The 288358-nt window shown below is 38.1% G+C and overlaps 16 protein-coding genes across 16 annotated transcripts; 12 read left to right on the top strand and 4 right to left on the bottom strand.

The window, feature by feature from the left end:
- Positions 1-9252: 9252 nt before the first annotated feature.
- Positions 9253-11100, top strand: LOC140226788 (uncharacterized). Its single transcript, XM_072307213.1, has one exon. It carries the CDS (start codon positions 9253-9255, stop codon positions 11098-11100), a length of 1848 nt encoding a protein of 615 aa, XP_072163314.1.
- A 10074-nt stretch (positions 11101-21174) lies between these two features.
- LOC140226787 (uncharacterized) lies at positions 21175-23037 on the top strand. The gene has a single exon (XM_072307212.1). The coding sequence runs from the start codon at positions 21187-21189 to the stop codon at positions 23035-23037; it is 1851 nt and encodes a 616-aa protein (XP_072163313.1). The 5' UTR covers positions 21175-21186.
- A 19859-nt stretch (positions 23038-42896) lies between these two features.
- Positions 42897-44180, top strand: LOC140227434 (uncharacterized). Its single transcript, XM_072307840.1, has 2 exons — positions 42897-43301; positions 43710-44180. Exons 1-2 carry the CDS (start codon positions 43101-43103, stop codon positions 44178-44180), a joined length of 672 nt encoding a protein of 223 aa, XP_072163941.1. The 5' UTR covers positions 42897-43100.
- Positions 44181-49653: 5473 nt separating this feature from the next.
- Positions 49654-50912, top strand: LOC140227433 (uncharacterized). Its single transcript, XM_072307839.1, has 2 exons — positions 49654-49854; positions 50424-50912. The coding sequence occupies exons 1-2, from the start codon at positions 49654-49656 to the stop codon at positions 50910-50912; spliced, it is 690 nt and encodes a 229-aa protein (XP_072163940.1).
- Positions 50913-57674: 6762 nt separating this feature from the next.
- LOC140227432 (uncharacterized) lies at positions 57675-58757 on the bottom strand. Its single transcript, XM_072307836.1, has 2 exons — positions 58560-58757; positions 57675-58157 (listed from the first exon to the last, which is right to left on the bottom strand). The coding sequence occupies exons 1-2, from the start codon at positions 58755-58757 to the stop codon at positions 57675-57677; spliced, it is 681 nt and encodes a 226-aa protein (XP_072163937.1).
- A 2357-nt stretch (positions 58758-61114) lies between these two features.
- LOC140227431 (uncharacterized) lies at positions 61115-62142 on the top strand. Its single transcript, XM_072307835.1, has 2 exons — positions 61115-61315; positions 61648-62142. Exons 1-2 carry the CDS (start codon positions 61115-61117, stop codon positions 62140-62142), a joined length of 696 nt encoding a protein of 231 aa, XP_072163936.1.
- Positions 62143-72445: 10303 nt separating this feature from the next.
- LOC140227430 (uncharacterized) lies at positions 72446-73592 on the top strand. Its single transcript, XM_072307834.1, has 2 exons — positions 72446-72646; positions 72982-73592. Exons 1-2 carry the CDS (start codon positions 72446-72448, stop codon positions 73471-73473), a joined length of 693 nt encoding a protein of 230 aa, XP_072163935.1. The 3' UTR covers positions 73474-73592.
- A 16428-nt stretch (positions 73593-90020) lies between these two features.
- LOC140227428 (uncharacterized) lies at positions 90021-91046 on the top strand. Its single transcript, XM_072307833.1, has 2 exons — positions 90021-90221; positions 90555-91046. Exons 1-2 carry the CDS (start codon positions 90021-90023, stop codon positions 91044-91046), a joined length of 693 nt encoding a protein of 230 aa, XP_072163934.1.
- A 9460-nt stretch (positions 91047-100506) lies between these two features.
- On the top strand, positions 100507-101532 carry LOC140227427 (uncharacterized). The gene is made up of 2 exons (XM_072307832.1): positions 100507-100707; positions 101041-101532. The coding sequence occupies exons 1-2, from the start codon at positions 100507-100509 to the stop codon at positions 101530-101532; spliced, it is 693 nt and encodes a 230-aa protein (XP_072163933.1).
- A 6483-nt stretch (positions 101533-108015) lies between these two features.
- LOC140227426 (uncharacterized) lies at positions 108016-109108 on the bottom strand. The gene is made up of 2 exons (XM_072307831.1): positions 108908-109108; positions 108016-108498 (listed from the first exon to the last, which is right to left on the bottom strand). Exons 1-2 carry the CDS (start codon positions 109103-109105, stop codon positions 108016-108018), a joined length of 681 nt encoding a protein of 226 aa, XP_072163932.1. The 5' UTR covers positions 109106-109108.
- Positions 109109-113056: 3948 nt separating this feature from the next.
- Positions 113057-123834, top strand: LOC140226786 (phosphatidylinositol 4,5-bisphosphate 5-phosphatase A-like). The gene is made up of 9 exons (XM_072307211.1): positions 113057-113154; positions 113923-114142; positions 114694-114810; positions 116974-117149; positions 118063-118284; positions 118791-118956; positions 119942-120079; positions 120555-120746; positions 123739-123834. The coding sequence occupies exons 1-9, from the start codon at positions 113141-113143 to the stop codon at positions 123832-123834; spliced, it is 1341 nt and encodes a 446-aa protein (XP_072163312.1). The 5' UTR covers positions 113057-113140.
- A 50-nt stretch (positions 123835-123884) lies between these two features.
- On the top strand, positions 123885-177143 carry LOC140227425 (uncharacterized). The gene is made up of 23 exons (XM_072307830.1): positions 123885-124003; positions 158674-158940; positions 159292-159426; positions 160450-160616; positions 161215-161419; positions 161853-162061; positions 162379-162690; positions 163145-163328; positions 163797-163900; positions 164300-164494; positions 164941-165162; positions 165573-165816; positions 166719-166922; positions 167536-167837; positions 168449-168691; positions 169541-169789; positions 170089-170269; positions 170830-170982; positions 171793-172008; positions 172395-172601; positions 173295-173536; positions 174280-175315; positions 176089-177143. The coding sequence occupies exons 2-23, from the start codon at positions 158682-158684 to the stop codon at positions 176127-176129; spliced, it is 5310 nt and encodes a 1769-aa protein (XP_072163931.1). The 5' UTR covers positions 123885-124003; positions 158674-158681; the 3' UTR covers positions 176130-177143.
- Positions 177144-182069: 4926 nt separating this feature from the next.
- On the bottom strand, positions 182070-188020 carry LOC140227526 (DNA polymerase delta subunit 4-like). The gene is made up of 4 exons (XM_072307927.1): positions 187834-188020; positions 185988-186080; positions 183887-183998; positions 182070-182495 (listed from the first exon to the last, which is right to left on the bottom strand). Exons 1-4 carry the CDS (start codon positions 187982-187984, stop codon positions 182471-182473), a joined length of 381 nt encoding a protein of 126 aa, XP_072164028.1. The 5' UTR covers positions 187985-188020; the 3' UTR covers positions 182070-182470.
- Positions 188021-198373: 10353 nt separating this feature from the next.
- Positions 198374-211122, top strand: LOC140226784 (bile acid-CoA:amino acid N-acyltransferase-like). The gene is made up of 8 exons (XM_072307210.1): positions 198374-198726; positions 199377-199664; positions 201743-201921; positions 204791-204999; positions 205945-206068; positions 206927-207007; positions 207553-207691; positions 208333-211122. Exons 1-8 carry the CDS (start codon positions 198399-198401, stop codon positions 208449-208451), a joined length of 1467 nt encoding a protein of 488 aa, XP_072163311.1. The 5' UTR covers positions 198374-198398; the 3' UTR covers positions 208452-211122.
- Positions 211123-222171: 11049 nt separating this feature from the next.
- Positions 222172-247468, bottom strand: LOC140227424 (rab GTPase-binding effector protein 1-like). Its single transcript, XM_072307829.1, has 21 exons — positions 247405-247468; positions 246380-246517; positions 245658-245831; positions 243980-244109; positions 241952-242120; positions 240866-240988; positions 239584-239682; positions 238975-239110; positions 237773-238029; positions 236937-237315; positions 236239-236363; positions 235502-235624; positions 233887-233985; positions 232395-232493; positions 230817-230855; positions 230201-230302; positions 226929-227118; positions 225641-225813; positions 224784-224894; positions 223815-223928; positions 222172-222930 (listed from the first exon to the last, which is right to left on the bottom strand). Exons 1-21 carry the CDS (start codon positions 247466-247468, stop codon positions 222766-222768), a joined length of 3009 nt encoding a protein of 1002 aa, XP_072163930.1. The 3' UTR covers positions 222172-222765.
- Positions 247469-259937: 12469 nt separating this feature from the next.
- On the top strand, positions 259938-274044 carry LOC140226783 (RPA-interacting protein B-like). The gene is made up of 7 exons (XM_072307209.1): positions 259938-260056; positions 262321-262506; positions 269341-269398; positions 270002-270113; positions 271538-271601; positions 272754-272891; positions 273974-274044. Exons 1-7 carry the CDS (start codon positions 259967-259969, stop codon positions 274001-274003), a joined length of 678 nt encoding a protein of 225 aa, XP_072163310.1. The 5' UTR covers positions 259938-259966; the 3' UTR covers positions 274004-274044.
- The last annotated feature ends 14314 nt before the right edge of the window (positions 274045-288358 follow it).

Raw genomic sequence — 288358 nt, 5'->3', positions numbered from 1 at the left:
CGCGAAAATTGCGCCCCTAATTTCTGAAAAAGTGTTCAAACCCAACCCCATTCCGGTAGGGACTTTAAAAAGTCCACATGATATGCTTTTTCAAGCCTTAAAAGGGGTCTTTTGAGAGTGATTTAAATGTAATACATTTTGATAAATTTTGACGATCGAGCGCAGCGAGCGAGACGAAAATTTTTGTATTTCAGCTTACAAAACATGGAATTCTTGTCATTTTTTGCTTATGATATCTTGCAATTCTTATCAAGATATAGTGACGGCCTTATAGATAACGATTTATACCAACAAACTGAGGACTTGAAAAAAATACTCTAAATTAGTGCGCGCGAGTGAGCCGAAATCTGTATATTTCCGCGTCATGCCACGTTTTGTTTTTTATCTTGCTTTTATGATAAATTTTGGCGAGCGAGCCGAAAATTTGTGTATTTCACCTTACAAAACATGGAATTCTTCTCATTTTTTGCTTATTGAATCTTACAATTCTAATCAAGATATAGTGACTGCCTTATAGATAACAATTTATACCAACAAACTGAGGACTTGAAAAATAGTCTAAATAAGTACGCGCGAGTGAGCCGAATTTCCGCGCCATCATCACGTTTTGTTCTTATCTTCTTCTTTTTTGATAGATTTTGGAGAGCGAGCCGAAAATTTGTGTATTTCACCGTACAAATCATGGAATTCTTCTCATTTTTTGCTTATTGAATCTTACAATTCTAATCAAGATATAGTGACGGCCTTATAGATAACGATTTATACCAACAAACTGAGAATACTCTAAATTAGTACGCGCAAGTGAGCCGAAATTTGTATATTTCCACGCCATCATCACGTTTTGTTCTTATCTTGTTTGATTTGGGTTTTTTTGCGTCCCCCCTCCCCCACCCCTCCCCCGGCCTGTATGTTCGGCCTCTTTTGATCCAATCGGCGATCGCTTCAGAACGAAAGAAATTGCAGCCGCTGCTCCACGTAACATTTTACCTTCTAACGATGGCATGTGTGAACACAATGTACATTGTCATCTTGCCCACGTCATCATCAGGTTTTGTTCTTATCTTGTTTGATTTGATTTCTGCCCCCCCCCCCCCCCCATTCTCCTTTCCCCGTCCGGGCGAGGTTTTGCTTTGTGTTGTTTTGTTGTTTTTTTTTCTTCTTCTTCTTCTTTATTTCTTTGTTCTTCTTCTTCTTCTTCTTCTTTTTTCGTTTTTTCGTTTTTTTTTTTGGCGCCCCCACGAAGTGGCGCCCGGGGCACGTGCCCCCTTGCCCCCCCCCCCCTAGATACGCCACTGTTTGGGTAAAACTATTCAGTATACAGATTTTCATTCAATCAAAAGAAACAATATTGAGTCTGTTAAGAGGACGGTATAAAACCTAACAGTAGAGGCTCAGAATATTCTGGCATTATAAAATAAATTATGTTTGATGATCGTCCTACAAGTGGGCTCACAGCATATAACAGTAAGTCTCATCACAGTCTACCCCACCTTGAGTATCAGATGTCTGACCATCACGGAGAAGTCACAAACAAGTCACAAAGATTTTGTAGCTCTACTTATACGTGACATTGATATACTGAAATGCAATGCAATGCAGTGAGGAGAAAAATACTAGTGGAAAATTGAGCAAAGAAAATGGGATTCCATCGGGATTCGAACCGATTCGAAGAAAAATACTAGTTTGATGAATAATTACTACGAAAGCCTCAGTTTCACTTAAACCTAAAATATAACCCTTAGAAATTGATATGAGCTAAGTCTGTGATAGTGAAGAGAAGTGAATAACTTCGTATCAAGCATGTCAGGTTCAAGGGGTTACAAATTGAAACCGAGAAAACTTAGCAGGGCAGGACAATTTAATGAATATGACCTAGCGCACATTTACTTTTTTTGTTACATTAACCAATTTGTTCCTGCATTTACTTCTTCTCAACACAAGTCAGAAGAATATGTCAAGTCTGGCACACGTTTCCATGCAGATAACTAAAATAATCTAGTTGCTATGTGTCCTTTTGGACATACATTACCTCTGTTTGATCGAATAGGAAACAAACAGAACAAATCATTTTGTTGTTGAATCTGATTATTGTGTTCTGTTCGTATTCATGTGTAAGAGTGCTCAATAATGCACAGGGTTGGATTATAATTGACGTATTATTCTAGAAAATTCATTTTGTATATAACTCTGCTTAAAACAAGTTATAAGAATATCTAAAGTCTGGTACACGTTGACATGCAGGCTAAATAAAATAATCTAGTTGCTAGGTCTGCTTTTGACATACAGTACCTCGGTTTGATCGAATAGGAGACAAACAGAACAATTCATTTCATTTGTAATCTGAATATTTTGCTCTGTTCGTATTCATGGGTAAGTCTACTCAATGATGTATTGGGTGAGATTATAATTGACATATTATTTTGTAATTCACATCCCATAGGACTAAGATATGAGGATGAATAGTGATTTTCTGCTTCAGCTTTAAAAGAGTAACATTTTCATGTGGTATTCGAACATTTAATGCGCGTAAACACGCTGTGGTTATCAGCCTGGGAACTGTCACCATTATTCTTCATCCAATACGCAGTTGATATTATTTTGATTAGTTAGAGATGTGAAATGTATAATTGTTGTTTTGTTCCAGAAGCCAGTATGCTTGGGTGGAAGAGAGATATTTAGAGAATTCTGTCCGATTTGGGATTAATGATCGAACAGGTGACGCTATATACAACTAAATGACTTTGTGTCTCACCTTTCTTTTTCTCTTCTCAGTCGATCTCTCCCTCTCATCTCCATTTTCTATTTCATCCACATTATTTTCTATCTGATGATGTTTCTTGCTGTCCCATGTCTGCATTCAATCAAGCCCTTTTGTGACGTATTGAATTACTGACGTCACTTGTTGTAACGGAGGAGTTTGAGGTGATACATTTAGTTCAAAATGGAATGATCGAGAAGTATATAGTGTAATATAACCCACGCATACTTAGAAATTTGAAGTTAACTGAAATTCCTTGATAATTATTTGTATAACATAGCATCCAAGTATATTTGATAGATACGTATTTGATTAATAATCATTGTATAACCAAGTTTGATTAATAATCATTGTATAACCAAAATGTAGGATATGTATGATTGTTTTAATATGTTTGGGGGATGCACCCTACAAGCATTGCTTCTTCAGCATTCCTCCCCATCTTCTGTATTTTCTCAACTTTAGAATGTTCATGCGCGTTTTCTTTTTCATCCTATCAATTGTGTTTCCAAAAACTCATTTATCACATTTTGTGATGTTGACATTATATGCACTTATATCTTCTGTGAAAAAAAAAAATCGTATTTCCGAGTTTTGCTAGAGATAGAAAAATAAATAAATGCATTAATGAATGAAAGCCGGCATGCATTGCTACAGGACTGTAAAACTAATCTCGTCCATTCATTGAGCTGCCATAGCTTTAAAAAATGTGAATGTCTTCAAAAGTATCTTTGAAGATGTTTCGGTCATGTTATCAAACTATTATTACACAAAATATTATCTAGTCATTAGTATATAGCACGTTAATCAACTTTGGCAGAGTAAAGCATTCATATTCTTCGTTATAATTGGCATCTTCTTACAGTCCTGTACAACACGCTTTACGCTCGTACATGATGATAAGATCATAACACTATAATAGTTAAGACAAAACGTCTGTACAGCAGTGCTCCGATTGAAAATGAATGCTGACATGATTTACATTCACTTACAGTGCATTTACATTCTTCTATTGACAGTTTTTGTATAACCGAAATTTCAGTGTTCCTTTACGATTATTTCCTCCTCATTGTAACATTGTGAAATTTGACCATTCATCTATATCTACCGCGTTACATTATGTACCATTTTGTAATCTCCTCCTTTGTACTCTCGGTACAGTGTATCTCTCTCCCCTCACATTTTTACAAGAAGTGAAACAGTCGAGGGTTCAGCATTTCATCCGATGTAACTTTGATCATATGATAATAAGCATTGATTTGTACCCGAATAACAATTTGTATGTTTGTTGCTGTTGTATGCTTCAATCATTTGACAATTTTCTACTTTCCGGTGTTTGTCTTTGATGTGTCTTGGCAAAAGTTCATTAAATCACTTTACGTTTTGAGAACTTTGTGTCCATGTCTCCGTGTGTGTGTGTGTGTGTGTGTGTAAGTTTGTGTGTGTGTGTGTGTGTGTGCATTTATGTGTAAAAGCGAGTTCCCGTGTATGCTTAAGGGTTAATGTTCATAGGTGTGTTTGTGCGTGATGCTTTGAGTGAAATTATAAGTGGTCGATTTAGTAATCTTCACAGAAAATTTCTTGGGAGAGATGGCCTTGAATTTTTGGTGAACTTGCGAGGCAATGGAATGACGTAAAAGGAAATTGAAAATAAAGGAAAAGAAACGTAAATATACTAATTTATGATACATATACACCTGGTGGGAATACATATGTTACATTAAAATGATCAAGAAGACAAAACTGCCAAACGATATTGATGACACACAATCCATATGCATATAGAAAGAAAGATAGAAACAGCGTTTTCATTTTCCTTTGCGGCAAATCGATAGTGAAACAAAAACTTGTTTGACATATTTTACAGCAAGAGTCTCCATCTCACTCCTTAATGAGTCAAATTATACGAGTAAGCACTAGATGTTTCAATGTAACCAAGCAAAATGAAATAAACGACGTCATTTAAAAGCTTCTCTTTTTTTCGAAACCGAGATATGGATCACAAAGACACGTTGAATGCAAATTAGATGAGGTAACGTCATAATATTAGTTGGTACACTAATACTGTGGACTTTTTGTTAATGTTTTTACTGTACAATACGTCGAAATTGCACCTCTAGTATAGGTTAAGCCGACTGACATTAGACCATTCTTTTGTGGCAAAATCCAATTAATTCATGTATAATAGCCAAAGGAAAGTCAGTGGAGGTTCATATGTCTCATATCATCACCTCATCAAAATTTTGAAAATACATGTATTACCGTTACTGCATATTTTATTCACAATTTGCATTGACGCGATAATCATTCCGAAATATAGTTTCCCTGGGTTTTAGTCAACCCTGAAATAATCGACTTTTCAGAGAGAAACAACCCATTGTTTCGAAGTTAAATCATATCTTTGCACAAACTGGAATCTTTGCAAAACCCAATCAAACTCCGCATTACTGATTCTCTACTCACGCTTTTCCCTCGAGTCTCGACGTCCGTTCCTTCCAAAGGCCTTCGTCGTCGACGTCCAGCCATATTCATCGAACGATAGCTCGAGAGACTGTAGGATGAATTCAATGTCGACAGATATCCTGACACCGTTTCCAAAAACAAAGTGGTTGCAACTCTGGTCCTCAATTACGACAGAAAAAAAGAAGAAAAAAAAAAACTCCATAGGATCTGAACATTAAGATCTTTCTACATCAGCAAAACATTTCAACTCTTTGATCGTGGTTGTTTTCTCAGATCTTAAAGATAATATAAAGTTTTGGTACCTCAAAAGTTTCCCTGAGTTTCCTTGTCTTAGTTTGTGTTTCACGTTAAAGTACCTTTCATATAACTAACACTGTGAGAATTACTTGCCCCAAAGTGCTCTCATGTCTTAGTAATCATGCAATAATGGTTTAGTACCAGAGCAGAGCGGGCTCTGAAAATTTCGAACGAGCCGTTAGTTTGACTCGACGCGGTACCGCGACAATCAATATACACGTATTGTACGAAACCATTATTGCACGATAACTAAGACATGAGAGCACTTTGGGGCGAGTAAGTCTCACAGTGTTAGTTACATGAAAGGTACTTTAACATGAAACACAAACTAAGACAAGGAAACTCAGGGAAACTTTTGAGGTACCAAAACTTTATATTATCTTTAAAAATATTACAAAAGAAGGAGAAATGACAGAATTTTCTATATTACCAAATTGTCTTATTTTATTCATATTCTCTTCGAAGTGATGCTTTAACATGCTTTTGTTTACATCTTACTCTTAAAAAAATCATCTCAGCTCAATGTCGCATGAACAGGTCCCTGTACAAGGCGATATTCTGGCATGAGCTGTGATTTTCAGATAGATGCATAGTGTTTGAGATGTGGGGAAAACCCGCTTCTATAAATATAGAGGTTCCCAGTGGAAAGGTCACTTTAAATATAGTCATTCCCCTGAACCGCCCGACCATTTTGTCAGTGCTCCGCAATATCTCTTTCCAAAACTAACTCTTTGTTTTGGGTCTTTAAAGTAACGTTCAATCTAATTTGTGTTTACACCTGTCCTCGTGCTGAACAGACAACATTTTGTTATTCGATCCTTGCTTAAATGTACTTTGGAACTAGACAGAACTCAGCAGTATTGAATCCGGAAGTACAGCAAACTTGGTGAGCGTGCATGACATAACGATATAAAATCATGCATGTCACTTGTTCAAGTAGTTTATAAAGCATGCTTATCAAATAAGTTTAGAATTGATTCTCTCTTGTTTGTTTGGCAATATTTCTGTTACGATTTTTTTCTTCTTCTTTCCAGCATGATTAACTCCATAACTTACATGTATGTTAAAGTTTGTAATACTATATAGATAATAGTATTCCAAACGGAACAACTGACATAGCCTGTTACAATACACGTAAAGCTGTTTAAAAAGGATATTACTCGTTATCTCCGCTGGAAATAAATCAGCCCCTGAGGACTTCATCACAAATTAATGTAAATACATAGTTTGGGGACTAAGAGAAGTTAAACTTCTTACGGAATTCCCCTTTTCGTTATCACTAGTGGCCAGCCCAATCATTAATTCCTTTCCATAATTATAACTTGAACAACTGAAACACAAGGGAGAGGTGGCTATTCATGTTTAAAGAATCTTATGAACTCCGTTTAAGTGTCTACAGACAAGGGACAAAATTACTCGAAGAGTGTTTGTTGTGAATGTGCAGCTAATTGCGTATTTCCTTCCTTCAGATGTATTTAGATGTACTAGTGTTTGAGTCCCCCATAGCTGTTAACTTGGCTACAACATTCTAGGAACACCAGCAAAGCTGGTAATACTTGGTAGACTACATGTCCACAGTTATACTAGCATGTAAATTATGGTTGCGATTAATGAGTAAACAAAGATGTTGATGTTGATCGAGTTACAACACGTCCTCAGGATGTTTATATCCGTCAAATTTTATGGCAATGTCCGTCTCCTCTTCCTTGTTCTCTTTCTTTTGGGACTCAGTTACTTTCCTCCCGGTAATGATTCTTCTATTCATTAAAGAATCAATTGAGGAGGTTTAAAGCTAGGAGGGATCTAGATGTTAGAAGAAAAAGTTTAAGTGCCAGATTCTTTATCGCTGTATTCTCTGTATTTTTGTAAATTGTTCAACTGATTTGTATTTGCTTGTTGTTTTTGTGTTGTTGTGCTTTCGGGGGGGGGGGGATGTAAGAGGGAGTGTCATCCAAACTTGAGGTGAATATTCTAAAATGGCAAGGTGCTATATCGTGAGCATCGATAATGGAAGCATCCCATCAGTGAATGTTCAAATAAAGATGGTATTAGATGAAAGAAAGAGATTATCAAAGCAGAAGGGTGAAGATGTGTTGTGATTATCATAGACTGTCTCACTCTGTATAAATCTATTTGTATAGGAACGTAACTGCCGGTGTAAATTTTAGCAAACATGTTGGAAATTGGAACCAGTGAGAATAGACCCTGTCATCTACTGACAAATTACAGAGGAAAACAAATTGATAAAAATAATATCACATCTTCACCCCTCTGCATTACAATCTCTTGCTTTCATAAAATAAGCCTTGTCTGCCTTGGACTACTTAGCATAACAATGTAGGGATTTCAGAGCCTGGGTATTTCAAGTTCGTTGTCTCTCCTCGAAGGCGGCAACCAGGATAGCCTGGTGGTAGTGTCGCTGCCCGGAAAGCAGTAGATGACAGGTTCGATCCTCATTGATTCTCTTTTTCTTTTTTTTTTTACAAATCAGCGGTTGAGATCTCAAAACATATTTGTACAGAGGGAGACATGATAAAATTAGCAAAACGATGAGGTTATTTGCTACAGACAATGACTGGTAAGAGATATAGGAATTCACTCATGGCAGTTAATCTTTTCCACATAGTATATAACGTCCAGGAAAAAACATCGCTCTGCACGCTATATTTATTTTATGTAAATACATAAACCTACAAAGGACGTCGAATCCACAGTGACTCTAGATCATAACTGACGACCATCAGTCACTGAAGGGCTAAAATGACCTTCTTTATTCATTATATTCCTTGCCCCATTTTTAATAGATATGCTTTAACATCAAAGATTTTGAAGCTTTTCTGACAAGACGGCGCTGCTAACCATTTTTTCTTTGTCCATTAAGGGGGGGGGGGTTATAATGTAATTTAATCCAGGGGAAATTGTAATCTTTGTGCTTAGCTCTGCTTTTCACGTAAGAGGTAAATTGTTAAAGTTAACATGTCTTCCAAGACAAACGTAACCAATATCTTTATGGAAATGAAAAAAACAACAACATGATACTATCTCTCAAGGATATGGACATAGATTGAAGATTAAAGGATTCCTTGTTGCATGACATACCAGCAGTCAAACGGACATAGATTTATAAATGATAATCTCTACTATTTAGCTTACTTTTCCATTGATATTCACTTTAACATGACACTTTTTTGTTTGCGATATCACTGAGGATATTCTCGCTACTGTTGATATAAAAGGTCACCAATAAAACAGTCATGATTCATCTACTTGCTGCTCGAATCACCTGATCTATATATATATATATTTTTTTTTTGTGAGTGCAGCGTAATACAACTCTTTGTTGTTTGACTGATACAATATACTCCTTTAGGGGACTAACAAGTAACATCTGACTTTATTTCAATTTGCACCACCCTATGACAGGCTCACTGGAAAACAATTTCCTATAGTTAACGTGATCTCCCCCATTCAATTGAATTATCATTGAATCAGTTTTATTGGGTTCTCATATAAAGCATACAGAGTACATGAATGATAAACAATATTCACACACGTCTATTAAATTGTGCTTCATGACTTCGTCCAATTTTAAGAGTATATTAGAAACATTTCAACACCATGCACTGTCAATTTTCTCCTTTTTTATGGTAACTGTTAATATCACACTTCTGCTTATATAAGCCCACTCGTCAATGCGTTTCATTCTTTTGCTATCAGACAGACAGACAGACACCATGGCAACGTTTCATCAAATCAGCAGCCAGAATCTGGAGTGTCCTATCTGTCTGACACTGTTCAACCATCCTAAATCACTGGCGTGTTCTCACACCTTCTGCAAAGACTGTCTGGAATGCATCTCTCAAACGGAACCCAACCAACAAACTTTAACATGCCCTGTATGCAGGAAAGGAACGCCTCTACCCAGTGGAGATGTGAGTAAGTTACAAACAAACGTACCCGTAAGTTCTCTCGTGGACGAAGTGAAAACCAAGAGCACTACGTGCACAGCTTGTGAGATGGACGAAAAGCCGCCAGCTGTTACCTACTGTCAGGACTGTGGGAAATATATGTGTAAGTTATGTGACTCAAAACATTCCGGCTGGACACCGTTCTCTACTCACACAGTGGTAGCCATGAGTGAGGTACTCTCGGGAAAAGTTTCTCTTAAGAGACGACGGAAGTGTAAGAGACACCCTACCGATGATGAAGAGTGTTTCTGCACCGATTGTCGAGAGTACGTCTGCCATAAATGCGTCGTGTTAAAGCACTTACAAGGAGGGCACCAGATCGAAGATGCAGCTATCCATGAGGAGAAATTGATAGAAAACATCAATGAGTTACAAGAAAGGACAAAATCAAAGAAAGCAACCATTGAAAATCATATCGATTTCATAGAGACACAACGAAATGAAATAACAAGCATGATGAGAAGACTCAATGATGACATCGACAAGACGTACGAGGAATACATGCAGCTATTTTCAACCAGAAGAGAGACCCTGAAATGTCAAGTAAAACGATTGTCTGAAAAACTCGACAAGGAATTACAAGTCATGGAGGAAGAGAGTCGCAAAACAATTCATCATATGAACACTATGGAAGAGCTGGTAACTAACGGTGTGAAGGTACCGCTAGAGAAAGACGCATTTTCGGCGCACGACACGCTGTGTAATGACTTGAAGAGCTTTCTGGGACGAGATGATCCTGACGACCAATCACCGAGAGGTGTGGCAGAACGAGCTCACAAGATTTCATTCAGTAAACATATGAAGGTCAATGAACTTTGTCTTGGAGAACTAAAAGGCTACACGTGGGATGTCAAAGCAGACGTAGAGCTCCGAGTCAAAGACAGCATGAACTGTATCACTCGTGCACCAGACGGTAAGATGGCAGTGGGATCCCGTTTCGGCGGAATCCATCTCTACTCCCCTGATGGCGAGTTACACCAAACCGTGTTGAAGGATGTCATTATACGTCAACATGAATTCCTGTCTGATGGTCGAAGCGTTGTACGTGATACATACGAAAAGACGTCACTCTACACTCCACAGTGGGAGAAGCTCGACGTCACGTTCGAGACGATAAGTTGTGATGAAGGAGGCCATGGTGGTCTCACTGTGGATAAAGATGATAATATCTACGTGGGTTATAGGAAGCCCAAGAAGGTTCAGGTATTTACCCCACAGGGTGGTAAGGCAGTCAGGGAAATAATGTGTGATGGATGCACACCTGAGCAATTATTCTCCTTTCACACCACGGGAAAGCTGATACTGAAAGATGAATCACCTGTCGTGTGCCTTGATGATAAGGGGAGGAAGGAAAATTTCATAAAGAAGGAGGGTGTGTATTCCTACCCAGCTGTGTGTCGAGATGATTCGGTCATTGTAGCCTGGGTGAAGCACGGGGAGGGTCTTGTCAGTATCGATCGATACACGAGAGATTTGGAGCACATGCGCAATATCATCACTTATTTCAAAATACAAAAACCAGAGGAAAGAAATTGGTACTATCTACAAGAGTTTGAGAGTGGTGAGATAGCTTTCTGCACTCCAGATAGACTTTACATATTTGATGCGATGTAATGTAAAATGTGATAGACGATTTTTTTTTCATGCAGTAAGAAAATGGATTCTTTGGTGGGATACTCTAAGTGAGCAGAACATCGTAATGAATGATTTTCACATGTATGTTGATGGAGTGCACGCGCGTTGCCGCGCCAACTCACATGAATATTCATGCACTTGTATATACTAACATTGATCATGTCGAAAAGCTAAATTATTTTATGGATGATTGACCATTCCGTAAGTAAAACAGGGTCATGCGGTCATAACATTTTGCTTGGGGATGTTAGCACATATTTAGGGAAGAATGCTCTTTACATCAAATCAGTAAAAACCTAATATTTACTGGAAGTACGAAAGTGGTTTTGGAGGATTACTGTGATGACGCGGGTTACATAATCCCTGCATCGTAGGTCTCTGAAAGGGTATCAGAAAATTTCCATATGTAAAACTCATTTAAGAACTTGACTGACAATGCCACTACTTTTCCATGAATCATGGATTTTGTCGGTGTCATCGGTTTTTATACTAAGTAGTCTGACTGTAGTGCTGTTCTATTTTTGTTTTATTTTAATTTGATTTTCGTTTTTCTTTTTTCTTTTTTTGCCTAAGGTGGTTTATACGTTACTGTAACGTAATGAGTGATAAATGCGAATAATGAAATGGGGTAATTCACCACGGTTACACAAGACGAGGAGTGCCGTTCACCAGATTGAACTTTGAACTGAAGAGCGCCCTCTTCCGTTGAGGAATGCGTGCACACTGTATCCTCCAACATCCCAAAGACTGTCGTAAACCTGCATGGGTTCTTTCCAAGTCGCTAAATCTATCGCCCTCCAGTTTATCTGATAGTCCCTAGTCATTCCAAGTAAAACATCCTTCCGTTTAATGAGTGTATGCTTAGGGAAAACCATTCAGTACTAATTTTCATGGAACCGTATTGTTTGAATGTGCTAACATGACAGCAATCGATTGGACTTATTACAGTGATTCAAAATATTCGTGGCAAAAGAAAATAATTATGTTTGAATATGAGCGTCCCTTATGTTCTAAACTAACAGCATATTACATCTGTGAGTTTTTATAACTGTTTAATTTGAGTATCAGAAGTTTGACTATCATTTGTGGTCACAAGCAAGTCATAAAGGTTTTGTAGCTCCACTTACACCTGACATTATACTGAAATGCAATGCAACGAGAAGAAAAAAAAAACCACTCAGTGTCTTGTAAGCCTTAAATGTAATCGTTAACAGATTGATATGATCTTCAGCTGAATCTGTAAAAGCGAAGAGAAATGAATCACTTAGTATCAGGTCCAAGGTGTTGCAGAAATCGGCCGTAATTTGGCACAACTACGTATCTCGTTTGAAGAAATTCTGAGATATTTACGTTTAAGGTTAAAACGCCTGCCGTTTTATATAGAGTGATTTGCATAACTTGTAATTCTGTTCTATAAGAAAAAGGATTTTTTAGGTTTTATCTAACTCAAAATACCTGCTCATTGCCACATATTTAGAGAAATGCTAGAGTTTTTTTTTTATTTAAAGATACGTAGTTCTGCCTGATTATGAGAATCCTATAGATTATGTACACTCAGCAAAAAAAAAGAAAGTAAACACTTTTTCGAAGTCATGGTTTTCATAGAAGATCTTTATGAAAATCAATGTATTATATACCATGTTAAAGGTAATTTAATTGGCTATTAAGCTAATAGGTTAATTAAAAAGAAAACTTTATGCATGAGTGAGCACATTCGTTTTTGTCCTCCAAAGCACAAAATTAAAAATTGCAAAATTTGACATGTTCTCTTTCATTTGCAAATTCCCTTCACGATAACATTTGACAACAAAAGACCAGTTTTACACAATGAGAGACATGAATGAAATAGGAAAAATAATTTTTTGTTCTCTTTATCTCTTTACAACCTCTAAGAAAAACAAAGTGGGAAACTAAAGGGGAAAAATAAGATTTTCTGACAAGTCAAACTTCAAATGACATATAGGGAACAATAAGCATAAAGATGATTAAATGAGCAGAATTTCTTTATTTATTTCTTTTAATCTAGTGATTTAAATGTCCATGTGACAATTTCAAGAACCAAACATTATTTCCAATTTCTTAATTCGAAGAAAGAGCTCAAATTTCTACCATTTTTGTTAATTTTTACTTCTTCTCTTATTTCATTTAAATTCAGATTTGACATAAGATGCTTTATTTTCCTCCATTATTTTTGGCCTTCAATGGTCTTTTGGGATTTAGAGATATCGTAGAGATCAAAGGCTTGTTTTTGCAACTTAATTCATGTTTCTTTTTGTATGAAATTTGTTGTTTGTTCTTATTGTTCCATGGAAGAGCACATACTCATGAATGACAACTTGTTCAGTTTTGCAATTTTTACTTTCGTGCCTTGGAAGAGAAAAACAGTTGTGTTCACTTATGCATAAAGTTTCCCATTTTGTTGACCTACCAGGTTGATAGCCAATTAAATTACCTTCAATATGATGTATGATACATTAGCTTTTAGCTAAATATTCTATGAGAAATCTGAACTTGAAAAAGCGTTTACTTTCTTTTTTTGCTGAGTGTATAAATACGACACGCGCGTACGGATCGGAACTTGAGATACGTAGTTCTGCTAACCGCTCAATGAAGGAGTACGATCAGGCAAAACTATGTAACTATTAGTGGTTATACAGTTTTAGACACCTTTAGTCACTTTCCGAGCAACCAGGGACAGCCTGGTGGTAGTGTCGCTCCCCGGAAAGCAGTAGATGACAGGTTCGAATAATATCCTACTTTCATTTATCTTAAGCATGATGTTATGAAAAACTCAATAAGCCAAAAATAATTTAAATAAAATCGAGATACGTATAGTTCTGCCAAACCACGGCTGAAATGGAACCGAGAAAGCTTAGAAAGGCAGGGCCATAAGATGAATATGACCAAACGCACATTCTTTTAATCTTCTGTTACATTATTTGAAGAGTTTGTTCGCAAAAACCAATAAGTCCATATTTGCCAAATGGAGATATTTGAGATTAAAGGTCAAGAAAAATAAAGAGACTAATAAGAAAATGTTTGCTTCTTTTGACCATAACTTCAAAAATGTACCTTTATATGTCGTGACCAATATATGATTTAAAAGGTATCATTTTGTACTCTATGATAGAGACCGTACTTCAAAATCTTCAAAAACGGACTTATCGGTTTTTGCGAACAAACTCTTCATTTGTTGCTGCATTTACCTACGCTCAACACAAGTTATAAGAATATGTCATGTCTGGTACACGTTTCCATGCAGGACAACTAACATAAATAATCTAAACTAGTTGCTATGTGTCCTTTTTGACATGCATTACCTCTGTTGATCGAATAGGAAACAAACAGAACAATTCATTTTGTTGTTGAATCTGAATATTTTGTTCTGTATGTATTCATGTGTAAGTCTGCTCAATGATTCATGTAATAGGTGAGCTTTTAAATGACGTATTATTTTGTAATACACATCCCATAGGACTAAGATAGGAGGATGAACAGTGTTTTCTGCTTCAGCTTTAAGGGAGTAATATAAACATGTTTTATTCGAACTTTAATGCGTGGAAACACGTTGTGGTTATCAGCCAGGAAACTGTCACCATTATTCTACATACGCAGTTGCTATTGTTTTGATTAGCTAGAGATGTGAGATGTATATTGTTTTGTGCCAGAAGCCATTATTTTCGGGTAGAAGAGAGATATTTTGAGAATTCTAGCAGATTTTTTGATAACTGATCGAACAGGCGACGCCAAAAACAAAATGACTTTGGGTCTCATCTTTCTTTTCCTCCTTTCCCCCTCCCTCTCATCTTCATTTTCTATTTCATCCAATTCATTTTTCTATCTGATGACATTTTTGCTGTCCCACGTCTGTATTAGATCATCCCACATTTGTGAGGTATTGAATCACTGATGTCATGTATTGTAACGGAGGAGTCTGAGGTGATGCATTTACTGTAGTTCCGAATGGAATGATTGAGAAGTATATAGTATATCATAATCCATAATTAGAATTTTGAAGTTAACTGAAATGCCGTTATTCGTATGTAGCATAGCATGACAATATATTTGATATAGATATGTATGTGATTAATAACCATTGTATAACCAAGATGTATGTATAATTGTTTTACTGTGTTTGGGGGATGCACCCTGCAGTCATTGCTTCTTCAGCATTCCTCCCCATCTCCTGTATTTTCTAAACTTCATGTTTTTGCGCTTTTCTTTTTCACCCCATCAATTGTATGGCCATAAATTTCATTTATCATATTTTGTTATGTTGTTATTTATATATGTACTTTTATCTTTTGTGAAGATTTGTTGGAGATAGGAAAATGAATGAATAGATGCATGAAAGTCGGCATGGTAGGACTATAAGACTAGTTTCGCCCATTCATTGAGCTGTTAATAGCTAAAATATGTAAATGTCTTCAAAAGTATATATCTTTGAGGATGTTTCGGTCATGTTATCAGCCTGTAATTACACAAAATGTTATCTTAGTAGTCATCAGAATATAACACGCAAGGGAACGTTGGTTTGCATAGTATAAAGTTTTCATATCACGGTACTTATTATAATTGGTATCCTTTTATAGTCCTGTACAACACGCTTTACGGTCGTACATGATGATAAGATCATTGTATAATTATTGTACTCCGGTTTAAAATACTGACATAATTTACATCAATTTACAGTGCATCTACATTCTTCTATTGACAGTATTTGTATATAACCGAAATTTATCAATGTTTCGTTATGATTAATTCCCCCTCATTGTAACATTGAGAAATCTCACCTTCCATCTACCGCTTTACATCATATACCATTTGCAGTCTTCTTCTTCCCACTCTCAGTCTCTCTCTTTTTCCCTCTCCCCTCTGTTTGCAAGAATTAAAACAGTCTAGGGTTCAGCATTTCACTCAATGTAACTTTGATCAAATAATAAGCCTGTGTATCCAAATAACTTGTAATATTGGTCTGTTCATACTACTCTTTGGTTCTTATGGATTTATGATTTGTATGCTGATTCTTGTTGAATGCTTTAATCATTTGACAATTATCTACTTTCCTGTGTTTGATTGTTGTGTGTCTTGGCAAAAGTTCATTAAATTACTAACACGTTTTGAAAACTTTGTTTCCATGTCTCCGTGTATGTATGTGTTTGTGTGTGTGTGTGTGTGTGTGTGTGTGTGTGTGTGTGTGTGTGTGTGTGTGTGTGTGTGTGTGTGTGTGTGTGTGTGTTACTATGCGTGTGTGCTTGTGTGCATTTATGTGTAAAAGCTAGTTCCCGTGTATGCGTAAGGGTTAATGTTCGTCAAACGCGTTCGTAGGTGTGTTTGTGCTTGATGCTTAAGTGAAATTATACGTGGATTTAGTAATCTTCACAGAAAATTTTTGGGAGAGATGGGCTGGAATTTTTGGTGAACTTGCGAGGCAACAATGGAATGATGTAAGGGGAAATTTGAAAATATAACAAAGAAAAATAAAGATAATTTATGAAACATTTATACACATGGTGGAAATACGTTAGTTTATCAAAATGAACAAGAAGACAAAACTGCCAAACGATATTGATGACACACAATCCATTATTTGCATATAGAAAGAAAGATAGAATCAACGTCTTTTCCTTCACAGCAAATCGATAGTGAAAAAAAAACCTGTTTGATATATCTAACAGCACTACAGAGTCTCTTACTCTGACAAAAAAAAAAAAATCATTTCACTTCTTAATCAGTCATCTTACATGAACAGATACTAGATATTTCAATGTAACCAAGCAAGAATTAGATAAACTACGTCATTAAAAAGTTCTCTTTGTTTTTTCGAAACCGAGATATGGATCACAAAGAAAAGGTGAATGCAAATTAGATGAGATGATGTCATGGTGATGTTACAAATTTTCCACTAGTTGGTACATTAATACAGTGGCCAGTTTGCTTTTTCTTTTCTTTTCTTTTTTGCTGTAGAATACGTCAAGTAGAAAAAAAAAAAGAAATAGTCAAGTGAGTGTGATTGCACCTCTACTATAGGTTAAGCCGACTGACATTAGACCATTCTTTTGTGGCAAAATCCAATTAATTCATGTATAATATCCAAAGGAAAGTCAGTGGAGGTATGTGTCTCATATCATCACCTCATCAAAACTTTGAAAATACATGTATTACCGTTACTGCATATTTTTTCACATTTTATTCACATTATTCACATGGTCATTCCGAAATATAGTTTCCCTGGGTTTTAGTCAACTCTGAAATAATCGACCTTTCAGAGAGGAACAAGCCAATTGTTCCGAAGTTAAATCATATCTTTGCACAAACTGGAATCTTTACAAAAGCAATTCCAACTACCGTATGGCTGATTCTCCACTCTCGCTTTCCCTCAAGACTCGGTGTCTGTTCCAACCAAATGACTTCATCGTCGACGTCCAGCCATATTCATCGAATGGTAGCTCGAGAGACTGAAGGCTGAATTCGACGTTGACAGATATCCTGACGCCATTTCCAAAAAGAATAGTGGCTGCTACTCTGGGCCTCAATGAAGACAGATTACATGCAAGTATCAAAAAAAAAAAAAGACGAGAGAAATTAAGAAAATAGTCTGGATTACCTCTCCGTAGGATCTGAACATCAAAATCTTTCACTTCAGGAAAATATCTTGGCTTTTTGATCGTGTTTTTTTTTTCTCACATTTTAAAATATCTCAACAGAAAGATAAATGACAGAATTTTCTGAACGATTCTCTCCAAAGTGATGCTCTAACATTACGACTTTTGTTTACATCTTACTCTAAAAACGAAAAAAAAATCTCAGCTCAGCTCAATGTCGCATGAACAGGTCCCTGGACAAGGCGAAATTCCGTTATGAGCTGTGATTTTCAGATAGATGCATAGTGTTTGAGAATTGAGATGTGGGGAAAACCTGTTCCTATAAATAGAAGTTCGCAGTATAAAGGTCAGGGTAAATATCGTCAACCGTTGGTAGTCATTCCCCTGAACCGCCCGACCATTTTGTCAGTGCTCCGCTATATCTCTTTCCAAAAACTAATTCTTTGCATTTTGCTTGGGTCTTTAAAGTAACATTCAATCTAATTCGTGACCACACCTTTCCTCGTGCTGAACAGACAACAGATTGTAGTTCGATACATGCCTATATGTACTTCGGAGCCAGACATAATTCAGAAATATTGAACCCGGAAGTACAGCCACGACAGCAAACTTGGTGAGCGTGCATACGAAAAGCTACTAACACAATCATGCATGTTATACTCGTGCCTGCGACACGTAGTTTTACAGACAATGTACAAGATGTATGTTTAACAAATAAGCTTGAAACAGATTCTGCTTTTGTTCGAAATGTTTTACCCCATAAATTGTGTCAATATTACATTTTGTTTTCTTGTTTGTTTGGTTTTATTTACTTCAACAAAATGCCATATATAAATCAGATTTATTATCAGTAATATCACAGAAAACGTTATTATACAGATTGACATGATTCGAAGAAAGAAAACATATGCTTACATTAATGCTTAATACGAAGTATACATTGCATTACCAATTTGCAAATAGCTTGAGAAATCATGCAGAAGAAGGATTGCCAGTATATAAGTGGATGCTTTAACACGTGGCAGCCCATAAAACCTATCTGGGGGAGGGGAGGGGTAGTCAGAGCAATTTTATGATATTAATGATGACACTCCAAACAGTTACTGGCATTATAGTCTTATAATTATATCATAATGTTGTTTGAATAGAGATATCAATCATTATATCTCTTGGAAATGAATCAACATCTGAGAACTTTATCACAAATAATTATAAAAAGATAGTTTGTCAATTACTAGACATGAGTAGAATAAGATAATATCAGACGTCTTTAGGACTTTTCTGTTCAATGTATTAACAATGGTCTGTGCAATCACTCATTAATTTTCATGACTTCAAAAATGGAAACATAAGAGAGAGGTGGCTAGTCGTGCTTATACATGTATAATCTTTAGAACTCGGTTTCAGGGTCTGCAGGTAAGGGACATTGAATACGCATAGAGCGTTTGTTGTGACTGTGCAGCTAACTGCTTCATCAAATAATAATAATGTTAGACATATTCCCTTCCCTAATAAATGCCTTTCGACGCATTAATGACTCCCCCAAAGTTGTTAACATGACCACATTTTAGGAACATCAGCAGAACTGGTAAGACTTTGTAGACTACATGGCCACAGATATGGAAATATGCTTGCAAATGGTAAATAAAGATGTTCATTGAGTTACAACACCTCAGGATGTTTATATTTTATAAACTTTATGTCCGCCTCCTCTTCATTCCTTGTTCTCTGTTGTTGTTTGTTTGTTTGTTTGTTTGTTTGTTTGTTTTTTTTTGTTGTTGTTTGTTGTTTTTTTTTTTTTTTGGGGGGGGGGGGGATAAGTTTTACTTTCTTCCTGGTCATTTGCTTATATGAAATTGTCATATTGTATGTTTTGGCCGGAAATGAAATAAAAATGAAATGAAATGAAATGGTCAAAGAATCAGTTGAAAAGATTTAAGACTTGAAAACGAAAATCTGGCAATCATTTCAGAAAGATGAGTAAGGGCCGATGTTGGAAGAGAAAGTTGAATTTCCAGATGCTCTGTCACTATTCCTCCTCTTTTTGTTTTTGTTTGACTGACTTTTATTTGCTTGTTGTTTTTGTGTAGTTGCTTTTTCGGAGGATGATAGGTCATCCAAAATTAAGGTAATTTTTCTAATCAACAATGAAAGGATGCTATCCTGGGAGTAAATAATGAAAGCATCTCATCAAAGTTTTCACAAAATGACACTGAATGTTCAAATAAAGACGGAATTCATTGCAGACAATGGCTGGCAAGGAATATAGGAAGCCAATCATGTCAGTCAAATCCTTCCACAGTCTACATGATGATTTTTTTTTTTTTTTTTTTTGGGGGGGGATACATTCATTCCATGTACATAAATCTAGAACATAACTAGGTCATGTACATAAACATGACCTAGGAAAGACATCCAGTCCACAATGTCAGTAACTATAGATCACAACTGACTGCCTGCAACCACACAAGGGCTGAAGGGTCCCTCTCCTTTACTTATTTACTTCCTTCATTACTTCCTTGTTCCATTGTTGATAGACATGCTTTAACATCGCAGAAAATTTTGAAGTTTACACACACACACACACACACACACACACACACACACACACACACACACACACACATATATATATACATATATATATATATATATATATATATATATATATATATGTATATATGTATATGTTCAATTCAATTAAAATCACATAACAAGACGCGCTGCTAACGATTTTTTTTTTCCATTAAGGGTGGATAAGGAAACTTAATCCCCGGAAGAAATATTCTCTTGACGTATGAGGTAAATCAATAAACTTTCGACATGTCCTCCAATACAAACAAAACCAATATCGTTATGCAAATGATATATATGTATATAAAACTATCTCTCAAGGATAATGGACATTTTGTACGACTTGAAGGGCGTCTTCTTACACAACATACAAACTACCAAGCGGACATGCGTTTCTTATAATTTCTCTAATTTTGTTCACATTTTCATCGATATTTACTTTTAACATGACAACCACTCCATCAGATGCTCGAATCACCACATCATATTTTGAGAGTGCATCCCTAGGCAAATCTTAGTTGTTATACTGATACTCCTTTTTTTTCACAGGGAAAAAAAGTGTATACATCTTAATCTATTCTCAGTTGTACCATCCTATGATAGGATCACCGGACGACTAGTTTATGTGATCCCCTTCACTCAAATAAACCACCATAAATCAGTTTTATTCAACATGTGTATAAAGCATGCTTAGTACATGACAAAAGATATTCACACACGTCTGTTGAATTGTGCTTCATTACATCGTTCGATTCTAATAATCTATAAATTCTTACACCATGGTCCGCATTAACTTTTTATATGCTAATTTCATATCATTTTCTTCTAGTACTTGTCGATGTGTTTACCGCTGTTTGTTTTATTTGCTATCAGACAGACATACACCATGGAAACGTTTCACCAAATCAGCAGCCAGAATCTGGAATGTCCTATCTGTCTGACACTGTTCAACCAACCTAAATCACTGATATGTTCTCACACCTTCTGTAAAGACTGTTTGGAACGTATCTCTCAAACTCAGCCAAACCAACAAACTGTAACATGCCCTGTATGCAGGAAAGAAACGCCCATACCCAGTGGAGATGTGGATAAGTTACAAACAATCGTACCACTGAGTTCTCTTGTGGACGAAGTTAAAACCAAGAGTCCAACGTGCACAGTTTGTGAGATGGACGGAAAGCCACCAGCTGTGTCCTACTGTCAGGACTGTGGGAAATATATGTGTGAATCGTGTGACAAAACACACTCTATCTGGAAACCGGTCTCCAACCACGAAGTAGTGCTCATGAGCGAGGTGCTCTCGGGAAAAATTCCGCTTAAGAGGCGACGGAAGTGTAAGAAACATCCTAACGATGATGAGGAGTGTTTCTGTACAGGATGTCGGGAGTACGTCTGCTGTAAGTGTGGGATGTTAAGACACTTACAAGCAGGGCATCAGACCGAAGAGGCAGCTATCCATGAGGAGAAATTGATGGAAAATATCAAGGAGTTACAAGAAAAAGCAAAATCAAAGAAAACAACCATTGAAAATCATATCGATTTCATAGAGACACAACGAAATGAAATAACAAACAGGATGAGGAGACTCAATTATGACATCGACAAGACCTACGAGGAATACATGAAACTATTGTCAGCCAGAAGAGAGGCCCTGAAATGTCAAGTGAAACGATTGTCTGAAAAACTCGGCAAGGAATTACAAGTCATGGAGGAAGAGAGTCGCAAAACAGTTCATCATATGAACACTATGGAAGAGCTGGTAACTAACGGTGTGAAGGTACCGCTAGAGAAAGACGCATTGTCGGCGCACGACACGCTGTGTAATGACTTGAAGAGCTTACTGGGACGAGGTAATCCTGACGACAGATCACCGAAAGGTGTGACAGAACGAGCTCAGAAGATTTCCTTTATAAAATACGTGAAGGTCAATGAACTTTGTGTGGGAGAGCTGGAAGGTTATACGTGGGGTGTAAAAGCAGACATAGAACTCCCGAGCGAAAATTGCATGAACTGTATGACTTGTGCACCAGACGGTAAGATGGCGGTGGGTTCGCATTTAGACGGAGTCTATCTCTACTCACCTGATGGCGAGTTACAGCAGATCGTGCTGAAGGATGTCAATATCATGGAAGTTGGATTCCTGTCTGATGGTCAAAGTGTTGTACGTGATACAGACAACGAGGTGTCACTATACACTCCACAGTGGGAGAAGCTTGACGTCACGTTCGAGACGATGAGTTATGCTGAAGGAGGGTTGGGTGGTCTCACTGTGGATAGAGATGATAATATCTATGTGGGTTATAGAAATCTCAAGAAGATCCAGGTATTTACCCCACGGGGTGGTAAGGCAGTCAGGGAAATGATGTGTGATGGATATACCCCTGTGCAATTATTCTCCTTTCACACTGGCACCGGAAAAGTGATTCTGGAAGATGGATCAACTGTCGTCTGCCTAGTTGGTAAGGGGAAGAAGGACAATGTCTTGAAGAGGAAGGGTACGTATGCCTACCCAGCTGTTTGTCGAGATGATTCGGTCATTGTAGCCTGGGTGAAGCACGAGGAGGGTCTCGTCAGTATCATTCGATACACTAGAGGTTTTGAGCCCGTGTGCAATATCGTCACTGATTTCAAGATACAAAAACCAGAGAAAAGAAATTGGTACTATCTACAAGAGTTTGATAGTGGTGAGATAGCTTTCTGCACTCCAGATAAACTCTACATATTTGATGCGATATAATGTGAAATATGATAGAAGATTTTGTTTTGCATTAGCACGTTCGAGAAAAAAACCCCACAAAAACAATGATTCTTTGGTGGGATATTCTAAAGGGCTTTTTACACTTGTGTTTCTTAACCCCGGACTTTCTCTGACCCAGGACTATCGTTAGTCCCGTACCAATTTTTTCAGCTTTTTACACTCGCCAATTAGTCCCGTACTATCTCTTGTCCGGGGCTAAGGAGAAAACTGACCTTTTTACACTCGTCTTTCTTAGCCCCGGACTTTCCAAACCACATGAATATTCATAATTACGCTGTGTACTGTACACGTACACGCACGCACCGGCAGCACTTGATTACCTCGTTTCTGATTGGTCAGTGAGGGTCGCACTTCGTCTCCGTCGCTTAGCCCAGGATTATTTTTTCGTTCTGTTTACACTCACTTGCTTGGCACCGCAATTGCGGTGCTAGCACCGCAATTGCGGTGCTAACCCCTGCTATTTTGCAGGGCCAGATAGTACCGTACTATCGGTGGGGCTAGCCCACTTTGGCAAAAACGAGTGTAAACAGAAAGTGGGCTAAGGATAGTCCCGTACTATCGGTGGGGCTAAGGCCCCCCCTTAGCCCCACCGATAGTCCGGGGCTAAGCAAAAATTTACAAGTGTAAAAAGCCCTTAAGTGAATAGTATACAATATGAATGAGACATAAATAATGATGAAAAATACAATATGAATGAGGTTTACATGTATGATGATGGACTGCTCGTGCATGTGCCACGCCCATTCACATGGATATTCGTACGCTTATAAGGAGTTTAATTATGTCGAAAAGTTAAAGTAATTTATGGATGATTGAAAACAGGTCAGTTACAACATTTGTTTTGCGACATTAGCGCTCTAAAATAATACAACATTATTTGGGGGATACTCTTCAGATCAAATGAGTAAAAAGCTGATACATGTATTTACTGCAAGTACCAAAGCGGTTTTGGGGAATTATTGTAATGACGCTAGAACATAACCGCTGCAGCGTAGGTCTACAAACAAAGTTCAACCCTTACAAAATTTATATGATCTTGAGATAGATTACCATGACATTGTGATAGCGAAGAGAAATAATAAACTTGGTAGCAACTTCAAGGGTTACAAAACTGAAAAAAAAAAGTCTTGACAGGGTTGGTTCATTAGAATGAGTATATGGCCTAACGGACATTTTTTTTTCTTGTTACATTAGCCAATATATATTACTTTGGGTTGAACCATGATATTGGTATGTGTGTGCGTGGTTGGAGGTGTATGTATGTGTTTGACTGTGTGCACGTGGATGAGTTAGTGTGCGGTACACGCGCGAGTGTAATGTGTAGTCATTTGAGTTTATTTGAAGAATATGAGGTATGCATAATTATTACCCATACGAGGTAGTTTTGCGAGGCAATTACAGTTGGTATTTTGCGGGGTCGGGAGTTCAGCAGGCGACATTAGAGCATATCACGAGCATCCGGGGGTTTTACATATACAGTGGACTCCTGTTATAACGAAATCCTAGATCGGAATGTTGTTATAACTGAACAAACAAACAATAGAAATACATATAGTGGATGACATTGCAGCCCAATTTTTTACTTCATTATAACCAGAATTTTGTTATAACCGTGGTCGTTATAATAGGAGTGCACTGTAAAACAGGGAGGTGGGAAGAGAAAGAGTGGATCTCTCTCCCCACCTCCCTGCTTTAAACCATGGACCTAGCTAGGTCCATGTTTAAACGTAAACATTCCGATCGACCACAAAAAGAAAACATTCCAGGACGTCAAGGGTGTCAGTTACACGCACCGCAGAAGAACGCTGATAAATCAACTCATACAAGGTCGACCACTTACAGCAGCACTAGGCGTCACTAGTCCATTTGTGCTCAGTAATTGCACATACAACTCTCCAACTTTAAACAGAGAAGTAAAAATAAAGTGTAAGAGCGTTCAGATGTTTGAAGTTTGCCGGTTACAACTACATATGTATCTTTGAAGTTGGAGTTGAATGATATACATTGATGAACAATTTTGCAATTATTCAACATGTTGATGGTCTACAGGTAGTCAAATGTGGCTTGATCTGTATCATAGTGTATAGCCGCATTCGCATATTTTCTTAATTTACCTAGGGGATAGGTAATAATTATGATATCGACTGGCCTTTCTTTCGGGAGGTACCAGATAAATACTGCCCGTACTGAAAACATATTGCCCTCGTCTTCGACTCGGGCAATATGCTTTCAGTTTGGGCAATATTTTCTGGTACCTCCCTCAGGGCCAGTCAATATTATATAAATATCATATGAGCTCCCTCGTGGAGACGTAATGAGCTCCTTTATGGAGACAATATTATGAGCTCCGTCGTGGAGACTTAATGAGCTACTTTGTGGAGACAATATGAGCTCCCTCGTGGAGACGGTATGAGTTCCCTCGTGGAGACTTGGTATAAAATATTCTTGTTTATATCTCTCTATGATTTATAATGTTTGTTTTATGTTAAGTGCTGTCTGGGGCAAATTATTTGTATAGGGCCCCATTTTCTCTCTCTCTTCTTTCGTTCTTTATAACAACAACAAAAACAACATTAGCCAATTTATTCCTGCAATTCACTCTGCTCAACACAAGTTATAAGAATGTTTCAAGTATGTTCCACATTGCCATGCAGGCTAATAGTGTTTATTGAAATAATCTAGATGCTAGGTTTTCTTCTGATAAACAGTACCTCGTTTGATCGAAAGGGAGAAAAACAGAACAATTTATGTTTGTTGAATCCGATTCGTATTCACGTGTAAAACTGTTAGTCTGCTCAAAAATCATGATAATGCATTGAATGATGCTATGACTGAGATATTATTTTATGATTCGCATTTCATAGGACTAAGGTATCAGGATGAACACTGATTTCCTAATTCAGAATTCAGTGGAATTAGGAGAGTCATGTTGTATCCGAACATTTAATGAGTGGAAACAGGCTGCAGTTAACCAGCAAGCCGAGGGAACTGTGACCATTATTCTTTATTTTAATATGCATATCCTGCTGTTTTGATCAGCCAGAGATCCCACTTCATTCATTCATCGCAAAGAGCACTGTGCCAACTCCAGTTGAACTCGGTGAAATGGTCCCCCTATACCCACCCACATGGAAGAAAACGGGCGAATGATGCCGACCCCTCGTGTTTCGCCCCAGGTGACTAGCAATCGTGACCAAACGGCATCAACCAGGCACACTGTGCAATATGCTCGAATGAATGAAGCTACAGAAATGAAATGTATACATGTCACTGATTATGTGGAAGAGATTGATAGAGAGAATATAATACCCGATTTTAGAAAAGATCGCACAGGCGATAAATCAATCAATCCATTTTTCTACTTTATCCGCATTGCTATTTAATCTATCTGATGATGTTTCTTGCGATCTAATGTGCATTAGTCCATTCCCCTTTGGTAAGTGTGAAGAAAAACAGTGGCGTATTGAATTACTGACGTCACTTGTAACGGAAGAGTTTGAGGCGATGTATTTAGCTCCAAATGGAATGATTGAAAAACAGTATGTTACCAACATTGAGAGATTTGAAGTTAACTGAAAGGCCGTGATGGTTATTATGATTATTTGTAGCATACCATGAAAAAAATATATGTTTAATTAATGTCATAACATAATCTTTGTATCACTAAGTCGGCATGGTGGGATTGCAAGACCAATTTCGCACATTTATTGAGCTGTCATATAACTAAAAAAATGTATAGTATATTATCTTTGAGGATGTTTTGGTCATGTTATCAAATTACTATTATCTAGTCATTCAGTGTCATTAGAATATAGCAAGTTAGTTAATATTGATATAATATAAAGCGTTCATATCCTTTATAATTGTCATCCTTGTGCAGTCCTGCACAGCACGACTTCCTTACGCTCGTACGTGATAGTAAGATGATTACACAAGTGAAAAAAAGCATTAATTCTGTATACCAATTCTCCGATTGAAAAATGAATCCTGACATGATTTATATATTTATCCAGTCTTCTGTTGAAAGTTTTGTATAACCCAACTTTCTGTGTTTCGTTGTAATTAACTCTCCCTCATCGTAACGTTAATAAATCTGACCATCCGTCTGAAGCGTTTCATAGTACCATTATTTAATATTGTAGTCTCCTTCTTTGCGCTCTCGGTTTCTCTCTCCTCTCTTTACAAGAACTGAAACAGTTGAGGGTTCATAACAAACAAACAGAAATCTCTCATCAATTTTAGAGAGAACTGTCTCCCATACTCGGACTTAATGAAGACAGAATACGAGTGTGTTAAAATCGGGAATGAAATAAGTTTCGAAGTAATATTTTACATGTTTGGTCATTTTCAATTCTTTGTTATTCTGCACTACCCTGTGATGCTCCCACACTGACGTAGGAGTGACCGAAATGCGCTACGTTAATGTGAAATGGTGTAAATTCTGATTCATCCAGGTAACGATCGATAAAGGTACAACATTAAATCAATTCATCTGGACTTACTGTTTTTAGTTCCGAGGACGGTTTCACGTCCGATCCTGGACGCTTCATCAGCTGATTGAACTAAAAACAGTAAGTCAAAATGAATTGATTTAATGTTGTACCTTTACGTTAATGTGAACGATATACTGTGAACCAGGATGCTTCCGACTTCAGAACTTTGATTCTGTTTTCTGAGACACTCTGGTTGATTCTGATTTGAATTAATTCAGCAAAATTGCTGTTTTCCTTGATATCTGTTGATAAGTATGACCATATGACACCTAGATCTTCTTCATTTCAACTTTTTTGTTGTTGTGGTGTTTTTAGAGAATTGCATGATTTCATGTTATATCATAAGATTCTGCATGCTGTACTACTTTTATCATGTTAAAGGTAATGCGTTTAAATAGCATGGACGCGTAGTGTTCATAAGGTATGCATGGTCACAAGATAGATATAGAGGGAGAGAGAGAGAGAGAGAGAGAGAGAGAGAAAGAAAGAAAGAAAAGTCAGACGCATGTCTCCCTGTTGCATATAGCATGATAAAAGAAATGTGTGAAATCATTCCATGCGTAAATGATTTGTGCATATAAAAGGTGGTTCTGTTCGACGTCATACCAGGAGCGTCAACATTGTTTCCAGTTCTTCAGGAGAAAACACGGAGGGTATGCATTCTAAATAATGTGGCATATGCTACTCTATTAAGTGTTGCTCGCTTTTCCCCGCCCATGCTTGTTTATAAAGGGAATCGTTTCAGGTGATTAAGAATATGATATTTTTGCCAAATGTATCACAAAACTAAACCGAGTGAAAGGGATTTGGTATTGAAAAATCCTGTGTGTTGCAGCTCAATATGGATGTTACAGGGATTGCTGAACCGACATTGGTTATAACCTCCCACTCCTATAACTTTATCAAAGTCTGTTGCAGACTGTGACATGATTATTGTATGCATGTCTCAAAATTAATGTCTGATTCGGGTGTGAATTTACTCAGTGTGAATGCTAAACCATGCAGGACCGGCACAACAATAATATGCTAACAAAACTAACAGTAACATAGTTCAGTTTCCTCGGTACGCATCAGAACATCAAACGATTTTTACATTATCACATTAACCTTGGCACTTTGCTATGATTTGGAAATTCCTCGGAATCAAAGGAATCAGATTATATACAACATAAGGATACAAGGATACAATTTTCTAAATAAGTGTGTGTCTTGTTTTAATCAGATTCCGTTTGAGTGATCCTATAATATAACGACTTTTGTTTACATTTTTCTTGTTCGAGAACAATCTCATCTCACCTCAATGTCGTATGAACAGCTCACTGAGCAAGGCAAAATTTCATTATTATCTGTGATTTTCAGAAAGACTCACTATAGTGTGTGAGATGTGGGGAAAACCCGCTTCTATAAACACTCGCGTAAGCGATGAGAGTTAAAAGGCTACGAAGAATACGACCACTCCTCTGAAAGCTGCTTGAATCGCCAGATGATTTTGTCACTGCAACATTATATAATGCATCTCTCTGTCCAAAAACCAACTCTTCATATTATAGTTTAGATCATAAAAGTAATGAGCACGTTCATGTGTTCGTCCACGCTAAATAGACGACAGGTTGTGATCCTATGCCTAAAATGTAGGCCTTCTTCGGAACCAGACATAAATCAACAATTTTGACCCAGGAAGTACAGCAAACTTGGTAAGCATAAAACGACATATGTGTACACACAAGCATATTATACGCTGAAATTTGCTCCGCCGACATTCGCTCCGCCGACGATATTGCTCGGCCGACATTTTCTTCGAAGATACGACATCTACTCCGCCGGCAAGAGCTCTGCCGAAGATTGATTTCTGAATTGAATCCTGAAGTGCTTTTGAAATAATAACGTTTATTTTTTCATGAATTCTATATGGAATCATGAAAGTCTGCGCGACATGTAAATATGATTCAGAATTTATTTGCACAATCATTGTGGTTTATTCTTATTATCAATGCTTTGATAAAATTAGAGTACAGTCGAGTCAGTACCCATTAAGATGTTTCATTCGTTTTAGTATCGAAACATACTATAATGATTAGGGTTAGTGGTTCAAGTAATTATCAAATGAAGGGCAAGACACCTGTTTTAAGATCGATACTAAGTTAAGTATGCTTAGGGCCTAAGTCTTCCAGTTAGTAGTTCCTCAAATTTTAAATCTTTATTGACAAGATAACATGACCACTGTGATTTATTTGCCGTTAGTAAGACTTTTTTAAATTAAATTTATCTACATGACTCATCAGGAATTATTCCGCGTGAGTCCCAGTTTCCCCGCAACTAAACTTTGCAAAGTTTATCGAATTTCCAAGAACAGCTTGTATATTTTCGTTGTTGCTCCCACACAGAAAGTTAATGAAGGAGTCAGGCTTCTTGTTTATATTCAAAAAATAGATAAAGGAGAATATCAGTCCTAATTCTGAACACTTGTATAGGTGCTTTCATGGCGGATTTTCGCCACATGATTTGATGACGTCACGATCTAGTGTCTCGTATATATAGTATTTCACAGCGGCCTATGAGTACGTAAATCCCGGCCTTAATGTATTTTTGTACCCATGTAGATATCTTGAATGCAATGTGATCAAATTGCACAAAAACCAGAGAAAACACTTCTTGACTCACTTCAAAACACTCATGTAAATTTGAATCAAATTGAATATCGGAAACTGTTGATATTGATGGCCGGGGAATTGCATGTCGTTGCTCAAACAACTTATGCTGCCTGCACAATCGAAAATCATTGAAAATTTTAATCAAAAACTGGTACCCACTGTCCTCAATATATTAAAACTCTTTCCTTTCATGAAACGGCTTCAAAATTTATTCTAAAAGTAATGACGGTCGATGACTGATAGCATGTCCAGCTCTTGCCCAATAACAGCCGTAGTACATCAATACACAGTACACGTGTATACGCGGGTGCGATCAGTGCGATGGGCGTGAGAAAAGTACAATAGCAAATAATAACAAGACATTTGCCATGCACACCGATTCCCAGTGTTATTGGACTCAAGTCTTCATTATTCTAATCGAATTTCATTTCATCTATTGTCCTGCCTACACCTGTGCAGAGGTTTCTCACATCACTTTAATCATAAATATGTAAAGCTCATCACATGTTTTCACACTTGATGTGGCCCCTCTGTTGAATATAATACTTATTCTCTAGCAAGAGCATCTCATTTTGATATCGCCATGTGAACTGTTATTTTTGTTGTCCTTGTTTCTCGTGTTTCGTGATGTACTGCATTTCTGTTATAGGAAGCTCACCGCAAGCTTTGCTTTTGTTGATAGCGATCTGCAAAATTTTTTTTTTATACACACCTCAGAGATCTCACTCACTCGAACTTGGTATGGAGGTTTATGGTTTGCTGTTTTAGCTTCCTGTCATGCTTCCGTTCACGTTCATTTGTAGGTAGCCAAGCTGTATATTGTTTGTGCAATTATGCTCTCTATAAGCCACATTAAACTCTTGTCGGAAGTTGGTCATATTTGCTTCGGAGGTGTATCATAGGACAATCTAGTCATTTTTTCAAGATTCAAGACAGTTCAAGATTTAAATTTATTTTCACTTCCATCAAATAAAGAAAGAAGTAATATACAATGCATATGTACGGGATATTTGTAATAATTGCAGAATGTGATTTGAGAAAGTACGTATGAAAATGAGTAGAAGATAAAAAACCCCGCAATTATATCTTTGTTAATATATACATAAAGCGTATAATACAAGTTAACTAAGGATGGGGATGGAAATGGATGGTCCTACTAAGAAGCAAAGCTTGTACGATATGGGACCCTCAGAAAATACGCAAGACAGCAATACAAAACAAAATAAAACGAACCGATGTCAACTGACATTAAATCAAAATAATTGGGAAGGGAAAAAGAAAGAAAAAAGAAAAGAAAGGGAAAAAAGGAAAAAAAAAAGAACTACAGCACGTGCCATCGTGGACGCAAGCAAGCTGGATTCCATGATGTAAAATTAGTGACAAAATACAACCTGGATTGAATATAATGTAAAATTTTTATACGTAATCATACCGTTTAAGATACAGGAGGAGGAGAGAATAGACACATCGGTATATACGGAACACAAACAGGAACATGTAAGGAGTACTTATGTAAAAAAAAAAATGAATACATAATTGTATAATGTTCAAAGAAGTAATGACTTGACTGAGATGGTAAAACGAACCTAACTTGGTTGAATGTTGTAAGATTTCAATAAAAACAATTTTAATTTATTCTTGAAGGAGTTCAATTCAATTTGAATTTTTGATAACCAAGTCCTTGTTATTCTGTCTTAAGGATGCCAGATAGAAAATGCCCATGATTTTTTTAGTCTTTCTTATTAAATATTATAAGACTTAATATGAGAGTGAAGTTGGTTCTTGGGAATGCATTAGCATTATTTGGCAATAAATGTTTCTTGTTTATGATAAGACCATGCAATTTCACGCATATATGCTGTATGTACACATCTCTCAGACCTATGTTTCTCCTTTTCCATCAGACTGAAAATTTCCCAAATGGAGGACTCCATTCCTACGTGTGTGCCGCAAGAAAGGGCAACTGGAAAAGCTATCTCTATCATTCTTGTGACATAATGATTTGTAGTCCAACGTTACAATTGACCTAACAAGATTATTAACAATAACCGTTTACTTTCCATTGGAAAATCTATGTGAGTATGTGAAAATTTTTTTTGACCAGTTATACATTCAGCTTCTGAATCTTCTTTATCAAGATCCTGATTTGTTACTTTGTTAAAAAAAAAAGCAACTGCTGAATATGGGATGCTGTAATCATGTGATTGATTTGTATCGATACATGAAATTAAAAATATTATTGGCTCTTGTAGCACATGTAGGACAGGTTGAACTAGTAAATATTGATAGGGTGCAGTTGTGATTATACAGAGACAAAGTATTGTTAGCGCACACTTTCACAATATGTCGTGCATGTTCTTTCAGAAGCAGTTTTACGAGAATTCGAACACAAAAGCAAGGCATGACTTGACCCTGAGGAAGTCTGGTCTCAAAGCAATATTTAAATTCACATTATTTATGCATGGCTTTACATATTACATTGCCAATTGACCCCACTACATAACAGACTATGGTTTGTAGCTTTTGCTACTTGCTGCATGATATTGTGACTACAATGACTAAACAATTGATCCATTTCTAACTGACTTTGAGGTATCTTCTGTTGTTATTGTGCTTTCACACACATTTGTTTTTGGCTTCCAACCTGTTGTCCAGACGCAGTCAGTATTAAACAAATTACGCACAGGACAGAGTGGTGGTGAGAATTGGATGTGCGAGTTTAACTTTGGAACTGTTTAAACTCACGAGCGCAGCGAGTGGGTTTCAGACTGTTTCCAAAGTTAAACGGGAGCATCCAATTCTCACTGATCCAAGAAATAGGCTTGTGTATCATTGCAGCAATGCAGCATCATAAAAAAAAAAATGGATATTTCCCGTCAGTGATTTTGGAGAAAAACACGTGAGCCATTTGGTCAAAGGGCAAGGGTCAAAGGTCAATTTAAAATTTTCAAATTCTCGAATACTTCATCTCTCAAACAATTTAGCCATCTAAATGAAATCTAGTCCAAGGAATGTATAAACACTAAACACATTTATTGTCGTATCATCAAACTTTCACACATGCCACTTTACTTTTTTTTTCCTACCAACCATGGGAAACTGTCATCTCATATTATCAATATGTACAAGAGACCTCTACTAGAGAAAATGCGATATGGCGGAGTCATACGAATCGCCATAGCGACATTTCTAGATTAAAAGAAAAAAAGAAATCAAGTGATTGCATGTCTGTGCAGAACTAGTACACCTTTCATTTACCAAAAAGCTGCATAATGCATATTTCTGGTAAAGAGGGTGAAATATGTACTGTAGAATACTGCTCCCCGCACATAATCAGAACAACTCTGGTATAAGAACTTTGTCCTGATTCAGCAACTTCCCCGATTTAAAAAAAAAAAAGCCAATGTAGAGAGTGTTTTTACCCTCGGATTCATATTCAAATGACATTATCACACACACACACACACACACACACACACACACACACACACACACTTACACACACGCATACACACACACACACACATACGCACATACACACATAAGTCCAAGCCCAGTGAGCCATTCTGTCCTGAACGTATCCCACAAGATTTCACCAGTCACCAGCTGTACTCTCTCCTTCCCTCTCCCCCTTCTCCTCTAATCAATAATTCCTTTTCAAATATTTATCTTGTCCCAATGTCAACCGCTTGAGTTCGAATTCATGGAAACATGCAAGAGACGTTATGAACAAATTTAATGACTTTAATTTTGAACGAAGTTGTTATTTTCTATGAATATTTTTGAAAAAGGGTCCAATCTCGTCAAACATCATTACGTATGTTTATTGTGAGGACCAAAACAACGTGGTACATTCATAAAAGTGAAAATGCAACGATTTGTACTGTATTTTGTTTCTAAATGATTTATCGACTTTGTTTAAACACTAATCTTGACGTCCTTTAATAGAAATTGTTATTAAATTGTGTTATTATGTTTTCGTTTTTATACTGTATTATCTACAAAAAAAGTTGGAGGAATAAAATCAAATTTAAATTTGAATTTAACCGTAGTCCCATTCCATTTATGCGATAAAATATTCTGCCTCAGAAATGATACATATATTGTTTTATTAAAGCAATGTTCCCGTACATTATACGGTCGCAACTATACATACAACTGAAGAATGTCAACTCTGTTCAAAAGAGAAAATATCGGATTTGTGAGGGATACTGAGACATACGCTACCAGCAAAAATCAAAAACAGCTACCCATTCTGACTTTATGCTAATTTCAAAAGAGGGAATATCAGACTTGTTAGGGAACCTGAGACATACGCTACCAGCAAAAAAAAAAAAAGCAGCTACCCATTCTTCATGCTAATTAGCATGAAGAATGGGTAGCTGCTACATACAACAAAGGTGCATGATTATGTGTAGTTTAAACTACACATAATCATGCACCATTGTTGTATGTGGTCCATCAATGCAGCAGTCAATGCCATGTCAGTCACTCTGCCATCTTGTCTCTAATATAAATAGGAAGGTAGTGTAATGAATTGGTTGGCATTTCCTCATCTCATTTCACGACCTACAAGATTTTTTTTTTCTATCAGGAGTAGGCCTAGAATCAATTTGATAAGTCAAAAATTGCATTGATGGAACTGAAATATCAAGCACATCTGTTTTTATAAGTGGCAGCTAACCAAAAAAGAAATCAGTTTCTCTTTCTTTATCAGCATCAAATAAACTGTCTCATAAGAAGGTGTTGATCTCACAGTACCGTTGATACTTTATGTTGAACCCATAACGACTCATTTTTCATTCGTTGCTGTATCTATTATGTTTATTTCTTTCTGAGTCTTTGGACGTGTGGATGCACATGTCTGCAGTACACTGTGCTTCCTTTGATCTGACTGGGATTCATTCTTTCTCTGTTGTTCATTATTCATGTTATGTTAGGCAAATCATGGTCCTGTATGTCCTAAAAGGGCGCTTCGTAGATGATTGGTTTTGTTTTCTTTTTCTTCTCTCTCCCTCTCTCTCCCTCTCTCTCTCTCTCTCTCTCTTTTAATGTGACTTCAATGCAACTTTTACATGACAAAAGCAACACCATATATTATCTATCACTGTAACTTATGAGTATAAATATGTGCATGTATGTATGTGTCTAGGTATAGTGTAGTATCGGGAGGTTTTTATCATCCCTTCCCCCTCCTGCTTTCTTTCTCCCCCCCCCCCTCTCTCTCTCTCTCTCTCTCTCTCCCTTTACTTAACCCTTCTTCCACGGGCATCATGTTGGACCCCCTTGTTTTTCTTCATTGTAATGTTATTCATTATCAGTTGCCAAACAGTCAAGCTTTGTGCTTATTTTTGGCAACCATTCTGTATGTAAATGAAAATGTAACTCATGTAATCATAATATTAGAGATGTCTTGCATTATTGATGAAAATGATGATTGTTGAAAATATTCATACTACTGTTATTTTGTACCATGTCAATGAAATTGCAGAAAACTGATGTACCTAAATATTCTGGAATATTCGATGCATAATGACTGTACTGTTTGATGAGAAGTGGGATACCTTGTTCATCAATTTTGTTGATTTTTTATTAAGCTTTAAAAATTTTATATGTTTCAGACTCTTGTCAGAGTGATACCCTGTCAGACCGGATAGAAAGGAAAGTCAGCAAGCTATCCACCAACAAGCAGAAGAAAAAAGTACACTACCAAAAAATAGCCCTGAAAATGAATCCAACTCCATCAGGTGTTTTGCTGGGAAATCGAAGACAGGCACCTCGGGATGAAAAAGAAGACGCGACTGCTCAAAACGTGTTAAGGATATAGGATGTTCATCTGGATTAGGTCAAGAGATGGATGTAGATTCCAGTGATTGCATATTTGCCTCAGATACAGAATCTATACCTGAAGTTGATCCAAATACTATTATAATTAGTGATGATAGTAGTGATTGTGAAGTAGAAGGGAATGGGTTAAACACCAGAGCAATCCTGCGCAATAACAGTACTGCTGCAGGCAATGATGAATTAGGGACATTTAGACGAGCAAGGAGTAACAAGAAGTCAACGCTCGGAAGGGTTATCTGCGTCCCGAAGACATTGCCTGCAGATTGTGCTGACCTCCATGACGAAGATCAACACTTTCAGGGTTACCAGCACAAGCTGCTACCCCTTGAACAGTCAACCCCAGTGCTACTTGTTTCATCTGAAAGCAACACACAGAAGGCCAAATTCTGTAAGAGAGAGACTTCATCACCTTTAGCAGAGAAATGTGGCAAAAAGATGGAGGTATCCCAGTCAGTATCCCACCTCTCTGTGGACTACTCAACAACTCAAATGTCCCCAATTTTCCATGGTTCTGAGGATAGGGAGTTCACTGCAAGTCACGCGGAAGCACAGGAGCGGCAATACAGTTCCCAAGCTTCATCTACCATAGTAGGATCACCTGTAAGTGGGTCACTAAAATACAAGGAAAAACACCAGGATAGGCTGTCACCACATCCAGGGGATTCTCAGATGGATGATTACCAGAAGGACAATAGTCCAGCAGAAAGTTTCAGTAACAATGAGGATTCAACAAGCCGTCATAGGAGCCCGGCAAGGAGTCCTGGGTATTGTGAGAGTGGAGATTCTGACACAACTTTTCTACTCCTCCAGCCTCCATCAGAACTTGAAATTATCTCAAACGTCCAAAACCCAGGACATATCATAGAACAGAAGCATGATAATACAAACAGTTTATCCGTTGCAAAGCTTAAAATGTTAGGACATAGGAAGCGACCTATATCTCTAGATTCAGAGAAGGAAGTTGTTAGATCCAGCTTTCTGGAAGACAATAATGACGAAGAGAACCAACCGGAGAGTCCAAGGGAGAGTGCATTATACAGACACACAAGTGTTTGTGAACATAGTGACAGTGAGAATCCAGGGTTTGGCATTGACAGCATTGAAGACATGTTTGAAGATGAGCCATCAGATTCAGGCAAGGCAGACAGGAGAGGAAATAGCCAAGATGACAAGGGGGAACAGAATCGAAAAATTAAGTCTGCGAAGAACATTGCAGGTTTTACTGATGCTGAGGAAATATTGCTTGTAGCTGATTCAGAGAATCAGACTGAAGGAAGCCACTGTGGACCAAGTAACTACCTGAGGGATTTCGACAGGTGAGCATAGCTTCTTTCTTCCAAATATGAAACTACTCTTGATTAATTCAGAAATAATCGGTGTCGAAAAAAGAAGAAAGAAGAGTCAGTCAGTCAGTTAATGTCATACCGAAGTTTAACAGGAATCATTTTCCTCTCCGTAACACCAATTCATGTGCTTGTTTCCCTTCAGTGTTCCAGTGAAGAAGGAGGAACCTCCCTACAAGTTTAAGGACGTGGTAAGAAAGAGGGATGAGAGACGAAAACTGAAAGGCTTTGACTGCGAGGAGTGTAGTCCAGTAAGTGTCATTTCATTTTACAAGCATTATGTCATTCCAGAGACAAGAACTTTGCAGTTTCTTTTGAGTTCATCTATCCTTCTTTTCTTGCGAAATATCACCTTTACTGACGATATTACTCATGTATCTCTCCCTCACAACTATTTACATTGTTATACCTCTCTAGAGTTTCAGTTTCTCTCCCCTATATTCCTCTTGTTTCATCCTACATACTCTCATTTTGTGACAAAATCCTGCTCACTGTCTGAATTAAAATGCTATCGGTTTGTCCTCACTCCATGCTCTCTTCCTCTGGCTCTTTATGTCTCTTGATTTCAATCTTTTGACACTCTAAGATACCATACATATTATGCTCGTGTACTTATCGGGTTATAGGCTTCTAACTCTTTGTGTACTACCTTCGACAGATTGTAAAACGCAAAATCGATTTGTTTTTAACTGTCGTCATTTGCAAGAAAAAAAAAAAATAGCCGTAGCTGCGTCATAAAATTCATATCACATCAAATCCGACAAAAATGAATGGGAACCATGCCCCACCCCGACACACCAGACTAGAGAATCTAAGAAAAAGATCTAAGATTTTCACAAGGATAGTGTATCGTGTCTAGTCACAAAATAAGTCTTTTTTTCATATAAAAAGTATTTTTTTTTTATACTTGCTTCGTTTTCTCGTACCATGCTATAAAAGGGTGGATGAGAATATCTACATTATTTTGTACCATGATGGGCCGTGGATCAAGGAATTGGTTGAATGCATGTTATCTTTTTTCTTCAGATAACGATTCTTGATCTACTCCACTTGATGATGCAACACAAGCTTTAAAAAAAAACCCACTAAGTATCATTCTCCGCTGCGACTATATTATGTACGATTTTCGATATATTTTTTTTTTTATTTCAGCACCATTTTTGTTCCCCCTCAAAAAAAAAAAAAAAAAAAAAAAAAAAAAAAGGTTTATCTAAGTAAGCGAGTAATAACGAACCCATTTTTCTTTTTTTTTGAACTAGCAGACCTTCGGAGTAATGAACCTTGTTTCATTTTTGTCAATCGAACCTTTGTCATTTTCGGACTACTGAACCTTTTTTCATTCTCGAAATGACGAACCTTATTTCATTAGCGGACTATTAAACGAACCTTTGGAATAACGAATGGGGGAGACCTTATTTAGGTTTGGGACTAACGAGCCTTCGAAATAACGAACCAATATTTCGTTTGATACCACTTCTCTACCCAACTCAGCTGACCAGGATAAAAAAGGGTCGTAGTTGGTAGTATATTTCCTACAAAAAAGGGGAGGTGGAAATTTATATCCTATATTTTTGAAAAAAAAAATCCCCCTTGTACTTTCTAACAATTGAAAAGGCACTATAAATTCTCTGATATCTTTTTGAAATCACCTGAACTACTGCTCGAGTCCCTTATCTACTATTCATCTCATGTCATCTGCCAACATTTCGAAAGAATTTTAAAAATTCAACATAATTCATGTAAAGACACAGAAAACTGCATGAGCCAAAAATTGTCTTACTCAAAGCCAAAAAGCGATCTTTATTTTCCTTCCATTCGGCTGAGTTGTAGAGTCGAATGAACAAACCTTGTTCCTTTCACTTGAAATACACAGTAATCTAATCAGAGTTTGCAATATATTCTTCTCACTGTCTGCAACAGTACTACAGAGGTCTTAATTTAACTGACGAAGAACTTGCTGAAAGGATGAAGACCTGTTCCCGTCACGTCACCGTGGCCACTACAGTAGACCTAAAACTCCACCGCAGTACTGGTCTGTTGACTTCCCGGATACGCCCATACGCACTGTAAGAGGTATGATGATGTCTGCAATATGTATGAGAACTTATCGTTTGATGTACTCACAAAACGATACTGGTAGTTGAATATCTTTGCGTCTTATTAAGGGATTCTTATATGCAAACATTTTCATTTCAGATGAACATAATGCTCGCTGGTAATTGACACAATACCCAAATTTATTTAGTGCATGCATTGAATAATATAATTATTAAATTTAGTTAATTTTCGTATTTTTCAACACACTACCAAAGAGACATTACAAAAATATGTTAGAAAAAAAGAAGAAATTAACATGGTATAATTCGAAATTGAGATGTGATTTCATAAATCTTATATGAGAACAGAAGTCCAGGAATATTTGTGACTTATAAACATGTCAGTTCCAATCTAAATTCCTGTCTGCAGGGATGGCAGAGATTCCCAAGAAGAAGCGTAAGAACAGATACAGATTTAACTTTAACAAAACCGAAGTGGACACGAGACCTGAGAATCAGGAGGTATAGTTGTGAAAACCTGACGTTGGTGGACTGAAACTACCCTCAGCGTACTTCGACTGATGCACTCAATTTCAGGGATATTCACTGGTGTCAGGAGAGAAATTTATCTTTGATTTTGCCAGTGAAGTGAAATCGAACTTGTTTGAATTTGTAAAGATTTAGAGTTGTAAAGTTGTCCTAGGAAGCCACTAGGTCAAACTGCAAGAGACTGACTGTCTGGAAATTTATTTAAATGAGACAAAGTAAAAGTTAACGAATAAACTGGCATAGCAACAGCATGTCTAAATCAGTCAAATTCAGACAGGGCAGTCACATGAAATGAGACAAAGTAAAAGTTAAAGAAATAGCATGGCAACAGCATGCCCGGTTTGCAGTATTATGTATTTGCAGTATTATATATTAACTCAGACTATAGAAATTGAGTGAATAGAGGTGTTATGTAATAGCTCCCATCCAGGTGGTGGCTAGGAATGTTCTCTAGCTCGGTCGAGACTCAGCTATGTCAGTGTCACTAGGGTGTTGGTTGTAATTTATTGTTCACAAGTTCATGAGTAAGATGTTATGTAACAGCAGTCTAGACGATGGCTAGACATGTGTACAGTTTCAATAGGGCAATATTTAAGCATGATGATTGGATGATTTCTTTAGTGTAGGAAAGGCATGAAAAGACAAGTGTATGTGAGTGTAAGGGACTTTAGTGTTAATCTCTATGGCTAGGAGAGGTAATAAAAAGCTGATGAATGTAGGGGATCGGGGAGAAACACTTTAATCAGACATCCAGCATCCAACAAACTGCTTGTTGTGTGTTCGCCTACTTCTTAAACTCTTCTTCTGAAGATAGTCTCCTGGTGGTAGATAAAGTTCTGCGTTGAGAATCTTATGGAGTGTGGTTAGCCTTTGGATTATGCGTCTTTTTCTCTATGCTGTCTCATTAGAGTATTGCAAGCATTCTGGTTACACTGGACTGAGGAGTGGAGTCTCCGAGGACGAACCTTGCTGCCCTATGCTGTACGTACTTTCTGCAGGAGGTCCTTATTTTTGTTGGTTCCGGGGTTCCATGCTGGGCTGGCGTATTCCAGGAGCGTTGAACTATGGACTTGTAGAAGTTTTCTTTCACGGTTCTTGAGCAGAAGGGGAAATTCCTTTTCAGGAAGTTGAGCATCTTGGTTGCTTTGGTAGCAGCACTGTCAGACTGTTTACCCCATTTCAGATTGTTTTGGATGATGATTCTCAAATATTTGATCTCGCTAACTTCCTCGGGGGGGGGGGGGGGGTCAGTCTGACTGTCTTACCAGGATTTCGTTTTTCTGGAAACTCTCATTACAAAGCACTGAGAGTTGTTATTTATATGCAATACCTCTCATGCAGTAAATTTTTTTTCACATTGTGCAGCGTAGTTGAGGATCATTTTTATCACCACTGAATACATAAAAAGATACAGCAAACGAAACAGGTTTTTTTTTTTTATTAGTGAGCTTGAAAACAAGTTGCTGTGCTTCGCTAAGAATGATGTACATGTATGGCCTAACGTCAGTTGTCACTGGTTGTGAAATTGAGTCTACTGTAAGAGCAAACTATTGTTGATGTTTTATTCTTTTGTTCTTTTTTTTCTTTGTAGCATAATAATCGATATGCCTGCGTAAGTGCAACATGTTATCGTCCTACACCATGTGGTAAGAGCTGGTGGCTGTGTAAGATGTTTAAGTTAAAGGATAATATGGCGAAGAGGGTAGCCCCTTTTCATTACAATTTTAAAGTACTTCTTATTCATACAAGTGTGAAACAATTACGTTAGTTGCATTCATCATATATATTTTGATAAACAACAAATTGGAAAACAAAATAAGTCTTTGAACTCTACCCAGGTTTAGTCAAAGTTTCAAGTGCTTCAAAATGGTTCTGAAATGTGCGTTAGGGATAGAAACAACCAATGTAAAAATTTTAATCAGTGTGATCAATGTTGAGTATTGTTAAACATACAAAACACAAACAATAGTTATAATAAAATTGTTATAGAACAAACCTCTCTACAGGTATGGTTTATTAAGAAAAAAAAAGTGATATCTCCTAATATTTTACGCTTTATTGCAATTTTGCTGTATGTAGGATGATTCGTGATACATCTGACCAAGACGTATGCATCAAATGTGATAACTTGGTGGTTTTTTTAATCAGTACTCCCGTAGGTAAACAGTACATTTAGAACATGTAATAACAAAAAATACTAATAATGAAGACAGTCAAATAGTGTCAGTAAACAATGGTAAAGTTCTGTCAACCGTGTCTGTTTTCATTTAAAGTTATGCATTATGAACCCCAAACGGGTTTTTGATAAAGTATTTGATAGGGTAAGGATAACTCTTTTCAATAATGAGGACATAGGGTAATAGTTATTGTATGACCGTATATCCTGTTTGAACATCAACTTCGGTTGTTGTTGTATTTTTTTTTTTTTTGGGCGTATATAATACATATCTCGGTTTTTCAACTTTGGTTTTGCAACGTTCTAAGGTTCTAACCATGCAACTCGAATAAGATTGTGATTGACAGACGGACATTGACTGACAGACTCCGCCGGACACTCTTTAGAACTAACGTGACTAACGGCTATCTTGAGTCACATCTTGTAAAACACCCCCATTGAAAGGTGCCGGGTCAATACATTCATCGAACAATAGCACGAACAATTAGGGGGCAGGTCCGTGCATTCCTCGAACAATAGCACGAACAAAGGCGGAAAGTGTGACCCGTGAATAGGGATGAGAGGCGCAATGATTAAAACGTACGCACCGCGCGCAAGCTACCAGGCTGCTTACATTGTTGAAATGAGCAGTTTAATCTTTGCTGGCAAATTATTGACCATCTCTGAGTGGTCAAAGGCGGCTACCCTTTTAAAGTGAAATAGATCTACCGCCTCGTCCATCCCGTTAATCCCATTGGTTACACAGTCTGACCAATCAACTATTCGCACACCATACATGCAGCAAAGGTAGGAATTACAGCTTTCCATGAAATGAGAACTACGGACTAGAATCAACTGGCATAGAAGCTAATCACAAGCATTTTGTCTTCTTACCTGCCTGAACATCCGAACAAGATTACCCGTCACTGATCCCTCAAACATCTCCAAGGCTATAATCGCTATCCGACATGGCTGATTCGTCGCTCTCACTTCTGCTTCACGTCCCGATGTCTGCCCCTTCCAAGCGACCTCGTCCTCGACGTAAGACTAGGTTCACCGAATGGCAACTCGAGAGACTGAAGGCCGAGTTCGACATCGACCCATATCCCGACATCGTTTCCAGAAAGAAACTGGCAGCTACACTGGGCCTGAATGAAGACAGAATACACGTAGGTTTCATTGTCATCTTAAATATACGGCATAATATCTGGCATGAAAAGATGTTGTCGACCAGCATTTAAGTTATCAATTCATTCAAATAATTCAGATTGGTTTTTAAACGACACTACATATTAATATTGCTGATAGTCACGGAGTTTCTTAATTTGAAATATCAAATTTATTTATGTCCAATATAAGCATAACATCGGGGGCAAACAAAACAACCTCTCATTAAAAATTCTTCATACTTTAACTGAATGAATACTGGTTAAGTTTTTATATAAATCAAACGGTAATCGAAAATGTGTAATGTCTCAAGAGGCAGAATTGATTAGGCTTTGCATGAGGACAGAATGACATCAGACTGTTGGTTTTGGGGGCTTGGCTTAATTCTGATTTCATCATTTTCATTCCAGGTCTGGTTTCAGAACCGTCGCTCACGTCATCGTCCATCCTCCCTCAAGTCCTCCTCACCTTCCATCAACAACCGTCTCGATGTTGCGGAAAGTGAGATTGACTGCCTGCGTAAGAGGAAACGCTTTGCTACAAGCGACGTCATCGACCAGGAGAACACACCGCCGCCCAAGAAGTTCGCCATCAACGACTCATCGATGTCGGTCGATTTCCTGTCTAGTAGCAGCCGATCACCGGGTTCCTGGTCGACTTTCCGTATTAGCGACGAGCGTGACATCCCGAGTTTACAGCAGACGACATCTCATCGAAAGCAGCAGGGCGCCATCAATCCCTTGATGTCTGTAGACTTCCTCTCCCGAAGCAGCCGACCGACTTCTTCGTATCCATCGCCGTACCGTGAATGGAGTCTCTACCACAGCCCGTCACCATTCTGCATGTTTTGTCATCCTTATGTCTTCGTTGTTCCTCACTGAACAGTGTGATGCTGCCGCACTTTCAAAGTCATTGGAGTCTCTATTACCACATCCCCTCGCCATTCTACATAACGATTCCAATATCATCATACTATCTTGATTCTGGACATTCGTCGTGACGAGTCGTTGTAAAACCTGTTCTGTGAGGTGGAGCAACGGTTTTGTTTGCGTTATCATAGTGATGCAATATGACTTTCAGCGTTGAACAGAATTCTGAGTTACGATTGTAAATAAATACACCTGTTTATTACAAATGACAAATGACAAATTTGTCATCAGGAGTAATTTTATTAAATTAACATGTATGACCGTTGTGTGGCTGGATGAATTCGTGTGAATATTTGTACGTGCGTTTGTGTGTGTGTATATATATATATAAATGCTTTATCTGTATAGTGAGTGTCTGCATTTGGTGCTTTTTGTTCTGTTTTTACTGCTTTTCTCATATACACACATACACATATATGCATTCATATATATATATATATATATATATATATATATATATATATATATATATATATATATTTATATAGACATAGTGAAGTAGTCCATGTGTTGTTACAATGATATAAACAATAGAACAGAACATGCTGTCAAAACCACAGTTTATTTTGTTACAATAAAATTAATAATTGGTATCAAAATAAACAATATTGTGCCAAAATAAACTGTTGGTATTGACAGCATAAACTTGAGTTTGGTTCTATCTTTAGATCCACGCTCATACATACACACATACACATACATAGATATATATATAGAGAGAGAGAGATCAAAGAAAGCAAATGAAAGTGTTTAGTCTTTTTATGCTTGGAAGTTTGTCCTGTTATAGACCTCTACTTGCTACATTCGAACAAACACCAATCTCCACAAGGAAATGGACACACATGATTCTTTCTAAATGTTCACAGCCAAGGCAATGGAGAATGTCTATACAAGAATGTCCATGAACAACGGCATAGATCTTACGCACATATAAGCTCGTGTACTTCAGACGGAAATCATTTCCTTGTAGCTAAATCAGAATGACTGGACGCTTTCTTACAAAACCTGATCAGATATCAAGTCGCTATGACATCATTACAAACAATAACATATTCCGTTTAGTATACAGAGGCTATACAAACATTTAATAATGGATGGCGTTGAATTCGTAACACACGCATAATACATATCACAGCGTTTCAGAGAGTTGCGGTAAGATTTATATATATATATATATATATATATATATATATATATATATATATATGAAAACCCATTTTCTTTGCTCAAAGTTTTCGCTATTTATTATTATTTGTTTCTGGTCAGTTTTCTGTTCCTTGTTTCAAAATATATTACAAAAAGCTGCATCGCTTTGGCGATCCCTCGCATTTATTCCAAAGTTGATTTACATCCTTTGGGTTTATGTCAGGTTATTGTGTGTGTGTGTGTGTGTGTGGCACACATACACACACTATAGCTTCTGACCACACGAGCAAAGAGAGTTAAGGGTTTGGGACGAACACCGATCTAGGGCTTTCAATAGCTCAGTCGGTAGAGCACCGGTCTAGTAATCCGGAGGTCTCGGGTTCGAATCCCGATTAAAACCCATTTTCTTTGCTCAAAGTTTTCACTATTTATTATTATTTGTTTCTGGTCAGTTTTCTGTTCCTTGTTTCAATATATATATATATATATATAAATATATATATATATATATATATATATATATATATATATATATATATATATTATCATTATTATTTTTACTTACGAAGTAAAGCTGTCATTTCACCTTCTTATTTTCAAGGGTTCAGTGTGTACTCGGGGTGAAGCACGTCTCATCAATTTCATCATGAGTCTATATTATGTTTTCTTCACTTTTATCTGCATGTATTTACATAATCATGAATCTTTCACTTCCATTTATCAGATATAACAGTTTTCACTTCCTCTCATTTATATTCTCTCTCTTATCAAAAAGCAGGTTCATACATACATGATTACATACATGATACTTTGATATAATTATATACGTACACAACCAAATGCATAATGATATGCTCACATACGCACACCGATACTTAGGACTTAGAGGACTGAATGAACATCAATAATGAATAGGAGATGATGACCCATCCTCTCTGTACAGTAATTGAACGTAACCCGTGTCTAGCACTATCAAAACAATTCACCTTGACTGATGGAAAGATAACACGATTAACATACTATGGCCAGGATTGACAGGGATACTTTACGCCGAAATAATCTTCGGCAAAACTTTGATCTCAACTCTTTGATAGGATAGACCTTTCTTCTGTGTGGGTTGTTCAAAGGGCGATCTTTATTCTATACGATCTGCTCCTTAATTTCTTGCATCCTGTCATGAACAAAAGCAAACACGTGATTAGGTATTATGATAGGATCATAACAACCAAGGCGCGCGTTTCGAGTGAGAAGAAAGCAAAGAGATTAATGTAATCTCTGGAAGAAAGCCATAGTGTCTCAGTATAGCTTTGTGCATCTGTTCAATTGCCGCACAGTTCTCATGCTTTCAGTCTATACCTGAAGAATGGAACTACATCAGCCAGTGAAAGAACTCGAGTGACAGATTACTTATGATACGAACTACGTCCCAGTCTGTGCCGTTATTACCTAACCTCATTAGTCCTTTGATTTGACCTGTAAGACTTTCTCTAAATGGAAACTGGAACTTCCCAACGAAAACTGGTCATACGGTGAATCGAAATATATATATATATATTGTAACAAAATGATATTTATTTTGTGTAGTGTGTAGTGCATTTCATTTGGAATTTGTGCGAAACCACTGTTAGAGCGAAATTTGTTCATAGAAATTCAGTAACACAGTGTAGTCGTGGTTACTTTGTGCTGATTCATACATGTAACAAGCTATACATTCTAAAAGAGTGTTTGAATTGTTCCTTTAAGTCAGTCTTCTGTATTGATGATTATTTGTCAATTAGTGGTTTTTGTGGAGATTCAGATAGTGATAAAAAGTATGGATGATAAGTGCAGCGATAATTCCTACAGTAAGTTCAAAGTTGTGTTACAGAGGTTTGATACATACATTTAGCATTGTGTGTGTATACGTGTGTATACAGGTTGGCCATATGACACATTTTAGACAATTAACGTCGATTAATTAGTAAACATGATCAGTTATGGGACTGAATATGGTGTTGATGTTTGATTAAAATGATTTCAATCAAACTGTGAAGAGTTTAAAGGGATAGCTTAACTCTGTGTAAAAATAAAGAAAGAATAAAGGAAATTTTAGGGGAAATTAATAACCATGCCTATAATAATTCAGCACAGGTACTATTAGCTACCTCAGTCTTCGTTCAGGAGGTGTTGTGCTTATATCACACTTGCACGCTCCTCTGCTCATATTTTCAGTGCTCGGCAGTGAAGAAGAGAAGGCTGATCCTCGGGATAACATTGTCTTTCTGTCTTGTGCTCGGTACGAGTTGTGAACGCGAGTATGTACACACTATACCTGTAAATAAACTAAGTGGGTGTTCCGGCACACTTCGCCTCTGAAGTTGTGATGCATTCGTGTTCAGTATAACATAAGTACTGGTTGGAATGAATGCTGGTGGGACTAGGATGGCATCCAGTGATTCTGCAGCAGAAGACAACTCATCCAGCAGCCTTTGCGAGCATTCTCGAGCGGGCTTTGCTGCACCGTGGGATAACTGAATATCTGGACGGACGTCGGAGAACGAAGTTCAGAACTTTGGAAGGAACAAGTACGTCCGACATACTTCCAGAACAGACGTCGGAGAACGAAGTTCAGTACTTTGGAAGAAACAAGTACGTCCGACGTACTTCCAGAACTGACGTCGGAGAACGAAGTACAGTACTTTGGAAATGAAAAGTACAAACGACATACTTCCAGGGCGAACGTCGGAGAACGACGTACTCTAGAAACGACGTCGGGAGTGAGAGTGAAAATTCACTGGTCAGTGTGTTGGGTGAATTAGATGTGAGAAGTGAGAATGTGCCTTTGAATCAGATAGTGTGAAGTGCAAGGTGTAGACTGGTGACGTACAAGTGGTGGGAAACTTAAGGTTTTATCCTCTTCATAGAGTGATCGTATATTTCGATCAAACGGACGGTCGGCTCGGTCTGCATAAGTGCCAAGGCCCCGTTGTTCGCTACAATATATATATATATATATATATATATATATATATATATATATATATATATATATATATATATATATATATATATTTCACTTGGCTGCACACGTTAAACGTTCTCACCCTACATGCCTTATACTATATACATTAAGGCTTTAACCACTTTCCAACATGGCTGATTTCTCACACTCTCTTCTCGATCACTAAACTCTATGTTAACTATTGATAACATACACAGAGACCAGTGTTCTCAATCACACTGCAAAGTCCTTTCCAACCACACGACATCAACTCCTGACTATGTTCAGCAAATTGCAGCTTGGGATTATTGTTAAAGTAAGCATCAAATTCAACCTCCAATAGATCTCCATACTTGCGTATTATTATTACACAGTGATCGACATAAGCGGTGATCAGGTGGCCCGGGACCACAGAAAAAAAAATGTTGGGCCACCAAGTTAAAGAAAAACAAACAAAAAAGTCAAGAACATTACATGAGTCGGACTGGAGTTTAATGTGACTTATGTTTCGCGTATTTCTTTTTTTAAGGCGAAAGAGTCGATGACGTTAGTACCCCATCTAAATTATTTCAATTTCGAATCTATTCATTTTCCCTTTTTTCCAAAGGTGACTGTTTGTGAGGTTGTATTTATAAATAACAAAGAATCACTATGTCTTTTTGGTTTCATTTTGACTGCATTTAATAATGTCATCTTGAGCATGGGCAAAAATTTGGTTTTGCTCTTCATCAAGACAGTTTTCAGAGATGAGTTTCAGAGTTTTCAAAGATCTCTAAATAGAACCATGTTTTGTAAAAATCGACTGTACGACGAGCGCAAGAAATAGTCTATTGTTCCTCTACTCCTTTTGTTCCTTGTCTCAGGAAGTTGGTACAAGGGTATTGTTTGGTTTGTCGGCAGCGGACCGACAATCAGACAGCTAATGAACAAAGGAAAAGTCATAGCTCTCTTGTAACAATGTGTAATTTGCGACATAGATTAGGATACTCGCACTCCTCTTTGAATAGTGGAAGTCGGTGGGCATTCATGAAACTACAACTTTACCTCAATCAGTCAATCGCTAATCCTGTCACGCCTATTGGTCGGTTTATTAGACCAATCAAACAACTTTGCTTGCTAAGAACTTGTGAAAGTGGTGCGTGGCTTCTCCAATTCATAACCCACTGAATCACTGCAAGGCTACCAGCTACTTTGATATATACTATCATCACACCTCATTCAGATTTTCTTGAAGTGAAGTCGCACCTCTAAGGTTTTTTCCTACAAACCAGCATCTGTACAAAACCAATCCAATTCAGTATGTCTGATTCACCGCTCTCGATTCTCTCTCAAGTCTCGACGTCCTTTCCTACCAAAGGCCTTCGTCGTCGACGTCCGACCGTGTTCACTGAATGGCAGCTCGAGAGGCTGAAGGCTGAATTCGACATCGACCGATATCCCGACATCGTTTCTAGAGAGAAACTGGCTGCCTCACTCGGCCTCGATGAAGACAGAATACAAGTATGTAAAATCAGGGCTGTGTAAAGTGATTGTAAGGCTAAAGATGTTCTTCGCCTACATTTGTATAAATGAATAAATGCAATCAACCACGGAAGAAGAATCCTGTAAATGACTTAAGTTTATCTCATAGATATCTAAACATTTATGATCATGATAGAGATGTATACATATATCATCAAGTCTATATTTTATGTCATAAATTGTTTTAATGACTTTGAACGACAAAATGATATGACTGTTGTTAAATGCAGTTTACACATTGGATTTCTTTATTTAGAATGAATATCATGATGTTACCTAAGTAAATGTAGAACTCAAACATTTTCAGTACCAGCCAGAAAATCATTGCCCGGAGCAAACAATTCATTATTTTCTCAAAATGTGTGACTTCTTTGTGGTTAATCAGTAGTTGCATAAAAACAATTTGCCATACCCTCCAACTACTATATACAATATCCTCAAATACATTGTGTATCAGCTTTATTCTAGGATTTATGTCCATCACAAGTTCTGTTTCTGCATGAAGCGCATATGATAATTAGTCATGTCTTTCTTTTCTTAATCTTCAGGTCTGGTTTCAGAATCGCCGTTCGCGGCTTCGTCGAGCTTCACTCAACTCCCTCTCTACTCGACTAGACACCAACAACCAGATCAACAGACCATCCGACATCGAGGGACCGGAGTCTTCATGTAAAGGAAAGCGTAAGCGATCAACGAAATGCGACGTCATCGACCAGGAGAACACACCGTCTCCCAAGAAGTTCGCCATCAACGACTCAGCGATGTCAGTCGATTTCCTGTCTCGTAGCAGCCGATCACCGGATTCCTGGTCGACTTTCCGTATCAGCGAGGAGTGTGACGTCATCACTTTGCAGCACACGACATCTCATCGAAAGCAGCAGGGCGCCACCAATCCCTTGATGTCGGTAGACTTCCTCTCCCGAAGCAGCCGACCGACTTCTTCGTATCCATCGCCATACCGTGAAGGGAGTCTCTACCACAGCCCGTCGCCATTCTACATGTTCGGTCATCCTTATGTCTTCGTCGTACCGTACTGAACACTGTGATGCCTCCACACTCAAAGGCGTGACTGAAATGTGATATTTCATTTCTCATATTGAGAAGTTTATTTGATTCTCTGCCGGCAAACAATGGTAAAAGACCAGCATTCTTCCTCTTTTCTGAGACACTCGCAATGATTCAGACTTGAATTCAGCAACATTGCTTTGTTTCTTTATCTTTAATGTTTAATAATAAACATTACCGTTTGACAATAAGATTTCATTCATTTCATCTTGTCTTATTCCTATGGTATTTTTGAGTATTGCGTAAGTTTATATTTGTTCAGGTTGTTTGTTTCAGTCTGTGTGTGTGTGTGTGCGTGTGTGTGTGTGTGTGTGTGTGTGTGTAGGTGTATGTGTGTGCGCGCGTTTTGTGTAAAGAAAGTAACAAAATTATTACTTGAACGCGTGTGTGCTTGCACGTATGCAGTTATTGTATGGGTCGTTCTTTTGTAGTTAGAGTCACTGACAGTGATGGGTTCGCTTTTGAGATAAGGGTAAATGCTCGCCGGTATTCGTGTTTGATTGAAATTAGGCTTTTACTTCGAAAATAAAATTATGAATGGGAGAGAGGGATTAGAATTTTAGAAAACTTTGTGGTAAACAACGAAGTGATGTAAGTGGAATCTGGTTTGACAGAGAAATACAAGGGAGAATTGATAGAATGTACAGATGGTAGAAATTGACCAGTTTGATAGTAAGAAGACGTAGCTGCCTGCTCCATACAATATTGACGAACACATGCACAACACATGCACACACAACACACAAACACACACATACACACGCACACACACACATACACACATACTCAAACAAACAAACAGTCATGAACAAAAATAAAATCTAGCAATGATAAAAAAATATACCATAGACATGTGCGCACACACAGTGGTAATTCAAAATCACAAGAGGCATATGTCTACACCATTATTTTCACATCGCATATGATTGTATCAGGCTCCTCAGATTCGTACTTAACAGTTTACGTTGCCCAGCAGAACTTATTAGATTAGATTCAACTCAAATGTAGGGTAATTAAAATGTAAAGAATTCGAAGGATTTAATAAAAGGTCAAATGATAAAATATTGAATATCAGCATTCAATTTATAAAGTATAGGATGTACTATGGATATTGTATTCCAACTTGGATCAACGTTAGTATAAGCTTACTTGCATGAGTTGAGGGAACTCGTGAAGAACTAAACAAATTTGCTTAAATATCAACCACGGTGAAACAGAGAACTTTAAGATAATCATGTCTGTACTCTATTTGACTCATAAAAGAAGGACACTAAATTCCGGGGGCAAAAAGAAAAAACCCGTTACTTCAAAATCGAATAAAATCAGAAAGCTGGAGAAATGTAAAAACGAAAATGTTTTCACAAAACAGGAATATGATTACTTTCGCAATAGAATATAATAATGTATCTGGGAGATGACTTATGACTTTACGATTCTCCTACTACATTGTATGAAATCATAACAAGAGCGTTCTTCCTGTCAAAAGATCAGCAGAATCGTGTTTTCTCGCTGTTACAGTCCTGAAATAACTTGATGCGAAAGACACATGTACTTGAAGCAGACATCGTCACCGAGTCCTGTTTTAGTTATTACATAATTAGTTAGTAATAGTTATCACTATTTGAGTTGTATTAGGTAAGGAAGCAAGACCCTAATGATAATGATGTTCGTTAGCAAATCGGAAACCAGTGCAGATCTCTCACTGGTATATAGGCTGTGATGCAATAGAACTGGGGAAAAAAAAATCAGTGTTTGTAAGACTGATTGAATAATTATGGCAAATAGATTGAATGTGAGTAAATTGTTTTGGTAACTTCCACACAAGATTTGGAAACGAAGATCACTTCCAATGCCATTTTAACGAATTCAGTGATGTAGGGATTTATCCATTTTCTAAGTTTTCTTCCCATCCCCTTTCTTTCGATGAAGAAAGGATAGAGTATGGGTTAGCTTCCAAACTGTGATCACTGTCACGCTAAAATTCAGCACGCCTTGTGATTCACGAGCTCAACTAGAACCGGATCTTCTTTACATGCAATTTTTGCACGCTCGCTTCCCTACTCTTTTCTGTGTCGGCAAAGTATCTGAACAAGCGCGCAAGTTGAAGGTTGAGCGAACTAAGGCATATTACCGATTCCTTTGAGGGGAACAAGATCAGGGGCAGTGGTAGTGGCTTTAGGAAGCACAACTTTTTATTGTTGATATATACTAATTGTCATTAGAACTCCGATCGCTGAACAATAACTTCAAAAGAACTCGATGCGTATATAAGAATGTGTCGGGTGGTGTCATGTCTATTCAGCTTGTCGCTTGAATAGCATGTTCAATGTCCTCAAAGAGCTGCTATTGATTTGCTATTCTGCCGCTACACGTACTGTCTCCATGAGATGAAAGTAAACCGCCTCGTTAGGTCACTCAATGAATCCCTTTTGAAAATACAATGAAGGATTTCAGTCTATGTCGGACCCTTGTACCTCTATCGGCCAGTCCGCATCCAGTCAATCATACTATACGTCTCATGCCAATCTATGGGGTTGATAATATCATATCACAGCGGCACAAACCATATGAAAACGTCACTGGATATACCTTTAAGGCAGCGTACATTAGTGGATAATAATGATGCTAAAAACAGCAGTGATGATTACCATGATGAAATTACGATTCTTCATAATATCACCATTTTATTTGCTACAACAATTACTCTAGAGTTAGTATTAGTATTACGTAGTATTAACGGCGTAAATTTGCTTGTATTTTACAGTGTAGTAGTAGTTTATAGTGGTAGTAGTAGTAGTAGCAGTAGTTAATAGTAGTAGTAGTAGTAGTAGTAGTAGTAGTAGTAGTAGTAGTAGTAGTAGTAGTAGTAGTAGTAGTAGTATCAAAGTAGGCCTTGTTGTATAACTATAATTATCATAGCCTTCACAATAAAATAAGTGTAAAAAATCAGGCACTTTGAACAATGTGACATACAATAACATGTAGAAGCAAATGCACGAAAACATCTTTATGTAAATTTTATCTTTGTTTATTCAGCTGTTATTGGTCCAGATGGAAACAAACGCCAGCATTGAAAAAGCCTCAGCATGACAATATGGAGTCAATTGCTTGTTTTCCGAAATCGTGAACAAATAAATAGACAGTAATATCTGAATGACTTGACAGATCAGCATGTCTTTAGTTTACGAGTAGCACATGAGTAGGGACCTATGTTGGATAAAAAAGACAGATTTATCATAGAGTTAGTGATCAGTCGTAACGATAGATAAAGGAAAATGCGGTCGGAAGTATCAATACGTTTTCGGTTTATACATTCATTGTTAGTGTAGTCTAAGATGTAGACTATGTATGGGATGCTAAAGTTTAGAAGTTTCAAATTTGTGTGTCCCTTTTGCAACCATGTGAATTAAATTCTTTTCCTAACTTGGAACATTGTAGAGGTATAGGGATCAGGAATTTAAGACGCTATACAACCCACACGGATATGCAAACAATCAAACAAGACCATGGATATTCACCAACCAAACAAACAAACCCTCAATTTGAACACACCTGCCCAGTCGTGTACACTCGTTCACTACACCTACTAGCAGGAGTACGACCACACGTGTATACACAACACACACTCACGTCTATCATTAAAACAAAATTGATAACTCATACAATCTACAACTGATCTTTATTAACCATACAATCACATTTCATTGATTAATTCACTGTTCTCTGCACACTTAGCTTCTCAAGTTGCTTTTTCTTCCTTCCTCACTAGCAGATGACTAGCTTCCATTCGGAGATGCCATTAACAAATAAGTTTGTACAAGACAAGTTTCAATGACAGATTACCAATTTCTGTGTATTTTTTTTTTAGGCTGTCATTACTTTAACGAACATTCTAAATACACAGACTACTGCATTTTGATTTTTCCTCTTAAAATGAGAAAAAAAGTATCATTGACTTCTTAGATTTTATTGAGTTTTGTTCAAATGCTTCAAAGATTATTGTGATTATTATACGGTGATATACTCTTTAGATGTTTTTGTTTTGTGGAGATATAATATCCATTCCCATTTTCATGAGTGATTTCCACGGAAACGCAGAGAAAATAATATGAAAGTGAACTGAACTAAGTTGAACTTAAATGTCAGGAACTGAATCCCGATACAGAGTAACTGACTCACCTATCTTCATATCACATAAAACCTGGCGTAGCTACAAGACCTGAGGTTTATCAGCTTGAACTCTTTTGCTTTACCCATTTTTTTTTTCATATTAAATCAGATACAACTTCAATTCGGCAAGGACTATGAATTTCAGCATACTTCTGTCTACATATTATAGAGGCCGAGTGTATAGAAGTTAGTATTATAATTTCTCTCCAGTCATGTCTAATGAATGTTCCAAGCTTATTGAATAGGTCAAATTACCTGACCAGTGAGGTTAACGAGATGACCGAGACCAAGCGGCTGAAAAGAGCCATACTACCTTTAATCCCCTAATGGTCAGCCGCCAGGCGATTAAAGCCAACAAAAGCTGACCAACGCTCAGCATGCTTTTGATCCCTGAGATGATAATTGTGCATCTAAAGAGTGTAATCAAACGCGCAGAGTTCAGTGGAACCGCGGAGCATCTTCCGCTGCATCAAACTTTTCCAAGATTCCTTTCAGCTCTTGAAACGATCATTCAAGGTTAATGAGTGATGGAATGAAGCAATTCGATTGAAGTTTGCCGCTGATGAACCTGGACACGAAGTGTCCACCCCTGACTGTCAATCACAGGGGCGGATCCAGGGAGGACCGCAACCGGCGCACGCCCCCCCCCCCCTTTATTTTTTGTTGAAACAAAAGAAATAAAAAGAAAAAATGGGGGGAGTGGTGCGTGCGCCCCCCCTTTAATTTTGTAAACACGCCCCCTCTTTACGGAATTCCTGGATCCGCCCCTGAATCAGTACAACTGCGTGATGTTGCGTGACTTGGATTAATTATGTATAGGAGAGATAGGTGATAGATTATGTTATGTAGGACCTACGGTATAAGTAACGTGTCATGAAAGCAAATCTAGTAAAATACTCTCATGACAATTTAAACTCCTGTTCACACAGTATCGCTACACTTATAACAATTTCTTTATACTCCATACAATTCATAAAAGGGCTCAACAAAGATCTGAGATCTGTATTCATTATTTGAGAGTCCATCTATACCTGTGATTTGAATTTAGTTTCTCCTTTATAGCTGTCATTCTGTTTAGGGTGATTACATTTATTTTCTGAGGCATTGGCGACTGTCGACATGATAACTCGGAATTTAAACTGCATGAGCAGTAGCATGCATCCAAGTTCGTTTCTATCTAAAGCGACCACATTGCACAAATATTACTTAACCATTTCAAACTGTTCAATTGAACTATATTTGCCTCCATATAAAAATTCAGTTGTCTTGACAATCGAAAGCAAATATGCGATAGATCTTTCTCGCTGTACGTGAGCGATTTTTTTTTTTTTGGTTTGCTTGTTTGATAAGGAAAGGATAAGTCTGTGTAAATGATATAAAGTTTGAACAGCTTATCGCCTCTAGTAATAGACCAATTTACTGATATGTTAAAATCAATAGATAAATGTGAATACTGGGATCCACATTAACGTTTTTATTAATTTAAGGGTCCTTATAAAATATGTAGGACTATACTGTAATTAAATCTTGTATGCATCTTTGGTTGTTGCTGTATCGGGCAAGCCTCAGACAACCTTTCTGCTTTGTGTTGTTGATTTATGTCTCTGTTATTGTTCTTTCTTGTATATGTGTGTATATTGTATAAACACGCTATAGATCTTAATTCTCTTACATTATATATCTTCATCTCCGCTTTTTCTGAGGTTAATGATCAGTAACACTGGTCAATTGCTTTTCATGTTACAAAGTAACATCATTACCGACAGCATCGGACCATACTTTTACAGTTTTCTTCAATAACAATATTCTGATTGCTGTGTCCTTTTTCATTTCGTGGTGCCCAAGTTATATAACCATTATCTACTCATCTACTCACGTTGCATTAGTACACTGTGTTTTAAGGGTTGACACCTGCTATACTGTAAAATGCACATCTGTCACTATATTTCTGCTGTCATATATTGTCTTTCTTGCATACGGATCAATTCAGATGTGAAACAGTTATATATATATATATATATATATATATATATATATATATACATATATATGTATACTTATTGTTTGTGATTGTGTGTATGTATGTAATATTATGTATGATTGACGCATATATACACTCTTTTTAGTTTTGTTATTTTCTGCTGTTTTTGCCTCTATCATTGTCGTTATTATTCTCACTATTCTAACAATATCTAGTATGTTAAGTATCCATCATCATTATATTGTCCGATTTCTTTAGAGAGAGGGGAAAATACACACACACGCATGCACACACACAAAAAAAAACAACAACAAAGAGACGTACACACATCCCACCAACCTACACTTGAAAACGACACACGCCGCGAATCAAGAGACGGGATAAAGGGACGAATACGAGAATGGCAAATGATATTCAGAGGGATGTGTTCCTTATGTACATTTAATATAGACAATGACACGACATTAGAACCATAGCTGAAGGCAAGATCATGATAGAAATCAACAATAAATGTCCAGTAAGGACAGCGTTCATATGTTGTACAATCCTTTGCTCGAATGCTCTCTTGAGTTCATTCAAAAGTTCAGGATGGTATGATGTAGACGAAACGATGACCAATAGACATGTAGAATGGAGCCGGTGTGTAGTAGAAACCCGCTTTTGTCGATGGATACGAAGAAGTCGGTCGGCTGCTCCGGGAGAGAAAGTCTACAGACATCAAGGGATTGGTGGCGCCCTGCTGCTTTCGATGAGATGTCGTCTGCTGCAAACTGATGACGTCACTCTCATCGCTAATGCGGAATGTCGACCAGGAATCCGGTGATCGGCTGCTACAAGACAGGAAATCGACTGACATCGGTGAGTTGTTGATGTCGAACTTCTTGGGAGGCGGTGTGTTCTCCTGGTCGATGACATCGCCTGTCGAAGATCGCTTTCGCTTCCTATTGTATTCTACCTCAGTTTCTGCGAATTCGTTGTCGATGTGTCTCATCCCGGAAACTGGTTGAACTGGATCGGAAGTACGGGCGGCTCGGCGATAACGTGCACGACGATTCTGGAACCAGACCTGCACATGGAGAAAAAGGATACATTACAGTTTGTTTAGATTTCATGTATAAGAGCACATTAGCATCATCGTCATCATCGTCATCGCTATGATAATAATAATACGCTTTTACACTGCGCATTTTCCATGACACATTTAGATATTGTATAATTATAGACTACCATTTTTTAGCCACTAAATCCCCTTCATTAAAGAAAGCAAAATTATCAATAGTTGGATAAAGGACGATGATAGCAAATGTTCTTATATAATAATCCTTGAGCGCAGAATACACTGACACTCAATTTTAATAAGAACACTGTTACAAAGTGATTATAATACGTGTATACTCATTGACAACCGTTTATAAAAATGAGACATGCATCAGCGTTATTCACTGGGATAAAAGAAAATAGTACTTACTCGAATCCTGGCTTCGGTGAGACCAAATGCAGCGGCCAGTTTCTCTCTAGAAACGATGTCAGGATATCGGTCTCTGCTGAATTCGACTTCGAGTCTCTCCAGCTGCAGTTTGGTGAACTTGGTCGGACGTCGACGACGTGAATGTTCAGTACAAACGGACGACGACTTGTGGGCGAGCAACCATAGGGAATCAGCCATGGTCGATGATGACAGAACAGTGATCCGAATAAGGTGCTCTACGAAGATCGGTATGACGCGTCTTGACTTGCTGGGCTTGTGTCGAAAAGTGAAGTGCAAGATTTGTGACCACTGATCTTTACCCGATGAGAGAGATCAGTACTAAAGTATCGAGTAATGGACTCCTTCTCCCACTCAGGCTTGATTTTGATTGGTCGAAGTTGTACAGCCAATCACTAAAGACAGAGGCGTTGGGGATTACCCAAAGATGACGCTTCTAAGGATTTGAGTATCCGTCGTTATGAATGCCCGGCGTTTGAAAGCCAGAACAATAAGAAAGGGTATTAAAGCCGCCCGCCCGCGTTCGCGAGCTCCCATTTAGAACAATAGCTATAACAATCAGGGTGGTTTTAAGAAGTCAGAGGCGGTAGGGAAGACAGCTCTTCATGAATTTTGTTGGGAGCCGCAAAGGGACAAAAGACATAAAACTTTCTTCAGCTCATTTAAAGAGTCGCATAGCTTAGATTCTAAACAATGATATTTGGTATACTCAGGTAACGAAAGTGTAATGCAACCTGGTGGGCGACGATCGCGAGGGGGTGGGGGCATGTCATTTTACCCAATAATTCCAGAGATGTGGAACATTTCTTGCTTTTTTTTTGACAGAAAACTGTCCAAATACTTTAGAGTGAGGTAGCCATGAAATCACAAATCTTCCCTTATTATAGTTGGTGCATGAAAACATGCTGGATTTTGTCTGGTCAGTAATTTTACTTTTCAATTTCAGTCTAAAAGCTGATTTCATTTTCCGACAGAACTTTATGTAAAAATGAACATTGTAGAATGAAAAGACTATACAATAATTGAGGAACTTTATAGTAATTAGACATTGTATCAAAAAATCAGAAGTGGCCGAAATGAGGTATAACCTTGCATAAAGTGCGAAAAATGGTAGGACCCACTATTAAGATAGAGCTTGTAGAATGTGGCCCATTGAATAAAAAAGTGTAACATATAAATACACTTAAATAGACGGGGATAAACATGAAACGAGACTAGACAACAATAGAACTACTGAAGGAAAGGTTGTAAGACACAAAACGGAATTGACAAGACAAACAATCAAACAAACAAACTCTGTAGAACATCGAATAAAGAAAGAATTATAGTTGTGCCAGTAATTACACCGCTATGTATAGTTCATTTGAAGGACATGAGAGCATTATTTCATTGCAATAATAAATCAATTCATTAAACTAAATGAAAGTTACGCTTCTGACATTGAACCTCTTCTAAATTTTTATAATAATAACTATTATGACCACTATCACAATTTCCTCTGCACTTTGATTTAGAAATTTCTGCATTCTACCCCCTCCCCTTTCAATGTTCTCTTTTTTTTTGGGGGGGGGGGAGGGAGTGGGATTCTGATTATAATGACACTTTCACTACTATGTATGTTTGATTTTGACTGTATTTACCAGCGTCAACCTGGATACATGCAGCTTGAAACTTTATTTCATTCTTGACAAATATTTGATATGATGTATTATCGCTAAATTGGTTATCAATGGGCTAAATTAGCCGTGTTACACCTCTACCGAGTTAGACTCGTCACTGATATACCATAATCACTTTCGCTGTTGTTGCACATATTATAATCGATGCAGATGAATAATTTCATCTAAATTTAGTATTAACTGGCAGTTACATTATCAACTAAAAGCCGTTACCGGCAAAAAGTAATATAAATGGCTAGTATGGATGAGGTTTGTGCTTAGGTATCATTGGTGTTTAAAGCATACATCGGCGGCCAATTTCATTCACCTTTTGCACTAACGGGATGATCATTCCAAAAATCTTTTAACAAGGTTTTAGTCGACTCTGGTATAATCGACCTTCAACAAATGAAAGTCCATGAACAGTCCATTGTTCCTTAGTTTCAAAATGTGGAACAGCGGCAAAACTTTCTTGTATGCGGTAAGGTTATTCCAGGCTATTGTTTCGTTTGTCGGCAGCGGATCGACAATCAGACCGTAAATAAACAAAAGGTAATGGTTCGCTTGTAATTTGTAGGCCAAACGTGTATATCAGGAAGATCCGCACTCCTATTAAGATTGGCGAAGGCATGAAACTATCTCATTGGCCAGTTTATCGGACCAATCATCAACGCGTCTTTGTTTAATTATCAGTAGCGTGTAAGAGTGATTATTCGCGGCTTTGCTAATTCTTCCTTATCTTTTCCCAAGTGAATCACAAGCAGGCGTCACATGCTACTTTGATAGTCACCACACTCGTTCAGACTGTCTCGAAGTTAAGTTGTTTCTTTAACGTTTTCCCACAAACCGATATCTTTACAAACCCATTCCCAATCCGGCATGGCTGATTCACTGCTCTCCCTTCTCCCTCAAGTCTCGACGTCCGTTCCTACCAAAGGCCTTCGTCGTCGACGTCCGACCATGTTCACTGAATGGCAGCTCGAGAGGTTGAAGGCTGAATTCGATATCGACCGATATCCCGACATCGTTTCTAGAGAGAAACTGGCTGCCTCACTCGGCCTCGATGAAGACAGAATACAAGTATGTAAAGCAAAGATGTATAAAATAAATGACGAAGTAAAATTGATTATATCTTGTAATATTTCTTTGATATCCCTGAATGTAGATTGATGGTTTCAAATTAAAGCTATCACTTCATCGACTGTTATTACAATGGAATACCTGATATAAATCAAAATTTGAGACTCGAACACTCGTAGTACAGCAGCAAGAATACGAATGGCACGTCCTTTGTCGCACGAGATTTGATGACTTTTTTTTTCTGGCAGTAGCATGTTACATTTTATGTTTAAAAAAATGTTTGTGCATGAAGCAAAATGCTAACGTCAGATTTGTTCTTTGTTTGTCTTCAGGTCTGGTTCCAGAATCGCCGTTCACGCCTTCGTCGAGCTTCACTCAACTCCCTCTCTGCTCGACCAGACATCAGCCACAACCAGATCGTCAGGTCAACCGATATCGAGGGACCGGAGTCTTCATCTAGAGGAAAGCATAAGCGATCAACCGAATGCGACGTCATCGACCAGGAGAACACACCGCCGCCCAAGAAGCTCGCGATCAACGACTCACCGATGTCAATCGATTTCCTGTCTCGTAGCAGCCGATCACCGGGTTCCTGGTCGACTTTCCGCATCAGCGACAAGCGTGACATCATGAGTTTGCAGCAGACCACCACATCTCATCGAAAGCAGCAGTGCGCCACCAATCCCTTGATGTCTGTAGACTTTCTCTCCCGAAGCAGCCGACCGACTTCTCCGTTTCCATCGCCATACCGTGAAGGGAGTCTTCACCACAGCCCGTCGCCATTCTACATGTTTAGTCATCCTTATATCTTCGTCGTTCCACACTGAATGCTGTGAAGCTGCCGCACTTTCATAGGAGTGACTGAAATTTTGTACTGTATATCATTTCTCATATTGAGAGGTTTGTTTGACACTTTCCTGTAGACAATTTTGTAAACAAGAATGCTTCCGACTTCAGGACACTCTTCCTCTTTTCTGAGACACTCGCGATAACTCAGCAACATTGTTTTGTTTCTATATCTTCAATGTTTAATAATAAACATTACGGTTTGACATTGAGATTTCATTTATTTCATCTTATCTTATTCCTGTGGTATTTTTGAGTATTGCATGATTTTATATTTGTTCACGGTTGTTTGTTTGTTTGTTTCTTTGTTTGTTTGTTTGTTTGTTTGAGTCTGTGTGTGTGTTTTGTGTAACCCAAGTAACACAATGATTACTTATATGCGTGTGTGCTTGCGTGTATGTATAGTTATTGTATGTGTCGTTCTTTTGTTGTTACAGTGGGCTCCATTTTGAGAAAAGGGTAAATGCTCGCCAGTATTCATGCTTTATTGACATTAGGTCTTACCTTCACAAATAACTTAATGAATTGGAGAGAGGGACTAGAATTTTTGGTTAAGTATGGGTCAACAATGAAGTGATGTAAACGGAATCTGAAATGACAGAGAAATACAAGGGAGAATAGATAAAATGTACAGCTGGTAAATATTGACAAATATGATACAAAGAATTCTGACACAGCTGCGTGTTATGATACGATATTGATGAACACGTGCACAACACATACACAACGAACACTCACACACACACACACACACACAGACGCAGGCAAAGACACTCAAACAAACAAACAAACAGTCATAAACAAAAATAAAATCAAGCTATACTCTAAGAAATACACTACACATATGAGCACACACAGTCCGACAGTGGTAATTCAAATCACATAATTTATCTACATTTTTATTCTCACATCGCATTATATCAAGCTCCTCAGTTTTGTACTTCTAGTTTTCATTGCCCAGCAGAACTTAGATACATTCAATTCAAATGTAGGATGATTAACATTTTAAGAATTAGAAGAATTGAATAAAGGTTCAAATGATAAAATATTGAATATCAGCATTCAATTCATACAGGATGGGATGCATTATTAACATTGTATTCTAACTTGGATCAATGTTAGTAGGCGTACTTGCATATGAAGTTTAGTGAACTCGTGAAGAACTAAACAAGTTTGCTTTTAAAATATCAACCACTGTGAAACAGAGAAGTTAAAGATAATCATGTTTGTTCTCTATTTGACTTATAACAAAAGGACACTAGATTCCGGACCAAACAAACCGCTACATTAAGATAGAATAAGTCAGAAAGTAGAAGAAAGTAAAAACGAAAATGTTTTCACGAAACAGTTATATGATTACTTCCCCAATAGAAAATAAGAATATATCTGGGACACGACTTTTCACTTTACGATTTCTAATACTACCATGACTACCTTGTAAAGATTATGACAAGAGCGTCCTCATTGTTACAGTCATGACAGTCCTGAAACAACTTGATGCAAACGATGCAAGTTCTTGAAACAGGTCACGACATCATCGAGTCCTGTTTTAGTTATTACGTAATTAGTCAGTAATATAGTTATTACGATTTGAGTTGTATGAGATCTGTAATCATCGAAAAAGGAGCAAGACCTTAATGTTAATGATGTTTGTTGGAATTTTGGAAACCTGTGCAGATCTCTCCGTGGTGGATAGGCTGTGATAAAAAGGAACATAAAAACAGCGTTTAAAGGGATCGTACAGTTTTGGTTGAGACTAATTTCAGGTTTCTGATTTTTTTTTTTGGTGAAATTATGAGAAACCTCTTATGAAATATGAAAGAGCATGTAATTCTATGAGGAATTCAATGTTTATTTGGTGAAAATTGGTTTTGAAATGGCTGAGATATCCAAAAAGAGCGATTCTAATAAAGTGTGGGACCCACACTTTATTACGATCACTTTATTTTACTTTGTTTTCAGATTTTCAGTCATTCAAAACCTGATTTTCATCAAATAAACTTTAAATTCCTATTAAAATGGTATGCTCTGTACTATATCATAAGTGTTTTCTTTGTATCTCGGAAAATGTTAAAAGCCCAATTCTCATCTCCTGCAGTAATTTTTTTTTTTTTTTTTTTACTTCCACACATAGTTTGGAAACAAAGTTCACTTCAAATGCCATTTTAACGAATTCAATGATGAAACGTTTTATCCATTTTCTAACTTTTCTTCCCATCCCCTTTCTTTCGATCAAGAAAGGAGTTTTGGGGTCTCTTCAAAACTGTGATCACTGTCACGTTAAAATTCAGCACGCCTTGTGATCCACGAGCTCAACTAGAACCGGATCTTCTTTAGATGCAATTTTTGCACACTCGCTTCCCTACTCTTTTCTGTGTCGGCAAAGTAGCTGAACAAGAGCACAAGTCTAAGGTTAAGCGAACTAAGGCATAATACCGATTCCTTTGAGGGGATCAAGATCAGGGGCAGTGGCTTCAAGAAGCACAACTTTTTATTGTTGATACTAAATCGTCATCAAAACTCTGATGGTTTCAAAAGAACTCGGTGCGTATAGAATGTGTCGGGTGGTGACATGTCTATTCAGCCTGTCGCTTCTATAGAGCGTTCAATGTTCTCATAGAACCGCTATCGATTCGGTCTCGCCTTTAAACTACAATGACATTCTACCGCTACACTGTCTCTAACGAGATGAAAGTAAACCGCCTCGTTAGGTCACTCAATGAATCCCTTTTGAAAATTGTACAATGGAGGATTTCAGTCTATGTCGGACCCTTGTACCTCTATATCGGCCAGTCCGCATCCTGTCAATCATACGTCTCACGCCAACCTATGGGGTCGACAATATCACATCACGGCGGCACCATGAAAATGTCACTGGATATACCTTAAGCCAGCATACATTAGCGGATAATATTGATGCTAACAACAACAGTGATGATTACCACGATAAAATTATGGTTTTTCGTACTATCATCATTTTATCATAATTATATCGTAATTGCAATAACCATTTCTATCGCAGCAGTATTAGTATTGCGTAGTTAGTGGCGTAAAATTACTTGCATTTCACAGTGTAGTAGTAATAGTTATAGTAGTAGTAGTAGTAGTAGTAGTAGTAGTAGTAGTAGTAGTAGTAGTAGTAGTAGTAGTAATAGTAGTAGTAGTAGTATCAAAGTAGTATAATATCATCGTCTTTGCAATCAGACGTGTATATAAGCGCAAAACATCATTCACTTTGGGCAATGTGACATGTAGAAGTATCATTACATGTTCATTTTACATTCACTATAGTAGTATATATAGTATAGACTATGCTTGGGATCCTAAAGTTTAGATGTTTCAAATTCGTGTGCCCTTTTACAAGCCTGTGAATTATTTCCTTTTATAAACTGGTACATTGTAGAGGTATAGGCATTAGGAATTTAAAACGCTATACAGTCCACACATGGATATACATGCAAACGATCAAACAAGTAACCAAACAAACAAACTAACCCTCAATTTGAACACAGTAGTGTACACTCATTCACTACACCCACTGGCAGGAGGACCACTCACACGTGTATGGCACAAGACACACACGTCTATAATATTATACATTACTCATGCAATCTATAACTGCTCTTAATTAATCATAATCAGGTCCTATAAGCTTGTTTCATTGCCTATAAATTCACTGCTCCTCACACTTAACTTCTCATGTTGCTTCTTTTCTTCCTTCTTCACTAGATTCCATTTGGAGATGGATTAGTTAAGTTAGCACAAGACAAGTTTCAATGGCAGATTGCCTATTTCTGTGTATGTTTGTTTTCTTTCTTTCTTTTTTTGATGCTGCCATCACTTTGACGCACATTCTAAATACACAGAACCCTGCATTTTTCTCTTTAAAAAGTGTTTCATTGACTTCTTAGATTTAATTGAGTCTTGTTCTAATACTTCAAAGATTATTTTGATTATTATACTGTAATGTTCGGTGAAGTTGTTTTTGTTTCGTGTAGATGACATCGCCATTTAATGTGTGATTTCCACGAAAATGCAGAGAAAATATGAAAGTGAACTGAACTGAGTTGAACTCAAATGTCAGGAACTGAATCCCGATACAGAGTAGCTGACTCACCTACCTTCACATCACATAAAACCTGGCGTAGCTATGAGACCTGAGGTTTATCAGCTTGAACTATTTTGCGTTACCCATTTTTTTTTCTAATGTTAAGTCAGACACATCGTGTTAACCTCAATTCGCAAGGACTGTATTTTTAATACAATTGAATTCTATCTATACATTAGAGTGTAGTAGCCAGTTCTCGGGTAGCAGTGATGTCGGGATATTACTCGATGTGAACAATGTTCCAAGCTTGAATAGGTCAAATTACCTGACCAGTGAGGTTAACGAGATGGCCGAGACCACGCGGCTGTAAAAGAGCCATATTACCTTTAATCCCCTAATCTGCTAGTGGTCAGCCGGCCAGAGATTAAAGTCAACAATGTTCAGCGTGCTTTTGATAATTATTGTGCATTCGCCATATCGAGTGCAATCAAACGTGCAGTTCAATGGAACCGCGGAGCGTCTTTCGCGCCGTCAAACTTTGCCAAGATTCTTTTCAGCTCTTGAAAGGATCATTCAAGGCTAATGACGATGCGATGAAGTAATTTGATCGAAGTTTGCCGCTGATGAACCTGGACACAAACTGTCCACCCCTGACTGTCAATCAATCCAAACGTGTCAGTCACAGATTCGAGAGGATAAAACTGCGTTATGTTGCATGACTGGAATTCATGATGTACCATACATAGGAGAGATAGGTGATCGATATCAAAGTTCCTTTTGATGTACTCATGTAAGCGTTATGTATATTACTTTGTATTACTTTATATGGAAATAAAAACATTTTGAATTGAATTGATATATGATAGGACATACAAACACGCACATACGATATCAGTAACGTGTCATGTAAGCAAATCAAGTAAAATATTCTCATGACAATTTAAACTCCTGTGCACACAGTATCGCTACACTTATAACAATTTCTTTAACTCCATACAATTCATAAATGTTACAACAAAACTCTAAGAGCTATATTCATAAGAAGATCTCCCTGAGCGTGATTGCAAAACATTAATTATGTATATCTCTGATATGAATTTAGTTACTCCTTTTATAGCTGTCATTCTGTTTTGGGTGATTACATTTATTTCCGAGGTATTGGCGACTATCGACATGATAACTCGGAATTAAACTGCATGAGCAGTAACATGCATCCAAGTTCGTTTTTAACTGAAGCGACCACATTGCACAAATATTACCTAACCATTTCAAACTGTTCAAGTGAACTATCTTGCCTCCATATAAAAATTAAATTGTCTTGACAATCGAAAGCAAATATGCGATAGATCTTTCTCGCAGTACGTGAGCGAGTTTTTGTTTTTGTTTTTGTTTTTGCTTGTTTGATAAGGAAAGGATAAGTTTGTGTAAATGGTATAAATTTTGAACAGCTTATCGCCTCTAGGAATAGACCAATTTACTGATATGTTAAAATCAATAGATAAATATGAATATTGGGATCCACATTAACGTTTTTATTAATTTAAGGGTCCTTATAAAATATGTAGGATTATACTGTAATTAAATCTTATATGCATCTTTGGTTGTTGCTGTATCTGGCAAACCTCAGACAACCTTTCTACTTTGTGTTGTTGATTTATGTCTCTGTTATTGTTTACCTCTTGTATATGTGTGTATATTGTATAAAACGCTATAGCCCTTGATTCTCTTATCTTCATCTCCCCTTTCAAACTCACACTCTGGTCAATTGCTTTTACAATTTTCTTCACTAACAATATTCTGATTGTCGTGTGTTCTTTCTTATATCATGGCGCCCCTGTCATATAGCCTGAAAATTCATTATCTACTCACGTTGCATTAGTGTGTTGTAATGGGTTGACACCTGCTACACTGTGAAATGCACATCTGTCAATGTCTGTCATTCTCTTTCTTGCATAACTATCAAATCAGATTTTAAACAGTTGATATATATATATATATATATATAGTTAATTATATATATATATATATATGAGGTATATGTATGCAGAGAGAGGGGGAGATACACACACACGCACACACGAACAAAAAGACGCACACACATCAGTACACCAACCTACACTTGAAGACGACACACGACACGAATCAAAAGAGACGGGACAAAAGGACGAATACGAGAATGACAAATAATAGGGATGTGTTCTTTATGTACATTTTTAATATAGACAATGACACGACATTAGAAGCATAGCTGAAGGCAAGATCATGATAGAAATCAACAATACGTCGATTAAGGAGAGCGTTCATGTGTTGTACGACCCTTTTCTCGAATGTTCTCTTGAGTTCATCAAAAAGTTCAGGATGGTATGATGTAGACAAAACGATGACTAATGGACGTGTTGAATGGAGCCGGTGTGTAGTAGAAACTCGCTTTTGTCGATGAATACGAAGAAGTCTGTCGGCTGCTTCGGGAGAGGAAGTCTACAGACATCAAGGGATTGGTGGCCCCCTGCTGCTTTCGATGAGATGTTGTCTGCTGCAAATTGATGACGTCACTCTCATCGCTGATTCGGAACGTCGACCAGGAATCCGGTGATCGGCTGCTACGAGACAGGAAATCGACTGACATCGGTGAGTCGTTGATGTCGAACTTCTTGGGCGGCGGTGTGTTCTCCTGGTCGATGACATCGCATGTCGAAGATCGCTTTCGTTTCCTATTGTATTCTACCTCAGGTTCTGCGAATTCGTTGTCGATGTGTCTCATCCCGGAAAGTGGTTGAACTGGATCGGAAGTACGGGCGGCTCGGCGATAACGTGCACGACGATTCTGGAACCAGACCTGCACATGGAGAAAAGGACACATTACAGTTTGTGTAGATTTCATGTATAAGAGCACATCATCATCATCATCACTATGATAATGATAGTATTACGCTTTACGCTTTAATACAGCGCATTTTCCACGACACATTTAAATCCTGTGTAATCATAATTACGTAGACTACCATTTTTGAGCCACTATAAGTCCCCTTCATTAAAGAAAGCAAAATTATCAATAGTTTCAGTACTTGGACAAAGCATGCACGATAAATAGCAAATGGGCTCATATCCTTGAGCGCAAAATACACTGATGCTCAATTTTAGTAAGTACATACACAAAGTGATTATGATACGTGGATACTCATTGACAACTTATAAAAATGAGACACACATAAGCGTTATTTACTGGGATAAAACAAAATAGTACTTACTCGAATCCTGGCTTCGGTGAGACCAAATGCTGCGGCCAGTTTCTCTCTAGAAACGATGTCAGGATATCCGTCTCTGCTGAATTCGACCTCGAGTGTCTCCAGCTGCAGTTTGGTGAACTTGGTCGGACGTCGACGACGTGAATGTTCAGTTGAAACGGACGACGACTTGTGGGAGAGCAGCCATAGGGAATCAGTCATGGTCGATGATGACAGAAGAGTGAATCGAATAAAGTGCTCTACGAAGATCGGTTTGACGCGTCTTGACTTCCTGGGCTTGTGTCGAAAAGTGAAGTGCAAATTTTCGACCACTGATCTTTACCCGATGAGAGAGATCAGTAATAAGAGTAATGGACTCCTTGTCAGATTGAGGCTTGATTTTGATTGGTCGAAGTTGTACAACCAATCACTAAAGACAGAGGAGATGGGGATTACTCGAAGATGACGCTACCTGTGGATTTGAGTCGTTATGAATGTCCGGCGTTTGAAAGCGAGAACAATAGGAAAGGGTATTAAAGATGCCCGCCCGCCTTCGCGAGCTCCGATTTAGAACAATAACTCTAACAATCATGCAATCAGGGTGGCTTTCAAAAGTCAGAGGGGGTAGGGAAGACAGCTCTCATGAATTTTGTTGGGAGCCGCAAAGGGACAAAAGACACAAAACTTTCGTTACCTCAATTAAAGAGTCGCATAGCTTATAGATTCTGAACAATGATACTTAGTATACTCAGGTAACGAAAGAAGTAACGTTGTTAGATTAATTGTCCTACATGTTCTCACTTTTATGACGAAAGTCTTAGTTTGGATCGTCACAGGCTCCATGGATCCATATCATCTGCACATGAGATGTTAGTAACGACAATGACTGTGATGGTATATTTCCATAATATGGAAATGAAGATAATTATGTATATTTTATACAATATGAAATGATATTCAAACCATCTTCACGTGCTGTGACAGTTATAAGCGAACCATTATCGAAGTAGAAAATAATCGACGTTCTCTTCTCGCAGACCTGGATGTCATCCCTTTCTTAATCACGATCACGATGTATATTTTCTCAGATCAGATATTCTTTCGAAGAATCTAACATTGAACACAATCCTGTACAATCCAGGGATGAAAATACCACACTCATTTATATAGCAATATCAGACCACTACGGGCGTTCAGTGTATTTCTTGAAAATGTCACAAGAAATTGGATTATCACCGATGGACATTGACATACAAGTACGTCAGGTAGATGTAATGGAAAGGAAGTCGTCAAAATCGACCAATTTCAAATTGATAGTTTTAACGCAAATCAATACATGAGTGAACATTCATCTATTCTTATTCTTAAGTAGTTCATAACTTACTTACTTAGAAGCACAAATACACACACAAAGACACATCAACACACACACGCATTAATTCCAATTTATGACACAACAATAACAATGAGTAGAAACTTAACAAAGGCTATCAATAGTACATGTATTACATAATTTTATAGGCCTATGTCATAACGAATGTGATGATATTAGTATAATTACAAAAGATGTAAGTGCTTCACATGCTAAATTGTGTTATTTATCTAGAAAGAGAAGAGAACATCAATGGAGAAAAAAAAAAGGAGAAGAAGAAGTCTGGAAGCCCACTTAAAAATAGAGTAACATATGAATACACTTACATAGACGGGAATAAACATGAAACGAGACTAGACAACAATAGAACTACTGAAGGAAAGGTTGTAAGACACAAAACGGAATTGACAAGACAAACAAACAAACAAACAAACAAACTTTGTAGAACATCGAATAAAGAAAGAATTATAGCTGTGCCAGTAATTACACCGCTATGTATAGTTCAGTTGAAGGACATGAGAGCATATTTCATTGCAATATTAAATCAATTAATCATTGAACCTCATCTATTCTTTTATAATAATAATTATTGTGACCACTATCACAATTTCCTGTGCTTTCACTTTAGAAATTTCTGTATCGTACCCCCTCCCCTGTGAATGTTTTCTTCTTTTTTGGGGGGGACGGGGGGGGGGTGGGATTCTGATTTTAATGACACTTTCACTACTATGTATGTTTGATTTTGACTGTATTTACCAGCGTCAACCTAGATACATGCAGCTTGAAACTTTATTTCGTTCTTGACAAATATTTGATATGATGTAATATTGAAAGATTGATTACCAATAGGCTAAATTAGCCGTGTTACACCTCTACCGAGTCAGACTCGATACTGATATACCATAATCACTTTCGCTGATGTTGCACATATTTATTATAATCGATTCAATTAAATAATTTCGAAAGGTCAAAGGTAAATCTAGTATTAACTGGCAGTTACATTATCAACTAAAAGCCGTTACCGGCAAAGAGTAATATAAATGGTTAGTATGGATGAGGTTTGTGCTTAGGTATCATTGGTGTTTAAAGCATACATCGGCGGCGAATTTCAGTCACCTTTAGCACTGACGGGATGATCATTCCAAAAACCGTTTAACAAGGTTTTAATCGACTCTGATATAATCGACCTTCAACAAATGAAAAGAACAGTCCATTGTTCCTTAGTTTCAAAATGCGGAACAGCGGCAAAACTTTCTTGTACACGGTAAGGTTGTGCGAGGTTATTGTTTTGTTTGTCGGCAGCGGATCGACAATCAGGCCGTTGATAAACAAAAGGTAATGGTTCGCTTGTAATTTGCAGGCCGATATGTATATCTATCCGCACTCATGAAACTATCTCATTGGCCGGTTTATCGGACCAATCATCAACGTGTCTTTGTTTAATTGTCAGTAGTGTATAAGAGCGATTATTCGCGGCTTTGCTAATTCTTACTTATCTTTTCCCAAGTGAATCACAAGCAGGCGTCACATGCTATACTTTGATACAGTCACCACACTCGTTCAGACTGTCTCGAAGTTAAGTTGTTTCTTTAACGTTTTTCCATAAACCGATATCTTTACAAACCCAATCCCAATCAGGTATGGCTGATTCACTGCTCTCCCTTCTCCCTCAAGTCTCGACGTCCGTTCCTACCAAAGGCCTTCGTCGTCGACGTCCGACCATGTTCACCGAATGGCAGCTCGAGAGGTTGAAGGCTGAATTCGATATCGACCGATATCCCGACATCGTTTCTAGAGAGAAACTGGCTGCCTCACTCGGCCTCGATGAAGACAGAATACAAGTATGTAAAGCAAAGATGTATAAGATAAATGATGAAGTAAAGTTGATTATCTCTTGTAATACTTTTGTAATATTACTGAATGTAGATTGATGGTTTCAAATTAAAGCTTTCACTTCATCGACTGTTATTAAAATGGAATTCCTGATTTAAATAAAAATTTGAGACTCAAACACTCCCCTAGCACAGCAACGAGAATACGAATGGCACGTCCTTTGTCGCACGACATTTGGTGACTTTTTTTCTGGCAGTAGCATGTTACGTTTTATGTTAAAAAAAAAAATGTTTGTGTATGAAGCAAAATGCTAACGTCAGATTTGTTCTTTGTTTGCCTTCAGGTCTGGTTCCAGAATCGCCGTTCACGCCTTCGTCGAGCTTCACTCAACTCCCTCTCTGCTCGACCAGACATCAGCCACAACCAGATCGTCAGGTCAACCGACATCGAGGGACCGGAGTCTTCATCTAGAGGAAAGCATAAGCGATCAACCGAATGCGACGTCATCGACCAGGAGAACACACCGCCGCCCAAGAAGCTCGCCATCAACGACTCACCGATGTCAATCGATTTCCTGTCTCGTAGCAGCCGATCACCGGGTTCCTGGTCGACTTTCCGCATCAGCGACGAGCGTGACATCATGAGTTTGCAGCAGACCACATCTCATCGAAAGCAGCAGGGCGCCACCAATCCCTTGATGTCTGTAGACTTTCTCTCCCGAAGCAGCCGACCGACTTCTCCGTTTCCATCGCCATACCGTGAAGGGAGTCTCCACCACAGCCCGTCGCCATTCTACATGTTTAGTCATCCTTATGTCTTCGTCGTTCCACACTGAATGCTGTGAAGCTGCCGCACTTTCATAGGAGTGACTGAAATTTTGTACTGTATATCATTTCTCATATTGAGAAGTTTGTTTGACACTTTCCTGCAGACAATTTTGTAAACAAGAATGCTTCCGACTTCAGAACACTCTTCCTCTTTTCTGAGGCACTCGCGATGAATTCAGCAACATTGTTTTGTTTCTATATCTTCAATGTTTAATAATAAACATTACGGTTTGACATTGAGATTTCATTCATTTCATCTTATCTTATTCCTGTGGTATTTTTGAGTATTGCGTGATTTTATATCTGTTCACGGTTGTTTGTTTCTTTCTTTGTTTGTTTGTTTGTTTGAGTCTGTGTGTGTGTTTTGTGTAACCTAAGTAACACAATGATTACTTATATGCGTGTGTGCTTGCGTGTATGTATGGTTATGTATGTGTCGTTCTTTTGTTGTTACAGTGGGCTCCATTTTGAGAAAAGGGTAAATGCTCGCCAGTATTCATGCTTTATTGACATTAGGTCTTAACTTTACAAATAACTTAATGAATTGGAGAGAGGGACTAGAATTTTTAGTTGACTTTGGGTCAACAATGAAGTGATGTAAACGGAATCTGAAATGACAGAGAAATACAAGGGAGAATGGATAAAATGTACAGATGGTAAATATAGACAAATTTGATACCAAGAAGACACAGGTGCGTGTTATGATACGATATTGATGAACACGTGCACAACACATACACACCGAATACACACACACACACACACACACGCGCGCGCACGCACGCAAAGACACTCAAACAAACAAAAAGTCATAAACAAAAATAAAATCAAGCAATACTCTAAAAAATACAGTACACATATGAGCACACACAGTCCGACAGTGGTAATTCAAATCACATAATGTATCTACATTTTTATTCTCACATCGTATTGTATCAACCTCCTCAGTTTTGTACTTCTAGTTTTCATTGCCCAGCAGAACTTAAATTCAATTCAATTCAAATGTAGGATGATTAACATTTTAAGAATTCGAAGAATTGAATTAGAAGAATTGAATAAAGGTTCGAATGATAAAATATTGAATATCAGCATTCAATTCACACAGGATGGGATGCATTATTAACATTGTATTCTAACTTGGATCAATGTTAGTAGGCGTACTTGCATATGAAGTTTAGTGAACTCGTGAAGAACTAAACAAGTGTGCCTTACAGTGGCGTATCTAGGGGGGGGGCAAGGGGGGCACGTGCCCCGGGCGCCACTGCTTGGGGGCGCAAAAAAACGAAAAAAAAAAAACGGAAAAGAAGAAGAAAAAAAAGGGAAAAAAAAAACGAAGAAGAAGAAGAAGAAAAGAAAAGGAGAAGAAGAAGGGAAAAAAAACTCACCCGGAAGGGGGGAGGGAGAATGGTGGGGGGGGGGGGGGGCAGAAAACCAAATCAAACAAGATAAAAACAAAACATGATGACGCGGACAAAATGACAATGTTTATTGTGTTCACACAAAAATTCCGTGTTCTGTGATCCGAAATACAAAAATTTTCGGCTCGCTCGCTGCGCTCCCTCGCCAAAATGTATATACAAAAAGAAGATAAGAACAAAACGTGATGATGACAAAATGACAGTGTCATTGTGTTCACACATGTCATTTTATATTTAGCAGGCAAAATGTTTCACGGAGCAGCGACTGCAATTTCTTTCGTTCTGAAGCGATCGCCAATTGGATCAAAAGAAGGCGCCAACGGTATCGAACATACGGGGGGGGGGGGGGGCGCAAAAAACCCCGAATCAAACAAGATAACAACAAAACGTAATGATGACGCGGAAATATACAAATTTCGGCTCACTCGCTCGTACTAATTTAGAGTATTTTTTCAAGTCCTCAGTTTGTTGGTATAAATCGTTATCTATAAGGCCGTCACTATATCTTGATTAGAATAATTGTAAGATTTAATAAGCAAAAAATGACAAGAGTTTCATGATTTGTAAGCTGAAATACAAAAATTTTCGGCTCGCTCGCTGCGCTCGCTCGCCAAAATTTATATAAAAAAAGATAAGAACAATACATGATGATGACGAGGACATATACAAATTTCAGCTCACTCGCACGCACTAATTTATAGTATTTTTTAAAGTCCTCAGTTTTTTGGTATAAATCGTTATCCATAAGGCCGTCACTATATCTTGATTAGATTTGTAAGATTTGGTAAGCAAAATATGATAAGAATTCCATGTTTTGTGAGCTGAAATACAAAAATTTTCGGCTCGCTCGCTGCTCTCGCTCGCCAAAATCTATCAAAATTCATTACATTTAAATCACCCTCAAAAGATTCCTTTTAAGTGCGTGAAAAAGCATCATGTGGACTTTGTTTAAAGTCCCTACTGGGATGGTGTTGGGGTTGAACACTTTTTCAGAAATTAGGGGCGCAATTTTCGTGCTTGCCCCGGGCGCCGTTTTCCCTAGATACGCCACTGGTGCCTTAATAGCAACCACTGTGAAACAGAGAAGTTACAGATAATCATGTCTGTTCTCTATTTGACTTATAACAAAAGGACACTAGATTCCGGACCAAACAAACCGCTACATTAAGATAGAATAAATCAGAAAGTAGAAGAAAGTAAAAACGAAAATGTTTTCACGAAACAGTAATATGATTACTTCCCCAATAGAAAATAAGAATATATCTGGGACACGACCTTTCACTTTACGATTTCTAATACTACCATGACTACCTTGTAAAAATTATGACAAGAGCGTCCTCATTGTTACAGTCATGACAGTCCTGAAACAACTTGATGCGAAAGACGCAAGTTCTTGAAACAGGTCACGACATCATCATCGAGTCCTGTTTTAGTTATTACGTAATTAGTCAGTAACATGGTTATTACGATTTGAGTTGAATGAGATCTGTAATCATCGAAAAAGGAGCAAGACCTTAATGTTAATGATGTTTGTTGGAATTTTGGAAACTTGTGCAGATTTCTCCGTGGTGGATAGGCTGTGATAAAAAGGAACATAAAAAACAGCGTTTAAGACTGATGAAATAATCATGGCAAATAGATTGAATGCGAGAAAATTGTTTTTGTAACTTCCACACAGAATTTGGAAACAAAGATCACTTCCAATGCCATTTTAACGAATTCAATGTTGAAACGTTTTATCCACTTTCTAACTTTTCTTCCCATCCCCTTTCTTTCGATGAAGAAAGGATAGAGTATGGGGAAGCTTCCAAACTGTGATCACTGTCACGCTAAAATTCAGCACGCCTTGTGATTCACGAGCTCAACTAGAACCGGAACTATAGCTGAACAAGAGCACAAGTTGGAGGTTAATCGAACTAAGGCATATTACCGATTCCTTTGAGGGGATCAAGATCAGGGGCAGTGGCTTTAAGAAGCACAACTTTTTATTGTTGATACTAAATCGTCATCAAAACTCTGATGGTTTCAAAAGAACTCGGTGCGTATAGAATGTGTCGGGTGGTGACATGTCTATTCAGCCTGTCGCTTGAATAGAGCGTTCAATGTTCTCATAGAACCGCTATTGATTCGGTCTCGCCTTTAAACTACAATGACATTCTACCGCTACACTGTCTCTAACGAGATGAAAGTAAACCGCCTCGTTAGGTCACTCAATGAATCCCTTTTGAAAATTGTACAATGGAGGATTTCAGTCTATGTCGGACCCTTGTCCCTCTATATCGGCCAGTCCGCATCCTGTCAATCATGCGTCTCACGCCAACCTATGGGGTCGACAATATCACATCACGGCGGCACCATGAAAATGTCACTGGATATACCTTAAGCCAGCATACATTAGCGGATAATATTGATGCTAACAATAACAGTGATGATTACCACGATAAAATTATGGTTTTTCGTACTATCATCATTTTATTATAATTATATCGTAATTGCAATAACCATTTCTATCGCAGCAGTATTAGTATTGCGTAGTTAGTGGCGTAAAATTACTTGCACTTAATAGTTGTTGTAGTAGTAGTAGTAGTAGTAGTAGTAGTAGTAGTAGTAGTAGTATCAAAGTAGTATAATATCATCGTCTTCGCAATCAGATACGTGTATAAGCGCAAAACATCATCCACTTTCGGCAATGTGACATGTAGAAGTATCATTACATGTTCATTTTACATTCACTATAGTAGTATATATAGTATAGACTATGCTTGGGATCCTAAAGTTTAGATGTTTCAAATTCGTGTGCCCTTTTACAACCTGTGAATTATGTCCTTTCATAAACTGGTACATTGAAGAAGTATAGGCATAAGGAATTTAAAACGCTATACAGGCCACACATGGATATACATGCAAACAATCAAAAAAGTAACCAAACAAACAAACTAACCCTCAATTTGAACACAGTAGTGTACACTCATTCACTACACCCACTGGCATTGACTGGTAGGAGTACATAGGACCACTCACACGTGCATGGCACAAGACACACACGTCTATCATATTATACATTACTCATGCAATCTATAACTCGATATACTCGATGTCGAATGATGTTCCAAGCTTCAATAGGTCAAATCACCTGACCAGTGAGGTTAACGAGATGACAGAGACCAAGTGGCTAAAAAAGAGCCATACTACCTTTAATTCCCTAATGGTCAGCCGCCAGGCGATTAAAGCCAATAATAGCTGTCCAACGCTCAGCGTGCTTTTGATCCATGCGATGATGAATTGTGTATCTAAATAAAGTGTGTAATCAGACGCGCAGAGTTCAATGGAACCGGAGCGTCTTTCGCCCCGTCAAAATTTGCCAAGATTCTTTTCAGCTCTTGAAAGGATCATTCAAGGCTAATGACGATGCGATGAAGTAATTTGATTGAAGTTTGCCGCTGATGAACCTGGACACAAACTGTCCACCCCTGACTGTCAATCAATCCAAACGTGTCAGTCACAGATTCGAGAGGATACAACTGCGTTATGTTGCATGACTGGGATTCGTGATGTACCATACATAGGAGAGATAGGTGATCGATATCAAAGTTCCTTTTGATGTACTCATGTAAGCGTTATGTATATTACTTTGTATTACTTTATATGGAAATAAAAACATTTTGAATTGAATTGAATTGATATAATAGGACATACAAACACGCACATACGGTATCAGTAACGTGTCATGTAAGCAAATCAAGTAAAATATTCTCATGTCAATTTAAACTCCTGTGCACACAGTATCGCTACACTTATAACAATTTCTTTAACTCCATACAATTCATAAAATAATGTTACAACAAAACTCTGAGAGCTATATTCGTAAGAAGATATCCCTGATCGTGCTTGCAAAACATTAATTATGGATATCTCTAATATGAATTTAGTTACTCCTTTTATAGCTGTCATTCTGTTTTGGGTGATTACATTTATTTTCGAGGTATTGGCGACTGTCGACATGATAACTCGGAATTAAACTGCATGAGCAGTAGCATGCATCCAAGTTCGTTTCTATCTAAAGCGACCACATTGCACAAATAGTACTTAACCATTTCAAACTGTTCAAGTGAACTATCTTGCCTTCAGTTGTCTTGGCAATCGAAAGCAAATATGCGATAGATCTTTCTCGCTGTACGTGAGCGAGATTTTTTTTTTTTTTTTTGGTTTGCTTGTTTGATAAGGAAAGGATGAGTCTGTGTAAATGATATCAATTTTGAACAGCTTATTGCCTCTAGGAATATAGACCAATTTACTGATATGTTAAAATCAATAGATAAATATGAATATTGGGATCCACATTAACGTTTTAAAAGGTCCTTATAAAATATATGTATTACTATACTGTATAATTAAATCTTATATGCATCTTTGGTTGTTGCTGTATCGGGCAACCCTCAGAAAACCTTTCTGCTTTGTGTTGTTGCTTTATATCTCTGTTATTGTTTACTTCTTGTATATGTGTGTATATTGTATAAACATGCTATAGCCCTTGATTCTCTTATCTTCATCTCCCCTTTCACACTCATAGGTTGATAATCAGTAACACTCTGGTCAATTGCTTTTACAATTTTCTTCACTAACAATATTCTGACTGTCGTGTGTTCTTTCTTATATCGTGGCGCCCCTGTCATATAGCCTGAAAATTCATTATCTACTCACGTTGCATTAGTGTGTTGTAAAGGATTGACACCTGCTACACTGTGAAATGCACATCTGTCTATGTCTGTCATTCTCTTTCTTGCATACCCATCAATTCAGATGTGAAACAGTTGATATATATATGTATATATATATATATATATATATATATATATATATATAATGTATACATATATATATATATTATATAATATATAATGTATATACATGTATATATGTACTATATATTTATATATATATATATATATATATATATATATATATTTCCTTTAACGGCGCTAGTCGTTAAAAGGGGTTTACACTCGCTCACTGACTTGTTTTCTGCCTTTGAGGGCGTTCGGCGCTAGTCGGAGCCTGAGAGCAGGCGGCATACGCAAAGAGCGTCGCCGAAAACATGAACGAGTGATCTCCTTTGATGGTTCCCGATGGCGCAACCGCATTAGTACGCTTACCAGTGCGCGTGGGAAAGCTGAACATTTAGCGTGGGAAAGTTTAGCAGTTAATGTGAGAAGGGATCATTCTGTGCGTGGATTTCACGGAGAGAGCATCAATTCTGGGCCCTCGCTTAAATTATTGTATAGAGCTATTCATTCGGATACAAAATCGTCAACTCTTGCTACGATCAGAGGCAGTGGAATTTCCAAGATGCCAAAACATTCGCAGCGGAAAGCTTCACGGGCTGCAGCATCGGCCAGCGCTCCTCCGGTACCGACAAGAGCAAGGAGGATTGCTCGAAATGCTCCCGCACCCAGTACACGCCGGGAAGGAACGACTACTCCCCCTCCTGTGTCCTCGCGATCCGCGGGGTCGGCGGCCCGAAGCCCAGCAGACGAACATAATACCAGCCGGGGCCCCGGCGCAAGTTCCGCTGTTGGGCAGCTGGACTACAGGGTGCAGACGGAGGACCGTGCTACGGGGCAGGCGGCCGGGAGAGCTCATGTGACGGCCCAGCCTGAGCAGGACATGGGTGGCGCGGTCGGCGATAACGGTGAGTACCCAAGTAATGAAGGGCTTCTAAGTGCCTTGGCCTACGGTGACCGTACATAAGGTTAATGAAATGCCTGTGATCGAGGACGATGAACAGGGTCAGTCGTCAGACACTGGATTCCCGAAGCCTCCCCTGATGTCGACACCTAGGGAAGAGCTAGGTTCAACGGTTCCCATATCGACCAAATAAATGATATGGAAGGGCGAGTTTGTAGATTTGGGTTGTTTATTCAAGAATGCCCCGATTCAAAGTGATCAAACCCCTATACTCAGGTGCTGCACTAACTGCGACCAGCCCCAACGCATTCAGATCGAGGAGTTGTACAAAACGGTGCCGTTTCGGCGCTATATTTTCTTAATTTTTCAACAAAAACTACTAGGATTACTTACATGGGTCGATTAAACCTAAATGATTCATTTCGGTGACTGATGCATTTCATTGCTTATGATGCAGAAAATGTTGTCTTACAAGGCGAATATCTTCAGCTCACCGATGCTCACTAAAACTCACAACCACTTGCACATGCGCACAACATGCATGCAGTGCAGTGCATTGACAGCTGTATTGCTGGCTACATGATGCATATTCATTTCACCTTATATGCACCGTGCGATGGTGCATCATTCATATCCTTGAGCGTCCGTAACGTTGACGTCATTGTTCACTCATGCGTACATGCGTACTAATGGATATAGCAGCAAGTCTTTCCACTGTTGCACTAGGGTAGGCCGCTTATTACTCCTAAAAATGTGGAAAATTTTGCAGTTTCTAGATAAATGGTTGAGAAGAACCAAATCGAAAATGTAATGCATATTTTATTTTTTATTGTCACTGTGTTTATGATAGAAATTTAGCCGTGCTTTATTTGTGAAGTCGCCGTGAATGTGGCAATGGAGTTATTCGTGATTTTTGCTCCCGCTCAGCTGCGAGGTAGCCGCCAGGACCGCGCCTTGCGGCGCGGTCTCCGGGGCTAGTGCCGCACTACAACTACAGCCGCAGCGCAAAGTCCCACGAATTACCACCATACAGCAGTGAACTAGGCCTTCACTGTATACGCATCAGTGTATACCGAGAGACACGGTTCCCGAGCGAGAGAGTTGTTCAAGTATATGGACGGCGTTAGATCTGCTGCCCGTTTTCCCGGCTATGGCTGGCGCACTAGAGTCGCGTTTCACCTCCCACTCATTCCGAATATGTGCTGCCACGGCGGCGGCAGTACCGGGTTTTGACTCGCAGGTAATCCAGCAGATGGGGCGCTGGGTGACAAATACACATAAACGTTACATTCGCATAAATTTGGTAGGGGCAGAATAGTCCCTTACGTCATGTTGGGGACAGTTATGTTCGTAGCTTCATGTTGCTATAGTTACCAAAATAGTGGATATGTTTTTGTTATGTTGGTATATACTGTGGTATGCTGAGGAATGAGGGTCTTGCTCGCTATAACATTCAGTTTGAGCACATAAACTTTTGTAAATTAACATGTTAGATTATAGACCAGTTCAAGTATGATTAACCCAGTTTAGCAGGGTTAACACAGCTTAGAAATTGTGAATTATGTCGAAAAGTATGGACAATTTTACTATATACAAAGGCTTGGGCACATAGAGCAAATATTTGGTTGAGCTAGACGCTGCCGGGTGATAGTTTTCTTTGTTTTGCAGGCAGGCGAGGCCGGCGTACGATCCTGGTAGTTGGGGACTCGTAGCGTACTGGGCCGGGAGATTCGCCAGTCGAGAGGGAGTCCAAGCAATGAGGCAGCGGGCTCCAGTCCAATGGAGAGGATATAGGGGGCTTCGACTCGGCCAGGTTCATAGCAGGCTGGAATCGATTCTTTCGTCTCAGCACTTCTGCAACTTGTCACACGTCATCATCCACGCGGGTACAAACGACATTGGGTTTTTTCCGAAGAAAGCACGGATGGAGCTGGTCTCAGAGACAATGTTTAAAATAAATTGCAGCAACTTCTTCCAGAAGCAATAATTGTTTAGTCGGAAATCCTGCCAAGGAGGAAATACGCCCAGAATTCCCACCAGAATCGGGCTGATAGGATTCGTCTTGCTATGAACAAGCGAACACGCGCATTTTATCCCCAAGCAGGGGCATCTGTTATTACGCATCAAGCCATCCGACATCATGACGCCACTCTTTACAAACAGGACGGCATACAGTTATCCGATGTTGGCATAGCACTATTTCTAAAAGACCTCAGAAGCAGGATAGCCGACATGATAATTGATATGATAATAATTAATAATTGATATGATTTATATAGCGCCAAATCCACTCTGCAGAGTGCTCTAGGCGCGGAAGGAAGAGAAAGTGAAGGAGACAAAGACATACAAATATCAAATACATGTAATGAGTAATCAAATTGAAACAGACACGGGTAGTGAGGTTGGTAATGAAAGGTGTTCATTAGATTGATAAGGGAGTCTATGAGATCGTTTTGAGTTCGATAACTCCAATGTTTGGTAGTAAATGTTTTGTAATGTTTTCTGGGGCTAGAGATAGTCATAAAATGCCTTTACTATGGATGTAAACTAGCTCTTGTTCCGATGTGTGCTTTCTAGATTAACGTTGTGTATAGCAAAACAACAACAACAAAATATGTGTAACGTGGATCTTTATTGCGTCCCCCCTTTTACCGCTGTACCGCTCTCCTGCGCATTGGCGGCGGGCTGTGCCCGTATGGCGGAAATTGTTAATTTCTGGGCCTCTGCGCAGATGTAGTTTATACAATACATGAAATGTTTTCCACTTGTTATGTCAAACTCGTAGGGAAGGGTGTATTTCGGAATGTTTGTTTTATTAACAATTGTTATTGTGGCCATTTATGCATCAAGAGGCACCGTGAGGAAAGCCGGCGGGTCACGGACGCGCCCGCCTGTGACTAGTGCCGAGCACTTTTCTGATGCAGGGGGCTTTTGTATATGGGTCTGTACGCGCTTGTGGGTTCCGAGTTGAGTGGGCTCGCCTGTCAATCAGAGAAGTCCATTGTAGTTATACTCGATGGGGATACTTCTCGGATTACCATGCAGGGAGTCCTCCGACAAGGGCCTAAGAGGCAAGGCGGGATCCGGGGTGCTTGTCTGTAGGTGGCCCGTACGCAGAGAGCACTGCCATGTATATATGTTGTTGTATTCCACGGTGCAGATGCTCGTCATGAGATGAATACAAATTTGCGGAGAGAAAACCCGGGTCCTTCCAGAGTTAGACATAGCAGTGGCGTGTTTGAAAGCATTTACTACTTGGATAATATTTCTGTTTGTCGGTGTAAAATTACCGAATCCTGAAACCGGAAAGTATAAATGTGTATAACAAGCATTGGTATGATCATGTTTTTACTTTCTCGTCTATAAAGTGTAAAACCCTATCATGTTATCATGAGTAACTATGTTATGTAATGTGGTAAGCACTTTTTGTTTTGGTAAACTTGTACTCTCCAATAAATCCACGAACATGCATACTCCACGCCATTCTCGGTTTGTATTTATGTCGGAAGTGCAGTGAGTGTAATTCCTTTAACGGCGCTAGTCGTTAAAAGGGGTTTACACTCGCTCACTGACTTGTTTTCTGCCTTTGAGGGCGTTCGGCGCTAGTCGGAGCCTGAGAGCAGGCGGCATACGCAAAGAGCGTCGCCGAAAACATGAACGAGTGATCTCCTTTGATGGTTCCCGATGGCGCAACCGCATTAGTACGCTTACCAGTGCGCGTGGGAAAGCTGAACATTTAGCGTGGGAAAGTTTAGCAGTTAATGTGAGAAGGGATCATTCTGTGCGTGGATTTCACGGAGAGAGCATCAATTCTGGGCCCTCGCTTAAATTACCCACCCCATACCCACCCCCTACACTTTTTCCTATTAAAAATGCATTGATTATTTGTGAAAGTCGTCGATACACAAGTAAATTTGGAATTATTCGTATTATAATTAAATGCCTATTGACCTATCGATGTGGCAGGTAATAGACATTGAGGAAAGTCGTGCTGTACAGCCAAAACTAATTATTGAATTAATAGGAATTTAATTTTTTGTATCTTATAGTTTGAGATCGTTGTCCTTAAACAAGTGTGGACGGATATCGCGCTAAAGGCGGATTATAGGTCCGAGTGATGAGGGAATCGCAATGTGTGATCGTCTAAGGAATCCCAGACAAGACTATCTTGTTGTCGAAGTCTAGCTTGGCAGGTTGGGGCTTTTCTGCCATTTTTTCCCCAAAGGTTTTTTTTTGGCAGTTTTTCACCCAATCCTGGGGTCTCCTTCCCTCCGGGGACGCGCGCGGCTTCGCGCCGTGGACGCGCGGCGGCGCTGGGGTTGTGTTCCTCACGATACGGTGCATGGGCCCGTGGGATGACACAAATCTGGGTGGCGTCGCTTCGTGTTCAGGACTGGTGCGGTGCTGCGTGTCTTTTCTGGTGGGGATTGGTAGAGGCGGAAATTGTTCATTTCTGGGCCTCTGCGCAGATGTAGTTTATACAATACATGAAATGTTTTCCACTTGTTATGTCAAACTCGTAGGGAAGGGTGTATTTCGGAATGTTTGTTTTATTAACAATTGTTATTGTGGCCATTTATGCATCAAGAGGCACCGTGAGGAAAGCCGGCGGGTCACGGACGCGCCCGCCTGTGACTAGTGCCGAGCACTTTTCTGATGCAGGGGGCTTTTGTATATGGGTCTGTACGCGCTTGTGGGTTCCGAGTTGAGTGGGCTCGCCTGTCAATCAGAGAAGTCCATTGTAGTTATACTCGATGGGGATACTTCTCGGATTACCATGCAGGGAGTCCTCCGACAAGGGCCTAAGAGGCAAGGCGGGATCCGGGGTGCTTGTCTGTAGGTGGCCCGTACGCAGAGAGCACTGCCATGTATATATGTTGTTGTATTCCACGGTGCAGATGCTCGTCATGAGATGAATACAAATTTGCGGAGAGAAAACCCGGGTCCTTCCAGAGTTAGACATAGCAGTGGCGTGTTTGAAAGCATTTACTACTTGGATAATATTTCTGTTTGTCGGTGTAAAATTACCGAATCCTGAAACCGGAAAGTATAATTGTGTATAACAAGCATTGGTATGATCATGTTTTTACTTTCTCGTCTATAAAGTGTAAAACCCTATCATGTTATCATGAGTAACTATGTTATGTAATGTGGTAAGCACTTTTTGTTTTGGTAAACTTGTACTCTCCAATAAATCCACGAACATGCATACTCCACGCCATTCTCGGTTTGTATTTATGTCGGAAGTGCAGTGAGTGTAAATATATATATATATATATATATACATATAGCATATACATATATATATATGCAGAGAGAGGGGGAGATACACACACACACGCACACACGAGCAAAAACACGCACACACATCATTACACCAACCTACACTGTCTTGAAGACGACACACGACACGAATCAGAAGAGACGGGATAAAAGGACGAATACGAGAATGACAAATAATATTAAGAAGGATGTGTTCTTTATGTACATTTTTAATATAGACAATGACACGACATTAGAAGCATAGCTGAAGGCAAGATCATGATAGCAATCAACAATACGTCCATTAAGGAGAGCGTTCATGTGTTGTACGATCCTTTTCTCGAATGTTCTCTTGAGTTCATTCAAAAGTTCAGGATGGTATGATGTAGACAAAACGATGATTAATGGACGTGTTCAATGGAGCCGGTGTGTAGTAGAAACTCGCTTTTGTCGATGAATACGAAGAAGTCTGTCGGCTGCTTCGGGAGAGGAAGTCTACAGACATCAAGGGATTGTTGGCGCCCTGCTGCTTTCGATGAGATGTCGTCTGCTGCAAACTGATGACGTCACACTCCTCGCTGATACGGAAAGTCGGCCAGGAATCCGGTGATCGGCTGCTACGAGACAGGAAATCGACTGACATCGGTGAGTTGTTGATGTCGAACTTCTTGGGAGGCGGTGGTGTGTTCTCCTGGTCGATGACATCGCATGTCGAAAATCGCTTTCGCTTCCTACTGTATTCTACCTCAGGTTCTGAGAATTCGTTGTCGATGTGTCTCATCCCGGAAAGTGGTTGAACTGGATCGGAAGTACGGGCGGCTCGGCGATAACGTGCACGACGATTCTGGAACCAGACCTGCACATGGAGAAAAGGACACATTACAGGTTGTTTAGATTTCATGTATAAGAGCACATCATCATCATCATTATCACTATGATAATGATAATATTACGCTTTACGCTTTTATACAGCGCATTTTCCATGACACATTTAAATCCTGTATAATCATAATTGCGTAGACTACCATTTTGAGCCACTAAGTCCCCTTCATCAAAGAAAGCAAAATTATCAATAGTTTTAGTACTTGGATAAAGCACGATAAATAGCAAATGGGCTCATATCCTTGAGCGCAAAATACACTGATGCTTGCAATTTCAGTAAGAACATACACAAAGTGATTATACTACGTGGATACTCATTGACAACTTATAAAAGTGAGACATACATAAGCATTATTTAATGGGATAAAACAAAATAGTACTTACTCGAATCCTGGCTTCGGTGAGACCAAATGCTGCGGCCAGTTTCTCTCTAGAAACGATGTCAGGATATCGGTCTCTGCTGAATTTGACCTCGAGTGTCTCCAGCTGCAGTTTGGTGAACTTGGTCGGACGCCGACGACGTGAATGTTCAGTAGAAACGGACGACGACTTGTGGGCGAGCAACCAGAGGGAATCAGCCATGGTCGATGATGACAGAACAGTGATCCGAATAAAGTGCTCTACGAAGATCGGTATGACGCGTCTTGACTTGCTGGGCTTGTGTCGAAAAGTGAAGTGGAAATTTTCGACCACTGATCTTTACCCGATGAGAGAGATCAGTAGTAAGAGTAATGGACTCCTTCTCAAATTGAGGCTTGATTTTGATTGGTCGAAGTTGTACAACCAATCACTAAAGACAGAGGAGATGGGGATTACTCGAAGATGACGCTAGTATAGATTTGAGTAACCGTCGTTATCTGGTTATGAACGTCCGGCGTTTGAAAGCGAGAACAATAGGAAAGGGTATTAAAGTAAAGCCGCCCGCCCGCGTTCGCGAGCTCCGATTTAGAACAATAACTACAACAATAGGGTGGGTATCAGAAGTCAGAGGCGGTAGTGAAGAAAGCTCTTCATGAAATTTTGGGGAGCCGCAAAGTGACAAAAGACACAGAACTTTCTTTAGCTCATTTAAAGAGTCGCATAGCTTAGATTCTAAACGATGATACTTACTATATTCAGGTAACTAAAGAAGTATACGTTCTTAGATTAACATGTTCTCACTGTCATGACGAACGTCTCAGTTTTTATCGTATATGGTTTCCGTGGATCCATATCTGTACATGAGATGTTAGTAACGACAATGACTGTGATGATGTCTTTCCATATGAATTATGAAATAAAATTCAAACCAATTTCTATTGCTTCACGTGCCGTAACAGGTATAAGCGACGTTTTCTTTTTGCAGACCTGGATGTTATCCCTTTCTTAATCACGATCGCGATGTATATACTTTCTCAGATCAGTTATTCTTTAGAAGAATGGACGGAATCATATAATCCAGGGATGAAAATACCCAACTCTTTTATATAGCAATATCAGACCACTACGGGCGTTCAGTGTATTTCTTGAAAATGTCACAAGAAATTGGATTATCACCGATGGACATTGTACATCAGGCAGATGTAATGGAAAGGAAGTCGTCAAAATCGATCAGTTCCAAATTAATGATTTTAACGCAAATCAATATATGAGTGAACATTTATCTATTCTTATTCTTAAGTAGTTCATAACTTACTCAGTTATAAGCACAAATACACACACAAAGATACATCAACACACACACGCATTAATTCCAATTTATGACACAACAATAACAATGAATAGAAACGTAACAATGAAGGCTATCAATAGTACATATATTACATCATATTAGAGGCCTATGTCATAACGAATGTGATGATATTAGTATAACCACAAAAGATTTAAGTGCTTCACATGCTAAATTGTGTTATTTATCTAGAAAGAGAAGAGAACATCAATGGAGAAAAAAAAAGAAGAAGAAGAAGTCTGGAAACCCACTTAGAAATAGAGTAACAGATAAATACACTTACATAGACGGGAATAAACATGAAACGAGACTAGACAACAATAGAACTACTGAAGGAAAGGTTGTAAGACAAAAAACAGAATTGACAAGACAAACAAACAAACAAACAAACAAACAAACTTTGTAGAACATCGAATAAAGAAAGAATTATAGCCGTGCCAGTAATTACACCGCTATGTATAGTTCAGTTGAAGGACATGAGAGCATTATTTCATTGCAATATTAAATCAATTAATCATTGAACCTCATCTATTTTTTTATAATAATAATTATTATGACCACTATCACAATTTCCTGAGCATTCACTTTAGAAATTTCTGCATCGTACCCCCTCCCCTTTCAATGTTTTCTTCTTTTTTTTTGGGGGGGGGGATGGGATTCTGATTTTAATGACACTTTCACTACTATGTATGTTTGATTTTGACTGTATTTACCAGCGTCAACCTAGATACATGCAGCTTGAAACTTTATTTCGTTCTTGACAATTAATATTTGATATGATGTAATATTGAAAGATTGATTACCAATAGGCTAAATTAGCCGTGTTACACCTCTACCGAGTCAGACTCGTTACTGATATACCATAATCACTTTCGCTGATGTTGCACATATTTATTATAATCGATTCAGATGAATAATTTCGAAAGGTCAAAGGTAAATTTAGTATTAACTGGCAGTTACATTATCAAATAAAAGCCGTTACCGGCAAAAAGTGATATAAATGGCTAGTATGGATGAGGTTTGTGCTTAGGTATCATTGGTGTTTAAAGCATACATCGGCGGCGAATTTCAGTCACCTTTAGCACTGACGGGATGATCATTCCAAAAATCGTTTAACAAGGTTTTAATCGACTTTGATATTACAGACCTTCAACAAATGAAAATAACAGTCCATTGTTCTTTAGTTTCAAAATGCGGAACAGCGGCAAAACTTTCTTGTACACGGTAAGGTTGTGCGAGGCTATTGTTTTGTTTGTCGGCAGCGGATCGACAATCAGGCCGTTGATAAACAAAAGGTAATGGTTCGCTTGTAATTTGCAGGCCGATATGTATATCTATCCGCACTCATGAAACTATCTCATTGGCCGGTTTATCGGACCAATCATCAACGCGTCTTTGTTTAATTGTCAGTAGTGTGTAAGAGCGATTATTCGCGGCTTTGCTAATTCTTACTTATCTTTTCCCAAGTGAATCACAAGCAGGCGTCACATGCTATACTTTGATACAGTCATCACACTCGTTCAGACTGTCTCGAAGTTAAGTTGTTTCTTTAACGTTTTTCCACAAACCGATATCTTTACAAACCCAATCCCAATCAGGTATGGCTGATTCACTGCTCTCCCTTCTCCCTCAAGTCTCGACGTCCGTTCCTACCAAAGGCCTTCGTCGTCGACGTCCAACCATGTTCACCGAATGGCAGCTCGAGAGGCTGAAGGCTGAATTCAATATCGACCGATATCCCGACATCGTTTCTAGAGAGAAACTGGCTGCCTCACTCTGCCTCGATGAAGACAGAATACAAGTATGTAAAGCAAAGATGTATAAAATAAATGATGAAGTAAAGTTGATTATCTCGTGTAATATTTTTTTAATATTACTGAATGTAGATTGATGGTTTCAAATTAAAGCTATCACTTCATCGACTGTTATTACAATGGAATACCTGATATAAATCAAAATTTGAGACTCAAACACTCCTAGCACAGCAGCGAGAATACGAATGGCACGTCCTTTGTCGCACGACATTTGGTGACTTTTTTTTTCTGGCAGTAGCATGTTTTCGTTTTATGTTTAAAAAAATGTTTGTGTATGAAGCAAAATGCTAACGTCAAATTTGTTCTTTGTTTGTCTTCAGGTCTGGTTCCAGAATCGCCGTTCACGCCTTCGTCGAGCTTCACTCAACTCCCTCTCTGCTCGACCAGACATCAGCCACAATCAGATCAACAGGTCAACCGACATCGAGGGACCGGAGTCTTCATCTAAAGGAAAGCGTAAGCGATCAACCGAATGCGACGTCGTCGACCAGGAGAACACACCCCCGCCGAAGAAGTTCACCATCAACGACTCACCGATGTCAATCGATTTCCTGTCTCGTAGCAGCCGATTACCGGGTTCCTGGTCGACTTTCCGCATCAGCGACGAGCGTGACATCATGAGTTTGCAGCAGACCACATCTCATCGAAAGCAGCAGGGCGCCACCAATCCCTTGATGTCTGTAGACTTTCTCTCACGAAGCAGCCGACCGACTTCTCCGTTTCCATCGCCATACCGTGAAGGGAGTCTCCACCACAGCCCGTCGCCATTCTACATGTTTAGTCATCCTTATGTCTTCGTCGTTCCACACTGAATGCTGTGAAGCTACACTATGCCGCACTTTCATAGGAGTGACTGAAATGTGATACTGTATATCATTTCTCATATTGAGAAGTTTGTTTGACACTTTCCTGCAGACAATTTTGTAAACAAGAATGCTTCCGACTTCAGAACACTCTTCCTCTTTTCTGAGACACTCGCGATGAATTCAGCAACATTGTTTTGTTTCTTTATCTTCAATGTTTAATAATAAACATTACGGTTTGACATTGAGATTTCATTCATTTCATTTTATCTTATTCTTGTGGTATTTTTGAGTATTGCATGATTTTATATTTGTTCACGGTTGTTTGCTTCTTTGTTTGCTTGTTTGTTTGTTTGTTTGTTTGAGTCTGTGTGTGTGTTTTGTGTAACCCAAGTAACACAATCATGACAATGATTACTTATATGCGTGTGTGCTTACGTGTATGTATGGTTATGTATGTGTCGTTCTTTTGTTGTTACAGTGGGCTCCATTTTGAGAAAAGGGTAAATGCTCGCCAGTATTCATGCTTTATTGACATTAGGTCTTAACTTTACAAATAACTTAATGAATTGGAGAGAGAGACTAGAAAATTTTTAGTTAACTTTGGGTCAACAATGAAGTGATGAAAACGGAATCTGGAATGACAGAGAAATACGAGGGAGAATAGATAAAATGTACAGATGGTAAATATTGACAAATTTGATACCAAGAAGACACAGCTGCGTGTTATGATACGATATTGATGAACACGTGCACAATACATACACACCGAACACACACAGACACAAACACACACACACACACAGACGCACGAAAAGACACTCAAACAAACAAACAAACAAACAGTCATAAACAAAAATAAAATCAAGCAATACTCTAAGAAATACACTACACATATGAGCACACACAGTCCGACAGTGGTAATTCAAATCACATGATTTATCTACATTTTTATTCTTACATCGCATTGTATCAAGCTCCTCAGTTTTGTACTTCTAGTTTTCATTGCCCAGCAGAACTTAGATTACATTCAATTCAAATGTAGGATGATTAACATTTTAAAAATTCGAAGAATTGAATTAGAAGAATTGAATAAAGGTTCAAATGATAAAATATTGAATATCAGCATTCAATTCATACAGGATGGGATGCATTATTAACATTGTATTCTAACTTGGATCAATGTTAGTAGGCGTACTTGCATATGAAGTTTAGTGAACTCGTGAAGAACTAAACAAGTTTGCTTAAAAAATATCAACCACTGTGAAACAGAGAAGTTAAAGATAATCATGTCTGTTCCCTATTTGATTTATAACAAAAGGACACTATATTCCGGACCAAACAAACCGCTACATTAAGATAGAATAAATCAGAAAGTAGAAGAAAGTAAAAACGAAAATGTTTTCACGAACAGTTATATGATTACTTCCCCAATAGAAAATAAGAATATATCTGGGACACGACTTTTCACTTCACGATTTCTAATACTACCAGGACTACCTTGTAAAGATTATGACAAGAGCGTCCTCATTGTTACAGTCATGACAGTCCTGAAACAACTTGATGCAAACGATGCAAGTTCTTGAAACAGGTCACGACATCATCGAGTCCTGTTTTAGTTATTACGTAATTAGTCAGTAATATAGTTATTACGATTTGAGTTGTATGAGATCTGTAATCATCTAAAAAGGAGCAAGACCTTAATGTTAATGATGTTTGTTGGAATTTTGGAAACCTGTGCAGATTTCTCCGTGGTGGATAGGCTGTGATAAAAAGGAACATAAAAAACAGCGTTTAAGACTGATGAAATGATTATGGCAAATATATTGAATACGAGTAAATTGTTTTTGTAACTTCCACACATAATTTGGAAACAAAGATCACTTCCAATGCCATTTTAACGAATTCAATGATGAAACGTTTTATCCACTTTCTAACCTTTCTTCCCATCCCCTTTCTTTCGATGAAGAAAGGATAGAGTATGGGGAAGCTTCCAAACTTTGATCACTGTCACGCTAAAATTCAGCACGCCTTGTGATCCACGAGCTCAGCTAGAACCAGCTGAGAACCGGATCTTCTTCAGATGCATTTTTTGCACGCTCGCTTCCCTGCTCTTTACTCTGCAGACAAAGTAGCTGAACAAGAGCATAAGTCGAAGGTTAAGCGAACTAAGGCATATTACCGATTCCTTTGAGGGGATCAAGATCAGGGGCAGTGGCTTTAAGAAGCACAACTTTTTATTGTTGATACTAAATCGTCATCAAAACTCTGATGGTTTCAAAAGAACTCGGTGCGGATAGAATGTGTCGGGTGGTGACATGTCTATTCAGCCTGTCGCTTGAATAGAGCGTTCAATGTTCTCATATAACAGCTATTGATTCGGTCTCGCCTTTAAACTACAATGACATTCTACCGCTACACTGTCTCTAACGAGATGAAAGTAAACCGCCTCGTTAGGTCACTCAATGAATTCCTTTTGAAAATTGTACAATGGAGGATTTCAGTCTATGTCGGACCCTTGTACCTCTATATCGGCCAGTCCGCATCCTGTCAATCATACGTCTCACGCCAACCTATGTGGTCGACAATATCACATCACGGCGGCACCATGAAAATGTCACTGGATATACTTTAAGCCAGCATACATTAGGGGATAATATTGATGCTAACAACAACAGTGATGATTACCATGATAAATTATAGTGTTTCGTACTATCATCATTTTATCATAATTATATCGTAATTGCAATGGCTATCCCAGCAGTATTAGTGTTGCGTACAGTTAGTGGCGTAAAATTACTTGTATTTCACAGTGTAGTAGTAATAGTTATAGTAGTAGTGGTGGTAGTAGTAGTAGTAGTAGTAGTAGTAGTAGTAGTAGTAGTAGTAGTAGTAGTAGTAGTAGTATTAGTAGTAGTAGTAGTAGTAGTAGTAGTATTAGTAGTAGTAGCAGTGTAGTAGTAGTATAGTAGTAGCAGTAGCAGTAGTAGTAATAGTGGTAGTAGTATATATCTATCTATGTTTCTGTTTCGTGTAGATGACATCGCCATTTAATGTGTGATTTCCACGAAAATGCAGAGAAAATATGAAAGTGAACTGAACTGAGCTGAACTCAGATGTCAGTAACTGAATCCCGATACAGAGTAGCTGACTCACCTACCTTCACATCACATAAAACCTGGCGTAGCTATGAGACCTGAGGTTTATCAGCTTGAACTATTTTGAGTTACCCATTTTTTTTTCTAATGTTAAGTCAGACACATCGTGTTAACCTCAATTCGCAAGGACTGTATTTTTAATACAATTGAATTCTATCTATACATTAGAGTGTAGTAGCCAGTTCTCTGGATATCAGTGATGTCGGGATATTACTCGATGTCGAACGATGTTCCAAGCTTCAATAGGTCAAACCACCTGACCAGTGAGGTTAACGAGATGACAGAGACCAAGTGGCTAAAAAAGAGCCATACTACCTTTAATTCCCTAATTGTCAGCCGCCAGGCGATTAAAGCCAACAATAGCTGTCCAACGCTCAGCGTGCTTTCGATCCATGCGATGATGAATTGTGTATCTAAATAAAGTGTGTAATCAGACGCGCAGAGTTCAATGGAACCGGAGCGTCTTTCGCGCCGTCAAACTTGGCCAAGATTCTTTTCAGCTCTCGAAAGGATCATTCAAGGCTAATGACGATGAGATGAAGTAATTTGATTGAAGTTTGCCGCTGATGAACCTGGACACAAACTGTCCACCCCTGACTGTCAATCAATCCAAACGTGTCAGTCACAGATTCGAGAGGATACAACTGCGTTATGTTGCATGACTGGGATTCGTGATGTACCATACATAGGAGAGATAGGTGATCGATATCAAAGTTCCTTTTGATGTACTCATGTAAGCGTTATGTATATTACTTTGTATTACTTTATATGGAAATAAAAACATTTTGAATTGAATTGATATATGATAGGACATACAAACACGCACATACGGTATCAGTAACGTGTCATGTAAGCAAATCAAGTAAAATATTCTCATGACAATTTAAACTCCTGTCCACACAGTATCGCTACACTTATAACAATTTCTTTAACTCCATACAATTCATAAATGTTACAACAAAACTCTAAGAGCTATATTCATAAGAAGTTTCCCTGAGCGTGCTTGCAAAACATTAATTATGTATATCTCTAATATGAATTTAGTTACTCCTATTTATATAGCTGTCATTCTGTTTTGGGTGATTACATTTATTTTCGAGGTATTGGCGCCTGTCGACATGATAACTTGAAATTAAAATGCATGAGCCATAGCATGCATCCAGGTTCGTTTCTAACTAAAGCGACCACATTGCACAAATATTACCTAACCATTTCAAACTGTTCAAGTGAACTATCTTGCCTCCATATAAGAATTCAATTGTCTTGACTATCGAAAACAAATATGCGATAGATCTTTCTCGCAGTACGTGAGCGAGTTTTGTTTTTGTTTTTGTTTTTTGCTTGTTTGATAAGGAAAGGATAAGTCTGTGTAAATGATATAAATTTTGAACAGCTTATCGCCTCTAGGAATAGACCAATTTACTGATATGTTAAAATCAATAGATAAATATGAATATTGGGATCCACATGAACGTTTTTATTAATTAAAGGATTCTTATAAAATATGTAGGACTATACTGTAATTAAATCTTGCATGCATCTTTGGTTGTTGCTGTATCGGGCAAACCTCAGACAACCTTTCTGCTTTGTGTTGTTGATTTATGTCTCTGTTATTGTTTACCTCTTGTATATGTGTGTATATTGTATAAAAACGCTATAGCCCTTGCTTCTCTTATCTTCATCTCCCCCACGTTGCATTAGTGTGTTGTAAAGGGTGGACACCTGCTACACTGTGAAATGCACATCTGTCAATGTCTGTCATTCTCTTTCTTGCATACCCATCAATTCAGATGTGAAACATGCAGTTGATGTACATATATATATATATATATATATATATATATATATATATATATATATATAATATATATATATATATATATATATATATATATATACATATATATACATATATATATATACATATATATATATATATATATATATATATATATATATATATATATATATATATATTATATATATATATAATATATATATATATGAGGTATATATCTGCTGTCTGCAGAGAGAGGGGGAGATACACACACACGCACACACGAGCAAAAAGACGCACACACATCATTACACCAACCTACACTTGAAGACGACACACGACACGAATCAAAAGAGACGGGATAAAAGGACGAATACGAGAATGACAAATGATAATTAAGAGGGATGTGTTCTTTATGTACATTTTTAATATAGACAATGACACGACATTAGAAGCATAGCTGAAGGCAAGATCATGATAGAAATCAACAATACGTCCATTAAGGAGAGCGTTCATGTGTTGTACAATCCTTTTCTCGAATGTTCTCTTGAGTTCATTCAAAAGTTCAGGATGGTATGATGTAGACAAAACGATGACCAATGGGCGTGTTGAATGGAGCCGGTGTGTAGTAGAAACTCGCTTTTGTCGATGAATACGAAGAAGTCTGTCGGCTGCTTCGGGAGAGGAAGTCTACAGACATCAAGGGATTGTTGGCGCCCTGCTGCTTTCGATGAGATGTTGTCTGCTGCAAATTGATGACGTCACTCTCATCGCTGATACGGAAAGTCGACCAGGAATCCGGTGATCGGCTGCTACGAGACAGGAAATCGACTGACATCGGTGAGTCGTTGATGTCGAACTTCTTGGGAGGCGGTGTGTTCTCCTGGTCGATGACATCGCCTGTCGAAGATCGCTTTCGCTTCCTACTGTATTCTACCTCAGGTTCTGCGAATTCGTTGTCGATGTGTCTCATCCCGGAAACTGGTTGAACTGGATCGGAAGTACGCGGGCGGCTCGACGGTAACGTGCACGACGATTCTGGAACCAGACCTGCACATGGAGAAAAGGACACATTACAGTTTGTTTAGATTTCATGTATAAGAGCACATCATCATCATCATTATCACTATGATAATGATAATATTACGCTTTACGCTTTTATACAGCGCATTTTCCATGACACATTTAAATCCTGTATAATCATAATTACGTAGACTACCATTTTTGAGCCACTAAGTCCCCTTTATCAAAGAAAGCAAAATTATCAATAGTTTTAGTACTTGGATAAAGCACGATAAATAGCAAATGGGCTCATATCCTTGAGCGCAAAATACACTGATGCTCAATTTTAGTAAGAACATACACAAAGTGATTATACTACGTGGATACTCATTGACAACTTATAAAAATGAGACATATATAATATGTTAGCGTTATTTACTGGGATAAAACAAAATAGTACTTACTCGAATCCTGGCTTCGGTGAGACCAAATGCTGCGGCCAGTTTCTCTCTAGAAACGATGTCAGGATATCGGTCTCTGCTGAATTCGACCTCGAGTGTCTCCAGCTGCAGTTTGGTGAACTTGGTCGGACGTCGACGACGTGAACGTTCAGTAGAAACGGACGACGACTTGTGGGCGAGCAACCAGAGGGAATCAGCCATGGTCGATGATGACAGAAGAGTGAATCGAATAAAGTGCTCTACGAAGATCGGTATGACGCGTCTTGACTTGCTGGGCTTGTGTCGAAAAGTGAAGTGCAAATTTTCGACCACTGATCTTTACCCGATGAGAGAGATCAGTAATAAGAGTAATGGACTCCTTCTCAAATTGAGGCTTGATTTTGATTGGTCGAAGTTGTAGAACCAATCACTAAAGACAGAGGAGATGGGGATTACTCGACGATGACGCTACTATAGATTTGAGTAACCGTCGTTATTTGGTTATGAACGTCCGGCGTTTGAAAGCGAGAACAATAGGAAAGGGTATTAAAGTAAGGCCGCCCGCCTGCGTTCGCGAGCTCCGATTTAGAACAATAGCTCTAACAATCAGGGTGGCTTTCAAAAGTCAGAGGCGGTAGGGAAGACAACTCTCATGAATTTTGTTGGGAGCCGCAAAGGGACAAAAGACACAAAACTTTCGTTACCTCAATTAAAGAGTCGCATAGCTTATAGATTCTGAACAATGATACTTAGTATACTCAGGTAACGAAAGAAGTAACCTTGTTAGATTAACTGTCCTACATGTTCTCACTTTTATGACGAAAGTCTTAGTTTGGATCGTCACAGGCTCCATGGATCCATATCATCTGCACATGATATGTTAGTAACGACAATGAATGTGATGGTATATTTCCATAATATGGAAATATGTATATTTTATACAATATGAAATGATATTCAAACCATCTTCACGTGCTGTGACAGTTATAAGCTAACCATTATCGAAGTAGAAAATAATCGACGTTTTCTTCTCGCAGACCTGGATGTCATCCCTTTCTTAATCACGATCACGATGTATATACTTTCTCAGATCAGTTATTATTTCGAAGAATCTAACATTGGATGCAATCCTATAATCCATTGATGAAAATACTCAACTCTTTATTATAACAATATCAGACCACTACGGGCGTTCAGTGTATTTCTTGAAAATGTCACAAGAAATTGGATTATCACCGATGGACATTGACATACAAGTACGTCAGGTAGATGTAATGGAAAGGAAGTCGTCAAAATCGACCAATTTCAAATTAATAATTTTAACGCAAATCAATATATGAGTGAACATTCATCTATTCTTATTCTTAAGTAGTTCATAACTTACTTACTTAGAAGCACAAATACACACACAAAGACACATCAACACACACACGCATTAATTCCAATTTATGACACAACAATAACAATGAGTAGAAACGTAACAACAAAGGCTATCAATAGTACATTTATTACATAATTTTATAGGCCTATGTCATAACGAATGTGATGATATTAGTATAACCACAAAAGATTTAAGTGCTTCACATGCTAAATTGTGTTATTTATCTAGAAAGAGAAGATGTATTACATAATATTTTATAGGTCTATGCCATAACGAATGTGATGATATTAGCATAACCACGAAAGATTTAAGTGCTTCACATGCTAAATTGTGTTATTTATCTAGAAAGAGAACAGAACATCAATGGAGAAAAAAAAAAGAGAAGAAGAAGTCTGGAAGCCCACTTAGAAATAGAGTAACATATGAATACACTTACATAGACGGGAATAAACATGAAACGAGACTAGACAAAAATAGAACTACTGAAGGAAAGGTTGTAAGACACAAAACGGAATTGACAAGACAAACAAACAAACAAACAAACAAACTTTGTAGAACATCGAATAAAGAAAGAATTATAGCTGTGCCAGTAATTACACCGCTATGTATAGTTCAGTTGAAGGACATGAGAGCATATTTCATTGCAATATTAAATCAATTAATCATTGAACCTCATCTATTCTTTTATAATAATAATTATTGTGACCACTATCACAATTTCCTGTGCATTCAATTTAGAAATTTCTGCATCGTACCCCCTTCCCTGTGAATGTTTTCTTGTGTTTTTTTTTTCACTACTATGTATGTTTGATTTTGACTGTATTTACCAGCGTCAACCTAGATACATGCAGCTTGAAACTTTATTTCGTTCTTGACAAATATTTGATGTGATGTAACATTGAAAGATTGATTACCAATAGGCTAAATTAGCCGTGTTACACCTCTACCGAGTCAGACTCGATACTGATATACCATAATCACTTTCGCTGATGTTGCACATATTTATTATAATCGATTCAATTAAATAATTTCGAAAGGTCAAAGGTAAATTTAGTATTAACTGTCAGTAACATTATCAACTAAAAGCCGTTACCGGCAAAGAGTAATATAAATGGCTAGTATGGATGAGGTTTGTGCTTATGTATCATTGGTGTTTAAAGCATACATCGGCGGCGAATTGCAGTCACCTTTAGCACTGACGGGATGATCATTCCAAAAATCGTTCAACAAGGTTTTAATCGACTCTGATATAATCGACCTTCAACAAATGAAAAGAACAGTCCATTGTTCCTTAGTTTCAAAATGCGGAACAGCGGCAAAACTTTCTTGTACACGGTAAGGTTGTGCGAGGCTATTGTTTTGTTTGTCGGCAGCGGATCGACAATCAGGCCGTTGATAAACAAAAGGTAATGGTTCGCTTGTAATTTTCAGGCCGATATGTATATCTATCCACACTCATGAAACTATCTCATTGGCCGGTTTATCGGACCAATCATCAACGTGTCTTTGTTTAATTGTCAGTAGTGTGTAAGAGCGATTATTCGCGGCTTTGCTAATTCTTACTTATCTTTTCCCAAGTGAATCACAAGCAGGCGTCACATGCTATACTTTGATACAGTCACCACACTCGTTCAGACTGTCTCGAAGTTAAATTGTTTCTTTAACGTTTTTCCAGAAACCAATATCTTTACAAACCCAATCCCAATCAGGTATGGCTGATTCACTGCTCTCCCTTCTCCCTCAAGTCTCGACGTCCGTTCCTACCAAAGGCCTTCGTCGTCGACGTCCGACCATGTTCACCGAATGGCAGCTCGAGAGGTTGAAGGCTGAATTCGATATCGACCGATATCCCGACATCGTTTCTAGAGAGAAACTGGCTGCCTCACTCTGCCTCGATGAAGACAGAATACAAGTATGTAAAGCAAAGATGTATAAGATAAATGATGAAGTAAAGTTGATTATCTCTTGTAATACTTTTGTAATATTACTGAATGTAGATTGATGGTTTCAAATTAAAGCTTTCACTTCATCGACTGTTATTAAAATGGGATTCCTGATTTAAATAAAAATTTGAGACTCAAACACTCCCCTAGCACAGCAACGAGAATACGAATGGCACGTCCTTTGTCGCATGACATTTTTGACTTTTTTTTTCTGGCAGTAGCATGTTACGTTTTATGTTAAAAAAAATGTTTGTGTATGAAGCAAAATGCTAACGTCAGATTTGTTCTTTGTTTGTCTTCAGGTCTGGTTCCAGAATCGCCGTTCACGCCTTCGTCGAGCTTCACTCAACTCCCTCTCTGCTCGACCAGGCATCAGCCACAACCAGATCGTCAGGTCAACCGACATCGAGGGACCGGAGTCTTCATCTAGAGGAAAGCATAAGCGATCAACCGAATGCGACGTCATCGACCAGGAGAACACACCGCCGCCCAAGAAGCTCGCCATCAACGACTCACCGATGTCAATCGATTTCCTGTCTCGTAGCAGCCGATCACCGGGTTCCTGGTCGACTTTCCGCATCAGCGACGAGCGTGACATCATGAGTTTGCAGCAGACCACATCTCATCGAAAGCAGCAGGGCGCCACCAATCCCTTGATGTCTGTAGACTTTCTCTCCCGAAGCAGCCGACCGACTTCTCCGTTTCCATCGCCATACCGTGAAGGGAGTCTCCACCACAGCCCGTCGCCATTCTACATGTTTAGTCATCCTTATGTCTTCGTCATTCCACACTGAATGCTGTGAAGCTACACTATGCCGCACTTTCATAGGAGTGACTGAAATGTGATACTGTATATCATTTCTCATATTGAGAAGTTTGTTTGACACTTTCCTGCAGACAATTTTGTAAACAAGAATGTTTCCGACTTCAGAACACTCTTCCTCTTTTCTCAGACACTCGCGATGAATTCAGCAATATTGTTTTGTTTCTTTATCTTCAATGTTTAATAATAAACATTACGGTTTGACATTGAGATTTCATTCATTTCATCTTATCTTGTTCCTGTGGTATTTTTGAGTATTGAATGATTTTGTATTTGTTCACGGTTGTTTGTTTGTTTGTTTGTTTGTTTGTTTGTTTGAGTCTGTGTGTGTGTGTGTGTTTTGTGTAACCCAAGTAACACAATGTTTACTTATATGCGTGTGTGCTTGCGTGTATGTATAGTATAGTTATGTATGTGTCGTTCTTTTGTTGTTACAGTGGGCTCCATTTTGAGAAAAGGGTAAATGCTCGCCATTATTCATGCTTTATTGACATTAGGTCTTACCTTCACAAATAACTTAATGAATTGGAGAGAGGGACTAGAATTTTTAGTTAACTTTGGGTCAACAATGAAGTGATGAAAACGGAATCTGGAATGACAGAGAAATACGAGGGAGAATAGATAAAATATACAGATGGTAAATATTGACAAATTTGATACCAAGAAGACACAGCTGCGTGTTATGATACGATATTGATGAACACGTGTACAACACATACACACCGAACACATACACACACACACAGACGCACGCAAAGACACTGAAACAAACAAACAAACTGTTATAAACATAAATAAAATCAAGCAGTACTCTAAGAAATACACTACACGATTATGAGCACACATAGTCCGACAGTGGTAATTCAAATCACATAATTTATCTACATTTTTATTCTCACATCGAATTGTATCAAGCTCCTCAGTTTTGTACTTCTAGTTTTCATTGCCCAGCAGAACTTAGATTGCATTCAATTGAAATGTAGGGTGATTAACATTTTAAGAATTCGAAGAATTGAATTAGAAGAACTGAATAAAGGTTCAAATGATAAAATATTGAATATCAATATTCAATTCATACAGGATGGGATGCATTATCAACATGTTAGTAGGCGTACTTGCATATGAACTTCAGTGAACTCGTGAAGAACTAAACAAGCTTGCTTAAATATCAACCACTGTGAAACAGAGAAGTTAGAGATAATGATGTATGTTCTCTATTTGACTTATAACAAAAGGACACTAGATTCCGGACCAAACAAACCATTACATTAAGATAGAATAAACCAGAAAGTAGAAGAAAGTAAAAACGAAAATGTTTTCACGGAACAGTTATATGATTACTTCCCCAATAGAAAATAAGAATATATCTGGGACATGACTTTTCACTTTACGATTTCTAATACTACCATGACTACCTTGTAAAGATTATGACAAGAGCGTCCTCATTGTTACAGTCATGACAGTCCTGAAACAACTTGATGCGAAAGACGCAAGTTCTTGAAACAGGTCACGACATCATCTTCGAGTCCTGTTTTAGTTATTACGTACTTAGTCAGTAATATAGTTATTACGATTTGAGTTGTATGAGATCTGTAATCATCGAAAAAGGAGCAAGACCTTAATGTTAATGATGTTTGTTGGAATTTTGGAAACCTGTGCAGATCTCTCCGTGGTGGATAGGCTGTGATAAAAAGGAACATAAAAAACAGCGTTTAAGACTAATGAAATGATTATGGCAAATATATTGAATACGAGTAAATTGTTTTTGTAACTTCCACACATAATTTGGAAACAAAGATCACTTCCAATGCCATTTTAACGAATTCAATGTTGAAACGTTTTATCCACTTTCTAACTTTTCTTCCCATCCCCTTTCTTTCGATGAAGAAAGGATAGAGTATGGGGACGCTTCCAAACTGTGATCACTGTCACGCTAAAATTCAGCACGCCTTGTGATCCACGAGCTCAGCTAGAACCGGATCTTCTTCAGATGCAATTTTTGCACGCTCGCTTCCCTACTCTTTACACTGCCGACAAAGTAGCTGAACAAGAGCACAAGTAGAAGGTTAAGTGAACTAAGGCATATTACCGATTCCTTTGAGGGGATCAAGATCAGGGGCATTGGCTTTAAGAAGCACAACTTTTTATTGTTGATACTAAATCGTCATCAAAACTCTGATGGTTTCAAAAGAACTCGGTGCGTATAGAATGTGTCGGGTGGTGACATGTCTATTCAGCCTGTCGCTTGAATAGAGCGTTCAATGTTCTCATATAACAGCTATTGATTCGGTCTCGTCTTTAAACTACAATGACATTCTACCGCTACACTGTCTCTAACGAGATGAAAGTAAACCGCCTCGTTAGGTCACTCAATGAATTCCTTTTAAAAATTGTACAATGAAGGATTTCAGTCTATGTCGGACCCTTGTACGTCTATATCGGCCAGTCCGCATCCTGTCAATCATACTTCTCACGCCAACCTATGTGGTCGACAATATCACATCACGGCGGCACCATGAAAATGTCACTGGATATACTTTAAGCCAGCATACATTAGCGGATAATATTGATGCTAACAACAACAGTGATGATTACCATGATAAAAATATGGTTTTTCGTACTATCATCATTTTATCATAATTACATCGTAATTGCAATAACTATTTCTATCCCAGCAGTATTAGTGTTGCGTAGTTAGTGGCGTAAAATTACTTGTATTTCACAGTGTAGTAGTAATAGTTATAGTAGTAGTGGTGGTGGTAGTAGTAGTAGTAGTAGTAGTAGTAGTAGTAGTAGTAGTAGTAGTAGTAGTAGTAGTAGTAGTAGCAGTGTAGTAGTAGTATAGTAGTAGCGGTAGTAGTAGTAGTAATAGTGGTAGTAGTAGTAGTAGTAGTATCAAAGTAGTTTAATTATCATCGTCTTCGCAATCAGATACGTCTATAAGCGCAAAACATCAGACACTTTGGGCAATGTGACATGTAGAAGCAAATGCATGAAAATAAATCAAATATGTACTTTATCTTTCTTTACTGGTCCAATGGAAACAAACGCTAGAATTGAAATAGCCTCAGCATGACAATTATTGGTCAATTACTTGCTTTCCCAAATATTGAACAAATATATAGACAGTGATATCTGAATGAATTGACAAGTCACCTTGTCTTTAATTTGCGAGTATGTTGGATACAAATGCAGATTAACATTAAAGCTAGTGAGCAGTTGTAAAGATAAATAAAGGAATATGCGTTTCGAAGTATCATTACATGTTCATTTTACATTCACTATAGTCTAAGATGTACACTATGCTTGGGATCCCAAAGTTTAGATGTGTCAAATTTGTGTGCCCTTTTACAACCCTGTGAATGATTTCCTTTCATAAACTGGTACATTGTAGAGGTATAGGCATTAGGAATTTAAAACGCTATAGAGTGCACACATGGATATACCGTGTACATGCAAACAATCAAACAAGTAACCAAACAAACAAACTAACCCTCAATTTAAACACAGTCGTGTACACTCATTCACTACACCCACTGGCAGGAGTACATAGGACCACTCACACGTGTATGGCACAAGACACACACGTCTATCATATTATACATTACTCATGCAATCTATAACTGCTCTTAATTAATCATAATCAGGTCCTATAAGCTTATTTCATTGCCTATAAATTCACTGCTCTGCACACTTCTCATGTTGCTTCTTTTCTTCCTTCTTCACTAGCTTCCATTTGGAGATGGATTAGTTAAGTTAGCACAAGACACGTTTCAATGGCAGATCGCCCATTTCTGTGAATGTTTGTTTTCTTTCTTTTTTTGAGGCTGCCATCAATTTAACGCACATTCTAAATACACAGACCCCTGCATTTTCTCTTTAAAATGTGTTTCATTGACTTCTTAGATTTCAATGAGTCTTGTTCTAATACTTCAAAGATTATTGTGATTATTATACTGTAATGTTCGGTGTAGTTGTTTTTGTTTTGTGTAGATATTGTATACATCGCAATTTTCATGAGTGATTTCCACGGAAATGCAGAGAAAATAATATGAAAGTGAACTGAACTGAGTTGAACTTAAATGTCAGGAACTGAATTCCGATACAGAGTAACTGACTCACCTATCTTCACATCACAAAAATCCTGGCGTAGCTACGAGACCTGAGGTTTATCAGCTTACCCTCTTCTGCTTTACCCATTTTTTCTAATATTCAATCAGATACATCGTGTTAACTCAATTCGGCAAGGACTATAATTTCATTATAACTGAATTCTATCTATCAGGCTGTAGTAGCCAGTTCTCTGGATAGCAGTGATGTCGGGATATTACTCGATGTCGAATGATGTTCCAAGCTTCAATAGGTCAAATCACCTGACCAGTGAGGTTAACGAGATGACCGAGACCAAGTGGCTAAAAAAGAGCCATACTACCTTTAATTCCCTAATGGTCAGCCGCCAGGCGATTAAAGCCAACAATAGCTGTCCAACGCTCAGCGTGCTTTTGATCTATGCGATGATGAATTGTGTATCTTATGTGTAATCAGACTGCGCAGAGTTCAATGGAAGCGGAGCGTCTTTCGCCCCGTCAAACTTTGCCAAGATTCTTTTCAGCTCTTGAAAGGATCATTCAAGGCTAATGACGACGCGATGAAGTAATTTGATTGAAGTTTGCCGCTGATGAACCTGGACACAAACTGTCCACCCCTGACTGTCAATCAATCCAAACGTGTCAGTCACAGATTCGAGAGGATACAACTGCGTTATGTTGCATGACTGGGATTCGTGATGTACCATACATAGGAGAGATAGGTGATCGATATCAAAGTTCCTTTTGATGTACTCATGTAAGCGTTATGTATATTACTTTGTATTACTTTATATGGAAATAAAAACATTTTGAATTGAATTGAATTGAATTGATATAGATTATGATAGGACATACAAACACGCACATACGATATCAGTAACGTGTCATGTAAGCAAATCAAGTAAAATATTCTCATGACAATTTAAACTCCTGTGCACACAGTATCGCTACACTTATAACAATTTCTTTAACTCCATACAATTCATAAATGTTACAACAAAACTCTAAGAGCTATATTCATAAGAAGTTTCCCTGAGCGTGCTTGCAAAACATTAATTATGTATATCTCTAATATGAATCTAGTTACTCCTATTTATATAGCTGTCATTCTGTTTTGGGTGATTACATTTATTTTCGAGGTATTGGCGCCTGTCGACATGATAACTCGGAATTAAACTGCATGAGCCATAGCATGCATCCAAGTTCGTTTCTAACTAAAGCGACCACATTGCACAAATATTACCTAACCATTTCAAACTGTTCAAGTGAACTATCTATCTTGCCTCCATATAAAAATTCAATTGTCTTGACAATCGAAAACAAATATGCGATAGATCTTTCTCGCAGTACGTGAGCGAGTTTTGTTTCTGTTTTTGTTTTTGCTTGTTTGATAAGGAAAGGATAAGTCTGTGTAAATGATATAAATTTTGAACAGCTTATCGCCTCTAGGAATAGACCATTTACTGATATGTTAAAATCAATAGATAAATATGAATATTGGGATCCACATGAACGTTTTTATTAATTAAAGGGTCCTTATAAAATATGTAGGACTATACTATAATTAAATCTTGTATGCATCTTTGGTTGTTGCTGTATCGGGCAAACCTCAGACAACCTTTCTGCTTTGTGTTGTTGATTTATGTCTCTGTTATTGTTTACCTCTTGTATATGTGTGTATATTGTATAAAAACGCTATAGCCCTTGCTTCTCTTATCTTCATCTCCCCCACGTTGCATTAGTGTGTTGTAAAGGGTTGACACCTGCTACACTGTGAAATGCACATCTGTCAATGTCTGTCATTCTCTTTCTTGCATACCCATCAATTCAGATGTGAAACAGTTGATATATATATATATGTATATATATATATATATATATATATATATATATATATATATATACATATATACATACATATATAGTTAATTATATATATATATATATATATATATATATATACATATATACATACATACATATATAGTTAATTATATATATATATATATATATATATATATATATATATATATATATGAGGCATATATCTGCAGAGAGAGGGGGAGATACACACACACGCACACACGAACAAAAAGACGCACACACATCAGTACACCAACCTGCACTTGAAGATGACACACGACACGAATCAAAAGAGACGGGATAAAAGGACGAATACGAGAATGACAAATAATAATTAAGAGGGATGTGTTCTTTATGTACATTTTAATATAGACAATGACACGACATTAGAAGCATAGCTGAAGGCAAGATCATGATAGAAATCAACAATACGTCCATTAAGGAGAGCGTTCATGTGTTGTACGATCCTTTTCTCGAATGTTCTCTTGAGTTCATTCAAAAGTTCAGGATGGTATGATGTAGACAAAACGATGACCAATGGGCGTGTTGAATGGAGCCGGTGTGTAGTAGAAACTCGCTTTTGTCGATGAATACGAAGAAGTCTGTCGGCTGCTTCGGGAGAGGAAGTCTACAGACATCAAGGGATTGTTGGCGCCCTGCTGCTTTCGATGAGATGTCGTCTGCTGCAAATTGATGACGTCACTCTCATCGCTGATACGGAAAGTCGACCAGGAATCCGGTGATCGGCTGCTACGAGACAGGAAATCGACTGACATCGGTGAGTCGTTGATGTCGAACTTCTTGGGAGGCGGTGTGTTCTCCTGGTCGATGACATCGCATGTCGAAGATCGCTTTCGCTTCCTACTGTATTCTACCTCAGGTTCTGCGAATTCGTTGTCGATGTGTCTCATCCCGGAAACTGGTTGAACTGGATCGGAAGTACGGGCGGCTCGGCGGGAACGTGCACGACGATTCTGGAACCAGACCTGCACATGGAGAAAAGGACACATTACAGTTTGTTTAGATTTCATGTATAAGAGCACATCATCGTCATCATTATCACTATGATAATGATAATATTACGCTTTACGCTTTTATACAGCGCATTTTCCATGACACATTTAAATCCTGTATAATCATAATTACGTAGACTACCATTTTTGAGCCACTAAGTCCCCTTTATCAAAGAAAGCAAAATTATCAATAGTTTTAGTACTTGGATAAAGCACGATAAATAGCAAATGGGCTCATATCCTTGAGCGCAAAATACACTGATGCTCAATTTTAGTAAGAACATACACAAAGTGATTATACTACGTGGATACTCATTGACAACTTATAAAAATGAGACATACATAAGCGTTATTTACTGGGATAAAACAAAATAGTACTTACTCGAATCCTGGCTTCGGTGAGAACAAATGCTGCGGCCAGTTTCTCTCTAGAAACGATGTCAGGATATCGGTCTCTGCTGAATTCGACCTCGAGTGTCTCCAGCTGCAGTTTGGTGAACTTGGTCGGACGTCGACGACGTGAACGTTCAGTAGAAACGGACGACGACTTGTGGGCGAGCAACCAGAGGGAATCAGCCATGGTCGATGATGACAGAAGAGTGAATCGAATAAAGTGCTCTACGAAGATCGGTATGACGCGTCTTGACTTGCTGGGCTTGTGTCGAAAAGTGAAGTGCAAATTTTCGACCACTGATCTTTACCCGATGAGAGAGATCAGTAATAAGAGTAATGGACTCCTTCTCAAATTGAGGCTTGATTTTGATTGGTCGAAGTTGTACAACCAATCACTAAAGACAGAGGAGATGGGGATTACTCGAAGATGACGCTACTTATGGATTTGAGTCGTTATGAATGCCCGGCGTTTGAAAGCGAGAACAATAGGAAAGGGTATTAAAGATGCCCGCCCGCCTTCGCGTGCTCTGATTTAGAACAATAGCTATGACAATCAGGGTGGTTTTAATAAGTCAGAGGCGGTAGGGAAGACAACTCTTCATAAATTTTGTTGGGAGCCGCAAAGGGACAAAAGACACAAATCTTTCTTTAGCTCATTTAAAGAGTCGCATAGCTTAGATTCTGAACAATTATATTTAGTATACTCAGGTAACAAAAGAAGTAACGTTGATAAATTAACACGTTCTCACTTTCATGACGAGCATCTCAGTTTTGATCATATATTAGTTTCCATGGATCTATATCTGCACATGAGATGTTAGTAACGACAATGACTGTGATGGTATCTTTCCATATAAATTATGAAATAAAATTCAAACCAATTTCTATTGCTTCACGTGCTGTAACAGGTATAAGCGAATCATTATCGAAGTAGAAAATAATCGATGTTTTCTTCTCGCAGACCTGGATGTCGATCCCTTCTTAATCACGATGGACGTTTACACGATGTATATATTTTCTCAGATCAGTTATTCTTTTGAAGAATCTAACATTGGACGCAATCCTATAATCCAGGGATGAAAATACTCAACTCTTTATTATAACAATATCAGAGCACTACGGGCGTTCAGTACATTTCTTGAAAATGTCACAAGAAATTGGACCGCATTCTTTCATTATTTTTGAAGTGTCACAAGCCTGATAATCACTGATGGACATTGTACATCAGGCAGATGTATAGAAAAGAAGTCGTCAAAATCGACCAGTTTCAAATTAATAATTTCAACGCAAATCAATAATTGAATGAAAATATCTCTAATCTTATACTTAAGTAGTTCTTAACTTACCTAGTTACAATTAGCACAAATATATACACACAGACACATCAACACCCACACGCACTAATTCCATTAATCTATGACGCAAAAATAACGATGAATAAGAAAGCAACCAAGAACACTATGAATAGTATACATGGGTAACACATATGTCAAAACGAAAGTGATTATATCTAGTATAACCACAACAGATTTAAGTGCTTCATATGCTAAATTGTGTTAGTTATCTAGAAATACGGTAAATAAACGTATATCATCGTATGAAAACGCCAACACTGGAAAAAAAAATGGAGTTCTTTGAAGGGTATTCTGTCAGTACAGTGGACATGCAGGCCACCAATTGCCGAAGACTGCAATGTAATCACGGTAATAATGTAATGCAACCTGATTGGCGTCGATCGCAGGGGAAGAAATTTCCCCAATAATTCCAGAGATGCGGAACACTTTCGTGCTTTTTTTTTGACAGAAAGCTATTCTACCATTTTCACCAAAGTGTGGACCAGATTGTCGAATTTCCATTATGAAAAATCACAATAGCATGGGAGAGGGATACCCCATGTTATACCCTCCCCAGCTCGGTCCTTTCCCGTAGACTAATATTACACTTTTATATTAACAGATTTCCGAATATTTTTTTTTTTATCATAAGGGTAAATAGCTGTCACTTAAGTTTAAAAAATGCAGAAGTTCCCTCGTGAGGGAGGGGATTCAGGGGATAATCTCCTTTCAACTGATTCTTTCTCCGATTGGTTCCCCTCCATCATGTCCATAGATTTTAATACACTTTCCCCAGTCAGTCATGAAATGTTAGGCCCTACGCTTGCGAGATATTTGCATGTGAATTCTACAGATGCAAAATCTTCCTCCATATTATGCAGGGGCGTCAGTCCTGGAAGAGAAAGGGGCAGCTGCCCTCGCCTCCCATGAAAATATGAGGGTGGGAGTGGGATATGTATAATGAGTGTGTCTCCCCCCCCCCCCAAAAAAAAGAGAAAATCCCGAGATGCAGAAAACTTTTTGGGGGCTTTTCATAAACGTGATAGAAATTGTCTTAGTAATTTCACAAAACGTGCACCAGATAGCTGAATTTCAACTCTGAAAATTCAAAATCTCCCTCGTGTGGGAGGGGATACCCACGCCCTTCCCCGTTAGGTCCCCTTCCGTAAACTTTGTATACTTTTGAGATTGACAAATTTCTGAATATCATTTTAATCAAAAAGCACTACAATTTTTTTTTTCATTACAGTTCTTAAAATGCAAAGGCTTCCTCGCATGGGAGGGATAAGGGTTATTAGGGGACACCCCCTTCCACACCTTCCCCCAGCTATATTAGGCCCCTATATTAGCCTCCCCTCCATGCATTGATTATGGCACTCTCGATCGGGATTGGCATTTTCCAATTATTTCATCGGTGGAAGTGTGCCCGGTCCGATCGCTGAACTGCAATCACAAAAATAAAAACAAAACAAAACAAAACAAAACAAAATAAAATAAAACAAAACAAAACAAAACAAAACAAAAGAAAACAAAATAAAATAAAATAAAACAAAGCAAAACAAAACAAAACAAAACAATTCAAACAAAACCAAACCTCCATCTAGTGCGAGAGGGGGATCCTAACTCCCGGAACCTCCTCCACCACCTTTCCAGCTTGATGGCCCCCCTCCACATATGACACTAGGGACTTACTAACTACACTTCTCTGATACATTTTCCGAATATTCTTCATAAAGTAGACCTATGCAGGAGATTGTTTTATTTCAATTCTAAAAATGCAAAAGTTCCGTCGTGTGGGTATACGGGTCCCTCCCACCAGTCCCCCCCCCCCCCCTCCGTAAATTTCCGTGATGACATAAAACGGATCGACACCCGCGCCCCTGATGTAATGTGATGCTGAATTTATTTACTAACACCCGCATTTGAGACAACATTTTATTGTATGAATGGAACATTATGATTAATATGAACGCTATCACAAAAAGAAAATAAAATAGACCTATATGGCCATAAAATCCCATCTACACTCGGGCGCATCAATAAAAGTAGGCCCTAATCCCGAACTACTGATAATTTTACATGAGACCGATTACTATCATACGCATGGCCACATCATATCCAGCTAGTTCGATAGTGTGTTTTAAAGAATATTTTATTCTTCATCAATGGAAAACATAATTAATATACAAACAACTTCATACAAAATTCTCTGGACCAATTTCATAATCATTTTCATCAATGGATACAAAATCTCCACCAAAACTTAACATCAATTCAATACATTTTGATACACTCTGATACAATCCATAAAAACAATCCATATACACGTCTCTTCTTTTCTATTTTTACACTATACTAATCCCTCATTCTCTTTTTAATTTTATTCCTTCATTACATCACAAATTTTATTAACTAAATCACTAACCCCCCAAAAATAATTTCTTTTCAACACTCATTCAATCCAACTTAAAATATCATTATCCATTGATTGAAGTTTATTGTTAAAAAACCAAAACAAAACAAAACAAAAACCACACCCCCCCCCCCACCCTATACCCCCGTCCATTCTCCCTCTTACTACCCTATCCCATTCTCCCTCCCCCTTCCAAAACCCCCCTCACAACAAAACCTCAAAGGCAACTGAAACCTGTGAGTCCTGCTGACCGTAGAGGTGTATTATACGTTATACAGCTCTATGGTCCTGACATACATTGTAACACATAATTATTTCAGTACGAGTGCATTGGTAGGGCATTTCCTGGTGGATCGATGTGCAGCGCAGACCCTTCGATATCGCTGTTCGATAATCAGACGAGCGGAGAATGCAATGTAAACATCGCTGTGCGGAGCTATTTTCACAGGAATATTTTGCATGGATGGAATGAACCATGGCAGAACTAAGGTATTAAGGGTATTGTACTGTTTGTTTATTATTTAGTTTAACTTATATGAGCGAATAAAGCATTTACATCTCCGACTGTACGTATTGCGATGAGTCGCCGGTATGACTAAGCCAAGCTAGGAGTATTAGTCCCATACGCTTGCACTCAAGTTTGTTTGGTAGTCTTCGATGCTATCCCAACGGATAGCATCGAAACTGAATCCCGTTAAACTACTAGGCCTAAACTAGTACTAGTAGTACTACTACCAGAACTTAGCCCGACCAGACGACGTGTGAACCACGGTCACTTCTGTACGTACAGCGACAGGGCTGGCCTTGTGTATAATCAACCAGAATAAAATTGGACAAAAAGATGTGCCTTTGCTTTGTCTGTGACAATTGTGCTGGTTTGTGATTCACGCCCAAATTTTGGATAAAAACTGCACAAGGAAGCCGAAGTCTCTATCTAGCCCCATACCATATGTAACACTAACAGTAAAGCCTGAAACCGTGGATGAAGTGAAGTGCTATAAACTTAACGCCCTTATATGCAATGCCAATAGATGTTCTAATGTTAGATAACTAATCATGCTAATTGGTATGGTAATGTCGCCTTGTAACATAAACATGAGTCATGACATTGTCATTTTCATTGAGCATTAAGTTGAAGACACAGGTTTAAACTGTTAAGTCTGTGTGGAAATAACTCATAACACACTTAGTTGATGCATGTAGTGGATTATGACTGTTATGTCATAATTTTTTCTGTGATTTTGTTTTTACGCACAGAGTATGCATCAATACATGGAACGTGGCTACCCAGGACCCGCCCACCATCGAGGCCTTCAAGGACATGATTTGGATCCAGACCCAGAATGGACCAGACCTCTATGTCTGGGGCCTGCAGGAGGTCAGCTCCAAGCCCCACGAGTTCATCCAGAGTGCCTTCTCAGATGACCCATGGACCGAGGCCATCTCAAACGTGGTGTGCCCAAAGGGATATGTTATGGTCAGTTCAGTGTTGGTGTCAACTCTGACAGAATGTTTTCATAAGTCTGTCTGTGCATCAAATTATTGTTAGCCCTCTTAATCAGTATAATGATAGTCTCTACCAGAAAACAACCCCCCCCCCTCCCGAGTGTTCATGGTATGGGAGATGAAAGAATGAATTTAGACTCTGACTTGCTTTATTTATCAGTGGCTGTTAGTGTCCTGAAGAAAGTCTTCAATTAGACAATTTACATCATCTATATTTGCCATTGTATGAACTGAAGTCAAAATTCAGTTAGAAACAAGGATATTATGAAACACAATTAAATCACGGAAAGTAGAAAGAGAGGGAAAGATTCATGTAGGACTACCTTTATATTTCTATATTCTATTTTGTTTTTAAATCTGTGTAAACTTGCGTTTGACAAATATTTGCATTCATGTGTTGGCTTCTAAATATATTACTAATTAGACCCTTGTAAAGCGTGTTTATAGATGTCGTATGCAATATATTGTGTTTCATTGATTAATGTTTGTTTTGTTTGTTCTCATCTGATTGACCCCAAACAGATCAACTCTGTAAGACTTCAAGGTATAGTGTTGCTCTTTTACGTCAGAATGCTGCACCTCCCATTCATACACAATGTTCAGACGGCTCTCACAAGAACAGGGTTAGGCGGGGTTTGGGTGAGTATCCTCTCTTCTCCAGGCCAGCTGTGTGTTGAATTTATCAATGAATGCCCTGAGAAGCAGGATCATCTTGAAAGCTCTTACTGCCACCATTTTTACAAAGTGGGCATGGAATGAAAAGGGAAGTTTTTTCCAAACATGCACATGGATTGAATGAATGCAGCAGTGTTAGCAGAACTTATCAGTTTTCTGTATATTTTCTTCATATCATTATTCTGCTGTGATGTCACAAACTATTGTAGTCTTTTCATCCACCAATCAAAAATGGTTTTTAACTGATTGTTTGATTTTCCTCAAATTGCACTGATGTGTTCCACTAATATTGCTACATTTACTAAATCCCTTTAAACATTCATAAAATGTGTGTTCTAGATTCTTCTCATTTTCAAAGGCAAAAATATTCCGTTCCAATTTTATGAGTGCATTTTTAATGATTTTCAAAGTCAGTGCTCTATCCTGGACTATCATTAGATGCATGTTTTGCCATTAATGAATCATTTAATTTGATAGACTTCCAAGCTACATTATTAATTTTTAAAGAGGGCGTACACTCTAATCTGGTGTCTACATGTATCTAATTAACAATTGTGCCAACAAGTGCTCCGTGAAATGTGCTGGAGGGAATGCTTGATGTGCACTTGGTAGGTCTCAGATAGGATAAGTAAGTTCAAATCTACATCTATGACTTATAGCTGTAGGTAATCTGTTTGATGTTTCTTGTAATTAATGCATTTTGTGATATTGATGCACTTGGTTTTACTGTGTCAACAATTCTGTCCAGTGATGCTTGCATTGTGAGGTTTTGTTAAAGGTAGGGGATACCTTTTACAGACCTCCCAAAATTCAGCAAAACATTAAATATGAACCTCAAGGGACTTATTTAGGCCACTGCTGAGAAATTTGGAAGTCAACAGTTATCTACAATTTGAATAATGCACAAAACTCAACTACTCAGTAGTTCTGTGTGTCAGCCACACTTAAGCCTTTTTGTTGCAGTCTTCTGTATTTTTTTATCTATAAACACAAATCTAAAAGTATAAGAGCTGATGTAATAACATCTATATAGAGTGTGTGGCAAGAATGTATATAATGTTTGTAAGTTTTGGTGAACTTTCTTCACAAAATATACATGATGGACACACATGCAGTGCATGGGTCTGCAAAGGTAGCCTAGTAATGTACGGTACTGGAATTTACGGTGAGCCCCGAAAAAAATTCAATTCAAAATCTAACGGTCAATAAAAATGTACTAAATGTTACCTTCCACTTTCAATACTTTATGGAAGTTTCTAAAATGATACTCTCTTCAACATACTCATACTCTACAACTCTTCATTTAAGGCATGCAAATGGGATTCCCTACCTTTAAAACAACATTTCAAAGAGGATATAAATTAAATCAGAATCAGTTGTAATGACTATTAATTGGTAGTAAGGTGTCTTTGTATTTTTGTTTTATACAACATGATGAGTTCTAGTTATTACGGTACCTCTCTGTGTATCTTATACTGTTAGAACAGTAATATCTGGCTTTGTTTTAGAAAAACTGCCCACAGGCTGTAATTTTCTCTTTATTGTAAATATTACCACTGTGCATATTCTGTACTGTTTAGGGACTACTGATATGTATGTTTGCATGATAAATTATTAAAAAAAAAAATGAACATGTTTCACAGATGTCCCTCACACTGTTCAAATTACGTTATGAAATGGGCTTTAGAATCTCTACAATCTGATTGGTCAATTGTCATGCATTGATTTTTACTGATCCACACTGAGCCATGCATCCGGTAAAATCTGAATGCATGGCTCATGTCTCGTACAGTGTTGTAGCCCGTAGGTGTACTGGACGAATGATTGGGAAAATGGTTGTGTTTCATGAATTTACAGGCCCATTTTATAACACAAATGATGCACAAGCCCATTACGTGGATCAGTGAGAATTGGATGCTCTCGTTTTTGGAACAGTCTAAAACCCACTCGCTGTGCTTGTGGGTTTAAACAGTTCCAAAGTTAAACTTGTGCATTCAACTTGCACCGATCCACTCTGTCCTGTGCGTCGTTTGTATACTGTTGCATTTAGAAAAAAACAAACAAGTGGTAATGTATGCATCTGTTTGGCGCTAAATATTTCCTCCACATGTATCTTATACACCCTAGGGCAATAAGGGTGCAGTGAGTGTCCGATTTGACTGCTACAGGAGGAGTGTGTGCCTGATTGCAGTCCACCTCTCACCTCACCAGGATGGCTGGGAGAAGAGGGACAAAGAGTTCCACACCATAGTAACCACGCAGGAATTCCCACAGTGCAATGCTACCACAATACTAGACCACGAGTAAGCACCCTGCACTGTTTTACATAAAAGCTAGTGATTACAAGACAAACATGTTAGACACTCTTATTTGTAACACCTTTTGCTGAAATGATTCAGTGAAGTATGAAGACAAAGATAAATGATTAACACATTCCTTTTACACGATTTTTCCTCCTGTGGTCATTTTTAAGTGAACAAGTGGATAATGATAATGATATGAAGTCTTGTAATGTGCCAATAGCCATCATGGATTGATATTAATGGTGCAGAGAAAATACCATGATTTAGCACGCCGTATCCTGGGGTACCATTGTAACCTGGGGTCTGGCATTGTGTAGTGCCAACTCGTGTTCATTATCATTCAGTTGTGTACTGTTGTCATGACGACTATTTTCACATTGCTTTAATTCAAATTCAGTAAGAGGATTATGTTTCTTTTTTTTTGTATGTAAGATGCTGTATGTTATAAGTAAACACACACTTGATCATTCATTCCCTCAGTGCGTGAATATTAATGAAAGAAACTGACACTGTCTCATTCAAAGTCATCAATAGAATCAGTAAGAATGGTAATTTCAATACCATGTACAATAATATTAAACAGTGAAGATTACAACAGAGCATGTAAATTAGAAAAAAAAAGTTATCATTTGCATACATAAATTGTTGCATAATCACAAACAAAAAACATTTTTGTGCATGATAATACTAACGATTGTTTTAACATATTTTTCGGTAACCCAGGGTACAGCGCTAAAGAAATATAGATAATTCAACAAAAATATTATTTTCATTCGGTCCCGAGGGTACCAAGTATTGCATCATATCTATGAAGAGAGATTTGGGAAAAAGGATCCACTCAACTACTATAAAACCTGTTTATCCCCTCAAACCTTCTGTAACATTGACTTGATCCATCCATGCTCTGTCGCAGCTATGTGTTGTGGTTTGGTGATCTGAACTATCGCATTGAAGACCTGTCGACGGAAGCCATCAAGTTCTTGGCTGCCCCCAAGAAGCTCCATGTGTTGCAGGAGAAGGACCAGCTCCTGAACAGCATGAGACATAAGAGGGCGTTCGGTGGCTTCCAAGAGGGCGCACTCGCCTTTATGCCTACGTATAAATATGATCTGAAGTCCAATGAGTATGACACCAGGTGGGTCTGCAATGATCTTTACTGTAGGTAGAAGCAATTCATAGGTTTTAACATTGTTGCATAAGCTTGATTTATGTGAAGTCTGCAAGATAGATCTCATAAACAGCAAATAAACAGAATGAGGTGAAAAGCCATTGTAGTATTGATATAGATTACATTCAGATTGGAAACATTAAGAAACCCTCAGTTTTTTATCTATTTAGTTAGTTAGTTACTTAGTTACTTAGTTAGCTAGCTAGTTAGCTAGTTATAATTGATATTTTTGATGAAGTATGCTTGGTTTTACGTGTATCGGTATTTCATCTTTCAGGATAGAAATGCACATAGTATTTGCAACCGAATGTCAAAAAGCTGCACTAAAGAAGATATTAGTATCATATAAAGAAATGAAATATACCTCATGTGCAGTGAATTGTACCCACAAAAACAGAAGGGAGGATGATATTTATCACATATCTTGCCTACATGTGATCTATGCTTTTACTTGCTTGCCGTCGTGTGCCTAGTCCAAAGCAGCGGGCCCCTGCATGGACAGACAGGATCCTGTGGAAGGTCAACCGGCGGGCCAGCATTGACCAGAACTATCTCAGCATCAAGCAGCTGTCCTACCATTGCCACTCGGACATCCTCTGGAGTGACCACCGGCCAGTCAGTGCCGAATTTCTTGCCAAGGTGGGGAAGAGGAAGAACATTCCAGACAGACAAACAAATGCAAACAAGCAAACCTATTTGAATTTAAAGCAATATAAATTCAGGAATGCTTTTATATGATTGGAAGCAATATTTCATACTCGGCATTAAGGTGTAATACATTACCAAGTAATGTAAAGAAACAAGCGTACAAGCAAACAGATGTGAATGTACATGTCAAGGGTGTTTAACCCATTTAGGATGGGCTGATTTTGCTACATCATGTATTTCCCGTAGACACTTGCCCAAGTATAATTGAAACTTGTCCTCAATGGGTTAACTGTTATGAATCTAATGAGAAGTGGCTGGTGTGGCTTTCCATACTTATTTTGATTTGCAGTACACGTATTACTGCTGAGGTCTTGCCTAGGTGACATATCAAAATCAAGCAGACAAGAAAAAAAAATGAATCTGCAGCAATATATGAAAACTAAAATTTGCAGATCTGATTGTTACAGTCACCGACATTGTCCAGGAGTAGCGTATGATCATGGATGAGTTAATTCCAAACCCCCCAAAAAGAAGGGTAATAACAATCATAAAAAACATGCTGACAGAAGAGAGAATATTGAGTTAATGGCAAAGCAATATCAAGGATGCACACATTTGACAGAACAGATGAAGCTGATTTCCTGGCAAAGCAAAGGCAAGGATGCGCAAATGGGATTGCTGGCTGACAATACGGCAGTGTTACTGAGTTTGTTACCCCAACACATAGTGCTGAGTTCCTGTGAAGGTGATTTGAGTCATGAAAATGGATAATTCAGAGTTTCCAGGTTCTTATCTAGTTTACGACTTTGTTGACACACAAAATTGTTGTCATGATTTGGAATATTCCATGATCTTTTCTTATTGTCTAGAAATTGTCTGCCTTTGTAGTATTGTGTGCTTCAACGTAATCCATATACCTCTTTTCTATCATTTTCATGTCTCTTTTTTCACTCCTTCACTTTTTTGTTTGATGCAGGTTACAACAGATGATGTCCAGCCTTTGGTGTCCTTTGTCCCGATTGAGTCCTGGTCGAAAGGAGAAGATGCCGAGTGCATCTATTCAGTCTTGCCTGACACAAAAACGAGTAGCTGGGACTGGATAGGCCTTTACAAGGTAAGTCCGGTACTTGGCAAGATTGTGTACATGTGCAAGTACATGTAGAGACTGTTTTAGCTTTCACAGCAGTGAATTACAAGGTCTATATATTTTGAGATGATGTCGACAGCAAATAGTTTTTTTTTTTAACACTTCAAAACTGTCAGAAATGTTCCCCTATTTCAAGGGTCTTTGGATATGGACATGTCATGTTAGCTGTGTCTGCTCAAAGGAAACAAATTGAAATAAAGCTTGAGAAAGTGACTACCTTATATAAGATAACTTCTCTGGTTGTCTCATTTGGCATACATACATCACCCTTGCATATCTACTTGTCATTGAAATAAGAAGAAGAAGAAGAAGAAGAAGAAGAAGAAGAAGGAGGCGGAAGAAGAAGAAAAAGCAACAACATAATTACTAAATTGAAATTCAAGTATACTGGGAATGTGATAGCTGGGAAATTTTACCTTCTCTTTCATCCATCAATATCCAGGTCGGGTTCCACACAGCCCAGAAGCACTATGTCACCTATGTCTACGCAGTTCCTAATGGAGAGAGCAACTCAGGGATGTGCAAGATCAAGTTTGGCTCAGGCTACCTCCCAGAGGACACTTGCACTAAATATGTCTTGTGCTACATCAGCAGAACCATGAATTGTGTTCTTGGCGTCTCCAATGTCTTTCGGGTGAGTATGGAACTTGTCTGTTTTAGAGGGGAAGGACCATAGATTTAGTGAATACAGAAAGACAAGTGAAACACTCAGCTGTACATTTGAGGAAATTTGGACAATCCATTTAAAGGTTATGAATTTTTATAAGTCAGGTGCATTCCATGTGCTGCCCTCTCTAGATAGGAACTCTACAACAAATTGTGATGTCACAGAAGTGCAGCTATGTTGAACAGATATACACGTATCAACACGTTGAGGACGAGTCCCGAGTATACTCGGGCAAGTGTCTATGGGAAATGCATGTTGAATCAAAATCAGTCCGTCTTCAACAGGTTAAAAGAAGTATTATATCATTATACAATTCTAGAGATGTGTTGTCGCAAATTGCAGTGTTCCCAACTAGATAGGGCAGCACACACACCGACCTAAAATTTTGAAAAAATTGTAGGTTTTAATATATTGTGTATTGTGTAGTTTTCTTTTTACTTTCCTTGTGTGTTACACTTATCTTTTTACATTCACCGAATCCTCATAAATGGTTCAGGAAACATTTCTTTCAATAGCTTCTGTAGTTTCTAGGAGTTGCATGTGTGCTGGGGCCCGTTTCATAAAACTTGTCATCAGTGACAAATTGTCATAGATGTGACAAGCTACTGAAATCCTTGCATCTGATTGGCTGAGAGAAACTTTATCATGGAAATGTGGCAGTTGTCACTGATGACATCAGTGACAAATTGTCATAGATGTGACAAGCTACTGAAATCCTTGCATCTGATTGGCTGAGAGAAACTTTGTCATGGAAATGTGACAGTTGTCACTGATGACAAGTTTTATGAAACGGGCCCCAGGTCTTATAATTGCTACTAAAAAGGAATCCAATGTGATTCTTTCAACTCAGCATTGGATATCGACTGGATTATAGCAACAGAGATGTATGTACTGTTTTTGTTGTTTTTGTTGGGAACCAACATGTTTTACACTGCAGAACCATGGAGTTGTTCAGTACCATATACATGTATAATGAGAGTCTGACCAACCCAGTTTTCAGCTTGTGAGTTTTTAAACCTGCGACTGGACAATAGCTGGTCTTTTGACCTAATTGGAGCCATGTTGTTACCTAAAGAGGACATATTATACAGTGCCCATTGTTAACTAAGTTCTACTTAGCTTACTTTGATTATGACATCTGAGCATACACACCAACCCTCAAATGCATAATATCCTGAGTAACAACATGGCACCCAATTCAGCAGTTGGCCAGACTGTACATTAGGCACTGGAGTTGTTCAGTGCCGTATATAAAGAGAGTCTGGACAACTACTAAATTGGACGCCATGTCGTTGCCCAGCTTATTGCGCATTACATGGTTAGCATGTACGCTGAGACGTAAAAATGAAAGCAAGCCAAATAAGAGGTGGTAAACAATGGGCACTGCGTATGAGCGCTCTTTGGTAACGAGATGGTTCCACAAAGATGACGGGACCAGTTTTGACCAATCACAGGCTTCAAAACTCATTAGCTGGAAACTGAGTTGGCTAGACTCTTGTTGAATATATACATCACTGGAGTTGTTACCATAAGACTGCCCTCTAGTGTTAGCTGTTATGTAGGTTTCCAGCCATATCTTTTTCCAGAAAGTTTGAACCAACAATTTCAATAGGTGGCAAATTGAGAATACATGACCGTGGGTTTTACTGCAGTTCTGTTTTATATGGATGGCTTCATAATTGTGAACAAAATGGAACTGACAGAGATGAATTACAGTGATTCCATAGTGTATTTTAAACCTATAAAGGTAAATGTTGCTAGGAAAAAAGCAACTGTGCAGGTCTCATGAGATATCATTTCAGTGGAGTGACAAGTCTCTTAAAGGACAAGTTCACCTTCATTAACATAAGGATTAAGAGAATGCAGCAATATTAGTAGAACACATCAGTGAAAGTTTGAGGAAAATTGGACAGTCGATGCAAAAGTTATGAATTTTTAAAACTTTTTTTGTTGGAACTGCTGGATGAGGAGACTACTAAGGCTCATAATGTCATGTGAGTACAACAGTATAAAGAAAATGTAAAGAAAATTCAACATATTTTCACTTTTTTCGCATAATAAAAGAGCACTTGACTTGCCTCTTTCTAAAGGCAATGGGAATAATATTACCCATAACATATGTCAGTAACGAGTCAAGGGAATGTGTACTTTTTTCAAAAGATGAAATTTTGTGGAATTCTCTTTATATTTTCCTTATATTGTTGTACGCATGTGACATCATACACTGCAGTAGTCTTCTCATCCAGTGGTGACTGCACAAAAACTTCAAAAATTCGTAACTTTTGAAGGGATGGTCCAATTTTCCTCAAACTTTCAATGATGTGTTCTACTAATATTGCTACATTCTCTCAATCCTTATGTTAATGAAGGTGACTTGTCCTTTAATAGAGTAGTCTCTTGGCCATTTAGTATTGTGTTGGCAAGTTGCATAACAGAGTATAGTTTCTCAGAGGGAAGCTAGTGTATGAAGAAACAGTGGGTATTCACTTTGTTATTGTTATGTCATGGTCATTGTGAGGTAGTACTGCTCCCAGAGAAGAAGAAGAAGAAGAAGAAGAAGAAGAAGAAGAAGAAGAAGAAGAAGAAGAAGAAGAAGAAGAAGAAGAAGAAGAAGAACAACAACAACAACTGGTGAACAAAGTTATTGGTCATGGATTAATGAGTAGAATTAAGGCACATCATGCTTGTTATATCTTTAGCACTTTTAGAACTACATGAATCCCTGAAGCTGCCATTATTCATTTGTATTACTTGAGATATCAGCTGTTGCATGAAGTTCATCAGAGATAGCTCAGTGAGAGAAGCTGGGTAAAAAGACAAGAATCTTAAGATACAGACTGGCTCTTTCAATTGTATTTAAACATTTGTTTTACTGGTTATCATTGTCATGAAATCATCCATCTAACATCCATTCACACTTTAACAGTATTTTGAATTTGAATGCATTTGCAATGCACAGATTCTTCCATCTGAAGCAAGCGAGAGACAGCTGCAGCAAGAGACTCAGCAGCTTGCCAACAGTCAATTGGAAACAGCAGTCCAGGCAGGATTTTAGCCCCTGCAGTCCCATCTCTTCCTCATGGAGAAACCCCTCTCCCTTTCCTCCATTTAAAGGAGCTCCTGAGGGGAACATATAATGGTCAATGTACTCACAGTGTGCATCTTTGAGATGACATGTTGTTAGAGTGAACTGCGGCAGGAAAACAAGTCCACCCTTCTGTGGGGTAAGTCAGCTGGAGAAGAATTTTTCTTTTTTTTTTTTTAGTCATAAAAACAAGCTAAGAAAGCAAGAAAATAAAGATGAAATGACTCCTTCAAAAGCTGTATGAGACCTCATTGCAGTCATTCCTTCAGATCTGTAAAACCAGCCAGAAATGTGCACTGATCTGTCACTTGCCGTAATAGACCTGATATTGCCATGATTTGACTTGTGATTAAAATGTGTACATTTTGATGGGAAAGTTTACACAAAGGTACAAGTGTATATGAGAAAATTTATCAAGTCAATCCAAGAATAGTAATAAAAGCACTTATCAAATGGTAACATCGATACGTTATCACTATGACATTCCCCTAATCTTTTTTTCCCCCTTTTTTACAGAGCCTTCTGATGATGAGCAAGATTATTTTTTGATTTATACCACCATTATGGGATGTTGTTCATTAAATCATTATGTCTGTGTAAGAGCCATCACCAACCACATTCATTGTGCAGGGTTAGACTCAAGTATTAAGACGTTGGGTGCCAGGTGACTTGCATCTAGTCTTTTTAAATTGAAATTGAAGCAGATCCAGTGTGTGATAGTGTAAGGTGTGGCTCAACAGGCACATCATTCTTTTACTGAATCATTCTCTGTGTAGAGCATTCCTGTGACAGGTGCTACACCTAGTTGTTAATGTTTGTACTGAGATTGTTGGCCTCTTACATGTACACAAACAATAACTTGTATAGTGCACAAGTCTGACACTGCTGTAGAAAGCACGCCTTGTGCCATATCAGCATACAGTTTTAGAATTACACAAGTATCTTGCACCTTTTTTGATGTGTCATTCATCATGTACTCTTCTGTTTTTTATTCATCCTCCATGAGACATTCCACAAAGTTTTCTTCTTGTTTGATGGGTTGTTGTAGTGAAGAGTTGTACCAAAATTATGCCTGGTCACGATGTTGCCATTCAATTGCTTATACGCAGGAAACAATTTCATCAAAGTCTTGGCAGGTCTCACAAAGCTGCAGATTTCTACACCCCGAACATGAATTTTTTGCTTGCCAAGGTAGACTTCCTGAGCTTGTCAGACTTTTGATAGAATCGAGTTGTATTTGGTATGTGAGAAACATAATAGACAGAGTGAGAGAAGAGAAACTTGATCAAGATTTATTAATTATTAGACACAAACAGTGTTGGACAACTGTTTGGTAAAGTATTAACGTGAACAGGGGCCTATTTTATCAAGAGATGAAATTGATCATACAGTTGATTCTGTTTGTGAGTCTAGGCCAGACTTTGCAGTAGGGAAAGATCAAATCAAATTTAACTCTAGATAAAATGGGACCCACATACCACAAAGATGTGATTAATCAGGGAAAAGTTTATCAAAGTAGATGCATGATTTTATTCCACATTTTCTAGGAAGTTTGATGAGATCCATTGTTATGATACCTCTCATAGAATTTAGAAGACAGATTTTGTATTTCTTGCTCAAGTGCATAAGCAAATAAACCAGTGTTGCATGAAACTGAAGGAGTTGGTGGGGAAATTGCTATCATGCATCAACAACAATATGATCACCTCCATCTTCATCACTCTATTTATGTCTACCAAGTAGATGTATTTAAATCTTCATGCTCCAATTCCAATTTCTTGTCCTCTCTACTCCCAACTAGGAGTCATGTACATAATTGCAATTGTTTGTATCCTAAACTTCCTAAAACTTCACTTTTAATCCATTTTTTGATCATTGGTGAAGTCACATCAATAGCGATGGAAAGATGGCCTGTTTTGAATGTGCAATGGTGGGTTGAGAATATGTGTATGTTTGTAATGTATGTTGTGTAAATATGTGACTGATTTTTAGTGTCATGTGAGTCTTTCTTCATGCATAAGTTGTATGAATTGATAAAATCACTCCATCACACGTGGATTTTTGGGAATTGTGTGCATCATGAACCTTGCCTTGTTACATAGTACGGAAAGTTAAGTTTATAAAACTTTTACATTGTTTGAATTTTCAGGAGAGTTATGTGATTATCAGCATTACTTTAACTGAATCTGTACTGAGAACATAGAGCTGGATCTGGGAAATATCACTGGAGTGAGTTTTGTTTTTTGAATGCTGTAGAATTCCTTTGAAAACAAAGGGACACCACATCTTTTGTTATTTTACGTTCATGATAAGAATGAAGCAATTAACACATTTGTAGCATGTAAACAATACATTGTCTGCATTCATCATCACAAAGGTGATAGGTTGTAGCCATGCAACACACATGACACTTGAAGAAAATGCAACATTGACCAAGTCAAAATCAATTGGGAAAACTCTGCTTGTGTGTAGCCAAATACACTCTGGTTGTGTTTCTTCCAAGAACTTGCATCATATATACCTGTTGTTTGCAAGGCTTTAATAAATCATGGCCGTAAGACTAGAGCTCTGTTTGTAAATTCACCTGTGGGGGCAACATTACATTGTGGGTGGAGACTTACATCCTGTATTCTTCACAAAGAAATTATATCAACTATCTTACTACATCTTACTACATCATATTAGTATTGCTACTATTGTGTTTGCTTGATTAAAAGTTTTGTTCACTCACCTTGGGTAAGGGCTCAAGTTTGCTATTTTCAGTAGCCTTTGTTTGGCGTCTGCCTCGTGTTGTGCATTGTACTTTGAGTCATCCATTAATCGCCCATGATTTTGTTTATTTGTTGTTGATGTTAGTTTCTATTTCATTATCTTCTTAAAAAACAAAACAACAACAACAACCCTTGGCCGCATTTTCAACCAAAGGGGAATCATTCATGGGAGCAAGGATACAAAGCCCCTGTTCTTGTCGAACATGTGGCCCCATGGTAGTCTTGGAGGGACCCCAACACCCTCTTGAGTGAAATGTTAAAGATCAAATGCTGAATTCTGATGAAACTATCTATCTGTCCATCATTGCAGGGGAAGTTTATTATGCCAAAATAACTTTAAGAAGTGAAGAACTGTTCAGTGTAATTAGTTATACGGTTTCTTAAGGCACAGTTGGGCTATTCCGCAGTTACTGTACAGTAGGTGGACATGACATGGATAAAAGAAGTGTGCCTCTTTGTCTTACTTTTTGATTTAGGTATCAACTAATGCCATGGATGTTCACCAACTATTAAGGTCTTTCAAATTCAGCAGATTTTATTGTTCGTATCTATTGGTTTTGCGAGATCTAAAACCATCATTTAAAATGTGCATGTGGGACTGGGGAAGCTGAAATTCACTTGAATTCAAATTACAGCGGGTTCCTTTAAAAATTTTTCCTCAAAGATTTGCTAAAGGGTAAAATATGAATACATGTACATTTAAATACTCTCGAAGTCGTATGACATTTTGTCAATTACAAAAAGGTGAAATGACTTGCGGAATTACTCCGGACAAATGTAACGTTACTAACTGTAACTTTACTAACCATGCTTTTGGGGGGTCTAGCTAATTAATTATTGGTTGAACTGCTAAAAATATTTGCGTGAACATTTGTTATGATGCAATATTTGAAATTAATGCAACACTTTGTTTGAAGTAACTTGAATTTTTGCACGCTTTCTGTTACAAGACATTTATATTTTGTCATGTCCTTTTTTTTTTTCGTAACATTACTAACCTGCCCTTTTAGTTGCCATAGCAATTGTAATATTTGTTGGATTGTATTCATTTTTTCTATATCATAAACCTGGGAAGTATGAACATATTTATAACATGACTTTAACTTGAAATGAATAAATGGTGATTTAGTAGTAAAAATAAATTTATATCTAAATTTGCTTAAATGAAACGTTACTAAGTTATTAACTTACTAGTAACATTGAAACATTGCGGGGATCTAAATGACAAGTTTGTTTTTTTTGTTTTTTTTTCTTCTGAAACTTTTCTTTTATTTCTTAAATTTATTCTACCTCATTTGATGTTCATATAGAGAGTTCAAAACAAAATTCACAATGCTGCAATATTCCTTCGTGTGAGTAGTGATTACTAACTAATCAGGCAGTGTTTCTCATGAATGTACAATAGTTTCCTCAAAATAAGCATGCCTTCTACTACAATATGCTTTTTAATGAACAAGGGTTTGAAGCAGAGTTCTCGTAGTATACTTTTTGATTGAATAGCTGTAATTTATTACTTTCTTCACTTATGCATATTTTTTGTCTTTTGTTTGGCTTTTTTCTTATTGTAGATGAAAAAAATATAGGAACCAAGTACTCATTTAGATGTAATTATAAAATGTCTATTCATGAATGTCATTTCATAATTCTATTTTACTGCTCCAAATAAGCTGTACTTTGAGTTTTGAGAGCAGTTTTGACTTACTAATGGGACTTAAAGTATATTTCATTGTTATTAAAATATTGCAGTGTGAATGGGCTGCATATGAAAAGATAAAAAATGAAAAGTGTATGAAAAAAGAAGACATTAAATCAATTTACCTTAGTTTATACACGTTTGGGTTTTAAAACAAACATTGCTTATGTTTTAATAGGGGAATCAGTTGTAAGAAGTGTGACAATTTGTAAGTTCTTATAAATGAAACTTCCCCAACTTCCGTCATTACATTTTGAATGTTACAATGTATAAGCAATATGACATTGAAAACAACATGTTAAACTGTACTTTATACCTTTTTATAAGCTTGAAGACACCCCCCCCCCCGATATCAATGTTATAATGCCGGTTACTACCAACTTCATACTTTATGATACTCTTTGGAAAAATAGAAATTGTAGTTGTATGCAATATTCTTGGCCCTCCAACTCGGTCTTGACTCAGAAGTAATAACATTTGGGCAAAAAATGAAGAAAAAAAAGATGAAATACTGATGACAAAGACTGATAGATCTGGGGAAATGACAGGAGTTTTCATTACAGAAAAAAAAAAAATCCTTATTCTACAATGTACCTGTTTCCTGTCACGTGTTATTTTTCTGGAGGTTTTTTTTTTTTTTTTTTTTTTGGTTTTTTGGGGTTTTTTTTGGTTTTTTTTTTTCATTTTCTTTCCCTGGCTTCATGGTATTGTTGATGATGTATTTTTCTTTTTATCTGACCTGCATTTAATTTTTCTACCTACGTATGAAGTTATCACTTATATAAGAATAGATAGAGTGTGGTTGTTGTTGTTTTTATTTGTAGGGATGTCTTCTTATTTTCAATAACATTGTTTGTCTACGGAAAACCTTGTCTAGACCATGACATGTGTATAATTAAAGGATTATGAGGATCCTGTGATCTATTTCAGTCTTACAAGCCAGACCAGGCTAAAAGAGCAAAAAGGAATATGTCTTGCCCCCACAGCTGGTCTCACTCAGATCTGTTTAACGTGCCGCCATTGTGGTTTACATCAAAATCTGTCGCTCTAATTCCTAAATTTGCTCGGCAAAATTGTATTTCTATGGAATTGACCACCATATAAATAAGAGCAAAAGCAACAGCCCCTCCCCATCTTATTTAGACTTAGTCAGCCTTGCGTTTGTTCTGGCCTCACATCACCAGGAAGAATAGCACTGTTTATAATCCTCAATATTTAAGAGAAAATCCAAGGGCACACCAGAGCAATGAGATGACAAAAAAGAAAATCTCTATTAACTTTGTTTGTTTCATAAAGCGAATATGTCTGTGGTTTTGACTGACATAGGTCACACATAACCAGTACTTTTTGTTAATATGCTTTAATGTCTTGCCCCCACCGCTGACGGAGTCAAATGCAGAGTGATTTGCCTGTACATCTTAATCGGATCGTGATATGGAATATTTCAGGCCCTCTGTGAAAGTTCGTAATTCATATCAAAATGCGAGTTAACTCTAAATGTGCAAATTCAGGGTCTTGTGGATTCCATGTCCATCGATGGAATTAATATGTACTGCTATAATAATTAGCAGCCGTATAGTAGAAGGAGTAGGAGGAGTGCTACATAGTTGCAGCGTGCTTATGTCGTGATAAGTCAGGTAGTCCAGGGAGGTGAGACCTCACCTCCCTGGGTAGTCAAAACGCAGAAGTAAGCAGCACATAGACGGTGGTTCTTGCAGCTGGTTACACCTTAGCGACGATACACGTCCCAGGCGTTGCTGTAGTATCATTTGTCAAAATCCGCAAGTGCATTTGGTGACGCCAATTGCATGGGGGGTGGGGGAGGGGAAGGTTATTTGGAGCTGGGCAGATAATGAGAGGGTATAAAAGGGACTACACTATCATATGTAAGCGTTACATCACAAATGGACTGTGACGTTTGCTGTTTTTGCTTTTGTTTTGTTGTTGTTTTCTTGCCATAAAGGAACAGAGAGAGGTTAGCGTCTGTTACCAAACACAATGGCAGAGGGCTTGTACCAAGCACGCCCCACTATCATTAACTCTCGATATAAAACGTGCAAAACCAGAGAGGGACAGAAAGGAAAAATTGCAATTAAAAAAAAAAAAACAACAAACAAACAACGCTAAGAAAGGAAATGTAATAAAAAATATAATAATTGACAGGAAGAGGAATGTTTTTAATTCCGGCTGTGATTTATTGGTTACCACTTGAGAATATGTGAGGGTTTTTGCAATTTCTGGCAGGCATTGACCTGGTCTTTGAGCGAATAAGTTTCCTATTTACATTGTTTTCATGGCTATTTCGTATTCTTCCACTCCCCCCCCCCCCCCCCCCCTCTCTCTCTCTCTCTTTCAACATGTCGGTCTGTCTCTCTCCCTCTCTCTCTCTCTCTTTGTGGTCAAAATAACATCTCTTTCAAAGATAATTTGGCACCAGTTATTGGGACGCGTTCAATGATAAATGCCGGTAATCAGTATAAGAGACATGCTAATGGAGGATGACAGTAAATCTCAAATTGGACAAAAAAATCCCGTAATTGATGTAGAATTACATGATGAGATTTGGATACAAAGAATAAAAAAAAAAGAAAGAAAGAAAGAAAGAGAGAAGGAGTGAGAAAGGAAGAGGTTGACATTTAGGAGCTTTTCCTCGGACGATATGCATGCTCGAGTACATCCAAAAATGCAAAAATAAGGCCATTAGCAGTTAATGAAATCAGATCAGATGTAGAGATGTGCCCTTCTCGCTGAAATAGGGGACGAGATTGCTGATGTGATGGGTTTAGCAGACTGACAAAGAAATAAGAATAGAAGTTATGAATGTAGGAGAGGGACAAAGAATACGGTTAATGGAAATATTAAATGGATGATATCTGTTTGAATGCAAACAAGGAGAAAACGAATGGTTTGTACTCGGTGTATAAAGAATGAGGGGTTCATTGACATGAAAGGTCTGATAACTGCTAAGATAAGAATGAGTTGCTTTTTTCATTAGTTTTCGACTTTTAGTTTCCTTTTATTTATTTATTTTTTTTTTTGGGGGGGGGAGGGAGGAGGGATGAATCAAAATTATGAAAGACGAGTTCTTTAGCGGCCAGCAATGTTCGTGGTAATTTTGCCAGTGTTTGGGTTACCATATTCAATCTTCCAACGCTGTAATGTATAATCACTTTGGGTCTAAATTTCAATTTCATATGAGTAGAAAATGTGTAGGGATTAAAAAAACAAACAAACAAACAAACTTTCAGAGGCGCAGTTCTTATTATTACCCTATCGTGGTCTTTCCATTAAAAAAAAAAGTACCTGCAGGCTCTGACCCGGCCTATGTGCAAGTTTTTGCTTCTATGAGGAGCGCTTGTTTCACCAGGAACCAGGAAATTTGGGATTTTGTTTAAAAAGATCATGACGTTTGTAACAGAAGTGTTTGTTTATATATATATATATATATATATTTGTATTTGAATGTAAAACTTTTAACAATATTCATTGCTTTTGCATTGGAATCATATCTCCCAAGGTAATCGCTCTTATCTGGTTCGTCGCACATTTTCGGGCATAATTATTGACTTGGCTTCGATGTGAGATAAAGAATACAAAGCTTGGTTATTATACAGGGATAATAGCATTGACGCGCTGCATGTGGGTGTCATAAATATTCCTATAACGTGACAATATTGTATCGGCAATTTTACGGTTCTTTTCGTGTGACAATTATACTCTTTTGTTATGTGCGATCAGAAAGATTGATATCACGTTTTCATGTCACGCCTGTACTTTGCTATAGTTCATTTAGCATAGATTTTGAAATAATATGAAGCTTGAAGTAATGAACAAAAAAAAAATTGTAATATCACATGAATAGCCAATGTTTGTATATCTACATAGTTTGCCTTACATTTTTGTTTTGCATTTTTAATAGTAAATGGAAGAGATTGTGCTCTTTATTTTGATGTTGCCATTCCTAAACCTATTCAGGGTCTTATTCATAAATGCATTTTTACAGAGTGATTTGATGACGTTTTATTGGATGTAATGTATATGTAAATGTTTGTGTTATCTGTATATTTGTCTCTCAGTCTCTCAGTGATGTATTAAATGTTGCAATCTTTCATATCTGAGCAATATGAAGTGTCGATGAATTATACTCAAACATAATTGTGAATGTGTTTGGTTATCTCGTGGCAGTGAACGGTATGTATTTCGTTGCAACCACTTTCATCAATGTCATGCCGCAATAACTTTTAAGATGCATGTTCTTACCAATTTCAAGCCGAAGAATATTCTCTGGGGGAAATAATAAATTACAGTACGACTGAATTTTAGACCCCCATGCTTCGATCGAAGTTTTCGTCACGAAAGCTTTACGTTGCAGGATTTGCAAAATTTGATCAAAATAACTCTCGTCGATCACTTGTCGATGACGTGTTAATAGCTTGCACAGCTTTCTGTCAGAGCATGCAATGTTTTGTCATGAGTATAAGTTCAGCATGCAAGTTGGATTGATGTTTTACTCTTGAAACAATTGAGAGGACATGAACAGTAAGCGCTGAAGTTAAAAAACAAACGTTGAACTTGCTGACTATATCGAGGTCTGTAATGATGTTGATTTATGACAGAAAACACCAGTGGAAAACAAACCAAAGTTTTAAGGCTGGCACTATCAAGATATGAGTAGGTAAATTATGCTTAAAATCTGATGCGGATTGGCTTTTAATTTTATATCTGAGAATGACTATTCTGGTCACTGACAAAATTGACTACTTTGAAACTTAATGATTATATTATCCATAACTTATTGTTCTTGTTTACACAATATCAAAGACATTAGAAGCATGTAATTATCACTGATTATAGGACCATTTATAGTCCACATCTGTAAATCTGGTAAAACTGAAAGTTGTGATATGCTTCTCACGCCAGGATAAGTAAAATATAATTTTCCTGACAAGTTCTTGTGCAAGAGATATATTGTGTTGTATTACAAACCGAACCTTTCTATTCTATTTGCGTAACTAATATCACATGTTTGCATAAATCTTCTATCATTTAAATTTAACATGTTGAAATAGAAAAGAAAATGTGATCTAAGATGAATCAGAATTATAATTTCAGGTTTCTGTATCTTGCTGACTCTACGTGGGTTCCAGGAATTAATGAAGATATTTCATCCGTTCGTGTATAGGCCAAATGGAATGAAATATGGAATGAGGTATTCATGAAATAATGAATTTAGGTAGGAAATACAAAGACTCGATGAAGATTTAATCAATCGTGTGTGTCATTTATTAGGTATTCTTCATCAACATTCATTTCCAGTTTTAAGAAAAAAATTATCTGTAGTAAATTATCACCTTTTGCACCAGTAAGCCGTAACTATCATGTCATTACTCCTTTATCTATGTTGACAAAATGTTTCATGCGTACAAGTGACGTTGAAAGTATAGACTTTCAAATTTCTCCCTTACCTGTCCCTTGGGTTGCTTGCTATGTAACTACGTGTTCATAGTTGTATAAAAATGGACATGTGTTGTTGTTAAAAATGTATGTTCACGCGCATTATCAGTTTCATCTTAAGTTGAAAGACCCGTTTTATTCATATTGTTTAACTATATAGTATTCTAACCAATGAAATGTTGGCATTTTGTTTTCGAAATAATGTCACAATGGATTCATTTTGCCTTATGGAATTCATTTGATAGTGGTTGATTTCTTAGAAAGAGAAATCACACCAGCCGTGCATCTGGATGAATCGTATAAGTACTAGTAGAATATATTATGGTAATGTATCATAAAAGTGATTGGTTAAACTCTGACATTTGCATCTTTTCACAATGTATTGACACTTTGAAGATAAAGGTAGTTGCGTAGCGCAAGCGTTAAATATGAAAACTGGGACAAATTAAACTTAGTCTAAAAGAAAGAGTCAAATCTTGCGATCACAACAGTGAAAGTTTGATTTTTAAAAAATGGATGAAAATTAAAGGACTCGTATAGTTTTGGTTGAGACCTAGTTTCAGGTTTCTAACCTTTTTTGGTGAGATAATGAGAAACCTCCTATGAAATATGAAAAAGCATGTAATTCCACGAGGAATTCAACGTTTATTTAATGAAAATTGGTTTTGAAATGGCTGAGATATCCAAAACAGAGCAATTTTAATAAAGTGTGGGACCCATCTTTTATTACGATCGCTTTATTTTGCTTTGTTTTTGGATGTTTCAGTCATTCCAAACCCGATTTTCATCAAATAAACTTTGAATTCCTGTTAAAATGATATGCTCTGTACTATTGGTATCTCGCAAAAAGTTAAAAGCCCACTTCTCATCTCCACCAATACTGTACCATCCTTTTAAGGAAGTTATAAATATCCGAATAGTGAATTGATGATGTCATCCCCTCACAATATTTGCCATGAAGTATAAATAAAGTCATGATTTTTTTTTTTTTTCAGCAAACGCAATCATACCCAGTATCAACTTCTGATGAATCTGATCGATCTTTATTTCGAACGTAGTCAGCCAGAAATGACATTATTTTTGATGTTTTATCCTTTTTTGTACATTGTCGATTGGTTTATAGTGAGATGTTGACATCATCAATTCACTCATACCTTCCCCAATTTTTTCTCTGATTTTTATCAAATTGTCACTGTTTTGCTTGTAAGATTTTACTCTTTCTTTTCAGACTAATTATTTTATAACTAGCCTTGAATTCGCCTTTTATACAATTTTAATTTGCCCAAGTATGTACAGACTGTTACTTACACAACCTATATTTGCATTGTCTGGTAAAGGAGTGTTGTCATTTTTACATCGAGATGCACATCGGTGAGTGTTTGCGGAATCCTTTCTTGGGCCAGCTCGCCTGTGAAGAAGAACCAGATTCGTTAGAAAGAAATGATGGTGTATCAATGTCTCTCTTTCCCTGTGTCTGTCGACGGGAGGAACTTATCACTCGAAAGGCGCGAAACGATGGTGTCTGCAAATTACATCCATCAGGCATTACTGTCTTCTGAAGAACTGATATATACTGTATATATATATATGCGAGTTTCTAGTAGGTGGTTCCCCCTAGAAAGTAGAAATTTTGAAATTGTAAAACGTTAAAACACAAAGAGCAAGCACAGAGGGTTTATACACAGTAACTGACTTCCAAATACATTCAGTGACGTTATCGGATTGTATTATGTAAAGATATCGGAAGAACGATTACATCTCACCCTGTGATGTCGATTTTATAACATTTTTCTTTTCAGTGTTATCTCCAATGTGTTGTCAAGTTTTACGAATTGACTGAGTTGTTGCCATCCGTGAAAGCGCGATGAATATATTTCCGATTTCGATTAGAATTTTTGTATAATTTGATCTCAAATAATTTGAAAAAATAATGTCTGAAATTAAAGTAATATGAACAGTACTTGCAAAGTGATATATCAACTGTCTGTATCTATAATGGCATGTTTGATTTGAATGAAATAATACCATGTTTTGATTGTGTATGGTATTGTGATGGAGATGATACTATGATCGCCATGAGAACAACAATGTACGATATTGAGCAATATAATACAAAGAGACAAGAAAGGGCCTACATGTGCTGAGCTGTCAGGGCAGAAGTTACAACTGCGTCCATTCCAGATTCCTCGAGTCCCAAACCTATAAATTGCAAACTAACTGGACTCATAATAATCAACTTGTAAAACATGGAAAAAAAAAATGCAGTGAAATCCCTCATGGTAAAATTACCTTTTCAACATTCATTGACATTCAAACAATACAAATATGATATCATAAGCTGATACCGCCATACAAAGTAACAGAATTGTCACATATTTTGACACAAATAACGAGTAAAAAGTAGTAGTTGAGTACAATAAAAGCACACACACACACACACACACACACAACAACAACAGCAACAACAACAACTATGTATAGCATGCTGTGTAGAAAAAAAGAAGAATTGCCATACAGGAAAATTGTTGAATAAACTAATCTTGATAATATTTGAATGCATGATCAATACAGTATTTACAGTAGGTTGGCATGGGTCGAGTAAATGTGGTTTGTTGTTGTGTGTGTGTGCATGAGCATGTGTGTGTTTTCTTAGGTTATGGGTTTGATATTTTCTGGCTGCTTAGTATATGGTGACGGTAATAGTGCTGTTAAACCTGCCTCAGCGGACACCTGCCTATAGCGGCCACCTGCCGTATGCGGCCACTTAAAAATCCTCCCTCGAGGGAAAAGCCATGTTAAAGACCCTGCCTATAATGGCCACTTTTTGTCTCCCTTGGGTGGCCGCTAAAGCCAGGTTTGACTTCACTGTGATGATGATTGTGTTTGCCTTTAGGGGGAATAACAGTTTGATGGAATGATGTTGAGGACGATTCTAAAATCAGCGCTAAGCATGGTAAGTAGTAAGAGTAGCTGAAGCTGGAGGTTGAATAAGATTTTGATGATGGGTGATGACAAAGACGAAATCAAATATTTCGCCTCTATGTTCTTGTTAAATTGCATTTTCTTCTCCATCAGCTTCCATCGTGAAGTGACCTCGGAAAGAAATCTGGGTCAGAATTTTACAATTGTGACTTATTTTTACACGACCTGGTTAAATGTACTTATGAAACTCGACCGACCTTGCCCTCGGCACAACCAATTTTATTGACACAATTTCAGGGGAAAGAAGCCCTTTTATGTAATTGACGAAGAATGGGGATTTGTAACACTCATCTGCCATACCCATGGCGAATCTATTTATCTGTCTATTTATCCACAGTGTATTCATCTCTCTCTCTCTTTCTATCTATCTATCTATCTATCTATCTATTCATCCATCTATCTGTTATTTATCTATATTTCTACATCGCTATCTATGAGAAATGTGTACTGATTTGAATATTGCACAGTACAAATCTTGATGAAAAGAAACAAAACGAGGTTACATCGTATATGGGCAGGAGCACATCCGATATACTTCGTGGTCCAGAGGATAGCACAGCAAGGTCTTCGAAAGGTCATTCCCGATCACACGGAAGTTTAATGGTCATTTCAGTCGACATTATCGTTAACTTGTCAAGGTCCACTCCGCGGCGCATCACAAACGCCCTGGTTATCATCGGTAACGGCGTGGACACAATGGGCCGCTCTCTAGCTCGACGCTCCGTTATTGACTGTTTTCCATTCGCGACGCCGTCTGGTGGTGCTATTTAAGCGTTGTAGCCTGAGATAAGCATGACTCTAATTATCTCTCTCACGACGTCCCGTTTCATGTAAATAGACTGTGTCTTGACAGTTATGGGCAATTAAGTCATTGATTTCCTTGATTCGTTTCGATGTGTAGAGCCGTTGAGTTGCAGAAAATTGTTATACGTGCCAGGTCAGAGATGATAATTGCCCATCTCCGCTACACATCTTGTTCAAATTTGTTCCCATTGTAAGCGTCATGCTGTAACTGACCACTGGTGCATAATGTAGATGACGGTATTTTGTCTATACAGTTGAAGATAATGTGCTTCGGAGTATACTGCCCTTGCAATTATCTCCCATCTATACTTGTCGCAGACTGTACTTTACTTTTGTCCTATAGAACGCTATTAGGAGTAACGTATCAAGGATTTATCTTTAATCCAGTTTTTATGTTGCATGGGACGACTCTATCTCCGTCACTATGAATCAAGCGCAGAAAAACATACATTTGTCCCTCCCTAAGCAGTAACGCCTGCTTACAAAAAGTATAAAAGAAATTAGTCTTTATACGTAGGTGTTCATTACAGACAAGGTCCATTAACATGTGAGATGCTCCGAGGGAAGCAAATTGAGTAGTCATAATGAGCAGGTGGTCTTTACAAACAGGTGGCTGCTGAAGCAAGTTCGAATGAAGATGTGAAAGTAGAGGATAGAGATTGCATGGCTCAAATACTGGGTACCCTAATAGGTCACAGACAAAAAAAAAAAAAAAAAAAAATGCTGTACGAAAATAATTGTTGTTTTCCAAAATAAAAACTTACTCGTCTGTCGACAAAAATTACTCAAAGAACCTACAGAAACCATCTTGAGCAATTTTTTCTTAATTTTTTGCCGAATTGTTGAGGATTATGGGGTAATTTATGCTGTATTTTACAAGAAAAATTGTTAAATGTGAAATTTTAAAATATTTGTCTCCTTGTCCCTTTCTAAAGGAGGAGAATATGGCAAAGAGTAATAAGTGATGAATTGGTAAAGAGAGGGAAGTTTCTCATGACAACACTTTCTGAACAATTAGGAGTTCCAATGCATGGGTGGGGCCTGCAGAAAAGAGTAAATGCTCATAACTCTTGGGCCCGAATTCACGAAGGTGGTACAAATGAAACCATGGTTTAAACCATGGTTTCATTTGTACCACCTTCGTGAATTCGGGTCTTGGTGTCCAAGGGTGAGAGGAAAAAAAGAAAGATTGTGTACACTAACAGCACAGTTCATACAACTATTGTTCCAAAGTTTTGATAGAGTGTTAAAAACAACTTGAATTACAAACAAGAGAGAAATTGAGCAAATCAGTGACTCACAATTATTAAAATACTCCTATTTTCTCTTTCATATTTTTTTTTTGTGTGTCCATGTGTTATGAGCGAATCACCTATACATTAAACTGGACTTAAGTTTTCAAAAAACATTGAATATATTGAACAATTCAGCCTAAGTCCAAAGAGTAATGAACATAAATGAAAAATAATGCAATCTCTATATTGCTTCATTAATTTTCTGAATGAGTCAACATTTTGTCATTGGTTTCCAGTGTGGACACGAAATGTTATGAGCAAATCAAATGTGCAGAATGACATCCTCTCTCCTTCCAATAATATGGAATATTTGACTAATTTGTTCATGTTCTGTGATATTTTGGTTAGTAACAGAGTTTTGAAAGGTTTTAATGATTCAGTTATTGGTGTGAATTAATTTACCGAAAATGATGTGGCTTAACAAGACACTAAGTTATGAGCGTGACCATTGCTTTCCATTGCAACGCATAGTAATCATGGTAACTGGGGTGTTCTTAATGGCTGACAACTTGGAAATGCAAAGTGCTGTAGGTCTGAAAATTCATAGGTACACATTGTGAGATGTGTTGATCATGGTAACACAGTGTTTTTAGATTTTAAACAAAGTAAAGTTCATATTTTGCCCCTAATGTAACACAAGGGGTACCCTGTGTCTGATCCATGCACATAGCCAAACACATGGAGAGGGCCAAATGGAAGAGAATGAAAGAAGGATAATTAGTTAGAGAGGAGATGAACTGGCATAGAAGACGTTCATTAAAGGGATAAAGAAAGAGTGAGACCACTTCAGTAGGTGCGAGGTGATGGATTGACTGTAGACAGTACAGTGGAAACTCAGTATAGCGAGATCCTTTGGACCAAGACAATTTTGTTCTTTATATAAGATATTTTGTTATACCATTAGTCAATGAACAATAAAAAACAAAGGAAATAAATACATTGGGACCGGAAAATTAGTTTGTCATAACAGATCTCTTTCTATCGAGTTTCCACTGTACTACGTACAAGAAGAACACACGTACAAGTAGCAATGATGATGCCATGATAAACCGGAAAGAATCCAAATAATTATGAATAACTATAAAGATATGACAAGATGAGAAAGCGAGAGGAGAAGAGAAGACTGGAGGAAACCGAAGGAAGGAGTCAAGAAGAAGAGCAAGAGGATGGTAATAGAAATAGAAATGAAAAGTCGCTTATTACTAATATTCATTTTATGATCTCAGGCGATCCCTTCCTCCGTAATAACGAGAGTGACCCAGGATTGAAAATTAATATAGTTCGTTGCTTTTCTTTCAGACTTGACTTACTTACACAACTGTAGTTATGATCCAGTATACCGTTACAGGTGCAGGAATAATAGCGAACGGATTATTTTACGACACAAACTTGTATTTTACACTGGCCCAAATACAGGTTATGTGGGAAAACACGATAAATGTTTCGCGTTTTTGAAACCTTCGAACAATACAGATTGGTTTGATTATTTGTACTTAAATCAATTGATTAATTTAATTATATAATTAAAGTCATTATTTGATTAATTATTGAAGTAATAAATTATTAATCAATTATTCATTCATTTATTTATTTATTCCTTCTATACCGGTGAAATTGTCGCCATGTCATGTTAATATTGCTGAATACGTCTCTCAGTCGTCACTAGTCGTTACACAAAATAATCATATTAACTACAAGTTTCCTACTACAAATATTCTTCCTCAGAAACAACACCAAAAACAACAAACAAAATAGCAAACAAAATAGCAAACAAAAAACAAAAAGCCCCGAAAAACACATACCCGGGAATTATAAGTTATTGCAAGAATGCAATGTCTTGATGAAACGGATACCATGTTCTATGACCCCCCCCCCCAAAAAAAAAAGAAAAAGAAAAAGAAGGAAACATTAAGTGAAGATTTGGGTTTCTTTTTTGTTTTGTCTTGATGTAAAGAAACTTCTACTGTACTGTTTGGTTGATTTAACTCCATGTATAATAAAGTACGCTTAAATGCGGAGAACAATTTTCACGCGTCTTTCTCCAGCATGATCATGTTCTGGTTCTCTTTATTCAGTAAAATAAAAATAAACGAATAGAATGATTGAAGTGTCATCAAATCCGACCTAACATAATGGCAGTATAGGGAGTAACAAAGTTTACCCCGTTTTTACTAAACAGTGATGTGATTCGAAACCTATGGACAGATGGATGAAGTTAGAATGTATATTATGAAGTCCTTTGAAGTCTACAGATATTTCCCCTAAATTTCCTTTGTGGACATCGTCAATAGGAAAAAGATGTATCTTCATTGTAAGTGATTTTAAATTAGTTGCAAATAAAAAATACAATTTGACTCAAGAATTCATTAACGGAAGATCAGCATCAAATTACTGATGCCTTAAAAGCAACAACGAATGCCAGGAGTAAAGAATGAAAAAAAAAATATGTTAGTGATAATAATACTATTTCAGTATGTATGTGTGCGTGTGTGTGTGTATGTGTGTGTGCATGTAGGCTACAAGCGAGTGGAAAATATTTTGAGGTTATAGACTCAGCAAATTTACGTGTATTCGGTGAAAACGTGCACAATTTTAGCATTCTCAGCCTCTTCTTTTTCGTATTCTATTTGGATAAAACTTGTGCCATTCTGTTCGTCATGACAGGTGCATGATATTTCATATAATCGAGCTATTAATGTCAGGTAGAGCATTGTCTGGAATTGGGATGAAATTGTGGCCAAATGTCAAGAATTCTCAAAAACAAAGAAGAGAACGAATGAAAGCTTCAGAAGCTAATGTTAGCAACAAAAAGAAGAATTATTAAGAAATTGATGAGACAGTATAATAGAGAAGAAAAGCTTGCTTTTCTTTTCTTTCTCCATATCTTTTTTTTCGGGGGGGTTGCTTGAAAAAGATAGCTGGCTGTGTGGAAAGATCGAAGCTTTGTCAAGTGCAATGTGGTGTCGGGTTCAATGCCACAAGGTGGATGTCGTGCATATGGATTGATGTATTTTGTTAGTTTGCGTCTCTTCGTTCATTGGTGATGCCGGCTTCTTTGGTGTGATGAGCGAACAAAAGTCATCCTTACACCAAGCTATGACTGATTCATGAACCTCCTGGGGTGCTTTGTTAATTTCTAATCCTTGATGCCTTCCAGAGATGTGCTCTGGTAATGTTTGCAATTATTGACGTGATAGGGAACCATCCATAATCCCGTGAACCCAACCTACTTCATGCTGACACGTGAACCCGACCTACAAAATGTCTCCCAATTTTGAGAACATTCACTTCGTTAAAATATGTGTTGGAAGAGTGCTTTGCGTTTTTTCTTAGCAATGATATGAGTGAAATTTAAAATGATTATGCTTATGTATAATTTATATCTCATAAGAAAGAACCGACTGTAGAACCGCATGAAAAGCCTTACTTTCCCCCACTTTTCTCAGTTTTTTCTTTTTCGTTTTGAAGTTTAAGTTTTGGTTCTGTCATTCATTTAAGTATTAATATTGTGTGATTTGCATATTCATGCACCATTTCGTCTACTTTTGTGTTTGGTTTCTATGTTTTGAATTCCGATATGATAATTTTGATATCCAGTGATATGAATTTTTGAGCGATATAAGAAATTAAATCAAATTCCATTCCATTTATTTCAAAATCATATTGTTTTCTGTCAGTGTGCTATATGCGCTGCAATGTCTGAAACGAGTTATCATACCAGCTTTCCTGTAACAAGAATATATTAATCATTGTTTCATCGTAATTATCAAAGCAGTTGTTATTATTCTATTGTGATAACAATGGTGCACACTGAAACCAAATATTAGATTTAAACTGTTACAGAACTTCCTCGATGAATCCTTTGAAAAATATGAAAATCAAATCTGGCTTAAAAATTCTTTCCAAAATGTCATCATTCTTATCTTTATCAAGTTCACCAAATCTTACATTGTAAGTATTCTTACAGTGCTGACTACATTTCATTTTATTGTATCTCACAACACAAAGCAAATTTGGTATCATTAGTGGTATTCAGAATGAAGGGATTTTACGTAATAATACAGTACGTGATGCAGTATGGCAACACCGCACTTTTTATAAAAGTAACAATGAAGCACAGCTGCTATATAGATATTATACTCTACTTATAGTAAACGACTGTCTGCTTGAATTCTCTTTTATCATTTAAATGTAAGACAAAATCAATTTATTAAAATGTATACAAATCTCCTTTACAAATATAATATAGACTACTATAGATAGAATCCCCTATACCGGCACTCGTTCCGCATTCTATATAGCGGGGATAGTCCGTATCCGTTCTTTCGACAGTGAAAAGAAGGTGCGTATTAACGAATCTTTGGAAATTGGACCCTATTTCTTTTTCGGATGAACAAACCTTCGGAGAAACGAACCCTACTTCATTTTCGGAATTGCGGACCTTCGGAATAACGAACCTCCGGATAAACGAATTGTAACCGATTTATCTCATGTCCCAGATTATCCGAAGTGTAATTTGCCATGTAAATCATGAGGTCTATGTAGAGTATGGTTCTTTATTTAAAGGCTCGTTGATGCGAAAACGAAACACAATTCGTAAATGCGAAGGTACAGATAGTATGCAACTTTATTTTATTTTCGGATTTCGAACCTTCGGAAAAACGAACCTCTTTACATTTTCGGATTAACGAACGTTCGAAACAACGAAAGTGACTTCTTATTCGGATATCCGTACCTTTGGAATAGCGAACCTTATTTCATATTCAGAATTATAAACCTCCGGAATAACTCTTCAGATATTTGGATTAATTAACCCTTTTTTTATTTTCGGATTAACGAACTTTCTTGGTGTAGGAAATATGTGTATTTCGGAATACCGAACCTTCGGAATATTGAACCTTCTTTCATTTTCCGATTAACGAACCTTCGGAATAACGAACATCACCTAATGAAAGTCATATGATCATCACTTTGACGATGCAAGTTATCTATTCTATGTGTTTCCAGGTTTCTTTTATTTCACAGACATCGCAAATGGCAAACTAAAGTCGTCCGATGTGAGTCTGGGCAGGCGCAAGGTACCAACCTTTGGGGAAAAAACCGTTTAAAAACGTAATGAAGAAAAACGAACGAAAACCCTTGTTGCGTGCCAAACACACAATGAACGTGGACGAGGTCGTTGACTGGTCACAGTCCTTGTATAACCTGAAAAATTTTCGTAAAAAGGGGGCGTGGTTAGAGAGATTGGAAGGGCATGGATTTTGAAAAGACCATTTATTAAGCTTAGATAATGCATATTTTGCCCTATGATAGTTGCCATCTCGGCAGACATTGCTGGTCGTCTCTCACTTAATTTGTTGAGATCTTAGGTGAATGAACTTCGTTTTTATATTATGTATAGAAATAATAACCAATATAAGGATCTATATTAGAGATCTTTTCTTCTCAGCAGTACTACCTAACAAAAAAAAAAAAAAAGGTAGCTGGAGATATTTTTTTCTCGGATGATTTTGATTGCCGCGGGTGCCGCGATCTAAATCTATAGTCTAAGCCCTTGAATTCAGCTCAAGATGCAGTCATACTTGACAGACATCCAGACCATTGACGTCGACATTGGGAGATGAAAAATGCAAACATTGTTATGATATCGAGGTAGAGCAATAGCATAACAGTGAGTTTCCAGAAATCTTATGAGAAATTACTATTCTTATTCAAAAAGAAAGTCCATCAGTTCTACTCCAGTAAAGCTACATCATTGTGAATGAAAGAAAAACAGGAGAACTAAAACAAAAACTATGATCTTTTGATAAGAATGATAACAAAGAATATTGAGTTACGTGTCAGTTGAACGTTACGGATTTCCATGAAAAATTATGGAAGTGGGTTCATTAAGAAATTCACAAGAATTGATGTTAAAGAATCTGACAATTTTTAATGGAAACACCCGGTACTTGCTTTCTTCTTTTTTGAGGGTGAATTAATCAATGGCCAATGCTTTATAGGCTATTACACAGTTACGATAATCTTCTCTTGACTACTATGTTCAATACCATGACATGTAAAAAATTTATCAGTAAATAGTGGTTGGCTAGATATTTCGTATATACTGTAGATTTCCCAGGAAAGAGATCTTGTTAAAAAAACAACAACAACAAGAACACCCTTTTTTCCTTCTAAACTCAAGGGATGTTCAAAATAGTTCAAGAACATATATATGTATATATATATATATATATATATATATATATATATATATACATATATATATAATATAATATATATATTATTATGTTCATGGTTCAGCACTTATTTTTTTTTTTTTTTGGGGGGGGGGGGAGTCGGTCCAATTTGAACGAATTAGCCACAAACATCGCGATCGCCAAATTGCTAATATGCACTTGACAAAATGCCACATTGAGAAAATATTACACAGGGACCTTTCAATGCTATCAGTTTTCATACACAAACTGATGAATATCAGTCCTATCTTTTGACACCAAATTGAAACCAGTTGAACTCCGGATCCTTTATTCGAAGTACATGTATCATCCATCAAGGATGTAAACTTCACTCTTTGATAGTATTAATGCTTATATAACACAATATTATAGAAATTAATGACCTTGTCTCCGTATACGGGAAATATTATTTACTATCACTGAACCACTGTATATCCAGAAATTGAGTGTTCAGAAAGAGACAGATATGCCTTTATTCTGCCCAGAATGGAACCAATTGACCAAACGAATTCTTTAAAAAAAAGAATTGATGCTTAAAGGCATTTAATAATAACAAGAAACTACTCGCCTTAGGAAAGATTTGGTCGTAAATTTCTAAGCAAAAACGCAAAAACGACTCCTGGATTTATGCAGCCAAGTTCAATGACTTGGCGTGCGCGGATTGCTGGGGCGTAACCTGGAGATGAATGGGAAATTCAGGAAATATCTAGAATGTATTATTGTCGTCACTGATACCCCCCCCCCCCCAAAAAAAAAAAAAGATAATATTTGGTGGTCAAATAACAGGTTGTTCTTTTCTAACTCATTCTAAAGCCGAGAAAACTTGTGATTTGCGTCGTAAATGAGGAAAACAAAATCCCTTAGGGCCCATGCAATAGATAAGTAAATGGTTAGTATCGTTAGGGTCCCTTTCTGCCAATTTTCTTTTGAACGGCTGGGTTTGTTATGATCATTCATCAAACCATCAACTTCCGTTCTTGTCCGTTCTTGTTTACCTCAGATTGTTTACTTCGTCCGAAGTGATCTCGTGCCAATGGTCAAAAGATAACCTGGTCCACATATTTTCTTCGCACTTGATTATTTAGTACGCTTTTAGTCTTCAGTTTAAACACTGTTCTTCGGTCACAATCCACCTTATACACATAACTTCAGTGATGTTCATGCTCGCACACATTCTTGCGTTTCTTTTTCTAGCATGATTTTGTTTAAGTGTGTGCACGTTGTTCTGTGGAACCAATGACAAATATGATGTTCAAGTGCAAAAAGTGCTGAATTTTTTTTCATTGTTAGTGTGTTCCGAAAACTCGTGGGTATAGTTTTTGGCGCTATCGTTGTTGAAGCAACGAAAACAAAACATTTGATGTAATCATTGTGAGGTACAGTAGTACAAGAGTTGAAGTTGAAGCTCGTCAAAAGAGACAAGAAAAAGGAAACAAGATCAAACAATTAACGAAGATTGGGTTTACGGTTCACCATCCCCGTGGTAAGTCCTGAAAAGGACTGTAGGGAGAGGAGATAGTAGATAAATGAAGAGGAAGAAGTGAGAAAGAAGAAACGAAATGGAGAGGGAGAGAGAGTAGAGGTATTCTTTCTTGAAAAGAATAGAGGGCAAGGAGAGCTGAGAGAGAGAAGGCTTGACGTTCCGGACAGCTTGGCTGTCCGTCCGCAGGAGTCTCTTCTGGTTGACAGTCCTTTTCAGGACTTCACACATTTTCAAGAAAGAATACCTCTACTCTCGCTTACTCTCAATCTCGCTTCTCCTTTTCTCATCTGTCCCTTTTCATTTGTCTACTACTATCTCCTCTCCCAACAGTCTTTTTCAGGACTTACCACAAGGTGAACCGTAAACCCAATCTTCGTTATCGACACCACCATACAAACCTCCACCTTCAAAGATCACATGATCTCATCAAAGTATGGAAAAATGAGAGATGATACATGGAGCGTATATTCGCCCCAACATATATTCTGATAAGAATGTTTGATATTCAGCCTACTCTACCTCCTGTGTTGCAGTAGCCCTTGGTATGTAGTTCGATGAGAACAACTTTATAATGACATTATTACATGAGCCATATGGTACGGAGAGAGATCACAATGGATGTAACGGACACGATCATTGGTGTAGAAATATACACATTTCAACAGGCCAGACACGCCCACAACAGCACGTGACTTGCAGCGCTTGCGCTCCTTCGTTGAAGCTGAGGAGCCCATCCCGCGCACAATGATGCTCGTCAAGTGCATGTCAATGTCTTCAATATCAGGCGGCATGTCTTTGAGAAAAATCCTTTTACGTGTTTCAGTAGAATAGATAAACATTCTTTTCATCGACTGTTTTCGTTGCTCTCCTGTTCTCGTGTCAGACGTGTTGTTTGTGATTTATGCTCAGGATGTCAGGGCCTCTATACCATCATGATAAAGAATTCATTGTGGGGGCTCAGTTTGTGGAGACTTTTGGTTGAATGAATGGCTGTGAAATTTGTATGAAAACGAACAAAACACTCAAACAAATAAGATATCTAACTTCGTAAAGAAATTTGCCGAAAAGCATTGTAGTAATTGCTTTGAACACATAGATGAATCAGAAAGGAGAAGAAAAAGGAGGGAAAAATACAAGAGGAGAAAATTCGGCGCCCAGAGACGTAGACGTGACTGAGATTCCTGCCCTCTGATTTTTTTTTTTTTTTTTTATCAAGAAAAAAAAAATATTCACACATTTCATGCCGTCTTTCATCTAGAGCTCGATACCATTAATCTACATCTCCTCTCCTATATTCTTTCAACGTAACTAGAATTTAAAAAACAAACAAACAAACAGACAACTTTTATTATTTCCAATGCGACTCCTGGTGATTGTAGTTGTTTCATAACTGCAATTTGCTTGGTTTTTATTTGAAGGAGACCTCCGGATGATTTTCAGACTTTTACATTTTAACAACCATAAATTAGTTATACGGAGTACAGAGAGTCAGAATTTATAGTGCTTGTGATGAAGAATAAGAATGTTTTCAAAATTTATAGGAAATTACAATGAACATGGATGATGACCTGGCAGCCTCACCATAAGAATGTATGAAGCGGGGCTCGAGGAAACAGAACAAAAGAAGAATGCATGCATAGACTATACAAAGGTGAACTTGAAAGCAAGCGGTATTGTAAAGGAATTGGACGGCTACATTTCCTGAAATATGTGAGCCTCCTATGTCATCATCATTGTTCAGTGTAATTTATTTAAGGTTCTTCAAAGTACTGGTTTCTCGTTTCTCTGCTCAAGAACCACAATAACTTTTATAAATCTATACATGAAGCTGATGATTTATGTGCTGCATGATGAGAAATTATGAAAATTATGGAATGCCCCTTTAACAGTCTCTTGAGTCCTAGCGTTACCTATACCCGGATTATCTTTGAAGGCAATGATTGCATTTAGACTGAGACTCACTGTCCTTACGATTGTATAATCATATATTAGAAAAATAAATCATGGCAATTTTTTAAAGTCCCCATGACTACCATAAGCAAAAGAATGATCAACTCAATATCGATGATTCATCTGACACTACAGATGGTGGTGGAAAGCTCTTTGAAAGCTATTAAAATTATAACAAAATGACATCCGCCACCATCTTTCGGTTTTAAAAAAAAAAATCATGATTATCACTGGATTAATGTGTTATCTATAGGCTTCCCCCGTTTGGTAATGAAAAGTCCACATTCCCTCTACCTGTTAGTGAGAAATGTTTCAGCATACATACCACTCTAAGTGCCTTCTGTAAGAAAAAGGTCAATAAAAGTGTTAGTTTTGATCTTTTCATATTCTTTTCTACTGAAATGACATCACATATTGCTGTAGTGTTCCCATGTAGAGATGGCAGCACGTAGATGTAAGCAAAAATTTCTCAATGAATATGTTGATTTACCATATTTTGATACAAAAATGTTTTCTTATAGTCTTCCCACCCCTTTTCCGAATAATCTGATCATGTTTAAGAGAAACTTCCCTAATATACACTGTATGGCTGCCTGTCTGTCTGTTTGTCTGTCTGTCTTTCTGTCTTTTATATTATTTTACATGCTGCATTTTAAACGCATATACTATTTACTATTTACTATTACTATACATATTGTTCATCTGTTATGAAGTACTATACAGGTCTGTGAAGTGATACATACATGAACTAATGGGTTGCAAATAATAGATAATGGGTAATCGTTGTGGGATTTCCGTGAGCATTGTCTTGATTGTCAAGTATCATGGAAGAAGAAACACGTTTGAGTAGTTCATACGTGATAACCAATAATATTCATTACTGAAAAACATTGCAGGAAAAAAGTAATTCGTGTTATATTGCAGGAAAAAAGAAACAACAGCAAGGTTGTATCAGTGTGGGTTGCACAAACAGCATCATCTTCGAAAGAACGACCCCCCCCCCCCCCCAGTTAATTGCCGGAGGGCGCTATTTTCGATTGGCTACAGGGCCTCCAGCTATTTCGTGCAGTGTATGGAACGGAACAGATAAACAGATATGTCGGAGATGTCAGTTCTAATCGTGGTTCTAACCCATTCATCATGTGGTTCACTGGTGGATCGACGGTCTGCATTCGGTCCAAAATCAAATTTCTCTCCACGAACTGATTGTAGACAATTTTGCAGTCTCTGCAGTGCTAATCTAATTGTCTGATTGCCGTAGCCCCCGTGTTATCAAGATTACCGTTTCCCCAGCAATCACTGTCCCCTTCAGATGAAAATTTCTTAATTCGATAACATTATCAAAACACACTTTCCTACATTAACTCAGATAGCTTAGTATTCCTAGATGTCTTGCAGACTGAACTCTTTCTCTCTCGCTACTAACTCACATCATGGCCCTGCTTTATGAAGAATTGAAATTGATTATATAGTTGATTTCGACTGTAAGTCTATGACAGCCTGTGTGGTAAGAAAATCTAAAATCGATTTTATCTTTTGATAAAATGGGGCCCAGGCCGCCTTGAGGTTGCTGCCTTGGTACGGCTCTGGCGTTGGTGGTGAAGCAGCGCCCGCGCCGTCCGTCCTGTTCTCGAAGGGTCATTTTGTTTCGAAACTTAGACATAATAATAAATATACCTCATATCTATCGTGTTGAAAACAGCAACGTGTGATGTAAAAAGTGTTTTGTATTAAAAACAGTCAAACTACACACCACAGCGAAAAGTGGAAGACACGCGTCGCAGCAGCATCAACAGCAGCAACAAAAACAAAACCCCTTGCCAGTTTGCATGCCACACGCAGGAAGTCTCCATTTCACTCTTTCTCTTCTAAATCCAAATTCCTGAGCAAAATTGTGTTCATTTAGGCGGTCTATCAAGACGAAAGCTTCATCAACAACAGCAACAACAAAAGATAGAAACAACAAAATCTAACTTCTCAGCGATTTTGGCGAATTCGTCTGTTAGATTTTCTTCTTCACCAGTCCGCACAGAAGCAAGAAGTTGATCTCTCATGGCAACATTGAATCTGTGGAAACATGGAACCATATAAACAGTTGACAAAAGAACCTCAATAAGATAACGCCACTTTTCACTCACGCACTCTACCTATTTGCTGTTGTTAATATCGTCTTAACGTCATGCGATGACGTTCTCGCCATATTATATTCAAGGGAGCTGAGATATACAGCTTGAGATCTCAACAGAGATGTGGAATTAAGTATTATTTTTTTTTTGTCTCACTTCTCTAGACATGCGCACCACACCCGCCCGCTGCCTTTGATGGTATTGGAATTGCAGCTAGCCCATTATGTCTCCGCACTCCTCGGATCAGTGAATTTATCACAGGAGGGGAAAAAGTGTGTGTGTGTGGGGGGGGGGGGATGGAGGTAGTGATGCTGCATCCTTTATCCCCGATTAGATAACGGTAGAGGTTTAAAGGGAGAAGAAAATAACAAAAACAACACAATTCTGAAATGAGATGTAATCAGTGTGTACCACTTCGTCAGGACTCACTTTAGCCACCGACTTTGATGCGTTAAGGGTTCTCTCTCTAGAACCAGTCAACCCAACAAGTCGGCTAAGTCCAGTTCCTGCAAAATCCAGAGCCAGAGTTTCGGGGTTCCCGTAAAAACTGATTCGCTCAAACCCCAGCAGGTATTCCACTTTGCCTGTTGATCAAGAACGCGATTTAGACCTTGCTCCATCTCAAACAATTTACTGGTTTCGCGAGATTTTGGGGGCCTCAAGGATCAAAGACCCAGTTCCTTCCAATCTTGGCTTGCCTCTGACACTGTGTCTACATTTTGTTGCTGTCTGCAGTTAAAGATCTACACTAAGAAGTAAGTTTTAATTTTGTTCAGTTTTTTTTTTCCAAGAAACAAAGAACTAAATTATTTGTTAGCATCACGGTCAGGATGAGGTGCGATGACACCTTGTAAAACAGCTTTTTTTTTTTCCTTTTTTTTTGCCTACCTGATCAATTAGTAAAAAGTTTTTCGCTTTTTGCTTAAATCAACCATATAGTGTTTCGTGGTAATAAATTGCTTATTCTTTCCATTTTTCCTTCATCAGCCAAACGCTTTCTCCGAAATTGATTACGACCAAATCATTATCATGTCATGTCGAAAGAGTAAGTCTTACTCTTTTTCCTTTTCCTCTCCCTCTTGTTTACGAAACACACAGTGTCCATTCAATTCGTTTGTGTACAATTGGCCGTAAGTTTACGGTTTTTATCCTTTCTTTTTTAGTGTCTTTTACGGAAATCAACAATTTTACGTCGCGCTACCAGTTTATTTGCACCGGTATTCGTGGTATTCTTTTTTTTTTAATCATTCAAAGGAGAAGTACCCATTGTTCAATATCGTTCGTCGCGCTGTAAGCTCTCCGTTTCGATTTTTTAAAACCAATTTACAGCGTCAACTTATACCTGTGTGAGAAAGAAATGTTGCTTATTTGTATATATTTGCCATGATAGCAGTCATTTATGAAGATCCTGTATAAAGCGCGGAGGCCTAACGCTAGGCGAGTGAATTTGGGTATTTTTATTTTCTTTTGTAATTCTTCCAGTGATTATAATTGATAATTTAGCTTGATATATAAAAATATATGCGACATGTAACCTTATTTTGCTGTATATGTTAGAGGTCACATTGCACGTCGTATACACTACATTCTCTTTGATTTGAATTTTTAAAAAAAGTAAAAAAAAACAAAAAAACAAACAGATACTGTCGCGGAATGAAAGTACAAGGTACGGAAAACATGTGGGCGTTTACGGCCATTTTAGTATTTTTATTTTGTCATAATTCTTTCAGTGAAATTATTACTTTGTTCACTTGCTTACTGTTATTTTACTTCGTTTTGCTGTATTATGCTACCATACTGTATTGCACATTATGTTATCATTGAGAATGAAAAAAAAAATGAAACAGAAAAGATGTAATGCGTAATGAGTCAAAAGACCCACATTCTTTGTTTCTCGATATCCACGAGTTTAATCTGTTGCATTTATGTTATAAGTCATTATAGGTAATATTGAAAATTTGTGTGTTTTATTTTCATCATAAAATTATTAACTTTGAATCACTTGCAATGGTGACAGACACAACAGACAACAAAAAAAAATGACTGTTGATCGCTTTTCCCCCCTCCCTTTGCAATTATACTTCTCATTATAGAGAAACCGAGAATGGTCTCAATGTTAAATTGACTCTAACTCAAGCAGACAAAATGTAGTGCATGATCTGGCAGAGTCGATTGCTTTTTTTAAGCATCAAAGAAATGTTAAAACTGAGGGATTATAGAATAAAAGAAAGAGTTGAAAAAATCGGAAACGAGTTAAGAAATGATTGATCACATTATCATTTCTGAATTCAGAAGTTATTATTGGAACGTGACACGAGAAAGCCACCTGAGTTCAAAGCATTTTTTCCCCCTTAAATCTCTTCCCCACTCGATTTTTAGCTCTTTTTCAAAATGGCAGGCTGGGTTTTTTTTTTCTTCCAAATTCCAGTGCAATAATAATATGACAACAGAGGATATTCAGCAGGCAAGGAACATCCTTAGAAAAGACGAAATTTGTCAGAACGCAATTTTCCCCCTTATCTGATGTATGCGTCTCGTTTCTATACATCTTCCTTCAGCGTAATAAACTTTGAAAGAGATACATTATGTACCGCTTTTCATCGTGACTTGGTTGAACTTTGTTACAATGCTGTCTGTTATGCGTCATTTATAATCCGCAAATCTTGTGTTAATCGCATTCAACTTCCCAATGCCGACAGAGCACAAAACTCCATTATCCGACTCCACTCCCAGTATTTTGCCTCCAAATGCGCGTCATTTACGTCTTTTTTTTTTTACTATCAGATTTCGAAGCGACAATGATTAATATCTATTTAACAAATGGAGGGAAGAGGTAGAATTAAGTCTGTGGATTTACGAGATCGATGGGAAAGAATGCATTCTGTTAAGAGCTTACTGATTGACACGTCTATAATGTTTGTGCGCGGGCGTGTTTCCTTTTCTTTTCTTTTTCTTTTTTGCCTCGTCGTCTACATCTAACTATTAGTAGAAATTCTGTCACGATTTCATGCATATGTCAGTGATAGTCTACTTTTGAAGTTGAGTACTGTAATTTGTAAGTTGTAATAATTTATGTACTTAATTTCGCGCACGCGCAGATGTGCAACAAGGTTAGTGCGACGAGGAATCACCTGTTTTACGTTTACCCTATAGTCTGCCGGTGTCTCCCTATTGGCGTCGATGTGAATATCAGGAACCATAATATCAGAGCATTTTGGGTAATCCTGGAGGTTATTCACATTAGGGGCAAAAGGCAGTTACGACCCCAAAACGTTTTTTTTTTTTTTTCATCATTCGAATGACAGTATTCTTACATGTTTCAGCTTCTTGGTGATTACAGTTCAAATTCAGCAGAAAATGAAATCACAACCACTTGCCGTCGTCATCATGTTAATGATAAGTGTAGAGGGGAAACAGTAATTCATTATGCTTGATGTGGGTCTTTAAGACATGTCCACTGCCGCACAGTGTTCATGCGATGGAAGTGCCCTGTCGCTTAAATACCCTTGGAACCACATGCCAGAATGGTCAATGTTACAGAGAATGTTTAGGCTGAACTCTGATCTTTTTGATCCCTGCACTCCACACCCTGTAACTTACTCTATGTGCTGGAAACCCATTTAGCCTCATGTATATAGCATTTGCAGGACATTCTTCGTTCACTCATGAGATGCGAGTAGGACAATTCCACGACAAAGTGGATCATGACCATCAAATTTTCAGAATGGTCAAGTCTTAATCATTTTGGCATCAAATCAAAGTTTAAAGAGTGAGTTTTTCATATCCGACCATCTTGTTGGAAAATTACACACGCTACGCTAAATAAGCGCATTCAGAGTTTTAGGGTCGAACATGACAAATTGATCAAAGTTCAAGATTTTCTATGTGTTATATTGCTTCAGCTAACGTAAAGTCACAGTACATATACGTGTTACAGTAATCAAAACTGATGTTAAGAGTTTTAGAATTGTTTGAAATTTAATCACAGACACAAAACGAATTCGTATTATGCTAGTCTAAATCATGACCACATAAAGCTAGCATATACAATACTGTAATGTTGGTTACTCATTTTGTTAATCAATTAAAAGAATCGAGTAAACTTTGTCACGGTGTGTTACAGTAACTGAAGACTTGATTTGAATTCTGCCTCTCCGCGCAGATGATGCTCAGATCAATGTAGATAAAGTTGTATTATAAGTGAGGTGTGGGTCACTGATTGCAGGGTCATCTTATAACACAGAGCGTAAAAAAAAAGTAATCCAACTTTGGAGGGGTACCATTTCATGATATTGTCAGCTATGGAAAGCACAATGATAATAATAATATTACATTTATAAAGCGCGTAATAAGCACATGCTACTCTTTATATGCGCTGTACAATTCAGATATACAACATACAAATAAAATGACTAACAAATAACATTCAACATAATAAATACAATAATTATCAAAAGGATGAATGTATGTTTATCTTAATCAAGGAAGACAGAAAAGGTGAGTTTTAAGAGTGGATTTGAAATTTGCAAAATTGGGTGCAGATCGCATGTTTCGTGGGAGATTTTTCCAAAGATTATGTCCAGCAACTGCAAAAGATCTGCCCCGATAAAATGAGGTGTTGGTTCTGGGTGTGTGAAGAACGCTTGGGTGCTAGAGCGAAGGATGCGAGGAGGGTGATACTGCTTGAGCAAATCTGCCAGAATGTTGGGAAAGATGTTGTGCCTTGTAGGTCAGCAATATGAGTTTGAACATTATGCGTTTGTCAACAGGTAGACAGTGTAATTTTTGAGGGTATGGGTTATAATTTTTTTGACGAGGACAATGTTAGTTGTGAGGAAAGAAGAACTCTTCCTCTTTCCACTGGTACCTAATTTTGTGGACAAATGTCACGCATAACTGAGCACATGAACTTTAAAGACAACAATGGCAAATTGCACTTTTTCCAAGTTTGAGTGTCACATGAAGGAACAATGGCTGTCTCACTGAAGGGATGAGATCTGTCAATGAAAAGTGGCCAAATAAACAGACCAGCCAGTACGAATGCAAGTTTGTGTTGGTAGGGTTTTGTGCTTAGGGTTTCCTCAGACATTTTATTGTCCACAACCTTTAACATGGCCACCTATCCGATAACTTGGTCATTCTCACAAGGGTCAACCCACACAGTCCATTTTTCTCTCACATATTCAACACATAGCTCGCAGTGACAAACCATGTCTCGAATATGAAGAGAGAAAATGGATAATGCCTTTGTGGGAGTGATTAAGTTATGCCCAAAGTCGCCATGTTAAAGGTTGTGGACCATAAGGTTAGAAGAAACCCTAAAAAAACAAACCTGCATTCGTATATGATACAGGCTGGCCTGTTTATCTGACCACTTTCATTGACAGATCTTATCCATTCGGTGAGATATTCATTGTTATAATTCCTTCATGTGACACTCAAACTTGGAAAAAGTGCAATTTGTCATTTTTGTCTTTAAAGTTCATGTACTCAGTCATGCATGACATTTGTCAACATAATTAGGTATCAATGGAAAGAAGAAGCTTAGTTCCCCTTGCCTCAAAACTAACATTGTGCTCTCCAAGCTGACAATTATGAAATAGTCGCCCTCCAAAGTTGAATTACTTTTTTTATTTATTTTTTTTTTTTTTTTGATAGCTCTGTACAGAGCTGTGCCGACACTGACCCATCTGCTACGGGGAAATAGGACAATTAAATGTGATACTCGTTGAAGGCGTTTCTCTGAAAACCCATTCTAATTTCTTTTGCAAACAGTACAAGGGCATTATAATTAAGATAATGGGATCAATATTGTCTGCAAGAGGTCGCATCTGCAGTGTTAGTGTTACCTTTTCTACTGAGGGCCTGCCATTCTAAATACCTCGACACTATACCTGGTTTCAATTACTTTGTTCACCCGTATTAAAAGAGAAGAAGCCTTTTAATTGTCCACTCATTGGGCACTGATCAAACTCTTGATAATCCTTTAAAGTACGAATCCCACAACATGTTCAAGTGGGTTGTAACGCATCAGTAAAAGCAAACAATTGAAATGGTATTTCATGCGCATGTCGGACCATCAAAAACTGTAAAACGACAGCTATATGAAAATGTGTTGCAAGAACCCTAAAACAACTACTCTTGGAACAGAGAGAGAGAGAGAGAGAGAGGGGGGGGGGGGGAGGGGGTTGAAGTTACATTGCGTGCTGCATGTGGCATTATGGTATACCCACTCTTTATACTTTACAGCCTGAAGAGAATCTGCGAACGCTTATCAGAGATTGGAGAACGAAATGATTTCGAGAACTTTTTGTTTTACTTGTTGTTTTTACTGCTTTCGTTAATGGAGAGAGAGAGAAAAGTCGAAATTTTATAGAAAAATTGGATAGAGTTTGTTCTGACTATGAATTGTGCTAATAAAAATCACCATTCCGTTTAGATGTTTTGTAATTCAGTTTAATCATGCAAGCGGTAATCTGCAGATAAATGTTGCGCACGCGCAGACATGCAACTTGTGCGAAGCAGGACGACATTTTTCTATGCCCCGTAGTCTTGTTGTAACCCCGTCAAAACAGATATAGAAAATAAACACATTACAATAACAGTACCAAAGTCTTCTTCCGTCAAAACGTAAGCATGACAATTAGTTTAATGGAACTCATGGAGTAAGGCGTTACTTTTTATAACAGAAGATAATTGCAACCTAAATTTGTGTGAGGACGCTCTGTACATTAGGAGAGGGGGAGTCTCAAACTTTAGAGGAACTCTGACAAGAAACTTTTCCAGCCGTTATTATGTCAGAGAGTCGCCAGTATTGTCAAATGCGTTCATTCTTCGCCATTGATGATGATGATGATGATGACGACGACGACAATAATAATAATGATAATGATAATAATAATAATAATAATAATAATAATAATAATAATAATAATAATAATAATAATAATAATAATGATAATAATAATATTAATATTGATAATAATCAAATTTATGATTATGATTATAATAACAATTAAAACAAAAATTGAAATTATAAAATTAAAAAATCCACGGTAGATGTATCTCAAACATCAGAAAACTCTAAAATAATCTAAAAAAAATTACTTATGTAGATATCACATCTTGCTTGTTTCTATGTGTTCGTTTGCTTTCTTTTTTGTTGCTGTTGTATTATGTGATTTTTACTCGCAATATGTACTATTTGTAACAGGGCTCACTTGAAAAGCAGGCCCTTGGGCCCTGAACGTGACTACCCTGTTCTTTCTTTTTTAAATAAAACTGAATAAATAAATAAATAAATAAATAAAAATCAAGGAACGATAAATAATATTTTCGAGCGAAGTAGCTGATATGAGATGACGATGGGAAACAGTACCATTCCTGCGCTGCTGCTATGCATGTACTTGTACTACTACCTGATCAGTGCATGACTACGACTGCTACTATACTTCTACTAAGTACTGCTTCTACTACTACTACTACTACTACTTCCTATTATGATGATAATGAAGAGAGTGATTAATTTCGAATATTCATTTACTCTTTGATCCTCCAACGCAAACTGCTATACCAATATTCGACAGCCATGACAACAGCCCATGAACTTCTGGATTTTTTTTTTTCGCTCTTTTTAACATTTATATGTAAACATGGAAATAAAAGGAATTCGAGTTTATTGTTCCCTCGGCAGTGAACCATATCATACGCACGAGTACAGTATTAGGCGATGTCCGTCCTTTGATGTCCACCAATAACGAGGGTCAGTCAGTAAAAGAAAAAAAAAAATGTGATCCCGTCTACAATGCGTGGGTGTCGGTTAAACGCCATGACTACCAAGTATAATTCGAGATTGACCTCAACAGACGATCGACCATATGCTGGCCCTTGAAATACGTACGTGAAGACATTGCAGTTACACTCCTAGACGACTGTCCACTCGCCGGACTGCCTATATTTTACTTTCTACCCACTCTGATCATTCTTGTCTCATAATATCATCCATATTCCAGGCACAAAGATGAGGCGCCTAATTCTTGTCGCCGTCCTGTGCGCGCTGTCTGCGCCCACCGCGCTGGCCCAGTGTGAGGGACTGGTGGCCGAGGAGTTCCAGACAACCGGTGCTGAGGTCATCATCGGCGTCATGCAGGACTTCTATGGGAAGTCAAGCGACGAGGAGAGGTGTGAAGGACCCGAAACCGATCAAGAACTCTACGAAGCAGCGAAAACGGCTCTCGCCGCCCTGCCGTCGGGAATAATGATGCCGAAATTCCAGATCGGTGAGCAAAATACGCCCCCCCCCCCCCCGATGAAAAAAAAAATAAAAATGAAATAATGGGACTCTTCGGTCAACAAGAGTTTGTTTTGGATTGTTTTTAAGTCCGTGCATGCTATGGCTTATCTGGGGCAATTTCGACGCACATAACACCTGTGAAAATATGCACATTATACAATCTAACTTATGTCCTATTTGACAACTTTCATTATTGCTTGTCTCCGTCAGTATGATATGGAAAACATTGACGTATCTCTTTTTCTGTACTCTCATAATATGATAGCTATTGATACTGTTGCTTCTACTGCTATTGCGTAGCATTCTTCGTCGATTTGAAATTTACCGTAAAACACAGGTTTGGAACGCTACGAGTCTTGCGGTATTCCCGAGCGAGCGGTCCGCGATGCCACCCACTATGCGTCGCAAATCGTTACAGCGGTCAACGTGAGTGACCATCTCATGCCCTGCCTGGACAGTGTGTTTCGACCAGGTGAGTAGATTGTACATAAAAAAATCAAACAAACCAACGACCGCTTTTGTTAAATTCTGCTGTTTATATAAGGTGTGTATATGTGAGTGTAATTTTAGGCTTAGAGGAAATCAAAACCCAAAGAGAAATGTGGATTGAGTGAAAGGAGCAACATTAATAGTAGAACACATCACCGAAAGTTTGAGGAAAATCGGACAATCGATGCAAGAGTTATGAATTTTTAAAGTTTTGGTGCTGGAACCGCTGAATGACTGCGGCTGGATGGCCCTACTCAGCTCCGCCCTCATGATGGAGCTGTTCTAGGTTATATATATATATATATATATATATATATATATATATAATTATGTATATATAATTTGTTACCCCAAGGTTCCACAATTAGGTTTTCTCAATTTACTCTGTTTTGATTATATGTAACCTTATTCTCTGTTACCAAAGAAAGTGAAATGTTTTTGTTGTTTTCGAAAAATGAAATAAAGTTTGAATTGAATTGAAATATATATATATATATATATATATATATATATATATATATATATATATACATAGAAGTTACAATGCAGTACATTTGGCACTGAGAAGCTATAAAAAGCAACGCATGACTCAGAAGATGATGCACGTCTAAGCTTCATCACGTACCCCAGCGTTTTTTCACAGCATGCTGGTATTACAATGAAGGAGCAGCGAAGCGAGATATAAGCCACGCCCCCTCTTCAATTTTATTTGTCAACCCTAACAAATAATATAAAAATGATAAAAGATAATATTTAGGTCAGGCTCACCCGAGACCAATGTATTAGAGACATACTGAGTACTGTTTTATATTGCCGAAACATTTTATCATCCTTCTAATAATGTCTATCAGTATTATGATAAAAAGGAAGCCAGCACAAATACGGACTGAGACATGGAGATTGACGCCGTAAGTGTAACCGATTGAAATTATTTTTGTCTAAAATGAGACTTGAGAACTGTGGAGCTGTACTTCGAATACTCAAAATGTGATCATTTACTTGGCAGGTTTGATCGGGCCTTTTACAAGCGGCGAAGCCGAAGCGGTGGCACCGGTGCTCTCTGCTATCGGAATGCCGCTGATCAGCCATGCCGCCAGTGCCCCGTCCCTGACTGACGCCGAAATGGACGGATCGTTCCTCCGCACCATTCCATCCGACAATGTGCAGGCTCAGGTAATTTTCTTGTTTATGATACGGAGACCGGTTCTTAAAAACCAATCAAAATGGAATTGCCTCCTATCAGGCAAGTGTAACTATGATGAGCAGTCTTTATGATATCTTTAAATCAGGGACGGATCCAGGAATTCTGTAAAAAGGGGTGGGGCGCAACTAATATTTCTGGTGCCAATTTATTTCTTTTTTTTTTCTTTTGTTTTTAGCAAAAAATAAAGTAAGGCGTGCGCCGGTTGCGCCCCCTCTGGATCCGCCACTGCTTTAAATTGCATGATAAGCAACAATAAATTTCTATTACACTATCGACGTTAGTGATCGAAGTAGGAAATTGACAAGAAAGTACTGCGACAACTACAGAATGCTTTGAGAGACAATCTCCACATGGGTGCATGGACTCGACTGCCTATGAGTAAATAAAATGTATCTGAAAGAAGCGTAGGCCTACATGGTAAATGGATAAGGGCAATTATGGCTAGAGTTGAGACTCATCCTACTTTCGGGTATTGAATGAAAGGCGCTTTTGCCTCAAGGAGAGGTTTCTTTGCACTTGGAGTAATGCTGTATCTATAATGTTTGGCTCATCATCTCCGTGTAAAAGGTCATGGTAGAACTCTTGGCGGAGCTGGGATGGACTTACGTGCAGGTTCTCCACAGTGAGGGGAGCTATGGCGAAGGTGGAGCCGATGCGTTCCTGGACGCAGCGAGGGGACAGGTGGAGGTCGCATCGTTAATCACAATGCCCAAGGCTGGTGCAGACTACGACGCCATCATCGCCCAGCTTGTGGGAAACAACGATGCCAAAGGTAGGCCATGACGTCATAAAAGATTTCCTCTCTTTTGGAGCAGAAGAGCGTAAGACACCTAAACAATGGTTTAAGCACCTTTCACTTTTCAGCTGCGCCTCTCTCTTGGTTAAGACGGGATTGATAAAAGAAGCAGAAACCAGCAGGAGGGGAATTTGAGTCAACAACGATAAGTGACTGTCACAGAATATGAATGTCACGGGAGATGGCATTTCTCGTGACTGGATGAGAATTTGGACGGAAGACACTAGATGATAGATAGATGGGTGGATTGATGAATGTGGTTGGCTAAATATTTGAGAAGAAGATAATGAAGTCAGTCAGGATGCCTTCTACGTTAATTAAGAATATTTAAAATACGCTTAAAAACCAGAAGGACTCCTCTTGAATGTCGAAAAGTTCATGTTTGTTGTTCCTTCTTCCATGTCTCTAGCCGTCGTGGTCTGGGCGTCTCCTGCCCAGACCGTCGGCCTTCTGACTGCCGTCCAGTCCGCTGGTGGGGCAGCGCTCGAACTCCAGTTTGTAGGCAGTGACTACGTAGCAGAGACGATGGATTCTCAGCTCGCAGGTGCAGCCCTGAACATGGCGGCCAAGGGTCTGATAACGATTGGCCCTGGAGAATACAACAACCCTCAGTTCCAGGTAAGGTAGGAGGAACTGGAGCAAACCACGCTGCGGTGTGTGCCATGATAAGCACTGTCCTAGTTACGATGTGAAATCCTCTATGTATTACTGTCTTTACAGTGCCTTTACAGTTTATCTGCATAATTTTATCAATGTAACAAAAAGAAATGAAATCAAATGCCACAGGGATACATTATACTATGATCAGTCAAGAAAAAGAAAAGAAAAGTAAATATTCTTATTTGTATTCATGGTCGTCATTATAACGGCACTGATGCAATCAAGTTTTCATTTTACACACATGTACTGATATTTACATATTTCTCTGATTTTAGGCTTACTTGGCAGCCAGTAGCCTTGCCGGAAATGGCAACCCCTATGTTCCTGCCATGATCGATGCAGCCCATGTCTACGTAGATGCCCTCGTCCGCGCACATGATGACCTGTGCGGCCCCACCACCATGGGTGTGTGTCGCGCCATGAAGGCCCTTGGTTCTGCGGAATTCCTGGAGCAGTACGTGCGGACGGCGGACTTCACCGGCGTAACGGGGAGGCGCATCGCATTCGACGAGCATGGAAACCCAGTGGCACCGGCCTACGAGATCAGGCAGTACAAGTCTATGGGCGCTGCCTTTAAGACGCAGATGGTAAGACGGACTCATTAGTATCATCGCCAAATTTGATAGAGTGTAAAAAACAATGGCATGTGAAGTAGTCCAGTTGTAATTTGGCCCCATAACGGCCAGACACTAGTTAGTTGATGAACGTACAAAAGAAATGATCATATTACATGATCAGTGACAGGCTTTTTCAGTCTTTATTCATCTTGTCGTCTCCTGCTGATATACTCAGTACCTATTTTCCTATTTCATATTCTATGAAACTGCCTCATTATATTCCTGGTTACTACGCTTGTTAGATAACTTCGTAACTACTTGTCAAATTAGCTTTGTATAAACATCGAAAAAAAAAATCACTTTGGTCTCAATGTGACCTTCAATGTTTTCCTATTTCGTGTTTCTGTGCGCGTCTCTCTCTCTCTTTCTGTGTGTGTATGTGTCTGTTTGTTTATTTCTGTTTGTCCGTCTGTGTGTTTCGTAGGTGGGAAGCTGGGCTGGAAGCGGATCGCTGAACATTCAGACGAACAACTTTGAGTTCTTCCTGCAAGGTGGAATCCGGTCCAACAGCCCCCCTCCCTCCGTCTGTAGCTCTGGTTCCTGTCCGGTGGTATACGACCACTATGACGTCTTCAAGATTGCTGGTATCTTCCCGATCCATGATCCAGGTTAGTGAGAGCTCAAAGGTGCTCTTTAAAAGGGATCATTTGTGGTTGATGAACCTTTTTTTCAGACGGTTAGATATCGTGTGATTTGAAGTTATTTCACAATAGTCTGAGAAGAGACAATCTGGATTCAGTGTCATGGCGGGGAAGAGAGAAGGTATATCTCTCAACTGTGAGAGATCGTCGCCCATGATCGACGAGACAATATATTGCGAAATCATCTGAAGAAAAATTTTTAAGAATGTAAGGAGTCGTTGAAACATTGGTCTATTGAACATCATACTACCATCTTTTCTTTCAACCACTTATTTCCATGCAATCGCATGGCATGTTCTATCTTCTTCTACTTTTTTAAGTGTCTTTTCAATGGAAAAAATAAAACACCAGGACAGGTTTTAGGAGGCCGTTTACCAAAGCAGTACATGAATATTTTGTCTAATGCTGTTTTGGTTTTATGGTTTGATTGGACAGGTTGCTCAACTTTTAGCGGTCATTCTGGGTTTGTCCACTCTCAGGCCATGATGTGGGCATTGGACAAGGTCAACAGAGACTCGTCCATCCTACCTGGAATTCAGGTAAAGTTCCAGCGATTATGGTCATTACTTATTAACGTAAATTCAATTCAGTTTGAATAAATTCGATTGTTCGAAACGGTTTGCAGATTTGCGCCTTTATCATCTTTGGAAATATTGAAGGCGATGTAGGAAGGGGGTTATTAAAAGAACATAAGGGGAAAATCAGGGAGTGCATTGCAAAGTTGCGTGTTGTGAATATGAACTTTATCCCCATTTTTCATCATGAGAGAAAGAGAAAGGAAATAAGCGAATATGTTCACTAATTTAGGTTTTGATATGAAAAAATGTATTTTACCTTCTCCATTAATGAAGTATACAATTTTGGTCGTATTGAGTAAATAAACAACAATGCAATTAAGAACTGCAATTTCTTCCTTTTTTTCCTGTTCTACTCATTAGCTGAAACCCGTTCTAGGTGAGACGTGCTCTTCGGTGCAGCAGGCATCGGCGGCTGCCTACGACATCGTGCAGCGCTTCGAGCGGCAGCCAGGCAGGGCGTTTGGGCGTTACCATGGTGACGAGGATTACTACATTGCTGGTGTGATTAGCTACGCGGGAGAAGAGGAGACGGTGGAAATTGATGAAGTGTTACAGGTGTGGAATTGTAGATCCCTTTTTATTACTTTGACAGAGAAATTTAAGTTTCAGAGAAATTCTCTTTGTAAATTTTTATGTTTTTTTGTTGAGATTTACTGATATTGTCAACGAGATTTGTTGCCGGTGATGAGCAAAATGTACGCAGTGCTCAGTCAAAGAAAGAAGCCATCAGAAACGTTGACATAGATATCTCATGGACAAATTTGAAAGCATTTATGCATCTTCCTGTTATCATTCAGCTCGATTGATGAATGAATATAACATCAGTGACGCCAGATATATTGTGCATCAAGAAACCTCGTGAAAGCTCAAATTGTTTGTTTGTTTGTTTTTTTCTGGAATGATGTAAATGTGTGGTGACGAAGTCGGAGGAAAGTGATGCCTAATCATGGGATGCAAAAGATCCTAGTGTGACATTTTCTTATCCATGTTCCTGCACACAGCCACTCGGCGTGCCCCAAATCAGTGATACCGCCCGCCTACCGGCTCTAAGCGACAAGACACAGTACCCCTACTTCTCTCGCATGGTAGCACCCAGCTGTAGCATGGTGACGGCCGTCCTGGAATTTCTGCAGGAGCACGGTTTGACATACGTCCAGGTTGTGCAGTCCAATGATGGAATCTACAATAACACGGCTGCGGTTTTCATCGAACGAGCACGGGAGGTACGCTTTGCAATCGCATATTTTAGGGCTCAACTCACTTTTTGTGTTAGTTCTTTTTCTTATTTGAAATTGCCCTTTAATATGGAGTAATATTTTGAAGCGGATTCAATACCTCATGCTGATTGTATTACAAAGTGGATAGAAATCTGATCTTGTTTATTACATTTACAGAAAAGTTATTTTATGATGTTATTTTAGAAATATTTATATTTGCTTTCAGGAGCTGTATGTCTCATATTTGATCACATTCAAAATTGATATTTTTAAGATTTCTTAGCAATTAATTGTATAAATATTAAAGTTATCAATGCATCATTCATGACTCGACATACATCAAGCAAGATAATCATGTCTTAGCCTCTCAAGAAATATCTGTGTTTTCCTGCACATCAAACTGATCCACCTTTCAGTATGGTGTCTGCGTCGCTCAGAGTATCACCTTCCAACCAACCACCGACTACAACGGTGTCATCGACCGCCTCCTAGCCAAGGCTTCGGCGGACGTCGTCGTCAACTTCGCCGACCACTACGAGACCCAATTCTTCTTCAGCGCCCTCGAGCGGCGGGAGCTACCCGGGGAGCACCTGCAGGTCGTGCACGTCTTCACTGAGGATACCATGTACCTCGACAGCTGGGACAGGAACATCCATGTCGGTAAATACGATGAGGATTAAAGAGGAGCCTGGGGTAACTTGGAATGTCGTGGTCAGCCATTAGGGAAGGTAGAATCAGGGAACTATACAAACAACTCTGTGACCCTGTCCTTGGATGTTGAAGGCAAAGACTTAGTCTTGGACCTGGACCTCCTTTGTCCTCTTGTAGACAAGGGTCCCTCAGAAATGTTCACACCTTCACACCTTCATGTATATTTGTAGGCCTACTATGCGTTCACATCTTGGGTAGAAAGCATTGAGCCGGGAGTACAAGTTACTTTTCCAGTATTATATACACATTCTGAACCTTGAGTTGTTTGTTCACATCTTAGGTAGAAAGCATCACACTTCGAGACTATAAAGTGATTTATTATTCATTGTTCCGTTCACATAGTATTTCCGAGCCTTGACTTTTTTTTCTTTGTGATGTAGATTCCTTTGACATTTTGTTATACTGTATAATACCTGGAATTCACCGTCCCGGACTTTACATTTTCTTTCCTTCACACTTCCATGTATTATTGATGTATACAATGTATCGTTTGAATGTGCACACTGTATATATTCATATACATTGTACTCTTATTATCATCTTTTGTGAAAACACACGTACAAAATATTGGGGTTTTTTTTTCTACTTTTTAGAATCTTATCATGTGACAATTTGCAGAGAAATTATCACTTTCATCCCTATTTAGCTCCATATTGGTTCAACAGCAAACCTTCAACAAACTTTCACTATACTTTAGAAATCAACATGTATTCGTCAAGTTCGTTGACTGTCCACCTTGTGGACAGTCCACCTTGTGGAGGAAAGATAATTGGTCCATCTTGATGTTGTTGTTTTTTTCCCGAAAGATAATGCCCACTAAACTCAAATTCTCGTTCTCGTTACTCCTACAGACTCCATCACTCTTGCCAGGGTTACCACCCCCGTCGAAGACTTCACCAACTACTTTGCGGCGTTGACCCCTGGTGGGGTGATGCAGGAGGACCTGTTCGGTGACTCGGTGGAAAACACGTGGTTCTATGAATACTGGATGAAGAAATTCGAATGCCAGCTGTCATACCCAGGATTACCACAGCGCTATTCCACTCCTTGCACAGGTGGGTCTCTACAACGAATAAAAATGTGTTATCTTGACACCAAGGGTTAGATCAACGTGTTGCATGTGTGCATGAGAAATAACGATCGAAATGACCTGGAATTCATCCTGCTACTGGATATGTAATAACAATGTACAGTTACCGCCTGCTATTTGAAAAGCTGCCTACTGCTGTTTTCTGGATGCCTGACAGATGTCAGTCGAATAAACAATTTGATGGCTTTTCTGTCTATATCATGCATTCGAGGGAAGCTTTTCTTAATGTTACGCACCTTAAAAGCAAACGGCGTGAAATTACAGCGAATAAATTTCGAACAGTTTCAAGATCTTTTGTGAAATTTGAGTAAGGAAATAATAAGCGCAGACTTTCAGTGGTGATGGAAGGACCACCAAAACAGAAATATCATACTTTCAGTAGCTTCTAGCGAATTTAGTCACAGTTCTGCATCATCAAAGAAGTTTATACAGAGCACGTTCCGTTTTGAAATCAAAATACCCTTGGATGACGAAACAAAATGTGTTCAACGTCGGCGCAATTCTTTTTTGTAGTTCAAAAATGTTTCCCGTGATTAGCGACACTGAAGTGATTTCATGCTCTATTGGCATCCTCACAGGAATGGAATCCTTGTCACGAGACGATATTCCAAGCACGGAGGGTGTAATCAACGCTGTGCACGTGTACGCGCAAGCCCTGTCCGCCCTCCAACGTGACAAGTGTGTCAACACGGGTGCGGCGCGCAGCGGTATCTGTCAGGCGCTGCTGGACACCACGCCCAGCGAGTGGACGCGATACATCCGCGAAGTGAACTTCATGAGCGTGTCAGGTAGTATGCAGGAGGTTGAGTTCGACGCGGAAGGGGACGGCCCCGTCGCTCTGAACTTTGTGGCGCTCACCAGTACTCTCACCAACAACCCTGTGAGTGATAACCATTAAAGCACCCTGATTCACTTCATTCTCAAAACTGTACCATAATATTCATAATGGTGCTCGTGATTTCCAGGAAGCAGTATATAGATGACTTTATTATATCAAAACGAGGTCGAGATTGTTATGACAGGATACCTATTAACATACATATACAATATGCATAACAATCATACGTATAGGGCCTAGGGTAGACACGTGATCACACGAATCGCCCATAGTAAGTATAATTATCTAAATCATTGCAGTACACTGAGTTTGTGGTTTATCAAACCCAAATTTGCAATGAAGGTGCACTTCTTAACCTTGTTACGTTAACTTCATCAACTTTAAAGCATTTTGTATAAATGGCAGAATACTAGTAAGATATGGTTACGTCCTCCTCATTTTCATTTTGCTTAGTAAATGGTTCTTAGATTTCCATAAAACTGGTGACATCTTCTTGATGTGTGATTCAACTTGCTTATGTATAATAATCCGGATCGTGTAATAAAACATGTCAATAATACGTCATAAGTGAATGAAACTTTAAAAACGTGAGCGTGCTGCCGACAGAAAACACGACATAAAGTTACAAATTAAATCGAAATTTCACTCATCAGGTGGCAAAATATGATGAGAATGGGTTGGTTATCCTCGACAACCGGTTCTCCGTCGGTGCCGGCAAGGAGTCAACATGCCGAGGGCTCTGCGCCGAGTGTGAGACTCCCGAGAATCTCGGGGCAACGTACATGCGCATTCCCGGTGACTTTGACATTCCCGCGGTGCTGTGGCTGAGCGAGGAGGGTGCTCCCGCCAATTTGACGTGCGGGGCCACGCGCTACACGGAAACCATGGCCATTCAGGTGGGCTGTTTAACTTCGTGTGCTTTAAGTGCCAATCGGCACAAAAATCCCCTTTATGCTGTAGGTCCTACACACAAAGTTCCTGGCACAGACAGCAACAACAACAACAACAACAACAACAACGACGACGACGACGACGACAACAACAACAACAAAAATAAATTGTAAGAAAATGTTAAACACTATTTTGCGTTACGAGGATAAAGAAGGAAATCGTGACAGTTATTTCGTGTTTTGAAGAGGCCTAAGTCATCGGTCACATGGTTGTTAGTGCTTCTTTTGAGAGTGGCCACAGAAAGTATCCAACTTAACTTAGCCCAACATTCTAAGTTTTGCATTGAACATATTATTACAGCGGGTAGCGTGGGTAGTTCTTCTGTATGTTCCGGCTCGGATAAACCAACAGCAAATAATAATAATGATAATAATATAATGTTCTTATATAGCGCAATTCAACATAAAATAGGTTCTCAAAGCGCTTTACATACATATATAATGAAACAAAGTCACAACTGAAAAGTGGCAAACCACATATCATAACAGTATAATTCTAATACTACTGGAAGGTTACTGAACATTGTATGCTGAACGAAATAAGTGAGTTTTCAAATCATCACGAACGATAGCTAAAGTGATACAAGGCGAATTGTCTCAAACTCTGAATGGAACGTTGTAATCTGCCCGACTGGTATTTATACAGTTTATGTCGCTCATTTTATTTTGTCTCGGATAAGTTGACATCTGTGTGTAAAACGTTCTCAGTTGATAGAATATCACACTGATTAATGACAAATCAAAGGAAGATGTGAAGGCATTAACTATGAGTTCCTTTCCTTTATCGAATTCCAGATCATCAAATACGCCCTGGATCAAATCAACAACAACAGCAAAATTCTCCCTGGCATCAAGCTGGGCCTAACGGTCATTGATTCTTGCGGTCAATTCCTCGTCGCTGCCCGTCAGCTGACTGCCGTCATGGGTTCCACCACCCTCGACCTGCCCGCCACTGGCCCCATGATTGGTGTCCTCGGTCCTGTCAGGGAATACCTGCAAGGTCACGTGGCCAGTGACGTCACATCTCCCTTCAAAATACCCACGGTATGGATATAATTTGATCAAGAGTGATTATTGACGCGGTGAATTCATTTTTCTTTTCTTTTTTCTGTCTCTGTTAGTTTGTGTTAATTCTGTCATGATTGCCGGAATGGCGACCTGTAAGACTAGTAAACTGCGTCCATATCCCTTTAAATGGACGTCCTGGGTCGTTCTTAGACAGTTTAACACACAGACTCCGAGATAAAAATTTGATTACTTTGCACTTCGATGAGAAATTTGCATACTACACCACTGAAAAACAAAACAAAACTCCTTTTCCCATGGCAAACTTTCCTGTCCAGATTGGCTTCACGCCCGCCAGTCCGTCGGTCTTCAGCGACGAAGGACCATACCCGGCATCGTCGCTGGTCAGCACCGCCCCTTCGTACGACCAGGAGGCCAGGGCAGTGGTCGATGTCCTCGTCCACATGGGATGGCACCATGTCCTCTTTGTGTATTCCCACTCCTACTACGGTCATGCAGGTAACTCCAGTGATGATAACATGCTGCTTTTCTGGCGATACATTTGCAAGTTTTAGAGTGATTAAACTTATGATGTTCTTTTCCGAGGATTATATCCTTAATATCAAGCACAAGCTGCTTTTCTTGAAAAAAAAAAATAATGCCGCTGACTGGATCTTTTAAGATCACAACCTATTAGTCCCTTAAAGATATGTCTTCTGGGGATAAACAATAATTGACGGAATGTTAGCAGTAAATGAACAGATATCTATGTCCGCTTAATTCTTTGATCTATTTTTAGGCAATATCCAGTGTTACGATTAAAAAAAAAAAAGTTACTGTGAGATTGGGTTTGTTGTAATATCGATTGGCTGAATAGGTTTTTGCAAATCAGTCGTTACCTTTTTACTGGCACGAACTATTTTCAACAATGAGAGCTTGATTTGCAAACGGAGACGTGGTAAACTAATCGTGTGGACTATTTCTGTAATAATTATTATTTCATACAACACGTACAAGTAAAAACGAAGAAAGATAAACTTCTGTTTTATACTGATGCTTGTGGCATCATCGCATGCTAGGAAACACGACGTTCAACGAGGCCGCCGTCGCCAACGGCATCTGTGTCCGCGAGAGCATTGGCATCGACCTGGACTCACCGCAGGCTATCCATGACGACATCGTCACCACGATCAGGAACTACAACATCAGCGTCGTCGTCGCCTTCGTCGAGAGTGAGTGCTACTAGGTTATCTTACAAGTGGGAGAGCTAAAGTTGGAGCACTGTGGTACAGAAAACAAAGGCTCTAGACGTTTAAACGGGAGATCCCGAGTTCGGATCCTGCTCGGTTCTCACCTTCTTTAACGAAATGATTGAAATACAATGTCCCTCTTTACCCCGGCGTAAAACATGGTTTGTGGCGTTACAAAAAAAAACACTAAAGTGGTAGGGTTATGTGAGAGAGCTGTACTTAGACTGAAGGAGCAACCATGAGTATAATAAGATGTTACTCTCATGAGAAAGAAGGGTCAACGCCTGTGAAATTTGTGCCCACTCGTACCTACATGTCAAAGAATCTCTTGTGTTAAATTTACTGTAGGATATTACAACTTTTGTCTTCATTTCGTCTTAAGGAATTGACCTTTCTCCTCACTGTATTTAGTCTTCAGGTGGTCGTAATTCGAAATGATGACTGTATAATGTACACCATCATAGCGGTTTGCTGTTTTTTTCCTTTATCTCCATTCATTAAAATAGGTGTAATAATGCAAACATGTAATATATTTTTATAACGTGGCGAATTCAAGAGAAAACATACAAGAAAATTATTATTTTGGAATTTTATGGAAAATCATTGCTGTCTCAGAGGTCATGAAGGTATTTTTTACTTATGAAAGGGAAAAAAAGAAGAGAAAATCATCCAATATTAATCGAAACCATTACAGAAATATGAAACTAAACAAATTACTGCCGGTAAGATTGATTTTGGTGTAGCAATTAGAAGAGATGCTTCAACTGCTTGAGTTTTTGTTTTCTACCTCAGGTGGTGACGCGCGTGCCCTCCTTACGGCCGAAAAGACCTTGCCCAAGGCGGGACCCACTTCAGTAGACAAGATCACATGGGTTGGATCGGACAAGTGGTTCACTGACCCAGAGGTCGACGTGACACAGGGTCTAGAGGACATTGCTCGCGGTGCCATCGTTGTCACAAACTATATCGTGGACCTTCAGCCGCTGAAGAACCATCTCTCCAACTTAGGTGAGGAAAAAAATCACTACGGATTTTGCTAAAACGTATCTCAAATTTGAAGAAAAAGATGCATGACTTTTTACATTTTAAAAGCAAGATTCTTCCGAAAATCAGTTTACTATTTGGTCAGAGCACAGCTAGTTTTGAATCACAACCATGTTTATTCGCATATAATTTTACAAAAAGATGACAGGCTAATCACCTTTAAAACAAAAGCACGCATCATAAGGATTAGTATAAATTAGGTATGTTGATATTGGTATTACGAATACAGTTGTAAACATCCTGGAAGTACGAGGCAATCCCACTTTGATAAGCGCAAAGAACAAAAATACACTTTTAACGGATTAACGAGTTAAGAAATATCGTCTTTTTATGACCCTTGAACTTCACAGATCTGGAGAAGGAGATGGACAAGAACCATTGGCTGCGTAACTACGTCGTGGACGAGTTGGCTGAAGGCTGTTCGTCCTCGCAGTGCGTCAAAGACGTGGACCTCGGCAAGCAGGGGCGTCTCCCTGCCTACACCGCCACGCTGATCAACGCCGTACACGTGTTGGCACAAGCATTGCATAACAAGATTCAGATCACGTGCGGAAATGGTAAGACTGCCTTCTTCGTTTATATCTCAAAAGGTCTTAATGATCATGACAGATCAAATAACGACCTATAAGTTAGGAAAAGAAAATAGATTTTGTATTAATCTGTAAGTCATCAAAATGCAAGTATCAGAAGAAAAAAACCCATCTATAATGGTATTTTTTCAGTGTCGCTATCATGACAATAATGTAAAAAGATATAATAGTTTTCTTCACTAAGTGAGTCTTACTTTTAGAGAATGTAGAATAAAAACAAAAACAAAGAATGAGTGGTAGGAGAAAAGGTGGGTGGTAAAAGGGAAGAATCACAGGATTGAATTATCAAAAGTGGCAAAGAATAATTTCTTCCGTCTTGTATTATGTCCGTAATGTACTAAGCTATACTTTCGGGTGTTTTGTATGATTATCATGACGAAGGTGATGAGGTGATGAGTAGTACAAGGCTATGTTCTTGCTTCAATTACTGGTGTGAGTTATAAGCACTCCATTTTGTGGTAAAGTAGCCTACAGAATCATTTTCAGAAGTGGGTCTTACTTGAGATGAGTTGCTGAAAAGTAAACTGAATGCGGAAAACATTTTCTTGCAAGAAGACTACTATGATTGACATTGACTCATACGTCATGTTCCCTCTTGGCCGTATATAATGAAAAACTGATGACTCCCTCCCCCCCCCCCCCCTTATCTTATCTCATCAGGTGAGTACGTGGAGCACGAGTACAAGCGCGCCGCCTACGTCCTGAAGCCCATCAATGAGACCGCTCCTCTCTGCTCCGAGTTCTACGACCTTCACTATCACCACATCCTCTACGCCATCAAGAGTGCCTACGTCGAGTCCGGCGCCGGCGGCCGTCCGTTCTGGTTCGAGAATCGTCAGGGACCCGCCGAATATTCCATCATCAACTTCCAAGGTGACGGAATCACAGGCAGTTTTGTCCCGGTAAGATAACTTTCCTGCATTCCTTCATAATGTCCTTTCTTTGGGATAACTAGATCTTTTGAGTTTGAGTTTGAGCATGCTCTTCATCAATTTCATTTCAAGTTGATGCAGTTATATTTTGATATAACGTCGCAACCAAGTAAGGGGTTACATTGCTCATTAGTGAGCAACTCTTAGAAGACCAATAACATTGAGTTTCCTCCGAAAAAGAAAAAGAAGCCACATGGAATAAAATGCCTTGCGTGTGGTTGCTTCTGCTGCTGACAACGGACTTGAATAAGAAACCTCAAGATTTAGACTAAGAGGTTTTGTCCATTGAGCCTCATGTTGAATATTTCAATCCTGTCGCGGTAGTTGTTTGTTTTTCCTCACGTTCCTTCTATTTTTTTTTTTATTGTCGACAAAGCCAAAATATAAGTTTAGTTCTGTGAAAGCATTGGAGGTACATCCCTTCGAAAATAAAACCTACGTGTTCAGACACAAAAAATAAACACAAAAACGACCGACCATGATAAGAATACCCCAGACATGACAATGGTTTTGCATAACTGGCATTTTTTTTCATGAATTGAAATCCCATTTACGATACCAATTCAGTATTTGAAATTTCGTTGAGCATAGACTGGATGACACATATGGTTTGTTCAGAGTATGGTGCGTTAAGCAAGGTTGACTTCATTTGTTTCGGTATGCAAATTTTTGAAAGACATTGGATCATTTTCTTTCTTTGGTATTCTCCTCAGATCGGTGAGTATGTGAGTGGACAACTGACCATGGATGACCGTAGGATTTATCTCTACAACCCCGATGCCGACAAACTCATCCCAGCACCGGCGGTGTGCGAGACCCGGGTGGAGGATCCCACCTCGTGTCCTGTTATCGATGTGCAACCTCCAAGCAGCTGGTCGTGGAATCAAGGCGCCGAGGCCTGGGTGGTCGTGGTGCTGATCGTGGCTGCTGTCGGAGGACTCGTGGCCTTGGCCAGTATCCCCATCTTCGTCAGTCATCGCAAGTCTTCCCAGATCAAGAGAGCCAATCCTTTCCTGATGTGCATGGTAGCCCTCGGGGTCATCCTCATGTACCTGAACAACGTGTGGTACATGGTGGTTCCTGGAGAGTCTTCCTGTGGTATGCAACGCTGGATGACCAGTTTCTCCTATGCCGTCGTCTATGCGGCCCTGGCAACCAAAGCTGTCGCTTACAGCAACGTGTGTAAGAAGTTCAGCAACTCTACCTTCACAACCCAGCCGGTTCAGATTCTTCTCTTCTTCACTCTTTTGATCACGGAGGTCGTTCTCGTCACCGAATGGCTCATCCTCGATCCTGCAAGTGGGGTTGAAATGTTCGAAGTTGATGGTCTCGGCTGTTCTGCTTATGCTGGCATCGCCTGTGACCATAGCAACTCCTCCACCGTGCTCTCCATGGTCTACGTCTACATCCTCGTCTTCCTTACTTTCGTCCTGTCTTTCTTCTCTGCCGGAGGCAGCCAGGACAGTGCGACCAAGAAAGAACGCCGTACCCTCGTCTACACCAGCCTCCTGAGCATCTGCTTCCTGGTGGCCTGGAGCTGCTGCTACACCCTCATGCCACGCCCAAGCTACCACACACCTGCTCTCCTCATTGGCATCACCGTGGACGCCACCTCCATCCTCTTGTTCTACATCGCCTTCAAACTTGTGGCCATCTTCTCTGGCGATGAAGACAGCGACGATGAGTCGGTAGAGTCTGTTGATGTTGGCGGTGATATTCGCAAGGAAAAGCTGGGCCTGGACAATGGTGGTAAGTGGCCATCTCAAGCCAACAATGAATGTAATTCAATGGTGATTATTAAACATGGCAAAAAGCATCTGTGAGGTAATCTTAAACTAACTATCATAAGAACACGGGCTCCTGATCTCGAAATACAAAGTTTGACCCCAATGATCGTTTTTTAGTATTTAGAAAAAGAGAGGAAGCTAGGATGAGAGATAGAGAAAGATCCAAGAGGATAATTATTGGTAAGAGAGAGGAGACTTCCGAATATAACGATTCGTCGTCTTCTTGAAGGACACGGGCTCCTGATCTCAAAATACGAAGTTTGGCTCGAATTATAGTTTTTAGTATTCAGTTGTGTTGGTATAGGTTCTGAATTAGAAGTTTTGGCGTCGGATGTGCCTTCCCTGACTTCCGCTGAATTTAGAATTATCTTCAGAGATCTGTAACGACGTTAACAGAGAGGAAGCTGGGATGTGAGATAGAGAAAGAGCCAACAGGTTAATTGGCAAGGGAGAGGAGAATTTTGAATATTAATGAATTGTCGTCTTCTTGGTTCGGCGTTCTCGCAGAATAGATATCGTGTTTCATCACTGAATTTAGAATTATCTTCAGAGATCTGGAGGTGTAATGACGTTAAAAGAGAGGAAGCTGTAATGTGATCAGATAGAGAAAGAGCCAACAGGATAATTGGCAAGGGAGAGGAGACTTTCGAATATCAATGAATCGTCGTCTTCTTGGTTCGGCGTTCTCGTAGAATAAATATCGTGTTTCATTTTTCTGTCTTCCTTCGCTTACAGGAGCGGTGATCAATGACGCCGATCATCAGACGCCATTTTAGCTTTTGAAAAAGACGTGGACTGCTTGTCAATGACGATCTGATGAAGGGATGTTGGCAAATGTATACCCCACCACTCAGCCGCTGATGCCAAACTAGGACACGAATGATGAATTTGAAGAGGTCTATCAGTGGTATTTTGATTTGTTTTGTTTTTGTTTTGTTTTACACGCAGAATAGCAGCACTTCAGAAAATATCCGATGGTTATGTATTTCTTTTCCATTTAGCACTATGTTTGAATTAGTTAGACTTTTACAAATATTTCTGTAAATGGAGAAACTATGGATAATTGTAAATTGATTTTGAAAATAAAATTGAAATGTATGTAAGAAAAGAAAACAAATCAGTTACCTATTGCTTGAAGTTCTTGAGTAAAATAATCAGAATTATTGTTCATAATTTCTGGGGGCCCTGATTTCCTATCATCCTTCACCAAAGTTTTGATTTTAAAAAATATTGTTATGAGTTACATGTAATCACAGATATGATTATGATCCGAAGGAATTCCTGTTACATTTGTCTTTCCTCCAATGCTGTACTTGCATAAATGAGAATCTTGTCCGTTTAGTAGGCTTACTGTAAATAACCTGTGCTCTATACTTCAGTATTCAACCCTTTGTGCCTGTCGTTGTGTGTTATGTTCGAAACAGCAGTACATGTATTTTTTTTTACGATGCACTTTACTTTACTATAAGCATACCACATATTCCCTTCATGCTACTGCTCCAGTGTATTCAGACATAGCGTTGCAGCATTTTGAATAAAATGCGCTGTCAAGATTTTTATTCCAACTGTTTTGTGGTGATGTGTGTCACAAACAGCACCGACCAATACCTGATTGAATTGGAAGTGGGTCGCCTTCTTTGATTACATTACATACGATCATCAACACTTTTATGACACTACCGACACTTTCATTATATTATGTACAACTACACTTTTTATATGGTACTATGTATTTTCTATATACATTCCTAATTATTAATCAGAAAGATTTTGATTATTATGCTGTGGCATCGTAGGCATGGCAAATATATATAACTCCTTTTTTACTTTCTTTCGGTTTTTTTTACAGAATAAATTCGGACCAGTATACGCCATTACAATCAGTCGTATACAATATTGTCTTGATCTCTAACATCCAGAAGAGTTGAAATAAGCTTATTCTATATTCTTGTCATGTTTCGTAAATCGAGGACAGTACATATACCCATCTCCGAAATGTGTTTTCTGTCAAGCATTTTACGTGATACAGTACAATACGTGTCGATCCTAACTTTACTCTCTTCTCTTTTTTCAAGCATATCGCGCATTTTGTGGTTACGTGTGCATGTTGTTTATAAATGGTGTAGGGAATATGTTGGAGACGCGGAGAAATCAAATAAAACATTATTTTGATATAGTGTTGTCAATAAAAAGTGGTACGTGGAAGAGGGACTTGTTTGGTCGCATTTATGTCTTATTTCACTACAGAATGTGAGTTCTATATCGCAGCTTCGCCTTGCAGCTATTGTGTGTGGATATGTGTGTGATACAATGTATGAGTTGTGCGTCGTATGTGAGAGATGGTACAATACAGATCGCGGAAAAGAGGGGGAAAGGGAGGGAGGGAGAGGAGGCGGAGAGAGAGGGGCGGAACGGGGCTGTGAATTTAGTACAACTGGTGAAAGTTTGACGAAAATTGGCCAAGCTGTCAAATGCTGTGAAGTAAAGTTTCGTTCCCGCGATCGCTGGACAAGAAAACTACATACAGCAATTCGTAATCTCATTTAGAAAACTATATAAAAAAAGCAACAATGAGGAACAATGAGGATTTCCACGAGCTTTTATATTTTATAAAAAAGTGCACAATCCTTTCCCTTGTTACTGATACATGTTGAGGGTACATGTAATATAATTCTTCTTGTTTTCTTACAAGAGGTACGCCGAGTGCTCTTCATTATGCGATAGAAAAATAAAAATAAAAAACATCTGTATTTTGAATTACCTTTTATTTTCCCTTTTATCGTTATCCACGCATGATATCACGAATTGTTCTAATATAGTTCTCTTATCCCGCTTTGACTGTTCCAAGACTAACAATTCATAACTTTTGAATTGACTGTCCGTTCTTCCTAAGATTTCACTGGTGTGTTCTGCTGCTACAAACAGTATTTTGGCATTCACTCAAGCCACATACATGTACATTGTATTTGGGTTTCATTCTCCTATAAGAAAAAGAACAAAACACGATACTTGGGTTTCACAGAATCCTGGATGCATGAACACATGTCTTTCTTGTCGAACGGCTACACATGTACCCTATATACCGATCCTAACAGTGATACAAGTACTGTGTGCAGGTGTACATGTACAAGCACAAAATTCAACAACTTCTTTGCTAGGTACGTCAAAGTCGCACCTTGAAATCGCCTGAAGACTGAACGATTGCAGTACATAACCACGCATAAACCTATTCTAACATTTCATCTTGTCTTGAGATTCATGAGGTAATGACAGTACATGTATATAATTTCATAAGTTTATGTATGTTCCTGTCAAATTGACCTATAGGACCTACATGATTCTGGGAGTTAACGAATAGTGTGAAAAACTGTAATATTCATCGCGCCACCCCTAGCATTTACATGCATGAAAATCCTCCATATCCTCTAACTTTCTAATTTGCTGTTTGTTCCAATATAAATCTTCATGGTTCTGTTTGTCTGGTGTAACTCTGCTTCTCAAATGAACTTGAGTAAAACAACAACAATAACAAAAAACAAAATCAAAGACAAAAAACCCACTCCTCCCTGTTATCATAATACATTTCAAAGATGCACTCATTCAAAGAATAAAACAATATGTGACTCTGCATGGAAATATACTTTTGAGTATAAAACTATTTTATTGTCATTTCAATAACAGAAATGAGTATGTATACAAAGACTTGTGATCCAATGGCCCCTGGATTCACCGTATATTAGTGATTCTGAAAAAACACCAATATGCAGTAGAAATGTTAATTACCTCTATAATGTTCTACTTGTATTTACAGCACATGAAACAAAAGAAATAAACCACTATATAAAAGTCATTCAGTGGAAAACAATGAAACATAACGACAAGAGTAGAGAATATCAATGCATTTGTAGACAGGTCAACTAAAACTCGATCATAGCTAGGCTTGGCTCTCACAGAGCTGTAGAAGACATAATTATCACATCATTATTGTGTAAAGGATTGCTCCATGTGACGAGCAGATAAAAACAAAGGTTCACGGGGATTAAACAGTTCAAAAACTCTATTAATGCCTGTTCGAAACAAACCTTAGCACAATGCATCTGAAAGCACTAATATATTGTATAACAAAAATTCTCGTTATGAGAAAGACATTTTCTTGCCCCAAAGTGCACAGTTTCCTTCTTCTTCCTTTTTTCCTTCAAATCCATGATGTTGAAAAGTGTTTGTAATTTATTGTATATGTATAACAAAGTGTTAAACCGGTCACAAGGAGTTTCATATTACAAAAGTTAATTGTATCACATGTATGTAGGCATGCTACACCAAAATACTGCAGACATATGCACACACCTAACATTACAAATTACAGTAAGGGCGGTTAAAATTATTCAAGTAGATAATGAATCTGTATATATATATCCCTTCATAATTAGTTATTTCAGGAATATTGAAAACATAAGATGCCGAATTGAGCCAGAATCTCCTCATCGATATTTGACACTGAGCTTACTGAAGATATCATCAGTAGTACTTGCGATGGCTGTATGTATGTGTCAAGTATAATATAACAAGAATGTTAACAAGAAAGATCCATAATCTCAGGGTTTTTATTTAAAGATATATAATAATAATAAAAAATATATATACATGTACAGTGAAATATGTTATCCTAAAGTATTTCAGTGCATGTCCTCAGCAGAATTCTGATCTTTCATTCGGATGTTAACACCTACAATCCAGAGAGGTGACAGAACTCGTAATAAATATACAACATAAAATCCCTTTTTCTTGGCAACTGAATCAAACAACTAAAATGATTACATGTAATAACATCTTACCATGTCCACTGCCTGGTGAATGACAATATACCAACTTTGAATGTTAGTTTGTTTTGCTTTTTTTTTTTTTCCAAAGGACAAGACCAAGTTGAGTGCACACAAAATACAAGGCATATATCATTTGGCACCTTGAATTTCATCCCTTACCATCATAAGAAGAGGACCAAAGAAAGACAAAGAAAAAAAAAATACACAAATGGCAACATAAAAATGGTCATATGAAAGCAATGTCAGTTAAAATTTGAGCTACAAATGTACACCAGAAAAAATGTAGGGAAATTTCAAACTGTCTGAACGTCTTAAAGACAACATAAAAATGGTCATATGAAAGCAATGTCAGTTAAAATTTGAGCTACAAATGTACACCAGACAAAATGTAGGGAAACTCCAGACTGTCTGAATATGTCTTAAAATCAATCAGCTACCTAATATGCATTTAAGAGGGTGCATCAATGGCCATGCAGGTCACATGACTGTGGGACTTCTTGTGTGTCACCTGTACTTCTTAATTCTCTCCTCCTTCTTACATCTTCTGATATAATCAAGAATAGGAGATTTCTCAATTTTCTAAAGGAAATTAGCTTCTGTCCAGTTCAGACCATCTCCAAACACTGTGTGCCGTTTTTCTTCTTTGCAAGTCAAGGGAGAACAGAGTTTCTTTTTTCCTTTTTCTATTTTTTGACAGGGGCATTTCAATATTTTGTGCTTAACTACGAACTACCATAGTGACTTCATTACCCATATATCAAATTTCAGGAACTATGTAGAAGCTGTTCCACATGGACTAGAATTCGGAAAGGTGAGGTATGTGCTCAAAAGACACGATATACCATTATACAGTATGAATATCATGAATGTTATATCAAAGAGAGTTCGGTGGTGGCCCTGCCTATAACTTTGATCATACATTCAGAGTCTGCTTAATGCTTCCCCTACTCTATTTCAACTTAAAGATTAACTTCTTCTCTTGATCCACTGTCTTGCGACAAAATCAAGTTATTATTAACAAATCACTTGAGCTTAAATATGTATCAATAATAAACCTCTTGATTCTTGATCAGAATACAACTTAAATTGGATGGAAAATTGAATGGACACATAATCTAATTTTACAGCATATCTACTCACGTAATAAAGGTAATACAGCTGCTTCATTTCATCATGTACCTTACATTATTTATTCTCATAAACTACATAATCCCATGAATATTCTTATTTACAATGTCACAGAATACATTCTACATGTTCATTCAACAACTTCACTCTATGTTGTTACAGTTACAGGCAAAGTGGTCAATAGCAGCAAAGAGAATGGAGAAGAAATACCAGTGAAATGTATACCAAACATTGCAGGTGCATATTAAATCGTACCATACTTTAGAAAGTAAACTTTAGAAAGTACAAGCAAATCAACAAGAAAATTTTTTCATACTTTATATTATGTTTCAAAGCACATGCCGTCATGCATATATCTATATGCAAATAAAATGAATGATGTAACTACCTCATGCACATTTTGTGCTGTAGGCCTACAGGAGAAATAAATTTGATAAACAGGGTTACCTTGTTCAAGATTTTCTATCAGCTAAACCCACACACGCTCATACCAGGTACAAACAGTATTATCCCGCAGCAGAATGAGCAGCTCACGTACACCCAAAAGCCTACTGATATTCTATCATTAAAAGTTAGACAAGTCCTGAGGTTGAGGTCTATTCTGAAGTTTAAAATGTAATGCACATTTTGGGTAGAGCAAACTCATTTTCAAAATTCATGAAATTCTTCCGTCGACATGTTTTCATTGCAACTGATTGACAAATTGCCCTGCATCGATGCTGATATAGGGCAATTTGTCAATCAGTTGCAATCAAACTCATTTTGCATTTCTAATCCATGATGTTGAAAAAAAAAAGTGATGCTGCTCTGTGCTGTAACTGTGAAAAAATTCTGCTAATAATTATGACACTTCTTCCTTTTGGCATCAAACTGAAGGGTCCACACTGCATGTGACTCCTAGATAACATCAGATGCAACAAGTATCAGCAACATATACACACTATCTTCCCCCTTTTCTTGACAACTTCTTCTTGAAGAAAACATACAGGATATCACTTTCCACTTGTTACAGTGAGTGGCATCCTGCATTTGGTCTATGCAAGTGAATACCTTTGGCATATGAGCAAGGTAAACAGAAGTATGTCAGGTTTCTTGTTTGATCGATAGCCAAGTGTCATTAAAGCCTCAATTAGAATCGTACCTTCCTTGTACATCCATCATGCCTGTTAGATTGGATAGCCAGTCCAGATACTGCAAAGGACAAGATAAAATTCAGGAAAAATTACAATGTATTGTTGGTATGCACCCAGCACCGTGGGGTACTGCATTGTACGGTGCCATCTTGTGTTCATTAGATGTATAAGTTACACAATGTCACCATGGCAGGCCAAAACCTACCAGCTGTCTATAATACATATAACCAGAGATGTCAATTCAGCCCTGCCACAAAGTTATTTTTCTTACCAAAAGTGATAACACAGTACTACATGTGTATATGTTTTTAAATGTTTTCAAAATATGTCATTACAATTTTGAACAATTTTTCGGAATGAGATCATTCTAATCCACGAATATGCAATATTTACTTATCTTATGTCTTACATGGATTTGTTATGCATAATCAGTGGTGCAGTTGTCTGTGTTTGCCACTGAAATCTGTAGCATAGTGTTTGTCATGAGAACTGATGTTATGATGATACTGCACTGCTGAGCTCATTTTTACAATAACATTTTCTTCCCAAAAGGACCAAATAGTACTTTTATTCATGTCTTTTATCCCAGGATACAGCCCTTTAAAAAAAAATAATAATAATTCGACAAAATGACAGTTTTGCATTTGGTACTCTGGGGTACAAAACTTGCATCATATGACATTCTGCAGGCACTACTTATTGTGCATTTGATGTTGCATTGTGCGCAAACATTTGATACATGCATGGAATAACATATACAGGGGTGGATCCAGTTCTGTAAAGAGGGGGGGCCTTTACAAAATTAAAGGGAAGGGTGCACGCCTCCCCATTTTTTCTTTTTATTTCTTTTGTTTTCACAAAAAAAATAAAAAATAAGGGGGGGGGGAGGATGCGCCCCCGATGTGATCCCCCTTGATCCGCCACTGTAGGCCCTATATTGATGCCTATGCTCACAAGCAATGGCATTCCTGAGGAAGGTAGACATGAGATTACTGAGGCAATCAATGCCACATTACTTGAACCAACAAGAGCGACATAATAAATTCTGCAGTGTGATGCCTGTAACTTAACATATTGATAAATGATGGCATGGTCAGTTCTTTAAGAAAAATTCAACTTCCTTATAGACACAAGCCAAGTTGAATTGACAGCTAGTACTTTTGTACATTTGTGTCCTTGATATTTCTGGTTGTTTATTTTGTTTGTTTGGGGGACAAGGTTAAGACTAAAGTGCTCGCTTTCTCTGCAAGAAACATTTAAACTTGTTCATGCATGCAATTCACTGCCAAATCTCTCATATCGACATTCACATCCACATCAATATTGACAACTTACGTTTCTCCCTCGTTTTCAAACTTTGTGTCACTTATTCTCATGTAGGCCTACATTCTTCCATGCAGACTGCTCATTCAAGACAACATGTAGGTTGTAAACATGAATTACACTTACTTTTGCACATACTCTTCATCATCCTTATGCTCCAGTACCAGGTCCTTGATGTTCTTGGGTGGGTTGTACCCATGCCTCTCCGCTCTCTCCCACCTCTCTAGCCGAGTGATTCCTGAGCAGACCGGGACAAAAATCAGACATATACCCCATATTCAGTAGGGCCTACACTTTTAGTAGTTGCAATGGCACATCAGGACACAAACTATAACCAAGACAACATCACAGAAAATGACACAAGCTCTCCAATGCTGTTAAAAAAAAAAAAAAATGCATAATGGAACTGCTTAAAGAAAAAAAAGAGGATAGAAATAAAAGTCATTACACAAACACAAACACGAAATGGGACTAGAGGTACATATAGAGAGAGGGATATGAAGCCACTGGAACATTGAATGTCAGATGTCTTTTTAACGTGATAGATTTATAATCCACCCCACGGGGGTAGCCAAAACTGTTGGCCAATATCCAGTGTTCTGCACCAAATGGGGTTAAAGGGAATGGCTAGTAACTGATCAGTGGGAATGCTGGGGGATGATTGTTCCAGTCTTTGTGGGATTCATTTAAGAGTATTATATATTGTATATCTATTGGGCAGGGCTGCCAACATTGAGTGAGAGTTTGGCATGAGACACTGCGAGGGAGCGGAGCGACCTCCTGGCTAGCGCCTGGCGGCCTGCTGTGCGGCCGTACCTATGTACGTACTACGTACACAGTCAGTGAATGTAAAGTGATGTAAAGCACACGTCATAGCCATACATGTACTGTAATTTGTCAAAAGTACAAGCTACGCTCACGTGGTATAGGTACAAACCAATCGTAATCCAATAGCTTGTCTTTGCGCGCGAACCGAAAACGATTATTATTGGTTAAGCTTTACACCCGCGCGGGAAAATCTCGAAATTTTGGGCTTGGGCATATCGATATTCGGAATATCAGAGAATTTAGAGACATACAATGTATTTATTTTTGTAGTCATGTACATTCCATTTGGGGGTTTAGCGTGAGATTTCGTTTATCAGAGTGAGAGTCAAAATTGGTTGAATTGCGTGAGTCTCACGCTCAATGCGTGAGAGTTGGCAGCCCTGATTGTGTGAAAATTATTTGCTTCAGAATGGTCTCATATTCAGGTAATGTGCAGTTCAAAGTTTCCAGGTTAGCATGCCTGTACATTGTCGGGGGGATCGTTAACGGATCAGTTACTAGCCATCCCCTTTAAAATAGTGGTTGGGAGCTCTTCCTCCCATTTACAAAGGTGCAAATACCATTTGTCCAACCAGTATTTCTGGCTAGAGCTCTTTTCTGCAAAAGCACAAACTCTGAACCACTCTTCATCTCTAATCACTTACAAAAACAATGACATAATTCTTTGTTATTTGGAATGCAAGAATGGAAATCAAAGCTTCTAGAATAATGGTATGAGCAAACTTGGACAGATAGTGACTGTTAGAATCATTTAAATGTCAGTATTCTAGTTTAAATTGGTGACCTGTGCATGTGTAAACATTGATGTGTTCACGAACATATTGACCAGTGCATTGCATGCACTGCCCTCTCTATACAGTATTTGTTTTGTGCATGATTATGATTCACATTTTTCTCATGAACCAATTAATCAATTTTTCTCCTATACAGGAAACAGTGATTTCTTTTTTTTCCACTAATGCATCCTCAAAGACAGATGAAGAGAATTCATAATTTTGTAGATTTATGAGGTTATTGAACACATAGACATTATTTTTCTTTGAACACTTTACAAGGGACAAACACTGCCATATGAACTGATGGCTAGTTTGAAAGGCCTACAGAATGTAATGTATGGCAGAATGGTCTGTATTGTCTCAACTCCTCATAATTGATTGATTCAAGTTAACTTCATTTTTCACTATATATGTTGCTGATCTTTTGTCACTGGTCTCCATAATTGACTTTCTCTATGGATTTATTCTGCCTCTATAAGCAGTTTAACACTCAACAAAAATTTTGCAAAGAGCTCGTTTTAGAGGGCACGCACTGAAATCAGCCTAATCTCCATTGTACATACATGTAATACATGTACAAGATCTTGTGAACCAGCTTTTTAATTGAAGGGGAAAAGTCATACCTGTACATGGACCAAACCTCCAGTCTAGGTCAAACTCCCTCAGCTTGTTCAGGTGCTCTTGCCTGATTAGATCATCTGCCCTTACCACTTCATCTGGAGTGAGAAATCATGGAGTGATCGGTGAAGTAGAATTAAGCTCGAAGTTAAGTTTAGTCTGTATCACTGTTTGTAATCAAATCCATGCTTTCTAGATCAACATGATTCACTGAAACACTTAACCATCAAGCTCATTTTAAGACCATTGAAAGATATTATGGGACACATGTAGGGCCCTAATGGTACCCTGGTGTACAACTCAACTGCCCCTTTTAGATTCAAATGGAACCACAAGTTCAATGATTGATACCAGAAATTTGCAGCTATAGTCGTCAAATGCTAACGATGCCGAATTCATGTGCGCTAAGGAAGGAGCCCACACCTCGCCACCCCGCTCTCCCATACAGTATTGTAGACATGTGAAGCACGTTAAAAGATGTGTGCAGGTGACCGTCGTGATACTGATAACTGTACGTTCCTCACATATAAGATTTAAAAAAAAAAAAAAAATGTTTTGTTTTCACCTCTGTTTGCTTGGTTTGTGCTAACCCTGCAAAGTTTCAAGCGTACTGAACACAGTCCCGGGCATAGATTTTCGTTACAAGTGCACTTGTAGCAATTTTATGCAGGGTGACGATATTCGGGCCCCTGTTGAGGTGGGGGCACCTCACTATAAGTGTAATTTCAACATCATTCACAACTCTGTGCAGCCTCATTCAGGTTCCATCCATACATGTATGTAACAGGTCACATGAGCACCCTCTTCTAGTTCTATGCTTGTCTAATATAAGTTACACTCGACAGGTTCTTCAGTTGTTGTATGTACATTCGTAGATGTGTTTATCTAGATATTAATAGAATCCCTCAGAATCCCTATACTTTGCTGTACACGTGTATAGATAGTAAGGGTACTAGATCTCGTGCAGGGACTTAATGGTCGCTCGCGCATAGCGAAACTGCGTATAGCAAGCAATATTACATGTGGGACTAAGCGCAAAATTTGCCGATACGCCCATGGAATAAACATACCTGACACCTGCTAAACATGAGAAGGAAGCCGATAAGAAATTTTGATTTCGAACAAATTTTTCACTAAATTTCCAATCTTTTTAAGCAAATTTTTCACTAAATTTCCAATTTTTTACCTTGTAATTTACCTACCTTAGCTTAAAATCTGTTTTAAGGATGTTGTAGCCTAGACGTGTCGTCTCGCTTGTCTCATTCATAGCCGACAGAATTCGTAATTTGTTCGATCAATCGTTTATAATATTTTACGAAAGCCGAAGCACGTTACAGCCGCAGAGGGGCAGACACTTTCACGCATGAAACTACATAGGGCAGCTGCGAAACCTTTACATACCCCGAGAAATTGAACGCATAAAATTAAGTCCGACATACAAACGGCGACAGCGCACCACTCCGTCATCGTATCATCAGGAGATTCTGGGAGGTGATTTTTCTGCATTTTCGTGATATTTTATTGAGAAATTCAGGTACGATTGTGGAATAATTTCTATTATAAGAGCATCACAAATTTTCGTGCGCGATATCTAGACCTAGACCCCTCAACCATGCAATTTTGTACATGTAGACTCCTCGCATAGATTTTCTACCAACTTTTACACAGATCAGAGCTCTGAGACTCTATTAGTAACTCTACGGCCTACTAAACTAGATCTAGATCTAGATCTAACTGCGACCAGCCCCAACACGCAGTGTTGGGGTTAATCTAGATCTGACGTTAGTAATAGTATTGAACTGCACTTTTCTTGTACCTCATGGCATTGCATATTGGCATTGTAGAGCTCACCTCGTTGTGTAGTTTGATGCTTACTGATACTGTCTGACGATTTAATCGGCCTGCCTGGAGTTTTCTTTCCTCGTGTTTTCGAGTTACTGGCAGACTTCTGCTGCGTGAATTTGTCAGTAATCAAAGGTTGAGATGTGACTTTACTCGTCATTTTGGTTGGTTTGAGTGGCGCCGTTCGGGGAACTAGTATAATGTGTATGCAAACCTTGCGGTGGCTGGTGCGTGCAGCGCATGCAGCAGTCTTTTTTGTGGCTCGCCGACAGTAAACAAGACGCGACTTGCTGGGCATTTAAATGCTCATGATTTAATGTAATAGACAGTAGTTTGCGTGTGGCGTTCAGGCTTTATTTTGATAGTTTCTTTTCACTACATTCTGCTCGGATGGATGATTTCATATGTGTCTCAAGGTAGTCAAAGTATTAGTATTTTGATATATTATCCAAATACTCATGAGACTGCACGTAAATATGGTCAATCCTAGCTGCGACCAGCTCGAGAAGGGAAGACATTGCACTCCTCGCACGATCCCCCAGTAGAGAACCACGGTCCAGATATCTGTCTATTACTTTACAAAGTATAGAACGTCGTCTGCTAACATCATAAGCTCGCTTTGAATGGTTCAATACTGGGAAGAACATGGGGCATGGTCTGTTTCAGGTGTCTTCGATCCAGATATAGCGTCAAATATTTTATCAGTCAGAAATCCAGAGTTTGTGATCGGAAAATACATTTGTAGCTTCCATTGCCATTTTTTTTTTCTCTTTCAAAATTGTAATCGGTAGGTCGTCTTATGACGAGATTAGGAAAGTGAGCTCAGATTCGTGTTGGCCATGAGGTCGAGGCAATTTTGTTGCTCTGGATCTGGATCTGGATCTGGATCTGGATTAATACGCTGCCGGACCAGGTGGTATAGTGCAGCGGGAAGAGAAGGCGCGAAAATAATTAGTCGTAATGAAGGTGGCTGTTTTTGTTTTGTTTTTTTTTTTTCCCTATGTTGCTTCTAAAAACTTCTGGAGATGGGCTGTTGCTTGATTACTGTTGCTGGGAGGTGATTCCAAGCGAGGGTTGCTCACAAAAAAAGAAAAAAGATGAATATTTATATTTTGCTCTGTGTTACAATGATGAACTTTGAACCCTTGAACCCTTTGTCGTGGTTTATCACTTGCTACAGTGTAAGAGAGGAAATTAAGATTGCAACTGTGTAAAAATTACACGAAACCAATTACCATTGTATCAGAGAGGTAGGACAATTATACAACTACATGAACACGGTAGACCCTAGATGATAATAGGTATTATGTCACTCTATTAGCAAAGGTAATAGAGCACCGGGCATCTTTGGCATTTCTTCTCGGGTCTAAATCGACTATCCAAGTCATTGAAATGATTGGGACTCTGGACTTCCTCGTAGGCGTAAGTTCGCGTCCACTCTGAGGGGTGACATAGTAAGGCATGATGGTTGAGCTGAGAATAATTGGATATGTCGCATTTAAATCCAATTTTCATCAAATAAACTTTGAATTTCTCTTAGAATATGCTTATTAACATTTCAGAAAGTTTTTTCTAAATAATCTATCTCGCAAAGGGTGAAAAGTTGAATTCCTACATCAACCAAAACTGTAGGGCCTACCATCCCTCTAGTTTGGGCTCCGTCTTTTTGTTTTCCTTAGTACGATATTTTGCCAATTCCGACAAACCAAGAGAAGGCGAAAATTGCTGATTGCATGAACGCCCAACTCACACGTGCATCGCTGATCTCGGCGTATCGCAACCCACGGGTGTCACGCCCTCTTACGGTTGTCGCGTACGCTGAATCAAGGCTACGAGTAAAAAGAGTGCAGAAGCTAGCCGAGCATCCACCAGACAATGGGATGGGTGGTTTCTAGTTTCTTCTGACCAGTGATGTTTAGAAAATCATTCTCTACGGCCTGTACTAAGCCTGTACTCTATCGTTTTATATTTTTATTATCATAAAAGAGCGTTAATGGGGCAATCGATACAAGGACGCCAGTCAATTAACATCATTTCGCAATATCAAAACCTCCTTAACGACCACGAAACCATCGCAAGGAGGACTGGTTGATATCGTTATCCTTGACGAAACAAGATTCTTGAGATCGGGAAAGCAAGCTATGTCAGGAATCTATGACAAACAATGTAATGTATGCATATTGCTTTAAGTGTGTATAAGTGAAATGGATATCAAGCTGTGCTCACTTTATGATGCTATCAGACATGGAATGCTAAAATTTGTGTTAAACTTTTTATCTCAGTGCGAAATATTTACCTCCGATTTTTTTTAGGTTAACGTTGTTTTTTATTCATTTCACAATCTCTCACTCCACATGAAATAGGCTTTAATTGCGAATCATGGCTTTCTTTCTGTTAAATAACTTTTAAACCATTCTAAGGGGGTCCCGCGGATTCCATAGTGACACAATTTATAAAACAAGATTTCGTGATCTATCGTGTCGAAAACTTTAGAAAAATCAAGAAAAACTCCAATTGTATGTTCAAAACTATCTATAGCATGAGCTACCTTGTCTATAAAAGTAAGTACAGCATGAATTGTGTTGTAATGTTTTCTAAAACCAAACTGAGTATCCGACAGAGTGTTATGATTTGTGAGAAATGTTAATAATCGTGTGTAAACCACCCTTTCTAGAATTTTAGAAATTGAAGTCAACAAAGAAATTGGTCGGTAATTATTCACCAAACCTTTCTGTCCCTTCTTAAAGATAGGGACAACTTTTGCGACCTTCATCTTATTGGGGACTTTGCCATTAAATAAGGATTGATTGAAAATGTATGTAAGAGGAGTAATGATTTCGCTTAAAACATTTTTTAAAAGAAAATTTGTGATTCCATCATATCCTGAACTTTTTTATCGTTCAAATTCTTAATAATATCTATAATTTCTTCTTCAGCAATAGGTTCAAAAAATATTGATTGAGAATTCCTATCACCTAAGTATCTCTAGAATTCAGTTGATGATTTCGGGATTTTACTGGCAAGATGTGGACCAAGAGTTGCAAAATAATCATTGAAAGATTCCGCCATAATGACCGGGTCGTTAATCTGGCGGCCGTCCACTGAAATGTATTTAGGAGGATCGGTATTATTTTTATGTTTGAGCGCCTCATTAATCACCTTCCACGTACTCTTCACATCAGATTTATATTTAACAAACTGCCTGGAAAAATAATTTCACTTGGCTATACGTATTATGGATGTCAATATATTCCGATAACGAACATAATTATCTTAATTTGTTTAGATGGGATGGATCTTTACGATACTTATGAAAAAAATTATTCTTGCGGTTAATGGACCTGAGAAGAGATTTTGTAACCCATGGTTTTCGTGGTACTTTCTTATAATTAGAATGGTGAGGTCTTCGGAGAGGAACACAAGAATCATAATTAGCAATTAAAATATTCATGAAATTTTCAAAGGCTAAATCAATGTCGCTTTGACTGTATACGGTGGACCAATCCTCTGAACTTAATTTGTCCCTAAGTTTATTAAGGTTGGATTCAGAGATTACACGAATACCTGGGTTGTTGGTGTGAGAAACATTAGCAGTCATAAAACTGGACACAAGGGCGTAAATTGGGAAATGATCAGTGACGTCAGAAACTATTATGCCAGATGTGATGTCAGAAAATGAGTCATTTACAAAAATGTTGTCAATAAGAGTAGATACATCATCAGTTATTCGAGTCGGTTTTCTTGTAAGGGGAATAAATGATTTCGACAACATAAGGTTAAGAAAATCTGCGCATAAGGGATTATCCAATGGTTGGAAGAAAATATCACGCAATATTAATTCAAGATAAGTTTCTCTTTATTTTATAGTGTATAAACAAGCGAACAGTTTTGGCTACATCCTGTACATGCAATGTTGCTGTTGATATGAAAAGAAAATGTAATAAGACCGTTTATAACAAGCTTTCAAAGTATACAGGCCGAGAAATATGGAATTTAGGGGCAAAAAAAAAAAATCATTGTGTAAATCAGCCCGTATTCTCAATTAATCGTATCTAATGCTTTATAATATTCTCCTGAGTAATTCATGTTAAGTTACTGAAATTATGATTCATGCATGTCAGTTCCTGGGTTCGTTTTGTTACGCTCAACTTGAACTTGATCTTGAACTATATTTGGCTTCCGTTTCTCAAATTCAAATAAAGTATATAGGCCTACCGATATGACAATCACATAGTTAAGTAAAGTTTAATTTTAATTCGGTATCATCAGAAAGTGATTTGCAATACTGTTACTTCACAATACCGGTATTTTTCTTCGTTACTACATTGTACTGGTATTGTGTTATTATGTGTATATAAATGTCTTGTTCTTGTTGGAAATTAATGTCCATAAAATGAACGAATTAAGTATACATAAAAACAAACAAACAAACACATACACACACAGAGGAACGAGGAGACCTTGGGAAATATGGCTCAACCGAAAGAAGTTCTCTCAGAAAAAAAATAATAATAATGGTTTACGAATTGAAATAGTATAAAGTGCAATTATACCAGCTATTCTACAAGTTGGTATAGCAACTGAAGTACAGCAAAATAGAAAAACAACAAAATGAAGTATACTGCAGTCTAACTACATGCATTTAGTCCTACACAAAGAATAAAACAGCTCCAAAGAAGAGAGAAACGGTGAGAGTGTGCGTGCGTGTGTGTGTGCGCGCGCATATACATAGGGATCAACCCCGCCTTTTTTTTTAACCCCGGAAATGTGCTTGTGTAGTCGATTATCCCCGAAAGTGGCACCAAAAATATGTTATCCAAAATGTCTTCCCCCTCCATCCTCAAAATGAATTCCCCTAAACTCGACCCCTCACTTTAACAACGTAGCGCCTGCCCTGAATGTTACCCCTGTCTTAGATTGTGCTTGATTATTGCTCTTTCCCCATTTAACTCACATTACGCTTTTAATATGGTTGTGGATGTTGTCTTCAGTCAGTCTTAAAACAACAAATACTTTTCATCGCTAACATAATATAATTAATCAATTAAAGCTGTTGCTGCTAATTTAGTTCTGTAAGGCGCGTGTCATTCTGTTGTGAACATACATGTACAGTTTTGCGTTTCGTGTTACGTTTCGTCCTTTACGTTGACGGTTTTATTTTGTTTTCTTTGTTTTCTTTTATTCTTTTTTTTTTTTGGGGGGGGGGGTTGAGTTTATATGGCGTACGCCAAAACAGCTTTTCATATACTTTTATATGTTTACCTTTCATATACTTTTATATACTCTTATTTATACTTTGCTATGTTATACGTTTCACATACTGAGTACTTTTCTCTGTTTAGTTGTTGTTGTTGTTGTTGTTGTTGCTGTTTTGGTTTAATGGTAGGTTTCATATATGCCTATAGTCTCGCGTCAGTCCCACCTCCCTGGTTTCAAGAATGAGTGTATCTATACCTGCCGTCTTCTTCCGCTAGCATGTTTCTACTTGAACCTTGAACCTTGAAGTGATAATCCCTTTCAGCAGCTCCTGGAAGTGTCTACTCTAAATTTCTGCTTCGTACATTTATCTTGATTACCAATATCATTGTCATTGACTTTGTGTATTATTGTACGCCGATACAGCTTGGTATTCCGAAGTGTCGGATCGTATCCACTGGTCAGTGTCTATTTGTATACTGCCCAAGGAAATCATACCGCCTGAATGCCAAACTAACCATTCAACGCGGAATGTTACGAAGTCATTGTGCTATTAAAAGTAAACCTATGTACCAGGGGATACGCTAGTAGTCTTCACCATGTACACCACACGAGCCATGCGTGTGCTCAAACGATGTACCTGGTAGTTCTCTGATCTGGGACAATTAGATATTTGAACTTTATATAACAGAAACTGCGAAGAAGCAGAAGCAGCAGACGACCATACTCTTGAGTTTTCTCGACACCGCGAGGGCGTACGTATGTGATCTGAGCTATACGGCTCTGATCTGAGCAGCAGGTCGTCATCTGCTGTTAGTGAAACTGCGAAAGTGAGATGATATGAGTTGGCCTTGGTACTACAGTGTATGTTCCTGATCTGCAATCAAGATTGCCGACTAGTAGACCTTCCCCTCTGAATCCTGGATTCGACAAGTAGTACGTTGACGCACTGGGTGACGTCGACCCACTAGAACCAACTGACAGTAGGTGAAAAATCAGAGATGAATCGGTAAGTCAGAAGCGTCTAGCTGATAATGTAGAAGAGTATATCATTAAAGGGACCATATAGTTTTGGTTGAGACCTAGTTTCAGGTTTCTAACATTTTTTTACTGAGATAATGAGAAACCTTTTATGAAATATGAAAGAGCATGTAATTCTATGAGGAATTCAACATTTATTTGATGAAAATTGGTTTTGAAATGGCTGAGATATCCAAAAAAGAACAATTCTAATAAAGTGTGGGACCCACACTTTATTACGATCGCTTTGTTTTACTTTGTTTTTGGATGTTTCAGTCATTCCAAACCCGATTTTCATCAAATAAACTTTGAATTCCTCTTACAATGGTATGCTCTGTACTATATCATTTATAAGTGTTTTCTTGGTATCTCGCAAAAAAGTTAAAAGCCAAATTCTCATCTCCACCAATACTGTACCATCCCTTCACAGACGTGGATTGAGTGAACGCAGCTGAGAGTTTGAGGAAAATTGGACAAGCCATCAAAAGTTATGATTTTTTTTTTTTTTTTTTTGGTTATGAAGTTTCTGCTCAGTCACTGCTGGATGAGAAGACTACTTCAGCATGGATGTCACATACAACAATAAAGAAAACAAAGAAAATTCATGTATATTTTCACTTTTCTCGCATAATGAAAGAATGCTCGACTTGCCTCTTTCAGAAGGCAGGAAGAATAATATTACCCTTAACATACATCAGCGACAGATTGAGGAAGTGTGCACTTTATTAAAAAAAAAATTGTGAAATTCTCTTTATTTTCCTTTTATATCGATGTACGCATATGACATCATACGCTGTAGAAGACTTCTCATCCAGCAGAGTGACTGAACAGATAAATAAAAAAATCCATAATGTTTGAACGGTTTGTCTGATTTCCCCAAAACTTTCACTTATGTGCTCTAATTATATTGCTGCATGCACTTAATCCACATGTATATATTCTGAAGGTGAACTTGTCCTTTAACTACTCTACAGTATTGGAACCATGTGTGACAATGATGTACACCAGGAAGTACCACATTAAGATATGCTTAAATTAAAGGGAAACTCTATTGGTAGAACGTCAATGCAACAGTGACAACTACGAGAACCAAGTCAATCTTTTTTTTCTGATTTTTTATTTTTATTTATTTATTTAATTATTTATTTATTTTTTTTGTTGTTGTTGTTGAGGGGGGGAGGGGTATGTCTTGCTTGCTCTTGTTGGGTCAAGGATCATCCCTTCAAATCTGTGTTCTCTCTGATCCCCCTCCACCACATTCCTTTGGGATATGATGGGGAGGATATTCTATCATGATTATATGATAAAAATATCCTTCCCCCTTCCCCACACATTAAGTATTGGATATTTGTTACAGTTCTGTGCTTTTTTAAAAAACAAACAAACAAACAAACCGAAACATTCAACGAATGATTGAACAAGAAGAAGGAAGTGGGGGGGGGGGGGATGAGGGGAGACCCTGAGATGCCTATCCCCTAGCTGATTCCGTAGTCCATTTGGATTCTTCATTAGCAAATTAATGTTAACAAAATTCCTGTCTTGCAACTGTGTCACTGTTATTATCATTAAAAGATGATTATTTTTCCCAAAACTACTGACTGAAGAAATAGTGTTAATTCCCTAAATTTTGTATTCCATGCTGATGACTTGACTTGACTTGGCAAAATGTGTAAAATTTGCCATATAATAGAACTTCTTATATAATTATTACATACAACTCTTGTACATCAGTTGAAGCCTGTATTCATTGATAGGAAGGCATAGATGGGGAGGGGGGTGGGGCAAGTGAGAAGTTTGAACTTTGCACCAGTTTGCGCTGTATTGTGATAAGATGTCAAGCAGTTCCTCGGTGCAAAAGTAGAGTTGATCTGACCTTGAAATCAGGCAGCATTATGGCAAAATGATCTTAGAAGAGGCAAGTTTCAGTGTGACCGCACAGACATATTTCATCAAATAAAATATTGTCCGTCTAAAATGATATACATGTACCTATCTGTGTAACTTTCTATCTATGATTGCAATCATATTCTCTAGCATCCTTTTTCATTTTTTTTTTCATGTTTAACCATCCAGTCATCCGCTTAATGTCTGTTCACAATCTGCATTTATCATGTGTCTCCTTTTCCCTCATCAGTTTATCTACTGACCAGTATAGCAAGTGAATTTTAAGGTATCTGTCTGTTTTTGTCTATTTCCCCTTACCTTTCCATACAATAATGCATTAGAGTAAGACAAAGTAAAAAAAAAAAAATAGATTGAACTATATCCAACCTTCTAGTAGAATTATTGAGTAAATACAGAGACTGAGAGTGAAAGAAAGACAGATTGATAGATACAGTGTTTAAACACACTCACGCACACATGTATATAGATATAGATATATATATATATACATATATATATATATATATATATATATATATATATATATATATTATCAATGTATTTATATAGCTAGGCAGAAATAAAAGTAGAAGAGCTCTGTATATTCTCATATTAACAACTGAGATGTAAGTGTAACCCTGTGCAAGGTCATAGATGCATTTGTCATTGTCTGAAATACCATGTGAGTCACTCATTTTATCCTCGTATCATATTGTAAGTAAACATTCACATCAATGACTGGTACAGAAATGTCTGCTACCTAGTCAAATATTCCCATGCATTTTCTGTACAGTGTGTGTGATTTTGACATGTATACACATACATATTTTTTTTTCTTTTAAGTGTCACTTGGTTTCCAATTTTGGCTTTGTATAGATCCTAGTAAAATCTTTTTCCTGAATGCTGAGAAATTGAGAAGATCTTACTTTGTGTTCTGCCATTTGAAAAATGAGACATTCTGCATACTCCTAATTCCGTATGCATATTTACATTAATTCATTATATTTCATTTGAGTGTCAAAGTCTGGTCAGTCACAAACACGTGAGTGTGATGCTTTTAATTGTATTTGTCCCACACTGGTTTGCCAAAGCCAATATTATCACTCTGAGCAGGGAGGCATCATCTAACCTCCCTGCTCGGAATCATGGTTTATTCACATGATCTGCATGAGTGGGTGCACCATTTAGGCCTGTTTAATAATAGGAACTTATAGTATACATAACTGTGATACAGTAGTATGAAACCTTGGTCTGTCTTTCTACCTGGCTATCTGACTCCTGGACCCTGCTCTCTCATTTCTCTTTCTCTCTCTTTCTAATTGTTTGTCTTTCTAATTGTTTGTCTGGCTCTTTTACCCCCCACCCCCTGTCTGTCTGCACATTTGTCTGAATCCCCTGCTGTTCACACCCCCCCCCCCCCACCTGTCCAAGGAGGTACCAGGCAAGTGTACCTCCTTGGTCTAGCCAGGGAGGTGACTAGCCATCTCTGTCCCTCTTTCTAATATCCCTTGCTTTCTAGTACTTCTATCTGAGCCTCTCCATATGTTTGGTTATAACATACTTGATTTTTTTTTCCGTAGATCTCTCTGTCTGAGTATCTCTATATTTTCCTTTTATTCTCTGTCTGTCTGTCTGTCTGTCTGATTGTTTATTTGACTCTCAAGATTCTTACCTCTCTTCTCTCTTTCCTTTTCTTTGACTGTCTGATTGACTATTTGACTGTTAACTGTTTGACTTTTGATATTTCCAATCTTAAATTGTTTATTTCTTTATATCTGTTTCTTTGACTGTTGGTCTGTCTGTCTGTCTCTCTCTCCCTTGTCTGTTCTTCATTCAAATTTCTTTGCTGTCTTGTAATTTTTCTCTGTTTTCCTGTCTTTTTGTCTCTGGATCTTTCTTTTTTTATCTCTCTGTCTGAGTATCTGTCCAAGGTGCTAAGTGCTTTCCTGATTGCCTGAGGCAAGTGGAAAATCACAGTGTCAAGCAAAAAGTTTTGAAGTCACCTTTTTTCACTTTTTACCCCTACAAATCCACAAAATCAACCATACAGAAGCCCATGAAGATAATCCTTATCTGTTTCCTCTGTCTATCTTGTTTTATTATTTCATTGTTTTTATGATGCTCTTTCTCTCTTTCTATTTCCCTTCCTATTTAGTTCCTCTGTCAGCATTTTTCCATCTGTTCGTGTATTTTCTTTTAAACATATTTTCCTCTCTCTCTCTCTTTCTCTCTCAATGGGACGGAAATATATTTAGAAAACTCATAAATGGCAGTGATCACACATGCATTACCTTCAACTTCAAAATAAGCCTCATGGGTCTGCAGAATAAACATGATGGCGCCAGCCTTAATTCTCGTGACACTTGATGAAGTTGAATGTAATGTAAATGTTAACATTTTTCGATGTTTTCAGTCTCCAGTACCTTTGACTTGTAATTCACTGTGAGACAGTAAAATGTTGTGTAAACATGTAAATGTTTGTTCATATTCTCTCTTTCTTGTTCAGTCTCCAGTGCCTACTGCGTCACACATCAGCGCACCACTTGTGCTCATTGCAAGCCTGCACGGCAACTGACCCCACCGTGATGCCAAGCGGTCAGCCAGCTGGTGACATGTCCACTCACCCAACCCTCCAGGTGACTCCGCAATCTGGTCTTGCTGATGGACTACTGGACATTAGAGCCACTGGACTGTGTCCCGGCCAGCCAGTGACCATTCAAGCAGAAGTTCGGACAGAGTGCCAAAGATTTGTTTTTCAGTCCAGTGCAGTCTTCAAAGCAGACTCACAAGGGGAAGTTGCAGGTGATGAAATGAGCCAACATAGAAAACAGACTGCATGTCTTGAGATAAAGGGAAGGGGGTCCCCCGGTCACAATCCCCATCCCTCCCCCTGTACCCCATTTATGAAGTGACTACTCCAAGAATTTTCTTTATAGATGATTTTAAAAAGAATTCATTTTAAAGTGGTACACAGCTCACAGTACAATTTAGTAAAATTTGATTTAAAGTGATATCCTACATAATCATTCATATGATTTGTATGTGGAGTAGGTTGTACTACCACTGAATAGTTGATATTTGTCTTAAATATACATTTTTTAGGATGCTTTGATTTGTTCATAGTGCATTGAATTGTGAATTATGGGATGCCCTATGTTGTTGCTTGTTACAGCAAAGTTCATTTATCAGCAGCATATCAGATTGTTATCGATCATCTCACCATTTATTTTCCTGTGGCTTGCAAAACCAATATTTGTACAGTCCTGTCGAAGGAAAAGGTCTTTAAGAATATATGTACCGTAATGTATGTAGTCATGATGCAGTCTATCATGGCAGCTTGTTAAAAGATTTATTAGGATTTACATGATTTTACACGATTCCTTTTTAATCATTATTGGAAACACACAGTGATATATATAATCCTTCTAACATTTCTGGTCATTTCTTGACAGTTGCTAGGCAGCCGTCCCTTGGGGGAACCTATGAAGGAATCGAACCCATGGGTCTGATCTGGAGCTGTAAGCCCGTTCCCGCCGTGGCCCATTTGTACCCCAGGGTGAAGAAGACAGACTCCAGGGTCCCACTAAGGTACACCCTGAGGCTGGTCAGTCATGAGAGCCCCGGCCAAGAAGAGCTGGCTTCGGTCGTCATGGAGAGAAGATACCTTGCAGACCATGTGGAACGTCATGAGTTCACCGAGGGCAAGGCTCACGGGGTATTCTTCCTGCCAAAACAGAGGGGTGAGTGTGAAAGGATCAAAGGTCGACTTGACCATAGCAATTGTGAAACTGCTTATAAATATTAATGGAGGCAAGACATACTAATTAAGTTTCTAGTGTGGATTATGATGATGATGGTGATATAGTTTTGATCAAGAGGGTACCTTCTTTTAGCCAGAAATTGGTGAACTCCTGGAACAGTCTTTCTGCTGACACTGTCAAGGCGACATCAGCTAAGATATTCATTTCTAAGCTCAATGACCACTGGAAAGAGAAGTATAATAAATTGAATGCAGACTGCCTGAACTTACCAACCCATGGCTCCATCACATTGAACTTTGCAGGCTCAGGATTAGACCTATTGAATGGCCCTCTACAAGTCTTTGATTTACTGGGTGTCATCAATTCAGATTATTGTGCAGGATAGCCTTTTTAGTAGTAGCACTGTTTTTCAGATGACCCTGCTATTATCATCACCCCATGCATTGCCAGACTCGCGTTTACACTTGGGCTAAGAGGAACATTTTATTATGAAAATAATTTTGTCCGAGAATGAAAGCACTTTGAAGGATGCAGCCTTTGGGCCCCTGCTCAAATGTCAAGAGTCTTGTCCATGGTACCACAGTGTCTCTCTAGATACACTCATGATGTGCCATGCTTCTCTTCCTTTTTACATCAGCGGTCGGGCGGTCGGGTGGTCGGGCGGTCCGTTGCAAATCTTGCATCGCAAACTCCTTCTACGGTTTTGAAACAATTTTGATGAAACTTGGGTTACATGATGTCATTGAGGTGTAGATGTGCAAGACATGTTTTTTGTGTTTGTCGGCGAAAGCATTGCCATGGTAACCACAATTTTCCCAAAACTTTGTGGAGTGAACTACTTCCGCAGTATTTGAGCAATTTATTTCAAATTCAGTATGTAGGGCCTATAATGATCTATAGGTGTATTTATGTAAGACACTCTTTGTGTTTGTACCTGACATGTTGCCATGGTAACTGCATATTTTCTTCAAATCTTGTGGAGTGAACTACTTCCACAATTGTGAAGCAGTCAAACTCACCAGGTACTCGGAAGGTACAACACACATGTATACACACACAGACAGACAGACAGACAGGCAGACCTACACACATAACCTTTTCTCAAACCCAAGTTCAATTCTTTTTCATAGGAATCTGGGCTGCGAGAGTGGGGGTATTAATCACCTTTAGTGATACTTCTAGTTGACTATTTATAGTGCAGAAACTCTGTACCTTTGACTCAAGTACAGTATTGTGCATATCGATGACAACTATTATATGGCAAGTGATGATGAACAAATGATGTTAGAAAGTATGTCATGATTGTGTGAATATTTTTCCTGTTCTCACTGCTGTTTGATATTAGTTACAACTGTGCATTCAGGGTAGAGATGTTTGGAGAAATCTTTGAACAAAATGTGTATATGTCTTCCTCCCTTTCTATGTACTGCAGTAAGTTTGCACTCACAGAGCATTCCGTATGAGGCACATATAGACTTTGAATCACTGGGTTGTAAGTAGAGGTGAAGTATATGTTGTAAGCTGGATTAATGATGACGCTGACAGTCTCCAGTTGACGTTGCATAGATTTTATTGAACAAATCAAACAGTCTCAGTCTACCCATATGTATTAACTCCGTATCATCCTCTCATGTGTACATGTCCAAATGCATCTATACAGAATAACAAATTCTGTTTTGATTATTCGACATCAAAGAGCTCGCAGAGACTAGAGGATCTATGTCCATATCCATTTGTCTCACAAGTAAAAGTCAAAGTCAAGAATCAATTAAATCTGCGTCATCTTATCCTATGAAAAATAAAAGTTGCGTTGTGCCCATGCCAACCACACGCACACTGCGCCATTGGCATGGACGCAACGCGCCTCAACGCATTGACGCAACAATAACAGACCGCATTTCCATTTACCACATATAAATTTACAGAGAAAGAGACACCTCTTGTGAGAATGCCTAGTCCTGTGGTATCGGTACTGTCAATTCTTCCTTGCACATCTTTTTCTTTAGCCTTTGACACTATACAACTGTCATGCACGAATTTGTATCCTTGACGCAAAGGTTCGTCTGACCCGTTGCCCGTGGTGATTGAACTTCGCGGGATGGGGAATGGCATCCTTGAAGATCGCGCTTCTCTGCTCGCTTCCCACGGCTACGCTGTGTTCGCTCTCGACTTCCTCAAGTCAATCGTCGTGGGCGACAAGCGTGATACATACTACTTTGACTCCCAGGCAATTCTGGTATGTCACATGACTTTGATACTTTGCTTTGGTCTGTCTTAAAGGTACTAGCCCACATTTGCAGACCCACGAAAATCAAAACTGCATAAAACAGGTCCAATATGACTTCAAGTACAAGTTATAACAGTAACATACCTCACCTGTTGCTCTTTGTCTATACCATTCGATAAAAGAGAGAAAATCATCGTTTTAAAATCAATTTTCAAACTGGGTCAACCCGACCCAAAATCAAATTACGAGCGCGGGCTAGCTACGCACATTAACTTACACATTGTATCGCATGCATGTAGTACGTGTGTGGACCGGAGCTAGCGAGCGTTTTTATGCGCATGCATATGGTGCATTTTCATTTATTTTTATTAAAGTAATGGACTAATTGGAACGAAATTTTGCACAGGTGTTACTGCAATCATACCCAAACTCCATGCTAACTATGAGACCAATTGCTGCAGGTTTACAAATGTGGGCTAATACCTTTAAGACACCACACTGCAATCAATCACCATATTACTGAAAGCATTCAAATTGCTATTCAGTCCAGAGCCTCGGACTCAGCTATGTATAAGTGGATAATCGCTAGCACGCGATACTGTCAGGAGTTGGATACTCCCCAAATTCATGTCTTAAGGCCCAGATTTACTGTGAGAATGAATTATGAATGCAGGAATGACTTACGTGTCAATTTTGAATTTTTACTGTTCGCATGCAATAACAACTGAGTGTTTGACAAACTTTAATGAAACATGACTTGCTATGTGGATTGAATATTGATAGGCAGTAAAATATTCAGATACTGTGCCAATTGTAGTTAGCATTTGTGAAACTAAATCTATACAAGGCATGTTGGAATACATTTGCTAGGTTGGAGCATGGTCAGTCAACATCACAATGTTCCAAGTTATGCCTTTCAGTTTTAGACTCAAATGAACTCTAATTCTTGCTTTTGTGGCTTATAATGCATATTTTGCCATTATATGATTATTCAATTAATTTGCTCTGTTATAATACCTGTTCAGTTTGTTGAGTTTCACAAGTAGGAGAGAATGTAGAATTTCTTGCAACAGTCTTGCACATTAATATCATTATTCTTCTTTATACACTGTATCAGTGAAAGAGACATTTTCTCATGCCTCTGCTTTCCAAGCTATTAGCATTAAGTACACATAGCATTGAAATCAAGAGATTGGGGGGGGGGGGGGGGAGATGCCAACTCAGTACTACAGTGTAGAGCTTTAGTAGTCAAATCAAATAAGGCAGTGAATGACTGTGCTATTTTCACAAGGCAAGTTGTGCACATATACACTGTCAATAATGAGTTTGCATTACAAGCACAGGCAATATAATATCTCGTGTTATGTTCACACACACACACACACACACACACACACAAAAGAAGACATTAAATGGGGAACGTGACTATGACTAATTTGACCAAACATAGAGATCTATGCAGCCAGACTGTCTGACTGAATTAACCCACTGCTGACTGAAAGCCAGAGGGCGCTGTTAACCCTAACTAGGCCGGGGGGGGGGGGGGGGGGGGCCTCCGAGGCCCCCCCCTCGACGTTCCGCGCGATGTATCGCTAACGCGAAAAGCTATCGCCGCGACGTTTCATGACTTTTTTCTTTCAAGTCTCCCGCATCTTTTGACACCAAATTTGTGATGCCCGGGCGCGCGGTTTCGAAGTTGCGCATAAATATGTATGTGCATGTCAGACCAAAAATTGCTCAAAAACGTGAATTTGTGTACAATTTCAATGCAAACTGTGCTTACAGGCAAATTTCACAAAAGCATGATTATTTGGGGGTTTTATTGATTAAAATCAATTATTAATATATTTTCTTGTTCGGAACAATGTCGCAAACAAGTTTCATCGAAAAAACAATGAAAAACATAAAGTCGAAAAAACAAAGAAATACATAAGAAATTCAAAAAACAATAAAATACTTAGGAAATTTTTTCTGATGGCACAATTTTTTTCTCTTATATTTGCTCAGGACACTAAAAAGAATATTTACACAAAAAATGTGCCCATTTCGAGCTTTATTTAGTGATTTATACCAAATTGTCTGATTTCATGCATCATCACGCATAAATTAGCATAATTTAGCATAAATGATAAATTTTTTCTAAATTTAACTTCATGGTACTTTAGATTACATCATAGGCAATGTGTGTGCCAATTTTCGTCGCGATCGCGCGGTCGATGGCCGAGATCTGGAGGGGGGGCCTGGGAGGCCCCCCCCCGGCTCTATGATCTTCCTAAATAGCCCGGCCTAGTTAGGGTTAAAAGTATAGGCCTTTCAGAACCTTGTAATATGTTACAGGTTAAGGATAGTGATGGAGTTCTGTGGTAGGCAAGTTGTAGGACTAGTATGCTAATCAACTGTGGTTAGTATAGACCCTATAGTTAAAACTTGAACATATGGCATGTAGCAGAATACTGTGAGTTAACATGTGGTTTAAGCTTGAAATTCCCTTGTAATCTCTGAAAAACAGAGGAAATGAGGAAGGAAGGTTTTACAGTGCTATGTATGTCTTGCTACCCCACAAGAAAAGGAAAGAAAATTGACTTCTAGTACCATGGTACATGGTAGATCTGATACCCCTAAAACCAGAAACTTTTGCTGCAAGAAACTTTCCTGAATGGGAGCAGCTGCCTTTTTCGTGGCACCAAATTTTGGTAAATTGTCAGTGGCATTCAATGCATTGTGTAGACAAAACTTTTGCATGCGTTCACTTTCATGAATCTTGGCTCGTTGCAAAATTTGCGAAAGTTTCATGTACGCAAAAATATCTGGTTTTATAGTATTCATGATTATATGCAGTCGTGTTAATTGCGTGAAGACAACTGACCCTTCAATGCAGGATGTGTTTGAGTATATATCCCAGCATGCCCGCCTGGATGAGAGGCGAGTTGGGATGTTCGGCTTCTGCACTGGAAGTACGTTGGTCATTCACTGCGCCGCCAGACTCAACCTGCCAATAAGGTGCCTTGTCTTTACCAGCCTGTTGGAAGCATTCTCGTGCGTTCTTGGTATGAAGTTGCCCGATGGTCGACTCATACATCCTATTGGGTAAGAGCGTCTTGCAGTAAACCTGCTGTACTTCTAGAGATCTTACAGAGGAATGCTGGGATTTTCTACTTGTTTTTGTCTAGTTCATAGATGCCTTGAACATGAATGGAATTGCTAGATATATTGTACATGTCATATTCTGTTTGGAAAAAAAAAATGAAATTCTGTGGAGATAATCTTTTAGATGTAAATTTAAAGTAGATTCAATCTTATGACTTTATGGGACAGAATATAGTCAGTTTTTGTTTCCTTGTCGTAAATGTATGTGGGTGTTTTGTTTCCTGTCAAGGGAAAGAGCCAGATCCTGTTCAGAAATAATTTTCGACAGATCCTTTCTGCCACAGGCATTTATTTGTATTCAGTGCCATTTATGTTTAGCACTCATTTCATAAGAATGGTATGATATCATAAGATAACTCAGGATATCATAAGTTGTTCTGATAGGATGAAGGGACACAAAGTGAAGGTTTTTCTTCAGAATAATATCAATCTGTCATTGATAGGTTGATTGGTCTTTTGATAAAGAAATTACAACCCCATATCAAAGAAAGAGTGCAAGTTGGGCAGTGCTTGAAGAAAGTCTTACTGTGATACTCTTTGTGTGTGTGTGTGTGTGTGTGTGTGTGTGTGATATCAGATATAAAAACTGACATCAAGTGACATATATTATGTGCATACCGAGATCAGACACAAAAATTTGTGGAAACTTCTCAATGACCTTTCACGGACATATGAAGTAAGATTATTAATCCCACATACTCATACCTGTGTCATTAGCTTGCATACATCATGAACAGGAGTTCAGTGAAAACATTTAATTTCTGCACATTTTTGTAATTTGGAATGTACAGGAGTTAAACCTTTTAAACTGATTAAACTTTTACCTGCAAGTTTACTGTGGGCTTAAATAATTTTCAGTGTTCCATTTAACTTGACCCTTCTCAGAACTCTACAGGATTTTGCTGAAGTTTATGAAAAAGATGGCTACAGATGGTTCCGTACTTATCCCCTTGAAGAGGTCCCGTTAGACTTGGAAGCAGATAATGTCATTAATGACTGTATTGCCCCTGTGAGTACTGATCATTGTGCAGCTTTGTGATTTTTTAGTTGAATTGTACTTAGGGTGCTAATTGAGATTTGAAGCACACCAAATTTGTAGAGCTCTGTATGTAACTTCTTCCATACCCTCTTATGACAGTTGGTAGTTTTGCAGAGCGAATACATGTAAGACAAACCACTTTTACCAGGATGAACCCATGTAATTACAGCATTAACAAGATTCAATATTGATGGTCATTTTTAAAAAAGATATCGCTCCTTTTTTGTCTTTTGTCTGGGTTTGGTTTTAGCAAGAGAAATTAAAATATTTGAATAGCCCTTTTGCATATTAGTCCTTTGATTTCTGAACTTTGAATTCAAACTCCATATTCACATACTGATATGTGCATTTCAGCTGAGTGACTGTACTGCTGAAGACATCAGAAAAGGCATGAAGGTTGTCTCTTTAATGGTGGAGAGTAGTGGGTGCAGATAACATGATAAATCAAATGATAAAAAATGATATGATCCATATTTCAATCAAAGAATTCCTAATTTATGATGTGAAGACTTATTCGCAGCAACAGAAATATACATGGTAATGGATGCTACATATGGGACTTTCATGTACGATGGCCCTGATATCTTCTGCATGATGAGTGACTTTACTGCTTTACTTTACAGCTCATAGCAATGAAAGGCTCAAACAGCCATTGGCTATCAGCTGATAACAGATGGGAATAGTAGTCTCCCAACCTTCTGAAGAGCAAAGTTTGAAGCACCGATCTTGCCAGCAGTGAACAAATGTTATGTTGTAGTGACAGAAGATGACAGTGATTATAATATGATTTAACTTCTCATTGATAAAAAATATCCAAACAAATTACAGGTAGAAAACATCTCAGTTCCTGTGCTCCTTCTGGTCAGTGGGGATGACCAGTATGCGACATCAAAGAATCGCATGAGATTGGTAAAGTTTCCTATTTTCCTCACCGCCCTTTTTTTTTCCTGAAAACTAAGATTAATTCTTTGATCGAGAGGACAAACAGAATTCTTCAAAATTGAACATATGAATGGAAATGTTTCAGTTTATTGCAAACTTCTCTCAGATAGGCCTAACTTTTAATGGTCAAGTGAATGTTTGAATAGCGGGAAGGTGTTAACCGCAATTAAGCAAATACCAGCAGAAGACCTTGTATGTCAGATTGGCTTTCAATGTAAATAAATGGTAAATACTGTAGTGCCAATGTATGAGCTATAATTCTTGTTACTCTTCTATTGCGTAACACATGTTGTATTTCTTGTAAAGAGGATAAACACCCTGCCTCCATAAAGTCTTTCTTCGCATTATTTCAGCTACCAGTCTATGCACATTTACATATTTCCGGACACTTTTGCATTGTCAAATAGCTATTTGGAACAAAAGTAGAAGAGCTGAGATATTACATGTGTATATACCTGGAGTCATATCTTGAAGTGGGAGTGTTCTAAATGATGAAATCTAATATTTGGTAGGTGAGGGAACGGATGATAGCTGCAGGAAAGGGTCATCTCGTCCAGTCGCACTTAATGGAGGGCATGGGACACCTTGTGGACGCTCCTTACATGCCCATCGTCACACAATCGTCACTCAAGTTTCCAATGGAGCCAAAACGTAAGGCGTAAACATCTTTGTCTCATTCGCGGATCAATTTCTCATTGACTCTCATATCTTTAAACCACTCTTATTTGTTTATACAGTTCATAATTTGCACATACCCATACAGATGTGGTTGATGTCAATGTTGCATTCAGTTGAAATGTTCAGTGTATGCTCTGTGTAGTTTAGATTTGACATTCACTGTCAGTTGGATTTTGATAAGATTTTCATAGATTTCTGCAATGCACATATTCAGATCAAATCTTACTTACTTACTTATACTACAAAACATACTTATTCAATATCTGATTGTCCATGCCTTTCTTGTTTTATCGTTTCATTGCTCCCCTTTCTAATGTATAATGTCATTTGTAGTTGATTGTTTGTACCAAATCACCATGAGCATCCAACAAGGCAGACCTGTGGGCTCTATAAGTGACTGTCATTATTATTATTATTATTATTATTATTATTATTATTATTATTATTATTATTATTATTATTATTATTATTATTATTATTATTATTATTATTATTATTATTATTATTATTATTATTATTATTATTATTATCGTCATCATCATCATCATTTTATTATTATTATTATTGATATTTGCTGATTCATGTCTATTTTTCGCTGTCTCTCTTGAATGCAGCCTCCTTCACAACATGGGGAGGAACCACCAAGCCGTATGCTCACAGTATAGAGAAATCCTGGCATCTGATGCTGGACTACTTCAAGGAACATCTCAAGCCAACAGAACTGTATCGCTAGTAGCCCCACTTATCACGCTTCTCTTCCAGTAATCATACGACAGAGTAAAGTTCTCACTCTCATTGAGAGAAAAAAAAAGTCTTTCCATTCTTGCATTGACTTGATGATTGATTGATTGATAAATAAGATTAAAATCAAACAAATGTGTAGTACAGGGTAAAAGTTCATGGTAGTCGTACCGACAGTAACAAAGTGATTATATATGGAAGTTTCAAAATGTTTTCTCTGTAGAGTGAAATGGATTGGATCTAAACATGCAAATTGGAGGAGGTGATGCTACATTATGTTACATCTCTGCAATTTGTTTGTACACAAGGGCACAACAGTGCACTCCCGTTATAATGAAATCCTTGGGACCAGCAGTCTTCTTTCATTGTATCAACTTTTTGTTGTAGGCGAGCAGTAAAGTATATAAAGATATATAGATTATAATTTTCGGGCCTGAATTTTTACTTCATTGTAACGAGAATCCGCTATAACGGGAGTGCACTGTATACAAAATCAAACATGTTTTGATTGATAATTTGAGAAATTTGATGTGATGACATCTCTGCCAATATGCATTTTCAAAAATTCATAACTTTTGAAGGTTTGAGTTTGATGAAACTTTTACCATTCCATTTATCTGCTTTTACTCTACTTATCACAGCCAAGGTTAACATTGTGTGTAATAGCACACTGAAGAAGAGTCAAATCAAACGAACAGGAGTTAATATTTACGAAGGTTTCATTCACGCTTCGACATCCGAGGTATTTAAAATTTGATGTGAGATAAGACAGTAAGGGCATTTTCTAAATGTTGTGCTTTCACAAAACAGTGTCATTGCTCACATGAACATAAGCAATGTAGCCAAGGGGATGATGTTATCCCCTCACAAATTTATGAGCAAAAAAAGCAGAAAATTTTCAAAGATATTATATGTGCCACATGGTAACTTTCCAGGGTTGTAAGTTATGAATCAATGTCTTTATCGCAGCTGCTAAATCATATATAGAAAATAATCTTGAAGATTCTGTTTTTCTTTGCAGTGGAATGGGAAAGTTGTGATGTAATGACACCATTGTGGCATATTGTTCACACATTGCCACTGCTCTATGAAAAGCGTAAATGTTAAGATTTCTATGCAAGTCTCATTGCATCTTTTTGTTCTCCTAGTTTGGCTTTACTCTTTAATTTAAAGTCAACTGGACCATGAAGTGGAGTTGTCCCTTTAATTGTCAATGTAACATGTCCTTTATTGCCTAACAAAACACACTGAAGAGGACAACAAGGAGTATTGGAAATATTTCTGCAATGAAATAGATATACTCCTCTATCCCAGATCTGGAAACAAATATGAAGAATGAATGCCGTAAACACTCCTGATATAGATGGTATCCCTCCACTTAAAAGTGACGAAAGCACAAATCAATGGATTTGTTCTGATAAAAGCAAGGCTAACTTATAGGCAAAAAAAATATCCTCCGCAAGCTCTAATGAAAAACGTCACACCCTCGTTTTTGATCCGAAAAGAGGAAATCCAGAAATTGGCAAATACAAAAATGCAGCAACAAGTAGTAGGCATACTCGATGATTCTTTTAACTCCATTTACTCAGAACTCATAAAACACTCGTAATATGATATCAAAATCATAATAAAGAGGTGTGTGTACCAAAAAGCAATAGGAATGTACTTTCTAGGACTGGGAAGGAGCAAGATAACGAGGATCACGTTCTAGACCTATGTGCCAATCAGGTAAGAAGACACTAGCGGATTACAGACTGTAGGAGGGCAGTCAGTATCAGTGAGTAGATACATCATGGAAACATTGTGTTGGTATGTGTCTGTTTGTTTGCCTGTTTGTTTGTTTGTTTTTTTTTTTTTGGGGGGGGGGGGAGAGGCTATTGTATACCACAAAATATCCTTTACAAAATAAGAAATGTGGAATAAAAATACAGAAATAGAATGATCATTTTTTTCAAGTCGATTTCATGAATAGGCAATAAAAGTGATGTAATATGTGTGTGAAATATTAATGCTTACAGGAGAGCAATTTATAAAAAAATGGGGGAAAATGCATTCTCATTCTTATCAACTTCTAGAAATGCTCAATATTTTTTTTTCCTTGATAGGAATTCTGAATGAGAGCCTACACATAAGAAGGGTAATTTATACTACACAAGTCAATGTGCCAATAGTAAGTATTAAATGGTCCGCACACATTCTGTGCAGTGATAGGTCATACTGCAATCACGCAATTAGTGCAACGAGGATCAATATTTTTACATTACAAACAGTGTACAGTACTGTAATTGCCAGTATGTCAGATGATATGATTCAAATATTTTACTAGCTGCTGACTGGACGAGAATGAATTATGTGTATTTATGCAGACTAAATTGTTATAGCATGTTGCCTTGCCTATTGTTGTACATGTAATATAACACTCAACAGTCTGTATTTTCCCCTCGCGACAATATTTCCCTGAGCACCATATACTTCAGGAAAATATAATCTCTTATGGAAAATACCACAACCCAGGGGAAGTCAAGTATTATATTACATCTCTAAAATTGTAATATCTATACATATCTGTAATAATTTTAATGTCATTTATTTTTTCAGACCGATTATGAAAGTGACAATGTTGATCAGTCTGAAATGTAGCTTGAATATATTTCTTCTATACATTCCAGACTTCTGTATGTGTTTAAGAAAGGTGGTGTATAGTAGGTGAGCTTTCCATCAAGTTGAATGCCCTCTAACCAGGGAGGTGGGTCTCACCTCCCTGCTCTAACATACAAACAAAATGTCATGTCCGTGTGTGTATGTGTATGCCTGTGTGTGTGTGTGTGTGTGTGTGTGTGTGTGAGTGTTAGAGTCTAAAGAGAAACAGACAGTTTGTAGATCACATCGCATCATTCAGCTCACATTAGGCCTACACTCCTGATTCTTTGACTGGGACCCTTTTGTGCCTGACATGAAGATATGTCAAAGATTCAGCACATCATTTGTAGACAAGGATATTTCCAATTGATAAATGCTGATGGTAGAACCCAGGGACAGCTTCTGTTTTATCAAATCAACAGGCAGTAAACATATTCCATTCTGGAGAAGCAGTAAGAAAACATTACAAATGTTTGGTTCTTGATTTCTTACTCTCTTCAATTAGATAATATAAATTCAAAATATATTTGAGACTCTCTATTCCCATTCTTTGACTTCGATTTTTTTTCGTACAATTGATATGCAAATAGATGTTAATTGCATTTTCTACTTGTCACGTATAGTCTGAGCAATAAAGCACATAAATTCATGTCTTTGAATATCCACTCTCACTTAACCCTAACTAGGCCGGGGGGGGGGGGCTCCGAGGCCCCCCCCCCTCGACGTTTCGCGCGATTTATCGCTATCGCGAGAAGCTATCGCCGCGACGTTTCATGACTATTTTCTTTCGAGTCTCCCGCATCTTTTTACACCAAATTTGCGATGCCCGGGTGTGTGGTTCCGAAGTTGCGCATAAATACGCACGTGCATGTCAGACCAAAAATTGCTCAAAAACGTGAATTTGTGTACAATTTCAATGCAAACTGTGTTTACAGGCAAATTTCATAAAAGCGTGATTATTTTGGGGTTTTATGGATTAAAATCAATTAATAATGCATTTTCTTGTTCGGAACAATGTCACGGACAAATTTCATCGAAAAAACAATGAAAAACATAAAGTCGAAAAAACAAGGAAATACATAAGAAATTCAAAAACAATAAAATACTTAGGAAATTTTTTCTGATTGCACAATTTTTTTCTCTTACATTTGCTAAAGACACTAAAAAGAATATTTAAACAAAAAATGTGCCTGTTTTGAGCTTTATTTAGTGATTTATACCAAATTGTCCGATTTCATGCATCATTATGCATAAATTAGCATAATTTAGTGTAAATGATAATTTTTGAAAAAATTAACTTCATGGTACTTTAGATTACACCACAGGCAATGCGTGTGCCAATTTTCGTTGGGATCGCCCGGTCGACGGCCGAGATCCGGAGGGGGGACCTTAGTCAATAATGACTAATTCATCACATCATGGGTTGATGCTTGTCTTATAAATAGCCATTACTTGATACTTCGTCCTTATGAAGCATTGTCGGTACAGGCAACATAGTAATTTTGAGAGTGAAACCTTATTCTACTGTGAAGATGGGTACCGATACTTCCTGCTCTGTGTCTACAAAGAGAAAAGTTGGTATTGTGGCATTTTTACTTCGCTTGCTACACATGTAGCTGGAGGTGAGCATCCAGCTTTAGCAGTGTATATCTTTGCAATCTCGAAAAGTTTGTACGCATTCTCCTGTTTATGTCGGGCTAAACCAAAAGGCAGGGCATTCTATTAGATGACTAGTAAATGTTTTTTTTTCTTCTTCTTACATTACATTAGATTTCAATTCAGTGCTAATGCTTTCAACATCCCACAATGTGAACACCATGCTCTCTAGATGTCATTTGAGATTGTACAATATGCCATATATTTAGCAAGTCTAATTTTTCGTGAATCAGAACTTCCTGACAATTTCGCGAATGGTCGAATTTGCGATCATGAAGTATGGTACTGAACAAAGAACTGTATTTGTGCATGCCATATTCATGCAAGGATCAGTCAATATTTTCGATGTTTTTAAATTTGCAAAAAAACACCTGACTCGCAAAATTTGTGAAAATACAAACTCGTTAAATATTTGGCGCATCACAGCACTGTATTCCAGAGAAGTAAAAAATGACACAAGTGACATCAATTTTCATTAAGTGTTTCATGAAGTGATTTTTTTTTTTCCTGGACTCAATAAAGGAATAAGTGACCATAGACAATAATATAAGCACATTGTAACAGCGCACTCAAGAAACTGAGTGAAACAGTAATAACATTGTGTCCAGCAGCAAAGTTGTTACTACGAATGATAAAAGATTTTTAATATCATTTAGTTGTCCGCAACCAATTACTATTGACATTAACATGATACATTGCACAAGACAATACTTTGTTACAGAAGTTTACATCTGATATACAAATGTACACACTTTGCATTACAGGCAAATCCCGTAATAACAAACACAAACAGCAAGATTTTATGAAAATGAGAAGATTTGTCTGGGAAAACTTTCATTACTTCCCATGTTTACCTTGTCTGTTTTAGCAAGATGTTATAACAAGAAAACTCTCTCAGTCACCACTATCCTGTAATAACAGGTTTGCCTGCATACCCCCACATCTCGCATATTTCATAATAAAAGAAGGGATTGTTTTCTACACTTACTCTCAATTCTTTGTCAACCCAACAGCATTCTTAATCCACTGTACAGATCTCTGTAGTTTTAATATACCACCAGTCTCTACGATAAACCCTACGATATGAAACGTTCATCTTGTGACCATATTTGATTGTTATGGGTAATCATTCAACAGCTTTTTATCGCAGTCACCTGCAAGGGGTTCATCATTTTCCCAAGAATCAAATATTCAGAGTATTATGAAAGTCATTTTGTGAGTGACCCCCTGCATACATCCTCTTTGATAGAATTCCATCACTACTGGTGCACACAGCCCTGGAATCAGTGCCTGGTGCTACGCTTCACATCTGTAATCACACACAGGTTAACTTGCTCAGAAGCTACTTGTTTCTGCCTACAGAGAAATCCCCAGTGTTGAAAGAGAGATCGAAAGTAGCACAAGCTATACTTAATCATATGCATCTGAGTTCTCTGAAATACATAACCTACTGAAAAATATGTTTCTGTGGTGGACCTGTGTCTGCATGCAAATCAAGAAATACAGATTAAGTTTTTGAAAACAATTCAAAGTTCCACAAATGCATACCAAAAACTAGTCTACACATGTCTGCCTTCACAATAAATGCATACAATTAGTTACAGCTATGTAAAAAAATATGTAAATAAATAGATTAACGGGTGCACAATGCTGTATTCGTATCAGGTCAAATAGACCTAAAAATTAAAAACTGAAAGATTGCAAGTAATTGTGATGCATGTGAACATCTAGATATAGGAAGTGTAACATTCCAACTCCTTGTCAAATCACCAGTAGCTCAAATAAAGTGTGCAATGATCATACTGCTCTTACAAATACACTATACGGTAGACTCTCCTAATAAGGACAGATATATCCTGGGATCAGTGTTTATGTGTTATATATTATATTCTATAACAGTATTGTTATAACACAATTTTGTTATATCAGGGTTTACAAAATAACACATGAATAAACATTAAACTCAACAACACCATAGTGTAGGGATTCAAAGGTGGCCCGATTCATTCGTCGTCCGCAAAGGTACATTCAAAAACTACCAATAGCACTGTCGATGAATATGTGCATCAAAGTGGACGCATCCTTAATGGCCTACTCCAGTGGAGATTCTATGGCTGTGCGTACACTCGCACACAGATCAGTGATTAAAGCCATACCCAGTTTGTTATAGAAATACTTGAATATATCCCAGCCAGGCCAGCCTTCCCGTTTCATGGATCCTCACTCTACGTGGTCTCTATTGGGGGGGGGGGGGGGGGGGGGGGGGGGGAACCCTGAAGTATTTTGTTACAATGACGGATTCGTTATATCAGTTATTCATTCTAATGCGAGTCCACTGTATCTGGAGCCCTTTGTCATGGGTGACACGACATCTGCTCTTGCATCAATTGCTCCAATCTTATTTTCTCCAAGGACTAATGGTTAGGGACAGGGTTGTGATAGGGTTTTAGGTTTAGTTTGATATGAGGAGTAAGATTAGGGTTAGGGTTATGTTTGTGGGTAGAATTCATCGTTGCTTGGGGGGGGGGGACAAGACCTTGTATCTCAAATTTTGGTGAAGATGACTTTTTTAGATTAATGGTCAGATAATCGGTTAAGTGATGTCCCGTCTAAATCCTTACTGTCTTTACCCAAAAAAGAAGCCACCACGGCATGTCAGAGGAAAGGCTATCCCATTCGGTATAGTGCTTTGGGCGCCATGTTTTTTGCCTCTTCTGGACATTTGACATTTTGTAGATCACCTCGTATGAGGTCTTGTCGCCCCAGCGACATTATGATTGGTTTAACGTGCTGAAATTTCATGGGGGCAATTGTCACAGGAGCAAATGTCATGGAACTGTCATGAAGAGCTAGGCAAAGAAAGTTGCATTAGTTGTGGTTCTGCATCAACAGTGCAAATATTCAAAATTGACTAATTGCTTCCTGGTTGCTCCTGAAGCAACCACGAATTCTACTGCTTACAAGTCATTACAAATCTCTTTATGAAATGGGACCCTCTCGATGAAAAGTACATATGAGAATTCTGATTAAAGTTTTAACAGCAATAAAAGCACCAATAAAAGTACCATGGATTTTGCGACTTGAACTGTTGACAAAATAAAATATCATATGAAGTCTTCTTTTTTAATTTTTAGATTAGCATAATAAGATTGATTACATCCTACAGAATGGTTAGGTTAACCCGTTGAAGACGGACTGATTTTACTACAACATGCACTTTCCATAGACACCTGCCTGAGTATACTCGGGACTTGTCCTCAACGGGTTAATAGATTTTGAGCTACTCTGCTCTTCCATGGCAAATACTGTAAACGTCAATATTTTCGCGTGATTGATTTTCTGTGCTGAGAGACTCTAAAAACATATTCACAGGTTCTTTAATTCGCGCTGCACAACTGTCAAGCCATTCAAAACATGCAGAGAAAATTGTGAAAATATTTTCACAGGGTTTAGAATTTGCGCTAGCCAGAAGTAGCGTGAAATACACAAAAATTAATGTACTGCGAAAATATCTGCATTTACAAGGGGGAGCAGAACGGATATAGGAGACCACTGTGGCCTTCGGGTAATGGTGTTGGGACTTTCAAAAGGAGGGTTCCAAGTTCAAACCATGACAGAGCAACATGTAGCACACCCTCCAGCTGGACAGGTTTTTTTTTTTTTTTTCACATTACTGCCATCAAGCCATTTCCTCAAAACATATTATAGAATGGGTAGCGAGAATCCTGCGATCTGATAACATATTATACAACACCTATTTAGAATGTAGCTATCCGATTGGTCGATTGCCCATCACGTGACATTTAGGGAAACGTTCTATTGCACGCTCTGGCTGTCTCAGCCGTGCAATTTTGGTTCGACCAAAATGTTCTATTGCACGCGCTCTGATGTCACAATAAACAAACATGTGCCGCGCTCACTCAACAATTACAAGCGCGCTTATAAGCGCGCTTACAAGCGCGTACTTTTGTCACTCATTTTTGTAAACAACTTCGTTTCGCATGTACGTAAGGAGTACGTACGTACACATGTAGTGTTATACAGTGACTGCGACCGTGAGGCTACTCATTCGTCTTTCACGGAAAATGGTTGCCTTTCTGTGCTAAATTCAAGAATCTGTGAGTACCAAATCTGTTGACGTTCGAGGTGTTGTATAAAACAAATAGTGTATGGTCTTTACTCGTGCAATGGAACCAGATTTCGCACTCGGTGAAAGATGAGGCGCACTATTCAACTCGGCTTCGCCTCGTTGAATAGAGCGCCTCTATCTTTCACCTCGTGCGAAATCTTGTACCATTGCACTCGTGACCATTCACTATTTGTATACTATTTCATACCGACGAATACAACTACTACTGACAATACTGACTTTGATGTACTGGCAATGCGAAAAAAGTTTGCTAAGCCCATTTTCATAAAGGCTATGTAGCTTTAATCAAAAGCAGTGGAAAAACAGGTTGATTGTGCCATGGTAGCTGCAAGTAGAAAATCTACAATACTTTCATGACATACCATGAAGAGAAGATCTGAGATATTAACCTGTAATAGTCACAAGCATTCTAACAAAAGATATAGGGCTTGACATTACTTAACTACACCTTAGTTCATCTCTATTTTTGTGAATATTATGATGATTACTTTAACTTCCATTATCATTATTGATGGTATTATGAAGTATAATTTTTATCACTGTAATTATTATCTAACACCATTATTGTTATTGTTATCATTATCATGATCATCATCACCTTCATCATCACTTATGTTGCATTAATCCTTTTTTTAAATGGTAATTTACCAGATGCATTCTCAGTAATTGTGTAGAAACCCAGCTTGCCAAGCAGAAAGACAGCACTTCCACATGTGAGAGAGTGTCAAAGTTACCTTCTATATAGTGTGAAACTTTCTTCAGTGGGACCAGAGATTCTTTCTGGCTACAGCTTAATCCCTCCCTCCGTGACATATCACCAAAACTATGCCCGAGGACTATGCCCTAGGACTATATCCATGCACTATGCCCATGAACTATGCCCTAGGACTATGCCCATGCACTATGCCCATGAACTATGTCCATACCTTTGAAATAGTGTACTTTGGTATATCACAAATGCCCAGGAATTCTGATCAAATACATTTTCTGCCGAATCAAAAAAAAAAAAAAAAAAAAAAATGCACCATCCCTTGTGCAATCACATTGTTTCCCAATAGATAATCGCTAATCGTACATGGCAATATTCAACGACAGCCTAAAAATATATCTCAATTATCAAAGGGATATTTTCCTGTGCTAATAATTTACACTTGACACAATAATAGAGCATAAAGAAGCACAATTATATCTATAGACCATCCGGAAGACAGAATTACTAGACAATGGCTATGTAAATGGAGGAGTAATAAATACTAAATAATTTAACACGAGTAACAAGCCAATAATTCTGATAAAACAGTGTCATAAATGCAACCAGGATCTTTTGGAATAAAGCTTTTTACTCTTTCATATGTTCTTTTTCTTTTCAATGATTCTAGGTCACTTGGAATGGTCGATAAAAATGAGTAAGTCAGTCAGACAGCAACGTGGAACAACATTTCTGTTCTTCTTAGATTTGGACAGACAAGTATTCTTGCATTCCATTCTACCGTACATTTAAGATAATCAGCTCTTGGGGCAAACATTTACATACTATAATAAAAATTCCACTGGCTCAATGTGAGTACATACAAAGCAGTCTGTAAAACACACACACAAAGACAAAGATCAGCAATGCAGGAGACAAAGTTGCACAATAGTGTGCATGAATACATTGCGCTGTAAAGTCCAAGACTAGCAATATCACCACGGCGATTTCTGCCCAAAATATGGTAGAGGAAGCATTTGAATGTGGACCACATTAAGTAATCTATGCGATGCATGTTGCGCAAACAATATCAAACACTGAGAAGACCTACTGTGTTACGGAACACTCTGTGCATGGGGCGTCCCCAACATAAATGTATGCACTAAGGAGCTGCCATAGCAAACAGATAGTTGCCCATTCTAGCCGTTTTGAGGTTGGATGGATCTATGTCCTGTTTAACCACTGTGAGCAAACCACCATAGGACTTGGGTCATTTAGTCTCTTTCAAAGGAGTACAGAATAATGAAGAAGTGTCTGGCCTAACTAACCTCCATTGTAGTATTTGCCAGGGAAGCAAGCAGAACATTGTCACATTGTAATACTGAACAAAGGCAAGCTCTGGTGAGAGGGACTTCTGGAGATCAAGCCAAACTCCTTTTTAATATCTTACCCCCTTGAATTACACAAAAATTTGCTTTCAGCATTTTTGGTAGCGGAAAAATCACAATCAATCAATAAAGCGACAATAAAAAAAAAAAAAAAAAGAATTCTTTCAGCCATTCACATTTTCATTTAATGGTCGATGGGTGAACCTAGCAGGTCCTTTGGTCAGAGTGACTTTAAAAAGAAAAGAAAAAAGAAATGAAGAATCAATCACTTTGTGACTGAATCACACAGGAGAAGTAGTGTGCCGGGTAGGCTTCCTACTTCTGGCTGATGACACCCTTAGCTCTGCCTTTTTGTGCTCATGACTAAATCTGTCAGTGCTAACAAAAATACAAGAGGCTTTTGAAGAAGACTTCCGGCCTACTACTGCTGACGCTGGACCCAAGCCAGGGTTCTCAATATTGTGAGTCCAGTCCGATCTCAATTACCCGGCCATTTCTTATCCAGACTTTTCTGTCATCTGTTCATGCAGTAAAGACACCCCCCCCCCCCAAAAAAAAAAAAAAAAAATTGATTTCAAACTTAATTCAAACTGCTACAAAACTCACACGATGTACATATTGTATTCCAAACAGAAATATGTTATGAATAATTATTTCAATTTAAATGTTTCAATTTCCATAACAAAAAGACTATAATTTAAAAGGAGGCTAGCATACATGTATATTATATCACTGCTGCAGTGTATATGCAACCTACCTAGCTACCACTGGGTTGGCAGCTCCCTGTGCATGGACATAAACATTATGTTTCTCGCATATCCAGCCGAATAGCATGTCCCGACAGGTGTCGGTCCCCGACACGGCCAGATGATGGAGGTTGGACTGTATTTATGTGATTCTTTCTCCATAGAGCCATGATAGCTCCTCGCACCACCAGCATAAATCCCTTTCACAAGCAGACGTCTAAAAATGAGTTGAGGTGATATTTGTGCTAGAAGCGTGGGCATTGCTTGCCAGCAGACAACTTAAAATTTCAATCAGCTGCATATGTGAAAACATGTCATGTGTAGCTATGTAATATACACATCATCAAAAGCCGTAGTGACTTCAAATAGTCCAGTCGTTTGTCACACTACAAAATTCAAAAGCTTAACTCTATAGTCTGTCTGTCTACATTTCAACTTCCACACCCTGACTTGTTTAATCAATCAGTGTTTTTCTTCACTTTGCCCATAAGTTCTTACAAATGCTTTACCTTGAGTGTATCTCTAACTTTTCAGGCTTCCTATCTTTCAAGAATTTTCTTTCCTTTGTAATTTCTTTTTCCCTCTGCGTCTGTCACTCATGTCATGATACCTTTTTCCCTGGTTTCAGCCTCGAGACTGATAATACTCCTACTACTCACTAGTTTCTGATACATACCACACTTGTGATTATGTCCAAACAATGCCTGCTCACACTCCACACATGTACTTGTATCAAGTTGAAATGGCATCAAGTACAAGTATCTTCAAGGAATCTAACAAAATAAATTATAAGAATTTGACCATGACTTTTGACTTCCATTAAGCACAACATTTTACCACTCAATGGCACTTCTAAATTTTACACTGATGTTCAGTCTCATTATTCTAATATGCAAGCATATGCAAGTACACACAGTCCTTGATGTTTGTCTTGTGACTCTCGATTTATAGCACACGTTATTACACTTCAAACTTTCACCAGATCTTTGACCTTCACCTGATCTTAACCCATACCTAAACGTGTGTAATGTGGGTTTCCTTGTCTGACAATGATTAATTGTAACCTTGACCCTATTTACAAGTTCTGACCTCATTACCCGAAATCTCACTGGTTCACATCTGTCCAATTATGCATGCAACCACGCGCACATCAAGTTTTATGGTTATGTGTACTCCAGTTATGTGTATAAATGAGAACTTGTAAACCACTGCAGAGGTGGGAAGTTCTTCAATCACTAGGCCTCATTAGTGTCACCTTGTGGCTGAAAAATTACATAGAAATGTTTAAATTAGATGTCCCTGGTCTATCCCTGACAGACAATGACAGCATCCTGTCACACAGACCATAGCCAGTGAAATTAGGGCAGGTAAATGACTTCCTGATTTCGACACCCATCCCATTAAAGTGAGAAAACGTGACCACTTGCATCAACAACTTGCGGGAACACAAACTTCTGACTGTCTGAAGTATTATACTTTGCAAGTTCAGAACAATTGTTGGTGTATCCCTGCATAAAAGACATGCAATATAATCCAATGCTTGGATTTCCTGGAAATAATTTATGAATGATATCTTGCCAAGCCTGCTGGCTAAACAGCCCAGAGGGATGAATCAATGCTGGGAGGAGCTCTAAGATTCAAACTCTCTAGCTGATTGTAAGAGAGAGAGAGTGAGAGAGAGATATATACAGATATAGATAGATAGATAGATAGATAGATAGATAGATAGATAGATAGATAGAAAGAAAGATAGATAAAAAGAAAGACAGATAGATAGAAAGATAGATAGATACATAGAAAGATAGATAGATAGAAAGAAAGATAGATAAAAAGATAGACAGATAGATAGATAGATAGATAGATAAAAAAGATAGATAGATAGATAGATAGAAAGAAAGAAAGATAAAAAGATAGACAGATAGATAGATAGATAGAGAGAGAGAGAGAGAGGAAGGAGAAAACCAGGAGAGAGGGTAGAGGAAACAGGGAGGGAGAGTGAGTCAGAAAAACATGAAGTGTCTTGCGCTAGATTAGCAATAATTTTTTAGCACACCACATGATTACTGGTCGTTTTACAGTGCATAGTAATACCACAACATGACAGTAAGATATAGAACAAGGCCATACTCACAGAAATAAAACATGTGACCATGGATCGGATGTAAGAACAGGAGAAGACAGAGCAAATCAGTGTAAAGTGTTATTAAGAAACTTAAAGAAACGAAATCACCCCCACCTCACTGGTGCCAAGGACAACATCCAGCTTGATCTGATGCATCTCCTGCTAGGCGTTTCATACAGGCTACATCATGCACCATTTGACAGGAACAGGTCTTCCCTTGTCTAGACAACATGTTGGACACATGTCATCATTCACTCTGTGAATAATCCTCACTTGACAACCAGAGAGGCACAAACTTACTCTTCTAGGATTCTGAGTTGTTTACTATCACTCTTTCCAATTCCATTTTTCCTCTACATTGTAATACATATTCATTTTGAGTGGTTCTCATGGAAACTCCCAAGCTATAAACCCTGTCTAGGATGCTGACTGCTTTCAACCACTTTCAATTCTATTTAGAAGGGTGTCAACATGCAGACACACAGGCTGATGGTGTATCTAAGCTCATCTGGTGCACACTATTTTCATTTGGGCACCTGAGGGTCACAAAATGTGTGAGCCAACACAAACACACATACAAGAAGTAAATCTCTCTACTCAAAACAGAGAATTGTGTACTTTGGCATTTACCCCCTTCTGGTTCTAAACTGACAATGTATGTTGTGTAAGACATGCCCATCACAGATGGATACAACCTCCTTAAAGTCCTTTTTCTTTTATCATCTGTAAGTTGCTAACACTGTATTGTGCTGGATATGCACCGTCTCTATATGAAAGTGCATGGGACTACATATGTACAAACACTTTCAAAAAAAAAAAAAAAAAGATCTCTGCCCGAATGGCAAACTAGAGGCTAATGCTACTAATGTCTGTCTAGAGCTGGCCTGCCTGCCTGCCCACGAGGGCGCCTCCACTGCTACGTGTTGTCCGGAGCCTCTTTGCTGAAGTAGGGCGCCGACTCGTTGACGAGGAGAGTGTGGCAGACATCGCAGACCGGCATCTTCCGCCTCCTGGGCCCGCTCTCCACCGCCTTGCCGAGGCAGTCTGGGCAGAAGATCTTGCCGCAGTGCTTGCAGTGGTGCTGTGGGAAGTGTTTTTCAGAGACAAAGAGATGCATATTGGCAATTATGCTGTGCTCACACATGACATAGTAATATGCAGCACAGAGACAGAAATTCTACCAGTCTTCATGGAGACTTGTACAGTGGAATTTCGCTAAAAAGAGGTTGGATGTAACAAAATACCCACGTCACAAGATGATTTCGCCGTTCCATTCTTTATATGTGTTTATTTTTGTACACTGATAGAGTGAGAAACTTGATGAAGGAATCTAATTGTCATGGTTTTTATATCCTTGTTATTTAGAGGTTCCCCTGTATTACTACTGCAGCTCAAACTAATCTGGGGACCATTGCATTCTGCCATTTTTGGTCTCCTTCATTGTAGTCAACGATAAACATAGCAATTTCCCTACAGTTGCATATCCAGTCTAATGCTGAAGTTCCTCACCCTTATCTCTGTTCTGCCTCACAGTTAAAGTTCATGAGTAGTACAGCCTAACACCATGGCTCACCTATTCATAACAATCTGTCCTCATTAGGCAAAAACTATTATGAATAAATGCTAACTATATAGGAAAACATAGCAATCCCTTTGAGGCCGCTGAAGACAGACATGGCATAGTACGGCTAAATGGCCCATAGACTGCTGTTTATGCCATACATTTTGTGAGGTTTTTATTTTTGAGAAATTGGTGAGTTGGGTGCTATTTGCAAATTGCACAACACGCAAAATTATTGCCTCTGATCTTGACATAAATGTGACATGCATGCACACATTTCTCAGTTTATTATTGTACTCTATGTTCACAAATCTAACCACTCGCGAAATTGTTGGGAAATCTCGATTCGCAAAAAATTAGACTTGCTATATTGTGTATAAAGTAATCAGAGAAAGGCATCACACCTTTTTCTTCTTGCTAGCCCCAAAGGCTGTCCGACATTTATTGCACTTGTCCACATCGTCTTCGTGTTGCCATCTCACTTCATTGTCCTTTTGCCTGATCATCTCAAGTTGGACCTTGGAAAAAATATCATTCATCATTGTCATAATCATTGTTGTAAGGGAGACTCCTCTCCTTATATCAGCTGAGTCAACAGTACAGTTAAACAAACAGTAAGGTACATTGAGAGAGCTTCATCAAACTTTTTCATTTTTTATAAAGGGAATTTGGGACCAACTAAAAGTAAGTCAAAATCAAATGAACATTAGGGAATTTATGAAATAGTGAAGTTTCGCTAATTTTCAAAACACAGTTCTTCAACAGTCAATATGAATATGCAAATGATAGGTTAATGATGTCTTCTACTGACAATTTTTCTACTGATCAAGTACAAAAAAAAAACCTTATGAAAATCAAATTTCCTTTTCTTTCACATATTCGTATCAACTGTTTGGAACTGATTCCCCAAAACTAGTAAAACTTTACACAATTTCATACTGCTGTGCTTAATATTACGTTTTACTCTTTCTTTACAAACTAACTTTTGACTGCACCATGACTTCCCTATAAACGCTGAAAGTTGTAGATTTCAAGTTTCTTTATACTTTACAGACACAGTGAAATTGGATACTATCATACATGTAAATCACATAATCCAATGATGTCAGTGTCTGTATTATCATAAAATCCATTTGTGTTAAAAATGTACTTATAATATTTACCTCGTAACAAATAACAATTATGAAACGTTGCAAAAATTCTAAACTCAAAGTGTTACAATGTACAGTGTAAATGAATCTTCTACTGATTATTTCATGAAAAGAAACGTAGTAAAGATTTGTAAATAAACTGCAGTATAAAATGTATGATGTATCAGTGCTCACCGAGGGAGCACAGACCTTCTTCATTGCATCATTTTGTAGTTGACTCACCTGTAGTGACTGAGATAACTTGACAAAATCCATCTGAACGGCCTCCGAGTTGACCAGGTCTGCCTGTAAGTTCTGCACCTTGCTCTTCTGCTCTTGTAGGTCTGTCTCGAGCTTGAGCTAGGTGTCAAGAGGGGCAATCAGGCACACACATCCTCAATAGCATTAATTACACATCTCAATCATAGCGTTTCGCTATGACGCAAGCAAACACAGCTTATGGTAACCAAATCACTATTACCTTCCCTTATCCTCACCATGAATGATGGAAAAAAAAGAAACAAACAATTAAAAAAATCTCTGAATGCCACATCAAGCAAGTATGCTCGGAAACCAGAATAACACGGTCACTTTTTTTTAAAAATCTAAAAAAAAAAAAAAAAAAACTAAACAAGGGAAAACAATTAAAAAAACACAAAAATCATAAGTACAGTTTGTGCATTTTTGTCATACTTAGACTCAAGATGGCTGGGATTATGCAATCACTGTAAAAACTTCCTAACCCAGTCCCTACATTACTCCAGTTGCCGCACCTACATGAACTCTCCATGCACAAGGATATGTCATACTATGCTCCAGATCAGAGCACCACAGAATGTCTTCCTTCCCCAGAACACTAGAAAGAACACGAACCATCCTCCCACTGAACACTGTACTAGTAACCTCACCATCCCTGAAGGCCTTCCGCCATCCACTAATGGAAGGCAGTGGACGAGTCCCTGGACTGCATTTACTCGCACTGCAAATGTATTCTGCACAATGCACTTCAACCACTGTGGTTCACACATGCACACACACACCCAAAGTTTGCAAGAATCTTCAAGATTGAAGGAGGCAGACTAAACCATAAGAAGAAGAACTCTCACCTTTGCTACGCCCAGATCCTCCACCTGGTCCTTGAGGGCTGTGATGATCTCTTTAGACTTGCTTTGTAGCGTCTTTTTGGACTCCTGGAGTTCCTTCAAGCTGTCCTCTGCCTCAGCCCTTGCCTTCTTCTCCTTCTCATGTTCCTCCCGCAAGCTACGCAGCATCACTGGCAACAACAGAATACAGCATGGTTATCTTCACTGGTGTTCATGCAATCATGGTATTGAGCCCTTTTCTGAACAAGATGAGTCAACAGTCATTTCATTATTCATCACTGTTATTTTCAATATGTGATTATTTTACTATAAGTTATCTCCAAGTTAAAATAGCCATTACATGCTTTACATCAGCCTCAGGTACTGGTAACATGCAAGATTTTGGCATCTATCCTCATACATTGTATATCCGTCCATCCATCTATCAATTTGCCAAACAATCAGTCCATCAATCTGTTCATTGGTGCATCAAAAAAAAAGAAATCCTATCTATCCATCGATCTACCCATTTATCAGCTGAAATCCATCCATCTAACCGTTATTGTAACTGTAATATCCTCCCATCATATCTATATACTGTTTGTATCTATCCATCTATATTCTCTATCTATCTATCTATCTTTCTATATATATATATCTATTTAATCCATCTATCTTTTCTATATATCTATCTATACATATTATCTTAAATATCTATTTATAAATCTATCTATCTATCTATCTATATATATATATATATATATATATCTATTTAATCCATCTATCTTTTCTATATATCTATCTATACATATTATCTTAAATATCTATTTATAAATCTATCTATTATAAATCTATCTTAAATATCTATTTATAAATCTATCTATCTATCCATCTATCTATATACTGTAAAAGTGGTTTCTTTCGCGTACAGAAACTTTCGCGGTTTCCATCGGTGCCGACTTTTTCACGTGTGTTTAAATTCGCGGTCGGTAATGATAGCGTTGTAACAAGCGACGAGTTCAAAATATTTACGCATGATGTTAAATTCACTGTTCAACCTCAAAGCGCGAAAAGCGCGAAAATAAAACCACCGCGAAAGAAATCACTTTTACAGTATCTATCTATCGATCAATCTATTACTCTATCTATATGCTATCTGTCTATCTGTCTATCTATCTATCTATCTATCTATCCATCAATCCATCAATCAATCTATCTATCTATCTATCAATCCATCAATCTATCTATCTATCTATCTATCTATCCATCTATCCATCAATCTATCTATCTATCTCTCTCTTCTTACACAGCTCCTCCTTGTAGTCATCCAGCTCAGTCTGGTAGGTATCCTCCATCGTCATGCGCTGATGCTGCTCTGACTCCAGCTGCTCCCGAGTGAAGCTCAGCTCACTCCTCAGGGAGCTCTCTGTGTGGTCTGCGTTCACACGTACAGTAATGATGTCCTCGCGGTACTTCAGGCACAGCCTCTCAAGCTCCTGCAAACCAGTGGGTGTGAACGTGTCCAAACATCATTATCCAGCATGCACAGTATTACTATTGAAGACATCACTGCTGAAATATCATATGTGCGTGTGAGAGGGGGAGGGGATAGGATGGGGTTCAGGACAGTGGGTGGTAATGCTCCCAAACATTTACAGGGAAAACTAGAAATATCACTTCAGGTGATTAATACCCCCGCCCCGTGACGACAGTCTTACCCAAGGAATGATCTTTCCTTGATCTTCTGCCATTTAAATGCCGTTACCATGGCAACGCAGCTTCCGACACGTCCGAAAAATATGTCTTGCACATCTTCCCACCAAGACTATTGTGTGTGCCACATTTCATGAGCTTCAGTCGAATACAGAGGAAGTAGTTCAATCCGCAAGATCTCTCCTTGATCTTCCGCCATTAATATGCCGTTACCATGGCAACGCAGCTTCCGACACGTCCAAAAAATATGTCTTGCACATCTTCCCACCAAGACCAATGTGTGTGCCACATTTCATGTGCTTCAGTCGAATACAGAGGAAGTAGTTCAATCCGCAAGATCTTTCCTTGATCTTCTGCCATTTATATGCCGTTACCATGGCAACGCAGCTTCCGACACGTCCGAAAAATATGTCTTCCACATCTTCCCACCAAGATCAAGGTGTGTGCCACATTTCATAAGCTTTGGTCAAAAAACTGAGGAAGTAGTTAAATCCGCAAGATCTTTCCTTGATCTTCTGCCATTAATATGCCGTTACCATGGCAACGTACTTTCGGGTACTGTCAAAAAATGCGTCTTGCACATCTACAACCAAAGGCACACATCTGTACCAAGTTTCATGGAAATTGGGCAAAAAATTTTCCATCATTTTGGCTCATAATATGTGAGCTGTTACCACGGCAACATACTTTTTGTCACTGTCAAGAAATGTGTCATGCTGACCTACAGTTGTATATCCTAAGACAAACATTCAATATGAATTCCATGAGAATTGGAAGAACACTGATGAAGCAGTTTTGCCATGAAGCATTTTGCCCTATATTTTACAAATAACATGCCGTTACCATGGCAACGCACTTTTTGCCACTGCGGAAATATGTGTCTTGCACATTAACATATTCAGATGAACATCTGTACCTAATTTCATAAAAATTGATCAAAAACTGTGGGAGGAGTTCGCGACGCAAGATTTGTACCCATTTTTGCCCATAATATGCCGTTACCATGGCAACATACTTTTGGGTACTGTCAAAAAATACGTCTTGCACATCTACAACCCAAGGCACACATCTGTGCCAAGTTTTATGGGAATCGGTTGAAAACTGAGGAAGTAGTTCGCGACGCAAGATTTGCAACGGACCAACCGCCCGCCCGACCGACCGCCCGACCGCCCGACCGTCCGCTGATTCCTATATACCCCCTTCAAACTTCGTTTGGCGGGGGTATAAAAACACACACACAACTGGTTCACAGAAATTTATCCAACTAAAGCATTATGCACTCTTTTCAATAAAGCTTGTACCAGTAATTGCTCTCTGACATTATCAAAGGACAGTGTCATTTTCGACCACAGGCCACAAACAAGCATCCCTAACATTATATAACTAGAAATGTCGCTTTGGCGACTGGTATGCCTCCGCCATAATGCATGATTTTCCCAATAGGTCTAGATAGTACATGTGGACACTGTGTGATTACATTTTCACAAAATTGGCAAAATATTGGAATGACAAGTTTGTCACAAATGTGTTGAATGTTCACCTTCCTTGACGTAGGTTTAATTGGATGAATAGGAGAGCATGTATCTAGGGATTTAAGGACTTTAACTTGACTTTGACCCATTCATACATTTAGGCATTGAGTAATTTTCAAGGTACAGGTGTGGAGAAAAAGTGCAATTTCTGAATTGAATAGTAAATTGTTACCATTTTCATCTGGCCCTTGACCCTAAAATTCATAAGATAATTACTTTCAGGTAGAACATGCATAATATGTACTAAGTTTCAAGGTAACTTGGGCCACTTCCGAGATATGGAGGAAAAAGTTAGTTCAGCACTTTCACTTGATCTTTGACCTTTTGACCTTTGAGGCAAAAAGAGAAAAAAAAACTTTCCAGAGAATTTCTATTAGGTTACACACGCATACACCAATTGTAAAAAAATAACCCTGCTGGCATTGCATAAATATGAGGGTAATAGTAAAATTTTGAAGTCTTGCACTTGACCTTTGATCCCTGACCTTTGACCCCATGAACCCTACATTCTCTAGATAATCACTTACAGTCAGTACATGTATATACTATGTTCCATGAAGATACCTTGAACAATTTTCCAAGGTACGGAGAAAAAAAAGAAGTTTTAATATTTTTACTTGACCTTTTGACCTTTGACCTCATGACCCAAACTTTCACCAGAGAATCTTAATTGGGTAATACATGTATACACTAAGTTTCAAGAAAATATCTTCAGGCATTCAATAGATATGGTGGAAATAGTAAAATTTTATGTATTTGACCCTGACCTTTTGACCTTTGACCTTTGACCTCATGACCCAAACTTTCACCAGAGAATTTTAATTGGGTAATACATGTATACACTAAATTTCAAGAAAATATCTTCAGGAATTCAATAGATATGGTGGAAATAGTGAAATTTTATGTATTTGACCTTGACCTTTTGACCTTTGACCTTGATCATGTGCATCCAAAAGTTGATAGGCACAACTTCACCCCCTAATACACATACATGCCAAGTTTCATTAGGATACCTCAACAGGTTTCGATAGTTACCTTGTCCACAAAATTCATTACGGACGGACGGAAGGAAGGACGGACGGACGGACGGACGGATGGACAACCCGAAAACATAATGCCTCCGGCACCACTTCGTGGCGGAGGCATAAAAACACAGCACAGATGAAAACCGAGATTCTACCATGATTTTAACACGAGTTATTTTGTCTCCCACTATCACCTATGATTGAGCCAACTTGCTCTGCCCTGCCCTGGTTTCGTTCTGGTGCACTGGTGGAAATATCTGTAAGAGGAGACTTTGTGTTTCATTCATTTCCATGGCGGATGTATTTACCTCTAGCGCTGTGGGCAAGACAAATGGTTCAGAACTCTGGATGGACTGATGGAGGGATCTCTTGGCACTCAAACTGTCATTCTCCTTCTGCAGTTTTGTAACCTTCACGGAGGAGATAAAGAAGAAAATACAAATGAAAGCTTCTAGATCATTGTGCATCTCATCATTCCATGCAGTGCAAACTCACTGGCGAGAGAAGTAATTTCACTCTACGACCCCAGATTATCAATGATTCACAGCATTCGTATGGCACCATAAATCTGTTTAAAATATATTCAAAGATGCGATGAAAGGTGAGATTCAAAAGCAAGATCACACTGCTGATCTTTCTAAATAGTTCCAAGAAGAAAATCAACTCCATTACCCCATAATTTTTTGTAGAATTACAAAGAAAACACAAGTTGCAATACTTAGTAAATCCTTTTCAGGACATGCAGCCTTTTGATACATTTTTGGAAATTTGTGTACTTAACATGTATGTTGCTCATCCATGTGATTAAGATTATGGTAGAATTATGTAATCAATCATTAGTTAGATGTATTTGCACAGTTTCTTTCAACATGAGTATTTATTATTCAATATCTCAATCCTCACAGTTGCCACAACTCTACTCACCTCCTGATAAAGCTGTTCTCTTGATTCAAATAGAATTTGCTACAAAGAGAGAAAGAACACAGAAAAAGAAGGCTGAAATATCACTCACAAAAACATAAGCCTCATGATACATGTACTACACTAACCCAAAGCAGCCATATGTGTTAATTGAGTACAAAAACGATATTGGTAGAGAAGAAAAACATTTGAATGTACTGACTCTATACCTCATTCATGCCTACTAGGCAATAAAAATTGTCTAGTTTCACCAACACACAAAGTTTGTAACTATCATTAGGAAGTTTTATTAGTCGTTTATATAAAATAAGATTCAACATGTACTATATTCCACATTATCATTCATTTCTGCATATTACTTTTGAAATTACAACTTGCTAAGATAAAGAAGACATTTCAGAGGATGCTCATGTAATAATTACCATTAAAAAAAAAAAAAGGAAAAGTAGAAATTACGCGGTGCGTAATATATGTCCCCGCCGGAAGTAGCATTTAGTAGCAAAATGTACAATATAGGTAAAAAGATGAAGGTCAAAGGTCAAAGAAGTCAAAGGTCAAAATTCTATGTAGAAGTTTTGAAGCCCTCACCTAGTGCCATCACATAAAGCAAACGGAATCGAAATCGGGTTAGAAATGGCGAAGGAGTAGCATTTTGTAGCCAATGTACAATATAGGTAAAAAAATCAAGGTCAAAGGTCAAAGAAGTCAAAGGTCAAAATTCTGTGTAGAAGTTTTGAAGCCCTCACCTAGTGCCATCACTTAAAGCAAACGGAATTGAAATCGGGTTACAAATGGCAAAGGAGTAGCATTTTGTAGCAAAATGTACAATATAGGTCAAAAATCAAGGTCAAAGGTCAAAGAAGTCAAAGGTCAAAATTCTGCGTAGAAGTTTTGAAGCCCTCACCTAGTGCCATCACATAAAGCAAACGGAATCAAAATCGGGTTAGAAATGGCGAAGGAGTAGCATTTTGTAGGCAATGTACAATATAGGTAAGAAATCAAGGTCAAAGGTCAAAGAAGTCAAAGGTCAAAATTCTGTGTAGCAGTTTTGAAGCCCTCACCTAGTGCCATCACTTAAAGCACACGGAATTGAAATCGGGTTACAAATGGCGAAGGAGTAGCATTTTGTAGCAAAATGTACAATATAGGTCAAAAATCAAGGTCAAAGGTCAAAGAAGTCAAAGGTCAAAATTCTGTGTAGAAGTTTTGAAGCCCTCACCTAGTGCCATCATATAAAGCAAACGGAATCAAAATCGGGTTAGAAATGGTGAAGGAGTAGCATTTTGAAGCAAAATGTACAATATAGGTCAAGGTCAAGGTCAAAGGTCACAATTGAAATTCTGTATAGAAGTTTCAAAGCTCCCATGTAGTGCTATCATATAAAGCAAACAGAATCGAAATCGGGTTAGAAATGGCGAAGGAGTAGCATTTTGAACATTTTGATCACACACGGACGCACACACGGACGGACACACGGACGGACACACACACGTACGGAGCCCGTTTCATAGTCCCCTGCTCGAACTCGTTCGGCGGGGACAAAAAAACAGAGGAAAAAGTGTGTGGAAAAGATGAATTTACCATTTGGGAATGTATTTCACTCTGTGATTTCAAATACTGCTGCCGTAGTGTGGACAGGAGCTGCTCCGATTCTGAATTCTTGGTGGTCAGTGTGGTGATCTGGAGAAAATAAATTTGGCATGCTCTAGTTATGTAGATTCTGTTCTAGCACAACCAAGTATACATATCACTATACATTACCATCAATTCTCATATTATGATAGAGCTTGATGAAGTGAATACTTCAAGGATGTAACATGTCTTAATGAGTATGATGCATTCTCAAGTCTCCAATATTCCAAAGTAATCATTCCTTATGTGGAAACCATCAACACATCAAGGAAATCTCATCTGACGTATTCAAATAATAATGATGATAATAATATGTTCATTAATACAGCACTCTAACAGAAAAGAAATCAGTGAAAGAAAATAAAAACTTGACAAATAGATTGGCATACAATGGCAGAAAATATATAACACAACAATGATACACACAGAGAATATTCACCATTAAGACAGACAATGGCCTACTTTGTATCTTTCTATCATTTTGAAAAGTAAGTCTCAATATTTGTAACAATGGTCTTGGATTCACTGCTGTAACACACATACAGCATGGACTGCAAACTTTCTACTCCATAGAGGCACCCTGGGTTCAGACTCCACCTTGATGTACAAAGAATGAGGATGGCATGACTTTCTGTGTAAGGATAGATGTGGTGGCATCCAAACTTCATACATCACAGATTGTTGTAGAATATGATGTTGAACTTTTGGCTACAGCACAGAGGAAAATATATCTGGTCGTCTGGATATTCCTAACTTCAAAATTGGAAAAGGTTTGGTGGGAATGTGGCATGTTCTCACAAAAGACATCTGTCCATTGAGGCAAAATCTTTGAGCTGGGACCCCACACCTGTGACTGAGACAATAGAAGTTTTCTAAGAGGTGATACCGAGTTGAGAAGATACCAGGGGGCATTTCATGAAGGAACTTGTCAGATAAAATGTCTGACAAGTCAATTATATCCGACAAGTTCAGAGAAATCAGCCAATCAGACCAAAGAATTTCTCAAAACTTGTCGGATATAATTGACTTGTCAGATATTTTATCCGACAAGTTCCTTCATGAAATGCCCCCCAGGACTGATGTCTGATGTATTGTATTGTATTGTGTTGTACGGTATTGCACAGTATTGTATTGTATTTTTTTTTTACCTTTTCTTTTTTTCTATTTTCTTTAATATTATCCTGGAGAAAGCAGCAAGCACTCTGAGTAGTTTGTAATTAGATATAGTGCTATATAAGAAATTACTTATTATCATTATTATTATTATCATTGTCATTGTCATTATTATTATTATTATTATTATTATTATTATCATTATTATTAGTAGTAGTAGTAGTAGTAGTATTGTTGTTATTATTATTATTATTATTATTTTTATTATTACTATTATTATCATTACTATTATCATTATTATTATAATAATTATTATTATATGTCTAACCTGAGTCTGTGCATCTTCAGCAGCATTTTTCAGGCTCTCCTCCAACTCTGACCGCATCTTCTGCTCCCTCAGCACATTGTCAATCTCCTGCTCCAGTTGCTGCAGGAGAACAAATTATCACATGATCAGGTATGATTAGATATGGTTAGACAATGGTTATATTTTAATTCATATTTGCTTTGTTACGTGATGTCCTGCACTTGTTGATGTTATATTGGCTTTGTAATTCAACTATGTAATATACAGTACCATTACACTGCACCATGAGCACTTACAGAAGGTGGATACGGCACTTTACAAATACACCCTTCATTACTTTCACTATACACCCAGGAAAAAGAGATAGTAAATGCATGTGTGCAAAATGTGGGATGATGGATATTCATGCATACATACATTATCACTTTCATAACCAAAAATTGGCCAGCCATCTCACCTTGTAATAATTCATTTTTCCTCTGTCCATGATAAGTTTCAATTCATAATCACTCATCTCTTCCACACAATTGTAAAACCCTTTTCTTTATCAAAAGCAACAGCAAAAAAGAATCATGACTACTCACCATTTCCTCCAAATATGCTGGTTTTATTAATGAATGGAAATCATATATTTCTTCTTCTTCATTTTTTTTCTGGTCCCTGAAGGCCTTGTACTTAGCTATTCTATCTACTCATTCCTGTTTGACACATTTTAGTCCAGTTAGCATGCAGTAGTATGCAAATAATGCACATCACACAGGGTGTTGGTAAGACCCCGTTTACAGTGCAGGGCTGGGCCGCAGCTCGGCCGTGGCCGAGCCCTCCTTTATTTCAGTGTAAACGCGCAAAAGGCCAAATGCGGGGCCAAAATTGGCCACACATTTGGCCACGCTCTAGAGGTGGTCTCGGCCTTTTCTCAGTGTAAACGCAAACTGGGCCAAATGCGTGGCCAATTTCAGTCTGGCTTCCAGACCCTCTGCCCGTACTATTTCGCTATTCGGGATATTAACCTCCTCAACGTCGAAAACTAGTATAGTTTAAGGTGGTTTTGTCCTGCAAAGGATTTTTCCTTCAGCAAAGGTCTTTGCTCGAACGGCGACTTCGTCGCCACGGAATCCAGTTGGCAAAGGGTCTGAAAACCAGATTATACCAAATTGCGTTTGTTTACAAGCAGAGCCCCACTACGACAAAATAATGAAAGGTTTGAATTAAAAGCGCGGCTGAGCCCGGCAGTGTAAACGGACAAAATTGCAGGGCTCGGCCCCGCAATTGAGGCTGGGCTCGGCCGCGGCTCGGCCCAGCCCCGAACTGTAAATGGGGTCTTTGAATGATTCATCTGATAGTAACTTTGGAATAGTTTGAAACATAGGATGTAAAGTGGTTGTTAGTATCAGTCAATACATACCACTGTTCTGCAAAACATAAATTTGGCCTTTCACCAAAATAGAAGACTAGTCATTGAATCGTTTGATAAGGATCCTTATCACCATTTTATGACTGGTGCTACGCCTCTACATAAAAACAAAACAAAACAACAACAACAACAACAACAACAACAACAACAACAACAACAACAACAACAACAACAACAACAAAATATGACAGAGTGACAGTAGCAAGGTCCATCATGGCCTACCAGTCTGAGACTCTTGGTAGACTCTGTGGCCTCCAGGTACTTTGTCTGAACTCCCTGCAGCTGCTGCTCATAGTTTGTGCACATGTCACAAGGCCGGCCCAGCTTCTCACGGGCAAACCGGATCTGGAAAGCAGGAGAAAAGGAGACAAAAAGTCATTATCATTAACCTTACACACTTCTAGGAATCATTCTAATTTTTTTTTCAGTCACTTTCTATTATCATTATCATATTTTGAGAGGGTGTGAGTGGTTGGTGGTGGTTGGAGAAGTTCTCGAAGGCTATAGCAAAGGGCGAAGTCCTCCATGTTTTAGAGGGGAAGAAATGAGGTGTTGGAATATCACTATAATGGTTAAATTATAAACATGTCCTCGCTTATGTGCCTGTGTGTTATGCCACTTTGCCCAGTTCTGTTCTCTGCAGATGTCGTAATCACTGTCTTTAGCAGCTCTTGAGATGTGCAGATTATCTATATTGAAGATCTACCAGTATCTTTGTTTACTGGTCTGTATCTCTCCGCACAAGATATGCTCAGACAAGTGAACTCTGCAAGGTGCTTTAGATGTGTTTATTCTCAAATACATTGAATAACAAAACAAGTAGATTGTTGATGTGGTTGTTCACAGGAGAGGCAGAATGAACTCTCAAGAACCCCGCGCCGCTTTACTGAGAAATTCACTGTTGGATGCTAAAATAGGTCTATGATCTAGAAGGGAACCACACTGACTGAAAGACACACCTCGTCCTGAAGCTTTGTCCACTCCGTGTCACTGACAATCCTCTTTCCAGCCAGGAGTGAATGAAGGTCAGTCTTTGACCGGGCGCTGGCAAGGACACTCTTCATCTCTTCTGATTCAGGTGTTCCTGTACAGGGTAGGAGGTCAGAACAAAATCTTTATGAACAGTTTGATGCCCATCAGTAAAAAAACAGTAACAATTGTCAAGAATTTAGGCTCTTATGCCAGGACATATTCTGTGATCTTGTGTGATGACAACCACAAGATATCTCAATTGTATATGAGCAACTTTAATATATCTTACAAAAGAAAGATATCAAAACCCTACCAATAAAAGGATTGGTATGCCAATAATTTCTTTCCCTGTGTGCTTTTCTTTTCTTTACTTTTCTTCAATAGGTGTAAGCAGAATATCAATCTCTTGCATCAACTATCAGCAATGCATGTTTCTCATGTAGTGCTATATTGGTAATGCATGATCGAAGTTTCCAAATTAGCACCACTTTGTGGCTCCAAAGGGGAAAAGACAAAGACACCTTGTCAACACACTGGTTCTTTAGGACAACTGGTTTTCTGCAATTTTTGCTCTTCTTATTTTAGAGTATAATGAATCCTTTGGGACAACATCTAGGTATTGCATCAAAGATACAACATTTACATTTGATTGTGACAGCGTTCCATAATTTGCCATGACACATACCAGACATTGCTCTCTCCTGTGCTTCCGTCAAGCTTATGGCCGATGACAATGACACGGTGTCATAGCTCACGCCTAGCATCCCTGAACTGTCCGGCCCGCTCTGGGCCCCAATCTCTGACAGGCCCCTCCCGATACCCGACCCTGCCCCTTGCCCAGCATCCACTGTGTCAAACTGCAGGAGCTCCTCGGGGTCCACGTTGGGCCCTGCAAAGTCAGCAGAGGTGATGCGGTTCCTGGAAGGGGTGGAGCTGATGGGTGTGTCCACCGATGTCGGAACGAGGAGGGCATCGTCGCTGTCCTCAATGTCATCCCGGCTGAGGTAGGAGGAAGACGCATTTGAAACACCGGACTCGGGAGACGTCAACTCAGCCACTTCTTGCTACATGTGATGACAAAAACAAAGACAATCTATCACACCGACAGCTCCATGAGTGAAAACATACTCGCACAAATATTAATGCAACACTTTACCTCCACATTCACATCCATACATAGGACTCAGTCATCCATTGTTTCTCATACTATAAACCTATCATGTGCCACTACGTCAGTTCAAAGAGTTTTCTGAAGAGAGCATTACACAGGTCATCAGAACATAAAGAAAGACAGGAGTGGAGATGTATCTAACATTTCATACTTGGCAATTTTCAGAAAAATTTCCGTTATATTCAAAGTAAGTGCATCATAAATAAACATTCTGCTCGTCATAAGAATGTAAGACGTTAACGATAACTATTAGTCCCTGTGGCAGTCAATCATGGTTGGTGCACCCAAAGGGGTATCATCCAGCAAAGCATCCAACCAAGTCATCATCCAACCAGGAACCAGCAACCCACCTCCTTGGAGTGCCTCTTCTCCATGCTCTCCCGCTTCTCCTGCAGCGCCCGCACCTTCTCCTCCTGCTGCTCCCTCTCGCGGTCCTTCTTCATGATCTCCTGGATCTGCCTCTGCTGCTCCTCAGTCAGCACGCTCTCCATGCGCCTCATGTCCATCATCTGGAGCCGCTGGGACTCAAGGAACTGGTCGTTGGCCATCTGCCAGGTCTGCTGGAGCTGGGAGTGGGCCTGCTTCTCTTGCTCAAGGATCTTGCACACTGCAGGAAGGGAGGAGAATGCAGCAGGAGAGAAAGAAGACGGAGGAAAAGAAGATGTAAGTATCGGTAACTTTCACTACAATTGTGAACATAAACAAATCATATTATGATATGGCTTCAATGATGACAGTGTCTTTCACAATAGTAAGATTAGGACTATGATTGGCCTTTGCCTGAAAGCAAGAGCATACAAAGATCACATATAGATGACCAACTGATGAATCCTCAACTCCCTGGCTTATCAGCGATCAATTATCATTTTTGTCACTTGAAATGGAGGAGTGCATTCCTCAAGGAATTTGGATAAAAACTGGATTCACAGTGATACTAATTAACAAAACTGGATACTAATCTCAAAATTTGCATCCCCATCAAAATCTCCACATTTTTGCCTGTGTGGACATAAAATCTTCACTAAAAAGCACAATCTGCATCTTGATCCAAATCCCACGAAATCTTGCAATTATTTGGAATTATAGCAAAAATTTGCAAAAATAGTGTGATAATTCACACCACTGCAAGTTTGTAAATGCTGTAGCAAAATCTTGAGATTTTTATCTCGTCATTCAAAACACTCTCCACAACAGTGCACCAACACAAGGGCAAGGGTCACTACAGTGATAGACTTCAGGCATGCGCAGTTTGGTCGCTTTATTATCACGACTGGCAATTAATGGAATATTTCTGTCTATCTGGAAAGGCACAAAAAGTCTGGGTCTTTTGATCAGGATTGACACACTGCTACTTTGTCTGTGTAAATGACACTGATATCTGTTCAGGGGGGCATTTCATGAAGCGTTTTGGTCGGGTATTTTTCTGACAAACTGTTCCAAGCTACTGAAATCCTTGCATGTGATTGGCTGACAGCAAATTTGTCCAACCAGTTTGTCAGACAAAATGCTTCGGGAAATGCCCCCCCCCCCCCCCCCCCCCCGAGTCTCTCACCATCCTTGAGCTGATCCCTCATCTGATCTCCTTCATCCTGCATGACCTTCTTCTGTTTGTCCAACACAGCTACATAGAGCTCAAGGTCCACCCTCGCTGCCTTCTCTATCTCCAACACCTTGTTCATGTCTTTGATCTACACAAAGGAAATATAAGAGAAGGATCAAATGAGATACAGTATGTGAGACAGGAAAGAGATGAAGAGCAATAACAAAAGAAGAGAGGAGAAACTCCATTAAACTAAACTAAACAAAAGTAGAGTAAACAAAACAAAACTCAACTTCATAAAACTGCTAAACTAAAGTAAGCTAAACTAATCTAACCCAAAGTGAGCTAGGTTGCTTATTTAAAGCCAAATGAAGCTCAAATTGTGAAAAAAAAAAAAAATAATGAAATGTGTTTGATCTTCTTCAATTTTATGACCCAGTCTGAAGCTAATCATATTTAGTACTTAATATGCAATTCAAACAACATTTGAAAACAGATGAATTGAAAACTACCCTCCTCCTTTCCCCATACAAGAGAATATTGGCCGTCATGCTGTCATTCTCAATTCTCAGTCATCACAATGAATACGAAGCGCTAGACTCCCACTCCAGTCCTTTTCACCTTGTCATTGAGTGCGACGATATCATCTTTGGTCACCTCGCTCTGGTAGCTCTCTGACACAGGTATTGCATCGCTGATGTCTTTGCCACCTGTTGCTTTCTGGTGCCGAAAACATAAGAGTGAGAGAGAAGAAAATTATAGCTGATGGATCATTAATTTGTATGTGTACATTGCAACGTGGCATGAATATAGGGACCTAAATATCAAGTATGGCTCCAGTATACTCCAAGGCAGAATTCAGTGCCAGTGGAGTAATTTGCACTCCCTGACTTTCAGTTTCACCGCTAGGACCCTTGAAGTGTGTGTTCTTGTTATGTCACTATGCAAGGATTGATTTTGCTTTTGATCAAGTATGATACATCACGATTACAACTTGTGGCCTTTGAAATGCTTAGCACAATGGTTGTCACTAAGCCTATTATTGTTTTGTAAATCACTTGGATGAGAGATCTACACATATGGGCACTATGATTCAAACAGCAGATGTGTGGTTTTTTTTCCCCAAACCTGTCACTGATTCATAATCACACACAACCCAAAAAGGCAATCCGAGGCTGCATTTATCATCTTTCCCATGTTTGAAACACGTTTCAATATCCACTATCAAAACGCATTTGCAAATGCCTTTCAGATTGCATTTCTCATGTTGCATTTATCATTTCTATCTTGAGTCAAGAGGGAGGCCTTGTCACTGCGCCGATCCATTGCGCAGTTTGACCTGAGGAGCAGAGATATGTAGTTGGTAGTGGTTGGCTTGGGCATGTCCAAGCTATAAATGCATTTCAGAATGACTTAGGAGTTTGTGTTTATCATATCCACAGAAATGCGTTTCTGGCTGAAACGTGTATGCAATCAGACTTTTTTTCCATGTTTCAGAAAAGTGTTTTAAACCCAATTAACAAAACAGCTTTGTTTTTATCAACTTGCCAAAATCTCCCTGTAAATTGTTTGGAAACCTTAATTCCAAGCCAGAAGTGAGTTGATAAATGCACTCAAAGAATACCTCCTGGTAACAATACCTACGAGAAACAGAAAATCACAAAATAGGATCTTGACCCAAGTCTCTGCCAAAGACCAAGCAGGGGGGTGTTTCATCAATTTAGTCAGTGCAGACAAGTTTCAGTCTCTGACAATTTCAGTGAAATCCTTGGTTTTGATTGGCTGAGATGCTCTGGTCACTGACTGTTACCATGGTTATTGTCAGAGACTGACAACTTTTATGAAACGGTACCCAGGTTAGGAGAAATGAGTGGGAAGCAAGAAGATGGGAGAGACTGCCTACCTTTAGTCTGGAGTGCAGTAATCTGTTCTCATTGGTGGCATCTGACAGCTTGTTCTTCAGGGCCTCAATCTCCGCTTCCAGAGGTACAACCACTGCACGCAGGAGCTCTGTGTCCTTCTGAGCCTGTTGTCAAAAGAAAGAGGTTCATATACAATTAGTTATCAAAATGATTATTTTTATCCATCTATCCATCCTCCTATCTATCTATCTATCTATCTATCTATCTATCTATCTATCTATCTATCTATCTATCTACCTATCTACCTATCTATCTATCTACCTGTATAATCTAATTTATCAAGACACATGACATCACTAATTATTGTTATACCTTTTTTTTTCTTCAAATCATATTCCCTGGGGCACCAAGATCCTATCATCTCAATCAACATTTACTAAAAAAAGACTCCTAACTAACTCAATTAAAAAAAAAAATAAAATACTGATTTCTGTTTCAAAATATTTCAGTCATCAATGAAATCCTAAACAATGTTTATGCAATACCTGGTATTTGATGTTAATATCAAAACTTATTTTACAAAATTGTTGTGAAAATGTTTTTTCCCTCTCCAGATAATCCATGATTATGAGATAGGAGGTGTTGTAACCCAAGGGACTATATATTATATTATCATACTTCATAATATGTCATACATAGATATGTATACATACATATACCGGGTAGGTTTAAATACATAGGGAAGTAAGATGGGCTTTAAAAAGGATGATCAATTAATTGCACACATTAGGTGTGAATACTTGTACATTTATTGAGAAGTGAACAGAGATAGACAGAAGACAGATATTAGATAGATAGAGATATAGATACTAAGTGCATTTTCAGTAGAAAGGTGACATCTGGATGAGTACACTTCTTGCCACACTGAGGTCATATCAACTTTCAACAGCTTTCCTTGAGACGGCTCAGAGCCTGGAACAGCAAATTTCTTGATTAGAAAATTGACTGCTGCATTGCTTGCATGGCAGCTATGACTGACTCTTGAGATTGTGCTATGGATGACTTACAGCCATCCTCGTAAATGATCTCTGCAGTGGAGTGCAAAAGGCATAAAAGCGTGACCTCACCTTCAGCATGCTCTGCTCCAGACTGTCACTTTGAGGGCGGGGTGGGGGATGGTGCTGGGGCGGGGGCTTCTCTTCCCTGGTGGGGGAGGGGCTGGTGGCACTGGTGAGATTCCGGAAGGACTTGGTCATACTGGTCAAGAGGCTGGCGCTGCCCGATGACGTCATCCCTCTGTGTATAAATGGGGGACAGGGAATTGCCAAAGCAGAGGTGATATTTGGAAAGCTGCTGTGATCTCTTTGCATTACAGCTGAGCAACTTTTTCTCATGTTACCTTGAAAAGAGAAAGCTCCTCTTTGCCCCCTCCAGATCCCTCAAATGATGATGATGATGATGATGATGATGATGATGATGATAACAATAATAATAATAATAACAATAACAACAGCAACAATAATAATAACAACATTAAACAATAATAATAATAATAATAATAATAATAATAATAATAATAATAATAATAATAATAATAATAATAATAATAATAACCATCATCATCATAATCATAATCATAATATCATAGAAATGATAAAACAATGTATCATAAATAATAATGTTATTGATAACAGGAATAACAATGAAAAACTAAAATCACACAGAGAAATGCAAGAAAGGATACAAAAATGTTTTTAAAAATATTTTGACAAATGTACTCTCCTCTCTCAAGAAAGTGACATTGCTCCTAATCTTATTCACATTAAATGCCTCTTTGAAACAGAACCACATAACATCCAAAGATTCTGCACAACAGGAGGAGCAACATAAACAAAATTTAGGGAAGAATTCAATGCAAATTATGTGTCATCCATATTGTTTATTCAACAATTTCGTCAAACGGGAAGTTGTTATTCCTATCACCACAAAAACCAACTAGATTTCAGGTTGACGAACTGCTAGGATGATTGCTGTAGTCACTACAAATGATTAACAGGTACTATGTATCTATCTATTGATTAATACTAATTTCTCAAGGAGTCCAGGGCCCTGTGTCATAAAAGATGCTAGAATGGCAACTCTTGCTGGAATGACAACTTCCCATAGCAACAGTTAATAAGGAAGCTGGATTCTTGTCATTACCATGACAATTGCCATTCCAGCAAGAGTTGCTATCATAATGAGTTTTTATGTAATGGGGCTCAGAAGGTGAAGACATGGGTCAGACTTTGAAGCTAAATAAGAATCTAAATGACCTATAGGGGCTGTCAGAGCCTGGCTGTAAAGGTTGGATAATAGCAAGACACACTTAATCTACAGGTTCACTATCGGTCATGAGGCTTGCACTTAACAAGGGGAAGTTGGCCAAGGCGGGTCCCACACACTCAATACCAACAGAGACATAATGGTTTAGAGGACAGCCACACAAATAGCCCGGATGCAGTTAGCCCCTAGATGGCTCCGTCTTCACACCTCAACTCATAACACCTCAAGCAATAAGTGACCTGCCATGTACCCCTCACAGCCACTCAACACACATGACCAGCTAAAATTAGAGGGAGGTCACTCTTCTGGCAGACACATGATTGTCTCTTTCCCACTTGTTTCCTTCTTCCCCGACAAGTGTTTTAACTGAGGTGTCATGCCTGAACATAATTAAAAGTCTCCATTGTTACTGCAACGAGTAGTAATCATCAAAATGCTCGCATACATAGTGACCCAAGTTAGAGATTCATGCAATTCTTCACTGCAGTAATTAAAGTTACTACAGCACCAACTGTAACTTTTATAACTGATTAGTTGCTTCCATAGCTAATACTACTATACATGTTCCATCTGCAATTACTCAAGTATGTCAAAACAATGTAAAGCATGTGGTAATAGGGTTGTAAACAAAAAAAGATATGAGAAAATCAACATGAAAACACCATGACAATGAAATGTATCAATCGAGACAGCTGTGAAATAAAATGAGACAGAAATTAAGTGCGTGGGGAGAGGAGGAGTAGAGGAGGAGGAGGAGGAGGAGGAAGAAGAGAAGGAGGAAGAGGAGGAGAAGGAAGAGGAGGAGGAGGAGGAGGATACCAGAAACATACCTTTCTCCTCCCGTCTGATTCTGGCTGAGTTCCTGCAGCTCCTGAGTGAGCCGTTCATTCAGTGATAGCAGCTTGTCCCTCTCCATCTGGTATGTCATGGCCGTCTCCTCCGCTGTGATGGCAGCCGTGTCTGTTGTTATGGCAAATTGGACTTTCTCATCACATACTCTGGACTGCTAACAACTCTACCGGACATTTATTTCAAAGTAAGCACGATGAATGATTTCCTGTGGCAAGAATCTTTGTCACATGTACTTCCACACATGATTCATCGACAATGGATCACACTGTAAGCACCTTTCTCTACTCTATAGAATACAAGACTGAATATGGAGACCATGTCATACTACTGCAGTCATAGAATATGATTACTACAGCATTACATGATAAAGATAAGTTATCTAGTAAATGCCAGTCAGTGTACCAAATTAATCTGCGTGTGCGAAGCAATGGCAGGGTCAGTCACCCCAGGACTCTAGGTTTAGCCTGAGGCTGTGCAGACTTTGTTAGGCTCACTGTCATTCTTTGATTTCCTCAAGTATAATATGTGACCGTGCACCACAAAACAAACAAAAAGTCGCACCCCTTGATTTTACGTAAGGACTCAAAACAGGTGAAATCGGTCAACCAAGTCGATCTTGAGTTTTTCATATTTTCTGAAAGAGCTATCTTTCTTCTACAATATTCGTTAGTTCAGGATCATAACAAGAATGGGAAAGTGTGTTTTCAGCAGTTTTTCTACAACCCCTTTTTGGGGGAGAGTATAAGAATGATCAGGTATGTATTACAGATCCCTTTTCTTTCTTGAAATCGTTTGTACACTCTTCACTCTCAAGTCTTATAACTTTTAAACGGATTATGCTACTGTGCTGTAAGTTGGCAGTAATCATGGATAGAATGTGTTGATAGAACATGCTCAATTTCAACTTAATCTGATAATCCTTTCATTGTTGTTGCTCCAGTGGTTGACATCCTGTGTTTTGTCCCTTTCCTCGCACAGCTAGCACAGCTTGGTGAAATATTAAGCGCTTGAATAGACCCTGTACTTCAGAGCCTCTGCTCTCAGTTCACACTTTTCCAGAGTGTGTGTTTTCTTTCCAGTATTTAGATAGGTTAGGAGAGCCCATTTGAATTGAGTTATACATCATTTTAAAGCTTAGAGTCTGCTCTTTCAGAATCTGCCCCTAACTAAAAATCCCTGTCTGGCGACTTTTTGTTTGTTTTGTGATGCAGGGTCACGACATATGATCCTCCCAGGATATCACCAATGCTCGGAAGTTCATTGTGCAGTTCTACAGTATTAAAACAGGACTTTGAAATACTTTTTTTTTTTTTTTTTTTGCCATCTACATCACTTGGTTGGCTGTTAGGAATTCTTCTTTAAATATTCCAACTTTACATGCTTCAATTTGACAAAGCCAAGAGGCCTTTTGTGATGCATCTGGTGTGATTTGGGATTCTATGGTAATCTTCTTTGTATCATTTGCACCCATTTCATCATCTATGTACACTCTAGCTCATCTGATGTGAAATATCATCTAATGTCTTTATTATTGAATGTATCATAAATTATTTGTTTGCAAAGTGAAATCAATTCAATCAGATCAAATCCATCCCCTTTCAGGGATGTCTGGTACGGTGGGATGCCATCACAAATTGAAGTCTCTTTCAAACTCACGTGTGACAATCTGCTGAAGAGAGGCCACCTCGTCAGCCCATTTCTGTTTGATCTCATTAATCTCATCCTCCTTGCTGCTCTCAATCACAGCCGCAGCCGCCTTCAGGCCAGCCAGCTCCTCCGTCAGTCTCTTTTTCTCCTCCCGGATGTTCTCCACCTCCTTGATCAACTCCTCTGCCATAGTTGAAGAAAGAGAGAAGAAACAAATAGACAAGGAGAATTAAAACAAGACCTCCATGAGGAGACATAACTCAATTTTGGGCTAATCATACAACAAATAATGAGTAAAAACAAGCCAGATATCTCATATTGGGATTTTTCAGTTTAAATTCCATCAAGTATACAAGGAATGATGAGTAAAAATAAACCAGATGTCTCATATTGTTTTGCTTTTCATTTCAATTCCATCTAGTGCATACTTCAACATTATCTCTAGAAGGATGGAAATATTAGAAAATAAACAATGAGAGTTGTCATCTCCATCTTCTGCATTTCTATTTTTGTTTATCACACTGACTTGCTTTAAGAAACATTAATGATATCTTCAATTCAAGTCCCCTAATGACAACACGGAATCTTTGAATCAGAGACAGCAAGAGAGGGGGAAAGAAACAAAGAATGCATAGATCTGCACAAAGCCAGCCATACAAAGCTTTTCCAATTACGATGTTACAGAGATGCACAGCCCAATTAAAGCACATGCCTGGGTGCAGTGTACTCACGTTCCCTCGCCAGGTAGAGTTCTTTGAACTTTGCCCTCTTCTGGGCAAAGTCCTCCTCCTGTAGCTTCTTCTCCTGTAGGACAGCTTGGAGAGTGGACTCCAGGTCTGAGACCCTCTGCTGGACATTCAGGACTTCCCCTGAATACAGACATTGATTGACCAATAGATGATATAGAGCCAATCAGATTACATTATTTGTAGCTGAACAGACAGATTACTATAAAAGTGGAAACTTTGCGCAGTGTGGAAATTACTCATGCATTTTGCGCAACATGAAAGTAGCACAAAAATAAAAGCATGCAAATTTTTTGCTAGTATGTGTTATGATGTAATACTTTTCTATATTTTGTTCCTGTAGAATTGAAAAAGGCATGTAAAATTTATCTTACCAACCCAAGCGTAGAATTCACTCTTACACTGTTACAGTAAAATGCATTGATATTTGAGTTCTGTGTGTACAGACGAATAACACAAATGCATGATTGTGTATACAAGGCTATCAGTGCAAATCGGGACCTTTCATTTTCACTGACTTTAGCCAATTATTAACCCCGTTTACAGTGAGTGAAAAGGCCTTCATTTCACTGTAAACATGAACAAGGTCAAATGTGGTACCAAAATCGGCCACGCAATTGGCCAAGCTCTTGAGGTACATTTATGTAGTCTCGGCCGAGCCCGGCCTTTTCTCACTGTAAACGCAAACTGGGCCAAATACGGTACCAAATTTAGTCTGGCTTCCAGACCCTCTGCCCGTACTATACTCACTAGTATAGTTTAAGGTGATTTTGTCCTGCAGAGGCCTTTGGCTTCGGCAGAAGTGGCAACTTCGTCGCCGCAGAGTCAGGTTGGCAAAAGGTCTGAAAACCAGACTATACCAAATTGCGACCGGCGCCCTCCCAATAATAGCATTTGTTTAAATATAAACAGAGTGCCACTACATGTACGACAAAATATTAAAATGATTTGAATTAAAAGCCCGGGCCGAGCCCAGCACTGTAAACGGACAAAATTGTGGGGTTGAGTACCGCAATTGAGGTCGGGCTCGGCCCGGCCCTGCACTGTAAATGGGTCTTCATCCATCTGTGCCATCGACATTCATTGTACGTGGATGGTCATGATTTGTTAAGGGTGGAAGGTCAACAGTGCCATCAATCCAGTGTAGGATCTGAGACTCATTGCTTTCAACACTGCTGATTGTCATAAGTTTGATCCACTACCTATGGGATCTCGCTGAGTCCTGTATACATCTGATTGGAACTTTTGAAATCTTGAAGAGTACTGGTTAATTTGAGCACAAATTCTCCCTCAGTTAAGATTCAGAAGGGATCTGCACCATCAATTATGGGTAAACTCCCCCCCCCCCCTTTCATACCTTTGTAACCATTCTATCTAAAGGGGGAAAGGCTGGAGATATGTCTTCCACTTTATAATTAGGACAATCCATCAGGGCTCTTTGACCTTTTTGCTAAGTGAGTAATCTCTTCCTCCACATGGGCCCCTGTGATGTCATCCTACACTGTTTACGTACTGGGAATGCGTACAATCAAAATATATTCTGGACTGCAGCCCCTCCAAGGAGGCAGCGATTTTCTTGATTCTCTTGACGGAGGAGGAAATGAACCAGAATCGGGCGAGGAGATTTGGGAATTACCCTACAAACTTCTTTAAAAGACTCTGCAATCAATAAATACATCATGTACCTTGTACATGTACAGTACGGTTTTCAAGCACTGTCTGGATGCCAGCAGAGCATGACTAGAATAATTATAAATACCACAGACCATAATTTCATACGTGTAGCTTAAATCATCCTTTTAAGATCCAGACACATACTTCATATCCCTCTTAGGCCTGGCATCTCAAATGCTATCATTACGCTGGAGCCAAGTGATAACAACAGAGTGAATACAGATTATGCAATACTGAGGCTGTATACACCACTACAATGTCATGTTTGTCTGCTCTGTACCTTTGTAGAACAATAGAAGGGAAGGGCTATTTTTAAATATTCCTTTTCAAATGCCTCCATGTGACAAGAAGCAATGTATAAAGTACAGTCAAACCTGTCTATAGTGGCCATCCAAGGGACTCCCTTGAGGGGAGACAAACAAGGTGGCTGTTATGACAGCTAGCTGCTATAAGACAGGGTCTTTATCAAACATGGCTTTTTTTTTTCACAGGATTTTTTTTTTTAGTGGCCGTATAGAACAGGTGGCTGCTATAGACAGGTGGCCTCTACGGCAGGTTCGACTGTACCAGGAAACACACCCTCAGGTAAAACCTCTTTGAACAATCCAAACACCTTCTGTGTGCATTAGCTTCTTGCATGATATTGTATTTTACCTTGTGTTTGAAACAGAATAATTAATGAGTATTATGTAGTTCATACACATTTTTGTTTTAGTCTCAGCACAAATTAAAGTACAAACATTCAGTCTGTGACATGAAATTTGTGCATTAGGAAATTAAATATATCCGCAAACCTGAATGGTAAAAGCAACTTTGCAAACTGAGCTATTTCCATAACATGTGTGAAGCTCACACAGTGGGAAAATATAAGTTCAAATTTATGTCAACACTGGCAAAAATCTTAAGGCTTTGATCATGATACAAACGACGAGATTTGTGCTATTCATTTCAATTCACTTCTATGCCACTACGACACTCTTAATACATTTCAGGAAGGATGCACCGAGATTCAAGGAACACTGTCTGCTATGCAGTGCTAGCGACTGGACTAATAATAATACATGGCATGATCTCGTAACAAGTGGTGATGTGTGATAGTGTACCAGGATGGGAAGTACAAATTGTTCGAACACCCACAGGGACCTTTGCACGGGCCATAGATCATCGGGGGCGGCCTCTGGGGGCTGGACTGAGGGCAATGAATTAAAACGGGTTCATCAGTCTGTCATTACTCCCTTGCCCAATCAGCCATGCCATGCCTAGATTGTGTGCAACATACACCTCTCCACTATTCAGCCATTCAACTCAAGAATAGGCTTGATTTGTATGAAAGACAATGCAGGAATGTTTCATGATATTGTGCATGAAACACGCACTGTGAGTTTGTTCACAGTCATTATTATAAACAGTATTGGATCCATACAAACATCCAATGCTTGTATTGAAAACTAGAAAAGAGATCAAAAAGGAAAAAGATACATTTCACCATCTCTCATATCGCTAGACTGCAGATGAAAGTGTATCTTGTAATTCAAAACATTATACAAACACACATTAACAGGATGCTACAAATAAGTACACAGCACTTGCACTTAATCTATTTCACATTGTATACAGTATCTAAAAATAGCCTTTAAGAGCACTGGTGCTCAAATTACTTCACTCAAGATTGTGCATTTTATACGATGGGACTGTACTGGAAGAAAGCACAAGCATAAACATGCACATTAATCTGTTTGTTGTTTTGTTAACTAGTATATGCTGCACCAAAATTATGGAATAATCTCCCTTTGTTTGTAAGACAAGCAGTTACAATTAATGAGTTTAAGGTCAGGTTAAAAAGTCATCTCTTGAAGTGATGTATTTTCTGTTTGAATTTCTTGTATGTATGTGATTTTGTAATGCGCAGTAGAGTATATTATTATAGTAGCTGGGCATTATAAATGTCCTTTGTTATTGTTATAAAAGTGAGCAAAGATGAAAAAATCCATCTCTTCTTGCCTTGTAGAGCTGATTTGTCTTCAACAAAAAAAGTTGCCTTTGGTGTAAAATATAAATTTATCACTTGTAAACTTGGGCTGCTTTCATGCGAAACTAGAATTGCGTTTCTAAACGCGTTTAGTCGCTAAACGTGTTTAGTTGCGTTTTGAATCGTGATTCTGCCAGAATCACAATCGCAGAAACCGCATGAATGCAACCTTGGAAGGATAAAACCTTAAGTTGAAAAGAAAATACATGTACTCCAAGCAGAAAGTATTAATGACAGGCATCATTCCTTTGACTGTACCAAGCCTATGATATGATTTGTCATCTGAGGTGATTAATATCAGGAATTGCTTGTCACTGAGAAGATAAGAAAATCAACATGTGTGATAGATTAGCACTATACTAAAGGAGCAGGAAAAAATAGGACTGTGATGTCATGCTACATAATCTATGGCACTGTTTAAATAGCCACAACCTATCGAAAACCTCCACATTTTTACTCAACAGCCAAATTTTATACAATAGTACATCGTATTTTACGTGACGTGAAAGTACAGTATTGCACATATACAAAATTTTACCCTGAAATTCTCTTTTATAAATTTTCCTCATTATTATTATGATAATTCACTAAGTACTTGAGAATGCTAGCAATAGTCATTTCCTGTACATAACAGAGCGTGTTTGCATTGGAATGTTAGTTTTAAAATGGAACTACTCATCGATCAAATTCAAACACAGAAAATTAAATTACAAAACGAATCATACATCTTGCACCATGCAATGTCTTCTTTCACTGCAGTCACTGACACACACAGTTCGGCTATGGACATTTTTATGTCTGTGCATCCTGATGAATCATACATTTCCATAATTCACACTCCAGACAGATTCTCTCAATAGCTGTATGTTTGGCTGCTGAAATATTTAAAGGTAGCTCCAACAAATATACTGTGCATAGTGCTGAACTCATCAACCATTAGTACCAGTGAAGTGTATAGATCTATATTGTACATGTAACTAATCAACAATTCATATCTTTATATCAACATATCAATGTATTTATTCCAGACCTAAAGATCACTGTACAATCTTCTGATATTTATGCAAATATTGTGCATGTATTTCTACATGTATTTTTTTCCTAGAGATCAAAATACAATGAAAAACTGAATCACTCAAGAAGTACATGTAGCATACATATGGTCGGTCCATTGTCAATTTTAACGAGACTCTGGTTACATCTGTGGTTCTTATCAGTTTACTTCCGATAAAAATTTGCAAACATCAATACAGACTTAACACTTAATTTGCATGAAATACAGTTTCTCAAGGTCACAGTAGATATGGTATAATGCAGAATACATTCATAAAAAATATAGTGTCATATTCTTCTGTTAAGATACAAAGCGAGAGTTACAATGTAACTACTAAACAATCATTCACAGTCCTGCGCTGAATAAGGAAAATATTTATTACTTTTGACTCCAAATAATTCATTTGTTTACAGCTGATCAGTCTTTGATCCAAGCTGGAAAATGACAATGAAAGGTATGGAACTCAGCAAAGTATTCAAACAGAGCTTGAGCAGGTCAAGCCTTTAAATGGTAAAATGACCTACATGTTGACAGACAAGGCTGCAAAGCTAAATTTGTACTCACAGCTAGCATTGTATTCTGACAGTCAGGTATAGATGTTCATGTGGAAAAAAGGCAGTGAAATGTTCCCTGCATTAATGAGTCAGAATTGGAATCACTACAAATTTTGTAGCTGCTTATTGCACGCTGATCACATGTTAACTGAATCACTGACCAGCCTTGCACTGAGCTCAGACCAAATCTACATGCATGCTATGGGATTGAATGGGGGGGGGGGGGGGGGGAGGGTGGTCCACAACTTGAAATTTGAGCATGTTGCAAGCTCAAAATTTGAGAGTATTGCAGAAATTATATGTGCACGGAGCGCATATCATGAACATGTAGTACGCAATATTTCGCACCTCATCTTTCTTTGTGCTGCTTACATTCAATGTTCTCTTTCATTTCTTTCATGCACACACATAAGTACCAGGTAGTTTGATGTTTCTTATGTTTCAAATGTTTGAATACATTTTATTTTGAGCTTATCAAAAAATTTTTGAGGATGTTGCATAGCATGTTGATGGCTGTTTGAGGATGTTGCACAAGAGTCGAGGATGTTGCACAAGAATTTGAGCATGTTGCAGCGACATGCTGAAACCCCCTCGTGGACCACCATTAGCCATTTCTGAAACCACAAGTCTAGATATAAAATTGCATGTACTGGAGGTAGGAAGTCAATTTCTTTGCATCAATTACGGAGAAACTATGACTGTTTTTTTTTTTTTTATGGAAGTAAAACTTTACAATTATACATGGATGTAAAACATTTTTTTTTTTTTTCATGTATTGACTTTGAATGTAAATTTAATGTGCTATTACATATTGTACAATACAATAATGTCCATTTTAGCCAACTCTGCACTGGAAATACTCGGAGGACAACTGAAAAAAAAAAAAAGGCAAAGTGCTACTTAATCTAATACATGTAAAAGTTTGTGTGATGTTTGCCACTCCATTCCTGGATCAGAGCCTTATAACTCCACAGGTTTTCGCACTACTATTACTGTGATTTTCATTGATACACTGTACTTCCATACAACATGCTTGAACGACCCCAATCTTCATCTTTTCTGCCTTTTCTATGAAGCTGTACCTCCTTAAAACTCTCCCTTATTTCAATCACTTTTTTAATGGGTCAGGATGGCACATTACTAACAAGTTATAATAATATATATATCATTTTAAAGCTCAGAGCTTACAATTTTTAAACCACAAGTTGAAAAGTGACAATTCGTTTTGGCCTCCCTTTTGTGAGTTTTGAGCTGGGTGGTCAATATCATCTCAAAGGTGGGAAATATGTCTAGATAACAAAGATAGTTGTTTTGTTTTTTTCTTGTAAAGGGGTTATCTTTTTCTCCCTCAGTCACTGATGTGACGTACAGTGTACATGTATGTATGGTGCCTGAGCAAACTCTGGCAAGTACATGGATGGCATTATGACTGTAATTTTGACTTTGACTTTCAATAACTGAAATGGGTGTGGTCATAAATAGACAAGTTTGCCATGCAGCTCATGCAAGAACATAACCATCACAATATCAAGAAAAAAAAAACTTTCTAACCTCTGAAAATGATTGGTAAGTTCATATTCTGTGAAATTTGCACTGTAGTTATTAAGTTGTTGGTCTTATTTACATGCCCATATATAGTTAAACTGCAGAAATGCTGAAAAGGCAAATGCCTGTGTGTGAAAAGTAGTTTTTGGAAGACATTTCACTTTTCAACCCGGAATAATATCTTGACACTTTCTCTTCTTCCTTTTCCTGTTTTGGCTCAAATTTTGTTTTGCTGCATTAACTGGCCACTGTCAGTAGTGTCTAATTACATATAGCCTGGTATTTAAACCCTCTTGTGTGTTGACTGGCACAGAAAACACCATAGCATTGTACTCACTGTCCAAAGTCCCTAGCATGGAAAGGGTTAGGCCAAGATTACTCCCTCCACTCCTCCCCCACTCACACCCATAGCAACACATTCACTTTACTGCATGCTAGCTACTTTCTATTCTACTCACATAGATGCACACATAGTAATTGGACACTAATGAAACCAGGAATTAGTGTACATCTGAACCTCATGCCAAGTCTGACTTGTGTAGGCTATTTGTGTATGGTACCCTGTACACTGCATGTGGTCAGATAAAAACTTGGTGTGGAATGTAAAGAAAGAGTACTGAATGCTAGTTGAGTTGCCCTTAACATTGCAATGCCAAGTCTCTATCAACCATCCATTGTCATCTAACTTTCAGTCTCACAATAAGGGTAATGTCAGGCAGGGCATTTCTTACCAGATTAAGCGGAGTACAGAATTAGCCAGAGTGTCTTTTGTTCATGTCACAGCTACCACACACTAATTATGCATCTAGATCTATCTGTACCACATTACAGTATATATGCATGATACATAGCTTGATAGCTTGTTTAAAGTTTTATAATAGCCTTCGCAGAAACCCCCAGTTTCTCTTGCAATGGTTTAAAGGAAAAAAAAAACAAACACACAAACCTCAAGAAATTATGTTTCACTGTACCTTGTTGATGACCAACTGCTGTTGATGACCAAGGATAGTGATAATTCGCCATTGATGAATGTATGTCGGACACGTCATATCACCATAAAATGCAACTTGAAATCGCAAATCTTGCATGCAGCCATAAAATCTGTTGCCCTTAAAGGACAAGTTCACCTTCATAAACGTAAGGATTGAGAGAATGCAGCAATGTTAGTAGAACACATCAGTGAAAGTTTGAGGAAAATTGGGCAATCGATGCAAAAGTTATGAATTTAAAACAATTTTGTGTTGGAACCGCTGGATGAGGAGACTACTAAGGCTCATGATGTCATATGAGTACAACAGTACAAAGAAAATGTAAAGAAAATTCAACATATTTTCACTTTTTTCAAATAATAAAAGAGCACTTGACTTGCCTCTTTCTAAAGGCAATGGGAATAATATTACCCATAACATATGTCAGTAACGAGTCAAGGGAATGTGTACTTTTTTCAAAAGATGAAATTTTGTGAAATTCTCCTTATATTTTCCTTATATTGTTGTACGCATGTGACATCATACACTGAAATAGTCTTCTCATCCAGCGGTGACTGCACAAAAACTTCAAAAATTCATAACTTTTGAACGGATTGTCTGATTTTCCTCAAACTTTCAATGATGTGTTCTACTAATATTGCTACATTCTTTCAATCCTTATGTTAATCAAGGTGAACTTGTCCTTTAATGTTGATCATTTAGTCAGTTCATTTTTTTTTTCATGAACAATGCAAAGAAAGCTTTTTCAGTATTCTAGAGAGCTGGCTAGACACCTGTAGTGATTAGTATGCCACTGTATGTAGTTTGGGCAATGTGTCCGTGGTGGTGGTGCAAGTAAACTACAAGGCTTTGTATTTGGCATGTACAGTATTGTAGGGCTACAAATACATACGTCTACTCCTAGTGATGCGGCAAACTGATTATTCACTCCAGCACATTCAACATGTGATTAAAACATAAACCACAGCCCCGTATGGCTCTTGGCACATTACAATTTCTTCAGAATTTATATTTACACATATTTTACAGACTCCCTACGGAAAACAATGAGAAAACGTGAAGCTTGTTCGGAAATTTCTACCTGCTTAAACTGAAATGCCTACCTGATGATCTCGTAAAAATAGCACACATCGAAAAAAAAAAAAAAAAAATCAATTTGTATGTCAATTAAAGGCAGTACCCAATCAAGCACTATGGTCTGATTATGCAGAGACTACTGTACGTACCTCATACACGAAGTTTCTGTGTAGAACACAAACATTCATTGGTGCAGTAATGCAACAGTCTCATCTTGTACACTAAGTATTTTAAGAAGCTATATTCATATATTAAAAAAAATGAAATCTGAGCTGAAGTAAGAATGAACACTTGAACTAGGGACAAAACCATACAAGCAGTTTTGAACAATTTTGAAAAGAAAAAAAAAAATGTTTGAGGTTTTAGTTACCATGACAGAAGACATAAATTCCTTCATGGCTGCTCAACAAGACTTTGTCCCTAGAGGCATTAATTAATTAATTATTTATTTTTTTTTTATGACTGTTGCTTGTCTTGCCAGTAAGTGAATTATGACGGATGTGGTTTGGTGATGCCTTCCATTACTACTCTCCCTTTCATGCAACAGGCATTTCATTGTCAAAGAGTCTATCCTGATATCTTACCCCAATACGTTGTCTTGGTCAGCTTTGGCAAAAAATAAACAAGTAAACAAAAATATGGTGTGATGTGATGTGATGTGTGTCTGTGTTTGTGCAAGTGTACTCTAAGTGTATTCTCACGAGCAGTAACTGTCAGAATCATCTGTCCTACTAATTGCAGTATCACACATACATTTGTAGTGGGATATCTTTCACTCCAGGTTACCATGTACATGTACATCTGCACATATTGTACATGAGGGACAAATCAATGTGGTACATTTCTCCAGCCCTGCAACATATGGCATACATGTTGGCACATTTATTTTGGATTGATCTCCTACATAAATTTGCCTTCGTGTTTGACAATTACTATTTGATTGAAAGCTTGGAAGCTAAAACTTTGTACTGAGGACTGAAATTTTCAAGTGCAGTATCACGAGAAGCAAAATCATCACAATTTTTTCCCCCTCTCCATCAGTACAGTAACACACCCAGCATAAATACTGACAGTGCAAGGACCTGTCCATACATGCATAAAAAAACACTTTCACTGAAATTCCAGACAGACAGAATTGTGCCAATGACTGAACCACTGGCAGAAATATATGTCATTATTCATACTTAGCTTCACTTGTACTAAATCTAAGGTTGTGTAAGTACGACTGTACACGTTAAAAGTAATCTAAACATACAGTACAATCAAATGACTTACATATGTGTAAAATTTTGGGGTATCGACAATCACACTTGATTTATATCCAAGGTTAGACACCTACAGTATATTGTGCTCTTGAAAACATGGACATCATAGTGAATTTTTGACCACCATAACATCTCATACTTCTGAATGCTATGATTTGTACAATGTACTTTCAGTAGACATTCTTATACATGTACAATTGTATAAGTGCACTTGATACAATGTCAATTGTAACAGACAATACACTAGTACATCAAAGCTGTATCATCCATTAGAAGTTATTTAACACATACATGTACACACTTGAACGCTCTCTTTTAAATGATTGTAAGATTTGTGGACTTTCTGTTATTTTTCCATATCAGCATCAATATATGAAATAATGATTTTTATTTTGATGATGCCACAAAGATATCTTTAAGTGGGTAACAACAGGTCCCTGGTTTTTCTTTTCTGTTTGTTTGTTTGTTTGTTTGTTTGTTTGTTGTTGTTGTGGTTCTTTTTTAGGGGGGTCACATTATACTGTATTGCCCTCCCCCATTTTTTTTATCTTTTTTTTTTGTGCTAAATCTTGTGTACTAAAGCAGCACTTTACATGTCTGCAGCTCCATGCATTTTCAGCAAACCAAATAGAAGAGTGCACACTACACAATGAATTGTGTGCTGCTGACACTTTCACTACTTTTTTTATGATACCTGTACGTGAGATTATGGCTCATCATCATGCATTCACACTACAACATACTGTATACTTTGCTTGCTTACAAGTCCTTTCATGACCATTAGTCCTGAATTTACCTTGTGAGACTTGAGGGTCCAAAACAAGTGCAACTGAGGAATGAGACATGCTGTAATTACATGTATGTAACTCTTAATACAGTAGATTATGGCCAAGGTATTTCCTGTCTTGTGAGGTGCAGCACTTAGACAACTCAATACAAATTTGTACACTATATGACACACAACATATTTCACTGGTTGTACATGAACATATTGTATGTGTATAAAAGTTTGCAATATATGGAACTTTTAGACACTTTTTCCACTGGCTAAATTTAGGTTCATTGTTGATTGAGGTTTGTTGTTGTTCTGTGTTGTGTGTGTGTGTGTGTGTGTTGTGTGTGTTTGAATGAATCAAGAATGTGAGAAATTTGATTTTACACCGATCTTGAAAAAAAAAATGGTGAATCATGGTCATCGTTGATTAGAAATTAGCAGAAAGAGAAAGGGGGGACAGAGAGGAGAGAACAGACAGGGGAAGTGGATAAAGAGAAAGAATGGGAAAAGGGGAGAAAAGAAAATCCATGAAAACAAAGACACAACTGCTAACTTACAAGACAAAAATAAGAAATTACATAATACATTTTGGGGATAGAAAGAATCCTTAAAATGAAACAGAAAAGAATATAGGGGAGAAAGAAAGAACTAAACAGATGGGTTCAAAAAGAAGAGAGGAAAGTGTGAAAATAAAAATAAATTGAAAGGAAAGAAAGTGAAAATAAAAATCAATTGAAAGGAAAGAGAGATGGTTTGAAAATTAAAGAAAAGATGAAACTGTTTACAGAGAAGAAAATTGTGTGTGTGCGTGGGTGTGTATGAAAAGGAAAGAAAAAGATACTTATTAATATAAGGATGTGGTAAGAAAAAGATACATTGGAAAGGAAAATAAATGCAGATGGAAAGAAACAGAACAAATAAGAAAATGTCACTGAAAAGGAAATAGAGAAAAGTCGGAAAGAAACTTCTAGGAAGGAAAAAGAAAGATAATGCACTTCAAAAATGAAAGAAGGAAAGAGAAATATACGTAGGGAATATGCACATACCCCTCACACACACACACACACACACAAAAACATCACATTAAGCAACAAACCTCAACCACACTGTAGGCCTATAATAGATCTTCAGCAATAGACTTGAATTGGTGCAAGTTGACAAAAACAGGAAAAATATCATTTTAAAGATACCATAGAAAAACTGGCTGTGATCGTTGTGGGGTTTCTTCGCTTCGTGCAGATCGAATAAAAGACAATTGTTCACTGCTGAAAGAACAAGAACTATTGATTTTGACAAGAAAATTCATCATTTTTAGGATTTAAAGAGATGACATGACCAAAGAAAGACAGTGAGAGGTTTACACATATTATTACTGTGAGCTAAAAAAAGATTAAATTTCATGCCATAAAACTGGAATTTACACACCTGGTGCAAAACAGCACTGCCACTAGCACCCCAAATCTGGAAAGAGTTTCTTGGCCATGGGAATGTCCCCCACTATAAACCCGAACAACTATTACAAAGTGAAAGAGACTGTGTAATTAAGAGTAAATGTACAAAGCGATAAGTACAACTTAACAAGTGAAGTACAAAGATAATGTTTCAAATCCAACTAAAAGACTAACACGACAATGTCGACATTCTACAACTAGACTTCTTCTCAGTTCTACGAGCATGAGACAGAGCAGTGCAGTGCCAGTGTCGACTGTCTGTGTGTCTAGGCGATTGAATGTGTGTGATTCCCATAACAATGCCATCTCTTCAGCCGCCTAATGTTTACTGTCAATTCAATTATTACATGCAAACTTGTTGAGCAAAGGCAAGGGCATATACATGCATCATAAGAGCAGAGAGACGTAACGTTAGATTTAACTGTATTCAGCCCGGCCCAGGCAGCCAGCACCATATTGACAATATGTGTGCATGCAAATGGGGAGCAAGTCTTGCCTTGCAGGCAGCTGCAGGGAGATGTTACTCGTTTACGTAGTCGTACTCGTACGTAGGTTTTCTCTGCTATGTGACTTTTCGTTCGAGCGCTGCACAATATCACGACAGTAGATAGACATTGATAGAGAGAGGTTGAGTCACAACATGCTTTAATTCCAGAATTACTTGCAAATTTCATGCTAAATTATCACACGAGCGGTCGTCTGGAGACATTCTTACCTTCGATATCCATTTGCCGAGCTGGAAATGTATTTTGTTGATGGCCAGACATAGCAAGACGTGGTTTTCTGAGCGACTGGTTACCGATGAGTCCGCACAAGATCCTAATTTTCCCCTCTCGCCTGGGCGTTCCACGTTCCAGAATATTTCGACAAATAAATAGTCATAAAATAATATGCCACAAATTTTCTCCTTATACCATTTTGGAAAATATTACGGCAATTTATTTTAATTAATATTAATGATTTTTAGAGGAGATGGCGCATTTTGGCAGATTAATTTTTAACATAATATAAAACAATAGACTAGGAAAGAGCTGCTAGTGTTTCTGTGTAGGTTAGTGTATGTGTGTAGCATAGGCACAGTACACACAGTCCAAGGTGGATCAATCACGGACTTGACAAGCGGCAAATTTGTACTTTTTAGGTCGTTGTGTGACGTTAAATGTCAGACATGTCCACCACTCCAAATTCAGGGCGTCGAAATCTATACAAGAGGGGATCCCCTTCTACATGGAAAGAAACATACAGAAAGGTTAGTGTGAAACAATTCGATTTGCGAGCAAAACCAAGCAAGGAGCTTACTCCTTATCGGCAGTTACGAACCCTGCCTGCCTGCCATTCATTCTCCGTGTAATGCTCGTTTATAGTCCCATGTATTCAAAGTATTGTTGCTTCGACTAATTTAGTTACTAATAAATTACTTGCCATAATTATAAAATGTACAGTGGGGTTGAATGCGAATGCCGACTTGCCACAGGTGGTCTACAATAACTAAACATAAATTTTACATAATTTGATTTTGACCACCAACAACTTGAGAATGGGTGCCGGGTGCCGCCAGTCCCGCAGTGCACGATGATGGTGCAGTGCAATGCGAGGCAATGGAATGGCAAATGCCAATGCAATGGGTAATGAACACATGACATAGCATTTGATCATGTTGACTGTGCCAAAGTCAAAGAAGGTATGCTGTGGTGCATTTCTGTGGTCCTGTATTCAGTGAGTATTTGTATGAGTTATTTTAGTAAATATTTGCAGAAGCTTAAAGGGAAGGTAAACCCAAAAAACAATGCAATGTGGATTGAGTGAAAGCAGCAACATTAGTATGTAGAACACATCAGTGAAAGTTTGAGGAAAATCAGACAATCGATGCAAAAGTTATGAATTTTTAAAGTTTTGGTGTTGGAACCGCTGGATGAGGAGACTACTAGAGGATATGACGTATGAGTGGACAACAATACAAAGAAAATATAAAGGAAATTCAACAAAAATTCACTTTTCTAGAATTATGAAAGAGCAATGGACCAACCGCTTTCAGAAAGCAGGGGGAATAATTGCTACCCTTAACATATGTCAATATCAAGTTGATGGAATTTGTAATTTTCATGAAAAATGGATTTTTGCAGAATTTTCTTTATATTCTCTTGGTATTGTTATCCACTCATACGTCATAACCTCTAGTAGCCCGACCAGACGCTGTTAATACGCTACGCGAATACAGCGTCTGACCAATGAGCGGGCACCTACAAAGTGGGGAACCACAACACAACTACAAAACTTATGAAAATTCATACGTTCTTTATAAACAATGTACACGTTACCAAACGTTACTCACCTTAAGTGCATGCTTGTATTACAGAAGGTTCGTAAGTCCATTGAGAGCCCTCATGATAAGTCCGTGGAACCAAAAATAATACTTTCTGGCGGATTCCCTAACACCGTCAGGGTTCATCGTTGCAGAATTCAAAATGGCGCCTTGATCTCTGCGGAAATCTTTTGCGTGCGTGCGATGCGCTGCTTGAGTGTTGGTGTAGCAGCACGGTCGACAGCGCGACCTTTTGAAAGGGCATTCAGATCATGTGACGTCCCGGATATTGGAAATGGCCTGGCGTGAAAGACGATGTACCGTTCGTGAACCGTTCACACATGCTGCATATAACCATCATTTTAGGTAAGTTATTAAATCTAAATTTCAATATTCATAGCATAGATATGAAGTCTCATTATCATTTTGTTCGTCAGATGAGTTTGAAGTGACAAAAAAATGATCTAAAGTATCAAAATTCAATCCGATCGCATGCGATCGTTGGACCCTCTTCGTGTTTGGAGCTTCGTTGGTACAGCCCTTTCGCGCTACGTATGTACAGCGGCGACTGGGCTGTGTATAGTTAAACCTCTAGTAGTCTCCTCATCCAGCGGTTCCAACATCAAGACTTTAAAAATTCATAACTTTTGCATCGATTGTGCGATTTTCCTCAAACTTTCACTGATGCGTTCTACTACTACTGCTGCTTTCACTCAGTCGACATTGCTCTTGGGGTTTATCTTCCCTTTAAGCGGTCAGATTCTGGTCAGCTTACATAAACTGTAAAGTGTAAATTAAGTTTAGACTTCTCATGTCATTAAACACATTAGCTAAATCTATTCTTAAGTCTCATGAATGATGTTCAATCAAAGAAAGTTAAGGCCTGGAAAGACTGTAGACAGACAGATAGCTAGTTGTGTATGCTTAGTATAAACTTGTAGACTAAATTTGACCTGATTGAATTGTAATCTGTTGAGATTAATCTTGGAGTTGGAGTCTGTGTTTGACTAATTGATCATTACTGATGATAGCATGGCATATTTTATATTGGCGATTGTTGTGTTTCTAGACTTTACGTGGTTGGTCATTGCTACCGATCTGGGTGTTTACAAGGCACAATGGGCACATCGTCATTGATGATAGCATTTTACAACCCATTAAGAATATTACACTTGTAGGTTCATGTTCTACATATATTCAACTTGACACAGAGATGCTTTGAAAGGTTGAGGGGAAGCCGAGAGAGCCTCTTGCAGAAGTTCCGAGGGTGCCCCACCTCCCCTGCCACACCTCGGGCCTGCAGTCGCATCGGCAACATCAGCAGTCCTGGCTCCTTTGTGCCCCAGCTCATGGAGGAGGAATGGAAGCTGCTTAGGGAGGAGGACCCAACATTTGGGGTATGGAACAGTAACTGAGACTTGATATGCCCTGCCTACAGTGTAGCTGACCAATTGTCCAGGGGCATATTAATGGGGGAAAGTTTGTTGTATTGGGGTATGCTCAGAGCGTCGTACAAGTATGCCTTTTGAAGAATGTTAGTCTGTACACTCTTACTGCACTACAGACTGATTGTACTGGGGTGCTTTTAATGTTGATCGCAGCAATAGCTGGTGGTATGGACATGTAGCAAACTTGGAAGACTTGAGGAATTGGAGCAGTTTTTTGACACTGAGAAGCAACCAGGGGCAAAGAATAACTTAGAATATTAGTATAATGTATGGCAATTTCAATGACCAATACAGATATTAAGTCCTGTACCCAATTTGTATAGATACCACAGATGCACATTGTAGTGTACAATCATAATAGTAGAGCAGATAAGCCGAAGAATTGTGCAAAATTTGACTAAAGCATGAAACTTTCACCATTGTTAGTACATGCTATAAGATTAATTTTAAGATCGGGAGGTAAGTCTGAATTGACCTCTGATGACCTCTAGAGGTCAATGACCTCAAAATCTAAGAAAATTGATATTTTGCGTCATTGGTTAATGATAAACACAGTAATGATGTACTAAAACTTAATATTTGTCACAGTGAAATTGTCTTTATGTTCCACAGAGCCCTGACAGGTTTCTACCCTTGACCTCTGATGACCTCCAGAGGTCAATGACCTCAAAATGTCAGAAAGTTGATATTTTGCATCATTGGTTAATGATAAAACACAGTAATGATGTACTAAAACTTAATTTTTGTCACAGTGAAATTGTCTTTATGTTCCACAGAGCCCTGACAGGTTTCTATCTTTGACCTCTGATGACCTTTAGAGGTCAATGACCTCAAAATGTCAGAAAATTGATATTTTAATGCGTCACTCATAATTGAAACACGATAATTATGTACTAAAAATTAATTTTTGTAAGAGGAATTGCCTCAATGTTCCACTGAGCCTTTCGAGTCAGATTTCTACCTTTGACCTCTGATGACCTCAGATGACCTATGATGAGGCCAATGACCTCAAAATGTCAGAACATTGATATTTGGTGCAATTGGTTGATGACAAACATGATTTAGATGTTATATTCATTTGTATTACAATTGAATTGTTTTCCTATTCCACAGAGCAAGAGAAATTACTCACGTGTCTCTACCTTTGACCTCTGAGGAAGGTGACAGGTCAATGACCTCAAAATATCAGAATATTGATATTCTATGTATAGTCAATGGTCAACTTTGTAATACCCGATGTACAATCATTTATGCTATAATAGAAGAATCTTGTCATTCCATGGAACATTGGTCATTAGCCTGTGCATTATATCCAACTTTGACCTCTCAGGACAATGAGAGGTCACTGAGGTCACACGTGTAGGCTTACCTGTATTGATGTTTGGCTTCATTGGTGTAATCGTAAATGCTTAATCATGTACAAATCACGCACTGATGTTTTGATCAAAGTATGTATGCATATTCCACAGAGCATTGGTTTATAGTAACAGGTCTCTGAAATGTGAGAGGTCAATTACTTCAGAAATAAGCTTAAGTTTCTTGAGTGATGGCAGTGACCTCAAATACAACTGTTATGTTTGGGTTAGTTATGTAGACTAGCAAATATAGGCAAATATGGCCATTATCTCGACACTCGAGGAAAACAAGGCCCACGAGACTGATATACAGAGTGTTTAATCTATTCAGTGTAAGTCTCATAGATCTTTTCCCCCATTTGTCGGACTCATTATGGGACTGGTTTGCCTAAGTGTCAAGCTCATGGGCAATATTTGCATAGTTTCCAGCTGGTGGGCCTGTATTGGCCAGTGTGAAGCTGGTGGGTTGTTACAGTATGACTGCGATGAATGACTCATGGTCCTGGAGTATACAGTCCACAGCTGCGACATCATGGACCATCTTGAAAACTTCAACATACTGTGAGGCCCAACATGCATTCCACATGAAGCAATCCTGTGTATTGCAACTAGCTATTGCCATCCGAGACCTACCCAGGGAACAGATAAGCATTCACGGCAAACCATGGAGAAAGCGGATTGTGCAAAATATTTTGGAGTTCCAATAGGAGGCTCAGCTGGAATCAAATTGCCACAGCAGCTTAAAAAGGTTATACTTCAACCAAAGACTCTCTCCAGACGAAGATACGAGTATCATAAAGTTCAGGTGTTTTGCTACTCCATGCCGCTCAGGACTGTCCTGGAATATGCATGCATCATCTGGGATCCATTCACCCAGGTGAAACATCATGAAGTTTGGAATGATCCAGAGAAGATATGCACTCTTTAGCTGCAATGACCATCATATGCAAAACAAGCAGTGTTACAGCCACACTTGAAAAACAAAACAAAGCAAAATAAAACAAAACTACAATGGCAATCCCTGTAATAAAGTACAGCTCAGGCAAATTCAGCGATGATGTTCTGCATCAAGAACCCCACAATATTCACTCCGCACTCTGCATTCTTCAAAAAGGGCAAATGACCAAAAATGTCAGGCATCATTTGCAAGAACACAAAGTAGGCCTACTCCCAAAAAAGGTGGCGGCAACTCTCGGCCACTGTCTCTTGTATCTCTTTGAAACACTTCAGGAGAGAGATACTCAATATTCAGCTCTGTTATTAAAGATACATATGTCTCTCTTTTTGTTTTTGCATATTTGTTTGTTGTTTTTTGCTTCATATAGCTCTTTGGATACCTTCTTTAACCAATTAAGAAAAGGCTCCATGGCAGAATATTACAAGATTACACAGTATAATGAAGAAGAAGAAGAAGAAGAAGAAGAAGAAGGAGAATAGGAAACGAGATTTGCTGTCAATGATGCAGGGCCAATACCAATCAGTTCCATGGCAGATCTTAGTCGGCACTGCAAAGGTTTGGATGTCTCTCTCTGTTGACAAAGGATATTCTAAAGCTCCAAGTAAGTCCATGGGGTGGTTTACATTGTCTGGGCATAGAGGGTTGGGTTGGGTATATGAGGATATGATGCTTTGTTATAACAATTAGGTCTGAGATATCTATTTTTTATGTTTGTTTTGACCATCCCGCATGGATCTCCAACGAAAAGGAATGATAATGTGTTAGACCCAGCCGCCACCGTGTTTTTTCAATAGATTTTTATATTACAGTGTAGTTGAGAAAAAAGTAACCGCTCATTGTCCTAGATGGAAGTCAAAATTGAACTGTGTGTGGAATACTCTGCATACAATTTTGGACACACACACACACACACACACACACACACACAAAATGCATTTTTTTAAATATAATTATTATTTCATAAGCAGCTGGCCATTACAAACCAATGAGACCAGACATCAATATTCTTACATTTTGATGCATATCTTTCAATATCCTCCAGGGGTCAGAGGATCATCGCTAATGTTCATGTGAAATGAGTACACGCCTTTTGAATTGCTCACTTTTATTGCTATAGAAATACACAATATGTGCATCATGTCAATCATTAAATATTGTATCAGTTTCATTTTCAGTCTTGGATTATTTTTTCTATGTACAAATAAAATCATGGCAAAGTAAACAACTTTCACATCAAAATATAAACGAGAATACTAAAAAAGAAATAGATGTAATAACGTGCAAGGCAAATACCAGGCCTACATCATCTTAAGGTATACAGGTGAAGGAAATCACCTTATTGATAAACAATTAACTTGACTGGGATAGCGACCCGTGCACTGAACAATATTGTTTCTTAAAACTCTCTCTTCTTTTCAACAAGTGGAATAAAACACATGCACATACCGGGGCATCAGTTTGGAGGAGGGGTGGGGTGGTGGCAGGGATAGTTGACCCCCACCCCATTAAATTCTGAGATGTGGACTGTGTTTTGTTGTTGTTAGTTTTTGTTGTTTTTTGTTTTTTGCTTTTTAGACAGAAAACTGCCCAAGTTTTTCACTTTAAGTGTGCATCGGATTGTTAAGATTTAATTCTGAAATGCAGAATCTCCCTTCTGTGAGAGGGGATATCTCCTTTCGATAGACTCCTTCCCCCTGCTTGGTTCCTTCCACAGATATAACATACTTTGGGGAATGATAATTTCCCTTATTCTCATGAAAAATGTTTTTAAGAGATATTTTTATTTGAATTCCAAAGATGAAAAGGCTTTCCTATATATGCACGATTGTTCATTTTGGAGGGCAAGAGGCATTTGCCCCGCCTCCCGAGAAAATATGGGAGGGGGAATGGTGGGGACATAAAACTTTGCCTGCAAGTATTTCCTGAGATTGAGATTTTTTTTTCTTCACTTTTTTTGACAGAAAATGAATTGTCACTGAACATTTCAGCTATAGTATGCACCAGATTAAAAGGCAGAATCTCCTTTGCATACCCCCTCCCCCACACTATCTTTCGTTATGTCCCCTTCCATATACGCTCAGTGCTTTTGTCCCATTTTTTGTTCTATATCATCACAAAGTATGTACTAGATCTTTAATTTCAGTTCCGACATATTAAAGAAAATCCCTCTTGTTGGAGGGGGTAGTGTATCTTTCAATTAACGATCCCTCCTCGGTTTCTACCCTTAGATTTGGTACACTCCTTTTACTGATAATTTCCCAAATATTCCATCATAAATGTGTATACTAGATTTTTTTTTTTTTTACATTTCTATTCTTACTGCAAAGGCTCCCTCGCATGGGAAGGATTGGGGGACAGCCCCTTTCATACCCTCCTCTCGCTGTATCAACCTCTCCTCCATGCATTGATTATGGCTACACATTTGGGTATGGACTTTTTTTTTTCAAAATGGTAGTTCAACCAAGAGTGGCACGAGATCATTGAATTGCAAACAAAAGAATGCAAAAGCTCCATAATGTGGGAGGGGGATACCTCCACCCACATCCTTCTGTCGATTGGTCTTCCTCCATAGATGGCTGACTTACTACACCTTTTTGATAGAATTTCGAGGTATTCCTTCAAAAGTGCCTGTGTGCCAGGTCGTTGAATCTCATTTCTCAAAATACAAGAGCTCTGTCGAATGGGAGTGGAATACCCTACCCTCGCCAACGCTGCGCTTGCTGGGTTCCCATCCATATAGACTTGGTACACCTTGGTGATCCATAATTTTCCAAATATTCCCCAAAACGTATGCATCAGATTCTTAAAAAAAAAAAAAAAAAAAAACTTCGTCTTTGGGAGGAGGGTAGGTGAGATGCGCCCACACCCCATCAACTTCCGTATAAGTGATGACGCACACATTAAACAAGAGCTACACTGAATCACTGATTTCAGGTCTAAACCTGCAAAAATCCAATCCCCCACCCACATCCTCCCCCTCCCCCTCCGCTTCATTCCTTTGCACCATGAACTTATGCTTTTACATATTTTCCAAGTTCCCCCCCCCCCCACGTGAAAACAGATCGACATCCCTTGCTCTGTGCACATACCCGACTTAGATAATTACCTGAAAAGTTCTGCGGAATGAGTAGCCACTTTTTTGGTAACAGAAATGCATGGTTTGTAAGCCCTACATTATAAACAATTATTAACTATTAACTATCGCAATATCAATATTAACATCCTCACATTTCATTCGAGGTATTTGACCTTGTGTGATTTGCATAGGTGAACGGTAATGGCTCGTTAATAAACAGGGCCTATGAGTGCTCTCTAAAACATCATCATGTTTACCATTGATGATTCCAAACTATTCTGATACTTTGAGGTCATTGACCTCTCGAGATCATCAGAGGTCAAAGGCAGAAACTCGTCTGTGTGCCTTGGAATATGAAGACGATGTCATTGTACACAGATAGCTTGTTTTGTACATCTTTACCATGTTTGACCTTTCACCAATGATGTCATACTTCAATATTCTGATATTCTGAGGTCATTGACCTCTCAAGGTCATCAGAGGTCAAAGGTAGAAACCTGTCTGCTCTTTAGAATATGAAGACAATTTCATTGTAAGACAGATATGCTTGTTTTGTACATCTTAACAATGGTTACCATTAACCAATGACATCACAGATCAATATAATATTTTGAGGTCATTGACCTCCAAAGGTCATCAGAGGTCAAAGATTAAAACCTGTCAATGCTCTGTGGAATCAGAAAATGGTTTCCCTGAAGTATAGATGCCTGTTTAGTGAATCATAACCACATATATCATTCACAAATGTCTAAAAACATCGATATTTTGATATTTAAATTCATTGACCTCTGGAGGTCATCAGAGGTCAAAGGTAAAAACCTGTCAGTGCTCTGTTGAATCTGGAAATGATTTCTCTGTGGTATAAATGCATGTTTAGTGCAACATAACCACATATATCATTTGCAAATGTCTAAAAACATCGATTTTCTGATATCTAAAGTACATTGACCTCTGGAGGTCATCAGAGGTCAAATCAGACTTACCTCCCGATCTTAAAATAAATCTTATGGTATGTACTAACACTGGTGAAAGTTTCATGCTTTAGTCAAATTTTGCACAATTCACGTGATTTTGAAAGCTTATCTGCTCTACTATAATTTCTGAAGAAATTATATCTTTATTTCTCTATACAATTGCATTACCTTTGCTGTGTACATCCCTTTCATTTAATATAGTGCAATTTTGCTTGGTTGTGAAATGAGAAGAACACAAGAACCCATGTGTACTGCTTTCTTCCAAGTTTGAAGTTGTACTTCACAATTTGTAGATGTACTGTTTGCAAAGGAAAGGAAAAATGGCCATTTCTTTTATGGCTTTGGACTGATGACCTTTTGGTCACATGACAAGCATTTCCAGAAAGCTAGAATGATTTTCACAAACATTTTCTGTTGCAGATGATTGAGGGTGAGATTGATCTAATGGAAGCGCTGCAAGAAGATTTGATGAAAGAAGGTGAGACATGTTCAACTAATGCCAGCCTGGCTGTTCAGATAATGGGCTCATTTCTCCATGGTCATTTTCATGCTTTGACAGTTATGTAACTTACCCTTGCACTGTGTTCTTCGTATTACAATTTTTAGAATGTCATCTCAGAGCTGAATGCCATGAAAAGGAGTCAAACTTTAGAATAGTTGAAGTTAAAGTACAACTGTAACAGAACACAGAAATTGAAGAGATTAGGGAAAATAGTAACATTCTTTCAAACTTGACACTTATTTGTGGAATACCAGCAAAGTTGTTTTATTCATTTACTACTCCAGACCTTGACAGTCGTGTCATCCAATACACTAGACAACTCTCCATTCCAGTTTACAGAGGCCATGCATACTCTACCTCTGCTTTTAGCTCTCTTGCACTTCATTTTGTAATATCTTGAATGCCAGATTGTGAGAAAGTGTGTATCAGCTGTGTAACTTTACCCAAATTCTAATGTGTACCATGACATAAACCCCAGAAAGTATTAGGACGGGAGAATGAGGACTGGGTTGGACAAACTCAAAATCCATGAGACAAAAGAGTAGGAAGGTAGTACATTCTGTCTTGACCTCTCTGCAGAACAAAACATCCTTGCTGAGTATGAGGCAAGCTTGAGACTGGAGGAGGCCCAGTTCCAAGCTGCTGTCAGCCACTTCCACTCTGATGCTGTCATGTGTCCAGTCTGCAAGAGGTAAGCTGTCTTACCCCCCCCCCTCCCCCCCCCCCCAAAAAAAAGTATACAATGCCTATTGATACTCATATTTGTTTTCCTTTTACATATTAAAGGTGAAAAAAATGAACAATTCAACTAACAAACGGAAGTACTAGTTACGTGATGTGACTTATAAGTCGCAAAAGCAATAAGTACTTGTAACTCTGAATAGCTCAAATGTCAATCAATTATTTGATATGGTTTCCTATTTGGTTATGCAGTATGTAGTATGCTGTACATAACTGTCTTCAGAGATGTGCAAGAATATATATGTCTAGGAAACAATAGTGAGCAGACTCAAAATTGAAATGTTTATATATTGAAAATAGGACAGTAGTGGCAATATCACATACATTACAAATGATAAGTACCACACTAGTGACCAAGAGATACATGTTGCCAGGACACTGATAATAGTGACCTTGCAACACAAATTCTAAGATCTTGCAGCCTCCCGTGTTGGACAATGAAAACAGCTGTCCTGTGCATGTGCACAACATTATTTTTTGCCTTATTAGCGTTGTCTTAGTCTTTGCATCGCAGACCTGAAACTCACTATTATTACAACACAGGATTTGAAGATACCACTACTAGTATTCTACTCGCTGACTTGTAAAATTCTTTGACTCTAAACCTGTATTCTCCACGTATTGTTAACACTAGACAAGACAGTGAGTGTAATTCATAGCTCAACCTTATTTGACAGGTCTCTGTTCTTAAAGGACAAGTTCACCTTCATTAACATAAGGATTGAGAGAATGTAGCCATATTAGTAGAACACATCATTGAAAGTTTGAGGAAAATCAGACAATCCGTTCAAAAGTTATAGATTTTTGAAGTTTTTGAGCAGTAACCGCTGGATGAGAAGACTACTGCAGTGTATGATGTCACATGCGTACAACAATATAAGGAAGACATAAAGAGAATTTCACAAAATTTCATCTTTTGAAGAAAGTACACATTCCCTTGACTCATTACTGACATATGTTATGGATAATATTATTCCCATTGCCTTTAGAAAGAGGCAAGTCAAGTGCTCTTTTATTATGCAAAAAAAGTGAAAATATGTTGAATTTTCTTTACATTTTCTTTATACTGTTGTACTCATATGACATCACAAGCCTTAGTAGTCTCCTCATCCAGTGGTTCCAACTTAAAAATTTTAAAAATTCATAACTTTTGCAACGATTGTCCAATTTTCCTCAAACTTTTACTGATGTGTTCTACTGATATTGCTGCATTCTCTCAATCCTTATGTTTTTGAAGGTGAACTTGTCCTTTAATAAAGCAAAGGACTATTCGTATGTGTTGTCTGTCACTTCAGCTTCTTTCTGGTAATATGCATACACATTATTTACCAGTAAATTTACAAGACATTTCATTCTCTTATCTTTCTTTCATAGGAATGAACTACTGTTGAATCAAGGGATCGTGTTTTGTGTGTGTGGGTTGAGAATAGATACAGAGGTAAGATATACAATGGTGTGAAATGTTATGCAGAAATTTGTGGACATTGATAGAATATTACATTTATTTCACACTAGTTACAGGGTGCTACATTATTATTTTTTTTTTTTTTTTTTTTTGGCCACTTGCCTGGTCAAGCAAGCAGATTTTCAAATCGTTGCAGAACACTTGCCTGAAAATGAATTTTACTCGACCCCCAAAAAAAGTCCAAAATAAAAAAGATGATAGAGAAAATTATGGGTAAGTCAAGGGCTCAGTAAAACACAATCACAATGGTTTGCACGCTTAAATACATTCGAGTAACAAATGATCAAGTGCTGGCATTGCAAGGCATTGGGGCTTTTTCATGTAAAAGTTGGAAAGTTGCTGTAATGAAATCTTTAGTGTGTTTCATCACTTAACAGTTATGTAATTATCTTTGGGCTTCTGTATGGTTGACTTTGTGAGTTTGCAGCGGGAGTACACATGTAAGTGTAAAGATGTGGGTTCAAAACTTTTTTGCTGCCCAGTTTGATCAAGCATTTTTCTCATTGTTCCAAAATACTTGACTTTGATTTTCGCCTGCCCCGGACAATTGGGCAAGCACTTTTGTAACACCTTTTAGTAACATTTAACCCTCATCCTATACTCCTATAATGAAATAAGGAAATTTATTATATGTATTGTGAGATTTGCAGTGTGCAGAGAAATGAAACCCAGATAATGAGATGACTGTCATAACTATTACAGAATTTTCTAATAAGACAGGAGAGAAGGAACAGACCATATGTTTGTGTGCACATATGTATGTATGTATGTATGTATGTATTATGTATGTATGTATACTACTACATACACATACACACATACATACACATACACATACCATACACATACACATACACATACACATACACATACACATACACATACACATACACATACACTGTATAAATTTATATTTATGCCCTGAACGCCTCTTTTCTCTATTGAAGCACAGTAACTACTACAGTTAGATTAGACATTATTCCTGTACAAACATGTGAGCATGATGTTTTCACACTGTTGTCATTTTATGTCACTTTGACTTTCAGCATTTCATGAAAATAATTTTACATGTCACTCTAATTTTTTTTTTTTTTTTTGGTATACCTTGTTTTATTATCTCTGCAGCAAGACTGTTTATCTCTGAAAAACATTCAAGAGACGCTTGAGATCGGCGTTGCTGAGCACAGTGCATCCTGTACCTCAGAGCCAGGCTTTGCCATCACAGATCTGGGTGGAACACACAACCTTGTCATGTCATGTAAAGTAAGTATAGGTGCTTTCAGTTATAATTATGATAAGAATTATGATGAAATAATGATAGTAATAATGATAATGATGATTACAATACTTAAAGTATAGTAGTAGTAGTAGTAGTAGTAGTAGTAGTAGTAGTAGTAGTAGTAGTAGTAGTAGTAGTAGTAGTGATAATAATAATAATGATAATAACAATAACAACAATAATGATGATGATATAATCACACATCAGTATTGATTGTTATAAGAATAATGATGTGATGCTATTAATGATAATGCATTCATTATCATATTCATAACTTAGTTTTTCTTTATTCATATATTTGGCATGATTGCATGCAAATACAAGGAATAGAGAAAACAGCAATTTGCAAAACTGCAGAATCAAGTTTTTGACTCTTTCACGAAATCATGGGGGTGTTTTTTTTTATGTTTTGAAATCTTCAGCACGTGGTATTTGCAATATTGTGTCACAGATCTATGATAGTTTGGAACAATTTTGTCTCGTACATAATGAAGTAGCTGCTTGTTAAAAACATTGCCCAGTTGATGTTTATTTTATTTTAAAAGAAATGTTGCATGCAAAAAATGGATATAATATATAATCAAAGTGATGTAAAGGTATAAAGGTACACCTTTTACTGTGAGAGCAGTCAAAAGTTTTCAGGACAACCTCTTCCTTTTTTCAGGGGGGGGGGGGGGATAGGCTACTGCGGTTGGGAAGGCGGTTCTTCCTTGAATATCATCAGAAGATTGCATTCATTTAGAGCCTGGCCTGCCACAACATCCTTATTTTCGGGGGAAAAAAAAAAATCTTGCAGATGGAAATGAAGCACCAGAGGGTTTGACATGTAAAACAAATGTTGCAAAATACACACAGAGCTCTACAAATGCACAAATACCCTCTTCCTCACTTGGTGTTCTATTCCCTCCTGCTATTAAGCATGCACCCTTTTTAATTCAAGGATATGCACAATATTGCTTCTTCATATTTTCCAGTGTGCATTCTCTTTTCCTTTGTTTTGTTTTGTTTTGTTTTTTTCCGGTATGAAAAGGACAGGATTTAATGTCTCCTCGTTTCATCTTTGCAGGAATGTGGCTTCCTTCACATTGTGATATGACCCTGCAGCTTGCAGCCACACAACACCATGGAATAGACAGAGGCAGAGAGAGAGATAAACAGTGGAAAGGTGAATAGATAGAGAGAAATAGAAAAAGAAATATTATAGATTTAGATGGAGAGATTTAAAGAGAGAGAAAAAGAATATTGGAAAGGTGAATAGATAGAGATAGAAAGAAAAGAAAACATAACATATAGATTGAGGGAGGGAGAGAGAGAGAGAGAGAGAGATACATTTAGTGTGAGAGGGAGAGCTAAGATATAAGTTGTTCATCTTTTCATGAAGCAGCTGATGACTATCAACTGTTCTGCATCAGATACTAACTACATCATGCCAAGAAATAATTTTGTAGAGTAAGAACAAAGAGTAGATACTATTAAAGCAAAGACAGAGTAGATATAAGGAAAGGCATTGCTGGCAATGTACCATGTAAATCTTTGTAGAATACACATTTCTTGTCACAGTGAAAAGATGAAAGGAAAAAAAAAAGAATATTTGCATCTTTGTTACTAAGAGGACAAGATTCATTGAAGATTGTAGCCCTCCTATGCAACCTTCCAAAGTGCAGGGTGGTCCACGACGGGTTTCAAATTCTTGTGCAACATTCTCTAAAGCCAGCAACTTGTTGTGCAACATCCTAAACAATTTGCAACAAGCTCAAAATAAGATGTATTCACACATGTGAATAACATGTGCAAAACATAAGAAACATCAAACTATCTGGTACAATGTATACTGAGATATTTGTGTGCAAAACATGAGAGAGAACATTGAATGTGAAGCAGCAAAAAGAGAGATAAGCTGAGTGCTCATGATGTGCACTCTGCTCACATACAATTTCTGCAATATTCTCTGATTCTGAGCTTGCAACGTGCTCAAATTTCAAGTTGTGGACCACCCTGAAAGTGTAACAACAAATTTTGTTGTGAGATGGTTTGTTTTTGGAGAATAATGTGAGGAAAATCTTGTCTTCCGTTGGTTTTTTGTGTCTGGCAGTGAGGAGTTAAAGTAATCCTTGGACTTCCTATCATGTGCTGTTGAAACCAAAGATTTTCTCAAGTTATGTTTAAAGACAAACAGGCAAACTCTGCCATATCAGGGTTACACTGCAAACATGAGTTGAATGCAATTATATTTTCGCCGCATCAGCAGTCAGTGTTTCGTCAATGAGTTTGTTTCTCAGCCAGATCCACCGTGATGTTCCCCTGCAGAAGCAACATTCCCTTTAATATGTCTGCCGTCTTAAAGGGACATGTAGCATGAAAACCCATGGGAGCATGAAGGCTGACTGTAAATCTGCCTTTCATAGTCTCAGCCAAGGTAAACGTAAAAATCAGTCTGTGGCATAAGCAGGAAGCGTTGCCTTGCTTACCTCATATCTATAAAAGAAGTTTCACAGTCTTCATTATGCGATGTCACAAGCTCTATGCAGTCGACAGTACCTACAGAGGACCTGATCAAGCTTTTTATCAGAGGACATTGTTTTGCAACTCATCTGAAGAAAAAGTACTCCTTTATTGTCATTTGAAATTTGCCTCTATCTATACAAATGTACAACAGAAGAATATTTCGAAGAAGTGTTATACAAATTTGTCTTCAGCCTCAAAGACATAAATGAAAGAAATCAAAATTTCCAAATCATCCACACTTTATGGTGGATATCTCCCAAGTGACATCAAATCCTCTGTGAAACTGTGACTGCTGTAATTGCACATGTCATGTCGATCAGTGCTTTGGACATTACAGCAGCATAACAACATTTGTATTTGCAAGAGAATATTAAGTAGAGAGGTGAAGGTTGAGGTTTGAGTTTTCTCCAGTTTGTCTCCCTCTACAGGTCAGCAGTTGCAATCTTACAAATTTCATTTGCTAGAGGGAGACAAACTGTAGAAAATTCAAACATCGACATTTGTATTGGTTTTTCAAGAAGGAACAACAACTTCTGTAGCAGCAATTTGTAGTTTCCCAGGACCCCATTTCATAAAAAGATGTCGAGATAAAAACCCTTGCTAAAAGAGCTACTTCCATTTGATTCTTGTCATTACCATGACACTTGCCATTCCAGCAAGAGTTGCTTTGATAGCAACTTTTTAGGAAATGTGACATTGAGCTATCAAGTCTCCCTGATTCTGCAGGAGGCTTCCTAATAACTAGCATATCTATCTCGTCGCAAGACAATAATAGCCACTTTGATCAGGAAATTACTTTTGTGCCTACTAAGACGCAAATGTGACCCTGCATCACAAAACCAACAAAAAGTCACCAGACATGGATTTTTAATTAGGGGCAGATTCTGAAAGAGCAGACTCTTAAGTTTAAAATGATGTATAACTCAATTCAGAGGGACTCTCCCGACCTATTTAAATATTGAAACAAAAGCACACACTCTGGAAAAGAGTAAACTGAGAAATAAGGCTCTGAATTGCAGGGTCTATTCAAGCGATTTATCTTTACCAAGCTGTGCTAGCTGTGTGAAGAATGGGATTAAAAAAAAAACAACAGCAACAACATGGTGTAAACCTCGGGAGCAACAATGAAGGGATTATTAAATTAATTGGGCATGCTCCATGAACACATTCTATCCATTATTTATGCCAACTTTCAAAGCAGTAGCATCATCTTTTCAAAAGTTATTGGAGTTGAAAATGAAGAGTGTGCAAAGGATTTTCAAGAAATGAGAAGGGACCTGTAAGACATACCTGATCACACTACTCTACCAATAAGAGGGTTGTTTAAAAACTACTAAAAATGCACTTTCCCACTCATTTTATGATCCCAAACTTTAGAATAATGTAGAAGAAGAATGGCTCTTTCAGAAAACATGAAAAACTCAAGATTGACTTACATGTAGTTGATGCAGTTCACCTTTTTTGAGTCCTTATGTAAAAATCAAGGGGTGCGAATTTTTGTTGGTTTTGTGATGCATGGTCACATATAAAACACAATCATCTTCCTTGTTGCTCTTTGGAATCTCCTTGATTTTGATGTGAGACTGTTGACAGCCTTGGTATACTGCATTTTGTCCATACTTCCTAAATTATATCCCCATGGTTCAACAAACACTGGAGAGTGTGCACGCATAATATTGGCTTGAGCAGAATTGGATGATACTGCTTATAGAAAGAAAATTGTAGTCTGTAAGCATTCATTAGAAAAAAAAAATGGGAAGGTTTATGCATTGCTGCAACATGTGGAGAACATTTCAAGGGTACATGTACATGTTTTGTTTTCCTTCTCATATTTCATTGTCGAGGTATAGTGTTCAAGGAAAAGTCTTTATGATTTGACAGGTCAAACTCAGCTCGTTCTTTTATATGTGCTTTGTAAGCATATGTTGGTCTCAATGAGGCTTTTTTTAATCTGATAAAGTATATTCTGGTACATGTCTGCATCCCTACTTGTAGGTTTATAGAAGTAAAATCAGGATAAGAAAGTGAAGCTATACACTGTATGTCTCAAATGTTATGTGTATCAATTTATCTGTCATGAGAAGTTTATATCATAGAATATAATGCTCAGTAATCTTGCAATTGAAATTCTATCATTCTGTTATGAGGTGTAATAATAGAATACAAAGGACAGCAATGAAACATATAAAAACATCAATGTAAGTGATATCAAGCGGTTCTTGTGGAGCCTTAGTACTGATCTTTTTTAGCATTTTTTTTTTTTTTTAGAATACATGTATTGTTGTATGATATCCTATTACCAGGTATATACTACTGTAAACGTGGACATTTTTGTGGTTTTTACATTTTCGCATATTCTGCACTACTTTCGGCTAACGCGAATTCAAAAACCTGCAAAAATATCTTCACAACTATCTCTACACATTTTGAATGGATTGACAATTGCGCAGCGCAAATTCAAGAACCCTCCCATATTTTGTGGCCCGCTCAGCGAAAAAAAAAAAAAATTTGTACCAAAATATCGACGTTTACAGTAATACACCTACTAAAACTTTGTTATGGACTGAAATAAACAGAATTGTCAGTTTGTATATCAGAGCATTTGAAAAAAGAATAGACACAAGTACATTGTGATGTTGGTTGGCAGATCTCTACACCTGGAATGCATGTATCAACCAGTGGTCAATGTAAGTGGTGTTTCCTCTTGTGAGAAGTTGTATGTCCGACAGTTGGTGGTCTTGGCTATGTGTAGTTGAAGTTATCAGTGAATTCTTGGTATCGCCAGTACTTACTTGCTGTGCACAGAGCAGCGTTTTAGATGCATTACGGGATAGCTCAGGGGATAAACTTCCCCCAGTTTTGGCTGCATATATGCATTCAGGTCATGTTCCGTCTTTGTCCATGAATATTTTTTTTTTTTTGAAAATTTCTTCACTTTCCATCATGTGACCAGCACATTGAAGCTTTGCAGTAATGAACCATGACTCTAGTGACCGCAAGTCAGTAAAATTGTGAAGTTTTGAACTCTTTTTTAGTTTAATTTTAAGCGAAGAAAAAAGCAACAATGAAAGAAAAGCAGACAAAAATTGCATTGAATTGCATGGGAACTAAGACGCGCAAGATAACCGGAAGTGACAATGGCACCGAGGAATCCCACAGTGTATCTGTGACAGGGCTTTTTAGCATGCGTAAAAGTTTTCTGTGCATTGGTGATATCGAGAATTAGCTGATTTGTCATAGGCTCACTTCACTTTTTGTGTACCATGTTGGCAGACTTGACTCAGTCAACTGCTTGCCAACTTCGCATATTTTGCTCAAACGCACAGCCACCCACAAGCCAATCAAAAAATCGCAACATTCCACAGTAGTACACTGAAAACGTCTTAGCCATGAAGGCTTTGTCACAAAATGTACATCACGGCAAACCTCGTGATTTTGTCTACAGCTTTGCTGTACTGCATGTCCACCATGAATGCTTCTATAAAGAGTCACGTAGCTTTGAAAAACAATGTTTTCCAAAGCACTCTTGCATTGCAGTCTCAGAATAATGTTCTGAGAATGACTCAGAGTAGGGAGCCTTAGATTTTCGAGACGGTGACGTTCATTGAATCACCGGTACTGTATAATGTACATTATATTGGTGACATACACTTTTACAGTGGTAATATCCTTAACCTGTTTGTCACATTAATGTGGGTCTGTTCTCAGGATTCTAAAATAATCATGTTTGATGTTCCAGATCTATTCATTTGGTTGTGTACCTATCTTGTTTGCTCTGATATGCATATCGAACAGGCACTGTGTTTAAAAAAAAACCCAACAACAAATGTACTACATGTATTTGCTTCAATGTGTTACTGAAAAACATTTTAGTTGTAATCAAGCAACAAAATTACACTGAAAAGTCATGGCGTTTTCTTCTTTTCTTCTTTTTTTACAATCACATTCGATGTACAGGTTAGGTATGTGAGACAATGCTAAGGTCTTTTGTTGTTGTTTTGTTTTGTATGTTTTCTACAAATGCATCACCTGAACTATAAGACATTTTACATGCGTGGAATAGACAAAGGATAGTGTGTCTGATGAAGGCAACATTGTGGTTAATAAGTCAATATTATCTCATACATTCATATGAATAGCCTTTTACATTATTATCACTCAGCTGTGAAATTGACTAGTCTCTGTCCGAGACACCTTGAGATATATATCTCCAAATGAAGGCCTACACTATCATGCCATGGCCTTTAGGACATACAACTGTATCTGTAGTTTTCACTGGAGCTTATGTGGTGAAAGTGTCTTTTTATGACATTGTGCTTGTGTTTGTATATTGTGAATTTGAGGTGTCGTCTTCTATGACCATTTTCTATACGTGTCATTGCATGTGGATTGATATACAAAGATAATTTATGACGCTATGTGCCTTCACCTGTTTAAAGAAAACTATGTAATGAGAGTTCTATGATAATAAAGCTTTGGATAATGACTCTTCAGAATTCTGTAGCACCTGACAATTCTGTGTTTGTAAAAATGGGGCAGTAACACCTACAATGTTGGGTTTTGTTTTGTTTTGTTTTGTTTTGTTTTTTAATGTGACAATGGGTTGAAAATGCAGGGAGCATTCTCACCAAAGCATGGCAAAGTTAAACAATATTTGTACCATGTAAGTTAGAAAGAGGAAATACATTTGGGATGTACATCCAACAGAGCAGAGATTCCTTAGAGGAAAGTGTGCTGCGATGAAATGGTCAGCTGCTTTGATGATTTTGATACATGTAACATTAATGTGGCATGATGCGAGAGTCTCTGTTTCAATCTCTGCTCATCGCAACAACAAAGTTTCCAGACATCAACTCAATCCATTCATCCCTTTCATTCATTAAGTCTACATTCCAAGACATTCTCTGTTACGTGTACAATGTAGCAGTAGACCCAATCTTGCTTCATCTAGACAGCAGTTTGCATGAACACCGCACAACAAAGGAAAACAGATCACTATGGAGATAAGTTTTTTATAGCAAAAAATTTGTAATTTTCCACTCTTTACATCGCCTTCCATGTCAACATATTTTCCTCTTTCTCCCTCCACAGCAGGAATACCCATTGGCCAGGGAGAAAGGGGCTTCACATAGTTTCAGTCTACAGCACATGGGAACATCAGAAAATTGACACATTTTCAATAGATCAAGAGAAAATGACCCCCAGGTTTGCTTTTATAACTTTAAAACTTCAATCAGATGATGATTACATCTTATTTCATCTCAACTTGCACATATTACCACCTTGGAGCCATGTCAAGAACTCTAGTGGAAATAAGTAAATAAAGAGAAGAAGAAACAAAAAAAAAAAAAAAAAAAAACGTATCACTATTAGGATACCCTTTTGCTTCATCATCATACTCTGAAATGATGGACAGAAATAGATGCACACAGAACTAAAAAATGCAACAGTGCCAAAGAAGAGAAAATTCATGCTGGAGATATTCTCATGCCATAAAAATTGCGAACATTATTCTCTAATTCTCTAGAATGGCACATTTGAGGAGATCAATAACAATGTAACATGACATCAAAATATTGAATAAAAAGAGCAAGATGACACCTGCATGTCAAAAGCAGCGAATGCGACAAAAGTACACCTAGACAGGTAGCTGACAGGCAAGAGATAACAGAAACAAAGCAAACTCTTCACAATAAAGGGAGGGGAGGGAAACATTTCACACAAATGTAAACGTAAAACAAATATCCATTAATATCTAGCAAACAGCATAATTATACTATAACAAATAGGAAAGGAAAGAATTGCACACATTGAAGAAAACGAAAACGCTTAACAAATTGCACTCACGGGTTAGCATGGACGCAGCATGCGCGAGCAAAATTCCTATTGTAGCTGCATGCCAGATATGCAAGCAGGATTTTTTTAAAAATATGACGAAAAATGCAATGACATCACCTTAGCACTCCTTGCAAACTTACATACTTGCTACAAGGGGTTCCCATGAATACATTAAGCCCTTGCATCAACTTTAAAAATCTTTACTGCAGCAAATAAAGAAAACAATGCATGTTCGATGTGATCACATCAGATCACAATTAATTCTCATGGATAGTTTAGAGGGGCAAAAATAACCAAAGGTGTCAAAAAAAATTGAGAGAATTCACCACAATCATTCTTCAGTTTCAAGCCATGCATTTCTTTTCTAAACCTGCCTACCCTTGCATAAGTGTGTTGCATGTATCCACCACTGAAAGCTATTGTAAGGTAATGGTTGCAGGGACAGAAAAACAAAATGCCCTCCACATTGGCGTATCATTCAGTTCCACTGCTGTGCAGTCCACTATATTAAACCCCATCAGATTTATACATGCATGGATGGTGAAAACTCAGAGCTGTTAAGTACACAACATTGCATAGATAATATGATTGTATGAACTTGTAGTCTGGGGGTCACAAGCAACATTGATGCTAGGAGTTTTTTGTTTTAATGCAACAAAGAGACTCGACATTTGTACCTACACACACACACTAACTAGGAGATCTGTATTGACTGCTTGAGAAATGACAATCGAATGCATGGAAAAGCAGTGTCTCGACCAGATCTGGGGGTTCTTTCATTGCAGTAAATTAACCACTCTTTCTAAATGCACTTTGAAGAAATAACAACATATCCAAATTGCTTCCACAGCCAACCAGCCAAACAACCAACCAAACAAACCAACCCAAAAACAAAACACACACACACAAAAAAAAACAACAACAACAAAAAACAGTGCAAGGAATATGGCATAAATGTGGGACTGATCCTTAAAATGTATGCCTTTGGAAAGAATACACCCTCACTGTATTCTTGCTGAACACAATTTAGGAACACACAAGGCTTGATTTGTTTAACCCTAAGGCTGCTTTCACATAGAAGTATTCGGTATTCGCTATTCGCTATTCGCTATTCGAGCACCGAATACACCATCACCCGCACCGTCAACTCACCATCCCATGTAGTGAGGATTTCTTCCTCCTACATCGCAGCAAATCTTATAATCAATTTCTAAACTGCATCAGAATGTCGGTCTACATGCTTATATTTGCTAACGGGCAAATCCAGACCAAAAGTGTCATTATTTCATAAACGAGAGACGGTATACGCTGCAAGAAAATCGAACAAGTTCGATTCCCACTTTGCTATACTTTTCGCAGGTATTCGGTACTTTCGAATAGTGCCCTCTTATGTGAACCGGTGTGAGGAAATCCTATCGTTCGATTCAAGCTATTCGCATGCCCTCGAAAAACGAGCCCGAATACCCGAATAGTATACTTCTATGTGAAAGCAGCCTTAAAAGACTGGGCTATTTTGGTAGCTCGAAAGACTGGGGGGGGGGGGGGCCCCCCCCTTAAGATCTCGGCAGTGGATCGCGCGATCGCTGCGAAAATTTGCACAATGGTAGTGTGCGATGTAATCTACAAGATCGTATATTCAAATTTTACAAAATAGTCTTCTTTTATTTTATTTTGATTAATTATGATAATTTATGCGAGAAATCAGACTCTTTGATCTAAATCAGTAAAGAAAGCTCCAAAAGTGCTCATTTTTGGTCTAATTATTCTTAGTGGCATTCTTAGCAAATGTACTTGAAAAAAAATTCGGTATCAAAATTAATTTCATATCTATTTTATTGTTTTATGAATTTCTTATGTATTTCTTTGTTTTTTCGACCTTTTGTTTTTGTTGTTTTTTTAAACAAAATTTGTGGCAGACACTTTTTGAAGCATAATACTTCTAAAACAAATTAATTTTAGCCATTGAGAGTAAAAATAAGCATATTTATATGAGCCATGTGAAAAAACTCAATTTGCATTGACTTTGTACACAAAATCACATTTTTGAGCCATTTTCGGCCTCACGTGCATGTACAAAAAGTTATGTAACTTCAGAACCGTACCCCAGGGCGTCACAAATTTGGTGTCAAAATGTGCGGGAAACTTGAAAGAAAAAAGTCATAGAGCATCGCGGCGAGAGCATTGCGTGTTGCAGAGTAATCGCGCGAAATGTTGAGGGGGGGCCTTTTAGCCCCCCCCCCCCCCCAGTCTTTTTAGGGTTAAAAATCTCCCCTGTGAGAGGTACACATGAAACTGTCAACCACACAACTTACTTGCAGTTGCTAATATCCTGGCAAAGTAAATGTATAGCATTAAATCTCAACACGGGCAACCTCGCTAAAGAATACACATATAAATAAAATTGGCACCTCTGCTTGAAACACACATCTGATCAAACATGTCATGGAACAATATTGTTTCAGCTTAGATGATAAAGAATTGAGGACCATGCAAGAGTTTTCATGCTACATAGAATATATAAAATGTTCCTTGAAGCAAAAAAAAAAATGTCATAAATTCACTGAGATTTAGCCTGAGGGATATCCTAATCATACACGTAATAAAATAAAAGCTGTAAAGGAGAATGACCATTTGACTCCAAAACATGAATATTGGTAAATAGGTATTAAAGGAGTAGGAACTAGCTATTCAATTCTCTCCATAATGATAGTTTTTGTTGGGGTTTTCTTCATCATTTTCCATGGTGGAAGATTTTTGAGAAAGTTTGCTTAGAAAGCAGGCTATCTTTTTTTTTTTTAATCTGTGTGGTTTTTTTTAACTCACTCCAAAAAAAAAAGCAAAACCAAAAACCAACTGCCTTCTGTAGCTGGGTTTGAGCTCAGTCATTTTTATCATCGCATCAATTGTTGTACCCACAGACACTAGCATCTTTACATGTACTTCACTGGTCATCCCCAGCCCCGTGCCCACATTTGGGCTTTCAACACTTAGAGGTCGTCTCTACTTCACCAAACACAGAAAGTATTCATATAAAAGATAGACGTTCTGATTTGCACATATGATCAGATCATGTGCATGATATTCTATTTTGGCTGTTGTTGTTTGGGGAGGGGGCTGTAAAAAGATAATACTCCTTGTCATATCAAAAGATGGCTTAATATTGGACTGATAAAATATGCCTCCTGTTTTACTTTGTGTCTGTGTGCAAAGGTAACAATGCGGAGTGGTCGTCTACACAAGCCCTACCCATTCCGCCTCAATTTCACCTGAAGCTACCACTTGGTATTTGGAGGAAACATCAATTACATTACACATTTCAGCAACATACTACCAAAAAATGTAGTTATGAAAGGATGAAGGGATTTCTGGAGTTATGCCATCATGTTCCTTGGAGGTGTGTACAGCATTCTCAAGCAGCTGCAGCAGACTGCTGAGATCTCCATGGTGCTATTCCCAACAACACGCCACGACACTTCATCAGCTTAAACATTACTCTTACTTGCCTTGTGCTACACAGAATAATCCACTGATAGCCACAAGCTTTGCCAACATACATATTGCACTTAAAGACGTATAAATAACACTACTCATTTATCAAGACATTTGCACAAAATGCGTATGAAGCCCACATAAAAAGCATTTGAAATAGGCCCACAATTTATCATGTAGCCACAATTTATATTCTACCAATATATGACTTTCCAATAAACCTATATCTTTTCTTTAATTACACATTAATTCAATCATCAAAAATTTCATAGCAATTTACAGAGATCATTGAATTCAAATTGTTGCCACGGTAATATTGTATCTTAGAAAGTGCCCTCAGGGTAGAGCTCATTAAGCCATTTCTTGCAAAACTGACAATTCATAAGTTTAAACCAAATTTCAGTGCAGCACAAATGCAGCACAGATGACAAACTGTGTGTCAAAGGAGATAATCAATTTGACAATTGAAAAAAAAAAAATCTACACTTCATATCTCTGTGGTAGAATTATCAAATTACACTTCTAAATCTCCTCACTGTCTTTTTTCTTGTTCAGTCAGAACATTTACTGGTCTGTTTGCTTACATTTTCCTCTCCTATCAAAGTAAAGTTTCTCTTTAAAGCATTAAAAAGATAAGTCAGCTTTGTTGCAGGAAAGCAAGAGTTGGCTGGACTAGACTGGAGAAAACAAAGCAACAGTTAATGGCACAGCAAATGAGACACTGCCATAAATAGCAAACTCCACAGTCTACATTTGATCTACATGATGACGTTAAGTATGAGACACGGCTGTTCACTAAATCCTGTAAATAATGTTACGCCCTGAGAATGAATTGTTTGACAGATTGTCGTTTACCGACATACACACAAAACAAAGCTAAAAGCATTACTTTAAACCTTAAAGGACAAGTCCACCTTCATATACATGTGGATTGAGTGAAGGCAACAATATTAGTAGAACACATCAGTGAAAGTTTGGGGAAAATCAAACAATCCGTTCAAAAGTTATGAATTTTTTAAGTATCTGGGCAGTTACTGCTGGATGAGAAGACTACCACAGTGAATGATGTCACATGCATACAATGATATAAGGAAAATGAAAAGAGAATTTCACAAAACTTTACTTTTTGAATAAAGTGCAAATTTCTTCGACTTGTTACTGACATACTCGTATGTTAAGGGTAATACTATTCCCCCTGCTTTCTGAAAGAGAGAAGTAAAGTGTTCTTTTGTTATGCGAGAAAAGTGGAAATGTGTTGAATTTTCTTTATTCTTTCTTTATATCGTTGTACACATGTGACATCACAAGCTATAATAGTAGTCTTCTCATCCAGCCATGACTGAGCAGAAACTTCAAAAATTCATAAGTTTTGAACGGATTGTCCGATTTTCCTCAAACTCTCACTGATGTGTTCTACTAATATTGGTGCATTCACAAAGCCCACATGTCTATGAAGGTGAACTTGTCCTTTAAAGAGAGGATGACAGGAACAGAGACAGAGGGAGAGAGAGATCATGTAGATGACTAGAGATAGAAAGGACATCAACCCAGAAAAACAAGAACACTCGGATCACACATTTCACTCCGATGTGGTTATATCCAGCCATAGCTACACACACGAATATCAAAGAACGAATAAATATTACAGACAGAAGGAGTCAAAAGGTGGAGAAATTGGACGATGCTGCTTTGATATGAGAAAAGTTTCCCACCAATGACATGCATGTAATTCACAGAGGAATAGGTTTGTCAGTAGAAACACAGTGAGGGGTGATGGCATTAAGTAAAGTATGTCACATTTATACGGATTTTAAGAAGAGAACATTTGTTAACTTTCACCAGTGCATTACCAGACAGATATACCTGCAATAACTGTGATGATCAACAAGTACGCATGACTGAAAACCAACATGCACTATATTTTTATGACATGGTGAAGTAACCGACTGCGGCTATTTCAACAAAGAAATACTACGTGGGGTCAAATGTTGATCTTCCCAAAAGAATTGTAAGACCTCCTCCATAAATAGACAGAGGTGAAGACTTGGTAATACGCATGACAAAAAAGTTGATCTCTGTCCCTCTAAAGCAGCAGGGCATTGTCTTTGAAGTGCAATGTATATTAAACAGAATATTGTAATGATATGCATAGTGAATAAAAGCTATACATTTGAGCTGGACATCGGGGACAGAAACAACAACAATAACATAAATGAAAACAGTAATTTTTGGCAGTTTGTAACTGAGATGAAATAATAATAATGACTGTCAGCCACCGACTTTTCCTAACAAAAAAAAAAAAAAAAAAAGATGGAGGAACTCTAAACATAAAGTCCAGTCTCTTTCCGATCACTAGCTACTGAGTCCTGAGATCAACATAATGCATATTTACTGCTTGTCCCCTGCTTGAAGTCCGCCAGCAAATAATCTCACATAGCTTGAGTCTCTGCAAACCTGAAATGTGGGCTGACACGTCGCCCATCGCTGTTGAATTAAATGCATCTCTACCAAGTTTTCTCTGTCATCTTGGGTTAGTTCCACAATTACAGACATGCAAACTACCGATGTAACAATTTGTCAGGATTACTACCACTGCTTCTGTGTCTCATCAAACTACAATGTAGCACCTCATGATCTTACCCTCCTTTTCTCACGATCAGATGGGAGACATCCAACACAAGGGATTCACATTTGTAAAAAAAAAAAAAAAATAAACCAAATGCTGCATATGCGGTGAATTTTGCTGTGTTAATATTTTCATGAATACTAGTAAACGTGAGAATGTCACAATAAATATATTGCCTCCCACAAAAAAAAAAAAAAAATCCAGTGTATATTGACTCCAAAGTCGGAAACTATTGGACTTTTCTCCAAATGTGGATAATACCAATTTTTCATTAGTCATTCTGATTTCTAATTAATACAACCACTCAAAAAATTAAAGAAGTTCAAATTTGTGAAAATTGCAAAGTATATGACGTATGCAGTAGACATATTAGGAGACTGAAAATTACCACAAGCAATTTTGCGCCTTTGACTAAGGCAGCCATTTGGGGCACCAAATGCAAGTCATCTATGACTGGTTTGCATGTCGGTACATTGTCGTGATGTTTCAACCCCTGCTTTCAATCTATTTCAAATTTCCACTGATTTGTTGCACTTAATCTCCTGCTTTTATCACAATGATTGACTTGTATGGGATACCTCCCATCTTGGACTATGCAGGTGGTCAATATCCTTCCATTAAATCATTTCAAAAAATCTAAAAAGACATCTCATGGTCAATGGCCAAAATGAGGCCTCACAAATCTTGATTACTGTACACAATAAAATCTGAGGATCAGCACATCCCCATCACTAAAATTGCACATTGGAGTCATTCTACAAAATTTACACAGAAGACATTTGCATTGTATTTTCACACAAAGGTACGATAATAAGAGTTTGTGTCTTAGAAATGCAACACTGTACACGCACAATACAAAACTCTTTACACTGTGCTTTTATATGATTTTTCTGGTATCAAAACTACAACGGTACATGTACATTGTACACCAACGGAGGCCAAACATTGTGTTTGTTTCCACGTGGCGGAAAGATAAGACGCGAGGTGACATGT

Source organism: Diadema setosum, chromosome 4 (genome assembly GCF_964275005.1).
Source record: "Diadema setosum chromosome 4, eeDiaSeto1, whole genome shotgun sequence".
NCBI classification, from domain to species: domain Eukaryota; kingdom Metazoa; phylum Echinodermata; class Echinoidea; order Diadematoida; family Diadematidae; genus Diadema; species Diadema setosum.
The sequence above is the reverse complement of the archived record's forward strand: the minus strand, read 5'-3'. Positions and strand labels throughout refer to the sequence as shown.

Excerpts from the sequence above, each read along its gene's own strand:
- LOC140226788 (XM_072307213.1), top strand. The coding sequence starts at position 9,253 with ATGGCAACGTTTCATCAAATCAGCAGCCAGAATCTGGAGTGTCCTATC.
- LOC140226787 (XM_072307212.1), top strand. The coding sequence starts at position 21,187 with ATGGAAACGTTTCACCAAATCAGCAGCCAGAATCTGGAATGTCCTATC.
- LOC140227434 (XM_072307840.1), top strand. The coding sequence starts at position 43,101 with ATGGCTGATTCGTCGCTCTCACTTCTGCTTCACGTCCCGATGTCTGCC. Across the intron at positions 43,302-43,709 it reads TGAATGAAGACAGAATACAC|GTCTGGTTTCAGAACCGTCG; the intron begins GTAGGTTTCATT and ends TTTTCATTCCAG.
- LOC140227433 (XM_072307839.1), top strand. The coding sequence starts at position 49,654 with ATGTCTGATTCACCGCTCTCGATTCTCTCTCAAGTCTCGACGTCCTTT. Across the intron at positions 49,855-50,423 it reads TCGATGAAGACAGAATACAA|GTCTGGTTTCAGAATCGCCG; the intron begins GTATGTAAAATC and ends CTTAATCTTCAG.
- LOC140227432 (XM_072307836.1), bottom strand. The coding sequence starts at position 58,757 with ATGGCTGATTCCCTATGGTTGCTCGCCCACAAGTCGTCGTCCGTTTGT. Across the intron at positions 58,158-58,559 it reads TCACCGAAGCCAGGATTCGA|GTCTGGTTCCAGAATCGTCG; the intron begins GTAAGTACTATT and ends CTCCATGTGCAG.
- LOC140227431 (XM_072307835.1), top strand. The coding sequence starts at position 61,115 with ATGGCTGATTCACTGCTCTCCCTTCTCCCTCAAGTCTCGACGTCCGTT. Across the intron at positions 61,316-61,647 it reads TCGATGAAGACAGAATACAA|GTCTGGTTCCAGAATCGCCG; the intron begins GTATGTAAAGCA and ends GTTTGTCTTCAG.
- LOC140227430 (XM_072307834.1), top strand. The coding sequence starts at position 72,446 with ATGGCTGATTCACTGCTCTCCCTTCTCCCTCAAGTCTCGACGTCCGTT. Across the intron at positions 72,647-72,981 it reads TCGATGAAGACAGAATACAA|GTCTGGTTCCAGAATCGCCG; the intron begins GTATGTAAAGCA and ends GTTTGCCTTCAG.
- LOC140227428 (XM_072307833.1), top strand. The coding sequence starts at position 90,021 with ATGGCTGATTCACTGCTCTCCCTTCTCCCTCAAGTCTCGACGTCCGTT. Across the intron at positions 90,222-90,554 it reads TCGATGAAGACAGAATACAA|GTCTGGTTCCAGAATCGCCG; the intron begins GTATGTAAAGCA and ends GTTTGTCTTCAG.
- LOC140227427 (XM_072307832.1), top strand. The coding sequence starts at position 100,507 with ATGGCTGATTCACTGCTCTCCCTTCTCCCTCAAGTCTCGACGTCCGTT. Across the intron at positions 100,708-101,040 it reads TCGATGAAGACAGAATACAA|GTCTGGTTCCAGAATCGCCG; the intron begins GTATGTAAAGCA and ends GTTTGTCTTCAG.
- LOC140227426 (XM_072307831.1), bottom strand. The coding sequence starts at position 109,105 with ATGGCTGATTCCCTCTGGTTGCTCGCCCACAAGTCGTCGTCCGTTTCT. Across the intron at positions 108,499-108,907 it reads TCACCGAAGCCAGGATTCGA|GTCTGGTTCCAGAATCGTCG; the intron begins GTAAGTACTATT and ends CTCCATGTGCAG.
- LOC140226786 (XM_072307211.1), top strand. Across the intron at positions 118,285-118,790 it reads TCCAATGAGTATGACACCAG|TCCAAAGCAGCGGGCCCCTG; the intron begins GTGGGTCTGCAA and ends TCGTGTGCCTAG. Across the intron at positions 118,957-119,941 it reads GTGCCGAATTTCTTGCCAAG|GTTACAACAGATGATGTCCA; the intron begins GTGGGGAAGAGG and ends TGTTTGATGCAG.
- LOC140227425 (XM_072307830.1), top strand. The coding sequence starts at position 158,682 with ATGAGGCGCCTAATTCTTGTCGCCGTCCTGTGCGCGCTGTCTGCGCCC. Across the intron at positions 166,923-167,535 it reads CTATTCCACTCCTTGCACAG|GAATGGAATCCTTGTCACGA; the intron begins GTGGGTCTCTAC and ends GCATCCTCACAG. Across the intron at positions 170,270-170,829 it reads CTCCTACTACGGTCATGCAG|GAAACACGACGTTCAACGAG; the intron begins GTAACTCCAGTG and ends ATCGCATGCTAG.
- LOC140227526 (XM_072307927.1), bottom strand. The coding sequence starts at position 187,984 with ATGACGAGTAAAGTCACATCTCAACCTTTGATTACTGACAAATTCACG. Across the intron at positions 186,081-187,833 it reads GCATCAAACTACACAACGAG|ATGAAGTGGTAAGGGCAGAT; the intron begins GTGAGCTCTACA and ends TTCTCACTCCAG. Across the intron at positions 182,496-183,886 it reads GATGAAGAGTATGTGCAAAA|TATCTGGACTGGCTATCCAA; the intron begins GTAAGTGTAATT and ends TGTCCTTTGCAG.
- LOC140226784 (XM_072307210.1), top strand. The coding sequence starts at position 198,399 with ATGTTTGTTCATATTCTCTCTTTCTTGTTCAGTCTCCAGTGCCTACTG. Across the intron at positions 201,922-204,790 it reads TTGACTCCCAGGCAATTCTG|GATGTGTTTGAGTATATATC; the intron begins GTATGTCACATG and ends CCTTCAATGCAG. Across the intron at positions 206,069-206,926 it reads TTAATGACTGTATTGCCCCT|GTAGAAAACATCTCAGTTCC; the intron begins GTGAGTACTGAT and ends AACAAATTACAG.
- LOC140227424 (XM_072307829.1), bottom strand. The coding sequence starts at position 247,468 with ATGGCACAGATGGATGAAGACCCATTTACAGTGCAGGGCCGGGCCGAG. Across the intron at positions 242,121-243,979 it reads AATCAGACGGGAGGAGAAAG|AGGGATGACGTCATCGGGCA; the intron begins GTATGTTTCTGG and ends ATTTATACACAG. Across the intron at positions 230,856-232,394 it reads GTGAAATACATTCCCAAATG|CAAATTCTATTTGAATCAAG; the intron begins GTAAATTCATCT and ends CTCTCTTTGTAG.
- LOC140226783 (XM_072307209.1), top strand. The coding sequence starts at position 259,967 with ATGTCAGACATGTCCACCACTCCAAATTCAGGGCGTCGAAATCTATAC. Across the intron at positions 260,057-262,320 it reads GGAAAGAAACATACAGAAAG|AGATGCTTTGAAAGGTTGAG; the intron begins GTTAGTGTGAAA and ends AACTTGACACAG. Across the intron at positions 269,399-270,001 it reads AGAAGATTTGATGAAAGAAG|AACAAAACATCCTTGCTGAG; the intron begins GTGAGACATGTT and ends ACCTCTCTGCAG.